This window comes from Rhinolophus sinicus, chromosome 2 (assembly GCF_057876585.1).
Source record: "Rhinolophus sinicus isolate RSI-liver-muscle chromosome 2, RSI-T2T, whole genome shotgun sequence".
NCBI lineage: Eukaryota > Metazoa > Chordata > Mammalia > Chiroptera > Rhinolophidae > Rhinolophus > Rhinolophus sinicus.
In genome coordinates this window covers 114,491,185-114,724,804 of record NC_142502.1, presented here as the reverse complement: position 1 = coordinate 114,724,804, position 233,620 = coordinate 114,491,185, and the positions used below count along the sequence as shown (strand labels likewise).

General features: G+C 51.4%; 7 protein-coding genes and 1 long non-coding RNA gene across 25 annotated transcripts; 6 read left to right on the top strand and 2 right to left on the bottom strand.

The window, feature by feature from the left end:
- Window positions 1-8,862: 8,862 nt before the first annotated feature.
- Window positions 8,863-29,808, bottom strand: MRPS5 (mitochondrial ribosomal protein S5). The gene is made up of 12 exons (XM_019725854.3): window positions 29,550-29,808; window positions 27,538-27,618; window positions 24,040-24,177; window positions 23,085-23,210; window positions 21,432-21,665; window positions 19,757-19,791; window positions 18,497-18,587; window positions 15,977-16,023; window positions 15,452-15,509; window positions 15,102-15,164; window positions 11,614-11,750; window positions 8,863-9,228 (listed from the first exon to the last, which is right to left on the bottom strand). The coding sequence occupies exons 1-12, from the start codon at window positions 29,605-29,607 to the stop codon at window positions 9,004-9,006; spliced, it is 1,293 nt and encodes a 430-aa protein (XP_019581413.2). The 5' UTR covers window positions 29,608-29,808; the 3' UTR covers window positions 8,863-9,003.
- Window positions 29,809-29,886: 78 nt separating this feature from the next.
- On the top strand, window positions 29,887-37,062 carry LOC109444467 (uncharacterized). Of its 2 annotated transcripts, XR_012496468.2 has the most exons (3): window positions 29,887-30,041; window positions 30,131-30,229; window positions 32,440-37,062. It is a non-coding gene; the product is annotated as an uncharacterized LOC109444467 (long non-coding RNA). The 2 variants fall into 2 exon arrangements; XR_002136865.3 differs by lacking the exon at window positions 32,440-37,062 and having other exon boundaries at window positions 29,888-30,041; window positions 30,131-30,386.
- Window positions 37,063-47,405: 10,343 nt separating this feature from the next.
- ZNF2 (zinc finger protein 2) lies at window positions 47,406-58,387 on the top strand. 4 transcript variants are annotated; one of them, XM_088795946.1, is made up of 5 exons: window positions 47,406-47,465; window positions 52,210-52,279; window positions 53,821-53,947; window positions 55,839-55,949; window positions 56,488-58,387. In XM_088795946.1, the coding sequence occupies exons 2-5, from the start codon at window positions 52,247-52,249 to the stop codon at window positions 57,579-57,581; spliced, it is 1,365 nt and encodes a 454-aa protein (XP_088652072.1). In that variant the 5' UTR covers window positions 47,406-47,465; window positions 52,210-52,246; the 3' UTR covers window positions 57,582-58,387. The 4 variants fall into 4 exon arrangements, with proteins under 4 accessions (XP_088652072.1, XP_074188612.2, XP_019581417.2 ...); XM_074332511.2 differs by having other exon boundaries at window positions 47,406-47,493; window positions 53,861-53,947; XM_019725858.3 differs by having other exon boundaries at window positions 47,412-47,493.
- A 4,757-nt stretch (window positions 58,388-63,144) lies between these two features.
- On the top strand, window positions 63,145-91,545 carry ZNF892 (zinc finger protein 892). Of its 4 annotated transcripts, none has more exons than XM_019725855.3 (6): window positions 63,145-63,450; window positions 64,230-64,303; window positions 67,167-67,272; window positions 69,673-69,759; window positions 72,054-78,312; window positions 84,760-91,545. In XM_019725855.3, the coding sequence occupies exons 1-5, from the start codon at window positions 63,432-63,434 to the stop codon at window positions 73,319-73,321; spliced, it is 1,554 nt and encodes a 517-aa protein (XP_019581414.3). In that variant the 5' UTR covers window positions 63,145-63,431; the 3' UTR covers window positions 73,322-78,312; window positions 84,760-91,545. The 4 variants fall into 4 exon arrangements, with proteins under 4 accessions (XP_019581414.3, XP_074188611.2, XP_088652070.1 ...); XM_074332510.2 differs by having other exon boundaries at window positions 63,155-63,317; XM_088795944.1 differs by lacking the exon at window positions 67,167-67,272 and adding an exon at window positions 67,099-67,138 and having other exon boundaries at window positions 63,155-63,317.
- A 10,896-nt stretch (window positions 91,546-102,441) lies between these two features.
- PROM2 (prominin 2) lies at window positions 102,442-116,367 on the top strand. Of its 4 annotated transcripts, XM_019725862.3 has the most exons (24): window positions 102,442-102,830; window positions 103,433-103,482; window positions 103,868-104,070; window positions 104,162-104,282; window positions 104,435-104,498; window positions 104,710-104,799; window positions 105,074-105,273; window positions 105,608-105,682; window positions 106,478-106,541; window positions 106,762-106,921; window positions 107,264-107,416; window positions 107,924-108,047; window positions 108,532-108,623; window positions 108,746-108,830; window positions 110,850-110,996; window positions 111,365-111,436; window positions 112,088-112,180; window positions 112,296-112,349; window positions 112,624-112,704; window positions 112,929-112,997; window positions 113,708-113,797; window positions 114,008-114,114; window positions 114,391-114,468; window positions 114,690-116,367. In XM_019725862.3, the coding sequence occupies exons 1-23, from the start codon at window positions 102,575-102,577 to the stop codon at window positions 114,452-114,454; spliced, it is 2,514 nt and encodes an 837-aa protein (XP_019581421.3). In that variant the 5' UTR covers window positions 102,442-102,574; the 3' UTR covers window positions 114,455-114,468; window positions 114,690-116,367. The 4 variants fall into 4 exon arrangements, with proteins under 4 accessions (XP_019581421.3, XP_088652068.1, XP_088652069.1 ...); XM_088795942.1 differs by lacking the exon at window positions 105,074-105,273 and having other exon boundaries at window positions 105,570-105,682; XM_088795943.1 differs by lacking the exons at window positions 104,435-104,498; window positions 105,074-105,273.
- Window positions 116,368-121,435: 5,068 nt separating this feature from the next.
- On the top strand, window positions 121,436-190,249 carry KCNIP3 (potassium voltage-gated channel interacting protein 3). 7 transcript variants are annotated; one of them, XM_074332519.2, is made up of 10 exons: window positions 121,436-121,500; window positions 121,877-121,950; window positions 137,992-138,148; window positions 180,879-181,003; window positions 181,447-181,516; window positions 181,793-181,863; window positions 186,281-186,388; window positions 186,930-187,061; window positions 187,644-187,706; window positions 188,216-190,249. In XM_074332519.2, the coding sequence occupies exons 2-10, from the start codon at window positions 121,936-121,938 to the stop codon at window positions 188,261-188,263; spliced, it is 789 nt and encodes a 262-aa protein (XP_074188620.2). In that variant the 5' UTR covers window positions 121,436-121,500; window positions 121,877-121,935; the 3' UTR covers window positions 188,264-190,249. The 7 variants fall into 7 exon arrangements, with proteins under 7 accessions (XP_074188620.2, XP_019581428.2, XP_019581427.1 ...); XM_019725868.3 differs by lacking the exon at window positions 121,436-121,500 and adding an exon at window positions 127,997-128,096 and having other exon boundaries at window positions 121,851-121,950; XM_019725869.3 differs by lacking the exon at window positions 121,436-121,500 and having other exon boundaries at window positions 121,700-121,950; window positions 186,957-187,061.
- A 6,696-nt stretch (window positions 190,250-196,945) lies between these two features.
- Window positions 196,946-201,652, top strand: LOC109444473 (oxaloacetate tautomerase FAHD2A, mitochondrial). Of its 2 annotated transcripts, XM_019725871.3 has the most exons (8): window positions 196,946-197,155; window positions 197,532-197,782; window positions 198,963-199,179; window positions 199,780-199,839; window positions 200,035-200,197; window positions 201,030-201,138; window positions 201,223-201,310; window positions 201,431-201,652. In XM_019725871.3, the coding sequence occupies exons 2-8, from the start codon at window positions 197,538-197,540 to the stop codon at window positions 201,491-201,493; spliced, it is 945 nt and encodes a 314-aa protein (XP_019581430.1). In that variant the 5' UTR covers window positions 196,946-197,155; window positions 197,532-197,537; the 3' UTR covers window positions 201,494-201,652. The 2 variants fall into 2 exon arrangements, with proteins under 2 accessions (XP_019581430.1, XP_019581431.1); XM_019725872.3 differs by lacking the exon at window positions 199,780-199,839.
- Window positions 201,653-201,704: 52 nt separating this feature from the next.
- On the bottom strand, window positions 201,705-211,404 carry LOC109444472 (glycerol-3-phosphate acyltransferase 2, mitochondrial). The gene is made up of 21 exons (XM_074332524.2): window positions 211,275-211,404; window positions 211,017-211,130; window positions 210,316-210,389; window positions 209,846-209,950; window positions 209,482-209,610; window positions 207,234-207,333; window positions 206,767-206,900; window positions 206,354-206,453; window positions 206,034-206,246; window positions 205,581-205,697; window positions 205,351-205,433; window positions 204,980-205,098; window positions 204,387-204,457; window positions 203,993-204,251; window positions 203,762-203,910; window positions 203,600-203,677; window positions 203,022-203,153; window positions 202,829-202,949; window positions 202,683-202,748; window positions 202,415-202,470; window positions 201,705-202,081 (listed from the first exon to the last, which is right to left on the bottom strand). Exons 1-21 carry the CDS (start codon window positions 211,335-211,337, stop codon window positions 201,965-201,967), a joined length of 2,400 nt encoding a protein of 799 aa, XP_074188625.2. The 5' UTR covers window positions 211,338-211,404; the 3' UTR covers window positions 201,705-201,964.
- Window positions 211,405-233,620: the final 22,216 nt, after the last annotated feature.

Below are 233,620 nucleotides of genomic sequence, written 5' to 3'. Positions count from 1 at the left end.
GGCATTTGATTTGCATCTGATTCACATCGAATGTTAAGGGGATCCCTCTCCTGGCCTTGCTTTGTTCCCCCCTTCCTTCCCCACCCCCACTCCCCATGCACCTCATTGCTCAGCTGTCTGCGGTCCAGCTGTAATGGAAGGGTTTGCAGGTCCAAATACAAAGAATGAGCATTGATTGAGGACCTACTGTGTGCTAGGACCACTGGTCCCTCAAGGTGTGGGGTGGTGTATGCCCCCAAAGCTTCTTGTGGCCACCATGCCTCTCCTCCCTGTCTCTAGGTCTTGGGCAGGAGAGAACCTCCTTTTCCGCATACCTGGTGCCACCCCAAGGGCAGGTGGGGCATTCCTGCTCGGCTCTGACTTGGACAAAGACAGGTTGCACCAACACCGCACGACTGCCCAAGGGACCCACATCTGCAGCTGGTAACCCATCCTGCCGCCATCTTTGGAGCTCTCGCTTTGGGCCAGGCCCTGGGTAGGCACCTTACATATCTATAGCATCCTGTCATCCTCCCAGGGGCCACAGGGGCCTTCAGAGGGGGATGAAACTGGGCCTTTGGGACAGACCCCGACCACTCGCAGGGTCTGCAGGAGGCCACATGCTGGGTCCAGGTCTTACTGAAAGGGACTGGCTGCTCTGAGCTGCAGTCGTGACAATGCCAGTTCGGGCAGCTACCAAGTTCCACTTTGCAGCCCCTTCAAAGGCCAAAGGCCCAGCCAACCCAGCTGATGCATGGTAAAGAAGGTGAATAAACAGAAGCTGATGTCCGCGCCATGACCCAGCACCAAAGCCCGCAGAGCAGAACAAACCGTGGTCATCACAGGAGGGCCGGCACCTGAAGGCCGCTGTGGATCAAGTCCAGCCAGGCATGGTAGGGGCTCTTGTTTGTGGCCTCAGTGGCCGTGCCCCCCTTGCTTCATGGGAGCTCTGGGGATACCTCCTGGGGGCCTTCCCTTGCACAGGGCAGGGTGGCCTTGGAAGGGGATTCATCTGTCTTCAGTCCTCTGGGACAGACCCCTGACCCTGCTCTGCTCACGTCGGTCCCCGCTGGATCTGCCCTTCTGCTGGAGAGAACACAGCTTCCAGGAGCCGAGCCTCCGTGACATTCTAGAACAAACTATAAAGAGCACCACTGTCAGAGCCCACAGCCTCCCCACGCTGACCTTCAGGACAGCACAGCGGGCACTGCCAGCTGTGGGCCGAGCCCACAGCCTCTGGGGTCACACAGGGCCTGTTGTTCTGGGGATCACTCGTGCCGGCTCGGGGTCACAATGGGGCCTTTCAGGGGACAAAGTGCCCCAGCCCGGCCGAGTGTCCCCGCACATGTGGGCATCCGCCCAGGGCACTGACAATAACACAGTTTGGAAAAACAGATTTACAGTGATTTCGCCCACTCCTTGAGACAAAGCCCTTTGTTGTGTCTCCATCTCCCCCAGCCGAGGCCGCCCTAAGAGCTGGGGCACTGCAGGCAGGTGCGGGGGCTCCTACTGGGTCCTTCTCATCCCTCACTGTTGACATGGGGACAGTCGCAGTGCCAGGCTGTACAGATGGCAACTTGGGAGATGTGATGCCTGCAGGGTGCTCAGCTTCCAGGACTTTCTTCAGCCAACACGTGGTCAACAAGAGCCTCTAGGAGGCAGACACCAGGGCATGAAGGGGAGAAGCCTTTTGGTGACACTGGGTGCCCGGGGCTGCTGGGAGAGCGTCACTTCTCCTTCAGTCCTCATGACCACTGCATGTGGTGCATACCATTTGGATGGGGCATCTGAGTGAGGCACAGAGGTTAAATGATTTACCCAAGGTCACACAGCCAGTGGGTATGATTCCAGTTCCAGGATTCTGGCTCCATACCCCCCGCCTCGTTACCTGTCATGTGCCACATGTCACCATTACAAGTCCCTGTCCCTCTGGTAACAGGGGGCACAGACATGCCAAGGAAGTCCGTCACACCCACCACACTGACCGGAGAAACTGCAGGTTCCAGATGGCACCTGAGGAGAATCAGGGGAACCCAGCCAGAAGCCCAAGCTGCCTAAGGGGCGCGTCTGAGACGAGGAGACTGTCAGACCAAGAAGATGGTGAGGGCTTTCACGCAGAGCCAGGGGGCTGACCCAGCTGACCCAGCCCAGGTAGAGTGGAGGTCCCAGAAGGCTATGGAGAGCCCGGGGTGTCCCGGTGAGGGTAAGGCTGCAGCCTGGCTTGTACCCAAGGGGCCTCTGCAGGGAACACTGTTGGACAGCGGCAGCTGTCCAGGTGAGACAGGGTCCAGGCAGTGGCAGTGGGCCGGGCAGGCTGGCTGGGCTGGGGACGTGGGACTGCGACAGTGGAAGCGACTGACTGAGAGCCTGGAGCCATGAGCCAGCCCAGGTGTGGCCTCGCACTCGGCCTGGGTGCTTTGCCAGCAGGGATGGGGACATTCATAGCTTGCTAGCAGGATTCTGGACTTGGCTCAGGGAAGCCCCTGGGACAGAAGAAGGCCAGGGAATGATGGGAATGAAGGAAGGAAGGGTCTAGAATGATCCTTAAGTTTCTCACCCAGGCAGGTGATGGTTATTCACAGTGTGTTTGTTCAGTAGTCATGTTCCTGACATTGTCATGAACTTGGATGGGTGGTTTTGCTTTTCCCCACAGAACACGACATTTACTCGGCTGTGACAGTTTAAAATAGCCCCACCTAGTAAAGTGAACTTCAGCCCCTTGGGAGGGAGGCCACATCAGTGAGAGCCCTCTGACCACTAAGTGAGAGCCTGAGACGGTCAGGGTCATTCATCCAGACCCTTCAGTGCCCTCGGTCGCCCCAGCATGAGCCTCACCCCCCCACCCTGGGGACAGTAGTGCTGGGCGGGACTAGGGAAGACAGAAGACCCCGAGGCACCCAGAGCACCCAGCTTCAGTGCTCCCCACACCTTCCATGGCCAGAGCCCCTCGACTCCTGCCCCTGATGCCCTCCTCTTCTTTTCCCAGTTTTATTAAGGTGTGATTGTCATATAACATTGTGTACATTTCAGGTGTACAACATAATGATTCCATATTTGTATATATGGCGAAATGGTCACCACCATTTAAGTCTGGTTACCATCCATCACCGCACATGGTTACACATTTTTGTTCCTTGTAATAAGAACTATTCAGGTTTACTTTCTTAACAACTTTCAAATACACAATCCAATATTGTTAACTAGTCCCCATGCTGTATGTTATTAGGTTGGTGCAAAAGTAATTGCAGTTTAAAAGGTTAAAAATAATTGCAAAAACCTCAATTAGTTTGCACAAACCGCAATTACTTTTGCACCAACTAATATATCCCCAGGACTTATTTACGACTGGGATTTTGTGCCTTTGGCTCCTTAACTCATTCTCCCCCACCCCCTGCTCTGGCAACCACCAATCTGGTCTCTGTTTCTGTGAGTTTGTGGGTTTTTTGGATTCCACATATAGGTGTGATCACAAGCATTTGTCTTTCTCTGCCTTATCTCACTTGGCACAAGAAAATCACTCTCCCAAAGAGGTGCCTACACCCCATGTTCACTGCAGCCAAGATGAGTACAACCTAAGGGGTCATCGATGGATGAATGGAGACAGACGCGGTACATGTTCGACGGAATATTACTCAGCCATAAAAACTATGTCCTGCCATTTGTGACATCGTGGATGGACCTGAGGGTATTATGTCCACTCTTAAGATACCCCGCTTTCTGCCATTGTCACTGAGGCAGACAGAGAGAGGGGTGAATGAGCAAGCTGCCCTATGACATGGCAGGGTGGGGGAACACGGTGCCCAGGCTCTGGGGCCCCTGGGAAGCCTTGTTTCTGGGGCTAGAACTGCTGATGACCCTGTAGGTCACACAGGACATGCACCCACCACAGCTGGGGTGAGGGGCACGGCTGTCCTGAGCATTGTGCACCAATCACCCAGCACACTCTCCCTACACTGTGCTATGGATGCCAGTGGTGACCATGATGTCATCCCCCAGCCTAAACCCTGCCCACCGGGCAGGCCACACCCTCCAGGGAGCGCCCTACCCCCAGCCACCTTCTGCTCCTGGGGACCCTGCTGTACACACCCTACCAGCAGCCTCCCTGCCCGGGTCTCTGCACAGGCTCACCCATCCCCACCCCAACAGGACAGAGCGAGGGTAGGTGGACAGGGGCTCTCCGCAGCTCCCAAGATGGGAAGTGGCAGCGGGAGAAGGAAGTGAACTGGCCCCGAGAGCTCCCCAAGTCCCGCCCATCACCCAGGCCAGGAAGCACTGGCCAGCAGGGAAGTGCAGGTGGGCAGACAGTGGACCTCTCACTGCTAAGAGAGGGGCTGGGGCTTCCAGTCTCAGCCTGTGCCCTGCCCTGGGCAAACAATGACAGGAATGCATGCTGAGACTGTGTGCCCAGTGAGCAAGCCCGGGCGGCCAGATGCCCCGATAGGGCTGCCTGCCCTTCACCCCACTCCCGAGCAAGCCAGTTTTCTGGCCTCTGGTGCTAACAGGCGAAGCTGCTTGACCCTTTTGGGGTCTACCCCCAGGGTGCCCTCCGTGCCCTGGCACAGACCCCCACAGTAACAAAAGGGGCAAGGGGCTTGTGGCCTCACTAGGCAGGAAGGTGGGGGGGAAAAGGGTGCTGGAGAGGAGACAGATGCCCTGAGGTCAGCATCGCGCCCCATCCTGGCCGCACCCTCTGCTAGCTTTGTTCCCTCCTGCTACATGAGGTCCCCAGTCACTGGCATCCCTCTCAGTGTGATGGACGCTAAGAGGTCCCCACGCGTTCTTTGCTGCCACTTCTCGACCATCCTCCTAGGTGGGTTTGTCATTTCCACTGTGTATGAGGAAGCAGTTTTTTGGACAGTTGTGCTCACAGGAGGCCCTGCCGCCTGGCTAAGCTAGGACTAGAGTCATCCTGCCCACGTCCCGTGGCCAAGTGCTACCCTCATGTCCTCCCACCACGGCCCCCAGGCCTGGCTGAGCAGGCACTTAGCTGCCCCGTTCACTCACCTTTGGACTTAGAGGGGCTACAGCTCCAGACCATGCAAATCTGCGAGGAAGGTCTCAGTGGTGCTGTTCCAAACAAAGAATGCCAGGCTTTCCTGTCCTGAAACTTCTCTCTGCTGGGTGGGAGCACATCCCCCCCCAACCTTCCCACCTCCATATTGAGGAGTCCCCAGCTAGCTTAAGCAAGCTCCCTTCTCTTTGGGCCCAGATATTTCCTAGACAGAACACCCATGAGAAAAAACAGATGTAGCTGCAGGAGCCGGCAGTCAGCACATGGTTAGGTGGCCAGGATGTGTGGACAAAAAGACCCCTTCCTTTCTTGGGCACACATGGTTTTTGTGTCCTGATTTGTGTGGCTTGGTTCCCTCAGTCTCCACGTCAGCACTGGGATCAAGGGGACATGCAAGACCCCTCTTCTGTCACTGCCAGTGAACACCAGAGGCCCTTCCTTTCTCAATGGTCTTCCTGTTTATTTTGGGTTCTTTCATAGCTATGTCTTCCAAGTTTACATGTCTTTGGCAGTGTCCAATCTGTGGCTAACCACATCCAATGTATTTTTCATCTCTAGAAGTTAGATATGCACATTTTTGTTTTCCATGTTATGTTTAGTTTATTTCCTCTAGTTTTTTTGAACATAGGGAATACAGTCCTTGTCTACTAATTTGTTCCAACGATCTTGTTTACTAATTCGATTATGGTATTATTTCTACATCGGTTTCAGTTGGCTGGTTTCCTTTAGTTATGAGTTTTGTCATGATTCTTTGCATCCCTGGTGATTTTTTATCAGAAGCCAGGCACTGTGAATTGTACCTCACCAGCTGTTAGACAATTTTTGTATTCTTACAATTATTCTTGAGCTTTGTTCTGGACCACAGTTACTTGCAAACAGCTGTGTTCTGGTTGGGTCTTGCTTTAAGGCCTGTGAATTGGGACCAGAGCTAGGTCTAGTATAGAGTTAGTTCTTCCAATCTCAGGGTAAGTCTTCCCACTACTCCTCCAGTGCCACATGAATAACGAGGTCTTCCATGGCGGCTGTTGGAAGAGGCACGATTTCGAGCTCTAAACGCCACTCCCTAATCCTTTAGGGTGGGTCTTTCCCTGGCCTTGGGTCGGTGTGTTTCACACACAGCTGAATACTTAGGGAACCCTCTGCAGCCCCCCGCTTCCTGGCTGGGCAGCTGTCCTCTCTAAGGCATCCTCCCTATGAACCTCAGCCACCTTGACCATTCTTGACCCCCAACGCCATCTCCCAGCTCAGGGGGAACCACCAGGTCTCGACAGGATAACCCTGCCTGGAGCCGTGGACTTTCTCCAGATAGTAAGTGGGGGTGTTTTACTGGTTTCCCGTTTCTAAGCAGTCATTGTCCTTTGTTGTCTGAAGTTCAATGTCTTGGTATTTCTTAGACACGTAAGGAGGGAGGGTAATCTATCAAGACAGAAAACTTTTAGACAATAACTACCTTCCTTGCTCAAGCCGAGTATCACAGAAAAAAATGCGGCCTGCCCTCATCTGATGCCACAGGCTGAGGACTACCCTGCCTGGCAGTGTCTGTCAGTGTCTGTCATTGTGACCCTGGGCTGTTCCTCCATCTCAGAGGAAGATGTGGAGCCTGGAGCGGAGCCTGAGGAGGGAGCCTAGATTTCCAGCCCCACCGGGCAGTAGCCGGACAGCACCCCCATCCCACCTTCACACAGCCAAGGGGCCTGCTACAGATTAAATAACACCCTGAATTTCATCACAGTTTCTTGGAGAAGACACTATTCCTGAAGCGGCACTATTCGTAACAGCGAAAGCGTGAAAACAACACACGTGTCTGCCACCTGATGATGGATGAACATCCACACAGTGAAGGCTAATCTGGCAACCAAAACCTGAAGTGCTGACTCAGGCCACCACACGGGTGACCCTTGGGAGTGTTATGCACCATGACAGAAGCCAGGCACCACGGCCATGCTGCACGATTCCACCTGTACGAAATGTCCAGAACAGCAAATCCACAGGGTAGCTCGGTGGTTACCAGCGGCTGGGACGGGGGCAATGGGAGTGACTGTTAGCAGGTAGAGTTTCTTATCGGGGTGACACAAAATTCTTAAATTGATTGTAGTAATGGTTGCATAACTCTGGAAATAGAACTATACTAAAAACTGCTGAATTGTTAAAGAGAAAATAAGAGAAATAATGGGAGAAAATTTCCCAAGTTTGGCAAAAGAGATAAACAGGATTCAAGAAGCTGAGCAAACCCCAAACAGAATAAATGGAAAGAAATGCAAACCAAAACATACGAGTAGTGTTGTCAGACTTCCGAAAATGAAACACAGAAAAATTCTTGAAAGCAGAGGGAGAAACAACGCCTTGTCTGTAAGGGGAAAACAAGTCAAATGAAAGCAGATTTGTCACCAGAAACTGTGGAGGCCAGAGGGAAGTGGCACGTTTCTAGAGTGTTGCAAAAAAAGAACTGTCAACCTTGAATTCTCTATCCGGTGAAATTATTCTTTAGGAATGAGAGGAAAGACATTCTCAGATAAGGGAAAACTAAAAGAACTTGTTGCCAATAGACATTTCCTAAAAGAATAGCAATGATGTTCTTGAGGCAAGAAGGAAACATGAGATATAGAAAATACCTAGATTGGTCTCTGCTCTGGTTCCTGGCACAGGGCTTCTGAAACCCCTGTAATTTCCTGGGTGACCGCATTGTCTTTTGTTCTAATGAGGTGACTCTGGGTGGCTCCTGGGTGGTGGCTGGTCACCAGAAAGACCAACCATGATTAGAAACTTGGGATTTTCAGCCCCACCCCCGATTCTTCCAAGAGGGGAGGGGCTGGAAATGGAGTTAATGATGGATCGTGCCTCCGTGAGGGAGCTCCTTAAAGTCCCACATACGGGGTTCGGGGAGCTCCCGGGTTGGTGTACATGTGAAGGTGCTGGGAGAGCGGTGCCCAGAGAGGGCGTGGAAGCTCCGTGCCCCTGGCACACGCCTCTGCCATCTGGATGTCCACCATGTCCTTCATCACATCCTTTTACACAAACTGTCAATATAAGTTCCTCAGCTGTGTGAGCTGCTCTAGCAGATTAATGAAACCCAGTGAGAGTTTGTGGGAGCGTGATTTACAGCCAGTCAGAAGCACGGGTGACAGCAAACTTGCGATGGGCATCTGAAGTGGGGGAGAGTGTTATGGGACTGAGCCTGAGTCGGTGGGGTCTGACAGCATCTCCAGGCAGTGTCAGAAATGAGTTAACTGTGGGACACTCAGCTGGTGTTGGAGAGAACTGCTTCGTGGGGGTCAATCCCCCACATGTGGTATCAGAGTGTGAGTGAGGCACAGTGAGAGACATGAGAGGGCTGGGCTTTTCCTACTCAAAATGATAAAAGAAGGACTCTTGGAATATCAGGAAGAAGAAAAAGCAAAAAGTAAAAATGTGGGTAAAGACAACAGGCTTTTTTTCTTCTTGAGTTATCTATATTGTGTTTGATGACTGAAGCAGCAGGTATAACACTGTCTAATGTGGTTCTTAATCTAGGTAGAGGGCATTTTAAAAGTTACAGAAATGGGAGGGTAAAGTCCACACAGCAGGAGGGACAAGTAACATATGCATAACGTCATACCTACAGCAACCACTGAAACATCTGCACCAGGCCTAAAAAATAGAATTTCTAGTCAGAAAGAACAAGGTTTGCCCGTTTTCCACCATTTTCCAGCTGTGTGACTGTAGCCAAGTAACTCCACCTTGACTATTTTTGCCTCGGTCGGACTGTACGCCCTGTCTCCCCAGTTCACTTATTCTGCTAGTTTACGTGAGTATTTCAAGTAGCCCTGACCTAAGTAAGACATGTAGGTATAGTTGCTGTCACGGTGAGTGGTGCAGATCACATGCTCAGTATGTTAGCGCTGTGCTCATTTATTACTTGTAAGTAAAGTTAAAGTTGGCCTTTTCCTTTAAAGACCTCCCATCCCAAGGCAAGAGGGCAGAGTCTGCTCTGGGGCTGAACCCACCGACAGCGTGTGGACGAGGCCGAGGGAAGGTCAGGTGGCGGCTCTCTTTAAACCTGACCACACGGAGCGCTTCATTCCCTGGGCAGCCTTCACCTCCTCCCAGTCCAGTTTGACATCTGGAACGTCATCCTCGGGCTCTGGATCCTTCCTCAGGCCCCCCCGGGGGGAGGCAGCCACGATGGGCAGAGGGCCACACTCGTCCCGGAACTCTACAACGTGGAGACTCTTCTTATCAGCCAGCTGCTGGTGGGTTTCCTGGGCAAGACCAAATGGAAACACAGTCGGGCTGTGAGGTGACATGTAACTCGAAGGGCAAGAGCTTCCTTCAGCCAGAGGGAAGCCAGCAGTGACAGCACAGTGCCACCTGGGGGACTTACATACCCTTTCAGTTGATTCTGGGGTAACCTGTTGTGGGTGGAATGATCTCAGCCCCACCTCCCTGCGCGCAACTGGGACGGAGGACGGGCCTTGGCCCCTGGCCTTCCAAGCCCTCCCAATCCCGTGCCAGGCCATGCCCAAAATCAGTGTGAAACTCATCACACCCCAGCTCCCAAGTCACAGGACACGAAGGGAGAAGATGTGAAGGACCCACAGACAAACAGTCGGCACCAGACTGGGAAACCACAGGACATACAACCTGGTTTCTTGAACAAAACACATGAAGGAAAAAAGAGGGAGCCTACACATTAAAAGTGGCTTAAAAGACACAGCAAAACCTCACAATGTATTGACCTATCTGCAATCTGATTCAAATAAACGGTGTAAAAATTTTTTTTTATTCTAACAAGGGGACACTTCTATGAACACTGACAAGATGTGTGACAATAACAGACTTCCGGTTAATTGTTTAGGTAAGATAATAGTATTGTGGGGTACTTTCAAATCCTTACCTTTTAGAGGTACATACTAAAATATTTATAGAGGAAATAAAATGATGTTCGAGATTTGGTTCAATAACTGGGGCTGGGTGGGGGTGGCACTGACAAATGACACTGGCCACGAGCTGTTCCCTGCTGTAACTGGGTGAGCGCACTGGGGGATTCATGACAGGAGGTTCCACCAGAGGATGGAAACAGGCCAATACATGTAGCAGATGGTTCACGGATGGTCCATCAAAGTATGTATTGATATGTTCACTCTCATGCTTCCAGACGTTACGCCCACCCTGGGCTATTCTAATTCTACACATGCTTGAAGTTAGAAAGAGATGAGCTGTTTCATTAAGAGAAAATAAAATCATTTAAATCAGTGTGTCTCAGCATCAATGCCATGTTACTTAAATTGGTGGGCTTTTTTCCTCTGGAGTAGCACATTAAATTATGCAACTATTTTATAGCTGATGGTATTTGAGAAGAGGCGATACGTAGCAATCATATTAGAAGATTCAAAGCACTCACAGAAAACAAAAATACCACACAGCTGAACTGCCCTTGACCAGGACCATGACCCATTTATAAACAACCTGAGTCACATCGAGCAATTCAGCCTTTCACAAGTTTAAGTTTAGAAGTGCTTTTGAAGGCTGTTTTGGATAGTGTGTGCGTACACACACGCACACACAGCTGTTTAAAAAGCTCTTTCACTGCATTAATTGACTTCAAGTTTTTTCTCCAAAATGTGTCAAAAATCCACAAAAAATAGTTACAGTATTTATATTTTTAAGTAAATACAGTTAAGGTGCTACATTTTATTAAAATAAATGATTATTTTAAGCATAAAAATTTCCTATTGTTATTCATTTTTGAAAAACACAAAAATATAGAAAAATGTACTTCTGCTTTCCTAAACTTCCTTTCTGGAACAGAGCTCGTGGGGTAAAGCTGAACACCAGTCAGCGGCTTGGAAATATCACTCGACTATAGTCGAACGCCACAGCGAAAGTGTTAAAAAAGATCTTTTTAAACAAAGCTTTTTCTTTTAATGAATTTTCCTATTTTAAACAGAGACAGCTACACTTTTTCCATGGCTCATTTTATTCTAAAACAACCATCGAACTCTCTCAATGTCAGGAGGCCTGTCAAAGTCATCAACAAACGGCGGCCAGCATCCAACGGCGCCTCCTGAGCCTGGCTGTGCGTTCCGCCCATCCAGCCCTGCTAAGACCTACCCAGCCCTTCAAGGGGAAGCCAGCCTGTCCTCTGCTGCTCTGCTCCGGGAAGCAGGGACCGTGAGCCCACTGGGCTGCAGGGAGGAGAAAACCAGGCACATGAGTGCTTGTGTTCCCCTTCACTCAGTGTCCGTCTGAACCACGCACGCAGGCGCTGTGCAGACGGACTGAGCTTCTAGGGAGGCAGCTCCTGCGAGTGGAGGGGCCGAGGGGCTCACCCCAGTCCCAACCAAAAGGACGAAATTAGGTAACAACCTCCTTTTTTTATCTGAATGTCTATATTGCTGCAGCTTCAGAACAAGCATGTATTCTTTTCATAATAAAACACAGGTTGCAGTAACTGGCTTTTAAAAATACCTCATTTTGAAAGTTCAAAACACCCGGTGAAGAATTTATTAAAGGTTCACCTTCACAAACTAACTCTTCAGCAACAGCACAGCACCCCGGCGTCCTCAGGCACCCCGGACACGGGGGTCTCCCCGCAGGGGACGGAAGTACCCACTAGAGCTGGCTGTGAGCCAGGGCAGCCTTACCTGGCGAGCCAGCCCGTGGAAGAGGCCGCGGGTGAGGTTGAGCATGTTCAGGGACCCGGACACCTTGGCGTACATGTCTCTGATGCCGATGAGACGGCAAATGGTGATGATGGCCCGGTGACAGCGCAGGCCGTAGCCTAGGAAAGGGAACTCGGCGTCAGTCGCCCTGCTGCTCAGGTCCGGACCCGGGCCCAGACCCAGCAGAGCCCGTTCAGTCTGGCTTCATCACTTCCCAGCCTTGTGACCCTTGACAACTTACTTAACTAAAATCATGACACTTATTTAAGAGAGATGTTCTTCGGATTAAAGAAATAATGTAGGGCTGGCCCGGTGGCTCAGGCGGTTAGAGCTCCGTGCTCCTAACTCCGAAGGCTGCCGGTTCGACTCCTACATGGGCCAGTGGGCTCTCAACCACAAGGTTGCCAGTTCAATTCCTCGAGTCCCACAATGGATGGTGGGCAACACCCCCTGCAACTAGGATTGAACACAGCACCTTGAGCTGAGCTGCTGCTGAGCCCCCAGATGGCTCAGTTGGTTGGAATGCGTCCTCTCAACCACAAGGTTGCTGGTTCGACTCCCGCAAGGGATGGTGGGCTGCGCCCTCTGCAACTAGCAACGGCAACTGGACCTAGAGCTGAGCTGCACCCTCCACAACTAAGATTGAAAGGACAACAACTTGACTTGGAAAAAAACGTCCTGGAAGTACACACTGTTCCCCAATAAAGTCCTGTTCCCCTTCCCCAATAAAATCTTCAAAAAAAAAAAAGAAAGAAATAATATACATGAGTTTCTTGCACATGTGGGTCAGAAAACAGGGCTGTTCTGAAGAGTAATGGAGCTGCCTGGAAGGTCTCCTTGGAGTTCTGCTAAGAACTACGGGCTAAGGAACACGTGTGCCATCTGCCAGCCCTTGCCTACTGGGCTTCTGAGCAGAGATGTCCATTTTCTCCTTCTGGAAAAGCTCTTCGGCTTCAGTACCACACCCTGCCTGATGTTCCCTTGGGCCGTCATTCTTACCTCCTGACTGGCCTTTCCTCCCGACACATGCCCCACTCAGTCTACCTATAACCCATTTGCCAGGAAGAAAGCATTAAAAACACAAACCAAACACAGCACCCCATTTAAAGCTCTCACTTCCCGCTGTTCTCTGAATTTAAAATAAAATACCAAGAACTGCACCCCCACGAGCCCCCCGTGACCTGCTGGCTCGCTGAGACCACGCATCTGGCGTCCTCCCCCCTCGGGGACTTCGCACCAGGTCTTCCTTCTCCCTGCACGGCTCCTTCTCACCTTCAAGGTCTCACTCAAAGACTTCCTCCTCAGAGGGGCCTTCTTTGACCCCGATACTCAAGGCAGCACCCCCCAAACCAGCACCCTGATGCTGTTTCAGGCCTCAGCAGAAACTGTCACCCACTGTCCCCTCAGTAGAACATGGGCTCCGTGAGAGCCAGCTATGGTTTGTTTACTGCTGTGTCCCCAGAGCCTAGAGCAGTACTTGGCAAGTGCAGATGGACTGAGGGAGAGAAAACAGCCCCGAGTTTAGATGCGAATGTTCTGGGGAGCCAGATATGAACACACCACCGTGCCCCCACCCGGGCAGCGCTCCCCTGCTGGGACGCCCACTCAGCAGAGCTGATGGGAGCCCCTGAGGCAAGGCGTGAGTGCTGTCCAGCATCTGGCCACACGCAACACTGCACGACTGGCAGCCACTGCTTTGCAGAACTTACTGACGACGTTAAGCGAGGATTTACTGTACTTTGTGAAGCTTTCCGGGGGGACTGTGTCAAAAACCACGTGTTTAATAAAAGCTAACTTACTGTGTGCTGTACGGTTAATGCCTTGAGTGCCGTGTGAGGAATTAATACCACCCTGCCGCCAGGGCAGGGCAGTCCCATGAGGACGTCGCATTCTCCATCCCCTCTGGGAGACCCACACTGCACAGCAGTGCGTTAAAGGCTGCGACATTTATGAAGGCACACAGCAGCTTCTGACTGTCCCAATCCAGTTTCCCAGCTGGCGCTCTTTTTGGAGTAGTGCCTATTAATATGTCCTCCTCGTGGAAACAGTGACACTACAGCAGAGGTTAGGGCAGGCTGTCTATAATGTATCGCACTGTTTTAGCTTCAAAATCACAATATCTAGCCCCAGTGCACAGGTCATGGGTTAGGCTACAGAGAAACCTGAGCAATACAGCACAGATTAGAAGATGGGGAAGGTAAAAAACAGTAACCTCTGCAATTAAATTAAAATGGGGGCAGTCTTTCCAAAATCGTTCAGATATAAATATCTCAATCAACACTGTCCAACAGAAATATGACAGCCATGAATGCAAGCCATATATGTAATTTAAAATATCCTCAGATGCATTAAAAAAGTACAAAAAAGGTAACATTAATTTCGGTAATGTATTTTATTAACCCAATGATGTCAAAAACATTTCATATAACTCTAGGTATATCTTAAAAAGTTTAGAAGGTAAAACATTGTATTTTAATATGCAATCAGTACAACAGTATTTCTGAGATAGTTGACATTCTTTTTGCATTCCGACTCTTTGAAAGCCGCTGTGTATTTGGCACAGCAGGCCTCAGCAGCCACACAGGCTGGCCGCTACCATATGGGACAGTGCAAGTCCAGGCCTTGATGTCCACATGTCCAACTCAGGACTCTTCGTAGTGATAAAGTAGGTGCTTTTCATCAGGCATGTGAACGATTAATTCTGACCTTAATGCAGAAGGCAAGGTCTGGTACACTCGCACAGCTGGTACTGTATTTGGTTTTTCCTGATTTATTTCCATGCCAGAGCACTGGCAGTTATACCAGAAGCTTTGGTATCAAAAACTTAGATACAATGTTTTACCTTCTTCTGATCCAAACTTTTAAAGATATATCTAGTTATACGAAACCATTTTTCCTGTAGAACCACAGGGGAAATGCAAATCAGAATGTTCAAGAATCCTACACCCAGAGTGCACTGGGCATGACGACCGCAGCCCCATGACCCTGAACTCTGCCTGCTGGCCCACTCTCCCACCAGGCAGGAAGAAGGTCCATCTGTGCACCCCAAGAGCCTAGCGTGCACCTGGCTGGCTCAGAAGTTCAATTAATACTGGGTGGTGACAGTAAGTGGCTAGAAGTGAATAAGCTATCACAGGACTGTCAGTGAGCTCTCCAGGGAACTAATGTTCCCACTTGCCCAAACCCAACTAGTCACTCAGCTGCTACTGCCTATTCTTAATGTGCTCTTCCCACCTAGAATTACTCCTGGGACAGGCTGTGTTCACGGGAGCTGCGCAGGCTGATGACTTTATGTCCCCCAGAGCCTCAGCCGTCTTATCTCTGACTTAGGCCTTTCTGTTAAGCATTTTCAAAATGAGTTCAAGTAAAGGTGAGCAAAGGTAGAGGATAGAACAGGATCGAACTGTTTCAACAGGATGGAACACTAAAAGTGCTCTATCATCAATGAATTAGAAAAGTTTTTTAGTTACCTCTGGGTTGTTTCTTCATCTTGATGTGTGTCCTTTTAAACGTTAAAGAGATATCATGGAATACTGGAGGGTGAAAACACAAAGATGAGCAGGATTAGGTGTGTGGCTGTGATACCCTTGCACAGAGCAAATAACAGGGCCCTAACTAAGCAGCCAGCACACAGAGGCCAAGGACGGGTGACAAAGTCTGATGTCACCCATCACCACCTCCTCGGGAGAGAAAGTTTGTTTCTACATTTTATATGTTTATTGTAAAACAAGCAGAGAAAAACACAGATACCACCCTAGAGATATATTCCACATACAATGAACAAATGTCATCCTGCAAATTTTAAAAGATAAACACTCACTTGTGTGGCCTTCATATCGTTCTATATAATGCAAATAGTGAACTGCTCTGTTCTTTGCCTGAAAGGAAAAAGGAATATGTTCTTAAACGTATCATTGCAATTTACATTTTCTCAGAGATTTCAAAAAATACCTTTCATAAAATATTTTATTATGGAAAAGTTCAAACTTACACAACAATTTCAGCATACACTTCTAAAAGCTAAGGGTTTAATTTTAAAAAATCTCAATCAGACCTAGCCCACTATCAGACTTCAAAAACTTAACAATTCTTTAGTGTCCTGAACCTCGTGTCAGTGTGAGACACTTTCCCAGTTGCCTCACAATTTTGGTAACAATCACAAGTCCAATGAAAAGACGCTAAAGAGCACAGGAACTTCTGACACTGTTCTTCGTGAGGCATGGAAACAGATGGGAAGCCTCAGGGGAAGGTTCTTTTTATTTGCTTTATTTTGTGGGTGATTCCCACGGTTTCTAGCGCGTAGCTTATTGATCTCTTGTTGTCAACAAAGGAAAAATGTACATACTTTTCTGAAAGCGTCCATCCGTTCAGTGGCTTTCCCAATGGCAAAACCTTTATTAAAAAAAAAAAGCCAAAATATGAAAAGGAGCATAAATTTGGCATGTGATATCTTTCACCGCATTCCAAGTTTTAGCTCCCAGAATATTTCATAGCACTTCATTTTCCTTCTGCCCACAGAAAACCTGCTATCCAAAACGAATGACAAAGCATGAGGCTACAGAGGTTTGCTTATCTGTTTTGGGGCATTTTGGAAAGAGTATTATTTGTAGTATCTATGAAATCCATAACATTACTTCTTATAAATCTCTACGTAAAACTAAATATACTCAATAAAAAATAAAAAATAACCACACCCTAAGTTAGTAACATACGTGGTTTTGAACATTTTTGGAAGATGACAATAACCAAAAAGGTTGGGGAAAACGTACATTGCTATAGAGTAAAACCATGATTTCACTGGAACTTCCAAATGCAATTCAGAGTTCAATTAACTAGATGATAAAGTCAAGGATTCTTACCCTGGTAACATGCGGTTTAATCACAAGTTAAGGGAAGTGCCTCTACTGTTTGCTGTCACCACTAATTATTTATTCTAAAGAATGAACTACATTTTTAAATTATACACAGGAAAGTAACATAAGACAATACTGCTCCATGAGATATATACGACATCCGAGAACCTGGGACAAATGGACTCCAAGTCTGAGTTTAAATACAACAAATTAAACCATATGAATGAACTTCTTTATAATCTTCACGTGAAGGTTTCCTAAGCACAAAACCAGAAAACCAGACACGAAACCAGAAATAAAACACTGATAAACTTGCTCTGTAAAGGTTTAAAATTTCTGTGGATTTAAAACTTTCACATGGAAAAAATTAAAAACTAAGTCAAAAATACATGATAGACAAAGAGCCAAAGTCCTTAACTTCTAAAGAGATGATACCGTCAGTAAGGAAAAGCAACCACCCAAAAGAAAAATGGGCAAAGCACATGAACTGACAGAGCTAAAGAGGAAATAGTTATGGGAAATAATCATGGTGTCAAACTCTCACGACTAAAGAAAGGTATGTTTCACTAGGATATTGAAGATCAGTAACGTCTGATTATATCCAGGGCTGGCGAGGCTGCGAGCACAGAACCTGAGGGTTCTGGCCACATTCAAAATGCAGCAATTTCACTGCAAGAAATTCCCTATCAATGTTCTTACAAAAGTACAACAAATTACGTATGCAAGGAGCTCTTTATATAAATACTACAAAACTGGAAACAACATAAATATTCCGCAATAGGGAAAAGGTAACAAAAATTATACTTGGAACACTATGCAATGGACACAAAGAATGAGGAGGAATCTATGCTAATTCAGGAAGATCTCTGGGTGCAACGTTAAACGAGGAAAGTAAGGTGTAAAATTATGAGTATAATATGATCCCTTTGTATAAATTTTTTTTTTAATTTTTATAAGTTTGAATTTTGAGCCAAACTGATGACATGTGTTGGGGAACAAGATCTTAAACGCTCCCAATTTTTTAAAAAAAGATATGTGAATACAGAATTTCTGGAAAAATACAAAAGTAACTGTTAAGACTGGTTTCCTATGGCAACATACTATTCATATGTGTTACTTGTTTTGAAAGTGTCAGTGTGGGTTAAATACACAGTATTCTTTCCCTTACCCACTCAGGAACAGTGGTACCTCGGTTTTCGAATGTCTCCGTTGACAAACATTTCGGTTTACCAACGCCGTAAATTTTATAGATTCATGGTATCATTAGATAGTAAAATTCATGCTAAATTTGCAGTTTTAGGGGATGATTTTAAAGGTCTGGAAAGAATTAATCCATTTTGCATTACTTTCTATGGGGAAACCATGCCTCAGCTTTCGAACATTTCAGAACTCGGTCTTCTGGAACGGATTACGTTCAAAAACCGAGGTGCCACTGTATACATTTCAAAACCAGATGTTCACTATGGAAACTTTACAGAAAAATATAAAGAAGAAGATTTAAATGAGTGGCAAACCTATGAATGAGAGTAAATGCTATTAACCTTTTCAGTGTATATACTTCTGGTCTTTTCTTGGCATATAAGCATACTTTTTAAAATCTGGGATTATGAATATGACGTTGTTTTTTTCACTTAGCACTATTTTGTAAGTAAGTTTCCATAATTCTTTAGTGACTACAGAATATTACAGTGTATGGCTGTACTCTTTTTATAACGAAGCTATTGGAACATTTGGCAGTTTCTTTCCCCCTAATTTTTCACTATTCTACATAACACAATAGTGTCTTAAGCCTTTTAAAATACCCACTGTTCTCACAGGAAAGGGCCCATGTAGGAAGAGCTGTATCTTTTCCCTCTGAGGGATTTTATGGGTTGACCACAAGGTTTGTGAGCCTAAACCCAAAAAGGTGCCGTCAGTAGACAATGTCTGGCCAGCAGCATGAACCCACGGACTCCAGAGCGGAGCGCAGGACACGCCTGACCCCTCTGCCTCCAGCAGCACATGCCATTCACCTGCGGCTCCTTTGCCGTTCCCCACGGCGACCAGGACACGGACTGATCTCTTTCTTCCCTCTTTGGCTGTCATATTGAAAACATTTCTGACCTAAAAGACAAAATGTTTCATAAATATTATACCTTCAGACAAATCTCATACGCAAGTGTAGTGGCCTCCATACACATGCACACACACACACTACACAGCTCCATGTACACCATTTTAATGAATGTGCACCAAGGAAAAAGGCTGCTGATTAAACTTTGACAAAGTTTATAACAGACTGGCTATAACACACATCCCAGTGTCAGAGAGGTTAAAGTATGAAAAAACGTGCATCTCAGAAATGATAAAACGCAGTACATAGAACGAGCGTAGGACTGGCTCTCTGCGTCAAGGATGAAGCTCACCTGAGGACAGAAAACTTGAACCACAGGAAAACCTGCATATTGGTGATGGGGGGGGAGCATATTTAAAAGGCCAGGACCATGAAACTGTTAACTAAACCACTTACATGGCAGCCCCTTTCCCGTAACATGAGGTTAAAGGGAGCTGGAGTCTACTCCTGTGGGTCATCTTACAGGAAATGACCCATATATATGAGAATTTTTCAAAGGGATTCACTTCCAAAAGGTATACACTGGGACCCGGAGCCAAATACTTGTATTTTAAACTCCATACCGCAATCGGTATTGAAGAAATACACAAAGTGAATCCCAGACTCAATGCATGTGATGGTTAGCGCTGACTATTTGGCACCAGCCCCAAGGGCAGATGCCCTAGAAAGCGACTGACATTCATTTGATACAGGCTTCCGTTTCTGGGGCCTGCCGGGTGACCCCCACCACAAGCCAGACATTCACAGCAGCCCCCACTTTCTACCCCCCCCACGGCTCCTCCCAGTCTCTGCTCCCTGAACCGATGCCAGATACCACTGGTTTGTAATTCCAGGACAGCTTGCTAATGCTACTTTAGCTTTAGGAAGGAGGAAATCAAGATGTAACCACCAAATTCTGTTTCCGTCGATGCCAGCTTGACATCTCCTTGTCATGACACCTCAACTGGTATCCCCCTCAAAAGGGCAGCGGCAGTCAGGAGAGCAACACCAAGTGACGAGATCAAGTGTCATTCTTTTCTTACCTAAATCAGCTCTGTGTCTCAGAAAAAGGCCGGCATCCAGCTTTTCCTAACAGTTGCTCTTGCCCCAGCCCCTCCACCAGCCCCAACCTCCCCAGTTCTCCAAAGGCCTGGCTGGGTGCTGAGCTCGGCGTGCCTACCTCGAGTATCCTGGTGTCAAAGTCCTCATAGGTCTCTGCAGACAGAAAAGAAACAGGCGTACAGACGTGCGTTCTCTACAATCAGTGTGCGGGGCATTTTCAGCACAGCCACCATCACGGCGTTTAAGCAAGAAACCACCTTGGGCCCCTGCAGCCACCTCGCAGGCCATGCCCCGGTCCTCCAGCACTAAACTCATAAGCTCGGCACCAGCTCCCTGACCACGTCCTCCTGCCCCTGCGGCTGCCCATGCGACGGTGCCTGGAGCTCCCCAGCACCTCCGGACTCTTGGCCACCATTTTCCCTTCCCTCTCACCCTCTGGTCCCAGTCAGCCAAGACACGACCGTCCAACATTTCCACCAGGCCTTGTGCACGTCCCCACCTCCCTCTTCTCCATCATATGTCCAGGCCTGAGTGAGTGCAGCTGTCCAGCCACAGCTGGCCTGCTGGATGCTACAGGAGAGAAGTCACAGCAGGGTACATACGTGGGCCACTAACCATTCATGGGCTGCAACTCAATCGAGTGATCCCTGCCGCCTGTCAGTCATTTTAGTCAGGCCTCTCTCTACTCACCACACAGCCACTCAAACATACGCTGTGTTCTATTATTAACTTTTTACTACAGAAAATTCCAATCATATACAAAAATAGAGAGAACCACTGAATGACAGCTTATATACCCATTAGCCAATTTCAACAATTATCAAGTCATGGTCAGTTTTCTTTCTTCTAAGCTGTCCAACTCCCACTCCATCGGATAATTCAGAAGGCAGTCCCGGGTACCCTAACTTCTCCTCACAATATTCTGGTGGCCAGGCTCATCAGGCCCCTCACCCTCCTTTCAGCAGATGACCCCATCCCCCCATCCCCCAGACTGGCTGAAGCCACTGGACAGACAGCACTCACACACCCAACACACATTTCCACCACCACAACCACAGGCTCACCTGACTCTGTCACAAGTTAATCCTTTCATCTACACTCTGGATCTCGGCCCCCCATTAGAGACTTAGCCAATTGTTTTTTTCTCCCCCTTCCGTATCTTCCTCCTCCCAACTGAAGCATTTAGTTCAGCTCTAAGCATATCTGCCTATCTCTCCTTCTCAACCTCTGCTGTTCTCTTCAAGGTAAACTTAAGAAAGCTGTCAAACTCTCATCTATTTCTTTATCTCCTGCTCAAGAGTGAATTTTCCACATGGTTTTTCCTTCTCTACATGCTTGAGGGGTGAGCGGAGGGCTGTTTTCTAATTTGGCCTAATAAGAACGATCAATTTTTTCATGCGTGCTTTTCTGAGGCTTAATGACAACTATCTGGTTTATTGTCCTGCTACGGAAGCAGCACTCCCACACCACCTGCTCCACAGACACTCATGACCAGCGGTCTGGAAACGACCTGTGGAGATCCATATCATACAACACCACACTTAAGGCTCCGAGAAGCCCCACAATAACAGCACCAACACCCCGCGCTCTGCACCCTGCTTGTGGACTACTTCTTGGTTACAGTGTTCCAGGAACTGCACTCGGATAACAAGGTGAAGTTATTTCAATAATGTTCAAATTCTTTTTTGGAAAACAAGCAACCTAAGCAGGTAAGTAAATAAAATCATTGTAAGGAATTCTAGAACTACAAGTACTCTCTGTCACAAAGGTAAGCAAAACCAGAACTCTGCTACCTCCATTGGGACCGGGATCGGGGGGGCCAAGACTGACACCTCCCCACGTGCTTCCGCTCCAGCCTCGCTCGCGCTTAACCTTCATCTTCCTTTTCCGGTCCCACTCTTCCCTCTGCTGGATCATGTCAGCCTTCACCTTTTCCTGCTCCTCCTTGCTTCTCTGGGCAATGGTCTGCACGGCTCCATCTCTCATGAGAGGGACATTCAAACCAGGCCATAGGAAGCCACTGTGCCCTGAAGGTTTGAAAATATATATGAATAAGGATTTTAAAAAACCATTTATTTCTTGAGTGTTAAAATGCCAGGCAACGAGTGTACCGATGACACTGCTGGTGGATGTGCAGACTAACAGTCACCTGGCAGGCCGCTTGGCACGTCTACTACAATTTTCAGTGTACCGCCCCTAATAGCGAGGGCGCGCACTTCATGGCCTTACCTACAGACACACAGGCATGAGGCACACGTGTGCTTGGAGAAGGATGGCCACAGAAATGTCATCATAAAGGCAAAACATGGAAACAACCCAGACATCCAGCCCACGGGAGTGGTTACATGAACTACAGCACGTCCAACTAGGAAACCTCCCGCACTCGTGTGAAAGAATGAGGGCGCTCTATAGGTTCTGATGCGGAACCGTTTCCAAGACCCATGACTGAGTGGAAAAGGTACATTACAAGACAGTATGTACCATGTGACCTAATTTAATTATTTTTAAAAAAAAGAAAAAATATCTATTTCTCTTAGGCTTTGATGTATATAAAATCATTTTTAAAAATGTCAGAGGGAAACACACCAAAATGAGAGCAGTGGTTTCCTCGGGAAGACAGGTGGGGGCGGAGGATATCGAAAGGATGTCAGAGGGACTTAGGCTTCTCTGTCTTTGACTTTTTCACTGAGAAGTATACAAATATAATCATTACAATTTTTTTAAATGTTATAAAATACAAGGCAAGTCACAGAGAAAACCATCCAAGCAGACATGCAGTGAGTAGAACAGTGAAGGTGTTTTCTTCACGCCAGGAAGGCTATTACTATCACAGATCATTTGTCAGCAGCCATGGCACAAAATGTTGATTTAAACACACCACACCATTTTTACTCTTCAAAACACACAAGGATAAACAATCGTGTGTTCCCGGGGTTGGCAAGGTAAGGGCCATGGGCCAAAATCAGCCTACTTCTTTCTATACATTGTTCTACTGGAACAAGCTCGGCCAATTGATTATGTATTGTCTATGACTGTTTTTGTGCCCCAACAGCAGAGATGACTGGTGGCAACCAGACCACGTGGCCCACAAAGCTGGAACTATTTACTATCTGGCCCTTTGCACAGTTTGCCCACCTTCCATTTACTCCAGCGTCTATCACTGAATCATAGTTCTTTGAGGGAAGGGATTGTCAGAGCAGATGCCACACAAGGGCACTAAAGCCTTGTTGATGAATGAATGAATGAATGAATGAATGAATGAATGAATGAATGAATCCCCTTTTATGGTGTTTTCCTCCCCCAGAATCATGGGGTAGCAAATAAGTTGCAGATCCTAGTGCCCTTCAAGAGAAATGTTTTGATGCTTCTAGATCGTAAAAATCTCTATAAAATTTGAGAGAAAAAACTTTAAAAAGCACATTAGCTGTTTTTCTAAGTGAGTTTACCTTCACCAATGATCTGCCCCCTGTTCAAATCCTTCCTTTTCTTCTTCTTCGTTCTCTTGCCTCTCCCTTTTCTTGCTCCAGCGCCAGTCTCTGCTAAAGCACCTTTCCAGAGCTCGTCTGCTGTCACTGCAATGAGACAGGTGGTTGTTTTTTTTAATTTTCAAGCAGTGATCTCTGGTCTCCTATTGAATAAAAAAGGCCAGAAGACGCCAGCTCCACTTGTACCACGGTAGCAATGAAAGCAGTTAATCATTCTCTGCACATGTCACGTGGTCACATTTGGAAAACCCGAGGAGACAATCCTACTTTCAAAGAATATGCCTTCACAAAGGATGGCCATGACACTGCACTGAAGAAGTGGAAAAATGTATAATATATCACTGCATGAAATGGCGGCAAACCCAAGATTTCAGGGCAGTGGCGTTCCAAGTGAGTATACTCTTTTTGATTTTCTGTATTTACCAAATCATTTAAAATAAGTTGGCTTTACAAGCCTAATTTCTTTTAATTTGCCTAATGTTGAGTTGTAAATTCACTCTCCATTTATTACAAGCTCATTTCAGTCCAGATTGGACTCTTTCAAGTACAGGTCAGAGTAGTTAACAAAATGCCTACTTAAAATGAACTCTTCCTGATTAGATGCCCTATCTCCTCAACTGAAGCACAACTGGAAACAGATTCTGGGAGCATTCTCGGCGGGAATCTAAGTCAGCCTCAGGTGCCCCAAACGAGGGGACTAAAGTCAACTAGTGGTTCCCAAAGTATATTACAAACACGACTGGTGGCATGTGAGATAATTCTACAAGGAACAAGAAGGAACATTTTTGTTTTACTAATACATCACAACTAATCACTAAAGTGTTAATTCATTTAAGGAAAAAGAAAAATTAAGATACAAAAGCACCTTTTATTTTCCCGTGTCATGAAATGGGAAGTTGGTGGCCAGACTACATACATTTGGTGAAGAAACTGTAGGGTCTATACTGTTGGCACACCAAGTTGCTGGGCGAAGAAATACAGCAGTGTGTCTGTAGCACATGGCTCAAGCTGCTGAAATGACGGTTGTCCCTGGTTCCTGGAGATGACAAAGGGCCTGGAGGTAAATGGAACAAAACTTTGAGTGAGACTCCCTGTGGCTGTGGAGAGATATTGCCAGCACCACACAATTAATCGTTCCTAGTAAAAATAAGTCACTAAATTCCTGAATGCTTCAGAATCAGGTTTTGAGGACAGTCTTTCTTTTAAAACAAAAACAGAATTTTGGACTGATAACCTAAATGGACATTCTAGTTAGAGCAGGGACGGAGCACACACACAATGGATGCAGCTGTCTGGCGGAGGAGTGGACCTGCCCACACCGGGTTGCTCCAGGCTCTGCTGTGTGCAGCTGGACAATGGAAAGGCCAATGGGAGCAAAGACCTGCCCATGACCTGGCTAGAAGAGCAGGGGCAGAACAGCACGGACCATTCCACCCTCTTATGTAAGAAATAAGGAGGGAGTGAACACACTTTACAGACTAACGCGAGAAGCACATACAAGACACTGGTAACAGCAGAAGACGGGATGGATGCATCTGAAGGTGGATGTGAGACATTTGCTTTTTTGTGGGTTTTTGGGGAATTTTTCTAACCATATGCATGTATCACTTTTAAAAAGTGTTTTTAAACAGCCATGTCCTAGAGGCAGCCATTTCATCAGTGCCCTGGACACTGGTGTCCTGTGAGGAAGGTGGCAGGGATGACAGCAATCAGTGGACTCGAACAAATGGAAATATTGGTTAGAAAAAGCGCACACAAGCTTGAGCTCTGCATTTCACTGGAGAGTCCAGTGACTGTTAGAGAAGCAAGGAAGGCAATTAAAACAGCCTTTGAGAAAAAAAAGGTTACTCAGGGGTGCTGGGCTTGACAACCAGAAAGCCAAAGAGGGACAGCAGCTGTTCCCCAGTCTCTGAGAAATCATGAAAAGCACAGTAACAACCGCTTCATGGCTACAGAGGGCCAAACACCAGAAATGATTTTACAAAGTGACAACAAAAAAGAATCTGGTTGAACATAAGGGAAAAACTGATACTACACGACTACAATAGCTATTAAAATAGCTCCACTGTATATAGACATTGAAAAGTAAAGATCATTTCATCCAACCCCTTCATTTCACAAGAAACTTAGGCTTACAAAGTTAGGGATTGTTCAAAGTCATGAGACTAGTTAGTCGTTGAGATTTAAACACCCATTCCAATCCCAGATGAATTACTCAACGGCAGGGAGGTGGAGGCTGGCTCAGACCATCATGAGGTAGCTCACTTAGTGAATTACTCAATAAAAAGTAGACAGAAAACACTGGCTTTTCATTTTAAATAAACACAGGTCTTCAATGATCCTTCCAAATCCCCTTCTGTTGGACACATTTTAGCTTTCCTTATAACTTCTTCAACTTTCAATAAAATATCAAGTACACACGAATTTTATCTTGCACAGTTTACTATTGCAATCTTTGAAATACTTCAAGACTGTAAAAATCACTACCATCAGATTTAGAATTCTTTAATCTTTTTCAAAAAATCAAAATACTATTCGTAGCTAATAATGTATTTAGCCTAAAAAGGCCCACTTGTCAAAAGTTAAAAAAAAAACTTGTGGGTTTAGAAATCATCTCTTTTAATATACTGCTGCTACAATGGAGTTTAAATTGTGTTGTGACTTGTAAAATAGGAGATGGCAGCAGCTGGTGCTAAGTCACATGCTGAAGCTCAGTTACAGATTATTACCCACCGCCGATCAATGATCACTTTTGCTTTGATCCTTTCAATTCTTGTTCATTTCAAACCATGATGACCACGTCTTAGGAAATAGTCACCATGGAGGCCACAGAGGGCCAAGCCCAGGAAGCCCCATGGGTGGACCTCTGCAAAGACACAGTTTGTCCTTGAAGGTTTCACTTCAGTGTCTAACAGTTTTCACCGTGAAGAATTTCTTCCTTCTAATTTAAGTCTTTCCTATTAAACCAAACTAGTTAACTAGTGACGTTTGAGAGATTTTAGAAAAATTATTGCTGTTTCTGACCAACCTGTTGCAGCATTTAGAAAATACAGCAATAGGTTCAAAGAAAACAAAGCCACTTTCTAAAAACAAGGCAATTATTAATTCTAGGAAAAAGAAAATGTTTAGAGGAATGTAATGACAGAATTCCACCAGCTCAGCTGTGAATAATATATACATAACCTTCATAATGAAAACACTGTCCATGGAATCCATCAAAATTGTGCATACAACCATGTGGGGAAATAGCAGGGATGCTGGTGTAAGAGCTCTTCAGTTAGCATAGCAATGTTAACAGAGAAAAGCTCAATATACACAGTCTACTTGGAAACAGAACCTGAAGAAAGCTCAAAGGATGGAGGGCCACTGGAGGATGGGAAGAAGCAGGAAAGGGAAATCGTTTTAAGACATAAACCTTTTGGTGCTCTGTGGACATATATTTTAAGAACCAACAGCCTTCAAAGCAGGGACTACTGTCCCCATTTTATAGACGAGGAACCTGAGGGATGACATCTGCCCACGGTCGCAAAAGCAGGACGTACTGATGCACAGAACTGTCGCTGTGCTGCCAGTCAGTGTTCCTCCCCACCCAGGCCCTTTCGCGGGGCTATGGCCTCACCACTCGTCCCTGGCCTTCCCTACATCAGCTCAGGTCGGGGACACTGCCTGACGCACAGTAAGTAGTGTATGAATGAATGAACACCCAAGCAACAAAGGAACAAATACAGGGAAGCGCCCAGTCCCACCAGGCCTCTCTGCTGGCCGTCTCCAGCAAGGCGTACGGGCATCTGGGCAGGTGGGGTTAGCACAGAAGGGGCCAACAACAGGGGTAAAGCCCGGCAGGCAGAGTCCCAGAAGCTCAAGGACATAATGAGGTTTCGATTCCACCCTAAGCAGAGTCCGTGTGGAAAAGGCAGGATATAATGACCACAGGCACAACATGGGCTCGGCAAGGGTCGGCTTCTCCTTTCTGGGGAGTGACCGAGGAGAGGGCCCTGCACTTGCTCGGTGGAGAAGCAGAGGCCTCTACAGAGACTGTTAGGAGGAGACATCACGGCGCCCAGACAGCTCAGGCCCCAGTCCTGCCACTTACTGGCGGTGTGACCTTGAGCGAGTCACAGCCTGTCAGAGACTCACTCACCATCTGTAAAATAGGAATGACACTGGTGTGAGGACCAACCAAAATACCATGTCACAAGCCTGGCACACAGTAACCACTCAATAGATTGTAGCTACTTTTTTAAAGCCTTGAACTATAACAACTGCAATCATAAAAAATCTGAAAACTACTCTGTAGACCCTATAAATTTCCGTTATAAAGAATGTGCTTTGTTCATTTATATTTCTATACACTACATAAAGTACTCTAACATTAGATCTTATAAGAAAAGGTAGTTAGAGAAATGAATCTCACCATTGCTGAGAACAGTCTTCAATGCCAAAGTGGAAGCTGTTGGACAGGTGTTTAGGTAAAGCTTCCTGGACCATAAACGACCTGTAAATTAAAAAAAAAAAAAAAAAAAAAAAAAAAAATTAAAGATACACCTCTACATGAAAAGGAACTTTTAAAACAGTAACACCCATATTGATATTAATATCTATAGAATAAAAGAACCAAGACAAGTAAATAAGTAATTTTGGGGCCCCATGACCACTGGCCCAAGTAAATGACACCACATCACATCTTCACTCTCACACGTAACCAGTTACCAAGCCCTATCCATTCTCAAAAATCAACCCCTCTGTCAACTGTATCATATGACCTCACTGCCCCTTGTTCAGGCCTCATCATCCCTCAGCCACACAGGACCACAGTCTCCTACTCATTCTCACCGCTTCTGGTCTCTTCCCCTCGAATTCACCATCTGCTGTCAGGCAGCCAGCCCTCTCTGAAATGACAGGTCTGGACACTTCACAGCCCCAAGGGACCATTCTTTGGCTGCCGACTGCATGTAGAACAAAGTCAGAACCCCTCAGCACAGTCCCCAGGCCAGCAACTTGGGCCCCACCTTGCACATCAGCCTCACCTCCTCCACCCTCTCCCGCCTCGCCAGACTCACAGTCTTGAACACGCTCTGCTCTTGCATCCTTCTGTGTCTGGTGTGTTCTCTGGTTGTCTGAACAGCACCCCTTGGTCAAGTGTCCCTGACTCCTACCGGGCTCCCTCAGCAACGTGCTCCCCTGTCTCCTCTGGAGCCTCAGTGCCAGGCTGTCACTGTACTGTGTGCCACGTCTCACAGCAGTGCTTCACAGGCTCTGACAGCATTTACCGGCAACTGACTCATGAAAGGGGTGCCAAGGTAAATCATGGGGATGGAATAATCTTTTCAACAAAAGGTGCTGGAACTGAATATCCACATGCTACTTCACATCATATATAAAAATTAACTCAAAATGGATCAACGACATAAAGGTAAGAGCAAAAACTATAAAACTCTTAGGAGAAAAACAAGGATAAATCATCATGACCTTGATTTGGCAATGATTTCTTATACATGACACTAAGAGAAAAAGCAATAAAAACAAAAAATAGACAAATCAGACGTCATCAAAATGTAAAATTTCTGCGCTTCAAAGGACACTATCATGAAAACACAGCACACAGAAAGGGATAAATTTTTTGCAAATCATGTACCTGACTAGGAATTTGTATCTAGAAAACATAAAGGACTCTTACAATTCAGTAATAAAGAGAACCCAATTTTAAAATGGGCAAAGATTTAAATAGACATTTCTCCAAAGAACACATACAAATGGCCAATAAGCAGTAAGAAAAGATGCTCATTAGCCATCAGAGAAACACAAATCAAAACCACAGAGTGATACCATTTCACACCCACCGAGATGACTACAATCAAAAGGACAGACAACGGTTGACAAGCATGTGGAGAAGTAAGAATCCTCACGCACTGCTGGATGACAGCAGACTGCGTCCTCCGGTTACAAACAGCCAACAGAGGGTGGAGGAGGACAGTAACAGCAAAACTACTGACACTGGAAACATCCCTCTTTGTAATAATGGCACCGACCAGCCCTGAATCTAACACGACTGGCACTAATCCTATATGACACAAGCTGCAGGACGGCCTCTCTCCCTTAAGCTTCGCTGGCCGCCCTGCACCTCGAACCCCCGTGGACATCACCAAATGAACCCGTGGGTCGCGCCCGTCAGAAGGGCGACGCGCGCTTGCGGTCCCCGGCCCCTCTCTGCCCTGCACGCACGAGCGGTCTGGAGAACTGCAAGGGACCTTGGACGGCGTCCAGTTCACCCTCACTTTACAGTCGGAACCTACGACTCAGAGAGGGTGCGGGCGCGCGCAAGGTCACACAGCGGGTCCGGGCGGGACAGAGCCCGGCGTGAGGAGCCCCGCTGCTCTCCGTCCGGGAGCCCTGCTCTCAGCCCCCGCTCCGCCTCCGGGCTCTCACCTGCCGGCGCGCCGCACAGTGTAGGGAGGCGGCCCGCCGCGCGCACCGCCGCCGCCATGGTGGAGCCCCAGAGCGCCTCGTCCGGGCAGCCTTCCCCACCGCCTGCCGCGACCGCTCCTCGTCACACGGCGGGCCTCGGCCCGTGGCTGGATTCCCGAGGCCAGATGGCCGCGCCGCAGCGCAGCCCGGGATGGGAGACCGTCCGGACGGGCCACAGGGCTGAATAAGTCCGGTGCAGCCGCGGACAGCCCCGTGGGGGTCCTCGCGCGAGGACCCGAGGGCGGGGCTTGGGCTGCGCCGCTGTGGGCGGGGCTCGGGCTGGCTCAAGCCGTCCCTAGCAGGAGGGGGCGGGGCCAGCGGGATCTCCAGGGCGAGGGGCGCACGCGGGTGAGCGCCTCCTCCTCCTCGCGACACGTGCTGGGCCCCAGGATCCTCTGTCCAAGTGGGCGAGGTACAGCTGCCATGGAAAGGGTCTGAGTGAAGGCCCACAGGGTGAGTAAGGCAGACAAGGAGTGTAGAGAAGTCGTTCATACCCACTCCAGTAGCGATCTGAAGTTCATTAGCTTTATTCTGATTCTAAGGTTTGGCCACACACCTGTGTCTCAGGTCTGGGCTGTGGCTTCCTGCCCGGATGACCGAAGTATGCAGAAGCGAAAGACACGGACGTCTTGTGATCATAGGTAGTATCTGTAACTGTCTGCTGCCCATTGCATGTTCCCTTTGCCTTCAGCAGCATCTCAACTGCTCAGGTTCCTTACTGGTGGGTTGACCCAAACCATCATTCCTGAAGAGTCTGGATCATTAAAAGTCCTGCCCGAATTGGGCTGTTGTAGCACACTCCTCCTTGTCCTTGTCCTGCAGCGGCAATCCATCCCCCCCCCCCCCCCCCCAGTCAGGACCAGTTACCCCAGCCAGAAACCCTTTCTTTATTGTTTCAGTGGCTTGAGGAGTCAAAAGTGGCCAGGTGACAGTATTGACTTCCAGTTGAATGGAATCATTGTTGTATCACATGGTAGAAGCATTCCTCCCTTTGGAACTAAGATCTCTAGATAAGCAGAGCCTAAAGTCACAGGGACAGGAAGCAGCATTTTTGCCAGTCCCTCAGGACAGATAATAGTGAGCGGAGCCACTCCCACCCCAGCCCTTGGTAACTGGCCCTGCAAGTCCCAGCTGTGGGAGAAAGGGAACCTGTATTGGATACAGACTTAGAGCATATATCACATCCTGGAGGACATTGCCCCAACACACAAGATGTTGCCATCTTCCTAGCACCATAATCAAGTCTTCAAAAAGTCATTTCACTGAGAGGATTTCCCTTCACCACTGTCCACTTTCAGGTGGTGCCTACATATCCAGCAGAGCCCAAGAATTTTCTTCTTCAGGCAGCTGGTCGTGGTAACTTCCCATTGAGCTGTGGGTGGGGTTGAGAGAGAGGAGACAGTGTAGCGGGAGTAGAGGCCATGGTCGTGAGGAAGTCGCACAGTTCCTTGTGCTGTCAGGATCAGCTTGAGCCCCAGTCCATGTCTCCCACTCCCAGGTGATGGTGGCGTACTGCTGTGCACCCAGCTCCATGGCCTGGTGGAGCAGACATGTTCGTGATGGAGAGACAGCTCAGGTCACCTGGGAACTTGCTGGCCCATGGTCAAGCATTCAAGTTTGGGTTACTTTGTTTCTAACTTTTTATTTTGAAATAGTTATAGATTCATAGCAAATTGCTATAAAAATAGCACAGAAAGGTCCCATGTATCCTTCACCCAGTTGTCCCAAGGGTGACATCTTCTATGACAATAATACACACCAAAATGAGGGGATTGACATTGGTACAGTCCAGTTTATTTAGATTTTATCTGTTTTACATGCATTCTTGTGTATGCGTACTTCCGTAGTTTTATCACGTGCACATTCTGTAACGGCCACCATCAAGATACACAGCTACTCTATCATCACAAACACCCCCGCTGCTTTCCCTTTATGGTCACATTCTTCCTTCTTCTCTCTGTTCCCCCTCTGTCCCTAACCCTTGGCAATCACTAATCTGTTCTCCGTCTCTACAGCTTTGCCTCTTTTTGCCATGTTGTGTAAATGGAATTATACAGTGTGTGTGACCTTTGGAGACAGGCTTTTTCACTCATCATAATGCCCTTGGTGTCCGTCCAAATTGTTGGTGCATCAGTAGTTTCTTCCTTTTTGTTTAAGCACTCACCCAGTGGAGGATAGTTTGTCTCCAATATTTGGCTATTTCAAACAAAGCTGTTATGAACGTTCATGTACATTTTTTGACATTAAAAACATTTTAATTGTGATAAAATGCACATAACATAAAATGTACCATCTTGGGCGGCCGAATGGCTCAGTTGGTTAGAGCGTGAGCTCTAAACAACAGGGTTGCCAGTTTGATTCCCACATGGGCCAGTGAGCTGGACCCTCCACAACTAGATTGAAGACAATGGACTGCCGCTGAGCTGCTGGAGGGGTGGCCGGATGGCTCAGTTGGTTAGAGCGCGAGTTCTCAACAACAAGGTTGCCGGTTCAGTTCCCGCATAGGATGGTGGACTGTGCCCCCTGCAACTAGATTGAAAACGGCGACTGGACTTGGAGCTGAGATGCACCCTCCACAACTAGATTGAAAGACAATAACCTGACTTGGAGCACACTATTCCCCAATAAAAAAAAATTTAAGAAAATACTTATAAAAAAATGTACCATCTTATCCACTTTTAAGTGTATAGTTCAGAGGCATTAAGCACATTCATGTAATTGTGTACAGGCATCTTTTTGAGTCCCTGCTTTCAATAGTTTGGGGTATATATCTTGTGTGCACATATGCTTTCATTTTTCTGGTATGAAGGCCAGGTAGTGAGATGGCTAGACTGTATGTTTGGTTTTTTAGGAAACTGGCAAACTCTTTTCCGAAGAGGCCATACCGTTTCATTCCCACCAGCAAATTCCTCACGGGTCTTTGGACACCTTCAGGTGGATTTTGTCCAGCTCCCAGCTTTCATGAGGTTTGAATACGTTTTAGTTATTATATGTCCATTTTCAGCATTCCATTGCTGAAAAGCAGTGAGATTTGGTTCCTTTGCATTCTCACTAGCATTCATTTGGCATTGTCACTAAATAAATGTTTTCAGCTGTTTTAATAGTTTTCATCATGCTTTCAATCTACCTTCCCCCACTAGCTTATGATGGGAACTTCTTTTCACATGCCTGTTTGCCGTCTGTGTGTCCTCTTTGGTGAAATGGCTGCTCACTCTCTAGTTGGATTGGTTTCTTTTACCATTGCTTTGAGAGTTCTTTATATAGTCTAAATGTGAGTACATTTTCAAATAGGTTGTTTGCAGAAATTTCCTCCCAGTCTGTAGCTTGTTTTAATAGGTTATTTTCACTAAGCAAAAGTTTTTTATTTTAATGAAGTCTAACTTATTGATTATTTTCTTTTATGGATCATGTATAGAATTATTATTGATTTTTGTATATTGATCTGATTATATCCAGAAACTTTGCTGAACTCATTTATCCTAATAGGTTTTCAGTGTATTTCTTAGGATTTTCTAGATATAAGATCGTGTCGTCTGTGAAAAGAGGTAGTTTTACACTTTCAGCCAGCTAATTAACATCTTAGGCTATTCTGTTACTCTCTCCCTCTCACGTTTCTACTCACTGATGCAGCGTCCTGAATCCTGCCACATGCCTGCTCCTGACAGAAGGAGAACCTCAGGTTGTTTTACCTCAGTCAGGGAACTTTCTGTACCAAGCTCAGATTTATTAGAGACGCCAATGCATAGCTCTGAGCTAAAATTTTTTGTTGATGAATCGTATCTCAAAAATGAAACTGGAGGGTATAGAGCCGACTATGCTATCACTAATGTAAGTTCTCTTTAGAATATAGGCCTCTAGCTGAGGTACAATCAGCCCAGATGGCAGAACTTACTGGTCTTATACATATAGTTAATCAACTAACCAAAGACCAGAGAATAAGCACGTACAAAGACAGCAGCTATGCTTGAGATCAGTACATGACTTCGAGATGCTTTGAAAACAAAGTTTTCCTAACCTCTGCTAGATTCCCCACCAAAAACGCTTGGCACTGCAAGCTAAGGATCGCATAGATTCACTCTACTTCCTAGAGAGGTGGCTATATAAGGGCGAAGGTTCATGCAAGAGACAAGATGGAAGTGAAGGAAATGCTCTAGCAGATACGTATGCCAATCAAGCAGCCTTATGAACCAAAGTGAGGTTCCAAACTGGAGGAACTCAAAGAGACCATCGTAAAGTATCAGTGGTTATCCCGATTCTGAGAAAGAAAAATGCTGGCAGTTGGACCTGTCACTCAGGTCATCGCTGGTGCTCCCAAGATGGCCGCTTGGTGGCGCCAGATTATTTCAAATGGATATTAGCTACATTTTCTGTGAAATTACCCATCATGGTCAAATTGGTTACTATCTTAAAGTTACATTGGTAAATAAATTTTAAAAAGACAGATTTTTAACACACTGTTTCAGGTCCTGGGTCACCTGTAAACATAATCCTGGAAAAAATTGTAAAGGTGGGACGTGGCCAGGAACCAAAGCCTCAGGAGTCTGGAGACCTTGGTGGATTTTGTTCAGCTCCTAGCCTTCATGAGGTTTGAATATATCTTAGTTATTATCTCTATTTTCAGGACATGTTGAAGCATTTCGTTGCTGAAAAGCTATAGTCCTTACAGTCATTGAAAGCTGCGTGATTTTGTGTGTCTAACGTGGGGCACACACTTTACAGGAACCGTTATGACTGAACTCCATAAGGCATTACCCCTTACTCAAAAACTATGTTTCTCTCACCCACAATATTCTGGAAAGATTGAAAGAACCAATGGCTTCCTTAACTTAAAATCAGCAGAACTTTCAGAAACCCTTTAGCTCCCTGGCCAAAGTTTCTCCCAGAAGCCCTTATGGCCACTCCCTTGAGGATACATCAGTTATTCCCCTAAGGACTGATAACTGGAAGGCCCATTTATTTAGAGATGTATTTCACTTGCAATACTAGACTCTACCCTCCTGCATGCAGGCATGCAAAGTATTGCCAGGGATTCATGTACTACACCCAGGGCTGTCATCAACAGGTGAAGGCCCCTGGCCCCCAGCATCTTCCTAGGTAGCCTCTCTATGATCTTCAACCATGAGATTTTGTCTATGGGGAGAGACATCAGAGAAAACCGGTCTTGAACCTCACTATGTAGGACCTTGTCAGGTACTGTTAACAGCAAATCCAGCAGTGAGATGCCAGGCAGTCAGCTCCTCAGTGCATATGTCACAACTGAGGTTCAGAATTGACACAACTGGAAGCCTTCACCAATAGAGTACTTTTCACACCAAGGATCCTCCACGATACTCAGGAAGCAGCTGACCTTCGGACATAAACGCTGACCAAAGACCTTTGGAACCAATAGATGACCTCAGGTAATAGATAGCTTCTGCCCACGACGTCAGACCAAGAACTGTGTCAGAGTCCCGTTTTGTGTTTTCATCTCCTTGCTTAGAGCTGCCCTTCTCATTTCTATGGATCCCTGGTTGTCACCCACCCATAATGGCCCCTTTTTTCTTTATTATAATTGTTAGGTCAGAACATATTCTAATGCCATTCTTAAAGTATCCCAAACAGTAGCCACTACTCTCAGGCTGCCAGATATGCCGCCCATTGCCAGATCACCATGATAAATACATATGCACAGTTCTGGTCTCATCAAATGATCCTATGTGAAATTATAGCCAATTATTTTTCCATTTGCATCTACAGTCACAAATGACCTTAAGTCAACCTTGGTTTTGCTACTGTCCCTCTCTCCCAGAAAAAGAGTCAATTATTACAATCTATTAATCAGACCCCAGGTAATTCTAAATTTGAATTCAATAATTCTCAGGGTAATGGGTCACTTACACCTGAAAGAAACTAGTAGGGACCCAAATATGTCACACAGCTAATGTAAGGCTGTGGTTCCAATCTCATGTCATGAACAACTCCTCCCCTGGATCTCTATGTGCCCTACTGGATTCTACTTCCTTTGCTGCCACGTCAACTGGTCGCATTTTGCTCAGACTAAAACCTCATGCAGTTTAGGAATAGTATTCAAAGACTTGTCTATACCTAACTCTTAAGTCACCAGGGCCGGAAATTCCATCTCAGGCAGGATCTCCAAAGTGAGGTCAGCCTTGATTGTTCAGGCACCCTACCTGGGGAATTGCCGACTCACTGTTTATGTGAACTTCAGAGCAGTAGTTCCAATGCTGGGAAATAAAAAGACTATAAGAGGCTTCCTAGATAGGCTTCACTGCCTCTGGCAAAAGTTATCAATGACAACACCCCTTCCCTCGATGGAAGAGCTGCACATTTGCCTCAGTTCACTGGCACAAGCAGTTGTGGGCAACTGTGTGAACTTCTTATTGACTGATCTCAGTGGCGTCTGGGCCATTGCTGTTACTTTCTGCAGTACGCGGATCAATGGGACAGGCATGGTGGGACAGGCTCTACATCGCCTTCGAAAGAACACTGCTTGGCTCAGTGCCTCTGCACAACTGCTATCTCATCAGATGGCACAACAAGACCCAGAAGATCTCATGGTACAGTTTCCTGTGGGACAACTGAACAATCTTCGAGTAGCGAAGACCTGGATCTCCAGTGTCTCTAATTGGTCAGCTTCTGTCAAGCAAGAGGATGGCCAAAAGGGGGAACTAAGGGACTTGATGTACCTGTGGACAATGGATACACCACAGATGACAATAGACTTCTGACCCGCACCTTTGCAGCAGCCAGCCTGGAAGCCAGGCCACAGCCTCTGCGGCAGTCAGCTCAGAACAGCCAGAACTTGGTCAATGATGGCTAGTTCCCCTATTGCCTCTACTTCCAACTTAGGACCAACCATAGAAAGCCAGATATGCTTCCAAACCAATCACATAAGATGTCCTGCTTCCTCCATCTTTCCCATGCCAACAAGCTGAATCAGGGCATATGTGAAGCTTCCCTTTTTTGTTTGTTTTTTTCTCTCATTATAAGGCTCTCTTACTCCCTGTATTCCTTTGGGTCTCTGCCAAATGCAGGTGAGAGTGGCTGGTCCTTTGCTATAGCAAGCTCTGTTTGTTCTCATTTGGGTGGTCTTCATTTATTTCCACAAGTGCAAAGCCCTTCATCTTGCAGAGGAGAAGACAGACCCAGACAGTATCGTGGATGTGACCTTGTTCCCAAATGGCTTTGGAGTATTTGGGTCCTGAGGCAGATTCTTGGTCGTCTGTCAATACCTGTCCTCCTTTTCTTCCTCAGTAATAGAATCCCCAAATTTTATCTGGGCGCATTGCTGCCTGGGCTAGACTTCCATTTCCGGCCTCCTTAGCCATCATCCATGGGTCTGGGTCTAAGTTGTTGCCAGTGGTCTGTAAATGCAAGTGGTTTATTGCAGTTATTTGTTGAGTAATGTCTAAAGCACGATCTTAATGTTTATGAATTGTTCATTTGAATAACAACTGAAGCATTTTCACATTGATTTGAGTGTGTGTGCTAGTGTAATAAAGAACTTGGCTGGCCTTGTCCCTGGTTCCTGGGAGGTAACCTCTAAATCCTTGGAATTTCCTGAGTGGTAAGAGTGTCTTTGTTATTCACGGCAGGCCTCTGGGACCAGACCTTATAATTTATGCTAATGAGATGACTCAGGCTGGAGGGCTGCCAAGCCAGAAAGACCAACCAAATGATTAGAGGGATGGGTCTTTACACAGTGTGATATCAGCCCGCCCTCCAGGGAGAGGAGGGGCACAGGAGATGGAGTTCAACTGTGTCAATCAATCATTCCAAGATAATTAAACCCCAATAAAAACTCTGGACAAGGAAGCTACATCAGTACACCGGCAGGGTAATGTGCTCCCGGAGAAGATGGAAGCCTCACATTTGCGATGCTCCCAGACCTCACCCCGTGTGTCTCCTCCTCAGGCTGGTTTAATTTCTATATTTTTGCTATAATAAAATTACTATAATAAATATAGTGCTTTCCTGAGTTCTGAGAGTTGTTCTAGAGAACTATTGAACCTGCAAGAGTAGTGGGAATTCCCAAATTTGCAGCCAGCTGGTCTGAAGGTGACCTAGGGACCCCAAAATCTGTGGTGTCTGAAGTGACTGTATCAAGTGTCAGGTACTGTATCATTAATCTGTGAAGTTTGGTCTGACTCTGGGTAGTTGGTATGAGAAGTCATGGTAATGCTACCAAATAAAACAGCAATGAATTTTCATGTACACACACACCAACCCACCCCCTAAAGATCAAACAGTGCTAATCTATATTTGAATTTGAAAAATAATCACAGGAAGCAACACTGTATTTTTCTAAGAAAATATTTAATTGGTAGTTTTCTAGAAGGAAATCTTTTCATCTAGTATGAAAGTGTGAAGTCGGTCACCGAGACAACCTGGGCAATACTAGTTGTTTTTGAAATCAACACATGGTTACTAAGCTCCTACTATGTGCTCATTTCTGAGGGAAGTATGAGAACTGACCTGCAGCAGCTGATAATTTGGTTCAGGAGATAAAAAAGTGGCTAGATGATACACAAGAAAGGGTTTAAATAGGTAGAGACAGTGCTAAGAACTGCCCCAAGTCCAGATATTTTTCATTTTAGAAAACTTACTCAAACAAATGCTTTTTCAATTGTAAATGAGTAAGATATTTCACATCAGTGTTGAAGAGAATTCTTCCCTGAGGAGGGGCTCCTGAATAGGATTCTGACCCATCATTAGGTGTTAGGTAGGTGGAGAGGGCATTGGGGGTGGGGGGGCGGGAGCAGGTGAGGCAGACGTCCACAGGCTGGGGAGTGTGGAGGCGCGTCTGAGGAATGGCAAGCAAGGTCGTTTGTCTGAAACAGGGTCTTGTCAGGCGCATCAGGTTAGGGCAGACCGAAGAGGGCATTCAATGCCAGACTGAGGGGTCAGGATTCATCCTGCAGGTGGTACGAAGGCTTTCAGAGACGGCAGAGGTGCACACAGATAAGAATGACTGACGTGCAGATACACGGGAAGGGACCGATTTTAGGCAAAGACCAGCTACGGTTGTTGCAGGCATCCAGGTATATAAAGTGACTTGCGTGGGGGTTACAGAAGGGCCCTGGGGGAAAATGTGAGATCGAGCAAATTAAGGTACTCGTATAACTAATATAAAATATTTGCTGTTTCTGCTCCTGTGGACCTTTCTCTCTCTGGGAAGAAATTCCCATAGGATATTTAGGCTCCTAGACTTGCATTCTGATCTCAGCTGTCCAGTTGACTCCCGTGCATCCTGCCTGCCTGCTCCCCTCTGCCTTGGCCAACCTCTGGGACCCCCTAGATCCTGCCTGTCTGCACGGACACACTTTGAACTGGTTCCCTGAATTCTGAGTTCAGCTTCCTCATCTGGACTCTAAATGCTTGAAGGACTGTCCTAGTACAAGCTAATTCTTTTCAGTGAAGACTTCTCTGGTCTATGCCAGATTCTGATTTTGGCTTCTCCACAGTTGCAGAGGCAACATGTGAACTTGAAACCCAGTAGGCTTAGGAGTAACTGTTACAGACAATAAAAACCAATGCCAAAGATACACAGGCGATATAGGAAAGTAACATCAGTTTAGCAATAGCTGGTGTATCTACATATTTGATTTTTTTAAGAACAATTTTATTGAGGTATAATGTACATCCCATACAATTCACCATATTTTATATGCACTATTCAGTGATTTTTAGTAAATTTACCAAATTGTTCAACCATCCCCATAATCTGGTTTTAGGACATATCCTCCACCCAAATCAGACTCTTTGAACATTTGCAGTCACTCCCACTTGCCACTCTCGGCCCCAGACCACTAATCTAATTTGTCTCTGAAGATTTGCCTTTTCTGGATGTTTTATATAAATGGAACTACACAATATGTGGTCCCTGGTATCTGGCTCCTTCCACTTAGAATAATGTTTTTTGAGATATATATATATATGTATATATATTTAACTAATACATGTATTTTAGTGATTTTAATGTTTAAAAAGTTTTCATTTCAAAAGTTCCAGTTTAGTAGCATAAAGATCTAATACAAATTAGATTTTACTTAAACTTAATACAACTACACTGCCTCCCAGAGAAGGTAACATGCACCAGAGAGAAACAAGTGCCTGGGGTTTTGTGTAGGGAAGGCAGTCAGCTTCTCGATCCCCAAACGACAGCTGCAAACCAGGAGAGGCCCAGCCCAATGTGGCATGTGGGCCAGGGCTTGGCACTTCCTGAAGACCAGTGTCCGTGGTTCTAAGTATGGTTGGGCTAGGTCACTGGTGGCTCTCACATCTCTTGTTACCCACACGATAACACCCCACTGCCATCAGTAACAGGATGGGAGGTAGGGCACGAGTGCAGTCATAAAAATTGTCCCCTCCGGATGGAAGTTACCAGACTGATTTGTCCACTTCTTTCCAGCTCTAGTTTCATCAGTCTCCAGCCTGAAGGAACTTTCCTCACATTCATTAAGTTCCCAGGGATTCGCCTTTGGGTAAAGCCTTAATGTACGAGTATGCTGGGGCCTGAACTGTAATCGTGAGTTTTTCTGTTTCACTAAATTTGAAGTCACTCAGGTACAAATCCTCTGATGTGCAACAAGGGAGGGACCACCCAGTAGATGCTCCCACATGCCTTCCATCCCCAGGCTTTCTAACTCAGGATGAGCTCACTGCTGTCATCAAGGTTACAGGTTTGGCTGAGGACTGTCCCCCATTTACCGCATCCACAGGTATTTTCTCAAGAATGAATTCTCTGAGGATCAGTGAGGGGTGAGCTCTGACTCAGCCTCCCCACGCCTGCTGCTTTCCCAGGGCTTCTCTTTAGCATGGGTTCTCGATGCTTCAGAAGGGGCGCGTACCCTGTTTCCCTGAAAATAAGACCTAGCCGGATAATCAGCTCTAATGCATCTTTTGGCAAAAATTAACATAAGACCTGGTCTTACATTATATATAAGACCTGGTCTTATAGTAAAATAATATATTAATTTTTGCTCCAAAAGATGCATTAGAGCTGATTGTCCGGCTAGGTCTTATTTTCGGGGAAACACGGTATTGCTGAAAGCTTTTACCACACCTGCAGAGTTATCTGATTTTTTTCTAGAAACAGTATGTGATTGAGGGCTGTGCCATATGCCTTATGCTGATGAGGCTTCTCCCCGGATGACGTTGAGTGATGTATATCCTCTGACCAAAACCTGTGCAAATTCACGTTCACATGGTGTCTCTGACTTTTCACACCAGTTCTCTGGTGTTTGATGAGGGAGGAGGTGTGACCGGAAGCCCACCCTCCCTCCTGACACTTCTCTCCAGAGTGTGCTTACTGTCTGATGTTGAACAAGATGTGTCCTCTGACCAGGTCTTCCAGCACACGTGACACTTAGAGGATCTCTCTGCAATACACCTCTTTCTCCAATGACGTGTTCTTCAGCGAAAGCCTTCCAATATTTGCTGAACTCACAGCATTTTTTTGCCAGCATGACTTTTCTGATGTTTGACAAGGGATGTGCTATGGGTAAAGGCTCCCACATTCATTACATTTGTAGGGTTTCTCTTCAGTGTGAAATCTATGATGTGAGACAAGAGAAGGGCTCTGGCTGGAGGCTTTCCCACACTTGCTGCACTTGTAGGGCTTCTCTATGGCATGGCATCTCTGATGGCGCCTGAGTCCTAACTGGAAAGGACTTCCCACATTCATTACATGTACAAGATTTCTTCCCTGGATGGCTTCTCTGAAGAGTTCTTTCTCCCTAACATCTGTCTGAATTCTTTATCGCATTTATAGGATCCTTCTCCAGTGGGAACACCACATTGGTTAACAAGCACTGATCTTAAGCCTAAACTTCTCTCAAATTCACTCCGTTCATGATGCCCCCTAAGGGCGATAGCAGATTTGTGAGTGTGTTCTGAATGATAGTTCTTTCGGATGTCTCTCCTGGTTGTTGTTGTTGTTTTTCCCCGTGTGTTTCTAACGGGTCATCATGACCACAGGTCGCTTTCAGTGTGGAGGACGAGTTCCCCTCTGCTGTGTTTTCCTGCTGATGTGACCTGGAATAATTCCTCTTGGGAAAGTCCCTGATTTAGCATCCTTGAATCCTTGGCTTTAGGCCTTCTCTCCCAGTCTGGAAAAAAAAACTAAAAACATTCTAGTATTACCTGTTCTATGTGCCAAAAGGAAGTAAAATCCTAGAATGGATGTAAAATAATAAACCTTTAAAATAATATCTAAAAGAGGTGTAGTTTCTTCCAAGAATGGTGTATGTCTGAAGAAGGCTTTGGAGGTGTCAAGCATAAGAGATAAGCAGGTGACTGGAGATTAGGATAACCTGAGAGAACAGCGCTTGGACTCTAGTACGCGAGGTAAATTCAAAGGCTGTAAAGATGAGAGGAGGGTAGGAAGATGCCCGCCTAAGTCTTCCCCCAATGGCTCCATTCACATCACACATGAGTATGTATTATGTGCACATACATATAACATGTAGTGTTGTGTAAATTGTGGTAGACAGAATAATTCTCCCCAAATATGCCCAAGCCCTAATCCCAAGAACCTGTATGTCACCTTACATGGCGAAAGGGACTTTGCAGATGTGATGAAGGGCACAGACCTTGAGATGGGAGATGACCCTGGATTATCTGGGTGCCCCATCTAACCACATGAGTCCTTAAATGAGAACAGTTCCTGGCTGGGTCCAGACGTGGTGTGAGGACTCACCCCACCACTCAGGGCTTTGAAGGTGGACAAAGGGCCCATGAGACAGGAGTGTAGCAGTCTCTAGAAGAACACCCCTCTGCTTACAGCCAGAAAACGAGGACCTCAGTTTCACAACTGCAAGGAATTGGTTCTGCCAACAACTCAAATGAACAGGAAGAGATTCTCCCTGGACACTCTGGAAAGGGATGCAAGCAGCTCTGCTGACACCTTGGTTGTAACCATGTGGGACCCATGCCAGACTTCTGACCTGTGAACTTGTATTGATTAAACCCACTAAGTCTGTGACAATCTGTCTCAGCAACAATAGGAAGCTAATACAATAATGACACTTCTGCAGACAGAAATGACTAAACTACCATCTTGGATGCATTCACAGCCTCCACACCGGCCTAGCATAGCCAAACCCGAATCCACCTCTGGAGTCTACCATCACCCCCATCACCCCCATCACAACCAAAGGTGACAAGGAGGAAGCAAGTCCATTAGCTGGAAAACTCCAACAAGCACATGAGGCAGTCGTGTTATTGAGTGGTTAAGATCTTGGAGCCAGACAATGGATGTAGACCTGGGCTCCTTTCCTCACTAGCGAGCTAGCCACGAACAAGTTACTTTACCTCTCTGTGCCTGGCTTTCCTCAGGTTACCTCTCTGTGCCTCTCGGTTGCCATTCTTCAAACTGGGAATGTTTTAAAGATAAAATTAGTATAAATTATGTAGAATAGTTCCTGATACATATGGTTCTCTGTAAATAATAACTATTATTGTTTTCATTATTATCACTAACACGATTATCATCCTCACTTTATCGTTGGCAAAACTAGTGCACACAGTTTAGATTCGTCCAAGGTCACAGAGCCAGGAAGTGAGGTCTGTCTCCTCACTAATCCAGGAAGGTAACAATTGAACAAGGACCCAGCCTCCAGCGGCCTCACCTGTGCACACCCTCAGGACCTCCTGGTCTTCTCTGCCCCACCAGCCTTCCCCAGCCTCTCCAGCAGAGGCTGCTTCTCCTTTTCCCAGACCGCAGTGGGAAGGTTTGCCCGTGCCACTCCGTCTGCCATCAGACCACGTACATACATCCTTCCTATGCTTGGGCTGCTTCCTGGGTGCCAGAGCCCTCTCCCCTCTGCGGTTGTGACACTCCTGCAAGGCCAGGGCTCTCACACTCCTTGGTACTCACCACAGTGTCCATTACAGATATAAACCAATGGGTCTGAGTACATAGTGAGCAGGCAGGACAGGGCCCTGGGCATGGGGCAGGGAGGCCCGCGTCCACCCTGATGGGCTCAGCCTCCTGCAGAGAAGGAATTGGGGTCAGTTTTCTTTGGCGAACAAAGAGGCTCCAGAGAAAAGGAGGCAAAGATAGACATTGTTCAGGCATTTGAGGGAAAAAGCCCCAGCTCGCATGGGACCCAGCTGTCAGGAATACACTGGTTGTGCCCTCTCCTGGGTATCTCTCTGGAGGAGCAGTGTCCTGAGGAGGGAGAGCTAGGAAGGTAAAAGGAGCCATAATGAAGGCTAACCCTTAGGGCACGTACAGCCCCAGACTCCCCAAGCTGGAGACCCTTGCTCAGTTAGTGTGTCACCTCCACGGTTCTGGGGACAGAGCTTGATCAAAGGGAGCTGAGGGGCAGCCTCTAGCCTGCCTACATCAGACAGGGCGCCCTTGTACCCAGCTGTGTGAGACCCCCCACTGTCCACAGACCACAACAGGCTTCAGGGAACTGAAGTGTGTGTGACCACAGCCTGGCCACTCCACTGGGGAGATGTTTACTGGGCTTGCAATATGCAGGTCTTCCAATGGCCTTGTGAAAACACAGACATGGAGGAGACCTCAGAGGAACTTAAAAGGCAGCCTGCAGGTAAGACCAGGTTAAGTACACAAAGCAAGGCTCAGGGCAGCACCACAGTGGGCTGGGATACAGACTTGAAGGGGAAGAAATTACAGCACCCCCTCACCCACGGAATCTCTTGGGAGGCTGGCCTTGCTGCTCCCAGTGCCACTAGGTCTTGGCAGCACATCTGAGAGCCCCTGTTATAGGGCTTTGTGTCATATTGTTTATAAAGCCTTAAACAAAGAAAAAACTACCCCTGGCCCCAACAGAGAAATGGCTATGGCTGACAACAGAAGCAGGGAGGTGGGCAGGCCAGTGAGACCTAGTTAGGTCAGCCCTTCTCAAACTTGAAGGTGCGTGTGGGTCCCTGAGGATCTTGAGGTAGAGACGCTGGCTCGGTGGCTGTGGGAGGGCCTGACAGGCTGCATTTCTAAAGAGCTTCCAGGTGACGCCTGTGCTGCTGGGCTACTGACGACAACCAAAGGGGAAAAGCGGGTCCGAGTCCCAGAGACTGGCCCGGGCCTGTCGTTGGTCAGTTTTGTGACCTCGAGTATGTGTGCTGAAGAATGAAAAGTCACTTGGTGAGGGACAGGAGATTCTAAACTTAGAAAGGAATGGCTTAAAGCCTCCTCGGTCACCTGGATTGCACCGTCCCCAACACCAGTGGGGGGGGGGGGTCACAGGAGGTGGCCCACCTTGTACACTGCTGACTTTGCACACAGCTGAGCTAAGAGCTGGAAGAATCTTCTTGCTAAATGAAGTGATAAAGGAAGTGGGTGACAAGGCTCCAGAGGACCCCATTGTCCTCTGCTCCTGGTGGAAGCCACTCTCCCAGCTCTTTACCCACTCCTGCCCTCTCCTCTCTCCTCTAGCCTCTGGGACAAGTCTTCTACCGTCATCCCCTCCACCTCAGCCACGACCTCAGCATCCTGGGTCTGGAAGGTTAGGTGCAGCCACAGGGAAGGCAGTTGCAGGCTCAGAAGTTTGGGTTGGATCCCTGGCTTCCTCCTAGGGTTCGCCGCCTCCTAGCTCCCGTACTAACTCCTCAGGAGGGCTTCTGGGCCTCTGCACCCTCCAGAGCCCAACCTGGTGCTGTGGAGCCCATAGCCGGGGCTAAAGGACAACGCCCTCTGGCTAGGTCCAAGTCTCTGTCCCCCGCAGCCCTACTCCTCGAGGGTTCTGGGAGCAGGGAACAAGCTAGGTCACACCGGGCATTCCTACTAGGTCCGGTGACGCCCAGCCGACCGCAGGGCCCAGAGTGGGTCTGTCATCACAGATGGGTCTGCCCCTGCGCGGGTGCTGCTGCCCCTTGTCAGTCGCCCTCTCAGCTCCTGCACAGACGGCCTCTGCCCGCTGGCGCAGCTCCAGGAGGGACCACCAGGCTCTGGACCCCAGCTCGCACGCAGACCCACAACAGCAGGTAACTACACCTGTGCCCTTGGTGCCCAGCACGCGCCTCCATGGCCTGGACACAGCAGGACACCCGAAAGGGCCTTGCAACGACACGGACCACTCTTGTCCCCAGCTCCAGGCCTCCACGCCCCTGCAGGCGGCAGATGGAGGTACACTCTCAATGCTGTTACATGCTCCGTGCGGTGCCCGGACCAAATCTGAGTGCCCCGAGTCGCCGAACCCACAAAGTGCAAACGACGCCTGGGCCCGGCTTCCGGAGACCCTCCCTGCGCCTGCGTAGGGGTCCCAGCGACCTGCGTGGGAGTTTCACCCTGCACCCTCGAGCTGGGAACTGAGAGCAACTCCCATCTTGGGCCCATAGCCCGGTTGGGGTGTCCAACAGAAGCCACTGGGACCTACTCTGAATTTGCCCAATAAGGATTGCCAGGAGGTGGGGCGGTGGTGGGGTGGGGGCTGCCTGGGAACCACGGCCAGCACAGGAGTTTCAGTTCTTCTGTGCTCTGGAACCAAAAAGATGAGCGGATGGATAAATGAGGGAAGATGTTCAGCTCATTGGTGGCTCAACATAACGAGATAGATAAGGAACTGCTTCAGATGAACTTGAGGGGCACTGCCTGTCCTTAAAACCTTTCCTTTTGCATTGGCCTGCTAGGTCTGAAATTTCCGGCTCTTAAATGCGGGATCAGAAGGACATCTTGATCCGGAGACTCATGTTAAGCCCTTTTTACCCAGGAGAGTTAATCAACATGTGTCAAGCACTGTTAGGGGAGCTCTAATAAACTTACAGTGGCCTGATGTTTCCCCATTACCACCCACATTCCCTTTTGCTGCTCCTTTGTAGTCAAACACTCCTCTCAGGAGAACACGAATGGGTCTCAGGAGCTTTCTGCTGAATGAAAGAAGTCATTCTATAAAAGTTACATACTATGTAATCCTGTTTATATGACATTCTAGGAAAAGCACAACTATAAAGACAGAACAGAGCAGTGGTCACAAGGGTTGTGACAAAGCCTTGCCTATGGCAAGCAATTTAGGTTTTTTGAGTAAAAGTGCAGTAGTTCCTGGAGTTGGATTTTTTCATATTCTTTGTGTGATCACCAGTCTTCCCTGAAGCTCTAGCTCAGTGGTTCTTGGCTTTAGCTGCACACAGAATCGCCTGCAGATCTTTTCAAACTTTCTCTCCCCAGAGTGGGCCCCAGGCATCAATATGTATGTCGATTGCTCTTCAGGTGAACCCTGCGCAGCCAAAGTTGAGAATCCCTGCGAAGTCTCCAACCAGGGCCCCTGCAGCGGCACCGAGGCAGGCAGGCTGGTGTGCGCTCAAGCTGTTGGGAGCCCAGCGGCTGCCCAGTTCAATACACACATATCCCGGGCTCTTTTCTTCAAGCGCAAAAAAATATGCACATACCCTTTTTCAGGCCCAGCCCTGTCCTCAGAACTAAGTTCTGCGTCTCTCTGGCCCAAATTTCAGAACCAAATTCCTGAACGTGGAGAAGCTGAAGCAGAAAACATCCCCTTCCGAGTTCCAGAGGACTCGAGGTCGTTCTCGGTCTTCCCGGGCGGTGAAAGCCAGAGGCAGGGACGGCCCCAAGGATCAGGAAGTCACACTTCCCACCGGAGGACTGGAGGGACGTGAACAGCACTTCCAGGGTGACCACAGGCCTCCCAGGTAGCCACACCGGCTGCTGCGTCCGCACCGCCACGGTCCAGCCGATTCAGTGTCACCAGCCCCTCTCGGAAGCATGCGCCTGCGCAGATTTTCAGACGTCATATGAGAGAGCGCTGGCCGCTGAGACTTCTGGGAAATGCAGTCCGTGAGCAGGCCGAGCATTGATAGGGCACGCGGGCGTCAGCCCCTTTGCGCAGGCGCATTGCCTTCCCGACCTGAAGAGGTGCCGTCTTCCTGGGTCCCGAGCGCTCTGTGCGGGAGGTGAGGGCTGCGGGATTGAGTCTTCGAGGTGCGGAATGGGCGCAGCGGCCGTGAGAAGGGGACACTGAGAACTTGGGGGAGGTGCTGTGGGAGTACGGGGTGACGAGGCGCGGCCGGCCTCAGAGTGTGTGTGTGTGTGTGTGTGTGTGTGTGTGTGTGTGGCGACGTCCCGGCTCGGAGAGGTGCGGACGCAAAGTTGTCTCTCCCAATGGGTGCGTGTGCCCCGTGGCTGCAGGCGCTGTCCCAAGTGGCCTTTCAGGCGCACCCACTATATGTCAGATCCCAACTTTTAGGTTGGAAGTTTGGAGCCTTCCTTCTTTCAACAAAAACTCCAGGAGACCTTTCTGAGAGACGAAAGAGAATGTTATTCAGAAATTGTTTACAAACCAAGGAGACAATCTCCGGGATAAACCACAGGGGAGCTGGGGCAGAGTTTTAAAAGGCAAAATCCACGAGAAGCTGACCTTTAAGAGGATTGTCTGCTAAGGGAAGCAGAGCCATAGTATACACTACACATTTTCTGGTTTATTAGAGCAGCTGGGCTTTCTGGTTTCCGTTAATTCATGGTCAGCGGGTAGAGGTAGGAGACATGGCCAACGGGGGGAATCATGAGACATGGGCCGCGGGGGTATCACAGGACAGGGACCGTTACCTCGTTTCCCTTGGAGCTTGCAAAACAAACTTGTGAAACAATTATTAAACAGACAATACAGGGAGTGCAGTTTGTCCTGTGGACAGAGTCAAAGTTCAAACTGCAAAAAGGTCCAGATCTGTGGCCACAAAGTTATGATATTAAAATCCTCACTCTGTGCCTCCTGAGTCCCTTCTTTCCATAATGGGTGCTTAATAAACGTGGGTGGACCTGACAATGTATCTAAGCTGCCAGCCGCTCCAGTCCCTCCCCCTTTCTCAGAAAACGCCTCAGATTGTCCGGTTTAGCTCCCTCCGCTGGAGTGATAGGGCGCCTTCCTGCAGGAGGAAGCAGAGAGGGTCAGTATGAGACACAGGCAGGGTGGATTAAGGACCTAATCTGGGCACTGGCCGGGCTAAAACTACTTTGGGACAGTTATTCTATAGATCACATCCAGGACTAGGGAAAGGAAGGGATTGGTGACCAGGAGCCAGTCAGGAAGGGGTGGTGGTGGTAGTCGTCCTGAAATAGGCTGTACGGACCTCCCTTATGACCATGTCAGTGGTGGGGAAGGATACAGGTGACATGCAAAAGAAGAGTTAGAGGGACCTGGTGACTAACAAGATTTAGGAAGAAAGAGAATGAGGTAAGAGTTTGAATTTGGGACACCTGGGAGAACACTAGAACATCCAATAGAAATCTGAAACCAGGGAGACCAGTTGCTATGGGGAGTTGCAGAGGGGGAGATGGTTTTGAGGTGCTGGCAGAATGCTTAATTCAAAATTGCGGTCATTTGGAAATGCAGGGTGAGTGGACAGGGGACTGGGACTAGGCTGGGGCTGCATTTCTGCAGAGGTGGAAAATGGAGTGCCAGGTGTGAGTGGACTTTCTGGGGATAGCAAGAGGGACACTGACCAAACACGGAGCCTTGGGCAGCATCTGTGTCCTCAGGGCCACACTGGGAAAGACAGTCACAGAAAGATGCAGTGTTAGTGGCAGGAAGAAAGCCAGGCTCATGCAATATTATAGCAGCTACAGCAACTACTTGAAGAAGCAGAAACTTGTCAAAACAGTCAAAAGCTGCAGAGAAGTAAAGATAAGGAGAAAAGGACTATTGGAACTAGAGATCAGAAATGCAGTGGTAATTTTCACGCATGCAGTCTCAGGTGTGTGAGGGGTGACAAGAGCAGAATAACAGATTCAAGAAGAGTAGGTGGTGACGTGGAGTGGATTGAAATGTGTCACCCAAGAATTCTCGTGAAAGGAAAACCTAAATGAGAACTGTTTTGCTAGAGGGAGGCCATGGGATTCAGTGAAGATAGTTTTAGATATAAGATGGTATCTGTTAAAACATCTGGGAAGAAGGTACCGGAGAGATAGGAGATGCTGGAGAAAGAAAGACTGGGTAATACAGAAGCTGATTCTGAGAGGGAACAATAGTGGAAAAGAAGGTAGGACACAGACGGGGACACCGAGGTAAAGTCCTGGAGACGTGGATGTTTCTGCTTTGTTGACCTCACACCCCCTGCAGCGTAGTGCTAACAGGTACTTGGAAATATTCATTGGATGGTAGGATGAAGGGGTTCGTGATGGGCAGGAGAAAGGAAAGGAGCTTCATTTATTGAACAGGCTGGAAGATAAATGCTTTATATTACTTTTGTCAGTATTTACAACTACTCCATGAAGTAGGTATTAAACCACGGGGTGAACTGTGGGCTTAAACAGCCTGCCCAAGCCTTCCGTTAATAAGTCCAGGTCTGTGGCATGCTCTCTACTCACTGTCTTCCCTCCCTTGGAGCTCACTCTTGTGAAGCTCTGTATGGTAAAAGGCAGTGTTCTGTTCAAGTTGAGTGACAGCCGTGAGGTTTGGAAGCGCTATGGAGCTATGTAGGATGGGCACAGTAAAGCTTTCGAGGCAAGGGCTCCTTTGAAAGTATAGAAGAGAATTTGAAGAGCGTTTTCTCTAGAAACACTCAGATCCAGGGATAGCTCTGTGCTCGGTACTCCTGATGAGGACAGTTTCATTCCATCCCCATATGTCAGTACAGGTGGTACTGTGTTACAGTTTACGAAATTTAGGCTTTGTAAGAGGCTGAGATAGGTTTTGAACCCATGTCTGTCTAGCTGTTTTAAACCTCTGTGCTATAATGATTCATTTTCATGAAAAGATAGCACAGAGCCTGGTCAATAGCAAATGCAACTGCTAAATAAATGCTAGTTACTAATATGTTTAATAGTGTTCCATTGTACAGATGGGCTGGATCATAAATTAATCAAATCTCCTATTTGGAAATTTAGGATATTTCAAACTTTTCATGTATTAGTGTTAGGGATTAAATAAGATAATAATATATGCAAACTGTTTAGAAGGTTTCCACACATACCACTTAATATACGTTAGTGTTAATGAAAGAAAAAGCTTTGCATGTATTCTGACTTAGTTCCTTAGGAGAAACTCCTAGGGGACAATTGCTGGGTCAAGAAGTATGTATATTTCAAGGCCCCTGATACAAATTGCATGATCTTTCTAAACCCTGATGATGGCACTTCCATGCTTAAATCCTTCAGTGAGCTCCATGCCATGTATGGGGAAGGGACCGTACCGAGCTCTCCCTGATCTAGCCAGCCTCTTCTTACCTCTCTAACCTCATCTTTCCCACAGCACTGCTCAGAGCCCAGACAGCTGCCATTCTAAAGGAGCTACAGTGGTTAATCCTTTCCGTGTAAAGACCTGCCTCCTTGTTTGTGAAAACTGGGTGTTTTTCCTGCCTAGAATGTTCCATTTCCTCCCCCAAATCACAGCATATCTTCAATCCCACTTTTGCCCAGAAACCTGCCCTGTTCCTCCCCCTTCCCATCTGGGTTAGGTAAGCTTCTGAGGTGCTTTCATATCTCTTTACAGCACGTATGCATCCTGCAGTGAAGTACTACTTGGATTACTTGTTTGTCCTACATGCTAAGCTATAAGCTTTTGAGGGACAAGGACAATGTCAGGTAGTTTGGGGGCTTGATAAATACTTGTGCTGAATGAGTGGCTGGGAAATGCGTGGATGAATAACGAGGATGAGTGACCGTGTAGGAGAGCAGTCAGTGAGCCACACCTCTCCCACCTCCTTCCCAGGGCCACACTCTCTCCCCATCCTGCTCATGAATCCCAGCAATGCTTGATTGAACTCCGTCTTAATTAGACTCGTGACTGTGAGAAACTGAGACATACTCAGCTAACTCCAGTAAAAGGAATCCAGTGGTAAGGATTCATACAAAGCCTAACAGAGTTAGAGTCTTATGGAAGTCCAAGAATAAACAAGGCTGGTCTCTATGCAGGTTGAAGCCCAGGGGTGGGACTGGGTGAATGAGGGATTTCAGGGCCCAGGAATCCTTAGGTCTTTGCTTCACTCCTGATGTGACTCAGTTGCTCTTCCTTCACCTGTGTCTAGTCCCACCTCCCACATACTCATGGGTTCTGCTTACAGGTAACTTTGCCTCCCTTGATCCTTTTGGCTACTCCCCTCCCTCATGATGTCCTTTCAGCTCATCACCACTTGTTGTCCTGACATTTTAGTTCACAGGATGTCATCTCATCAAGCCAGGTCACATCTCTGTCTGCTGGTCAGCTTGTGCATGGCCCCTGCGGCCTCATCAATGTGGCTGCCCACAGGCTTTCCTTGAGCAGAGGGTTATGAATGGGGCGTTTGTCCTTTGAAGAGGCGTTGGGTCTCTTTATGACATGTCTTATCCATGTAGTCATTTATAAAAATTCTTATGCCTTTTATCTAGTAACCATTTAGGGCAATAGTGAATGTGAATGTATAAATACAGAATGAGCCTCAGAATGTTTTTGTCTCCCAGGAGAACTTTGCCTCCACGATCATGGTAAAACAAGCCCCACACTGGGTTCTGAATAGCACTGTCCATGCCTTTCTCTGTAGCTCTGGGGTGGGGTGGGCTTGCCCCTGGCCTTGCTTTACTTTCCTTCCCTTTGTGTAGGGCATTGAGGATGGGTATATGACTCACAGGCATATGGAAGTTTCCTGTCTCATGGGTCAGAAAATTACAAAACAAGAGTGGTCTTTCTCATACTTCCTTTCTCATCCCACACCTCTGCCTCATTAGGACTGTCCTTTTCTACAAGGAGAGCACACAGGAGGGCATGGCTGCTGTGGGTCCGACTGCCGGATGCCAGGTGAGGCAGACTTTAGTGTTTGTGAAATTCTCTATTAGTCTCCAGAAGGTAACCCCTTTTCTTTCTCTGTCCTGGTGCTTTCTTGATCAGACCCAGCCAGGTGGATGAAGGGTTCCACAGGGAGTGTTTCCTTCCCATTTGACTGGTGTCCTTCAGTGACCTTTCCTTGCCTTGAACATGTGCTCCCTAGCCTGTCACCAAGCTCACCGCCCCTGTGGCCTTTGCTCTGATTTTGCCTATGGTACAGGTCTGATCGGAAGGTTTGGGGAACAGCGGGCTGGTTCTAGTTCTGACCTCCCTTTAGTACATCCATGGACTGAGGGCAGGCCCCAGATGCTCCAGGGAGCGCTGGGTTAGGCTGTGGAATGTGACATCAGAGAGCACCTCGGTGAGCTCACGAGTCCTGAGGAGAGTTTGCTGTGGGCAGAGATGTGTGCTCACCCCATTCCCGCCCAAAGGTGGAGGGTCTTGAATTCCATGCCCTGGCTTAGAACTTCTGCAGACACACTGGACACTCATATTGGGTTTGCATATGGGGGTAAAGATACAACCTTCTAGAATCGCAGAGCATTAGAATAAAATGAGAGGGATCCTAAAGATGATTGAATCAACCTCATTGGTTTAAGGATTTGTTAAAAAGCAGTTGGTGAAATTTGAATAATGTAGGTTAGATGATAGTAAAATATCAATGCTATTTTCTTTTTCTTTAAAAAAAATTTTTTATATTGGGAAAACAGTGTGTTTTCCCAGGGCACATCAGCTCCAAGTTATTGTCCTTCAATCTAGTTGTGGAGGGCGCAGCTCAGCTCCAAGTCCAGTCACCGTTTTCAATCTTAGTTGTAGAGGGTGCGGCCCACCATCCCATGGACGGGAATTGAACCGGCCAGCTTGTTGTTGAGAGCTCGTGCTCTAACCAACTGAGCCATCTGGCCACCCCTCAGCAGCTCGTTGTCTTCAATCTAGTTGTGGAGGGTGCAGCTCTCTGGCCCATGTGGCAATTGAACTGGCAACCCTGTTGCTAAAAGCTCACGCTCTAACCAACTGAGTCATCCAGCCTCCCCTCAATGCTATTTTCTTGATTTTTATAATTATACTGTGATTCAACAAGAGAATATCCTTGTTTTTTTACAAAATATACATGAGTAAAGGGACAGCATGTTTGCAAGTTACTCTCAAGTTCAGGAAGAATGTAGGAGAATGTATGTATACTGAAAGAGAAAGATGAATCTAATGTGGAAAATGTTAACATTTGGGGAAGCTGGGTGAAGGGTCCATGGGAAATGTTTGTTCCTTTCGTGCAAGTTTTTCTGTAAGTCTGGAAAAAGTGCCCTGATACTCAGAGGCTCGGCTGTGAATATAGGGTGTGGAGTCATGACCAGGGGTCCATGGCACTGTCCCCAGGTGCATCAAAGGTCTACTTTGTCCGAACCATTTCCCTTTCCCTCCCTGCACATCCTCCAGGGCTGTCATCTTTATGACAGATGTGTCTGGTCCATGTAAAAAGAAAGGTTGTAAATAAGGGAGAGTGTGATTGTTTCCAGGGATTGGTGACATTTGAGGATGTGGCCGTGATTTTCACAGATGAAGAGTGGAGGCATCTGGTCCCTGTTCAGAGGGACCTCTACAAGGAGGTGATGCTGGAGAACTATGAGAGCATCGTCTCACTGGGTAAGGAGGGCTTCCCATAGGAGGACTCTACTGTGTTACTGTGGGGTTAAGAGGCTGATAAGTTGATACATCTTCTCCCACCTGAATTCTGAACCACTGAGAGACACAATAGAAGGATGGGGCTTAGGTGTACAGTGACAGTGGGCTTCCTAATTCTGAGCCCCAGCATTGGGCAGACTTGCCCCCTGAGCCGTAGCAGGTGGGATGACCACAGACTCCCTCACACAGCAGCCTGGCCCTGCAGCACACAGGTGTGCTACAGGGAGCCGACTCCAGAGGGGTGAACAGAAAGGGCTGAGTTATATATGCCCAGCCCTTCCCCCAACTTATCAGTCAGCTAACTTAGCGCCATGCAGAGGACTAAGGGTGGGGTGAGGGGACATCTTGTTGAGGGAAATTTTCTCAGCAGAGGAGGGGGGAAAAGTGTCTCCTTTTAAAAGGGGGCTGTGCGAGTGGAATACAGGTCATGCCTCTCAGAATAGGTCACTAGAAATGTGTCTGATTTTGAATATTTGTCTTAAGTGCAGCCTTAGATGCCCACAGGAGTCACTTTGCAATTAGACACTTGCATGACAAAGGGAAAATTAATTCCTGCTGATGTCAGGTATTTGTGAGAGGTAAAGTTGCGCTCCGGTAGGTAACGAGAACCTCTCAGGAGCTTCCAGAACAAGAGGCTGAGAGAGTATGCAGATTGACACACAGGCTTAAAATAAGCAGCAGGTGGCAGTACAAGGAATCACATTGCAGATTTCGTGCAAAAAAGCAAGTGTCACACCTGCTGGGTTAGCTTAAACAAGCCAAATATGGAAAACTGAACAGAGTGTTCGGAGAGTATTAGGGAGACTGCTGAGCCTTTGTCACAGCCTTTGAAGGGATGAAATACTGGGAATATAGAATTCCTCAGGTCAGAGACAGGAAGCCACGAGGAGGTGGCCATTTTGTCAGCAGAGAATCAGCACACAACTGGATGGATGGTTCTCGGGCCCAGTAGGAAAGTGCCTCTCTTTTCCCAAGTCAGGGTCCAATGCAAGGGAAGCTTAGACCTCAAGACTATTTCTAGGGGGCAGTCTATTTATTTGTGTAACTGAAAAAGGATAGGTTCATTTCCAGAAATTTGTCCCACAGAGATAATAGGGTTAGCAGCCCATGCTGTACACACATGTCCATTTTGTCATTTGTTAATAGCAAAAAATTAAACACAGTCTGAAATGTCTGTCAGCAGAAGATTAAATAAAGATTATTCCATACAGAGTAATATTAGGCATTAAAATGGTAAGGTAGATCAGTGCTAATTGAAATAAAATCATAGTTATAATTTATTATGTGAAAAAATCAAGTTTACAAATCAACATTATTTCATTACTTAGTTTTTAACAGAATGTATCTATAGGTATCTTTCGGTATCACAATGAATAGAAAGAAAAATGAGCACAAAGTACAAAACGTGATTTTTCTTTTGACTCGTACATACCTCTATTTTTCCTACAATGAACACAATCTGCTTTAAATAAAACATTAATACTGAAGGGTAAACGAACAAAAATGGACACTTGCATTACACGTTTTTACTCCAGATGATCTTTCTTCATTACCTTCCCTGAGCCAAGGACTCTTTCCCCCCATTCTACCAGCGCTAAAGCCAGGAACTTCCCCTCGGTCTCCAGGGGAAGAATAAACGGGGGATCTTATCTATGTCCTGACCTTGTGACAAGCTCCGTGCTGACCTCCATCCAGATGTCTGAGCATCTTTGCATTACTTTGTACTCCGCATTCCTGGTGTGCAGGTTGCCTTCTGCGATTTCTCTCCGAAAGCCCTGGAGGCCAGGAATAAGCTTTGGAGTGGTTGTATATTTTTATCACATGTGTGGCTTGTTTCTTTTTCCGTGAGCAGGGCTTCCAGTTCCTCAACCAGATGTGATTTTCCAATTGAAGAGAGCAGATGAGCCCTGGATAGTTGACCTTCATGGATCTGAGGAGAGATGTCTAGGGAGCATTTCTCTAGGTAACTGTGTATGAGCAGGGCAGGGCGGTTTTGTTTCATGGCTATTATTTTTGGGGTGGGTAGGAGGTAGTATTGGCTGGCACCTTTCTCTCCAATTCAAATCATGTTTTAGTGCTGCTCTTTATCACCCACCAGCTTTGTTTTTTTTCTCTACACTTTGAAGTATTACTCATCTTTATCAACCAAGTGCTACTCTCTCAGGTCATATTGCCCATTCTCTCAGGTCATATTGCCCATTCAGGTGGGTAGTCATATGCCTCACCTTGCCGCCCACTTCCCAAACTCTCCTAATTGTCCTGCCTATCCTCCCAATGTACATTCTCCTCTTCTCTGAGATGTTCTCCGTCAGTTCTTGTCTCTGCCTTCTTTATTTCCAAGTTACAGTCTTTCCCCAAAGCATACAACTATTTGTGGGAGCAAGCAATGCAGCGACCATATCACTCTTCAGATTTATCATAGTAACCTCATCCTCTGCTTCCTGCTGCAGTATTTCCTAGCCCAGGAAAGAAACTGCATGTGTGTTTTCTGTCTATTCCAGACTGGGAGACTAAGTCTGAGATCCAAGATGCTTCAGATAAAGAAGAAAAACCAGAAGTAATGTCAAGGGGGAAGCTTGGAAGAAAAGGTCCTCTGTGTCCTAAGTCTGAAGTTCATGCACTGGAAGGTGGGTTGGAAACAGAGAAGGAAAGCCATGTAGTGGAGACCTGCAAGAAATCCCTCTCCCAGGAGGAAAGCTTGCAGCGAGGGTCAACCCCTCCCAAGAAAATTCTCACTAAAGACAGAGAGCAGGAATGCAGCGATTGTGGGAAGACGTTTTTTGACCACTCATCTCTTATCCGCCATCAGAGGACTCACACGGGAGAGAAGCCCTATGACTGTCGTGAGTGTGGAAAAGCTTTTTTCAACCGTTCTTCCCTAACTGTACATCAGCGAATTCACACTGGAGAGAAGCCCTTCAAATGCAGTGAGTGTGGGAAAGCCTTCAGTCACAGGTGCAGTCTCAGCAGACACCTAATGTCTCACACAGGGGAGAGCCCCTACGAATGCAGCGCATGTGGGAAAGCCTTTTTCGACCGTTCATCCCTAACTGTACATCAGCGAATTCACACTGGAGAGAAGCCCTTCAAATGCAGTGAGTGTGGGAAAGCCTTCTTTGACCGTTCGTCCCTCACTCGACACCAGAGGATTCACACTGGAGAAAGTCCCTATGAATGCAGTCAGTGTGGGAAAGCCTTCAGCCAGAAAAGCATTCTTACGCGACACCAGCTAATCCACACTGGCAGGAAGCCTTATGAGTGTAACGAGTGTGGGAAAGCCTTCTATGGTGTCTCATCACTGAATAGACATCAAAAAGCTCATGCTGGAGAGCCTCGCTACCAGTGCAGTGAGTGTGGGAAAGCGTTCTTTGACCGCTCATCACTCACGCAGCATCAGAAGATCCACACTGGAGACAAGCCCTATGAATGCAACGAGTGTGGGAAAGCCTTTAGCCAGAGAAGCCGGCTTACACGGCATCAGAGGGTTCATACAGGGGAGAAACCCTTTGAGTGCAGCGTGTGTGGGAAAGTTTTCAGTTCTAAGTCATCAGTTATTCAACACCAACGGCGTTATGCCAAACAGGGAATAGACTGAGTTGGGTAAAAGCTTTAGTCAAAGGACCTCTGTGAAAACTTAAAGTAGGTCTTCCCCGTTTAAAAAAATCCATTCTACCTATTCTGGCTACTACTGTCCTTCCCTGCCTCTGCTAGCACAGTGTTTGAATAAGAACTCTCTCCACCTGCTACGTTACAGACTGATGCTGGAAATCAGGATGCAACTCTAAAGAGTCAACATATTGCAGAAGTTTGTCAAATGACAGGGTAAATGTTAGGAGGCTATCCTCAGACACACCTCGTGTCTGGGGCCCCAGGCATCACTGCACTTTAAATAACTGGAGGCGACAACAGGAGGGGTAAGGCAAAATTATATCAGAGCAGGACAGGTGTTTCCCAAATAGTTTTTCGGATAGGTTAGTCCCTGTCTCTCAGAGTGTTTTTGGGCACTGACCTTGTTCTTTTGTGTTCCAGCTTTTAGATCTCTTAATACTGTTACTACTAATAGCTAGCACTTATTCTGTGCTTATTATGGGGTAAGCACTCAGAGTTCCGCAAGGAATAGATGATTTGTCCTCTCAACGACCCGATGAAGTAGGTACTGCATTTTACAGTGAGCAAATGAGGTTAGAGGGCTTACATAACTTGCCCAAGGTGAAGCCAGGTCTCAAATACAGGTCTACCTTCAAAATCTATTCCCTTTACCATTATGCTGTAAGGTTTTATAATTTATGTACATGTATAATCTCAACTAGATTGTAAGCACTTGGAGGCATGACTTATATGTCTTTGTATCTCACACAGTGCCTTGCAAATAATAGCTCAATAAATATTTATTTGAATTAATGACTTTTCTTCTGACCTAGTCTTCTGTAATTAAAACACTTCTGGATTTACATCCTTTGTGTGAATTCTCAGTCTAGACTACACCTTTATCAGCTCAGGCTTCTGTTACTGCAGTACTCACTTTCTGATTCAAATTCTTCCCTCTTAAGCATTGAAGAGGGGAATGTTCAGCTATGGTGCCCTAACAAGTAAACTCCCAAATAAACAAAGCTTCATCTCTCACATGAAATCTAATGTGAGTCAGTCTGTCTTACTCCATCCTCACCTAGAACTTATTGCCTCCAAGGTCATCATGGAAGAGAAAGCTGGAGGATTTTGTGGGATATTTTTAAGGGCCATCCGTCACTTCTGTCTATAACTCATAACCAGAACCCAGCACCAAGAGTCCAGGAAAGTATACAAGCACTTCAATATTCAGTTAACATCAACAGCTTCTGTCACAGTTACATTTTGCATATTACTGTTAGGCCAGTCCTTCTAGATGACTACTTCCTGTCCATCCCTGCCTTACTCAGGACCCAAATTGCTCAATTAATGATAGCTCTGAATATTTAAGGTCTACCTTGATGTGACCCCACACTACTGAACTTTAAATCCTGACTCCCAAAATTTCTCTGTGGGCCCAGCTCCATATTTGTATTAAAGGTCAGACATCAGGCAACTTTTGACTCCGGGCGTCTGCTTGAGGTGAAACCCAGAGAGGGCTTGATTCTGGAAGGCTGTCTGCAACCAGATGGCCTTACACGGGGCCAACTGGGCCAAGATGTGCTTCTCCTGGGAGTTACAGATTCAAGAAGCTGCACTGCCAAACAGACCCTCCCCACCCTACCAGCATCCCTGTTGGTCTCAGCCCAAATTCCTTTCAGCAGGTGAGAGGCAGGGAACACTTCATGTGTGGACTTTTGGAGCAACTTGAATAAAAACACAGAGTACAGAATCTACTGGAGTGGGTAATATCTGATGTTATTTAATGATCTTAAGTAGAAAATAAAAGGCACTGTTGACTACCTTTTGGCTGATGACTGTCTTTGAGAGTTGTGAATCTTTTATTTAGTGCCTTGCTAAATTTAAGTTGAGAATCAAATATTTCCCTACGATATTCAGGCAGTGTCACTAAGATGAGACTAGAACAGGGGTGTCCAAACTGTGGCCCGCGGGCCAAGTGCAGCCCACAATCCATTTTTAATTGGCCTGCAGCAAATTCCAAAAATATATTTAGTTTACTTAAATAAACCAGGTGAGGCAATATGTACTTCACCTCGAGTGAGTGGCCCGGCTGTTTGTGTATTTTACCGCATATGGCCCTTGGTGAAAAATGCTGAAAAAAGTTTGGACACCCCTGGACTAGAACAAACCCAGAATTCTAACAGATTTTTGAGTACAGACTTAATTGAAACAGAATGGGGACACAAATCTGATAGTTCTTCCTTTGTGTCCTTTTTAAATTTGGTATTCTGCAGACCATTTTTTAAAACGTGAAATATGGTTCCATCTGCTAAAAATTCTGAGGAAAGGGCCATTTTACCTTTTACTTGGTATTTCACAATAGGGCATGCAGTAGTGGAAGCCTTAAATTTTGAGGTTTTAGCTTCACCTAATGGCCATTAGTGGGATCCAGTGTTGGAATCAAAAACTGATCAAGTTGGAAGTATGCCAGCATTCTTAAAACAGAAGGTGAAAGACTTGGTAGTGGCTTAGCCGGAGACTTTAAAATTAGTTTTGAGGAAATGAAATAATGTCTCTGGTGCTTCAGTAAGCCCTATCTAAATTTTAAAAGAGAACTGAATACTCACAGTACGAACAGAAGCACTCCGTGAACCAACTTTTCAATGAAAAGGGTCTGCAATGCTAGAGAACTTTGAAGTGAAGACAACATGGTAGAGAAAGTCTGTGCACTGAATGAATGAAAATCAAATACACTTTTTAGGGACTTCAGTAGGAAAATAAACATGAAGCTAATCTCGACAGGACTGCAAACACCTTCATTGCTGTGGTGCTATCAGCTCAGTCCACTCCTCCTGGAGCTTCCCAAGCTCTGCCTTGGGTCATACGCTCTTGTTCTTCACTTCAGCTCCTTGGGACCCTGAGGTTCCCTGATGTTTGGCTTTTCCGCCCTCTAACCTGTCCTCTGGGCTCTAGTGGACCAAATGTATCACCCAACTATCCTTGTTTCTAGGATGGTGGTGATTTTTATCTTAGTTTTAATCCCATTGGTGACTGAGATTCCTTAGCCTGGCCCTGCCATTCCATGCATACCCTGGACACAATGCTTTCCCCTTTTCATCACATATACACTTATAGCTGCTGAAGGGACAATATTCATACCAGAAAGTTCCAAGTCCAGCTGCAGCAGCCAGCTGCAGCCATGGCAGCTGGGTGAGGTCCCAAGCTGCGGAAGTCAGCCACAATGAACCAGGAGATGGGGCTACGTCTAATCTCAAAGAATAGCGCCAAGCCAGTTAACTCAGACATAGCTCACCCATGAGTAGTCATCCTTTAGTACAAAAGCAGCAGACGTGAGGATGCACCTGAAAGCCAGGCCACTAAGGGCTATTAGACATGGCCTTCTTGCCCTCAACATCTGTTATCTGTGAAGCCCAAATGCAGACTGTCCTACCCACATCTGCACAGCAGAGTCATAGATTGACTTCCTCACACCTACATGTCTGAGAACTTCTTACTAATAAAGCAGTAATTCCAGAGAGCAGCCGAGAGCGTGGGCACCAAGCTGAGCACAAGCATGGGGTCTTCACATCTAGGTGTTCTTTAAAAAACAGAATTATCTTAATTTCTTCTTCCTTAATAACAGGAAATCTGAGTCTATTCTGAGCAGCAGAGTGCCCCATATATATTTTCAGCCTCTTGCAGTGAGGTATCAGGCCAATGGTATATTGATGCAATTGGAATTTGTCGGGTAGGACTTCTGGAATGGCACCTTAAAAGACAGAGGGACTAAGAAACTCCCTTTGCCCTTACCATTCCCTTCTGTCTACCTGGAATGTGGATTCAATGGCTGGAGACATAAACTGGGAGTTGATCGCATTTGGAGGGTCCAGGTTCTCCCTGCTACCTGTTGAATCCTGGAACATCCCAACATTTAGTTGGTTCCAAACTGAGTAGCTTCAGCATCACTTGGGAAATTGACAAATGCAAATTCTCAGGCCCCCCGCCAGACATCCTGATGTGGATGGAGTTTTCAGCACAGTTTTTAACCCGGTGATTCTGATCACTGAATAATTTGAGAACAACTGGTTTAGACACTGAGAAGAGGAGGAACTAGTTAAGGAGACCGATGAGGAGTGACCAGTCAAGGAGGCAAACCAGAATGTTTCCAGGAGGGAGGAGTAGTCAGATTTATCAACTACTGTAGGTAGATTAAGTGAGAGGACTGAGAACTGATCATTGATTTGGTAACAAAAGATGGGATTTCTGTGGTGGGGCCTTCCATATACACCATTTTTTTAAAGAAACTGCCTACTCCTTACCTCCTGCTGATGAAAGGGTGGGGAGACACCCTCCAGCCGATCCCTGAGCTGGCAGGGCAGTGTTCTCCACATGTCCCCTTCTCCTCCAGCCCTAACCAACTGGACCCAAAGCAGTCAACCTAGGGAGCAGCTAGGAGCTAAGTGTGGCTGTCTGGGTAGCAGAAACCCCATATAATAGGAGCTTAAACTAAACAGCAGTTTACATCTCCCTCCTGTTAAAGTCCAATATGTTTCACTGAACCGTCAGGGACCCAGTTCCTGCCTTGTTGGTTCCCCATTTCTAGGGTGTTAACCTGGTCGACATGCTTCATGATGACTCATCAGATAGCAGGGTTAACCTGTACCATCCAAGTATGATCAACTCCCAATTTATATCTCCAGCCACTAAATCCACATTCCAGGTAAACAAGGGAACGGCAAGGGCCAAGGGAGTTTCTTAGCTGCCCCTCTGTGTTCCAGGCAGCATGGAGCCTTCCCCTGCCCTTTAAAATCACTTTTCCTTTCATCCCCCTGACAAGAGGCAGGGGTGATGAGAAATGTAATCTTTACTCTGGGAAGCCCGAGGCCTTGCTAAAAATGGGGAATCTATTAGGGAAAGGACAGACGGACACTGTGGTTTGTGCCCAAACACAGATGTCAGTCAGGCTAATTTGATTTCCTTTCTTGGGAATTTGAACTGGACAGAAAATTGGTAACTTTACAGCGGGAAGAGCAGCGAGAACATGCACTAGCCTGAAGACACCCCACTGCCGGCCAGCGGCTCCCAGAGCTCGCAGTGTGGAGCACTTGCAGGTTCCAATCTCCTTGAGGTCAGCCGGACCAGTGGCGACCCGGGCGTTTCTGGGTTGAGGTGATTTCCGGGACTGAGAGCCCACTTCTCCCTACTCCGAGGTGCAGCCTGGAATAAACACCCCGGGCTCCTTGGGGTACTCTCTATCCCCGCCACAGCCGCGGCGGAGGGAATCCTGGGGGTGGGGGCGCCGCCCTCCGTGAGGTCCAGTTGCGGGGAGTGAAGGTCCTAAGCGAGGAGCGGCCAAGGGCTTCTTCCGGGACCAGAGCCCAGACTCAGCCCCGAGGAAGTGGCCTTTCGAGTGCCCAGGAATGCGTTTTCCAAGGGGCCGAGCACTCCCGCACAGTTAACCCAAACGGGTCTCATCGCGGGAGACATCGCCCGGACAGCTGACGGCTGCTTGACATGCGTGCCGCGGGTACCCCTGGGAAGCGACGTCCGGTGACGCGCCGTGCCGTGCCGTGCGGAGGGTTCTGGGAGTTGTAGTTCAACCTTGCATTCGGGCCGGCGCGACTTGGTCCCGAGGGCTCTTACAAGCCTCTGTCGCCGTCTCGGCTTCCTCTGTGTCTGGAGCGACGTCGAGCCTGGGATCGAGGAGGACTGAGCGTGGGTCCTTCTAAGCTTGAGGCGCTGGAGGCAGCAGGAGACCCCCCGGGTGCGGGCGCCGGGCGAGGGTCGCGCGCGGCCCCTGGGCCTCTGGGTAGATAGAACCGTGGACCCCTGGTACCGCGGCGGGGGCTCTCCTGCGCGCCCTGGGGAGGGAGTCGCCATGGAACCTGGGGGCAGAGGTGAGAATCTGGGAGGGATGCGGCGCGGTGACCGCTGGCGAGGTAGAAAGAGAAAGGCTGCGCTCTGGCTGGGGCCGGCTCAGGAAGGGGCAGCATCCGTCTTCTCTGGGAGAGCCCTTTCCTGGAAGGAGAACCTATACCTGCAGTGCTTGCTGGCCCGTAGCAGGATGATGTGTGCCTCCCTTGCCCCACATCAACAGATCTGACAGTTTGACTTTTGATAACGACTTCCTATCGCCCTCACAGGAACCCCATAAGGCGGTAGGAAGAAGACTATTAGACCCATTTGGCAGACAGGGAAAATGAGGGTTTGAGAAGTCACGGGATTTGTTTAGAATCCTGGATATTTTCCACATTAGACCCATCACTTCTGAGAAATCCAGTGTTGTATCTGAAAAGCCAGTGTTCAAAAAGAATTTAGTCTTCTTTCATCCAGTGATCCTGGAATAGAATAAGAATGAAGCATTAAGAGAGGCATGGATGGACACAGAGACTTTTAGTATCATTTTGACTATCACTCAGCATATGAGAGATAGAAATATGTATTTAACTTAAGTGTGCAGATTCTCAGCGGATTTCTACTGGAGTTTTAGGGCAGAGGAGGATGGGGGAAACTGAGGCAGCCATGGTGATGGTTGTCTTGATTCAGGGATGTTGTGCGATTGTTCCTTAATTCCCTGAGTTGACTCTTCTTAGGTGACAAGAGGCTGTGTATGGCAGTTTCTGTGAGTTTACTGCAAGGCAAGAATACTCATCATGGCTCCTATCTCCACTTGTAGGGTCACGTTCTGAGGCCTCTAACACTCCCCATGCTGGAAACCCAACAGAAAATGGCGTGACCCCTGCATCCCAGGTGAGTCTAGACCACTTCTGTTTTTTTCTTTCTGATGTTCTCAGAGCATGGATATGGTTTCTTCCATTGTTATGGAATTGCTCAGCCCTGATTCCTGGACTATTGGATGCAGTGGATAAACTGATACGTGGTCAACCTCATGGAGAACGCTCCTCATCTGTGTGGAACTGCCCGCCCCCACCCAGCATTACTTCTCTACCCACTTAGTGCTTGATGAACACTTAGACAGTTCAGTAGTGATTAGCCTCGTCGTGAGATGCAAAGAAATAAAAGCCAGTTGCCCCTGGCTCATGAAGTATACTGAGGTGGTAAGACATAGATAAATAAAATCGTTCAACAACAAGAAATACGGACTTTTTTAAGTACAGAAATGACTGGTACAGAAAAGCCATAATAGATCACGGAAGAGGTTTTCCATCCTTGAGAGTATTTGGGGGAAAAATACTGGGATAAAACTGCATCTTTGAAAAACAGGAGAGAGTAGGTAGTTGGAGAACAGAATACAGGAATATTCTGAGAGAGAACAGCTTTGGCAAAAAAAAGTCTCCAAGTGACAAGAGAGTTGGAGGTCTTCAAGGGGTGTGTGTGTCACTGTACGGTCAGCTGGAGTGTGCTGAGGGAGGCTGGCGCATGGTGTAGGCACACCACAGGAGAACCTACATGGGGCCTTAGTCCAAAGGCAAATAAAGCCCCATTACCGTCTGCAGAGGCCCTGCAAGGTGGGACGTGCTTTGTTCGCTTGTGTTGATCACTTCTGAGGCGTTTGGCCTTAAGGGCCCATAAACTGAAATAAAAAGAGTAGATTTCATACTTCAAGTGTTAGAATAAAGAGTTAAATTACTTGTGGTAGGGATTTTCAAAGTAGGTAGTTCTTTTAACTTTACTTCATTATGTGAACGGTTTTACCCTTGTTTGTGAAAGCTGTGTCATAAATGTTAGAATGCTGGATAGAAACAAATTTAAGCATTATATTCGTGCTTATGTTCGGGGCCTGTGGCAACAGTGGTGGTTCAAAGAGAGGTAAGACTGGTTCATTTACTAGCATCCCAGGGACTGGTCTATTTTAATGGGTTTCATTTAAATTGAACTTGTGTGGACATTTTTTGATAGAATTAGAAAAACTATTAGACATTTATCAGTAGTAAAGAGATTCAGCTACAGGTTCAAGGGAGCATCACCCACCCGGCCCTCACCCCACGTTTTAATAAATAGGCTGAACTTTGTATCTACCATCAAGATCAAGGTTGAGCTGGAGTAAACATTCCTGCAGTATTTTCAATGTTTGGTACACTTCTGTCCCCCTCCCCACCTCTGTCCCCATGCACACTTCTCTAGAACACCCCATTTAAGCTTTTGCTACTAATTCTTGTTCAAGCATTCCTCTATTACTTCATCTGCCTGACAAATGATTACAGTGTCCCTGCTGTGTGCCGGGTGCTAGGGCTGTGTCAGGGAGCAAACACAGACTTTGCCTCTGCTCTTGAGCAGCTTACCGTGGGCAGGCCAGATAGATGCTAACCAGAAGGTCCCCTCGGTGTGGAGCATGTGCTACAATCCAGAGAGGCAGGGCAGGCTTCCCTGAGGAGGTGATGCCTGAGCTGACAGATGAGGCGTGAGTAGGACCAAAATGGCTGAAAGGATGAGACGAGGAGAGCATTCAGGAACAGGAAGTAGCATGCGGAAAGGGGCCAAAGGGAACATGGCACACATGTCAGGCAGCCGAAAGGCGGCCAGCAACTGGAGCACAGAGAGTGCAGGAGGGCCAGTGTATGATGGGGTCGAGGAGGGGCAGGGTCAGACCCATCAGGACCACGGTGACAGATGGCAAGCACGCTTGGGGAACTTCCCGAATCATTTGGGTTTGAGTTACTCTTTTACAAATAAGTCTATTTCTGTGACATATATGTAGCAAACATCTTAACGTTTAATATATATTGGGCTGATTTTGTTCTCAAAGGAAAACCAGAGAGAAAAAGATTTCATATTTCTTGAGCCTCTTATATTTTAACCGTAGCATAAGGAAAATACTGTATTCATAATTATATTTTCTCCACTTTCCCATGTCTAAATAGTAAGGATTTCTATATTCTATCATTTACTTTATTGATACATGAAATAATAACTTCTTATCTTCAGATTTTACATCAGAGATGCTTTCCTTCATGCTTGCAGGTAACATACAGCCCAATGCATGGAGGCATGGAGCGAGTGTGGGCTACAGATAGCAGTAGTCCCTCCTATCCAGTTGCCCTTTGCACAGTTTCAGTTACTTGCACTCAACCATGATCCAACAATATTAAATGGAAAATCCCTGAATAAACAATTCATCAATTTTAAATTGCATGCTGTTCTGAGTGGCGTGATGAAATCTCGTGTTATCCCGCCCCATCCCACCTGAAACGTGACTCATCCCTTTGTCCATCATCTTCATACTGTACACACTCCCCTCCCATTGGTCATTAACCGTGTCAGTTATCAGATTGGCTGTTGCCATATCACAGTGCTTGTGTTCAAGGCACCCTCATTTTACTTGATAATGACCCCAAAGCCAAGAGCAGTGAGGCTGGCAATTCAGATATGCCAAAGAAAAGCTGGAAAGTGATTCCTTTAAGTGAAAATGGATGTATGTGTATACAGGTTCCAATACTATATGCAGTATCTGGGTCCAGGAATGTGTCTTCCATGGGTAAAGGGGGACCACTGTATGCCAGAGAATCTTAGTGTTGGAAGGGGTATTAGAGGTCATTTGTTCTAACCTTCCCATTCTTCCTGTCTTCCTTCTCCTATGCTGTCAGTTTGAGCCCTTCCCAGAGGCTTCTGGAAGGAGGTGCCTTGGTAAGCACAGCTGTGTTTGTTTTTTCAGGAGACGGTGGTGATCAGGGACATGGCTGAGGCTGTCACCCAGTGGGGGCAGCAAAACCCTCCTCAGGGAGGTGTGCCCAAGAAGCACAGAGATCTGGTCTTGCTGGGTAAGGATGGCCCCCGTGCCGTGAACTTGCTTTGTATGGTACCTTTATGGCTGCAGTTCCCAGGATCTCTGTGGTTCTCAGATTCAGAGTCTTAATGCCTGAAGGCCTAAGACAGGAAGTTTCTGCTTTGTGCGTGTACTTTTGACACTCCTAGAGTTAGAAACAGACTCCCTTTTATCGTGTCGGCCCAGATGGTAGCCTCCTTCTTTACTTCCTGACTATGGATGTTGTGACAAACTTCTAGTGAAAACACGTCTTAAGAAATGGGTGCTTGATGGAAGGAGAACTGACTCTGGGTGGTAAACACACAATGCAATACATGGCTGATGTATTTCAGAATGGTACACTCGAAACCTATATAATTGTACTAACTAATGTCCCTAATATATTAAACAAAAAATCTCCCTCTCTCATTCTCCTTCCTTCTCTCCCTCTCTCCCTCCCTCTCCCTCTCCCCCTCCCTCTCCCTCTCCCTCCCTCCCTCCCTCTCCCTCTCCTTTTCCCTCTCCCTCTCCCTCCCTCTCTCCCTCTCCCTCCTTCTCTCCCTCTCCCCCTCCCTCTCTCCCTCCCCCTCCCTCTCCCTCTCCCTCCCCCTCCCTCCCTCCCTCTCCCTCTCCCCCTCTCCCTCCTTCTCTCCCTCTCCCTCCCTCCCTCCCTCTCCCTCTCCTTTTCCCTCTCCCTCTCCCTCCCTCTCTCCCTCTCCCTCCTTCTCTCCCTCTCCCCCTCCCTCTCTCCCTCCCCCTCCCTCTCCCTCTCCCTCCCCCTCCCTCCCTCCCTCTCCCTCTCCCCCTCTCCCTCCTTCTCTCCCTCTCCCTCCCTCCCTCCCTCTCCCTCTCCTTTTCCCTCTCCCTCTCCCTCCCTCTCTCCCTCTCCCTCCTTCTCTCCCTCTCCCCCTCCCTCTCTCCCTCCCCCTCCCTCTCCCTCTCCCTCCCCCTCCCTCCCCCTCCCTCTCTCCCTCTCCCTCCTTCTCTCCCTCTCCCCCTCCCCCTCTCCCTCTCCCTCCTTCTCTCCCTCTCCCCCTCCCTCTCCCTCTCCCTCCCCCTCCCTCTCTCCCTCTCCCTCCCTCTCCCCCTCCCTCTCCCTCCCCCTCCCTCTCTCCCTCCCTCTCCCTCTCCTCTCCCTCTCCCTCCCCTCCCTCCCTCCCTCTCCCTCTCCCCCTCTCCCTCCTTCTCTCCCTCTCCCCCTCCCTCTCTCCCTCTCCCTCCTTCTCTCCCTCTCCCCCTCCCTCTCCCTCTCCCTCCCCCTCCCTCTCTCCCTCTCCCTCCTTCTCTCCCTCTCCCCCTCTCCCTCCTTCTCTCCCTCTCCCCCTCCCTCTCCCTCTCCCTCCCCCTCCCTCTCTCCCTCCCCCTCCCTCTCTCCCTCCCTCTCCCTCTCCCTCTCCCTCCCCTCCCTCTCCCTCTCCCTCCCCCTCCCTCTCTCCCTCTCCCTCCTTCTCTCCCTCTCCCCCTCCCTCTCCCTCCCCCTCCCTCTCTCCCTCCCTCTCCCTCTCCCTCTCCCTCTCCCTCCCCTCCCTCCCTCCCTCTCCCTCTCCCCCTCTCCCTCCTTCTCTCCCTCTCCCCCTCCCTCTCTCCCTCTCCCTCCTTCTCTCCCTCTCCCCCTCCCTCTCCCTCTCCCTCCCCCTCCCTCTCTCCCTCCCCCTCCTTCTCTCCCTCTCCCCCTCCCTCTCCCTCTCCCTCCCCCTCCCTCTCTCCCTCTCCCTCCTTCTCTCCCTCTCCCTCTCCCTCCCCCTCCTTCTCTCCCTCTCCCCCTCTCCCTCCTTCTCTCCCTCTCCCCCTCCCTCTCTCCCTCTCCCTCCTTCTCTCCCTCTCCCCCTCCCTCTCCCTCTCCCTCCCCCTCCTTCTCTCCCTCTCCCCCTCTCCCTCCTTCTCTCCCTCTCCCCCTCCCTCTCTCCCTCCCCCTCCTTCTCTCCCTCTCCCCCTCCCTCTCCCTCTCCCTCCCCCTCCCTCTCTCCCTCTCCCTCCTTCTCTCCCTCTCCCTCTCCCTCCCCCTCCTTCTCTCCCTCTCCCCCTCTCCCTCCTTCTCTCCCTCTCCCCCTCCCTCTCTCCCTCTCCCTCCTTCTCTCCCTCTCCCCCTCCCTCTCCCCCTCCCTCTCCCTCTCCCTCCCCCTCCCTCTCTCCCTCTCCCTCCCTCTCTCCCCCTCCCTCTCCCTCTCCCTCCCCCTCCCTCTCTCCCTCTCCCTCCCTCTCTCCCTCTCCCCCTCCCTCTCTCCCTCCCCCTCCCACTCTCCCTCTCCCCCTCCCTCTCTCCCTCCCCTCCCTCTCTCTCTCCCTCTCCCCCTCCCTCTCCTTCTCCCCCTCCCTCTTCCTCCCCCTCCTTCCCTTTCATGCCGTCTTCCCTAACAACCAAGGAGCTAACCCTGAGCTGTTTTACCAGACCCCATTTGTCTTTCCCCATGAACAGGGCTTCTGATTTCCAAGCCTGATGTAATCTCTCAGTTGGAGTGTGGGGAGGAGCTGGAGAGAGAAGTCTCGAAAGCAGCCAGTCCAGGTGAGTAAGTGTTAGAAATAGTGGGCGTAAACCCAGATGGTTAGTGGGAAAAGCGTCTTTGAAAAGCTTGTGGAGGAGCCTTTCCAGATTTTGCTAGACCCACGGACAAGTTGAAGTCCCTTCCTCCTGTGCTACACTGCGCCTCTATGGACGTCATAATTTTATTTTTCAGAAAGTAAACACTTTCTACTCCTGAAATGAAATCAACATTTTAATGTTTGTTAGTAATTTGCTTGGGTAAGAGGCTCTAAACCAGGCTTTTTCATATATGTTATTTGGTCTTTGCAGGATAATGTGGCTTTTTGTCTCCGAGCAATGAGTATAAATTGATCTCTGCGTTTTCTATGGAGAGGCAGCATAGCATATGGTTATGAGTGCACTTTGGTTCCAGTCTTCCTGGGTACAAAACCAATCTCAGCTACTCACTAGTTCTGTGACCTTTAACAAGTGAATTACCTTCTCTGTGACTCAGACTCTCCAACTGTAAAATGTGGGTAATGATAGCACTTAACTCATAGGGTTGTTGTCGGGATCAAATGAAAAAATCTAAGAGAAGTGCTTAGAACAGTACCTGGCTGAACGTGTGCTAAGCAAGTGACGACTATCGATTAAGTCCTGGTAACTGTTTTAGAAAGATGTCGTGGATTTGACTCTATTGCTTCTGTCAGACTGCATTACTGCAGTAGACTGGCAGCTGGTCATACTTTCTTTAGTCTAATCTTGTCCAATTGAGGCAGCAGAATATGCTAGATTCCCCACTGTGCATGGCTTACTCTGCCAGTTCTGTATTCTCCACCTTCTTTCTTTTTTTTTTTTTTTTTTTAAATTTTTATTGGGGAAGGGGAACAGGACTTTATTGGGGAACAGTGTGTGCTTCCAGGACTTTTTTCCAAGTCAAGTTGTTGTCATTTCAATCTTAGTTGTGGAGGGTTCTGTTCAGCTTCAAGTTGTTGTCCTTCCAGTCTTAGTTGTGGAGGGCACAGCTCAGCTCCAGGTCCAGTTGCCGTTGCTAGTTGCAGGGGGCACAGCCCACCATCCCTTGCGGGAGTCGAACCGGCAACCTTGTGGTTGAGAGCCCACTGGCCCATGTGGGAATCGAACCGGCAGCCTTTGGAGTTAGGAGCATGGAGCTCTAACTGCCTGAGCCACCGGGCCGGCCCTCCACTTTCTTTCAAGGCCTTTGTCAGTCTACCTGCCTGACCATTCTACCTCCTTTGTTCTCCAGCCTGACGCGAAGCAGGCGTGTCTTCCTCCCCTGCACTAACTGCATGTGCTCCATGCACTTTTGGTGCTTTAATTCTTCCCACTCCCTCAGCTGGAAATCCACTTGCCTTTAACCTATTTCTACCTATTTGTCCTTTAAAATCCCAGGCACTTCCCTGATTATGATACATAGTTGAGAACAAAGGATCCTATTGATTTATGTCATGTGGCATCGTGGGTAGAATGGACATTAATGACCATTTAAACCTGGAAATATTTAAAAATTTTAACAGTGAAGTTTTCCCCCCAAACTCTTACTAGGAAGCCTACAATTTGGAGGGCAGGTATCTGACTGGTTGGGGACCAATCTGAGCACATGAGAATTTGACCTTCCCTTCCCTACACGCTACTCATTAAAAAAAAAAACAAAAAAACAGAACTTGGTTCTGTATTACTCTTTCCAATTTGTAGGAGTGTCAGAGATGACCAGCTTCTTAGTTACTCAGCTTTGTAATGATTTGATTTTGTAGATCTGGACCACTTTGAATGCTAACTTGTAGAATGTGTGTCTCCTGTCGAGACAGGGGAACCAACAGAGATTTTTGTGTAAAAGGAGTAGTTTTGGAAGGTTAGTCTGTTAGCAGTGATTGGACATTCAGGAAGGAAATGCCGTAACTATGTTGATGCTCAAGGTGTGAAGTGATGCAGCTCTGGGGAGGGGTGGCAGGCAGTGGGTGCTCCCTGGAGACTGCCTTTCTCTGATCCCAGTCCTGTCTCCCCAGACTGTTTTTTATTCGCCATTTCCCCCACATCACCTCTGCTTAGTCTCGTTCCGCTGTTCTTTCCCCTTCCCTGGCCGGCTGGACAGAGGATTGTGAGTGCCTGCTCACCCTGCCTTGGTGCAGCTGCACTTCTCTTCCCAGTCATCTTTCTTTTCTTGTGGCCTTTCAAATTGCAAGGCTGTTTTTGAGAGCTTTCAAGTTCATGTGTTCCTGGTGAGCACTTTTTGTTTGTTTTATTATTTTCCTACCACAGCGATTACTTTACTCTCAGTGTAGAAAATGATACGTGTGCATTTTTGTTTCTGTCAGACTGGGAGACAATACCAGAAAGCAAGGAGCTAACTGCAGAGCAGGACGTCTCAGGAGAAGAGTCAGCCCTTGGGGTATTAACAGAAAGATTTCCAAAGGAAGGTGCCCGTGGAAGTGAGGATTCTTTAGAGAGTCAGCAGGAAAACCATGAGAAACATTTACTGCAAGAGGTTGTCGGTCAGAAGAAATCTGGGGAGAGAAGTTACCAATGTGATGAATTTGGAAGAAATTTTAATCGCAGGTCATTACTTATTCAACAGCAAGGAGAGAAACTACGTAACTGTAATTCATTTAAAAAGAACTTAAAGCGAAATTCAAATGTAATGCCACATGAGAAAATTTGTGCAGGGAAGAAACCTTGGAAATGTAGTGAGTGTGAGAAAGCCTTTAGCTACTACTCAGCTTTTGTCTTGCATCAGAGAATTCATACAGGAGAAAAGCCCTATGAGTGTCACGAGTGTGGCAAAGCCTTCAGCCAGAGCATACACCTGACTCTGCACCAGAGGATTCACACTGGAGAGAAACCCTACAAATGTCACGAGTGTGGGAAAGCCTTCAGCCACCGCTCAGCCCTTATTCGGCATCATATAATTCACACTGGAGAGAAGCCCTACGAATGCAGTGAGTGTGGGAAGGCCTTTAATCAGAGCTCATACCTCACTCAACACCAGCGAATTCACACCGGAGAGAAACCTTATGAGTGCAGTGAATGCGGGAAGGCCTTCAGCCAAAGCACGTTCCTTACCCAGCATCAGGTCATTCACACTGGAGAAAAACCCTACAAGTGTAACGAATGTCGGAAAGCTTTTAGTGATCGTTCAGGCCTCATCCAGCATCAGAGAACTCATACTGGGGAGAGGCCTTATGAGTGTAACAAATGTGGGAAAGCCTTCGGCTACTGTTCAGCCCTCGCTCAACACCAGAGAACTCACACGGGGGAGAAACCCTACAAATGCAATGATTGTGCCAAAGCCTTCAGTGACCGCTCAGCCCTTATCCGTCATCAGAGAACACACACTGGAGAAAAACCTTACAAGTGTAAGGAATGTGGGAAAGCCTTCAGCCAGAGCTCATCTCTCACAAAGCACCAGAAAACTCACACTGGAGAGAAACCTTACAAGTGTAAGGAATGTGGGAAAGCCTTCAGCCAGAGCTCATCCCTTTCTCAACATCAGAAAACTCATGCTGGAGGGAAAGTCAAGGGATACAGAAAAGCCCTTATTGGCAATTCAGCCTTTGGTCAACAAAAGAGAATTCATACTGGATAAAGACCGCATAAATATGGTACATTTGGAACATATGTATGGAACATTTACTATCCATGATGTGAGGACTGCAAGGAACTTTAACTGTGTTATAAAAGATATGTTAATGAGATGTCTTCTTTATATGGAATGGAGCTTACTTAGAATGTGAAAGAGGGTGTTACATTTTTTAAATGTCCTAATGGAGGACATTGTGAATTTCCCATGAGATCGAGGAAAATTATTTCCGTACACCCTAATGTGTATGTAAGCTATGGAATCCTTGAGAAAAGTAGGGTATGCCATGGCAGAAAGAGGGTATCTTGGCCAGGCTAGGCAGTCTCTTAGTGTCAAGGGGATGGACTTTTGAAGAGTGGTTCTTTTAGGGAGATTGCAGGGGTAGAAATAAGAGGTTGAAAATTTACAATGACTTTGTCTGCAGTCAGGAGTAGTGGAGGAGGGAAAGTTGCCCTTGCCTTAAGTGCAAGGCCAACGGAGATGGATGGAAAGCATAGAGAAAAAGCTGGGGGAATGAGCTCAAGAAATGTTGATAGAGACAACTACTTGAATGAGTGCTCACATCTAGGAAAAGTATGAGACCATGAGTTGGTCAGCCGCAGTTTCCATGAAGGCAGCTTCCCCTAAAGCCAGGGGACAATGGCTGGGCAGTTCGCTTCTGCACTTTGTGCCTTGTAGACTTTGCTGGCTGAGCCGTCGCTTACTTAGAATCATTAACTCTGAGGGTCAGGCCGGCAGCCTAGAAAGGGGGAATACAGAGCGACCTTCGAAGTTTTCCGTCCGTTTTAAGCTATCTGAATTACCTGACAATGTGCTTATTTATGAAGATTTACTTCCATTGTATATAGTTTGTACCTTAGACTTTTTCATACCATGGTAACTTTTAGTTGCAGACCTGAACTGCCACTGCCTATTAGGTTGTGAAAAACTTGAAAAGATTTTGAAATCTTTGCCTTTCACCATTTTATTCTTGGGTAGAGGCAGATGACATCTTTGTATATATACTTTTTTCATTGAAACTTTGAAGGTTATTACTGGAAACATTTTGAGTGCTGTATTTTTAACTTCCACATTTGACTAAGATGTGTCTTGTATGGCTTTCTTTGAGTTTGTCCTGTTTGCTGAGCTTCTTGAATCTGTAGGGTTATGTCTTTTGCCAAATTTGGGGGATTTTCAGCCATCATTTCTTTGAATACATTTGCAGCCCCCACTCCCACCCCTTCTCTCCTTCCAGGACGCTGATGACACAAATGTTAGGTGTTTGGTTTTCATCCCACAGGTTCCTGAGGCTTTGTTTGTTTTTTTTCCCCCAGTAAATTTTTCTCTTAGTCTGCTCAAGCTGCCATAACAAGATACCATAGGCTGGGTGGTTCAAACAACAGAAACTTATTTCTCACAGTTCCGGAGGCTGGGAAGTCCAAGATCAAGGTATCAGCTTTGGTCTCTGGTGAGGCCTCTATTCCTGGCTTGCAGAAGGCCACCTTCTAGCTGTGTACTAACATGGCCTTTTCTTGGTGTGTACATGTGGGGGGGGGGGGGGAGAGATGGAGGTTTTCCTTTTGTTTAAAGGCCACCAGTCTTACCAGACTAGGATCCCAGCCTTATGACCTCATTTAACCTTAATCACTTCCAGAAAGCCCGTCTCCAAGTATAGTCACATTTGGAGGTAGCACTTCAGCATATGAATTTGGAGGGGATACAGTTCAGTCCATAGCATTTTGCCCCTGCCCCCCCAATTCATGTTCTCACTTGCAAAGTACATTCGTTCCATCCCAACAACCCCCCAAAGTCTTAACTTATTCCAGCATCAACTCTAAAGTCTCTTCCAAATTACTATGTACATCAGATATGGATGAAACTCAAGGTACAATTCATCCTGAGGCAGGTTCCTGTCCAGCCAGCTGTGAACCATGAAACCAGACAAGTTATGTACTTCCAAGCCGGGGTCATGGTGGTGGGGCACACGATGGCATTCCCACTCCAAAGGGAGGAATAGGAAGGGAGGGAGGAAAGGAAGGGAGGGAGGGAGGGAGGGAGGAAGTGACAGGTCCCAGGCAAGTCCAAAGCCCAATGAGGCAAGTCCATCAGCTCTTACGGCAGGACAACAGTTCTCCACTTGATGCCTTCCAGGCCCACTGACCCGCTGAGGCAGGCATCCCACCACCAAGGTTCTGCTGGCCAGCACTGACCCCAAAGCTTCAGTCTGAGGCTATCTGGCCTGTCGACACAGGGGACACCCCCATCCTTTGAAACTGAGGAGGCATACCCACGATCTCTGAGGCATCCTCTTTCTTTTTAAAAAAATTTTATTGGGGAATATTGCGGAACAGTGTGTTTCTCCAGGGCCCATCAGCTCCAAGTCGTTATCCTTCAATCTAGTTGTGGAGGGTGCAGCTCAGCTCCAAGTCCAGTTGCCATTTTCAATCTTTAGTTGCAGGGGGCACAACCCACTATCCAACGCAGGAATTGAACTGGTAACCTTGTTGTTGAGAGCTCGCGCTCTAACCAACTGAGCCATCCGGCCCCCCTCCAGCAGCTCAGCAGCAGCTCGTCTTCAATCTAGTTGTGGAGGGTGCAGCTCACTGGCCCTTGTGGGAATCAAACCGGCAGCCCTGTTGCTCAGAGCTCACGCTCTAACCAACTGAGCCATCCAGCTGCCCCTCATTCCCTTTGCACCTGAATAGCTCTATTGTCTGGTCCTGTAGGATCTAGAAAGTCTGGCAGCCTGCCTTCATTTTGTCCAGTGTTTTCTGTCTTCTTCAGTCCCAGCTGGCAGTGTTTCTGACGGTATAACCCCATCTCCATGCCTGCCTTCTGCTGAGATGGCTGATTAAGTCCAAGAATTTCAGCCACAGCCTTAGTGTTCTATTCAGAACAAGCTTTCTCATATTTTTCAATATGGAGGGACGGATTTTCTCAAATCTCCAAGTTGTCTTGTTTTTGCTTAATGATTCCTTCAGTTCGTCTCTCACATTTTACTGGTAGCAGTGAGGAGGACCCAAGCTGCACCTTGAATACTTTGCCTAGAAACCTCTGCTGAATATCCAGTTTTTATTGCTCACAAGTTCTCCCACAAAACAGTTGAACACAGTTCAGCCACATCTGCCCCTTTACAAAAAGGGTCACCTTCCCATTTCCAGTAACGTGTCTTCATTTCTGCTGAAACCTCACCAGAATGGCCTTTAATATTCATATTTCTATTAGGTTGGTGCAAAAGTAATTGAGGTTTTTGCGATTATTTTTAACCTCTTAAACCGCAATTACTTTTGCACCAACCTAATAGTGTACACCTTGGAACTTTTCCAGCCTGTCCCCTTTGCCCAGTTCCAATGTTTAGGTATTTGTTAAAGCAGTGCTCACTTCTCGGTGTTAAAATGTGTCTTAGTCCATTGAGGCTGCCATGGACTGGAGGCTCAAACAATAGACATTTACTTCTCACAGTTCTGGGGGCTGGAAGATGGAGGTCAAGGTGCCAGCCAGTTTGGTTTCGGGGAGAGCTCGCTTCCTGGCCACCTTTTCGCTGTGCCCTCACCAGCCTTCCTCAGTGCGTGCATGTGTGGGGAGAGACAGAGACAGAGAGAGAGAGAGATCTTTCTTATCTGAGGCTACCAATCCCATCAGGTGAGGACCACACAGTCATGACCATATTTTTACCTCATGTACCTCCTAAAAGCCCTGTCTAAATACAGTCACATTGGGAGTTAGGGCTTCAACATAGGAATTTGGGGAGACATAATTCAGTCCATAGTAATTTTCTCTCTTGTTCTGGTTGGGTATTTTCTGTTGTTCTATCTCCAAGTTCAGTGATACTTTTGTCTGTTTCTTCCATTCTGCATCATTGGGTTTTATTTCAGTTGTTGTGTTTTTCATTCCCGTTTGATTCTATTTCTTTGCTGAGACTTTGTTTTTAAGTTTGTGTCAAGCATATTTGTAATTGCTTATTGAGGCATTTTTATGATGGCTGTTTTACTCTGATAGGTCATTCTAACATCTGGGTCATCTCAGTGTTGGTGTCTGTGGCTTATCTTTTCACTCAAGTTGAGATTTTCCTGGTTCTTGGGGTGATGGGTGATTTTCAGTTGAAATGTGGCCACTTGAGGTATTATGAGACTGTACCCTCTCTAAATCTTCTGTTTGGCCAGGCCTCCTCTGACATCGCACTGGTGGAGAAAGGGTTTAAGTTGGTGTTGGAAGACTGGTTTTGTTTTGGCCTCTATTGGGGTAGGGGTCCTCAATACTGCTGGGCAGGGTGGGAGTTACAGCTCCCCACTAGGCCTGCACTGACCAAACCAGTAAGGAGAGGGAGCCATGTCTGGTCTCTGGGTAAGGATGGAAGCCTAGGTCTCCCATGACACTGCTGGGATGGGATTGGGGGAGGGATCGATTTTAAAAATCCTGTCTCCCTGCTTCACCTTCTCTGACTCCACTCCAGGGTGGGGGCTACAGCCTGCTGAGGGTGGAAATGTAGGCTGCTCACTCAGCCTTTGTCCATGTAGAGATGGCCGACGTTTTCTCCCACGGTGTTTGGCTGGAGGAGGGTGCTTACTGTCTAAAAGCTTTCTGTCGTGTCAGGCTGCTCCTTTCCTAGTGTGTTGGCTGGAAAGAGCAGAATTTTCTAGGGCCTGTTTTTTTTTCATCTGTGCCCGTGCATTTCTGGGTTGCCAGCTTCTTCAGAGCCCAGCCTGGGATAGATGAGGTGGAAGGAAGACCCATGGGATTCAGTGCTGTGTGGTTCCTCAGGCTCTGAGGCCCCTGCCAGCCTATATCCTCTCCATCTTTCAGAATCTTCTTACAGTGTTTTATACCTTGTTTCCCTGAAAATAAGACCTAGCTGGACAATCAGCTCTAATGCACCTTTTGGAGCAAAAACTAATATAAGAACCAGTATTATATTATATTATGTTATATAAGACCCATCTTACATTATAGTAAAATAAGACCGGGTCTTATATTAATTTTTGCTCCAAAAGATGCATTAGAGCTGATTGTCCAGCTAGGTCTTTTTTTTTTTTTTTTTTTAATTAAATTTATTGGGGTGACAATTGTTAGTAAAATTACATAGATTTCAGGTGTACAATTCTGTATTACATCATCTATAAATCCCATTGTATGTTCATCACCCAGAGTCAGTTCTTCCATCACCATATATTCGATCCCCCTTACCCTCACCTCCCCCCCCACCCCCCTTACCCTCTGGCAACCACTAAACTATTGTCCGTGTCTATGAGTTTCTGTTTCTCATTTGTTTGTCTTGTTCTTTTGTTGTTTTTGGTTTATATACCACATATCAGTGAAATCACATGGTTCTCTGCTTTTTCTGTCTGACTTGTTTCGCTCAGCATTACTCTCTCAAGATCCATCCATGTTGTCACAAATGTTCCTATATCATCTTTTCTCACTGCCGAATAGTATTCCATTGTGTATATGTACCACAACTTCTTTATCCATTCATCTATCGAAGGACATTTTGGTTGTTTCCATGTCTTGGCCACTGTAAACAAAGCTGCAATGAACATTGGAGCACACGTGTCTTTATCTCTAAATGTTTTCAGATTTTTTGGGTAGATACCCAGGAGAGGGATTGCTGGGTCATACGGCAATTCTATTCGTAATTCTTTGAGGAACCTCCACACTGCCTTCCATAACGGCTGCACCAGTCTGCATTCCCACCAACAGTGTATGAGGGTTCCTTTTTCTCCACAACCTCTCCAACATTTGTTACTATTTGTCTTGTTGATGATAGCCATTCTGACTGGGGTGAGGTGATATCTCATTGTGGTTTTGATTTGCATTTCTCTGATGATTAGTGATGTTGAGCATTTTTTCATATGTTTATTTGCCATTTGTATGTCCTCTTTGGAGAAATGTCTCTTCAAGTCCTCTGCCCATTTTTCAATTGGGTTGTTTGTTTTTTTGTTGTTGAGTTGCATGAGTTCCTTGTATATTCTGGATACTAGCCCCTTATCGGAGGCACTGTTAGCAAAAATCTTCTCCCATTCAGTTGGTGGCCTCTTTATTTTGTCAATGGTTTCTTTTGCTGTGCAGAAGCTTTTAAGTTTCATGTAGTCCCATTCGTTTATTTTAGCTTTTACTTCCATTGCCTTTGGAGTCAAGTTCATAAAATGCTCTTTGAACCCAAGGTCCATAAGTTTAGTACCTATGTTTTCTTCTATGCAGTTTATTGTGTCAGGTCTTATGCTTAAGTCTTTGATCCATTTTGAATTAACTTTGGTACATGGTGACAAATAGCAGTCCAGTTTCATTCTTTTGCACGTGGCTATCCAATTCTCCCAGCACCATTTATTGAAGAGGCTGTCTTTGCTCCATTGTATGTTTTTAGCTTCTTTGTCAAAAATTATCTGTCCATATTTATGTGGTTTTATTTCTGGGTTCTCAATTCTATTCCATTGGTCTATGTGTCTGTTTTTCTGCCAATACCATGCTGTTTTGATTATTGTGGCCCTGTAGTACAGGCCAAAGTCAGGAAGTGTGATACCTCCATTATAGTTCTTTTTTCTTAAGATTGCTTTGGCTATTCGGGGTCTTTTGTGGTTCCAAACAAATCTGATGATTTTTTGTTCTATTTCTTTAAAATATGCCATTGGGATTTTGATGGGGATTGCATTGAATCTGTATATTGCTTTGGGTAATATGGCCATTTTAACTATGTTGATTCTTCCAATCCATGAGCATGGAATGTCTTTCCATTTCTTTGTGTCTTCTTCAATTTCTTTCAAAAATGTCTTATAGTTTTCAGCATATAGGTCTTTCACATCCTTGGTTAAGTTTATTCCTAGGTATTTTATTCTTTTTGCTGCAATTGCAAAAGGAATTGTTTTTTGTATTTCTTTTTCTGAGATTTCATTGTTAGTATATAGGAAGGCAATGGACTTTTGTGCGTTGATTTTGTAGCCGGCAACTTTACTGTATTCGTTGATTGTTTCTAATAGCTTTTTGGTGGAGTCTTTAGGGTTTTCTATATATAGCATCATGTCATCTGCAAAGAGTGATAATTTAACTTCTTCATTCCCAATTTGGATGCCTTTTATTTCTTTCTCTTGCCTGATTGCTCTGGCAAGGACTTCCAACACTATGTTGAAAAGCAGAGGTGATAGGGGACATCCCTGTCGTGTTCCTGAACGTAGAGCAAAGGGCTTCAGCTTTTCTCCATTAATTATGAGATTAGCAGAGGGCTTGTCATATATGGCCTTTATTATGTTAAGGTATTTTCCTTCTATACCCATTTTATTAAGTGTTTTAATCATAAATGGATGTTGTATCTTGTCAAATGCTTTTTCTGCATCAATTGATATAATCATATGATTTTTGTCCTTTATTTTGTTTATGTGATGTATCACATTGATGGATTTTCGTATGTTGAACCATCCTTGTGCCCCGGGGATGAACCCCACTTGGTCGTGATGAATAATCTTTTTAATGCATTGTTGTATTCGATTTGCTAGAATTTTATTTAGGATTTTTGCATCGGTATTCATTAGAGATACTGGTCTGTAGTTTTCTTTTTTTGTGCTGTCCTTACCAGGTTTTGGTATCAGGGTAATGTTGGCCTCATAAAATGAGTTAGGGAGTACTGTCTCTTCTTCAATTTTTTGGAAGAGTTTGTGCAGAATTGGTATTAGATCCTCTTTGAAGGTTTGGTAGAATTCACTAGTGAAGCCATCTGGTCCCGGACTTTTGCTTTTGGGAAGGTTTTGGATGACTGATTCAATTTCGTTACTGGTGATCGGTCTGTTTAGATTTTCCAGTTCTTCATGGTTCAGCCTTGGAAGGCTATATGTTTCTAAGAACTTGTCCATTTCTTCTAGGTTGTTGAATTTGGTGGCATATAGTCCTTCATAGTATTCTTGGATGATCCTTTGTATTTCTGTGGTGTCCGTGATAACTTCCCCTTTTACGTTTCTGATTTTGTTAATCAGTGTCTTCTCTCTTTTTATCTTAGTAAGTCTAGCCAAGGGTTTGTCAACTTTGTTAATCTTTTCAAAGAACCAGCTCTTTGTCACATTAATTTTTTCTATTGTCTTTTTGTTCTCTATTTCATTTATTTCTGCTTTAATTTTTATTATTTCCTTTCTTCTGCTGACCTTGGGTTTTACTTGTTCTTCTTTTTCTAGTTCTTTAAGGTGTAACATGAGGTTATTTATTTGGGAGTTTTCTTGTTTCTTGAGATAGGCCTGTAATGAGATAAATTTCCCTCTTAAAACTGCTTTCGCTGCATCCCAGAAATTTTGGTAGGATGTATTTTCATTGTCATTTGTTTCTATGTATCTTTTGATCTCTCCTCTAATTTCTTCTTTGACCCAGTCCTTCTTTAAAAGTATGTTGTTTAATCTCCATGTATTTGTGTTTTTTCCCGCTTTCTTTTTACAGTTGATATCCAATTTCAAAGCCTTGTGATCAGAGAATATGCATGGTATGATTTCAATCTTCTTAAATTTGTTGAGACTGATTTTATGTCCCAATATATGGTCTATCCTTGAGAATGTTCCGTGTACACCAGAAAAGAATGTATAGTCTGATGTTTTAGGATGAAGTGCTCTATAAATGTCAATTATGTCCATTTCATCTAATGTGTCATTTAGGGCTGCTTTTGTTATTTATTTTCTGTTTGGATGATCTATCCATAGCTGTCAATGATGTATTTAAGTCCCCTAGTATAATTGTGTTTTGGTCAATTTCTCCCTTTAGTTCTGTTAGTAGTTGCTTGGTGTATTTCGGTGCTCCCTGATTGGGGGCATAAATATTGATGACTGTTATGTCTTCTTGTTGTACAGTCCCCTTCACCATTATGAAATGTCCATCTTTATCTCTTGTTATCTTTTTCACCTTGAAGTCTGTTTCATCTGATATCATTATGGCTACACCTGATTTTCTCTGGGTACCATTTGCTTGGAGTGTCAATTTCCACCCTTTCACTTTGAGTCTATGCTTGTCCTTGTAGCTGAGATGTGTCTCTTGGAGACAGCATATGGTTGGGTTTAGTTTTTTGATCCAATCTGCTACTCTGTGCCTTTTTATTGGTGAGTTCAGTCCATTTACATTTAGGGTGATTATTGATATGTGAGGATTTCCTGTCATTCTATCTTTAGTTTTCTGGTAAGGCTGTGTCTCCATTGTTTCTTTGCCTTTTTGTTGTTGTCTATTATTTCTGTGTGGTGGTATTCTATGATGTTTCCCTCTGTTTCTTCTCTTATTTCAGTATATATTTCAGTTCTGGATTTTTTTTGAGTGGTTACCCTTAAGTTTATGTAAAAGAAAGTTTGATATTTAGAGTATTCCATTATCTTCAGCACGCTTACTCTCTCCATTCCCATATTCCGGTTCAGGCCTTTACTCTCCCCCTTTTTGAGTTTTGGTTGCCACAAATTGTCCCTGTTGATGGTGGTCGAATAGCCTCCTTTAGTATTTCTTGTAGTGCAGGTCGTGTATTAGAAAATTCCCTCAGCTTCTGTATGTCTGGAAAGGTCTTTATTCCTCCTTCATATCTAAAGGATATCTTTGCTGGATATATTATTCTTGGCTCATGATTTCTCTCTTTCAATAGTTTGAATATTTGGTTCCACTCCCTCCTGGCTTGTAGAGTTTCTGCTGAAAAATCTGATGATAATCTAATGGGCTTTCCTTTGTAAGTTACCGTCTTCTTTTCCCTGGCTGCCTTGAGGATTCTTTCTTTGTCGTTGATTTTAGAGAGCTTCAATACAATGTGCCTTGGAGAAGGCCTGTTGGGATTGAGGTAACTAGGTGTTCTATTTGCTTCTTGGATTCGAGGGTCCAGTTCTGTCCACAAATTTGGGAAGTTCTCATCGACAATTTGTTTGAATATATTCTCTGTTCCCTTCTCTCTTTCTTCTCCTTCTGGTATGCCCATTATTCTTATATTGCTCTTTCTGATGGAGTCAGAAAGTTCTTGTAGAGTTCTTTCATTTCTTTTAAGTCTCAAGTCTCTTTCTTCTTCTCTCTGTGTCATTTCCAGGTTTCTATCTTCGATGTCACTGACTCTTTCCTCCATCTGGTCAACTCTACTACCTAAGCTGGTTATTTCATTCTTAATTTCTTCTATTGAGTTCTTAATCTCCAGAAATTCTATTTGGTTCTTTTTTAAGATTTCAATCTCTTTCGTAAAATGCTCATGCTGTTCTTTGATTGAGTTTCTGAGTTCCTTTAACTGCCTATCTGTGTTTTCTTGTATCTCGTTGAGTTTTTTCAGAACTGCAATCTTGAATTCTCTGTCATTTAAGTCACATATTTCTGTATCTTTAAGTGCCTTCTCTGGAGATTTTTCACTTTCTTTCTGAGTTATCTTGTTGCCTTGGTTATTCATGGCGATTACTGGTTTACTATTTCTCTTCCTAGACATCTACAGGAGTGGCTTCTGCAACAGGTTGATAGAAAGCGGTCTTTCTTTTGTTTGCCAGTACTTGTTGGTAGAATGTTTTATTATTTCTCCAACTGCAACTTATTTTCCTTCTCCCACACAGTAGTGCTATGTTTTCTCTGCACTATTCCAACTTCTCACACAATGGGGGGATTCCCTGGGAGACGGGCTTCTCCTCTGTTAATAGTTCGTCTAGGTCACAGGGCGCAGTGTCCCGGTGGGTATGCGGAGAGCTTTTGATGTTCCAAAGCTCTTCCAGCTCCTGATTCAGAGCCCGTAGGTTTCAGCAGTTCTGTTTACTCCTGCAGGGATCCGCCCAGATAGGTGGGGTCAGAGGCGGGGTGAGTTGTGAGAGGTGGCCCAGAGCAATGGCGGCGACCACCACCACAGCCGGTCCTGCTTCCACAGGTCTCTCCCCTTTGCTGGAACTAGTTGGGCTGTGAAATTGTGTTTGCGGCCCACAGTTCTCAAAACAGCAAATTTTCTGTTGTTTTGATCTGACACTGCTACTGTTTCGCTTTTAGCACCGGGCAGGTGGGGGCGGGGCGAGCTCTGGAAGGGGAGGGAGGGGGCGGCCAGTCTCAGTGCCTAAGGCTCCGTTCTCTGCTCGGCAGTGCGGGCTTAAACCACCGTTTTCAGCCTTTTTCCCTCGGTCTTTTCTCCGAGGTCTCTGCCGTGAGCGTTGGGTTCAGCCGTGTTATATGCTGTCCCCTCAGCCCTGTGGAGCCCTGGCGGAGCCCTAGCAGCCCGAGTTCTTCCCTCTCCCGCAGCTGCGGTAGTTCCGGGAACCAGCGAGCTCGGCGCACTGAGCGAGGTCTGCGTCCTGCGCCCGCGCGGCTCGGTCTCCGCACATCTCCCTTCCCTCCTCCCTCCACTCGCGCGAATCTCCCACCTGTAGGTGATTTCAGTCAGTAGTGGGCCTCTTCGTGTTGCCTGTGTGCTGTGCAGGGAGTCCTTTGTGGAGTTTTTGTTGTTCGATTCGTTGTAAATTCCAGGGGAGCTTTACAGAGGCTCACCTCACGCCGCCATTTTTCCGGAAGTCCCCAGCTAGGTCTTATTTTCAGGGAAACACGATATCTGACCCCAGGGTGTTAGCTGCACTTTGGGGAATAGGGAAGAGTACTCCTTCACTCTTCCCATGACACCCTTCTTTTGGGCACTGAAATGGCATGTCAAGTTGTGTCAGAAGTTGTGGCATACCTAGGTCATTTGTAACCAGTTGGGATTGAGTACCAAAGAGGAATCTCACTTGTTCCCCAGACGTAAGCGGCCAGGTTGGTAGCTGGAAATGACCAGGCTGCAAGCTTCAAAGAAACTGTAGTTTTTAAGTGGGGGAAATACCAGTGTTTAACTATAGATTACAAATTTGAGAAGGAAAGATAGATATGACTAAGGGTATATAAACCATAGGGTTAAACATTTTTATTTCTGTCTTTGTTACAAGAGCGTATGGGAACCACTGGAGAATAGGCTTCAGAATTTTGGTTTCTTTATGTATTATCTATATTTATATATCTGTTATTTTTAATTTGATATGTAAAACAGGATATCAGAGGAACAACAAAATAAAGAATGAAAATAATGGGGTTTTTAAATCTGTTCACTTCACCCTTTATAATCTGTTTCCCAATTTATATATAAATTTTAAAAAATATGATACCTACTTGAGAGTGGCTAGATTAGGCAGATAATGGAGGCAAAGTGATTTGTGAGTTATCAAGTGCTATGTAACCATTAGGTATTGTTGATAGAGTCATTTACATGACCTGCCCACCATGTATGCTTTCTGATGGGATAGTCCAATAACAGTGACTACAAATATCATGGAATGTGTCTTTTTATCTTTTTAAAAATATTAGGTTGGTGCAAAAGTAATTGCAGTTTAAAAGATTAAAAATAATTGCAAAAACCACAATTACTTTTGCACCAACCTAATAAGTTTTCTTGGACAGTAATTAAATCTGTATCTTTTGAGATGACCACATGGTTTTCTTTAAGCTGTTAATGTAGTAAATTACATTGACAGATTTTCTTTTAAAGAATACCTGCCCTTTTGGGGTTTATCCAGTTTAGTGATTTTTCTCACCCCCGGAGGAGTTTGTGTTCCTTGAATGTTTGGTTTATTCACCCAGTAAACTGGGATTATTATATGTATGGTGTGAGTTTTGATTGGCTTTAGGGGCCATTCAGATTTTTTATTTGTTCTTCAATTTTTTGAGATAGATTTTTTAAAAATTTGTCTTTTTGCCATTAAGTTGATCAAAATATTTTTATTTTCTTTAAAATCCCTGTTTTATTCATAGTTATGTCCTCTTTATCAAATTCCCGGAATTGCTTACTTGCATTCTCCCTTTTTCCTCTTGACCGTGTTTCCAGAGGTTTGTCAATTTTACTAGTCATTTTAAAGAACTGACTTTTGGATTTTCGTCAAAGCAACTTTATTGAAGAATACTTTAAATAAAATTCACCCATTTAAAGTGTCCAATGAGTTTGAAAAATGTAATACCTATTTGACCACCACTGTAATTGTGTGTGTGTGTGTGTTTGTAGTATAGTTTCATCCCTCCCTCTGCCCCCTTAATTTTATTGACCTTTTAAAATATCCAACTCTTAGTTTCATTAGTTGTTATTTTTTTTGTTTTTTACTGTTTACCTATTTTTCTATTTCCTTTATTTCTACTCTAATCTATTCTTTCCTTCATTTTGCTAACTGTGGCTTAGTTTGTTCTTTTTCTCCTCCCTGGAAGTGTAAAGTTAGGTTGTTGATTTGAGACCTTCCTTCTTTTCTAATGCGGCACCTACTCCTACAAACTTCCCTGTTAGCACTGCATTTGCGGTGTCCCGTAGGTTTTGGTATGTTGTGGTTTTGGTTTCATTTATCTCAAGATTTTTTTCTGTTTTTTCTTGTGATTTCTTCTTTGATCCATTGGTTGTTCCAGAGTGTGGTGTTTAATTTCCACATATGTTCGAATTTTCCAGGTTTTTCCTTTTGCTGTTGATTTCTAGTTTTATTCCATTGTGGTTGGGAAAGATACTTAGTGTGATTTCAATGTTCTTAAATTTGTTAAGGCTTATTTTGAGACCTAACGTGTGATGCATCCTGGAGAAATGTTCTGTGTGCACTTGAGGAGGGAATTTGAATCTCTGAGTTTATTTATTTATTTATTTACCACTTTGTCCAGAAACATTACGAGTAACCAGCCCACCTTATTATACTCATGGCATTTTGTGTTGGTCTCACCCTGTGGCTGATGATGCACTGGCTAGGAATGCCTGACACTCCCGAGCCCATACTACTGTCTGTGGGAGCCCCCGCAGACATTTCCCCACCAGAGGCAGTGTTGTGGCTGGACCGGCCCTTGCGTTCTTATTATGATTGCATGACATGCCTCAGCAACAACTGTCAGAGAACTTTGAAAAAAGATTGATTGCTCACAAATCCTGGAGGGTACACGGCATACCCCGGGGCCATATAGCAAGGTCACAGGAGAGAGAGGGAGAGAGTGTGGACCTGGGGCTCTGCCTTTATTAGTGTCCAAGGGTGGGGTGCCTAGGGTTTCATGGGTTCACTCTTTATTGGCAAATTGAAAACATGAGAGCTGGAATTATGATGCGGGAAGGGAAAAGTGGGGTTACTGAAGCAGTCAGTTATCTAGGTTCCCCAGGGTTTTCATGGTCGCAGGACTTCAAGGTCGCAGCGGCCTGGCTCTTTATGTGAGCAGCTGGCAATGTGTGTGTTGGAGACGGATGCCTGGCAGTCACCAGCCGAATGGTAGGCACTTACATTACAGTTAGTTTTCCAAAAATGTCCCTTCCAGCTCCTTGCTTCTTATAAATGGTTGATTAATAGACTCCGAAGCAGATATTTTTGTGTCTATCAGTTGCCAGACATGCCTGAATGCTCAGTGCTCTCCTTACTGTTGGAGATAAGTCATTGGTATCCGTAAGTCTAATCAGATCAGACAGCCAATTCTAGAATCCCCAGAGCACATTCAGAAAGCCCACCCTTAAAATTCTGTTTTTCTAGAACCAGAAGTTGTTCTGTTTGCTGTCCATATTGGTCATGGTTCTCCAGAGAGAAGCAGAAACCATAGGATTTAGGTTTTCATTGAATGATGTCTTTATTTTTGCCCTGGTTCTCGATGTGGATTTTCACTGGGTATGAACTACTGGGATGCCTGTTACTTTCTCTCAGAACTTTAATCTGGCCGACTTTCTCATGTTTCATAACCATGAGTTGCTAGCCTAAGTTTTTCTGACCTTAATACGTGGGAATTCTGAAGACCTGTGTTGTGGGAATTTCTCTCCAGAAAAGAATTGAATGAATTCGGGTTTTGGATTGAGATTTCCTGGATCACACAGGAAACATTACCCCAAACCATCCTGGGGACATGACTTACTAGGGGAAAATCACCCCATCCCCAACTTCCATCACCAAGTGTGGGTGGGGGTGCTAGGCAGACAAGTGTCCCTACAGACTCTCATTGTTGGTGGTTATTTTCTACCTCCAGTTTCACGGAGGGTCCCCATCGTATGTGGTGTCCTAGACTTACCCCACCACCCTGCTCCAGTCATGTCCTGGTCTCCTGGCCTAAAGTGGTTCTTCAATCCCAAAGTCCCAGGCCGTTAGGTTGGCATGTAAGGCTTAGGCTGGCATGTAAGGTGGGAATTGGTTTCATGTGTCCTTAGAAATGCAGCACTTTATTAACCCAATTGTTTTCACAATGAAACAATTGCTGCCACAGTTATTGATATTAAGGGCCCTCCTTCCCTTTTCCTTCCTTTCCCCCTTCTACAACATTTGCTTTGTCTATGCATGCTTTTCCTTTCTGAACCATTTGAAACTAAATTGCTGACATTGTGTCATTTTACCTATAATGTCACATGTCTTATAAGGATGTATATCAGCATGTATCTTTTATGAGCAAGTACTTTTTCCAACTTGTTCAACCCAAGAAATCTAACATTTATACAATAATGTTATCTCACATGTGGTCAGTTTTAATTTCTCCACAGTGATTCCCAAATGTTATTTACAGCCCCGTGGTCCAGTGTCCAATCAATGGTGACACATTACAATTACTCATCCTGCCCCTTAATTCTCCTTCCATCTAGGACAGTCTTTCCACCTCTTTTTGTCTTCATCACACTGACATTTGAGGAGCCTCGGTCAGTTTTGTTGACTCTCCCACAACCTGCATTTTCTGATTGTTTTCTCATGGTTAGAGGCAGACTAAGCATTTTGGCAATAAGTCTTCATAGATGTTGTATAGTTCTCACCAAGTTACATCAAGAGACTCAAGATGCTAATTTGACCTGTTTTTCCTAATGCTGAGCTTGAGTGTTTTGTCCACATGTTGTCCAGATCGCTGCGTTATAATTAACAACCTCTCCCTTTGGACGTAATAAGTAATCTATGAATATCTTGCTTCCCAGCAGCCTTTTATCTAGTGTTTCCAGGCTCCACTGATCATCCTTTTCTGAATAATTAGTAAGTTAACACTTACAAAATGGTGTTTTCCTGATTCTGTTATTCCTCCTACATTTAGTGGCTGCCATTCTTATGAAAGAAGAGCTTTCTGTCCCCACCTCCCACCTGAGGTATTTTTGTTGTTGGTGGTGGTGGTGGTGTTTTGTTTTTTGTATCACTATGCGTTCGTGGATTTCTTTTTAAATATTATTTGAATTGAGATTTAACATCCCTGACATGTGTACATCTTCAGCATACAGTGTGATGCATTTTTACATGAACATAAACCCACGTAACCATCAACCAGCTGTAGGTTGAGATACAGAATGTCTCCACTGTTCCTGAAGGCTCCCCCAGGCCCTTCCCAGTCACCCACCCCCAAACCTCATCCTCACCACCTCTCACCTCCCAGCCCTCTAGTAACCACCTCTGTGTTTTCTGTCATCCTCAGCTAGTTTTACCTGTTCTTGGTCATCACTTAAATCAAATTATGTAGTATGTAATATTCTTTTCTGTCTGGCTTCCTCACTCCATATTTTGTGTGATTGAACCATCTTGCATATATCAGTACTTTGTTCTTTTTCGCTGATGTTATAGTATTCCACTGTATGCATATACTCAGGTTGTTTCTTTATTCTACTATTGATGGATATTTGAGTTTGTTTTCAGTTTGGGCTATTCTGAATATACAAGGTCTGACAATTAAGTTTGCAAACTTGTTGCAACGATGTTATTAACCTTTTTGGATATTAGAGGGAATATTCATTGTCGTGCGGGGCAGCCTGCGGGGTCTCTGCTCCCGCTCCCCACACAAGAACGCAGGATATGGTGAGGCCAAAAAGGAACACCCACGGAGCCATAGGGAGGGGAGTCATACCACTATGGTCTCACTGGAGGCTGGGCCCACCGGATGCGCGACCTGCCGTCTGCCTTTCCGCCAACCGACCAACCGACTCTCCTCCACTCTCCTCAACTCTGTTCCTCTACTCTCTTCTGCTCTCCTCGGCTCTCCTTGGCTCCTCGGCAATCTTCTGCAATCCTCGGCAGTCCTTGGCAGTCCTCGGCTCTCCTCTGTAGCTGCAGCAGTTATACTAGTGGCCAATCGGCTAACCGGCCACAGCCGATGGCCAATCAGCCACAGCCGACGGCCATCCACTACCCGAGCCAGCACCCTTCCACGTGAGGCCGAGAGCCTGTAAACTACTTTCTGGGGCTCTGTCCCCACATTCATTATGAATTTGTACCAACTGGAGAAACAGTTAACCAAGTTTACTATTTGGAAGTGCTGAAAAGGCTGCATGAACAAGTTAAAGGACCTGAACTTTTCGCCTACAATTCATGGCTCTTGCATCGCGACAATGCACCAACTCACACGGCACTGTCTGTGAGGGAGTTTTTAGCCAGTAAACACATAACTGTATTGGAACACCCTCCCTGCTCGCCTGACCTATCCCCCAATGACTCCTTTCTTTACCTGAAGATAAAGGAAATATTGAAAGGAAGACATTTTGATGACATTCAGGACATCAATGGTAATACGACGACAGCTCTGATGGCCATTCCAGAAAAAGAGCTCCAAAATTGCTTTGAAGGGTGGACTAGGTGTTGGCGTCGGTGTTTAGCTTCCCAAGGGGAGTGTTTCGAAGGTGACCAGCACTGAGGTGTGTAGCACTTTCTCTAGGAGGAGTTTGCGAGCTTAACTGTGTGACTTCATAATTGTTATGAACATTCCTGGAACACATGTGCTTTTCTTTTGAGAGTAGATGCCTGGAGTGAAATCCCTGGGTCACTTTGCAAGGCATATGTTACGCTTTAGAAGATAATGTCAGAGGGTTTTCAACACCTCCCTCAGTGAAGCATCAGAGTTCCAGTTTGTCAACCATTCTCCAAGGACCCTTGGCTCCTTTGGGTGAGGAATGAGTCTTGGTCTGCTTGTTTGTCTTGACCTCTGGAGGTAGCACTTGGGTTTTTTTTAATTGAGATACAATTGACACATAGCCCTGTGTTAGTGTTAGTGTCAACATGATGATTTGACAGATGGATTACTTAAGATGATCACCACGGGAAGTTTAGTCAGCATCCATCCACGTACATAGTGAGACTTTTGTCTCGTGCTGAGAACTTTAAAGATCTACTTTCTCAGCAACTTTCAAACATATGGGACAGTATTGCTAACTATCGTCACTGGGCTGCACTTTACACATCCTTGACTTATTTACTTAATAATAACTGGAAATTGGGTTTTTTTGACCCCATTCACCCATTTCACCCACCCTCACCCACCATCTCTGTCATCCACCAATCTGTTTTCTGTACCTGTGAGTTCCTGTTTTTGTTTTTTAAATTCTACACATAAGTGACATCATATGGTATTTGTCTTTCTCTGACTTATTTCTCTCAGCATAAATTGGTCAAGGTCCATCCATGTTATCACAAATGGTAAGATTTCCTTATTTTTCATGGCTGAGTAATATTCCACCGTGTATATGTGTCGCGTCCAGCGCAACATGGGCAGTGAGGGTGCGAGAAGGGGTGGTTTGGGTTAAGTTTTTAAGAAAGAAACAAACAGAGACTTAATGCAGTTAAATCTCTCCGAAGGCCAGGGGTCTCTCAGTCTCAGGGGACTGGAGCCCAGAATAAGGCCGACTGGGGGTTTTTATTGAATAGGTATGCAAAAACAAGAGAAAGCAACATTGTTTCATACACGGTCTCTGAAACTCACACATCATAACAGAAAAATGTTTATCTCAATCACCCTTTGTCAGTCAACAGCTGAAGCACAAGGTCCCACAATGTCCTAATTAAGGTATGTACCTTCTCAGGGTCAGAAGGGTCAAGTCTCTTATTTTGTAAGTTCCGTTGAACTAAGTGGAGAGAACTGATCTTTATTACTTTTGTAACTTCTCTCACAAACAGGTGCCAGGGAAAAGGCAGAGCCGGCAACAGCTTTTCCCAGGCAGGGGGAAGGGGAGGCAAGGCCCATTCCCATATTTTTCTAAGGCAGCTCATTGGGGGTCCCCACTCGGTTCCGCCTGGCTTAGGTTGTATCTCCCGTGAGATATCTTACCCGTCTTTGGCTGCAAACCATCTTTTGGGGACCAGACAGAGAGACATAAGGTGTAAACATAAGGATGGAACAAAGACCCAGAAAGGCACAGTCTCACAGACTCTTCTTTCCTTAAGGAAAGACACGGGGGGACAGTTGGCTAGGCTGTTGTGTGACTACATATATGTACCACCTCTTCTTTATCCATTCATGTATCTGTGGACACCCAGGTTGCTTCCATATCTTGTCTATTGTATACAGTGTTGCAGTGAACACAGGGGTGCAGATAGTTTTTTGAGTTAGCATTTTTGTTTTCTTCAGATAAATACCCAGAAGAGGAATTGCTTGGTCATATGGTAGTTCTATTTTTAATTTTTTGAGGAACCTCCATACTGTTTTCCATAGTGGCTGCACCAATTTGCGATCTCACCAACAGTGCACTAGGGATCCCTTTTCTCCACATCCTCACCAACACTGGTTATTTCTTGTTTTGTTTTGTTTTGTAACAGCCATTCTAACAGGCATGAAGTGATAGCTTTTTGTTTTATGAGCAGAGATGATGTTTTGATCCAGCATTTCCATTTTAAAATGTGGGGCGTTCTATAGAATCCGCCTCACCTAACGCTGACCTCATAGTGTATATGAATGCTTATTCTTATCTTACTGTCATTTGGAATTGGACTCCTCCCAACTTTAGAAATAAAAGGAGACTCGCGCCCTTCTGGTGGGAAGGTAAAAATGCTCCTGCCACTTTGGAAAATGGTTTAGCGGTTTCTTATAAAGGTAGACACATACCTACCCATTGACCTGGAAATCTGACTCCTGAATATTTACATAAGAGAAGTGAAAGCATGCATTCAAAAAACACTTATACAAAAAACGTTCCCAGTAGTGCTATTCTTAGTAGCCACAACTGGAAACAGCCATCAGCAGCATAACAGAAAAACAAATGATGGCATATATTCACACAATGGACTACTTACTACCAAACATGAAAAGAATGAACTACGGACACCCTGACAGATTCCAACAGCATGGAGTGAAAGAAATCAGGACACTCCAGTACATACTATATGATTCCGCTTATATCAAACTCTAGAAAAGACAAAACCAATCCACGGTGACAGAAAACAGAAGTATCACTGCCTCATAGAGGAGAATTGCTGGGGAAGGGCCGGAGGGGACTGTCTGGGGTGGTGAAAATGCTCCTGATCTCCACGGGGGTGTGGAGTACACAAGCGCGGATCTGTTTGTCAAAACAATACAGTTAAGATTGATGCATGCAATGTATATAAAAGTTTTCTAAAATGGGTATAAATATATGTGTGTGTGTATGTGATAGATGTCTGAGAGTTTAAAAAGACATAAAGAGGGAAGGTAGGAAATATGAACTGCCTAGCAAAGACTTAGACGAATAGATCACAGTGATTTAACTTCCGGGAACACTCTGGCGAAAGGGGGAAGCAGGCGAACTCTGCGCTGGCCCAGGACCTTCCATTTTACATTTTTAAGGGTTTTCTGGCCTTGTAAGAACCGCCCGGTAGTTCCCCTCGGCTTCACCAGGTGGCAGTGTTGCACCAGTCAGTCAGGTGCCTGGGCGGGGCCAGAGGTGTCCGGAGCCACTAAAAAGGACTGGTTTTGTTGTCACCGTCATCACTCATTTTTGAGCAGACAGTGTTACTCATCTCGATTACCTACTTAATTCACCGTGCTTAGCTGAAAACGACTTCTATCTTTTTCCAAAAACTATATCCAGTGAGCCAGTGTGCCACCATTGCAGGAAATCAAGGCAATGTGCTTACGGCCCCACTGAAAGATGTGCAGGGGGAGGGGTTCCCAAAATACCGCATTCCCTAGTGGCTGCACCAATTTGCAGTCCCACCGACAGTGCCATAGAAACAACCAGAGGACTCAGGCTGGGGAGGCAGGTTATGAGCTGCAGTGGGGAAGGTGGCTCTGACCCCATCTTGGCAGGTGGGAAGAAGGAACACCTGGTGGCAGGTGCCCTGGGCAAGGGGCTGAGGGAGTCTCTTGGGACCCTAAAAAGGAGCGGCCTTGAGCTGAATTTCCTTCCCCTTGCCTAGAAGTGGGGTCTCCAGGGGGTTCTGTCCCAAGTGAGGGCCTCGTACTTGAGGAAGGAGTGAAGAAATAAAGGGGACCACTATAGCCAAGCTGCTAAATTACTAAAATCCAGTAGGCTGAGGCACAGGGAAAATATTCTACTCTTATTTTAAGTAGCCTGGGAATGTGAACTTTTGAACTTTCCAGCTATACCTGGAAGTAGACATATAAATCCTATAAATGACCCTCTGACCTCTCCTGAAGGACTTAGGGAAGAATGTTCCAGACCAGCTGGCATCTATCATCTAGGCCACCTGACATCAGACTGGTTACCATCTTGGACCACCCAAGGGCTAGTAGTGCAGGACTGATCTTCTCAATAGCCCAACACCTGCTGACTCCTGTGCTCTGTCAACAAATTGTAAACCTGTTTTGAGCAGCATGCAGGTGAGCCTGCTCCGAGTTCTTCCAGTGATGGAGACGCGATCTCAAGCTCCCAGTGAGAGGAGAGGTCGGGCTGTGGAGACAGGCTGGGGTCTCAGAGCTCGGGCCCAGCACGGAGGCTCAGAGGAGGCCCTGCTGGATGGAGCAGTGGGAGGCTTAGTCCAGACAACTATGCAAGGACCTTGAGTCAACACACAGCATGTTCAACAGCAGAGAGATAGAGGTATGAAGAACTGACATGTGAGCGTGGAGACAACATCAGTGTGTCTGTGTCCAGGGATGGAGGGTTGTGGCAGATGTCACTAGAGATAACAGCTGATGGCAAGAGGTTTGAGCAATGTGTGACGGTGCCCAGAGTGCCTGGTGTACGTGTGGCTGTGTTAGTTAGAGCAGTCCAGGCCATGCCTCAGTAACAGGTGAGCCCCGGATCTCAGAGCCTAGCCCAGCAAGGATTGGTTTTCACTCTGCAATGTCTGATGCTGGCCAGGGCTGGTGTGCGTGTACAGGGGTGCAGTCTGAGGGGTTTGGCTTTGACAGCTCTGCCAAGATCCAGGGAGCCAGACTGTGGGAGGTGCCACCGTCTGGTGACATGGCCATCTCCACATGTGGCTTCAGGGGCCCCCGGAAGGGGAAAGGACTCATAAGACCTTACACTGCTTTGCTGTGCTTTAGCCGAGAAATAACTCGCTTTACTTCTGCTTAGAGCCCATTTGCCAGAATTAGTCACGTGGCCCCACCCACCCACCACGAGGCTGGGAAATGCAGTCGCAGCCCCTCTCAGATGCCTCCGGGTGGGACCTGAGCTGGTGCTGGATGAAGGTGGAGTGCTGCCTTTGCCTTAGTGGCTGACAGGCATTGGGGACAAGACTTTTTAGGGGCACGAGTCGCCCAGAGGTATTTTAAGTCAGGGAGTGTTATGATCAGGTGGGTCAGCTGTGCATGGGTCACTCTTCGTGATGCTGTGGGCTGTGGGACAGGCAGGCCTGCCTTTGGCCAGTGTGGAGGGGCCGAGGCTGCTCCAGAGTGTGGCAGGTGCAGTCAAATTGCAGGATTTTCTGTCAGAGAAAGAGTTAGAAAGGGGGTGCCCGCTGTGCCCCCACTGTGACCTGAGCAAAGGCCCCTTCTCTCTGAAAGCTTCTGGGGAGCTCCGGTTGCCTGACATCCACCCCGGAGAAGCTGAGGGGCCCAGTGTGCTGCCTACCCCGCTTCTCACGTACACCCCAGCCCTGTATTGATCTGGTCCCCAAAACTGCCTGGCGTGGTTCATAGATGGGGACAGTGGGGGTGGAGATGGCCACTGGTAGGAATGGAGTCCTGACATCTCCTCCCCGTGCCCCCTTCGGAGTGTAGGAGGTGGGGCATCCCTGCCGTCCAGGATGAGACCTGCTGTCTTACATGGGTGCTGGGCCTGACCATGGCAGGGGCTACATCACAACCCCTGGGGAGCTGCAATGCCTAAACCCCTGCCCTGGAGTCACATGCAGTGGGTGCCAGCAGTCGTGTGCAAGGGATTCTGATGAGCGGCCTGGCGCTCTTCAGCTATGTGGAGCCTCCGTTTCACTCTAGCCCTGTCCTTGCTGGCTGAGCAGCAGAGGCCCCTGCTCAGGTGACGGTTCCCCACGCTGCAGCGAAACCGGTTCTCCTGAGAGTTGGAGACTTGCATCTTGTCAGGAAGAGAAGGTCTCCAGGGAATGAACAGTTTTGTCATTGTCCCCGTTCATTTCTTGGGGTGAGGTCATGTGACTCAGAAGCCCCTCCTCTCACAGTTTACATTGCTGCCTGTTTGGGGGACACAGACTGCTTTGTAACCCAACATTGTCACTTCTCGGGGAGCACGTCCACATTTTATGTTTTGTGACACCAAAGTTTCAACTGGCAGTAAGTGTACGTGGCCTACCCCGTCACAGTGGGGGCCTCATCTTGGAACCAGCCTTCTCTAGGAAATAGGGGTGATGCCAGAGTCCTCGCTGTCAGTTACCCACAGAGAAAACACTGTCCCTTTCAAAGAGGCCCAGAAAAGCCGCCATGTGTTCCTTCCTGTGCCCAGCATCCTGCCTTCTGAGGGGCCTGTTGCAGGGGTGCCTGTGACCTCTTGGGTGTCAGGGTCCCTATGTCTTCTCCCCGGTCTAGGGGGACCCGACACTCTCAGCCCCGTCCACATCCTGTGGAATGCACACGAGAAAGCGAGGTGCTGCGAGGAGTGAAGCGTGGAGACGCTGGTCTGCGCTACCCTCGTCCTCGTCTTCATTCTTGTCCTGCAGAGGCCGTGCCCCAGGCTTGGGCGGCCAGGTCTGCTGGGGTACACGGGACGCAGGTGAGGAGCATGGGCTGGGCAGGGCAGGGTAGGTCCTTGGCTGCTTCTGGCACAAAGGCCAGAAGGCAGTAGGGTCTTGCCCTGACCTTCCTGTCTCCCATCTGGACCCTCGGTGTCTCCTGGCCAGGGCACAGGTCTCTGGCCCCATCTGCTCACGGCTGTCTCTAGAGGGAGTAAAGCTCCAGAGCAGGGCCAAGCAGCACAGGACAAGGACACTGGGCCTCTGCAGGGGACCTTTGACCTCTGGGGCCGGCTAGTATTACCAAGGCGTGTTGGTGTCCAGCCTCATTACTGGCTCATGCTGACTTGTGGTCAGCTAATCCCTTATGTCTTTCTGTTTCCACAAGCAGTTATGCATCTAGGAATCTGTAACTTGCCCATTGTACGTCTCCCGGCTCCATTGCCAGCTGTGGGTTCCAACCCACCTTCCAGTGGGCCTCATTCTGTCACCAGGACTGGGTATCTCTCCTCTGGACTGTGTGCAGTGGGCTGAACAGAAGACAGACTGACCCAGAGCAGGCGTCTCGTCAGCTGAAACTCTGCTGTAGAATGCAGGCACCACTTCTCCACCCTTGGGCGTCACCCATCTCAGTCTCCCGGTTATGGCTGCATGGGCTCCTCTTTCCAGCCTAACCCCCTCTTCTAGCCTTCACTGAAAGGGGCTTCCATGCCTACACTGTGTCCCCCCACACCGTCGCAAGGGGACAAAGGTGGGTGCCACTCTTTCCAGCTGCAATGTAAGATCTAGCTCATACTTTAGCATGAACGTGCCCAGGAGGAGACTCAGGGCTCAGACTGAGTCCCGAGTACCTCGTCAGTGGTCCCGCCAGGAGGCCTCAGGAGGAAGGAAGGATGCCTGGCACTCGCAAACAGGGACAGTCCACAACGTACAATCACACCTGTTGTGACAGGCAGACTGGATGAGATGTTCCAATGGGGCCAGTGGCTCATCTCCAACTGTGACTATTTCTTTCTGAAGTCAGGCTCTCAAGAGGCAGAGGTTGCCCCCAGCATTCTCACGGACAGTGTGAGACCCCAACCGCCCAGAGGCTCGGAAACCAGTTTTCTTCCTGTCTCCTCAAAGCTCACCCTGCCACGCAAACCAGAGCACAGCTGTCTCTGTCTGGCTGGGCCCCTGCCCTCCCCACTCTGACCACTTCTGACAAAGGGGTCTGCCTGAGGTCCCGACACGCCCAAGGGGCCCTGTGAGAGCCACACCTGCCTGCAGTGGTTGTCAGGAACTCCCCAGAAAGTTGCAGAAACCCCCACGCATGTCCTGTGGCCTCGCTTTGGGCTGTGCCTGTCCTTACTGCTTAGCAAGGCTCACCAAGCAGTTCCCAGGGACAGGCCTCTCCCCTGTCCTGTCCCGCCCTGCCCCGCCCCTCCCACACAGGTTCTTTCACCACCACACCCTCAGATTTCAGTTTGGAGATGCTCCCATCCATCTTTGAGTCACATTCACTTTCAGACTCTCTGGTTGGGAGAACATGTTTGTCTTTCAATGTTTTGAAATTTGCTTTCCTCAAGCCAGGAAGACACTTATGGAAAATACTCGGGTTGGGGTCTGTGCTGGGGCTGAGGGTGGATACAGTACAAGTCCCCACCTATGGGCAGACAGACTTGTGTACAGGTAGCATGAAGCGGCCCAAAGAGACCCCTCACTCTGCTGGGAGGCCGGTGCCTCCTAGAGATGGCCACGCAGACAAGTCTTAGAGGATGAGCAGAAAGGGGTACAAGAGTAGGGAGTGGAGAAGGGGGATCATTTGGGCAGGGAAGGAGGGAGGGGATTGTGACAGTGAGGGAGCACTGCAGGAAACTGCCAGGTGACTGAGGGGACCCCAGTGGCGAAGGCCCTGGTAGGACAGATGACAGCTTTCACTCTTCTCCTGATGCTGGTGCGGGAGCCCCTTTGAATCCAAGAGTCCCATGGCGACCTGCATTTTCCATGGTCCATTCTGGAGACGTGCCCAGGAGGTGGCATCAAAACACACAGTTGAGTGGCTGGGTGCAGGAATGAGGGACAAAAGGTCTGGGCGCATGGTAGTGAAATTCTCCAGAACGTCCCCACCTAGCCAGCTCTTCATCCCCTTTCATGTCTTCTCACCCAGAGCTTCTCAGAATGACATGTTTAGTGACGTGCATTTGGTGGGTTTTTGGAACAAGAGTTCTGTTCCCACGACTGTGACCAACACCTTCTAGGTGTTACCTCCTGCTCAGAGGACTGTCCCCACGCACCTGCCAACCATGGTGATGGCCCCAGTAGCCGTGACTGCACCATATGTAAGGCTGTTGCAGAGGGCTAGATCGTCGTGGCCTGGGGGACGCCACCTCTGACTGGGGCCATCAGTTTTTCCTGCCAGGATTCAGTGTGCTGTTGTGCTGTGGCTATGGTAACAGCCCATCTGAGAGAATGGGTCAACTCAGACTGGCAGGATGGGACAACCTGCTCTGCCCTGCTGGACGCAGAGGACCCTGGACAGTGTGCGGTCATCTGAGACAGAGCAGAGGGCACTGGATCAGCTGCAGCCCCCAGGCCCAGCTCCACCTCCCAGGCTCGCACTCTTCAATGTTTCCTGTCCCTGCGATAACTTCTCTTTCTGCCCCGTTTGCTTCTTGCCATCAGAAGGGCCTTTGTCCACTTGGGATGGTTTACGACCTGTTCCCTGTTCCCAGGGCACAGCGTAGACACCTGAGGCCCCAAGAAGAGGGACCAGCCCTCTGGCCGGCTGTTTCCCTGAGGACAGCTGGACATTTCCTCCTGTCTGTCCCCAGCGGGTGGCCATACCTAGTGTCCTCTGGCCCAACTGCTTTCTGAAGGGCAGAGTCCCGCCCCTTGTGCAGGTCTCCACCTCCACACTCCCCTCCCCCACTTCAGGGCTCGGGGGTTTGGGGCCCAACAAACTTCTGAGAATGTGTGAGTCAGGGGTTGGGAAAGTGGCCCCAGGAAGTGTTCCCAAGGTAACCAAGGTTAGCTGATCCCAGGTCAACAAAAGAATTTCCAGGTCAGAAGGCCTCAGGGAGCAGCAGGAGGAAGGGACGCGCAGGTATGCCCAGAAAGGTATGAATAAAAGGAGGAGGCAGAACAGCAGCACCCAGGAGCTCCTCCCCGCTACAAGCCGGCCCAGCCCCCGCAGCCCACTTGCTCAGCCCTCCTAGGAATTCAGTTACGTGGCAGTTTCCTCTGCCCTGTGCCCAGGGCTGCCTCTGAGCCCCACCTGCTCTGCCAGATGGGGCTGGGGTAGGGGAGGAGTGGGGTGGGGGGGTAGGGGGGCAACTGGCCAGTCTGATGATAGATTGTTCCATCGAGATTCTGCTTGGGGAGGAGGGTTCTGGTGTGGCCCCTGACTCGGGAAAGTCCCTTCTGCCGACCTCACTTTGTCCACCTGTCCAGTAGGCAGATTCAGTGTCTTAACTCTCCTACCCCTTGGCTAAGAAGAAGTCTGGGTGCGTTTCCTTTTTTTCTTGGGGAAATCCTACCTTCCAGGTACAGTGCTTTTATTATAGACATTTATGAAAACAATAGCAGTGGTCACTGATTGGCTTAATTTTATTAGCTGAGAAGAGAGAGTGACAGACAGGGCCTGGGAGCCTGGGCTGCTTATGGCCCAAAGCCCCAAGGTTTCTCATGCTCCTGGGGAAGCTGGGGCCTAAACTCCCTTCCCCCAGTGCACCCAAGTCAAAACATACGAAAAAGCCTGAGTGGCAGCTATTTGTTGCACCATATATGGATTGTACCTTTCCGGGAAAGGGCTATTTCCAGGCTCCTGGTGGCAGAACTGAAGTCAGAAAGCGATCTCCAGGGAGTAATCCTTTCTAACAGCTTGCACTGGGCCAGGAGAGAGAGGAGGAACAGGCAGGCTCTGGGGAGACCCGCCCTTCCTGATGGCAGCCTCCAGGGGGCCCGGGACCCCAGCACAGGTGCTGGGCTCAGGACAGTCAGACGGGCAGGGTGAGAGTTGGGCACAGCCTGCGTTTAGCTTTTTGGCACAGTCACAGGGCAGAGTGGGGCCTCCCGCCACATACTGGTGTTGGGCCTCCAGGGACAGTGCTGACCCGGACCCGCCCTGGACCTGAGGAGCTAGGACACCCCCAGCCCATTCCTCAGGGCAGCCCCGATCCTCATCTCTGAGTCACCCTTTGATGAGGTTCTGTTTCCTGTCTGCACCCCGTTATTAACTGGACTACTGCTTCTACACTGTGCCTCTTATCGCCCAGCTCTGACAACACTGGGGGCAGTGGTGAGAAGGTAAGGATGCCGCGGCAGGCCCGCCCTGACTCACACTTAAGTGATGCCTCTCCTCCCCACCCCCAATGGCTCGCCCACCTGGCAAACCTGGGCTGCAGTCCCAGCCCCTCCCGCCAGGGCTCCCATGCCATGGGCAGGTGGGGGCTGGGGGTGGCTGCCATGGAGACTCACAAACTTCTGTTACTTCTTTTAATACAAGTAACATGTTTACTGCAAAGAAATTATGCAGTAGGGCTGAGCAGAAGAGAATTAGAAAGTCCCTGTGATTTTACCTGGCGATGATCAGATTCATGCCTTCCCTCCACATACTGTTACGGAATCTGCCGTTTGCACTCATTCATGAGAGTATCTTTCAGGTCAAAAGAGCCATTTCTACAGCATTTTCCTTAATGACTGCCCCGTGTGTCACGCGAGATGCTCATTTCACCAATGCCTTGGTCGGGGTGGCCATCAGGACTGTTTCTGGTATCATGAATAATGCTGCCAGGGTCATCCCCATCACGTAGCAATATTCCCCCACCTGCTCAGCCTCGGGCTGCCTCTCAGTATTGGGCACACGGCCATTTAGCAAACAGACCTGTGTAGACACATCTCTGGCATAGCCTGCATCAGTTCTTTCAGCTGTGACTGGATGGGGCATTGCTGGGCCAAAAGGCCCGCTTTGTCGGGATTCACCCTCCCAAAGGATTGTGCCTGCCTGAGTGGCCCCTTGGAGAGCCACTCTGGACATAGCCCGGTGGCCTCTCTGCTCCGTTGGCCTGGCAGTGGGCGCAGGCGTGACCTGAGGGGACACAGCAGGCCAGAGAGAGCTGGGGGAGGAGTCTGGGTCCTGGGCCTGTGAGGCTGATCTTGCCACCCATGGAACAGAGCTCCCTGGGGGGCTGTTTTCCCAGCCCCCAGATTGGGCTACTGGATCTGGGCATGGAATATACTACTTGAAATTGGGCGACCCTAGATAACCCAGGGCCACTGAATGTGTCCCTTACCTGTCTGGGAAGCAGCCCTCCCAGGAGGACCTGAGGAGGGGTGAGGGGCCCAGGCTCCCACCCCAGGCTTCTGAGGGCGGGTCTGACCAGGCCCTGCCCCCCTACTCCAGGCCTCCGCCCTGTCCTTCCAGCGCTCTGGGCTGGCACCCAGGTAGCTCGGGAGCCCAAACCCGTCGGGCCAGTTTTGAACGCCCAGGGACGGGAGATTGGCGAAGGATGCACGGCTGGCCCCGCGCTGCGACCACACTCTCTGCCGCCTGAGACCCGCTCCTGCCTGCTCCACAGCCACCGGCGACCCCATGGCGCGCGCACCGGGTCTCCTGGCGCCCCTGCTGGGCCTGGGCCTGGGCCTGGGCCTGATGCTGGCCCTGAGCCTGCCGGGGTCGTGGGCAGCGGACTGCGTGTCCCTTGGCCCGGCTGCGCACCTGACCTTCGTGCCAGCGGCCAGGTCCCGGTGGCTGGCCCCTCGCGTGCGCGCGCCGGGCCCCCTGGACCACCTTTACGGCACCGTGCGCAGCTTCCTCTCCGCGGTGCAGCTCAACCCCTTCCCTACCGGTGAGTGCGCCCTCCCCCGGCCGGCCTCGGGAGGGATTGGGTCCTAGCCAGCACGCTTATTGCCCTCCACTGTGGGGCGCTTGAAGGGCAGGGTCCCCAGCAGTCTCCACTTCCATCTTCCTGCCCAGGGGCATCTCCTGGAGACCCCTCCAGTACCTCCCTGTGCGACCTTGGGCGAGCCCCTTTTCCTCTCTGAGCCTGTTTCTCCATCCTAAAATAGAGGAAATTGTATTAGAAGTTCCCAGAGACCTGGCCAAGATTTTCTCTGGGTCTAGTGGTGCTGGGGGTTGAGGGCGGGGGGGACTGCAGGGCCCCCTCAGCCTGTCCCCTGTCTGTTGACGGGAAGGGCTGCTGGGCCAGGCCTTTCTCTGCTTTTAACCAGGCTGGTGGCTTCCTGCAGCAGGGCCCACCTGTAGGGAGGGCTTGGCCAGGCCTCCCCTCAGCCACAATCTCCTGTGGCAGCCCTGAGGCCTGGGCATGATGGCACTGGGCTTTGGGGGTGGAAGGAGCCTCTCTGGAATGCCCACCCTCACCTGGCAGTGGGGGAGGGCACAGGGGCAGGCAGTCGCTGTCCCCCAGCCCCGGCTTGACTCTTTCCGTAGAGCTGGTGAGGGCCCTGCTGAATGAACCGGCCTCCGTGAAGGTGGATGAGGTGAGGCGGGGCCCAAGGGAGTCCAAGGCAGAGCCTGAGAGGCAGAAGTAGGAAGGCCCCTCAGCTCCGCCCTCCTGGCTGGCTGCCACCCAGGGTGGGGTCTAGGGCATCCCTTCTCCTCTTCTGTGATCGCTGCAGTCGCAGGCCTGATTTCAAACTGCAGCTCTGCCATTAACGCCCTGGGATTTGCAGGGAGCCCCGAGCTCCCTGGAGGGCACTTTCCTCAGCTTTAAGTGCTAAACAACAATAAGGACACGTGCACCTCACATGGGCTCAAGGACATGCATAAAAGTGCCCCTCCGTGTGCACCCCTGCTTCTGGTTGCCCTCTGGTGTCCGGTGGCGTTAGCCAGCTCCTCTGCCCTGCCGCCCTGCCGCCCTCCCAGGTTGTGCGATACGAGGCAGGCTACGTGGTGTGCGCTGTCATCGCGGGCCTCTACCTCCTGGTGGTGCCCACTGCCGGGCTCTGTTTTTGGTGTTGCCGCGGCCACCGGCGCTGTAGGGGCCCAGCGAAGATGGAGCACAAGGAGCTGGCCTGTGAGCGCGGCACCTTCATGACCTTCCTGCTGCTGACCACCCTCGTGCTGCTGTGAGGGGCGCCTGAGTCAGCGGGAGGGGTGAGCAGGGCCAAGGTGCCCACGGGCATCCAGCGAGCCCCTTCCTCCACCCTTGGCCTGCAGGATTGGTGTCGTCTGTGCCTTTGTCACCAACCAGCGTGTGCACGAGCAGACGGGCCCCAGTGCCGAGGCCGTGCCACAGATGCTGCTCAGTCTCCGGGGTCTGGTCTCCGATGTCCCCCAGGTGAGCACCGAGTCATACTTCACTCTCACATGCCACCATGAACACCAGCCCCAGGCAGGACAGAGTGCCCAAGGGCCTCGGGAAGGGCTGGGGAGGGACCGGAGGGGGCCATCGGGTGACACGATGACAGCCTCACGGCTCTGTGCGCCTAGGAGCTGCAAGCTGTGGCACAGCAGTTCTCCCTGCCCCAGAAACATGTCTTGAAGGACCTGGATGGTGAGGATTACAACCCCAGGCCTGCCTTGAGGGGCCCTCTCCTCTCATCCCCTCGTCCTGGGCTCCACCTAGGACACCGTCACAGGGGTGGGGATCGGGCCCCGCTGGCAGCACAGCAGCCACCCTGGGCAGAGCCCTGTGCCTGGCCTGGGGAGGCCTGAGGGCTCTTAGCTTCTGGGGGCCAGTGTGCAGCCTGCCCTGTGCTCTCCAGACATTGCCACGAGCCTCGGGAGCACGATCCACAGCCAGCTCAGGAGCACGGTGTATGACATGCTGGCCTCACTGCGCAACCTGGGCCAGGGTGAGCGAGACCAGCGTCCTGGGTGGTATCTGGGAGGCGCCCCACCTCACTCAGCCCTGGATTTCTCTTGCTGCCTCAGCAAGCCCGGCCCCTGGCTTTATCCTGGGATCCCCTCGGGCACTTAGCACACATCCTGCCTTAACACGTGGCCTGGGGCTGTTTCCTTGATAAGACAGAAGTTGAAATGGGCAGGTCCCTGTGGCTGGGGGGAGGAGGCCTGTGAGTATGAGTCAGCAGTGGGGACTGCTCAGTGCAGGTGTGGGTGGGGTCCCAGCCCTGCAGGTCTCTGTGGACCACCTCCGGGCCCTGAACACCACCCTGCTGGAGCTGCAGGACAGGCAGCAGGACCTGGAGCGGGCCCTCTCTGTGTGCCGTGAGCGACTCCGTGACCTCCTGCAGGAGCCGGGCTGCCGGGGCTGTGCGGAGAGCCTGCGCCAGGCCGGTGACCTGGAGCTGGGAGCTGATTTCAGCCAGGTGCAGGCTGGACACAGGCCCTTAGAGCAAGGGGTCCTGAGGCTCCGAGGGGCCCCGGGCAGCCTGGGTTCCGGTGTTTCCTGAGGCAAACCCCACCCCCTCCACACACCCAGGGCTAATGATGGCCATCTTGGCTGAGGGGCAACCGCTTTCCTGGGCTATGCACTGCACCATGACATCACGTGTATCAGCTCCTTGAGTTCTCACTGCCACCATGGCAGGAGGGCTGTTCTGGTCCCCATTTTGCACACGAGGACACTGATGTTCAGCGACCTCTGCCCCCCATCCTCCCTCAGGGATCGCTAGCAGGCCTTCGTCATTACCCCACTTTCAGGTGACCCGTGTGGACGATGTCCTTCATCGACTGAAGGACGTCCCAGAGGCCAACTTCTCTAGCATGGTCCAGGAGGTGAGTGCCTGCCTCTGTCTACCTGACTTCTCCCTCACCTGCTTGGGAGCTCACAAGTGAGGGGCTTCCGTGTCCCCCTTTTGGGGTGAGAATGCAGTTAAACCTAAGACTTGGGTCAAGTCAGGGCCTCACCTGTCACATGGCACCCTGGGCTGGAATCTCCTGATGCCAGTTCTCAAGTACACACAGCCTGGTGGGGGAGGCAGACCTGGAACTCAGAAGCAAGATCCAGGGCTCTCAGGGGGGTGGTAAGGGGGTGAGCATGCAGCTGAGCCCTGGGGGGCAGGCAGGCTCCCCCGGGTGGAAATGGGCTGAGGTGGAGATGCAGCGTGAGTCCACACCTATGACCCAGGCCCTGGAAATGCCCACGTTGGGGAAGTAGTGAGTCAGCGGTGCTGGGAGGCTGGAGCAGAAGGTTTCAGGAGGAAGGAAGTGGGAGCTGAGGCTGGAAGAGTAGGTTGCAGCTGGACTTTAGGGAAATCGATCTGGCGGGCGTGTGCAGGATGAATGGAGGCGATGAGAGGATGGCCGGGAGTCTACTGCAATGGGCTGGGCGGGAGGGCTGGGGATGAAAGGAGGGGTGTCCGAGGAGCACGGTGTGGAGTTGAGTCAGGCTAGGCCCAGGGAGGGGAGAAGAAGCCATCGACCCAGAGAACAAAGGGGAGCCTGTCTCCTGACTCCCTGAGCTGGGAGCCCTAAGGGGGAAGCTCTCCCTGTGGGCCTGGTGATGTCGGGGTTCCCAAGCTGGGATACCAGGCAGAGAGCAGGAGGCACAGCTGTCTTTTGCTCTGGCAGGAGAACAACACCTTCAATGCCCTCCCGCTCCTGGCTTCCTTGCAGATGGCCGATGTGGTCAAAGGTAAGCCCCTGCCCAGGGGCGAGGCTGGCTGCCCAGGTTGCCACCCCCACCCCACCCCTACCAAGAGGCTGTTGAGAGGAGTGGGGCAGTGAGGATGGTGAAGCCTGTCCTCTTGGCTGGGCCTGGATGGAGAGTGGGTCCTCTTCGTGGGTCCTGTCCATCCTTCTCCCTGGGCCCCTGGTGCCTTTGCCGTCCCATAAGTCCCCACTGCTTTGGGCAGAGCTGAAGAAGGCAGTGGCCCAGCAGCCTAGAGGGCTGAAGACACTGGCCAAAGCGTTCCCAAACTGGGAGGCAGCCTATCGCTGGAGCCAGGCCCTGGAGAAGGTGGAAAACAGTAGCCGCCCCTACCTGAAGGAGGTGCAGAGATACGAGAAATACAGGTGCTCGGGCCCTGCGGGGTTGGGGTGGGAGGTGGGCAACTCGGGTAGGTAACCCAGCCTCTTGGCTACCGGGCTGATTCCAGCCCCCATCAACCCCTGGTTGTACTAAGCCTCTGCCTCCTTTAAGCCAAGATCCCATGTTGCTTGGGCCCCTGTGTCCCCACCTTGGCTGTGTGCCCTTAAGATCTGAGCCTGGGGACCCCATAGGAGCAGGGAGGCTCTAGGACGTGTCCACATCTACACATCTGAAGCCTCAGCCTTGGGTTTAGTGGCCCCACTCAGCCACTAGGTCCTATGGCAGCCTGTCCCTTCCCAGTGACACCCTCACCCTTTCTGTGGCAGGTGGATTGTGGGCTGCGTGCTGTGCTCTGTGGTCCTGCTCGTGGTGGTCTGTAACCTGGTGGGCCTCAACCTGGGCATCTGGGGGCTGTCTGCCCGGCAGGACCCCAGCCACTCAGGAGCCAAGGGCAGAGCTGGAGCCCGAGTCCTCAATGTGTAAGAAGGGCTGCAGAGAGGGGTGGGGTCTCTCTGTCCCACCGGCACCAGGTGCCTCTATGCCCACAGACCGCTCTGTGTGGCTATAGGAGTGAGTCCCAGGTGTCGACAGATGGGGTTTAGCTTCTGGTTCTGGCACCGACTCGGTGGGTGGTTCTGGGCCAGTTATTAACCCATCTCGGCCTCAGTGTCCTCGTCTGGCAGGTCATGACTAGCCATGCCAGGTGGCCTTGTTGAGGGCCGAGCTCTGGAGCTGGTCACTTTTTATGCCCTGGGCCCAGAGGGGGACAGTGCCAGGGTCAGCCAGGAAACTGGCGATTGGGTGGGGATGGAGGCAAACCTGGGGGGCACAGTCAGCAGTTCTGACACCTGACCCAGGTGGCGGAGTCCTCCAAGTTTCTCTCCCCAGCGGTATCTGCCCTGGGGCCAAATCGCTCACCACCTGGTCCAAGGTGTAGGTGGGGACAGAGGGTCCCCCTTCTCACCCCGCCTCTCCGCCTTCCCCAGGGGGGTGTGCCTCAGCTGCCTCTTTGCTGCACCCCTCATCCTCCTTGTCTTCTCCACCTTCCTGGTGGGCGGCAACGTGCAGACACTGGTGTGCCGGAGCTGGGAGAGCGGGCAGCTCTACGAGGTGCGTCTGCCCCGCCCTGGGGCCCAGAGGAGGTGCAGGGCGATGTGAGCAGGGCAAGAGCGTTAGACGGAAGTGGGCGCCACAGGGGCAAGAGGGAGAGAGGCACGGGGGAAGGATGGACGTAGCCCAGGAAAGACAGAAAACCACCAATGGGTGAAGAGTGGGAGACAGCCTGTGAGGCCCTGGGTCTGGGCAGAGACCCCCAGGGTTGGCACCCAGACCTGAGCCCCTCTGTTCTGGTTCCCCAGTGCTTCTGGCAGGTGAGCCCAGATTGTCTGCTGCAGCCCAGGCTGCCCCCATCCCCGAGATTCATGGGAAGGGTCCCTGCTGGGCGTTAGGGCCCAGGGTGATTTGAGTGGGAGGCGGGTTTGGAGTTGGAGTTACAGGGATGGAGTTACAGGGATGTGGTCTCTGCTGAGCCCGGGTAGCACTGCAGGGCCCGGCCCTCCTTGCTCCAGCTCACTTCCCCCTAACCCATCTCCAGTTTGCTGACACCCCAGGGAACTTGCCCTCGTCCATGAACCTGTCCCACCTTCTTGGCCTGAAGAAGAACGTCAGCATTCTCCTGGCCTATCAGTGAGTGGGAAGCCTGGGCGGGGCCAGCGTGTGAGGAGGGGCCGAGGTGGGTGTCCCATCCAGGGATGTCAGCCCCCACCAGCCGTCCCGGGCTGTCTCCGATGCCCATGTTTCCTCCCCAGGCAGTGCAGGGAAGGCGCTGCGCTCTGGAGGGTCCTGCAGCTCAATGACTCCTACGACCTGGAGACGTACCTGGATATGAGCCAGGTAAGGGAGTCTTCCAGAAGGCTGTGGGGGCCCCTCCTGCAGATCCCTCTCCTCTGGCCTTGCTTCTGTGGTGGGACCATCTCCTTGCCCCTGAGAAGCAATTGAGGTGCCTCAGGGGCAGAGGCCTCAGGTGCCAGCTCAGGGCCTGGTCCGGGGCCCGAGCCCAGGAGGTTTCTGGGGTTCCCAGGTGCACAGGTGAGTGCCTAGAGTCTGTGACCAGCTCTGAGCACTGTGCTCGAGTAAATGGGACACAGCTGAGGTGCTGGTGACAATGAGTGAGAAGCAGAGGGTGTGTGTGTCCTGACTGGGACAGGCCTTGGCTGGGATGTGGCAGTCAGGATGGGGTGACAGTACAAACGATGGTGAAGAAGTTGGGCACCACAGGGGGAGAGCTCCCCCAGGCCCCTTGCTGAGCTCACACAGCCAGGAGGGGGTGGCGGGATTTGATCCCTTAGCCCTGGACTTTGCCAGAAGGTGGTGTGTAGAACTGCAGAGGTGGATCCAAGCAGACAAGAGAGCTGTGGGACACAGAAGGAAGAGCTAGTTCACAAGAGGGCATGTACTTGGGTAGTGGGTTCTCTTGACAGTGCGTTACCTCCTTTTCTCTCTCCACGCCTAAGGGAGACTGGGGAGAGGTGCCTTGAGTCCCAGGGCCCCTCGGGAGGCCTTCCCAAACAGATCCTGGGAAAAGCCACATCTCCCCTCCCCACCCCCAGCACGCTGACTCCTGATTCTCCACCCTCTCTGAGACCCTTCCAACCTCCTCTCCAACCCACCAGCCATTCTCAGCCCGCCAACCGCTTAGCCACGTGGTCCAGATGTCAGTGCCAAGTGCATGTGCATGCCAAGTGCCAAGTGCATGCCTTAAACTGTATAACCAGGGCAGTTTGAGTGAGGCCTCAGCTTCCTCCTCCTGCAGCGTGTCTGAGCAGATGAGAGGCCCATGAAGCAGGCGATATCGGGGGGCTAGGCCACAGACGCTGCCCATGGATGAAGGCTGCCCAGGGAGGGCTGCAGCAGAGCCTGGGCAGAGGGGCTCTGGGCAGAGAGCCATGGCCCCCCTGGGGAGGGATCTCAGCCCCGGTGCTGGGAGGGGAGGGGTCCAGCTCACACAAGAGTCTGGACAGATGGGGCTTCAGGTTCAGAAGGACTAGGTGGTCCGCAGGGGCCATGTGGCAACATATCAAATGTGATCTTGTGAGCGCTTGTCCTCAGGAAACGCTAAGGCGCTAAGGAGGCAAAGATGAGTGTGATGAGGGTGCTTTCGGGGGCACCAGGACAGCTCTGCTCGTCTTCAGACATCTCCCATCCCGTCTGTTACTGAGGCCTCTGAGACAGGATTAGTCCTTTGTCCCCCTGGGGAAGAAGGAGCGGTGGGCTGGGGACAGGAGCAGAGCTGAGCTCCTTTCTCTGACCTGCTGTGACACCTCCGGCCTCAGTTTCTCATCTGTTAAACACCAGGGCTGAATGTCATGCCCTCTAAATCTCCAGCAATGGCTGGAAAATGCTGAGCGTCCCTTTTTAAACTGTCTTGGAAATATGATTGTGTTCATTCATTCATTCATTCATTCATTCTCTTTTCCACACTCAACATTGTCTTGTGCCCACCCCATGTGAGCCTTTGCTCGAGATACCGAGGGTTTCCTTCAGAATGGGTGGAGCTGATGGCAACAGACAAGTGCACACATAAATAATGTCATAGCGACAGGCTCTCTGAAGACCTTGACACAGGGCAATATGATAAACACTGGTTTGGGAAGCTGTTTTGTCCTGGGTGGTCAGGAAAGGTCTGTGTTGCTGTCCAGTGGCCAGATAGGTGATGAAGAAGATTGGGGCTCAGTGGGGTGGGTTGGAGAGAGGGACAAGGGGGAAGCCTGCTGGGGGCCTGTCTGGGGCTGGGAGTGTCAGGTTGGGGGCTCTGGGTATCTAGAATATCTGGGGACGCCTTCCCCAGGACAGCAGCTCTGGGGTCCTGGCTCAGTGGCTGGGCGTGCCCCCACCCACTCCTCTCCCTCCCAGTACACGGCCAGCCTGGAGCAGGAGTTACCAAACCTGAAGGTGGACCTGGAGAGCGTGGACCTGCTGAGCCCAGCTGGCCACCGGGACCTGCGGGCCCTGCAGAGCAGCGGGCTTGGGGGCCTTCAGTACCCTGGCTTCCTCCTCCAGGTCAGCAGTGGGTCCCCCGGCCAAACCACCGCAGAACACACCCACAGAGGAGCTGGGGGTGCGTCTCACCTTGTCCCGGCCCTCTGTCTTCCCTTGGCTCCCCCATATGTCCCTGGGCCGTGTCCCCAGACTACGTGCCCCAGGCCTGTCCTAGTGCACCCCCATCCTGATGGAGCGGAGTGACTGTGTCCCCATCCCCAGCGTATTGCTTGGGGAATCCTAATGGAAAATGTCTGACATATGTCAAACCCTCTGTGGCTGATGCGTCTCAGCAGACTGATCTGGTGTGCAGTACTTTTGAAAAGGCTGGGAATTTGGGGCCGGGGAGCTGGGGTTCATTCCCTCGTGGCCTCTCCATCTGCCTGCAGATCCAGAAGCCCGTGGTGAACACCAGCATGGAGAAGCTGGCCCATGAGCTTGAAGAACTGGCCCAGACCCAAGTGAGAAAGGAACAGGGCAGGCAGGAGTCAGGGCGAGACCTGGGTGGTGGGAGAGGGTGGGCGTGGTTGGACCGGGTGCGGGGGGTGGGGGGGGGGGGGGGAAGGAGGGCAGAGGCAGGGGATTGAGGGCCCCCACCAGTGAGGCTCGGGGTTCCCCACAGGGCTGAAGGGCAGGTCGTTCAACATGTCTGGGCCTCGTTCTCTCCATCTGTAAAGATCAGATGAAGTAACTGGTCCAATATCACACAGTCAGACAGGCATTTCTAAGTGCTCATTGCTTGTGGAATCCGCTGGGACAGGCGCCCTAAGGACGGCGTGGGAAAAAAAGAGCATTTTTGTATTTGTAAATATTTAGACTTTGAAACATTTTTTCCCAGACATCATACAGACCCCACCTGTTTCAGTGGATGCCACTGCCGCTCAGACAGGTTCTGTGGCTGACTTAGGGGCATCCAGCGAGCTGGCGGTGGGCCTAGAACTTGGGTGTAGGCCCCCCAAACCCAGCTTGGGCCCAGGAGGCCTCGGTTTTCCATCTCTGAGCCAGCACTTTGACATCCCTCAGCCTGTCTGCTTGAACGGTTTTGTAAGGGATATGCTGGCAAAGGCTGTCCTGTCCTGGGCACGGGGCCATCTGTCTCCTTCCCCTCTCAGGGCAGTTCTGTGCTGGGGAAGCAGCTGCAGGAGGAGGCCCATAGGCTCAGAAACCTCTACCAGGAGAAGGTCCTGCCCCAGCAGAGCCTTGTGGTAAGTCAGGAGGCCCAGGGAGAAGGGGCCTGGGGGGGAGGGCACGCAGGGAGCGCACAAGGAGGAGGCCAGCGCCCGCCCTCCTCCTCTCACCGCCCCCATCTATCCTCCGCAGGCCAAGCTCAACGTCACTGTCAGAGTGCTGGCATCCTCAGCACCGAAGCTCCAGGTGGCTTCTGGGGATGGGAGGGTGGGTGCAGCAGGCGGGCAGCTGAGGGCGGGAGGAAGAAGAGGCCCAGCTGGCTTGGGACCTCATCTGCTCTGCCAGTCCCACCGGAGGTGGAGGGCTGGAGTGGGAAGAATTCGGGGTGGGTGGGCAGGTTTTTGAGGACTACCATTTTGGACCTTTGTGTCCTTATGGCCAAACTTAGTATTTGTGTGTTATATGTTGAATTAACAAATGAGTGGCTGTTCCCTGACTGAGCAGGTCTCCTCTCCCCCAGCTGGAGACCTCACGTGTCATGGACAGGGTCACTCATCTGAAAGGAGAGCTGCCTGCCTGGGCCACCCGTATCCTGAGGAATGTGAGTGGGGGGTGGAGGGGCTGCTTCAGAGCCAGAGGTGGGTAGAAAGGCTGAGGTGAAGGGCTAAGGCTCACAAGGCTCACGCCAGGCCTCTGTGCCAGCCTTGTCCCCTCAGTGGGGTCCCCAGGGGAGCCAGCTCAGCCTGTCCTGATGGTGCCAGACATAAGGGCTTGGGTGCTCGTTCCTGAGCCTCCTCCCACCCCAGGGCTCGCTCTCTCCTGCAGGAAAGTGAGTGCTTCCTGACCCGGGAGATGGGCTACTTCTCCCAGTACACGGCCTGGGTGAGAGAGGAGGTGAGTGGGGCGCACACCCGCTCCTGGCCTCAGAGCCACGAGTCATCACTCACTCCCTGTGAACCAGCCATTCACCCTGCTCTGCACCTTTCCCCGCTGGGGATGCCCTGGGCCTTCAGGATGGAGCCCAGACTCCCAAACCTGGCAGCCACACCCCTGTTCACTGGCTGGGATCTGCCCACTCACCCTCCAGCAGCGCTTCTCTGAGGCCTGAGTGTGAGTGGTGCCAGCTGTGACTCCAGGACGTGCTGTCCACACCTCACCCCCATGCCCCTCTTGTGCTGGCCCCTTGCCCAGCCTGTCTGAGGGCAACCCTGCCCCCAAGCCTACCTGCTCCTGTAGGCGCTCGCTGACCCCAGCCTCTAGGTGTCACACGAAGCTGGTGGGACTTTGCTTAACCCTGAGTGTGTGTGCATGCCTGTGTGAGTGTGTGCACACGTGTGCACCAGGCACACACATGTTGCCTCTCAGTGAATGTGACTGAAAGCACAGTGTCGGACACATAGTAGGGGCTTAATACAGCCTGGTGCAGGAAACAAAAAGGGCAGGAGCTCAGCCCGTCGGTGTGTCCTCATGTCTCTGTGTTCCTGCATGCATGTGTCTGTACAGCTGTGGCCCTGGGTCTATCTGTGTCCCTGTCAACCCCTGTGTCTGCCCATGGAGTATGCACTTATGGGCCTGGGTGTACTTGCCTCATGTTGATGCCACAGGTGACTCAGCACATCGCCACCTGCCAGCCCCTCTCCGGAGCCCTGGATAACAGCCGTGTGATCCTGTGTGACATGATGGCTGACCCCTGGGTGAGTACCCCCAGCTCATCTGGACTCCTGGGTGGTGCTTGTGAGCAGGGCATGAGGTGAGGCGAGGTGCCCCCAGGCACGCTCTCCAGCCCTCCCCTCAGCCCTGAGAACACCCCCCCAGGCCCCTCCCTGACTCAGTGGGGTGCTGGGGTGCAGAGCGGCAGGGAGCAGTGGCCGCCCAGCCCCGTCAGCACCCCCATGCTGTCCCAGAATGCCTTCTGGTTCTGCCTGGGCTGCTGCGCCTTCTTCCTGGTCCCCAGCGTCATCTTCGCTATGAAGACTTCCAAACACTGCCATCCCGTCTGGAAACGCCTCAGGTGAGGGGGCTGCTGGGACCCAGGAAGGCGTCCTCCCAGCCACCGCGCCCCAGACCCTGCCATACCCCTCCAGAGACGCCCCAACCCACGGAAGCTCATGCTGGCCCTGAGGAGTCCCAGGGCCAGGGAGTTCCTCCGTGTCATGCCCCGTATCTGCCAGGATCCTGTCGCCCCCGGAGAGCCTCTGAGGCAGGAAGATCGGGTCTCCGGGTTTGTCCCTTTGTGGGGCTGAGGGTCTGTGCGGGGGCCACTCACACTCTTTCTGTGACACCACAGCTCCAGCAGCTCCGAGGAGACACAGCTCTTCCACATTCCCCGGGTCACCTCCCTGAAGCTGTAGGACCTCCCCCGTAGGTGAGTCCCCCACTTAATTCCTTGGTGCCAGGGGTGGGGGCGTGAGTGAGGAGGAAAGGATGGGGCTGGATCTCGGGTCTCTAGGGCCCAGGAGAGCAGGAAGGTTGGGGGACTTGGTGGGGTCTGGATGTTGGGTCTGGTCCATCCAGCAGCGAGACCAACAGGCCCAGCTCTGCTGCCTCTCCCTCTCCCTTACCTGTCTCGTTCTGAATCCATAACAGGGTTTTCTAGCTGCAAGCTGATGCCCGGGGCTGCCTGCCTTCCCCTTTGACTTGGCCCAGACCAGAAGATTTCTCTTGCCCCCTGAGCCCAGGCTGGTGTCCCCCAATTCCAGCTTCCTGACCCCATCCCATCCCCTGTCTGCGCATGACCCCCTTCTTTCATTCTCAAAAACACACATAATTGTTGCCGAGCTACACAGCCAACCCAGGTGTCTGTCCCGTCTCCTCCTCACTGTAATGTGTCAGCACCAGGAAGACGCTGTTCTCCACCTGTTAGAACCTCTTCCTCAGCTTCTTGGGAGGGCGGGCCCTGCCCACCCTGCTCTGTCACCACCTGCCCCTCTGCCTGCACCTGCCCACCCACTCCTCTCCAGTGTCCTGGCCCCCATCCTCACCTGCCCTCCCCACTTGCCCCAGCTTCACTCTGCCCCCTCCCCCAGGGAAGCTCTGCCCTTGTCCTTCCATTACCTTATCTCACTACCTGCTGGACCCCAGGGACCCCTCCTGCCTGACCAAATTAATCAGGTAAAGCCACCAAGCAGGCAAGGGGCCACCACTGCCTCCACCGGGACCCTCCACAGACCCCGGCCTGGATTGCCTGGCCCCCTAGCCGGTCTGAAGGCTGAGCCCCTTGCCTGCACCCTGTGTTGGAAACAGTGCCACTGTCCCTCAGCTCCTCTCTGAGCACTGGCTCCCCGGGAAGGGACCTGGGATATGGGCTGGAGGGGGCCTCCCCTTGGCTCCCCAGAAGGAAGCCCCACCCAGAGAGATCTGGTGGCGACACAGGCGTTGCTCTGCGGTCCTTATTCCTTCTCCTGTGCGTGTGGCGTAGGTCATCCCTGGTCCATCCCTGTGCCCTCTTTGCATGCTGGACCCTGAGTTCCAGAAGTGGGAAGAAGAGGAGAGAGAGGAGGAGACGGACAGGCCCTCCTATCCATTATAGTGCTGTCACTACCCATGCCTTGGCCCTGGGTCCTTAACACTAGGTCTCCCAGCTTAGGGCCCTGTATACAGTTGGTGTTTAATGAGTGTTTGTGGAAAGGAGAACCTAAGGCCTCCTCTGGCCACAGGCATCCAGGGATTCCCCCAGAAATTAGCAAGTGGGGAGGGGCCCACCCAGCAGCAGCAGACCTGGGTCTGCGTGCCCACTCTAATGCCTGTTGGGGGCACCTCGAACATGTTATGTGGCCTCTGGGCCTCAGTTTCTCCATTTATAAAATAGAGAAGGGTCATAGCCTCCTCACAGGGCTGTGAAAAACGTGACAATGCGTGGAAAGCCCTTGGCCGGGGCCTGGCGCAAAACACATGCTCAAATGCTGCTACTTCCTGCCATGACTGCTCTGGGCCGGGGGCCAAGAGCCCGGGGCCTGTGCAAGGGGCTTTCAGATCGTGGTGTGCCGAGTTTTGGGAGTGTCTGTGTTTAATTGCTTCTTACAAACCAGCTGCTAGGTTTTGCTGCTAGGAATAGGATGGCGCATACATGCCATACTGTCACTGTTGCAGACACACGCTTGCACCAGCGTCCCTGAATGTACCACAGTTGCCTTTTCGGCTCTGCCCAAAGATTTCTTCTCATTTCTCATCTGTCGCCCCATGCAGGGAAGTTATAGCGTCCTGTGTTTTAAGTATGAAATTGATGGGAAATTATTAAAAAATCATTTTCAGCTCTCTATCAAAACTGCCTCTTATCTTTGATGTATTTCAGCATATGAAGCATAGTTACTTTAATAACTCCTACCTCAGAGCCTCCATGAGTCTGTTTCCAGTGTCTGTTGTTTCTGTTGGTTTGGTTTTGTGTGATTTTTGATTGAGTCCCACACATTATATCCGACACCTGTAGAAATACTTTGAGCTGTAAGATGAAGTTGTTTCCCCCCAGGAGGGTCATGTTCACACCTGGCACGTGGCTTGGGGTGTAGCAGCCCAGGACGGCTTCCCTGCCTTCTGGGGCTGAGACAACTTGCAACCCCTCAGAAGGCTGACCTGCTTCCAGTTCATCTGTATTCTGGGGGCCAAGCCTTCAGGGCTCCCAAGCCCCAAACAAGAAAGGTTTGCAGGCACCCCTCCTCTTGGTTGGCCTAGTTTTTACGTCCTTAGCCCCAGAAGCTGTTGACACCTCTGCTCAGCAGATTGTATCTTCTGGGACCAGCGGGACCCTGGGAAGAATCGCCCCACAAGCCAGGCACACGTCTCTGGGTTCCTTCCTTCCCCCGATCTTGGCCCTGTGATTCCTCACTGGCTTGTTTGCTCCCCAGGACCCCCAAGCAGATATACTAGTTTTTTGGAGCAGCCTTTGAGTTGTCCTAGGTTGGGGACTGAGTCCAGTGGCCTAGTCCACAGTGATCAGAACTAGTAGTCCTGAAAAATGAACTCAATGTCCCCTGTGAAATAGGAAAAGGCTGCCTGTCTTTGAACTTAATGTCCAGAAATCTTGGCACTGCCACTGCCTTTTCCAAGAAGCTTACTTTGGAGAGTATTACTGTAAGCTCTGGTTACCTGGGAATGGTGGTGGCACTTGGCAGGTGACAGCGAGAAAGAAATAGCCACAGAAAAAAATACATGACACATTTCCTTCATTCTAAAATGCTGGGATTCTAAAATGCAAATCCTACTTTATGTGTGAAACAAAGTTCCTTGGTAGTCACGATCTCATCTGTTACCACGACATTAACCGAAGGGGTTGGGGACCACCCTGTCACACGTTAAGAAAACAGCTCTCAGAAGCCACATGGCTGGTTCAAGATCTGACAACTTGAAGTCCAGCCAGGTTTTGGGTTCAGGGCCCCTGGTCCTGTGGCCCTGGAGGTTCCTGGGCACGCAGCCAGTCCCCATTCCATGTGGGGGTGTGTGTGGGGGGCCTGTGTCCAAGGAGGTCTGATACAGGTGTCCATGCTGTCCCTGTGGCAGGGCAGAGGACGGATCGGAAGCCCTGCGAGTCCTGCCCAACGTCCAGCTCAGCCATCCCAGAGCAAAAGTCCCTTTAGGCCTGAGTGGCAGATTCTGCCAAAGAAAGGCCACATGGGCCAGGACGTCTGCAGTCCCACATGGGTCTGAGGTCTCAGTGGCTGGCTCAGGTGTGCAAAGCAAGGGCCGCGTGGCTGGGGTTCTGCTCAGGCTACCTGAGGGGACAGAGGTGACATTTATGGAGCTATGACTGTAAACCAGAAAATGCTAAGCAATTCACATAAATCCACTGAGAGTCTGGAACTGCTATTTACCTATTTACAGCTGAGAAAACTCAGGCACCGAAACTGACGGCAGGCTGAGTAGACACTTCCCCAAGGAATCATCGGATAATTGGGGCATTTCAGGCAACATGGAATTCTCCAGGTCAGCCTGAGGTCCTGCTCTGGGTGGTCACGGAGAGGCCCTCCCTATATTCCGCTCCCAGAGCCCTGTCTCCAGGCCCAAGTGCCAGGGGCCAGCCCAGTACACACACCCCGCTGCTGGAATGAAGCCCCTTCCCCAGGTGCCCAATCTCCTTGCAGTGCGTGGACGTCACCCTCCGGGAGCAGTTAGCCTTCATCCATCGTACAGACGTGGACTGAGCCCCGGGCAGCAGAGGCTGGTGTGTGCGGAGACACGACTTCTTCCAGCCCTGACCTCTATCATGAGCTGCAGAATTTACATGCTGGGACCCCCACCGCACTGAGAGGACCCAGGAGTCAGGTGTTGAGGTTAGAGTAGGGGATTTGGGGAGGTGAGCTGAGCCCAAGGAAAGGGACGGGTGTCCTCTCTTCATTTCAAGCCAGAGGGAAGGAGGGTATAAAGAGCCCCCAGAGAGCTTCACAGGGTGCATCCCTGAGGGGGGAGAAAGCCACTGGACTGATGTCTCCCCCCACCTACAAAGTCTACAGGGCGAGACGGGCTGGCTGCTTTGTGGCCCAGAGGAGGGCCTCAGGTGAGGGGCAGTCAGAGGGGCCCTCAGGCCCAGCGCGGGAGGCTGCCTGGAGAGCCAACAGACCTCCACAAGAGGGCGGAGCTGCCTGGGGTGTCAGGCTCCTGGCTCCCTTGAGGCCCATGTGAGAAACCCTAGCGGGGGGGTAGGGAGTGCCCAGCAATGGCCAGGCCCTGAGGACCCGTGGGGGTGCTCACAGGATGGAGGAACAGCTTTAAACCTCTGCCAACCCAGCACACAGTTCCAGGGGCTGAAGGCCAGCTACACAGTAGCCACTGCCACTGCAGGCCCCTGGCCCACCTGAGGTGGCCAGGACCTGGGCCCAGACTGTGCTGTGAAGTGGCGGAAACATGCGGTCTTTCTCCCAGGCAGCATCCCGGGTCTGCCAGGTTCCCACCCAGCCACGGGAGGGAGGGTGGGCAGCGGGAGAGAGTTCGAGGGCCAGTGGAAGACTCGGATAAAGCTGCATCTGGTGGCTTTGCAGTTGCACAGCTGTGCTTTCTCACGGTGACAAGGAGGGCTGCAGCATCAAGGGAGGGCTGATTTTCAGCAACAGACGTTTCTTGAGGTCCACATGCAGGGTGAGACCACCCTCCACCCAAAGGGGCTTTCCTCATAGGCAGGGGCTTTTGGTGGGCCAGGACCCAAACCTTGAGAGTACTGAGCACCTCTCCCTCCCTCCCTCTCTCTCTCTTTCTCCCCCTCCCTCCCTCCCTCCCTCTCTCTCTCTCTCTCTCTCTCTCTCTCTCTCTCGCTCTCGCTCTCGCTCTCGCTCTCGCTCTCGCTCTCGCTCTCGCTCTCGCTCTCGCTCTCGCTCTCGCTCTCGCTCTCGCTCTTTCTCCTTCCCTTGACCAGGGATAGGCAAAGCCAGGGCCCAGGGGGAAGGTACAGGATGGGGGTCCATGGAGCCAGGTTTGGGGTTCCCAAGGAGGAGGTTTGGCCATGGGCCTGGATGGAGGGGATTGCAATAGGCAGCAATGGAGGAAATCCAAAAAGACCCTAAAACCTGTGGGCGGGGGTGCTGTGAGCCCCGTGCCAAGGTGGGATGGGCCAGCTGAGATGGCTCACCACTCAAAGGCAACATAAGGAATCTCAGCCCGCCCCCAAACTTGAATTGACCCCTCCTTTTTCCCCTCTGATGTCCCCCATTGTCATCCCCACCCCCGGTGTGAGGAGACCACAGCTGAAAGCCATCTGGCAGTGTCCAGGCAGCCCTCCTTCCGTTACCTGTGTTGGGTCTGACACACTGCCAGGGAAGCTTTGGAAAGTCCCAGACCCTCTGAGGGAACGCCTGCCCGTCCCACGCACGTGCCACAGCCCAGCTGGGCACTCTCAGGGGTGGCCTCCAGCTCCATTCCTACCTGCCCTGGGGAGGAAGGGGGTGGGGGGTGGGCAAGGGTTACAACAGGGCACACATGCCCCAAATCTGTGTTTTATGAGGGGCACTCCTTGGCAGCTGCAGTGGGAGGTTCTCAAGGCCCAAGGGCACGAGGGCCTGGGAGGATGCAGTTGTCCTGGGCCTGGCCTGTCACAGCTCAAGGCTCTTGAACTGGAAGGAAGTGTCTCTGGGTCATGGAAGTTCAGTGGGTGTGCCAAGTGGCGGGTGGGTGCCTTCAGAGCACAGCGCTGGTCTGAGGGTGGGACAGAGGAAGTCCAAGCCCATGGCTTGATGGTAAGTTCCCAAGCTGGTATGTGGAGCCTGGGAGGTGGGGCAAGATCTCAGCCGTGCTAGCTTTGGAATGAAAGAAACCGGCTTTGTCACTTTCTAGCCTATGACCCTGGGCACATCCTTTAACTTGCTTTGGTCTCACTTTCATCACCGCACGGAGACACTTTCCTCCCAAGGCAGTGCACTGTGAAAACTTAAGTGCTCAGTGAGTCTCTTGTGGGAGAGTGCTCAGAGCCAAAGGCTGGCACGGACGGCCTCTGACGACAGCTGCAGCAGGGGCTTCCCACACCTCCTCCCAGGGCCCAGACAGCTGGGTGGCCTCCCGCTTCAGTGGGTCAACGGTGCCAGGCCACTCTCCTCCCCTGTGGATCTGAGAGGTAGAGCTCACTGGCTGGCTAAAAAAAAAAAGAAGAAGGGCGTGCCAGCGCCTGGTGCCCGCTGCAGAGGAGGGTGTCGCAGGCTCTGTTTCCATGGGAACCACTGGAACAGGCTGTCACTGGGTGCAGAAAAGGGAAACTTGGCAGAGGTTTTGGGCACCTGGCTCCTGGGTGATTTCCCTGGGGGCTGAGCAAATTCCCAGGAGTCTGCCCCCCTCCCAAGGAAACTCAGGGGCCCTCACCCCTTTCCTCCACCCCCTAAGAGATATGGTGAGGTCCCTCAGCCACCCCCATGGGGTTCCAAACTGGGACACAGGCAAGGACAGATGACAGGCTACCTGGGAGAGCCCCCACATCGTGAGACCCCATGTAGGGTAAAAAGGAGGTAATTAAGGGGGGGGATAGATGAAAGATGGAAGACCCCTGTGTGCAACCCATGTTCTGTGGCCCTGGTAGCTGTCACCACCCCTGCATGGTGAACCCCTATTTGTGAGGCCATTGAGGACCAGAATGATGTCCCCACAGGGAGGATGCCTTGGACGCCAGGAGCAGCTGAGGTGGCAAGAGGGTCTTGACTGCAGGCCCCTCCACAGGGTGTCCATGAAAAGGGCCCGCAGGACTGGACAGGGGGCAGCAGGGAGAGGAGGGCTGCCCCCTCCTGGCTCCCCACCCCCATTGGGGCAGAAACTCACATCAGAGCTCCCTTCCCCCAGGTTTTCTGGACACCCCTCCCATGCACCCTCCCCTCCCCATAACCAAGGGGTGAGGGGGGAGGGAGTGTGTGTGTTAGAAAAAGAGACGGAGCAGAGGTGGCACAGGGAGAGACACTCCGTGACAGGCAGAAAGGACACCGAGAGAGCCAAACAGGTGGGACTTCAGTACTTCTTTGCCAGGCTGAGAGGGCAGGATTAGGAACCAATAATACAGAAAGTGGGACGGTGGCTGGGAGAGGGAGACAGAGACGGGGAAAGAGAGGGAGAGACAGAGAGAGAGGGGGAGAGAAGAAGGAGAGAGAGAAAAAGAGAGGGAGGGAAGGAGGGAGGGAGGGAGAGAGAGAGAGACAGACAGACAGACAGAGACAGAGAGGGAGAGAGAGGAGAGAGGAGAGCGGGAGGGCGGGGAGGGGAGGCAGAGCAGAAGGGGTGGAGCAGGTAGAGACAGGCAGGGGGGAGGGTGGGCAGGGGGCGGGCGAGGAGCCTCCAGTCCAAGCAAACATGAGGCAGCTGCCAGCTCTGCCCGACAGTCCTGATCTCGTTGGCGGCGAGGAGAGGAGCCTGGCAACAGTTTCCTTCAGCGCCCCGGATGCTTCGGGCCAAGGTAGGCGCCAACAGGGCAGGAGGCTCGAGGGGTGGGGGCTGGGGCTTCTGGGGTTGCCCTGGACCAGGGAGCCTTGTGCCCATTCCTTGCTGTCCCCTGTAGGGTCACTTTGAGGAAAGTAAATGTTGGGGTATCCTGGCTGAGAGGCTAGACTCCTGGGGCCCCCTTTGGATGGGAGAGGCTTTAGGGGTTTGTGGGATAGAAGCTGGACAGAGGAGGGGTTTGGGTCAGCCACATGGCTGGTCCTGCTCAGTTAGATCTCTGGGGGCAGCTGCCCTGAGCTGGGCCCCAGGGCCTCAGAGCCAGGGGCAGGCTGTGTGCTGGGAGGGGATGTCTTATGCTCCACGAATACACCTCTTAATTATTCAAGTAATTAATGAATGCCTGCTTCCTAAAGGGCCCTGAGACCTAACAAGAACACTAATAGTTCCCACTCTGGGGGCTCTTGGGAGGTTGGAGAGAGAATCAAAGGAAATGCCTGGGGTACAGTTCAAGGAATAGTGGTGGGGTGTTGGAAGGAGGAAGAGTAATTAAATGAAGAAGAATGAGGGAATGAAACATAAGCTGACCCCTAGAATACAGCTGACACTCCGAAAACGGGTCCTGAGGGTATGCAGCTCCTCTCATGTTTGGGACAGTCTTGCTCTGTAAGGAAGAAGCACGGACACTAGGTCTGGCTGCTCGCAGCAGAACACCCCAAGTAACAACAGACTGAACAAGGCTGGTTGCCTTTCTCTCTCGTGCAGAAGTCCAGAGGGAGGCAATAGAAGGCTGGCACAGAGGCCCCGTGGCCAGCAGGGCCCCAGGCTCCAACTGTGTCCCTGCTTCCATTCTTGAGTTTCCCTTAAGGTCCAACATGGCTGCAGGAGCTCCAGCTAGCATAAGTAGGCAGCAGGAAGGAGAAAGAAGGAAGGGCAAAATGATCCAAATACAACCCCAGTCTTGTGAGTAAAGAATGGATGCCGAGCTGGCGTCTCATGGTCTTCGCGCATCCCCGCACCCCCCTGTCCCCGAGAGATGGAGTCCTGTGTTTCTTTTACCCGTGAGGACAAGCAGCCAACAGTGGGCTTGTGGCTGCCTTCAGGCCACACTGCCCGGGGCCCAGGTGCCCCATCTCCCAGAGGTGCCAGAGGTGGTGACATGAAACGCTTTGAGCATGGCAATGGGTACGTTGAAAAGGTGCTTTCTCTACTGTCACCTCAAGTTTCCCCAGGCAGGGGACAGCCCCCTTCTCTTGCCTTTCCTCTGTTGGTCCAAACTGCCCAGAGCTCACCCTGGGAGATTGGCCACCCCTGCCCCTGCTAGATGGGTGGAGCGAGTGACTAGAGTCCTGTGGGTACACCTGACTTTCCCTGGGCCACTGTGGTCCCTCACTGCCGTCCGTAGACCCACACAACAGGCTCGCTGGGCCTTACACCTGCCAGTGGACTTCCTGTGGCTGGCCTGGCCAGAGATTGGAGCGAGTCCCATACCTGCTGGTACTGGGCCAAGCAGGGACAGTGGTCCTTGGGGAAGCAGCCCCTGGGTGGCTCAGCAAGGTCAGCCAGGGCACTGGCTGTGAAAAATCACCTTCCTTGCTAATGAAGCAGGGGCTGCAAGTGAGGGCACAGGCTGGGTGTTGGCCGGACTCAGCTGCCCTCAGCTGCCTGTCATTGTCACGGTCAGCAGCTACACCCTTGGGTGTCCAGTCCTCAGCCTCCTGCATGCACCCCCAGTTATTCATAGTTCCTCACAGCAGCCCAGGAGGGCATGCACAGCCACTGCCCTCTGCAGATACCAAGGCTCAGAGGAGGGAGTGGCCCACCTAGCATAGCACCGTCCTTGAACTCCATGAGAGGAGTGAACGGAACTGTGGGCTCTGCTGGAGTGGGCACGCCTGCCATCCTGGGCTCCAGAGAGAGATGTCCTCACGGCCCAGCATGTGCACCACGAATCTCTTCCTGCCTGGCTGCCAGCCTTCCTGTGGGAAACTTGCGGGAGGTGGGTCCTAATTGTCTCCCCAATTTCCAAAGGTAACAATCAAAGCCCTGGGTTGAAGTGGGACCAGACCGTCCTCCAGGTGGAGTCTGCGAGAAGGTCATGGCTGGTCTTGTACCTGCATCGTCTCCCTGGACCCATGTACCACCCCCAAAATAGCTGTTGGCATTGTACCCATTTCACAGACCAGGAACCTGAGGCCTGCCCTAGATGACAAGCTACACAGTGTTGTAGCTGGGATGTGGACCCAGCTCTGTCTTACAGCAAAGCTCACTTCCCTAGGGCCGGAGGGGTGGTTCCTGGAGAAGACTACAGTGGGGAAGGGCGTCTGGGGCCAGGCGGCTGAGGAAGGGCCCCTTCCCAGCTGGGGGTTGGCTCCAAGGGCTTGTGGCCCTAGCGCCCTCTGAACCTGTAGTGAGTGCACACAAGCCAGAACCCATGCTGCCATGTCCCCTGGGTCATCCATGCCACCCTGAGCCCCTTTCTGGGTTGCGGGTCCAGAGCTCTAAAGGAAAGGACCCCAGGATTTTTGAATTCAGGATCCCTTTTCTTATCAAACCTTCCGCAAGAGCGGGGGGCTGCTTTGCAGACTCTATCTGGCTTGGGGCCATCTACTGTTCCTGCCCCACCCCAAGGCGCCCCTGGTGAGGCCCAGGACAGCTGCAGAGCCCTGAATGCAGCCTCTGTGGGGGACAAGAGCAGCCTTGGTTTCCTAGGCGAGGAAGGAGAGAGGACAGGGCTTGGCAGATCTTCTGCGCTGGTCTCAGACCCAGGAGGAGGGCACAGTGTGAGTGAGTCACTGTGCTGTCCCCCCCCCCCCCCCGCCAGCTCCTCATCCCCAGCTGACTGATGTTCCCATCAACAGGTATATCTGTCAGCTGTGATCAGCCCACATCCTAGAACCACAGAGCAGCCATATGACAGGGACAGAACCCAGGGGCCCTGCAGACGCCAGAGTGGGGGGTGGTGCTGAGCTGAGCTGAGCTGAGGCAGGACAGTGGAGAGGGAGCCCATCCCACCCCCAGCTGTCCCAGCCCACCCCTCAGACCTCCTGCCTCCTCCCCAGCGTCACCCCCCCTTTACCTCCCGCACATGGACACCTCCAAAGTAAGCAAGAGGCCCTCTCTCAAGATGGGAATTCTGGGAAGTGACCCCAGAGAGCCACTTGTAGCCCCAACTCTACACCATTGACTACGAGCTTGGGCAGGGCCCGTCCCCTCCCTGGGCCTCAGTCTCCCCATGTGGGCCTCAGATACCCTCATAGCCTCTGCCCAGCCCCCACGTAACCAGCGGGGGCTGGGGATGGAGTTCAGGCCACCGCTAAAGTGCCATGACACAGACCCCCGCCCACATGCACCACACGTACCCCTGGCCTGTCACTGCCTTCAACAGGGCCCTGGTCAGGAGGGGAAGGTGGCCTGGGAAGGTGACGTGGCTGCACCTCGTGGGCCGTTAACCTACCTGGGCATCAGGAAACCGGCTTCAGTTCCAGCCCCTTCATGTGCTGGCTGTGTGTCCTCAGACAAGTTATGCAACTCCTCTGTCTCATTTTCCTGAGCACATACCACCAACCTCCTAGACAAATGAGGTCCTGTGCCAACCCCCTCACCATGGCCCCAGCACACGGCAACAGGCCATACTGCAGACAGTGTCGACGCTGCTGTTTTCTGATGACTGAGTGGAGCCTGGGAAGGGCTGTGACAGGAGAATGTTGTCGGTGAGCAGTTCGAGTGCCCCTGGGTTAGTGGGACACCCTCACCACCTGGGCAGCAAGGGGTGGGGGCCTTGTGTCCTGGCGGAGGTGACAGCCATTAGAGGCAGGGCAGGGACAACCTAGTTGTCCCTTGTCCTGCTCCAGTGCTCCGAGAGGGGTGGCACCCAGGTGTGTGTGTATGCTCATGCACGTGCCATGTGAGTGTCTGCAGGGACTCATGAAAAACCCAGCTCCCCCCTCACCAGGCAAGCTACCTGGCCCACATCTGGTGCTGTTTAGGGGTGGATGGAGAATCGAGGAGCCCAGAAGCCTCCTCATCACAAATCCGTGGGGCCACATGACTGCAACGCCCACTGCCACTTCCTGCCATCTGGCCCAAGCGATGGAAATAGAGCAGGTGACGAGTGGGTGCTCAGTGAACCAGCCTGTACTGCAGGGTCCCGTGCACGGGGGGCCAGACAGCCCCCCCTCTGAGCAGGCCTGGTCCCCAGGCAGCCCTCTTGGGGAGAGGGAGGCTGAGCCCCCTCCTTCCCAGAGACCAGGCCCAGCATTTGCTGTCTGGAGGGGTAAGAGCTCTAAGCTGAGCCTCACTTTCCGATGAACTAAGCAGTGAGGCCCCAGTGAGTCAGACAAAGCAGCTCGGGGGAGGCAGATGGTGCGGAATCCCAGGTGTTTCTGAGCAGAGGGAGCTGGACCTTCCTGCCAGATGTCAAGGGGTGGGAATATGGGCATCAGAAAGGTGAAAATAGGGATAATTGCTCCTGCTGGGGGCTTTGCATATGTCATCTCAGTTAACCTTATCCACAGGGCTGTGAGGGCACATTATCATCCCCATTTCACAGATGAGGAAACTGAAGGTCAGAATGGTCAAGTATTTTGTCCAGGGTCACCCAGCCAGGGGGTGAGGGCCCAGAATTCAAGCCCATATCCGGCTGGCTCAGACTCCTTCCCACTGTACTCAGCTGCCGGAGTTAACATTGACCTGCTGAAATCCACCCCAGGCCTGCTAAGTGAGTCTTCTGAACCAGTATCCAGTGGGTGCTGTTCCTGCAACTTCTATATGCATCTGTGAACATTTGGGAGACTTTAGTCATGCTTTCCACCTAGGCATTTGCTCACATGACATGACCTCTGGGGAAGGGGCCTGGATACCCTAACTCATGTGGCCCAGGACCCTCCATGGCCTCCAGCCGTGCACCCCACCACAACAGGTGGCCGTGTGCCCATAAGTGGCCCCTGCCAAGCCTGCTCTGGGCTACTCTCTGGGGATTCTCTAGAGCCTGTGGGGGGTGGAGAGACATGAAGTAAGATGTCTGCATCCGGGTCTGTGCTTTGTCTAAAGTGATCTGACCTCTCTCTGTGGCGTGGTGAAGACTCTCAGACGATGATCGATGGTCTGTACCATATTCTGGGGGAGCTGGAAGGCGTGAGGGATTTTGCTTCCTACATCTCTGTAGTGACAGGTTTCACAGTACTGAGGAGTCACCTCGACCCCTCCATCACTACCCACAGTGACAGCAGATCCTAAATACCCTTCACACAAATCTCTCTGCCACTCATTCCACTACCTGGGCCTGGCTCAGACCCCTTTCCTTCCTGGACTTGAGCAGCCCCCCAAGTCAGCCTGCTGCCCCACTGTCCCTAAGCCCTCCTTCACACTCCACTAGAGCATCTTTCTGAAAGAACTCTACCTGACTCCAGCTTGGACTTGCGTGGCACAGAAGAGCTGGGGACTGAGTGTGCCCTGCCAGGAGGAGACTGCCCCAAACCATCCGACCAGCAAGTCTGAGAACCATCTAGCCGATAGAAATGTCATGGGAGCCACAGGGGCCATTTTATTTGATTTTTCTTTTTTCCCCCATACTTTATTTATTTAGACATTCAATATTATTCTATATTAACTTCAGGTGTACAGCATAGTGGTTAGATATTTATATAATTTAAAAAGTGATCCCCCTGACTAGTCTAGTACCCGCCTGGCACTATACATAGTTATTACCATATTATTGACTATATTCCCTATGCTTTAATTTACATCCCATTGACTATTTCATAACTACCAATTTGTACTTCTTAATCCCTTCACCATTTTCACCCTACCCTCCAAACCCCCCATCTATCACCCCGATAAATCTAGTACCCATCTAACACCATACAGTTATTACAATATTATTGACTATATTCCTTATGCTGTACCCTACATCCCCATGACTACTGTGTAATAACCAATTTGTACTTCTTAACTCTTTCCCCTTTTCACCTACCCTCTCAACCCCCCTCCCATTGGGCAACCATCAAAATGTTCTCTGTATCCATGAGTTTGTTTCTGTTTTGTTTGTTTATTTTGTTCTTTAGATTTCATACACAAGTGAAACCTCATTGCCTCTATCCTTCTCTGTCTGACATACTCCACTCAGCACAACACCCACCAGGTACATCCATGTTGCAGTAGAAGGTAAGAACCCATTCCCTTTCATGGTCAAGCAATATTCCATTGTATATATGTACCACCTCTTCTTTATCCTATCCATTCATCTATTGATGGGCACTTAGGGTGCTCTATATTCAGCTATTATAATAAATGCTGCAACGAACATTTGAAAGTACACATCCCCTTGAAGTAGCATGTGGGTTTCTTCAGATAAATACCCATAAGTGGGATTACTGGGTCTTTCTTTGTTGCTTGTGATAGTCTTTGTTTTAAAGTCTATTCTGTCTGGTATAAATATCGCTACCTCTACTTTTTTTGTTTGTTTGTTTTGTTTTTTGTTTCCATTTTCATGAAATCTCTTTTTCCCATCCCTTTACTTTCAGTCTATGTGTGCCTCTTGATCTGAAGTGAGTCTCTTGTAGGCACATGTAAGGGTCTTGTTTTCTTATCCATTCAGCCACTCTATCTTTTGATTGGAGAGTTTAATCCATTTACACTTAAAGTAATTGTTGATAGATATATAATTATTGCTATTTTATTACTCATATTTTTTATCTGTTTTTTTTTTTTTTTTCTTCTTTTTAAAGAAGTCCCTCTGAGATTTCAGGTAATACTGGCTTAGTGTTGGTGAACTCCTTTGGCTTTTTCTTGTCTTGGAAGCTCTTTATTGGTCCTTCGATTTTAAATAATAGCCTAGCTGTGTAGAATAATCTTGGTTGTAGGTCCTTGCTTTTCATTACTTTGACTATTTCGTGCCAATCTCTTCTGGCCTGCAAAGTTTCTGTTGAGAAATCAGCTGACAGTCTTATGGGAACTCCCTTGTAGGTCACAAACTGCTTTTCTCTTGCTGCTTTTAAGATTCTCTCTTTGTCCTTAACCTATGACACTTTAATTATGACGTGTCTTGGTGTGGGCCTCTTTGTGTTCATCTTATTTGGGACTCTCTGTGCTTCCTGGGTTTGTGTGTCTATTTCCTTCACCAGGTTAGGGAAGTTTTCCATCATTATTTCTTCAAATAGGTTTTCAATTCCTTGCTCTCTCTCTTCTCCTTCTGGTACCTCTATCATGCAAATATTGGCACACTTGATGTTGTCTCAGAGGCCCCTTAAATGCTCCTCTTATTTATTTATTTATTTATTTATTTATTATTTATTTTGATTACTTTTCCTTTTTGCTGTTCTGATTGGGTGTTTTCTGTTACCTTATCTTCCAAATTGCTGATTCAAACCTCTGCTTCATCTAATCTACTGTTGATTCCCTCTAATGTATTCTTCATTTCAGTTATTGTATTCTTCATTTCTGACTGGTTCTTTTTAATGTTTCCTAACTCTTTGTTGAAGTTCTCCCTGAGGTCATTGAGCATCCTTATAACCAGTGTTTGGAACTCTGTGTCTGGTAGATTGCTTGTCTCCAATTTGTTTAGCTCTTTTTCTGGAGCTTTGTCCTGTTCTTTTATTTGGGACATGTTCCTTTGTCTCCCCTCTTTGGCTGCCTCCCTGTGTTTGTTTCTGTGTATTAGATAGGGCTGCTATGCCTTCCAGTTTTAGTAGAATGGCCTTATGTAGTAGGTGCACTGTGGGGCCCTGGTACACTCTCCCTGGCCACCAGTGCTGGGTGCTCCAGGTGTGTCCCTGTGTGGGTTGTGTGTGCCCTGCTGTTATAGTTGAGCCTTAGTTGCTGTTTGCACATCAATGGGAGGGACTGACCCTCAGGCTGACTGGTTGTGAGGCCTGGCTATGACTACAGTAGAGGAGTTGTTGTGATGGGGCTGAGCCTACAGAGCAGGGTTCACTTTAGTGGGACTCCGGTGCCTGCACAGTCTGCCCTTTGGTTGTGTCTCCTTTGAAGCAGCTGGGTGATGCTCCAGCTTGGTCTGAAGCTGGCCACCAGATGTGCTAATTCTGGGGCCTTCTGGGAGGGAACCTGCTGCAGGCCAACTTTAACTGCAGTCTGTGCTCTGCCCGGGGCTACCTGGTATGAACCACAAAGCAATTCGCAGATGGCTGCCACCTGCACTGGGCTTAGAGGTGCCCGAGAGGCTAATCTGCGAACCGAGACTGGCTGTCACTAGAGCCGAGCTTGGGGTTGCTCAGCCAGAAGTACAGGACATGCCAAAACCAGATGCTGCTTGTTTGGGTTTTGTGAACCTTTGGGAGATTTTAGGAAAGTGCAGCATGAGCCAAGGGAGGCCATTTGTACAGAAAAGACACTGGAAGTGGCTTGGGTGTGCCTGAAAGTTGGGCGGGGGGGTCTCAGAATCACTAGGGTGGGGCAGACAAAGGTGATAGCCAGTTTGGTGGAGACTCAGATATGGCATCTGCATGTGTCTGCATGCAAGGAAAGGGAGGGCTCAACAAAGAAACAGTGGTTTCTGCCAGCTCCTCTGTCTAGGAAAAAGATGCCTCTCCAGCCCTCACTCTGAAGCCAGACAGCTCAGTTCCTCCTGTATATTCCTGGTGCCTTACCATCTGCTGCCCCAGTGCTGGAGCTCAGAGTGGGTCTGACAGTGAGTCAGTCCATGCACAACTCTTTAAGAGGAGCACCTGGCACTCCAGCCACCCTCTGTCCCCACTGGTTTTCCTAGCCAGATATTGTGGGGACTTCTCTCACCGGCCCTGGAATCCTGGGCTGGGGAGTTTGGTGAGGGGCTGGACCACTTGCTCCTCAGGGGAGGACCTCTGCAGCTGAGATATTCCTCCCAGTTTTTAATGGTCACACACGGGTGTGGGACCAGCCTGTTCTGAGTCTCTGCCCCTCCTACCAGTCTCAAGGCGACTTTTTCTGCATGTCTGTAGTTGTTTCTGCTAGACTTCACGTGATTCTCAATGATGGTTGTTCTGCAGTTTAGTTGTAATTTTGATGTGATTGTGAAAGAACGTAAGCACAGCATTTACCTACTCTGCCATCTTGACCAGAAATCTCACACAGGGGCCATTTTAAATGTTCGGGTAGGCATGTTAAAGAAAGTTTGTTTGTTTGTTTGTTTGTTTGTGTTTGTTTGTTTGTTTGTTTTAAATCAACTATTTTAGTCAACCCACTGTAAATATCATTTCAATATGTAATCGATGTAAAAAATTGTCCTTGAGCTATTTTATGTTCTAGTAAGTAAGGATTTGAAATCCAGTGTGTATTTCCACTGACAGCTCATCTCAGTGTGACTAGCCACATTTCAAGGGCTTAATAGCCACATTTCAAGGAGTGGCTGCTGTACAGGACAGTTCAGACACAAGGGCTCAGCCCAGCTGAGTTGAGCGGGCTCCTCGGCCTCCAAGCTTCCTAGCTGTTTGTACTCTGCAGTCACTGATTTTTGCCTTATCTGCTTTATCTGTGCTATTGTTTCTTGATCTTTTTCTTTAAATTAACTCACATTTTAAACTTTATTGGGTTTACTTAAAAGAGAATCTTTAAATCATTATTGTAAATGTAGAGCTGGTAGTATTTGCTGAAGTAGAAGGTGTCAACCGAGAGGAAATGAATCAGGCTTTGTCTAGAAATAAATGATGAAGATTTACTCAAAGGTCTTAGGGTTTGCAAACCAGAAACACTTATGCAATGCCCAGAGCATTCCGAAGGAGAAAGAAAAGTTAAGAGTTCTTAGAGAAAAAAGTTCATTCTTGAGAAGAATCCGTCCTGCATTTGTAGCTTCTGGATTGGTCCGAGATGATAATCTCCCAGGTGTCTGGCAGTCTGGCTGATGCATGTCAGGTGTCTGGACATGTGAACATTCATTCCTAAGTCCTTTGGGGGTGATAAGAGGGTCATCTATAGGATTTATATTTATAGCTGGAAAGTTCAAAAATTCAAGTTCCCAGGCTACTTAATCATAGAATTGTTTCCTCATGCCCCAGTTTACTGGATTTTAGTAATTTAGCAGCTTGACTATACTGACTCCATTTTATTTGTTCACTCTTTCCTCAGTCATAACCATAAGAATGCCACGAAAGCAAAACAACCACGTTAAAAATTCCTGTCTCTCCACCTGCCACCCCCCTGGCCCACGTTGCCTGCTGAGGGCATATCCCATCTTTGTAAAAGAAGGTGGGTCTTTGGGCATTAGAGGTGTGCTAAGTCACCTCCAATACCAGGACGGGGCAGCTCCTGGGTGCCCAGTGGCATGACCCCACTTCCTGGAGCCAATGACCTCCAGCCAAACCCACCAGGACACAGCTGAAGTTGAGCAAGTTGGGCTGACTTCTCATTGACCTTGAGTGAGTGAGAACACACAGCATTGTGGGGGAAGCTTGGTAAGAGGGTGTGAGAAAGAACCTAGTACAGAGTCTGGGCTTCAGTTGGATGATTTGGAGGCAGGTCTAAGGGACCTCAAAAGGTTGGCAAGAGCATGAAATCAGGCAGCCTTTCCAAACACCTAACTCTGTGCCTGGCACATAGTAGGTGCATCCCTTTGCAGGGCAGGAGCTGTCTAAGCTCTGGGGTGTGTCAAAGCATGGCCCTACCGGCTGCAGCATCTGTCCTGGGGGAAGCTTGTGGGCCTCAGAGGAGGCTGCAGGTCCCAAGACCCCCTACCCCACTGGGAACGTGCCACTGGGGACTCGGCGTGACCTCAGGGCCCAGATCTTCTGGCTTCATTGGTCTCTGTCACCCAACCCTGGCCATCCCCATGGAGGACAGACAGCTTTTTCCTCTGTTACAATGATGCTGGCCTCCAGCAGGAGTGGGAAAACAGAAATGCTCAAGTTTATTATGGGGAATATCGGGGGGCTTGAACCAGGTCACTTGTGAATGTTTATTGAGGGCTTTGTGTATTTTTAAATGTTCTTGTGTAAGAGTTTTTCTGAATTAAAACTTTATTGAGATAATTGTAGATCCATATGCCATTGTAAGAAATAACACAGAGATCCCACTTGCCCTTCCCGTGGCATCTTGCAAAACTGCAGTACAAGGTCACTGTGGTATATCGACAGTGATGCAGTCTACCATTCACATTCCGACCTTCATAGTTTTACACGTGCTTGTGTGCACGTGTGTGTGTTTAGCGCTATGCGATTTTATCACATATGTAGCTTTGTGTTGCTACCACCACAGCCACAGTACAGCACAGTTCTGTCATCACAAGGAGCCCGGGTGCTGTCCCTGTGTAACCATCCTCCCTTCCTCCCTCCTCTCCCCGCGTTATTAAGTCCTGGCCTACTAATTTGCTTCATCTCCAAAATTTTGTCATTCCAAAGTGTAATACAAATAGAATCCTACAATACGCAACCCTCTGAGATTGGCTTCTTTCATTCAGTATAATTTCCCAGTTTGTTGTGTGTATGAACAGTCTGTTCCTTTTGATGGCTGCATAATATTCCACGGTGTGGATGGACTAGTTTGTTTAAGGCCACCTGGGATGTTTCCAGTGTGGGGCTTTTGGAAATAGCTGCTGTGACCATTCATGTCCAGGTTTTGTTTGTTGGGATGAATGCTCAAGGGTACAATTTTTGAGTGGGATGGCAGTTGCATGTTTGTTTTTTTAAAGAAGCTGCCCACTGTTTTCCAGAATGTCTAAAGCATTTCCTATTCCCATCCACAATGTCAAAGGGAGGCATTTCTCTCATCAGGGCCAGCATTTGGTACTGTCACTATTTCTCATTTTAGACATTCTGATAGGCACGAGCCACATCTCATGAGAGTTTTTGTCTACATCTCTGATGACTAATGGTGTTGAGCATCTTCTCAGGTGCTTCCTGGACACCTGTACATCCTCCTCGGGGGCAATGTCTGTGCATGGCTATGTTACCTTCTCATGGATGCTTTGTTCTTTCACTGCTGGGTGTTGGCGGTGAGGGCCTCCTGGGTGCTGGGTGCTGGACGGGGAAGAGCGTTCACACAACAGGCCAACCCAGTTCTCAGAGCTGACGAGGGGCAGGGGGGGGAACAGACGAAAAATGCATCAGAAAACAAACACACAGGATAAACACAGGTGCTGAGATGGAGCATGCATGAAGGAGGGCAACCAGGATAAAGGGGCCAGGAATCTGCCAGTACTTGACCTGAAAGAGGCCTGAAGGGAGAAAGGGTCAGCCTCGAACATCCTGGGGGGAAGTGTGCAAGTGGAGGAGGAAGTGTACAGGTGTGTGTGCAGAAGTGTGCAGGTGGAGGGGGGAAGTGTGCAGGTGTGTGTGGGGGAAGTGTGCAGGTGGAGGAGGGAAGTGTGCAGGTGGAGGGGGGAAGTGTGCAGGTGTGTGGGGGGAAGTGTGCAGGTGGAGGGGGGAAGTGTACAGGTGTGTGGGGGAAGTGTGCAGGTGTGTGAGGGGAAGTGTGCAGGTGTGTGAGGGGAAGTGTGCAGGTGTGTGAGGGGAAGTGTGCAGGTGTGTGAGAGAATGTGCCATGGAGGGCAGCAGGTTGTGTTGAGCAGGTGAAGAGCAGAGTGATGTGGGGGCGGCAGACACGGTGAGGCCAACACGGTCAGGCAGGGCTTGGTTGGAGTGGGGCTTTGCAGATGACCAGGACACTGGGGTTTTATCTCAAAGGCGGCGGGGAGCCTCTGGGAGGGGATTTAGTTTGTGTGGGGTCTCCTGACTGGCCCAGCTCTCCTCCTAGCACAAAGCCCATGAGGTGAGGATGGAAGGATCCCCTCCCTTTGGTGCCCGAGAGCCTTCCCATTCAGGGGAGGGAGCCAGATTGTCTATTAACAGTCCCTGACATCGTCAGTCAGACCCTCTCTCAGACAGACAAGTGTCAAATATTCATGAGGTCGGGAAGCAGTCACTCCCCTTCCTCCTGCCCTCCCCCGTCTGAGGAGCCCAGTCCACTGGACTCAGCCCCTCTTGGTGGTGTTGTGGCCCTGCCCTCCTCCCAGTAAGGACCCCCCATCACTTCCCAGAGGGCTTGCTCAGCGGGCCTCAGCAGGGCATTCATAAACAGGGACTGTGACATGGTTGGGGGCTAAGGAACCCTGCCCCAGCTTCCCAGGCCTCTCCAGCCATGCAGCCTGTGGCCAAGAATGCCCGAACTGTGGAACAAAGAAACTGAGCCCGGTGTGGCCTGGCATGAAAGTCCTCTCAGGGACATTTCCTCATCTTAAAACGGGGTTGGTGTTGCTGACCTCTGGGGCTGTCGTGATGAGCTGACACTGAGGCCCAGGATAGCATGGGAGGGAGCTGTCAGCCAGGCCCTGGGGCCCTCAGCCTTCCCAGGAGGACTGTCCCCAGGGTCACCACCTGGGTCTCCCATCAGCCCAGGCCCAGGCTGCAGGGGCTGCAGGTATGCATGACCAGCCGAGGGCCTCGCCAGGGCCCCCTGCCAACCAGCGCCAGCACTGTCCTGAGATGGATGGGGTCCTGCTGAGTCTCTGAGGCCCCCCTCAGTTTCTCCTTCTGATGGTCTCCACTAACTCAGATGCCGAGCCCACAGCAAAGAATTCATGCAACTATGAAGCACGAGCTGCCTGTCTCCCTCCTGCCCTTTTTCCACACTTCACCCTGGACCTAAATAAAGACTATTCATTGAGGCCATTTATCTCCTGAATAAGATTGTTAATAATGGAGAAGGTCCCTGGCTGACAGCAGGGCAGGAGCTGTGTGTACGTGCATATGAACGTGCGTGCGTGTGTATATGTGTGTGTAGGGGGTTCCCTCAGCATCCCTGCCTCCCTGCCCCCTCTTTCTGCCCCATTGGGGTGGCATGTGCCCACCCCCACCTCATTGCTGAGGTAAGCCTTGGAGGAGGGGAAGAATGTGAGGGGTGTTACTGAGGAGGGTGTGTGCTAGGAGCTGGCCTGGGGGGTGATGATTACAAGAGGGGTACTTAGCACCAGGTTGGCAGATGCCCTGAAGATCAGAATAAGGGGTTTGGACATCACCCTGTCTAGGCGGCTGCTTCACCAAAAACTGACCAGGAGGCTGAGTGCCCAGCCCCAAATGTGTACAGGCTGATGGGGTTGTCCCGTTCAGTGGGAGCTGGCAGGGTGAACAGACCAGCTTCCCCTCACTGAGGCATTGGCACAAATCCCCCATTTTAGGGATGGTTATAGGCTGCTTCTTAGTCCCCATGTTCAGGAAAGGCCCCACTGAGGACATGAGAGGGTCTAACAAGCCAGACACTGCTTTCCCCGTTCCCCTTGCAGCCAGAGACGGGGTGTATGGCCTAGGGTGGGACAAGAGACTCCTCTACTCTTGACCTTGAACCTGGAGTTAGCGACTCAGCTGAGACAGCCACAGCCTCCAGGTTCCAGGGACATCAGGGCCATGAGGCCAGTGGGGACTCAGGCCTGGGGCCCTGGGCTGGCAGTACAGGAACAGGCCCAGTGTTGCCAGTAGTGCTTGCAGGCCTGTTTTGTGGGGTGACCGTGGCTGCGGTCTGGCTGTCCAGCACCCACTCTTTGCTCTGGTCTGTCTGCCTGGCTGTCTGTCCTCCCTGGGGAGGCTGGGACTGGTCCAGGCTGCCCACGGCTCCTTCCTTTCTGATTAAAATCAGCCTGGGTTAGTCTCTACTCCTTGTGTCTGAGAATCTGACTGAGGCAGGGGTTACAGTTGAAGCTTTGCCTCTGCAGAGGCCACCCACTTACACAGCTTTGGACAACCAAACATTTTTTAGGGCTGTGCAAATGTAGCCTGCCCACCTAGAAGAGCATCACCAGCCTGCTCGCAGGGCAGGATCTCATGGATAGCGTGAACCTGGGGGCTGCCTGTGGCAGTGACCTGGTCAGCCAGGCCACACCTATAGCACAGCTGTCCCCAACAGGACAGTAGGGCACAAGGCCACAAACTAGACTCTGCAGATGCCCCAAGTGGCTACTGTGGCTGGTGTAGCTGGCTACACACGCCCCTCCCTGGGTCAGGGCCTTGCCCTCAAGGGGCCACCCTACTGCCAGTGTGGGCACAGAAGACATGCTTTGGGAGCCAGGATGCGGGGAGACGCAAAATATTGTAGAAAAACAAATCTCGCTGACTACGAGCCTCCTCCCTGACCGTCACCAGGCTATCCACACCACTGGAGCTCATATCCAGTGTCTCTGAATAATCCCCTGTGGCTCCTTTTCCAAGAGTCCTCCAGTCTGTCGTTTGAGCTGTTCATTCAGATCATTGCACAGCTCAGGACAGTGGGTTCCATCATGTGCCCCTCCTGGGAAGGCTGTGGGTCTCTCACACAGCCCCTCCTTGCCTCAGGTGGAAAAAAATGGAAGGTGTGGGAATGACATGGGGAAGCCCAGCTTTGCTGTGTGAACATATGCAGATCCACTGCCCTCTCTGGGCTTCAGTCAGAGGAGGGGTTATGATCTCTAAGGGACCCTCCAGGGTGGGAGTTTGATGAGCAAGTCTCGACCTCACCTCCCTCCTTCTAAGGGCCCCATCGTGTGCCAGACCAGGGTACAGAGTGGGGAGCCCACAGGCCCTGCCCTCAGCCAGGCATCCCACTGCTCAGCCCATGCTGCTGTGGACAAGGGCAGACCCAACTGCCTCAGCCAAGAAGCCGGGAGGCTGCATGGGAGAGGTGGCTTGTAGCTGGGTCTTAAAGTACGCGTAGGGCTCACCAGGCTACACAAGGGAGGCTTTTTGCCGGGCAAAGAGCACAGATGTGTGGGAAAGAGTGGTGTGCTCACAGGGCAGGTTGGTGTGGCTGGAAGGGAGCATGTGTGGGTGGCACGGGTGGCCTTGACCATCCCCCCTCACTCCTCTGTCTTGAGTCCTTGGGCGGCTTTTCCTGTGGATGTTGTCTGCCAGCAAGGTGTCCCTTGTAAAGCAGACTGGGGGCTCTTGGAGAGAGAGAATTGTGCTGGGCAGGAGATGACCTGTGTCAGGGGCAGCAGGGCCCTGGAATTCTCCAGCCAGGACTGGGAGCTCCTGACATGCAGCTCTGGAAGGCAAGGCCCTGCGCAGAGTTAAGGATGGCCTTGCCCGGGAGGGCCTGGGGACTGGGACAATCTGCAGGTCCCCTCTATGAGCAAGGGCTCAGGCTGCTCTCCCTGTTCCTGCTGTAGGAGGCGATGAAGGTGTCGGACGGCAGCCTCCTCAGGCACGTGCCGCTAAGCAAGAAGCAGGGCATCAAGTGGCAGAGGCCGCGGCTCACCCGCCAGGCCCTGATGCGGTGCTGCCTGGTCAAGTGGATCCTGTCCAGCGCTGCCCCACAGGGCTCAGGTAGGGGCTGGGGCGGGCAGGCTGAGGGCAGGGTGGGGGATCTGTTCTGAGCTCTGTCCGATCTGGGGTCTCAGAGACCACACTGGGACCCCAGCCCAGGCCACACCATCTCTGCCTCCATCGGGAGATATGTTTTCATCCATTCACACCTGTCCTCATTCATCCACGCAGGGCACTGAGCTCAACGAGGGTGGGGACAGAGGACTGGGGCCATGCTGGGGGCTCCCCATGAATAGCTGAGAGGGTAGAGCCCAGCTTCAGAGCCTGACAGGCTGGGCTCGCTGTGCCCACCTCACCTGCTGGGTAACCTGAGGCTGGAACTCACCCTTTCTGAGTCCTCTGTAAAATGGGCTGGTGTCCACCTGCAGGACACATGTGAAGAACGGTGACAATGTGTGCAGGGGCCTGGGGGGAGGGGGTTGGCCCTACCCAGTGCACCCAAGGCTGGTGTTAGCTTTTCACTCCACCTGCTTTCTGGTTGTTTGTGAGACACTGACAGAAGTGGTGGCTGTCAGAGATATTTGGTGTTTGCACTTATTACCCTGCAGGAGGTGCAGAGGTGACCTCCTCTCACAAGTGCACATACCACGCACTCATCCCTTGTCACACCTACCACACACACCTGTACATCCCCCACACACGTGTACACACCCACCCACCATGCACATACACATATCGCACACAGGTATCTGTGCAACACACAGGTAAACACACAGGCGTGCATGAGACTCTGCCTGTCTGACTTTAAGGAAAAGGTACAAATATGGCCCTGACAGCTGTCTTGTTTGTTGTGTCAGACACTCTGTGTGTGATTTCCAGGGGGCCTGAGTCCCCTTGACTGGAGAATGGGTACAATCGTGGCCCCAGTCCCCGATGCATGATAAGCTAGGGTGAGGAGGGGATTTGGCACAGAGGCTGGCAGCCACCTCCAGCCTGCGTGTGAGGGGAAGTGGCTGACAGCCAGGCCCCTGTCCTTTACCCAAGATGCCACTCAGGGTGATCATAGCCTGACTCCAGCCCCTCCTCTGCTTCCTCTGAGCCCCAGCCCGTCTGTGCTGCTCTGTCACCCTCAGCTGATGTTTGCTCTGGGCTACTGTCCCCACAGCAGCCTCCACACTAGTGCACGTGAACACCTGTGTGGCATCTGCACACTCTCCCACTTCTGGGCTGGGGATAGCTTTGCATGCGGCAGAAGCGTGATGCCACTACAAGTCCATGCAGACAGCTTAGCCGGGAAGCTCCACCAATACTCAGGGTTCCACAGCAAGACGAGAAGAGCTCCCCATCGGGGAGGAGGCAGAGTGGAGGGGAGCCGGGCGCTCTGGCTGGCACAGCTGTCTCACGCTCAACGCCCAAATTCCCCTGCAGTCATCAGGGCTCCCTCCTTTCCTTCCTGGAGATCTTGCAGTGCCTCGGCCTGGCCTCAGTGTCTCCATGTCCCCCTCCCTGACCCGCTCCATCCAGCACCCACCCCACCCCAGGCCTCTCCTGCTGGGGCCCGGCTTTAATTCTCGACTTTCAGGCTGGGGCCAAGTGTGGTGTGCGGCCCCTTCACTGGGGCTGTTTGCACACCTGAATATGGGTGGACACAGAGAAAGGCGAGCTGGGGGCAGGCTTGCTGTGTTGAAGCTCGCAACAATGGGGGGCCAAGGGGACCACACTCACATGCCCTGCCTTCAGCTCAGAGTGGGCTCATAGAGGGCAGGGCCTTTCACATTCAGCTCCTGCTGAGCTGTCAGGATGCCTCTGAAGGACTTGTCACTTGTCACAGCAGCTGTGCTGACAGGAGAACGGGGCAGCCCCAGGATGCTACAAGTGGCTGTGGCCCAGCCCCTAGGTGGGTTGATTACCAGGCGGCACCCTAGGCGCCCCGAGGGTTGTGAGCACAGGAGACCCAGGTCCTATTTAGCCGTGAGAGATGGGCAGTGCAGGTCACTCTGTTTAACTAAAGAGTTGATGCAAGGTCACATGACTCAGCGGGCCACACGGCGTCAGGGGCCCAGTGGGCTCTGACCTGGAGCTTCTGCCATGTGCTCCCAGGAGGGCACCTACCCTGATGTGTGTCTCCCATGTGTTTTCTCTCGGGAGCGCTGAGGAGAGTGGAGCCTCTAGGGTTTGTGCAGGCAGCAGCAACCCTCACAGACACTGGTCTCCTCCATGCAACATGTCCCGTGTACGTCCCTTAAGGATGGCATTGCTGGTCACATGGAGGGTTGCGCCTATGTGAAATGCTAAACTGTGTGCAGATGAGGTGCCCCTGCTCCCTCAGGAGCTTCTATGGGCTCTGGGCCTGGGGAACAATGGGTGCCATTCAGTTCGGCTCAGTCATGCCCAGCTCAGTGGCCTGGGCAGCGGGTACTTGGGGTAGGTGGCAGGCGGCCGAAACACTGCACCCTTGTTGTCAGGGGATTTTCCATTCATAGAAGCTGGACAGAGAGGCAGATTTCTGGACCGGCTGGAGCTGAAGCCAAGGCCCAGGAAACTGCATGGTGTCCCCAAGCTCAGGTCACTTCAGCCAAGGCTGGGTGGCACTCAGGGAGTCGCAAGGGCCAGGGCGGGACCAGCTGCCGTTGTGTCCTGGCATCACTTCTGGGCTGTGAAGGCCCCAACATGGAGTTGGGAGGAGGTCAGCAGTAGTGGCCTCTAGGATGGTTGTGCCCAGGAAAAGGGGAGCACAGGGCAAGGGGCACTTCCCCACCCCACCCAGGCGGAGTGCCCAACCTTGGCTGAGAAGTGCATCCATCCTCAACGATGGGCCATCCTCAGTGACCCAGAGGCCTCTCCCCTCTGGGAAAGCATCCTTCTTTGGGATCTAAAACCTGTAATGTGGAGCCCATTACCACCACCACTGCCCTTGGGCCCTGGACCCGCTATTCTGGCCGGAGGAGAACAGCGTCCACCTCCCACGGGACAGCACCGGAATCTCCCGGCTGGTGCTGGAACCAGCTGGCAGGGGACACTCCGCCCTCCCTGCTCTATAAGGCCAAGGGCTGCTGGCACCGGGACATGGTGAGTCCAGGGGGTCTTGCAAGTGCTGGCCTTTGGCCACACTTCCCTGTTGTATAATGAGTCCTTTGGTGAGTGACAGTGATGTGTGGACACTGTGATGGGTGGTGACGTTGGTAGCAGCAGGGCAGGCAGCAAGGAAGGTCCACGTGCAGAGTGAGTGTCAAGCCCAGAGAGGACAAATGGTCCCTGTCAGATGGAAGGGATACAGTGTAGCTGACCTGCCACCTGCTGGCTGGCTGGGCACTTGACAACAGCTGCGGCCCGGTCAGTTCAGCAAGGGTAGGTTCTCTTCTGGAACCCATAGGTAGCTTCAGTGCCCCTAGCAGCCAGTACAGGCTACCTGGCGTGTGCACACAGGCTGTCCTGTCCACTCAGTGGACAGGTGCCCTTTGGAGAGCGTCACAAAGGCTCTGATGTTCCCACGCTTCCGAGTGGCCAGGCCTCCAGCCTTCTTCTGTCTGCTGCCCTGACCCCTGAACGAATGGTCCAGGACAATGGAAATCTGTACCCCAGGTCATCTCTCCTGCCAGGCCAGGTGGGCAAGCAGATGTAAGTGTGCCATGTGGGAACAGAGCCCCAGAAAGCAGTTTCCAGGCTCTTGGCCTCACATAGAAAGGTGCTGGCTCAGGTAGTAGATGGTCATCAGCTGTGACTAGCTGGCCATTGGCTGTTACTGGTTAGCCATTAACCACTGATATAACTGCTGTGGCTAAGCTAGCAAGGTGTGGCGTGGTGGTGTGGCATCCTGGCGTGGCGTGGCGTGGCGTGGCGGAGTGTGGATTGAGGATTGCAGAGCGGCAGATTGCAGTTAGCAAGTGAGGTTGGTTGGCAGAGACAAGTGGATGGCGGGTTGCGGATAGTGTGGCTCCTGCTTCCTGTGTCTCCAACCCAGCCGCCAGTGAGACTATAGTGGTGTGACTCCCCTATCTATGGCTCCGTGGGTGTTCCTTTTTGGCCTCACCATGTCCTGCGTTCTTATGTGAGGGGCGGGACCAGAGACCCCACATGACACCCCGTATGACACCCCGCATGACAGCCCACATGGACAATGTCTCTTCTCCACGTCCTTCCACCTGAGTGGTCTGTCATATCTACTTAGATGTGCTTCTAACATTTCTGGCAGCTCTGTCTATAAATTACACACAAAGGCTTTCCTCCTCAAGCATCTCAGGGACTCGCCAGTGGGCCACAGGTGTGGGCCAAGGGGAAGGTAGCAATATGGCTGTTACCATGGGAGGGCTGAGGCCCTGCTTACACACCTGAGCCTTCTAGACGTGTCCCCCAAGCATACATGGCACACCTGTGCATGACGACGGGATGCCACACATGCTCCTGTAGACCTGGGGGCCAGGTGAATACAATTTGCTGGCTGGCATCCCAGGTCTCAGGGCCACCTGTGTCCTACAGCCAGGCATTCCCTCTCCATGAGAGTCCAGTAGGCAGATCTTTGCCAATGAAAGCCTGGTTTTGCTCAAACCCGAGGATACCCTGGAATGCTGCATTGGGGCCTGCCACTAGCCTTAGGTACACAGCGTGCCATTGAGTGTGCTTGGTCACCAGGCCCAGGCACACAGCTGCTTGTAAGCACCTGCTGCACAGCCTTTGCTGGAGCTCAAGAAACAGCCTGGAGCCGCCCGCTTAACTGTGGCACGTAGGTGGGCCCATCAAGCACTGCACTTACTTGCACAAAGCAGGAACCCCCAAATAAAAGGGGCTTCATTTAGACAGAGGCATGCATCTCCTAACTGAAGAATCAGGGTGAGGCAGTGGCTGGCACCAGCCTAGCAGCTTGGGGATGTCAGAGTCAGTATCTTTGGGGGTTTATGCCCTTCCCTTCACAGCTGCAAGGTGGTTGCTTTGGCCTCAGACATCATGGCTTTGTTCCAGGCAAGAGGAAGGAGAAATCAGGTGAAAGGAGGAAGTGATAGGGCCTACATCAGGAAAGCAACTCTCCTACAGAAATCTCTGGAAGATTTATGCCTACATTTCGTTGTTCAGAATAGAGCCACCCTGACTGCAAGGAAGGCAGGGAAACAGCAGCTTTTAAAACTGGACACATTTCCACCTCCAATCTGAATTCAGTGGATAAAAAATGTGGAGGAGAATGAATGCTGAAGTGGCGTTCTCTGCCATGCTTGCCTCGTAGAGTTCTGATGACTGAATGTACCGGTGCCCAGAAGGACCTGGGTATGCTGCCTGCACACCCTAGGTGCTCAATAAATGTGGGAGTGGGGACAGAGTAGTCAGCACTTCCTGCTCCAGTCACAGACTTGGTTTTCCCTTATCCTCCTCATCAGAGGAACCCCTTCCCTTCTCCCATGCTCCAAGTTGTAGAGGCACCAGCAGGGCTGGGCGATAGGTCAGTGAGCAAAGCCCAGGGCCCCACCTGTCCCTCAGCCCTGCCCAGGGTCCCTGGCCCCTGAGCCTCCTTGGCCAGGGCGGGGTGGGAGCAAGGTGGCTCTGCTTCTGGCTGCAGTGAAGCCCTGGGGCCTGGATGAGGCCCCTTTGCAGGGAGATCACACCCTCAGCTGAAAATCACACCGCTGGCACCTCCTCATTGGTGTTGGGAGCTCAGGCACGAGGCCCACCCTTCCCCAGCCCAGGGAGCCGTGGGGGCCCTTCAGCCTCCAGAGAGTGAGCTCCGGGTCCCAGGAGCCAGAGCCAGAGCCAGGCACAAGATGAAGGGGCCTGGCCAGCTCTGGGCAGGAGCAGAGGCTGCTCCAGGGTGCTGACCCCTGGCAGTGGGGCTGGGAAAGGCCCAGCAAGCAGGAGGTGGGGACAGAGAACAGAAGAGGACAGGGCAGGTTACAGCTGCCGAGATACGAGGGGATGGGCTGAGGCCCACAGGAGACAAGCTGAGACTGAGAGACAGAGGGAAGTGGGAGAGAGCACCCTAGTAGACAGGCTCTGAGTGTCCAGTCAGGGACAGGCAGGCAGAGGAGGGACAGAGCAGGCTGGGGTTGCAGAGTGAGAGCGAGGGCAGGACAGGGGACTCTGGGACTGGGCCAGGCCCAGGGATGGCGGGGCACGGCGAGGCGCCTGGCCATGCCCGGGGGGCTGCACTGAGGCTGCAGGAGTGCCAGCACGGCTGCAAGAAGCTCCTGGGGGACGTCATCGGCTGCTTCTTCAGCTGCATCTCCGGGAACCTGGCTCAAGGTGAGGACTGTTCAGCCGGGCCTGGGATGAGGGTACAGGAAGGGACAGGCTGGGGCTCCGAGCGGCTCCCACCTTGAACAGCGGCCCTGACTGCAGTCCTGGAGTCCTGCCTTGTGTCCTGAAGGTACTGAGGTCCAGGCTAGGCTCCCCCACTCAGGAGCCTGGAGAGAGAAAGAAGTGGGGAGGGGGCTTCCATCTCCGGGGCCACAGACTCAGGCCCAGTCCAGGCTGGCAGGGAGCGAGCAATTTGTGTGCATGCTGACCCTGTTGCCCTGCTCCTCTCTCTACCTCCCTCCTTCCCTGGGGACCCCTCACCCCTCCATCAAAGACAGATGTGACAGTTGTATCAAGGATTAAAGAAAAGGAGCAAGTGTGTAGAAAAACCCATGTAGAACTTGCTTAGTCAGTGATAGCCATCTTCCCTAAATCTCTGAAAACCAGCCAACCTGTTAGGGACACCAGGGTGCCCCCCGGAGCCTGTGTTCTCAGGCTCAGAGGAGCCCAGAGCGGAGTTACTCCCCAGCAGGCCAGGCCCCTCTGCCCCTCACCTGGGCAGACGACCAAGGGCTGGGCAGGACCAGGACCGCGGTGAGGCCATGGAGCCCAAGAGGCAGGCGCCATGAGAGGCTCTCCTGCGTGTGGGGACCCCCTGTGCTAGGGCACCTGGAAGGGTGGTGTCAGGAGCTTTAGACCCTGAAAGAGAGAGACCCCAGCAGCTTCCAGGCCCTTTTGTTCTGTTATTGGATGGATGTGAAGGGAAGGAGGCTAAAGAAGTCACATGATCCCCCAAGGAGCTAGCAGAGGGTCCCCCCAGCACAGGAAGCCCAGTCAGTGTGACATGTGACATGGTGGCTTTTCAGCCAAAGCCAAAAGCTGCTTATGCTGCCCAGAGATGCTCATAGATGCCAAGAGACAATGTGCCAATGCTGAGCAGGACTGGGCTGGAAAAGCTTTTGTCCCCTCACCAGTGGTGGGGCCTTGTCCCCCATCTTGTTCCCTGCCCTGCCTGCCCTGTCCTGAGTGCCTAGCACAAAGCCTGGAACCCTCAATACTTGTCAGGTTAATGAGTAACATTTTAAGAAGAATAAAAACATAAAATTGAGCATATGATCAATCATCTCAAAATCGGTGCAATAATAATGGTTTAAATATACTCAAAAGCAGGAACAAATCTCTAGAATAAGAAGACAAGGTTCTGATGTAGTGAAGGCTGGCCGAGGGAGCAGGTGTGGGTCTAAAGCAGGGGTGCAACTTCAGGGCCTCTGGGGGGGCCTCAGGCTTCAGGGAAAGGGCCCGATGTGCTTGCATGCTTGGGGTGCTTTCTCTCACCCCCTCTGCATATCTCTCTGTCTCAGTCTGTCTTGAAAGGGAGGGAGGGCACTGCAGGTCCCAGTCACCTCAGGGCTCAATCTGCCTCCCTGGGCCTCAGCTCCCTCACCTGACAAAAAAACACCAGTACGGGCTTGCTGGCTCACCTCTGAGCTCCTTTCAGCTCAGAGGGACGCTGGCTCTGGGAGCCTCCTGGGAACAGGGAGCCGAGGGGCTGAGAGCAGGCTGGGTGTGAACCCTGAGAAGGGCTGAGAACCACATGGACGGCTGCTGAAAACACAAATGCTGGGCATCCAGGTAGGAACACGCCAGAGGAAGTGTGACTCTGTGTCACCTGTGACCCTTGTAGTCCGCTGTGCAGAACTGAACTGCTGTTCCCATCCTGTGAACGGTGTTTGCACAGATCCTGTGGTCACTTCAGGTCGGCAAGTACCCAAGGACCCCTTCGGGCCCAACATTGGTGATCCAGGCCCTCGGTCACTTGGGGTTCCTCTGCCCCTGACTATCCCAGGTCTACGGCTGGAGAAGGAAGGCAGAGTGTGGGCAAGTTCCTGGCATCCTCACTCCTGCTTTGCTCAGCTCCCAGTCGGTTCTGGGGCCAGGCCAGGGCTACCTCCCATCAGTGCCCATGGTGCCCCTTGGAGTCATTCCCCCTGTCTTTCCTGGAGGAGGATGGAACTTCAAAGACGGATTTCCCAGCTTTCTCCCACAGGGTCCAAGGGAGCTCTGCAGAAAGGGACCCTTCACCTCCATGACCATTGCTCGTGTGTCCAGGTCCCTCCCCTTACTCTGGCGGCCTCTGGCCAGTATAGCCAATGGCCATCAGTCACCCTGACTCCTCCAGCAGTGGGTCAGACCCACCTGCCCTGCATCCCCCAACTCCAGGGACATGTGCCCAGATTCCCATAGGCTTCCCCGAACCCCTAAATTGGATGAAGGACGGATGTCCCCTGGGTGAGGGAGTAGGGGAAATTCCCCAGAACACCAACCCTTCAAAGACACACCCTTCCTCACCTCACCAGCCTTCCTCTTCTCTACGCCCACAGGGCTGAGGAGAGTGAGTTACAGAGTCAGTTTCCCAGTGCTTTAATGCAACCATTGGAACCTCTGCCCAAACTCAACAGAAAAAGTCACATTTAACACCTGGATGTGAGACAGAGTCCACATCAAGATAGGGGAGAGCCTGTCTTCTGGGCCACTTACCCCCCCCCACTGCCCCGCAGCAGATTCCCAGGGACAAGGTAGGCATGGGGAAGAGGCAAGAAGGGACCAGAAGCCAGGAGAGAGAACTCAGGCTTCAGGTTGAGGTGGCAGAAACGCAAGGTTACAGAAAAGGTTGGGCACAGCTGGCTTGAATTGTCAAAGCATCATTCTTGATGTGTTAAAAATATCATTCTCCTACAAATAGACAGTGAGTGTGTGTGTGTGTCAGGGTTCCATTGAGGTCCTTAATGAGGGAAACAGCAGAATAACAAAGCTGATTCAAAAGAGAAAAGCACACAGGGAGTTTTAGAGAGGGTGGAAATAAAAGGAACACAGATCCGAGTGCTCAGTTAGATATGAAACTTAGGAAGATCCAGGGCAGAGAGGCCACACATGGGGTCATCTTCTCTGCCAGAGAAAAGAGGAAATAATCACATCTTGTCAGCTTCACAGGCTTGTAAAACGTCTGGGCCCTCATCAGTGGTACAGCTTAGTTCTGCTCTCCTGGACAGTGAGATGCCCAGGGCAGGTGTTAGTCAACGCCCTCACAGGACCCAAAAGATCACAAAATGCTCTTTGGGCTTTATTTACACAATTGAAAAACAATTTTAAAGAATAGCCTCTCTGCCACTTATAGCTGTTAAAAGGTAAACTGAGGCACATCAAAAATGTCCAGAGTTTATTTGCACAAACACCAATTTGAACCAGGCAGCATCAAACCAAAGGCAGTTCAGGGGCTCCAGCGACAGGAGCCAGGTAAAGGGTTTTTATAGAGAAGATGCAGAAGCGAAGTGAGGAGATTATTTGATTGGCTGTAGCTTGAGTGGTTGTCCTTATTTGGCAAAGCCTCACTGGCTGTTTGTGATTGACTGTTCATAAATTTCATTTTCTCGGATTTGACTACGTTGACTGGCTTAGGTTTTGGTTTGCTCACATCACCTATCGCGGCATTAGAGCTACCTCAGTCCAGTGGCCTCCTTGTTCCAATGCTTTCACATAGCTCTGCATGAAGCAAACTTCTTCTAACCTCTCTGAGCCTCAGCTTTCTCATCTGTGAAATGGTCACAGGAATGATAAAGTCATTAAGAACGTTGTTGTCATATGCACATAAAAACCTGCCTTTGATACCTTCGCCACCTTCATACCATGCTGGGCTCCTGTATCAGCTTGCTTTATGTTGCTGTGTGACTTTGGGCAAGTTATTTGGTCTCTCTGAACCACAGTTTCATCATCCATTGAATTGATATAATGGAAGGTGGTTTTGAGGATTCTACTAGAGTCCATGAAGGACTAGGGCAGTGCTACCCCTCATGGTTTCAGTGTCAGGGCTGGTGATAATGGGAACTTACTGTGTGACTCTCAGCTGGGGTTACATCCTTTCTGGGCCTCAGTTTTCCTTATCTGTGAAATTAGAGCTGGAGAGAGCAATCTTCAAGGTAAAGGACAGCTCTGAATCCTGTAAATTCCCCCCCACACACACACCCTTTTAAGCAGCCACAGGGGCCTGGGAGCTTGGGTGCATCTGTGGCTCCTGGACTCTGGGATGGAGCCTGCCTTTGGGGCCTGTACTGCCTGCCCACTCCTGCATCTCCCTGGCTTCTCCTGAGATGCTTTTTCTGCCCTTTCAGCACTCAGAGTGCCTCCCAAACTTCTCCCCAGGGCCTTGCTAATGAAGTGAAGTTCATTATAAGCCAACTGTGAGCAGCTTGATATCCTGCCTTAGCTTTAGCAGAGAGGCTGGGGTTCTCCAGACAGGATAACGGGCTGCTGAGGCCCCCAACCCTCCAGTGGCCTCTGCCCTGAAGCCTGCCGCATTGCCTGACTCTAAATGGTCTGTTCAGAATGGGTAGGAGACGGTGTGTGGGGATGCAGATGGAGGGTCAGTGAGAAGGCTTGCTGGGCACTGACTTGAAGAGTGGGCAGAGGAGCCCTCAAAAAGATGTTTGGAAGCCACCTGCCCAGACACAAGGAGACAGACGTGTTGGCCCTTGTTGCCCCCTGGTGGGCAGATGGGGGAATGCCTGTCAAGAGAGACCTTCTGCAAGCAGGCCAAGGGGAGGGGAGGTCACAGGACAGGCGTGGCCACCTTCCTGTGCCAGCCCTCTTCCCTAGTGACGTGTGTGTGTGTGTGTGTGTGTGTGTGTGTGTGTGTGTGTGTGTGTGTGTATTCCTGCTGCTCTGGGGCCCAGTCCCTGCCTTCTGGGGTGGAGGGGTTTGGGTTACTTGGGGTGGTGTGCAGGGAAAACAGAAATAGCTTCCAGATGCTCAGGTTGGAAGGAAATGTCTTTGGGGCATGCTTGGGGCTGCTCAGGGAAAAGGCGGAACCTTGGTGACTGAGTCATTGGGGCTCCCAGGCAGATGCTCACAGGCTGGCGAGCCTGGTGCCCATTGGCCTGGCCACCCCCATCCTGTGACTTCCCACCCCTTCTGCTTGCGGGCTTTCTTGACAGACATTCCCCCATTTGTCCACCAGGGGGCAACAAGGGCCAATATGTCTGCCTCCCTGGATCCTTTTCATTTGAAGTCACAGCTCCACATTTTCTAATATCAACCTCCCCCCTACCCCGACACTAACCTCTTCACACATTTGTGGCTTAGAACACAGACATCTGGTGTTCCCAGGCTCCCACCTCTCTTCCAGGGTACATCCTTGCATCCTGGCCCCAGATACCCTGAGTTAAGCTCAGGACAGGCTGGGACACTCCTGACAGCAGGCCTCCCCTCCCCTCTGCTGCCCATGGAGTGCCAGCCCCAGTTACAGGTTTGTCCGGGGGTGGCAGTGGCACCTTCTCGGGTCACCCTAGAGGCCTCAGGAGGGCAGGGTGAATCCTAGGGTGTGACACAGGAAGGCCTTCTTTAGCTGTCTTCCTCAGGTGTGGATGAGGGGACAGGCTCCAACCGGGGGCATGTCCACATCCTGGCTTGTGCCTGGCTTGGAGTGGGGGTAGGGGGCTATAATGATCTGATACAAATGCTCCCCCAAATGGGCAGACCAGGCTCCTGACCGCCAGTCCATGGGCTGGCAGAGGCCCGGAGGTGACGTGGGGAAGGACAGCAGTGGACTGACTGTCAGACAACTAAACATCCTCCCTGCCAGTGGTTCACATCTTCCTTCTCTTTGACATAATGCTGAAGCTAGAGAGTAGTTAGGTTTTTATTTGTTTTTAGTGCCCTTACATTGCAAAATAAAAGAGAACATTTTAATGGCCTCTTCCAAATTTGAGGGGTAATATGAGGAATCTATAAAAGTCCAAGGACAAGCATTACAGACCCCTGCCTGGTTAAGTCTGGATTGGAAGGTTAGAAGGAGGCAGTGATAGGAGTGAGAGGCAGAGGCCAGGGACAGATGGAGAGGACAGGTGTCCTGGCTGGGCCCCAGGGATGACATTCTCCCCCACCTCCCTTCAGAGCAACTGCGGCCATGCGGATGGGGTCCACAGGCTTGGCCCTCCCACTCTGGTGGCTGAGAGCGGTCCCTCGTGGAGAAGGACAGGCTGAGCCTTAGGCCTGAGAAATGACCAGAAGCTGGGGACTAGAGTGGGACGTGGCTGAAGAGTCATGGGCCCCGGAACAGAGTATAACCAAGTGTAGATGAATGAATGAATGAATGAATGAATGAATGAATGAATGAATGTGGGAGGGAGGAAGTGAAAGGCAGAGAGGAGCAGGAGAGGAGGTCTCACAAAGCATGGAGTCTGGCTAACAGCAGGGTGATTGTCTGCAGAAGGTTCCCCAGCCAGGTGAGAGGCAGCCAGCATCCCCTCCCCTCAAGAGGGGAGTGAGGAGCCTGGGGGGACAGGTTGGTGGGGCAGGTCGATGGGACTGATGGAGAGGGCCAGGAGCCTTGGGCTGGAGGGTTTGGGTGTCCCTCCCCCCAGCTCTGCCCCATTGGCCATGGCCCTTCATGTCATTCCACCCCTATGAGCCTTGAGTGCATGCCAGGTGGTAGAAAGCAGCAGAGGAGAATTGCTCCTCACCCATCATTCCTTGCTTCTTTCATCATCCCCGCCTCTTCTGCTGTGGTTGGTCTGTTGGAGGCCAGGCCTGAGCTGGGGTATTTGGGACCAGCTGCCAGCCTGTGCTGGAAAAAACGGGGGCTCCCTGTGCCCTATACCCTCTGGGGGATAAGAGCAGAGGCAAGGATGTGGGTACAGTTTATGCATGCCTCCCCTCCATCTTCCTGGGCCTGGGATAATGGCAGGTTCCACCCCTCCCCCAGCTCCATGGTCTTCCTCTCAGACCTGCTGAGTTCTCATGGCACAAATGGGGAAACTGAGGGTGGAAAGAGAATGGGAGCAGTGCAAAGCACTGGTCTGGGAATTCCCAGGAGGGTGCTCTTTCCTCCACTCCCCACAGCTGTCTCAGCCTGTGTCCCCGACAGAACAGCTGAAGACTCCATCCCAGGACTTGGAGGAAGGCGATGGGCATCTGGTGGGCACCTGAGCTACTTCCAAGCAGCAGTCTCCTAAGGAAAGTGGTTGAAGGGTCAATGGGGAGGCTGGAAGCCACCATGTGCTGGTTTGGCTGTCAGTGTGTGCATGTGTGTGTAAGCATGTGTGGCACACAGGCTGTCAGTGTGTGCATGTGTGTAAGCATGTGTGTGCACACAGGCTGTCAGTGTGTGCACGTGTGTAAGCGTGTGTGAGTGTGTGCACATAGGCTTATCATCTGCACATCCTCTGTGATCAACGTGGCCTGAGACTCCCTGTTGGGGGGGAAGAGACCAGGTGCTGTTCTTGCAGTAACATCCTCATTCACGATCAGATGGCCCTTAGAGATTGGCTGACTGACCACTGGGACAGTGTGGCTGGTGCAGTCCCCTTAGAGCCAGGATCTCAGGGTGCAGGGGCTGCCGGGCGGAATGAGCCCTGGCAGAGGAGTAAACAAGTTGTGTGTCCTTTCAGCTGTGGCCTTTTGTCATGCAGGATCTCTGGATCCGCTCCCTGCACCAGAACACAGGATATAGTGAGGCCAAAAAGGAACAGCAACCGAGCCATGGATAGGAGAGTCATACCACTATATTCTCGATGGCGGCTGGTTGAGACACAAAAGCAAACCTCCGCCAGTACCCCAACGAGGTGTCTTCCTGTACCCCAGTCTCACTGGCAGCCGGGCGAGTCACAGGAAGCAGGATCCACACGATCCGCAATCCACCGTCCGCTTCTCTGCCAACCAACCAACCCACCCACCCCCCAGCGTATCCATGGCAGTTATATTAGTGGCTAACGGCTAAACGGTAACAGCTGATGGCCACCCAGCCACGGTGGATGGCCATCTGATTATAGCTGATGGCGATCTAAAAACTGAGCCAGCACCTTTCCACGTGAGGCCGAGAGTCTGGAAACTGCTCTCTGGGGCTCTGTCCCCACACCTTTGCCAACCCTTAGACATGGCTTCAAGCATGTGGGCTGCTGACTGGTGTCTGGAGCACCTCTTAGTGGCCTATGGAAGGAAGAGGGGGTGCCATGCAGGAGGAGGAGAAGGCAGAGATAGGGTGGGGGTTCTAAGTGGCTTCCTAGAAAGAATGGGAGGGGCCTGGGCTGTAGTCCTGGCTCTGTGACTTACCAGCTGTGTGACTTTGGGCAAGTTACTCAACCTCTCTGAGCCTCACTTTCCTCATGTGAAATGGGGAGTGATGATGGAAGAATTCTCCTTGCTGAGCTGTTGTAAGGATGAAATGAGATGCAGCACTAGCCTAGGACCTAGTGAGTATACAGTGAATTCTCTGGTTCCCAGCTCTCGGCTGAGCCTTGGAGCAGCGGGGCTCCTACTGAGGGCACCCCCCATCTGAAGCTCAAGCTGGTTCTGTATTCTACCTAAGCAAGTTCAGGGGTAAGACTAGAGCCCCAGGCATCTGCCCCCAGGTAGGCCTCACCACCACCCCAGGCCCAGGCCAAAAGAACCCACATTTGCCAAGTGCCCACCACCTGGGGCTGCACTGGGGGTGCTCCATGCGTGAAGGTGGGCATCGCCAGCCCATTTTACAGATGAGTCCTGAGGTCCAGGGAGGTTGAGCAGCCTGCCCAGGTGACCAAACTAGGAGGACCATGCAGTATCTGACTCCAATGCCCATAGGGGCCCTCACCACCAGTCACAGGCCTGGCTGCTGGTGGGGACTTGGTAGGGGGCTGAAGCTGCACCCCTCTGGGCAGCCTGACAGGGTCTGCTGGGCATGGACCCCTGTTGGGTACGCGCTGGCGCACACTTCCACATAAGCCGAGTAAATACTTGCAGCCATTATGGCAATTGATCGCTTCGATCCTGTGCTTTGCTGGGCGAGCACTGCTTACTCATGCTTTCTTAAAAACAGCCTCTGCTCTCGCCCAGCTTTAATAATTCAACTCCTAATTGTCTCCAAAAGCAAACCCGAAAATGCCAGCTCAGGGCCTTCATCCCACCCTAGGCCTCCTCTTGTTGTCCCTGCTGGGGGTGGGGGACTCACCCCCCTCTGCTGTGGACCCAGGTCCACCTGTGAACACTTCCAGGAGGAGCTGGGTGTGGGGAGCTCTGGTGTTTCCCTGGCAGCAGCAGGAGGAGGGAGCCTGGAGTTACTGAGTTGGGCTGAGGGAAGCGAGGCCGGGGCAGGGAGCCCTGTAGTGCTGAAGAAAGGGGAGGGAAGGGTGAGGACATGGGGACATCTGGAGGTGACAGAGAGGTGATCCTGAATGAGCTCCTGGACAAGGTCCCATTCCAGAAATCACTCCTGCCGTGGCCTGGGGGTGGGGTGGAACCAAGTCAATGTGTATTTACAGCGACTCCTGGCTGCAAGGTGTCCTGTGCTGAGCTTCCCAGCTGGAGGTGCTCCCTGGCGCCCTCTGGGGTCTACCTACCGATGGGAGGTGTCTGGGGCACTGCCCAGATCAGGGGCCACCAACAGCACCACTCTGAGCTTCACTTCCTTCTTTCTGACGGGCCAGCCAGGATGCCCAGGGGTATAGGGAACCGTCTCCCGAGCCCCCAAATGGAACATGTGCCCAGGGAAATTCTCATAGCCACTCAGGTCAGGCTGGTGGAGGTGGACACTATGGCAGCAAGGAGGGAACCAGTGGGTGATGGCCCATCCTGGGCCAGCGGCCACCACTGCTAAGGACCAGTGGGCCACAGCACTGGGGCTGTGGCTCCCAGTCCCTGTGAGGTCACCGGGCTGGAGCTGGACCCATGGGAACTTCTAGGACCCCTCTGTCCTCCACCCCAAGCCAGGCTGTGAGCATCCAGTTACATTCACTCAACAAGCAGGGGAGCCTGTTTGCCAGGTGCTGCCCTGGGCCCTGGGGACACAGCAGGGACCTGGACAGATCAAGATCCGTGGGACGTTTACAGGCTATAAAATGAGCTGGATAAATAAACATTAGAAAGGGCTATAGAAATTACACAGGGCAGGGAAGAGGGGCAGGGGCATCCAGGGAAGGGTTTGGAGGGAGTGTGACATTTGAATAAAGACCTGAGGGGGGAGCTGAGCCAAAGGGAACAGCAAGGGCCAAAGCCCAGAGGTGGGTGAGCTGACATGTCTGGGGGACAGGAGTGGCCCTTGTGGAGATGCTCACAGCTGTCACAGCATAAGGGCAGATGGACAAGGGCCTGGGGGCCACTGTGGTGGCCTCAGCTGCTCTTGGAAGTGGGGCAGACACAGGGGTGTGAGCAGAGGGGTGCCTGGGGCTGCCTGCTGCCTGAGCTGTGGTGGAGAGGAAGCCTCGGGGGCCAGGAAGGTGGCGGGCAACGGTGGTCACCACAGGCTGGGGCAGGTGGTGAGAAGCAGGGGAGTTCTAGAGGCATTTTAATGGTGATGTTGAAAAGATTTGCTGATGGGCCGGACTAGGGTGTGAGAGAAAGAGAAGTTGAGGGTAAAGATAGGTGGGGTGGGGGAGGCTGAGCTGTGGCAGGTTCCATTTGAGATGTCTGAAGACACCCTAGAGGAGTACTGAGCAGGCACTTGGCCATGGGGATATAAGAGAAAACCAGGTGTCATCAACACCTCGAGGGGATTTAAAGCCAGAAGATGACAGAAGTGGTCCAAGGCCCTCTCGGGCATACACACAGACGTTTAAAGTGCCCACACCCTGAGCTTGGCCCCGATGTCTGCAGGTTTCTTGTGTTTATTCTACCCAGAAAATCATTTACCCACATTCCAGAAAGTAGCCTCACCTTGTTCTAACCATTGGTGGGGATGAGGGTACCCCGTGTTTCATACGCCTATTGATCCAGAGATGGGTCCCTGACTCAGCCGAGCCAATGAGACCCTTCCCAGACATTGGACAGTGAGTGGCTCCACGTCTGGAGAAAAGAGGCTGTGACACACAGGTCTGGTGGCTCCTAGAAGCCAAGTTCAAGCCATGTGGAACAAGGCATTTGGGGAGAGTGAGGCTGACGCGCAGAGTGGGACCATGTGAGGTGAGAACAGTTTGAGATCAGATTTCTGGTTGTTCCTGTCCTTTCTCTTCCTGTGATTTGGGTTAAGGGCTGATAAATCCCTGTGCCTCAGCAAGTTCAACCAAGGGGTCCTGAGACAGCACCTCAGCTGTCCAATGGAGGGGACGTGGACAGGGGGCCAGGGAAGCCCAGAGCACAATGGGCATCTCATTCTCCTGGGCCCTGGATGGCTGCCGGGAGCCAGGCCTCTGCTGGGCATGTGACACGAAGCGGTCATTGAAGCTGGGGCCAATGCAGTGCTGCTTGGATGCCAGGCTGGCAGCTGGTTCTGCTCTGAGGCCACTGTTGGAAGACGTATACAAGGCCTATTTTGGCTCTTTTGGGTTCGATGTAGGTTTGACTGCTTGTTCCCTCCACTGCCCATCTCAGGTTTGGGCTGTGAGTCAGAGGAATGATGAACATACGGGTTAGGTTCTTCAGCAGCCAACGGGGTGGCTTTGGGTTAGTGGCTCAGGGTGCTCCCTCCCCACCGACTCATGGGTGCAGCCTCTGTGCACTCCCGGGCTTGGCACTGAGCTGCATCCCCCTGTGTGCAGCTGTGGGGCAGGGTCCAGGGGGCTTGTTTCTCTTCTCTTTTCTGTGTGATTACTTCTCACACCCACCAGCCATTCAGGAGAGTATCTCTTTTTCCACTCTTCTCTAGACCTGGCTCTTATTGCTATTTTTAGCTTTTGATGATCTGGGTGAAAAAGGAGAGCTCAATATTATTTTTATTTTCTATTTCCCGACTGGTTAAGATATTAAAGTATAGCTGTTTACATTTTACTTTCTACTAACTATCCACTATATTGTCTGTTGTTCTAGTTGGCAGTGCTAGTATTTATTAAGTGGTCTAAGTTCACAGTTAAGAGTGTCAAGGGCAGTGAAGATCGGAGGTCTTACCCTACTTGCAAACTAACAGTCTGCTCTAGTTCTGTGGCTGCTGCTTCGGGTCCAGGATACACCCGGGCTTGGCAAGCATCACCTTCATGAGTGTCTACTGCACACCTCCTGGGAGAGAAGGTGTTAGCAAGGCCGAGCTTCCAGAGCACTTGGCATATGTTAGGACACTGAGTCAAGTGCACATCTGCTTGCAGCTCTCTAGAAGAAAATGAAGAAGGGCTGCCCTCAGCCAGCCAGAAGTGATGCGGAATCCCCAGACAGCAGAAGGCAGGGGCTCACACTGAAGGAGGAAGCCACAGCGCAGAGGTGCTCAGCGTGCCACAGCTTCCAGACTTGGGGGCACGGGGGGCACAGAAAGCAGGGGGGTGGGGCTGTAGGCATCCCTGGGGAAGAGGCTGCCCCGCCGCCAGCCTGGGCGTGAAAGTGCCCACGCCAGACCAGAGCTGATACAGGCACATGGACCTGAGAGGCGCGGCAGTGCCCTTGGTCACTGGTTATGCCCGAGAAGCACAGAGCTCCTTGTCCCCGAAAGCGAGCCATGGGCACACCCCACATACCACCCAGTCCACCCTTTCCACGAGGACAGAGCCCCACACATGGCACATGCAGACATGGACACCTACCCAAGAGCCACCCAGCATTGGGGGGAACAAGGCCGAAGAGAGGCATCAAGCTCAATGAAATGAAGGGGTAACAACAAATCAACAGAGTTACTAGGACAAACAAAAGAGAAAGTATAGAATAGAATACATATGATTAATATCCTCTGAGATCCAAGAGGACATTATATGCATCCAAAAGAACCGACAGTCTTAGAAGTGAAAGTACAATTGCAGAAATGTAGACATTTCACAGGTTGAAAAGCAGCACAATCACCCTAAAATGCAAATTAATGAGCTTGACTCTGCAGCCTAGAGTTTCCATTAAGTTACATAAACAAAAAGATAAAGAGATGAAAATGTGAAGAAGAATTAAGAGCCATGGAAGAGAGTTTCAACTTTCATCTACAAGGAATCCCGGAGATCAGGTATTCAGAGACCAGAGGAGAGGAAATAGTCATTAACAGAAAAATTGTGTTCTTGTGTTGAACTTTTCCAGAAATGCAGTGCAGGAGCCACACCTGATCCTCAACAAACCCAGGGAAAAGCGAATGGGCTTTTCCAGGGCCCCACAGCCAGGAGGAGAGTCTGCTCCCCATCTGCTTGACGACAGGCTGGGGTCACGCTGACTAAGACAAGTGTATCGTCTAAAAACTCACATGGCAGGACAGTGTCTGGCCAAGTGCGGGCCATGGGCTGTTACCCGGTGTGTGAGAGGGGATTCTGTGGTCAAATACCTTTGAGATGTGCTGGTCAGACGAGGTTCGCTCTGCACATTTTAAAGGAAGGTTGTGGGTAACAGCCTGTGGGCTTGGGACTCGTCAGACCTGGGTCCTCAACCCTGTCTGCTCTCTGACCTGGCCTTGGAAATGCCAGGTTCCCTCTGGGCCTTGAGTCTGGGGTGGGAGCACCTCTGATGCATTTCTCCCATCATGGTCTTTGCTGTGCCCGATCACGACTGTCTCATTGTCTGTCTCCCTCTCTAGAGTGTAATCTCCTTGAGGCCAATGACATGTCTGCCACATTCAGTGCTGTGCACGCCAGGCACAGAGCAGACACTCAGTAGGATATGTGTCGACAGAGTAAATGCATGAATGAGCCCAGGTCTTTTCTAACTCTGAATCTTATGACTCTCCGGATTGAAGGAAGATTCAAAAACCATGTTTCCTCCTCTGAGTCCAGCTAACAGACGCCTCTAGGCCTGACCCCTCCTCTGTGAGAGCCTCACCAGTGCCTGCCCTGGGCCCATCTAATACTCTGAGAAGAGGATGCTAGGTGTCTTCAAGGAGCTTCACAGAGCATGTGCTGGGGTCAGCGTCCCAGAGCTTCCAGAGAGAAGTAGCCGGGACAAGCCCTGTGGCCCCTGTTATTTGCAGTTGTGAATGGGGACATTAATAGGGGCGCTGTGAGAATTAAATGACATTATGCACATGTGTGCCTAGGAGAGTGGCTGGCACATAGAAGCACTCAATAAAGGAAGCTGCTATTATTAGTAGTATTACTATTACCTAGTTCCCTCGCTTTGCTGAGCTCAGGGAGAAGTGTGAACTGGCTGAAGCCCCTAGCCTAGGGGAGGCAAAGGTGGGACTCAGACCCAGGACTTCTAGCTCCCAGGCCATGACTCTGCATCTCCCCCTCTGTTTCCATCTCAGATCCCAAGGCTTTGATTCCCAAGTCACTCACCTGCATCCAGCTGATGCAGGGCATCTGAAATGAACATGCCTCCCTGAGCTGCCAGAGGCCACCACAGAGGCTCAGATACCGTCACCAAGCTTCCCGAGTGGAAATTCCCCAAGACACCCTGGGGCCCTCGGCTTGAGTTCAAACAAAGAAATGCTTATGTCCAGACAACTTCACAGATAAGCAGCAAGGATGGGACTTGAGAGCACTTAGCATCAGTGTCATAAAACATGAGGATTGATGACCCCATGTGACTGGGGTGATTGCCAGGGGAATCAGCAGACTCTGAATTACCAGCAATACTTCCTGTGTATCTTTGTACACAGGGTTCTGGCCTTGATTCAGTGGCTGTTGAAATAACACGACCCCAGTTACTATGTGCTTGGAGCCCCCCAGTGTACAGAGCATGCCCACATGCATGGGTGCCTCTGAGTCTCACGACAACAGCATGAGGAGCAGGCCAGTAGTGAAGGAATGTTTCCCCAACTTTTGAGATGAGGAAACTGAGGCTGAAGGAGGTAAGAAGCATAGCTTATGTTACATAGCCTTGTATCTCCTGACTCTCGTTACCCAGTCCTTTTGCCAACATAGAGAGATGGAAAATCCAAGTTCAACCAAGAAACATAAATTTGCCCAAAGGAACTCACAAACCAACATGGTGGACATTGTGCAAATTCTAAGTCAAAAGTGAAGTTGCTAGCAAGAGCCACAGCTGGTCTTACCCAGTCCTCTCACTCTGGGGCTGGTTCCCTGGACTGAAGCTAGGTGAGGGGAAGAAGAGACCTAAGAAGAAATGAGAAGGCCTCCATGTGAGAGAGGGATTTGGAACTTACCATCACAGGGGACCAGGGAGCAGGGTGAGGGGCTCTGAGGACAAGAGGCCCTCAAGTGTCCCTCCTTGTAGCTCTTATTCAATGTTACTAGACTCCTGTAAAGCCCTGGTATAATAGATGACGATTTGGATATGCCCTGTGTGGGGAAAGAGGCATGAAGAGAGACCCCCAACTCCTGACCAAGGGAGAATCAATCCAAAGAGAGTGTTCCCATAAGTAGGCAATGAGGGGTCCACTACCACAGTGACACCTGGAGATGTGTCCACATGGCCAAGTAGCTCAGTCCTCTCATGGCTTCCAAGTCTTTCCAAACCATGAGAAGCAAAACTCCTTAATTAAGGACCATGAAGTTGCTTACCTTCCAGAGACCACTGGCCTGATTCTGGCCCATGATTCCTGTGAAGGTCAAAGATTTATTCCCAGAAGCTGGTTCCAACATGGAAGACTTCATCACTTTAGTACTTCTTGAGGAAAGTGCCTAGTGATGAGATATTCTCTTAGTTTTGTTTAACTCAGAATGTCTTATTTACCTTTCATTTTTGAAAGACATTTTTGCTGGGTGTAGAATTATAGGTTGGCCAGTTATTTTTCTTTGAACACTTTGAAAAAATGTTATTCCATTGCAGTCTGGCTTCTGCGGTTTTTGTCACAAGGTCTACCATCATTTGTATTTTTATTCACCCAAATATAATGTATCTTTTTTCCTCTGGGTGCTTTTAAAGTGTTCTCTTTGCCTCTATTTTTCAGCAGTTTGATCATGATGTGCCCAGCTGTGGTTTTCTTTGTATTTATCCTGCCTGTGATTTGCTGAGTTTATTGAATCTGTGGTTTGATATCTTTCATCAGTTTTGGAAAATGTTCTGCCACTATTTCTTCACATTCAAATCCTGTCCCTTTCTAGCTTCTGTTCTTCTGAGACTCCAATTACACATTTGTTAGACTTTTTTACTTTGTCTCACATATTCCCTGTAGTCTTTCCTGTTTTCCTTCCATTCATTTTTAATCCATTCACATTTAATGTAATTATTGATATGGTTGAATTTATGTCTGCCATTTTGCTACTTGTTTTCTATTTGCTTCCTTTTTGTTATTTTTTTTGTTCTCTGTTCCTCTTTTACTGCCCTCTTGTGTTAAATAAAATTTTTAGTGCACATTTTAATTCCTCTGTTGATTTTAAAAACTGTATTATTTTGAGTTACTTGTTTACTGGATCCCTTAGGGATTATAATATGCATTTTAATTTATCATAATTTACTTCAGAATAATATTAATTTAATTCCAGTAAAATATAAAAACTTTCTTCTAATATATTTCCTTTTTCTCTCCCCTCCTGTATGCTATTTTTGTCACATATATAACATCTATATATAAGCAAAAAAATTAGTAATTATTGCTTTACGCAAATTCATGTATTTTAAAGGAGTTAAGAGTTAAAATTATAAAAAAATACAATTATGCTGTCTTTTAAATTTATCTACTAATTGCAATTTCTGGCATCCTATGTTTTTCCTGTAAATTTGAGTTACTTCCTTTCAGTCTGAAGGTCTTTTTATGAAGTAGGACTGCTAGCAATGAATTCTTTCAGTCTTTATCTGGAAATTTTTTTACCTTCATTTTTTTGAAGGATACTTTTGCTGGATAAAGAATTCTCAGTTGATAAGTGTTTTTTTCTTTTTTCTTTTAGCACTTTGGGTATGTCATTCCACTGTTTCCCTTCCTCTATCATTTCTGATGAGAAGTCAGCTATTAATCATATTGTCCCCTGTATGTGATATGCCATATTTCTCTTGTTGCTTTTAAGATTTCCTCTTTGACTTTGTACTTCAACTGTTTGGCTGTGATGTGTATAGGTGTGGATATCTTCATGTTTATCATATTTGGGATTCTTTGGGCTTCTTGAATCTATAAATTTATGTTTTTCATAGAATGTGAAGATGTGGGACCATTATTTCTTCAAATATTTTCTCTGTTCCTTTCTCTATCTCCTATACTTCTGGGATTCGTCACATATACATGGATGTATATGGTAGGAAACTCACTCGCTGTCTTAAGGTCTCCATCCCCAAAAAAGCACTCATCACTTCCACTGGCAAGAACATAACCACACCTAATTGCCAAGGAGTCCGAGAAATGCTGTCACCATCTAGCACCAGAAATGCTGTAAACATGCCTGGTTGAAAGTTTTTTTATTGTAGAAGAAAGAAGAATAGATTTGGGTGGAAAGCTAGCATTCTCCACTATGATGGTGGTCTCATTCCTCTTGCCAGTAAGTGATTTGGGCATGGCATGTGAAGCAATTCCAGCCAAGGAAACATGAGGGATTTTTTGAGAGGCTTAATTGGAAAGTCTTCCTCACTATAAGAAGAATATATATGAAGAGATTGTCCCTTTTTATTTCCTAGAACTTTGTCATGTTGGGATGTGAAGTCTGGAACTAGGCATCTATCTTGTGATCATGAGAGGAGCAGGCTGTGGATAAGTTTGATGCTCTGAGACTGTCAGTGTAGGTAGATACAAGAACCCAGGTCCTTAATGATACTTCTGGGTCTGAGCTGACTGTCCCTGGAGCCATCATCCTGTTCAACTATGTGTGACATGGTCCATTTCCTGCAGAAGTATTGTTGAAACTGAAGAAATGAAGGTTTTCTGTTACTTATAGCTATAAACATCCCCCATTTCATCTAAAATTGGGTCAGAACAGCGAGTGTGTGGATGGGTTCTATGTGGCCCCCAGGGGCCTATTGAATTAGAGGACTTGGGCAATACCATGATATAAAGATAACTGGACTACCTTAGTGTCACTTCCTAGGTGATCCTGGCTCTGAGGAAGTGGGCTCCTCCAGGAACAAGGTCCCTTCTCATGTCTTGGATGCTTTCTTTCATCAGCTTGTCAGATTGCCATAGCTGACTGTGTGACAGGTAGGTAAATGTCACCAAGTGACCCCATTTTACAAGAAGGAAAGGAATACTCAGAGAAGTGGTGTGCCTTGGCCAACACAGCCAACAGGTTAGGGTTAGAACTAGGGACTCAGTCCTGATTCTCCAGGATTCCCAGTCCAGTGCTTTTTCTAGTGATACCATGACAGCCTCTGCTGAAATAACTGGGAAAGAGGCATCACTTGACATGCTATTAATTATGTCATAAATACTTATATGAGGTAGGTAATACCCATACCTTTGGGAAGCTTACAATCTAGTGGGAGAACAGAAATGAATAAGTGAACAGACAAGTAAATATCTAAGTTTACATTGTGATCACCACAAAGAGGGAGAGGGATGGGGCCATGGTAGAGACTAACAAGGGGGAAGAGGTCAGAGAAGACACCTCTGCAGAAGTAACATTAGCTGAGACCCAAAGGACGAGCCAGTATTAATTAGCTGGGTGTAAAGGAAGAGGAGGAGGAGGAAGAAAAGGAGAAAGAGGAGGAAGAGGAGGAGGAGGAGGAGGAGCATGCAGGCTCAGGGAAGAGCGTGAACAGAGATCAGGAGGTGAGAGGGTTCTGGGCTCGCTCAGGAAACTGCAAGTGTGGCTGGATTCACGTGAGCAAGGGAGAAGACAAGGGGCCCGACCACATGGGTCAAGAGGGGTGGGGTGCTACTGAATTAAAACTCATAGGCCCTGGAGCTGGACTTCCTGGATTCAAATCCCAACACTGTGGTTCCTATGTGCCCTTAAGCGAGACATTAACCACTCTTTGCTTCAATTCTTTCTTCTTATGAAGTCCCTACCTTATCTGGAGCTGTAAGGAATGAAGAAGATAAGAAGGAAATACAAGTCGAGTTGAAGTGCCTGGTACACAACAAGTGCTCAGTAGATATCAGCTGCTAGTATGGGCCTTGTTAAAGATTGTGGTCTTTGACCTATGAATAATGCAGAATGCATTAATCAGGACACTCTGGATTGCAAGGGATAGCAACCCAACTCACATTGGCTTAATCAACAATAGGGGGATTTACTGGCTCATATAACTGAAAGATGTAAGTTTAGATGTGTCAACATGCACAGCTAGATCCAGGCACATAGCACTCTTTTCTCTCTGCCTCTACATGGTGGCAGGTTGGCCAATTAGCTACCAATGAAAGAGAGCTCCTCTCTCTAGCCTGTCACAGGGCCAGTCTCATGGAGGTCTCTCACTGTCCTTGTTCCCAACTAGTTCCCATCTGGTACCCAGCCCTGAGCCAGTTGCCATGGCTGTGGAGATGATGGAAAAAGAGGATTTGATACCGAGCAGCCAGTCATATCCCTGAACATCCGAGATCAGTGACCTGGGGCTGACAGGGGGTCCTAAAAGGAAATTGGGGTGCTGTTACCAAATGAGGAGAGGCGTGCTGAGCAGGCAAACACAGGCAATGTTGAGTCAGTCACAGGGAAGGACAGGGCCTGATGTTCCTCCTGAGAGGACCACTCAGGCTGCTGAATGGAGCAGATGGGAGGAGGACAGAGTGGAGGTGGGGGGTCAATGTCGGGAGTCCGGGAGAGAGTGGCAATGGCGTGGCCAGGCTGGTGGCACACTGGGGAGGAGTGGGAACAGGCAGGTTCCAGGCCAAGAGCCAGATTTTGGCCTGAGCAGCTGAAACTGGGAAGTTCAGTGAGGGGCAGATTGAGGAGGGTTTGACTGGGGGAAAGAGTGAGAGTCCAGCTTTGGATGCCCTGAGTTTGAGCAGCCTTGGGATATCCATGGAGAGGAGTCCTAGAGGCATTTCTGTGGGAGTTAGAAAGTCCACTTCATGTTCTTGTCTGGTTCCTATGAAATGTGAGGATAATAAATACATTGAACAATGCCTTCTCTGCTCAGTAGAATGCACTAGAACCGAGTGATGCCTGCCCCCCAGGAGAGTCGGGACAGAAACAGCTTGCTGAGCTGTTCGCAGGGAATATGTCTGGCCCAGTTCCTCCCTTAAGAGTCCAAAGACTTGAAGTCCTGGGCAGCAAGGCGGTCAGGACCAGCAGGCTGGGGGCATGCAATGAATGTTGGTCGAACTGATGGTGTCCCAGACCCGTGGAGCTGTCAGTACAGATGTGGTGAGACATGAGGAGCACAGGTGACAAGGAAGATGTTGGGCAGATGACCAAAAGTCAATGCAGAGTGGTGTAGCCAGGCAGCAGAGGCCGTGGCGGCTCAGAGGAGAAGGAGGTTAATGCAGAGCTAGCATAACCTGGGGTGGCTTCCTGGAGGCAGAGCTGGAGTGGCATTGTCAATGTGCCAGGCGAAAGGAAGACCATGACCGCAGACATGGAGTACAAGCTTAGGTGTGGCGTGCACCTCACTCAGCCCCAAAGCAGCTGGGTCTCTAAGAACTTTCTAAATTAGGCCAGGACACCAGCACCTCCCTGAGCCTCCTGCGGCCTCCGAGACATAGCGAGGTCTTCAAGTGAGGGCTCACCACCAGCCTTCCCTATCATTTGTGGAAGAGCGAGCTGCTCCCTTCATGGCGCACCTCACATTTCTTATCTGTGTGGCAGCCCTCAGCCCTGTGGAGATTTCTGTGTGTCCCTCCCCGCAGCCTACCCACTCCCCAAGGCAGGGAGCTGGCAGGGAGCACTGCCAGCAGCCAGCATGCTCCCTGCTGCAGGAGGCCCTGGGTAATTTTAGGAAGGGGTGGATTCATGCCAGGGCAAACGGCCCCTGGGAGGGGAGTAACAGGCAGCTAGGGAGGCTAGCAGGGCACTTCATGGGTGTGGGGAGCAGGTATGGGGCTTGGGGGTTCCTGTGCCTGCTTCCCTCTCCAGGTCCAGGGAAGAAGCAGGTGTGATGGAGCCCAAAACCCAGCCTCAGTGAACCTGGGCTGGACCCAAACTAGTGAGCCAGGGGAGTCAGCTTCCCATCAATTAGGCCCGTGGCCCGGATGCTGATGCCTACTGGACGTTCTGCTCTGGGCTCTGCTATCCACTTAGGCATCGTTAATATTTTACGCAGCAGAGCAAAGGGATCAATGTCTCATTTATAGCTCAGTGTTTATGAACAGTCATTGAAGCTTTCACAGGGAAGATGTGGAAGAACACCAGGGGAAACTGAGGCAGGGGAGCGGTGGTGGGGCAGCCTCAGGAAGACCCCAAGATGGCTTCCTTTGCTGACACGGCTCTCTATCCCCCCATCTATCTCACATCTGGTACCCTGGACACACCCAGCTCAAAGAACACATCGTAAAGGGCCATGAGAGCACCCGTGGGACTGGCAGGAGGTTCATTAACCTCTGAGACTTTCACACACCTTAGTAATTCTCCTGGTCCAGAGTGATCTCTCCCATCTTAGCATCTCTGCTTAGAAATCTGCCTTTGGTCAGTGGAGACTCACTGTATCCCACTTAAATGGAATGGAAAGCTATACATTTATGGTTCTTGCAAAATATCTCCAATAGCTGAGGCTTTTAACCAGGTGTATTAAATAGTGAGGTTGAACTGTGCAGGCCCAAAGAAATGCCTCAAAAAGCCTCATCCCCTTGGGTTTCCATGGAAGCAGGGCGGTGCCCTGGGGCAACATCTGTTCTGGACCCAACAGTCCTGGCTGCACCTGAGCCCCTTCCATAACCCACTCTCTAGGGCCGGCTTTTCTCACTTGTAAAATGGGGGAAGAGAAATATCCACGGGGGCTGCTCTCAAGGATGACAAGGAAACCTAACGGGTTGGCTCCTTCTGCCAGCTCCACAAGGGCCCTCCGCGCTCAGCTGTCCTTTCCCACCCCAACCCAGACCGAACTCTGTGTTGGGGCGGGATACCTGCTCGGCATTAGTTGAATGAATGAATGAATGAGTAGCAGAGTTCCATAAATGGAAGCTTCTACTATTCAGGTTCCAGGTGCAAACGGGGCCCACCCTTACAGGCGTGAAGCCGGGCTGGGATCCCCCTCCACTAAGTCACCAGGAGGACAGAACTTGGTGTCCCGCCCTCTAAGTTCAGTCTGGTGCGCAGCGCCCACTGGCGGGAGCAGAGTGGCGTGGCTCTGGCTCTCAAGTCCGGGAGTTTGGGGGCTCGGAGAATCCTGCTCTCCGCCCTGCCACACCCCTCTTCTCCCCTTCTGTTCTCCTTCCTTTCCGTGGCTTTACTTTCCTACCCAGTACTCCTGGGCAGGAAGAAGGCGAGCCACAAACTAATTAGCACTCCCTTGACCTACCCGCGCGCAAGCCTGGCATCCGCTTAGCTCTTTCCCACAGCCGGAAAGGCAGGCACCAGGCCCTCCTTCTAGAGGAGGAGGCTGCAAGTCCCGTAACTCCCCCAAGGTCACGCAGCTAAGGTAGCACTTGAACCCAGCTCCATGGACTCTAGAGCCAAAGCCCACACGCCCTCCTAAAGCCTCGAGCGTACGCGGGTTTCCGCGTACTTTGGAGATCAGGGCTAAATTCAATTTCCGCCGAGGGCTGGGTTATAGGAAACACCAGGGGGACACAGGGCTTCTGGGACCTTCCGAAAGCCAGCTTTGCGCTGGCGGCCGGGTGGAAACGGCGGAGGCCAGGCTCCTCACCTTTAGCCAGGAAAGGGGAGCTCCGACTCCGCAGCCGCGCTCCCCTCCTGCACAGGCGGTTCGGTGAAACCGCCAACCGCGCGGCCTCCCGGGGCTGGCAGTGTAACAGTGGCGGTGCGCCAGGCTTGGTCCGCCAGGCTTGGTCCGCGATAGGACCGCGCGGGGCGGGGCCGCCTTCCTCCGCCCATTCGGGGACCGCGGAGGGGGGGCCGCAGGGGACGCCTCCCGGGTGGTCGCTGCGCCTAGGCCAATGAGCGCGCGGGGAGTCGCGATGGAGGCTGGGCGGCCAGGAGCGCCCGGGACCCCAGCGCCCCTGCGCCCGCGGGGCTGCAGAGGGGGCAAGAGAGGCGCGGCGCCCGCGCCGGGCATGGAGGCGCCTCTGGCCCGCGCCGCTGCTGCTCCTCGAAGTTTGCCCGCTGACTCAGAAAGTTGCGCTCGGCCACGGTGCCGCGTCCCACCACCGGGCCGGACCCAGCTCACCGCCGCCGCCCTGCGCGGGGCCGCGGCCCCGCCGACCCCTGCGGCCCCGCCTGCCGGGGGCATGTGAGCCGCGGCCTCCCCAGGAGCCGGCGGGCTGCACCGGCCCCGCGCCTCGGAGGCAGCGCGAGGGCCGCCATGGGCATCCAGGGCATGGAGCTGTGCGCCATGGCCGTAGTGGTCCTGCTGTTCATCGCCGTGCTCAAGCAGTTCGGCATCCTGGAGCCCATGTCCATGGAAGGTAACGCGTGCCCGCCCGCTGCCCTCCGCTGAGGCCGGCGGGCTGTGGGGAGGGAGCCAGTGAGGAGCGGCCCTCGGTCGGGCACGCCTAGCTCCGCCACCCGGGCCGCCTCTGGGCCCCGGAGCTCTGGACCTGGGACTAGGGGGACAGAGGGGACTCTGGCTCCCAGAGGGGACAGAGCCGTGGCGCTTGGGGCGGGCGTGAGCGACATGCCGGTGGCACCTTGAGTCGCATCCTTGGCGGTCCCAGACGGGCCCATCAGAGCTGCTCTCAGTGAGCACAGCCGCCTAGGGCTGCCCGGTGGTGAGAGGTGGCGCAGGGTGAAGATGACAAAAGGCCATCCAGCCAGGGCGCTGGATAATGAGTAGTATAGTACTGAGTAGTATGGGGCCCCTGCGGAGTGAGGGGCCATCCCTTTGCCCCCATCCCACATCCAGTCCCCCTCTCCTCAGGCAAGGCTCAGGCCTAGAGACCAGTAACCAAATCCTCAGTCACCACATTTCTGTCCCAATAAAATATCAACTGAGGAGACAGACCTACTCTTAAGTCAGACACTGTCGCCTCCTCGGGCCCCAGACAGGTGCCCTTGGAGCTGCTTCCCAGCCCTTGGCACCTCTTTAGACTTCTGGGCAGGTTCCTGGGCACACCCATTCTGAAGGGGACCTTGCTTGACTCACCAGAGCTGTAACCTACCTCCTGTGTTCCTAAGAGGCAGTTGCGGTTCTGAACCTTGGACTATGGGGAACAGATCAGCCTGACCTTTATGTCACCTATGCTCCCTGGTTGTCCGCTCAGAGGACTCTGCTTGACCTTGCCAACCTCCAGATCCTGGGGCTGAAACCAGAGGCCCTGAGAGGGCAGGGAGGAGAACCTGGCCCCTGCCTCTGAACTGCCAGGAGCCCCTTAGGCTAGGGATGTACCCCATCCCCTGCGAAGGGCTGCTGAGGGCAGGAAGGGGCACAGGGCCAGGGAGCCAGGCCCGGCCTCCCTACTGCCTTCAGAGCCCAGGGCCGGCTCTTCTGGCTGTTTATCTGAACTTCATGGCCACGTGCCTCCCCCAGAAGCCATCCAGTTCCATCACACCTCTTCTAGGTAAGTTCAGGAGGCCCAGAAAGAAGGGAATTATTTGCTCAAGGCAGTTCTGAGAGATGCTGCCCTGAACTTACATTTTACTTGGAGAGGAAAATTGCCTGGGCAGGCCTGCACTTGGCTGGATGCTGACCCTGGCAGGGGGAATCTGTAACGGGGAAATGCAGTCACTTGGGTGAGGTGGGAGGCCGAGCATCCCACATTGCTGTGCTCTTGAGGACCCTGCCTTCTGCCAGGTACTAGCTCATCCTCTGTTCCTGATCCTTTCCCCACCTGGAACCTGTGGTGGGCATAGGAGCAGGTCTCATCTTCCACTACCTGGTGGTCCAAGCTGTCTGAGCTCACCAGAGGCTGCTTGGATGGTGGCCCTAAGGACAGCCAGAGATGTGGCTCAAGGTGCCACCCACAGGTCTGGGCCAGTCTGAAGCTGGCCTTTGTGATTCCTAAGGAGAAGGGATTTCTCTACGATGTGGAGAGTATGCACAAGACTACAGATGCACCCACCTCAGACTCGAATGAGTTTCTCTTTTCCGGTGTATTTGTCCACTTTGTGCCCTTGGCGTCCTGGGCTCTTGATGCTGTGGGAGGAGCACAGCAACTCAGAGCCAGCCAGGTCTCAGCTGAGGTCCTGTCACCCACACATACCGGGTGTAAAACTCCCTCAATCTTTCTGAGCCTCAGTTTGACCCTCTATAAAGTGGGACCAGTAATAATTCTTGCCCCATGGGACTTGTAACCAGTCAGTGGGGCTTTCATGGCCCCAGCACTATTCTTCGTGTGTAATAAATGCACAAGCTTTGTGAATCATTGCCATCACCAATAATTAGCAATAGAGTGATGAGTCGTATTAGCAGAACTGGTTCACAGCTGAAAACATCCTCTCCCTGTGTCAGAGGGAGGGGATTGTAAGTTCTAGATGTTCCCTGTTGATGGGGCCCTTTAAGTGCCTGGAAGGGCCCATTGGCCTGGCAGTGTCTAAGGGACTGTCAGATGGGCTCTGAGGAGCCAGGGCCCTGTGGTCCCAGCCTGGATGTGAGCTGGCACTGAGGGAAGGGAACTGGTGCCCAGGGTCCATCCCCCCGCCCCCCAAAGCCTGCACACACGCAATGGGATGTGTGTCTCGTCCTCACTGAGCCTCCGTAATTCTCGTCCGAAAGAGACCAGAGTTATGAAGCCCCTGGGGATTGTTATGAACTAATGGATCCGGGTTGTAGGGATGCAGCCTTCTAGAAATAGATACAGAAGTGGAAAGCCCTCCTCTCCCTGCCCCAGGTCCCCTGTCAGTCTCTGTCTCTGGTGACTATGTCGGGGTGTTCCAGCCTGGTCACCCGTTTACTAGGTGACCTTGGTGTCTTAATTTCCTCATCTGTAGAATAAGGATAATAATAGGCTGTTTTCCACTATCCACTTCACGGGTTGGGGGAGGGGTGAACTATGGCACTTTGCAAAGTAAAAGTGGAACTCGAGGACTCCGAGGGGTGGGGCACACCAGTAAAACATGAGGCTGGGCTGGCCAGTCTTGTTCTCAAAGCCCACACAGCCCGACACCAGACCTCTGTGTCCATGTCTGTGCCTAGCGCTTGACGCTGGCTCCTTGTTCTGTCAGCCCGGGTTTCCTAATTTTTAGACTTACAGCTCTCGGCTGAGGGCCGTTTGCTCCTCAGTGGACATTTGGATCATCTGGAGACATTTTGATTGTCACAACTGGGGGGAGAGTGCTACTGACATCCATTTGGTAGTGGCCAGGGATGTGGGCAAAACCCTGACATGCACAGGAAGCCCCCACCACAAAAAATGATCAGGCCCAGGTGTCGGTGTGACTTTGGGAAGCATTGTTCCAGAAGGGGCCCTGGCCAGGGGCTAGACAGCTGCTTTTCAGACCTGACCTGGTCCCTGACATGTTGTCGTTCATTTGGGCAAGTCACTTTTCCTGTCTTAGCTCTGTTCCTTGTCTGTAAGGGAGGGGGCTGAATTTGAGGCCCCATCTCCCCATGGGCTTTCCTTGGCCTTCTGGCTCCCTGCCCCTCAGGTTGTTTGGGTGATGCCGTCCCCACCCACTGTGTGCTCTGCAAGGGCAGCAACCCTAGAACTGCCCAGTAGTGCCTAGCAAACAGAAGGTGTTCAGTAAGTTTGAATTATATGCCATTGTCAGTACACAGTTATCGGGCACCCATTGTATGCCAGGCAGTGTGAGGCTGACAGGAGCACAAGTAATGCAGGATCTTGGCCCTCCCTTTAGGGCAGCCTGAGCAGTGGGTGAGGGAGCGAGGCTGGATTGTGAGGTCGGAGTATAGGCCAGTGAAGAGAACGGAGGTGTAAAGGGGAGAATGGGGTGTGCCCAGAATGGAGATATGCATTGCCTGGCCCACCACCCCTGTTCCACTCTCCAGGAGGCGGTCCCAAGTCTCTATGGCTGCCGTGTGTGCACAATGCCCATGGGGGCCTGGCTTTGCCAAGGTGACCTGGGAGCCTGGAAGGTCCACAGCCCTGACTCCTCCTGCCCCTCCTGCTCTCCTTCCCCCGGCAGCCTCTCCTACCTTCGCTGGGGCTGGTAACGCTCTGAGCATGCTGGGGGCTCTTGTCCCTGGCAGGGGCCGCTGCTCTTCATACACTGCAAGTCTGTCAGGACTCCTGCGGCCCAGGCAACTTCCAGATCTGGGGTGCTGATGACAGCAGAGTAGCCAGCATCTAATGAGCAGCTCCGGGCACTTTGTGCATATCCGGGATGCCCATTTTATAGCTGAGGAAACAGGCTCAGGGAGAGTAAGTGACTTGCCTGAGGTCACCCAGCTGGACAGTGGCAGAGCCAGGACCTTTCTGAACTCAGGTACATCATTCTGGATGTGTCTCTAACTCCGCAGGGGGGGCTGGGGCCATGGACATAGGTGAGCGTGTCCAGCCTCTTACAGCGCAAGTGTCAGGAGCTCCACGTGGACGCACCTACATGTCTACAAATCTAAAGTGGGAAGGGCCCTGGTCACAGAGCATCATGAGGACTAAGTGTGCGAGTGTGTGCAAAGCTCAGGAAGCAGTGCCTGGCACAGAGGGAACAGTTGGAACATTTCTGCCAGAGGTGACCTAGCCCAAATGACCCCAGGTCACACACCACTGGCTACACTAGAAGTTAGTGGGCAGGGAGGGTGGGGAGTGCACTTGACAGGCCTTTTATCATGCTGGCCGCCCTTCAGTATGTCCTCCGTAAGGTCCGGGCTGCTGCCTGCTGGGCCGACTCTGGGGAAGGGAAGAGACAGGCCGGCTGCATGGGGCTGGCATCTGCAGGACAGGGAGATGGGCTGGAGCCCCAGGCCTGATGTTGCTGTCGGCTGGGGGCTTGGGTGAGGCCCTCCCTCCCTGAGTCCAGGCCTCGACTGTTGCAGATCTAGACACAGTCAGTGTTTTTCAAGCGGCTTAGTCAGGAATCTCACAGGAAGTCTGACTTGGCAGCCCAGCACTGCGACAGACAGAAGGACCCTGCTGGATCGCAAAGGGAGTCTTGCCCCACAGGTGTCCCCTGACCCCATGGCGGTCCCTGGGGGATCCTCTGTGGGTCCCCAAGGTCCAGGAGTCACCTGACCAGCAGGGACTCCTGCTGAATCTACCAGCTTGTTCAAGAGTGAACAGCGTTGCTACCTGCTTGTTCTCTCACTGAGCTAAGCCAACGAGAGTGAAGGCTGAATCTACCAGCTGGGTTCAAGAGTGACTGGAGCCAGCGCATGCGGACAGCAATTTGGAATATTCCTGCAGAGGGGAGCAAAGACGGGTGCTGGGTGGCAGGGGGCCACCTGCAGGGCAGCCTCGCAGAGGTGTTAGGGGTGTCACAGACTCCTGCATTGGCTAGGCCAAGAGTGCCCTCGCCTAGTACTGCACCTTAGCTCAGTGAAGCGAAGGCCTGGAGCCACCTTTCCCAAGCTCATACCAGTGCACAGAGAGGCTGCGTGCAGCAGGTGACTTTCACACCTGGGAGGAAAGCCCGGTTTGTAGTCTGTCAGGCTGTTGTACTTTGGGACACTGAGCTTTAAAACAATGTTATAAAGCCTCGTGCTTTCACGCCTCTGATAAAATGCTTGTTTGATAGAGAGGTGAAATCTTTACTACTGACCCCTGGTCTTCAATGGATACTTGATTGGGGGGGTGGTCCAGGACTAGCCCCTGGAGGGGCGAGGAGGCCTGGGCCCAGGGAGAGGTGAGGGAGATGGCACAACAGGCCGACTTCACAATTTGGCCCAGCGAGACCCCAGTGTGGTGACGAAGCTATGCAAATGCTGTGTAGACCCACTGATCACAGCCCACCCTGGAATTGCAGAGATGGGAGCGAGGCCTCCAGCAGCTCCCCACAGATCTGGCCAGTCTCTGCCTGTGGTGTTCTGCCTGACCAAGACAACTGTCAGAGTCAAAAACAGATTCTCGTTGGCTTAGCTCAGTGAGAGAACAAGCAGGTAGCAACGCTGTTCAGAGACTAAGGTTGGGATAAGATCACTGCGTTGGAACTGCGCTGGCAATGACATTCAGTAGCTTTAAGGGTTATGTCTTCCACAGACAGAAATCATTTGCATCTCCAGTGGACACGAGTCGTATGCAACTGTCTTCTTCTAGGTCTGAATGTGTAGCGCCCGACTGTGGCTGTTAGTAGGTAGGAATCAGGCAATTTCCCGTAGACAGTGCTCCCGCATGACGTCGCAAAGCCACATGGCAGCAACCATCCTTGCATGTTTTCCAGTGCTGGGCGATTTAGCCCCATGCCTTGGTGAGTGGCACCAGCCGTCACCCGGTTTCCCAGGTCAGAAACGTGGGGTAGTCCCCGAGTCTGCCCACCCTGCCCTGGTCCACTCGGTGGCTAGAGACAGAGGCTCCTTCCTTCTTGACGTCTCCTGCCGGTCCCGCTCTCTGTTCTCTTCATCGCTTCAATTGACACCTGCAGCCAGAGTGACCTTTCTAGAATGGAGATCAGACAAGGCCTTCCCTTTCTTTGGGGCCTTCCATGGCCTCTGTGCCCACATATCCCTTGGCTCACCTGGGACTCCTGTCTACTTGCTGTCATTGGACCTGAGTCTTGGAATATCACTTCTCTCTCTGATTCCCCACCCCCGCTGTGCCCAACAGGTATAAGTAACAGGGAGTTTGGGCCGGGGACAACCTGCCGTAGGTGGGCCCTGCCTGTAGACATTCAAATTAACACCCAAGGCAGTAGTCCACATGCCACCCAAGGAAACAGGGGTGGGTGACCCATCCCACACAGTGTGTTCCGGGGCACCCCCACATGTAGGCACTGTTCCAGGATTCGGTACAGCAGGGAGCAGACGGAAGTCTCTGCTGAGCTCCCGTGGTAGAGGAGAGACTGACAATAGACCAGTGTATGCATTGTTCTCCTTGGGCCGCCATAACAAAATACCACGGACCAGGGGCCTTAAACAACAGGCATTTACTTCTCACAGTCTGCAGGCTGGAAGTCCCATACCCAGGTGCAGGCATGGTTGGTTTCTGATGAGGCCCCTCTGCCTGGATGGCAGATGGCTGCCTTCTCTCAGTGCACACGTGCAGGTGGGAGTGGGAGGGAGATCTTGCTTCCTCTTCTTATAGGACACTAATCCTGTTGGATTAGGGCCCCACTCATATGACCTCACGTGACCTTAATTACCTCCCAAAGACACCATCTCCAAATACAGTCAGTCACATTGGGGGTTAGGGCTTAAGTGTATGAATTATGGGCTGTGAGGAACACAGAATTCAGTCCATAGCACCAGTAAATAGAGAAATATGCATGAGCCAGGGAGACATAGCCAAGTGAGGAAAGTAAGAGAGATGAGGGATAGATGGGAATGGTGGGGGTGGTGCCTCTGAGGGGGTAACATTTGAGCAGAGGCCTGGAGAGAAGAGCGGTTGGGGGGGAATGCCTGCAGAGGGAGTTGCCTGGACGTTTGAGGGGGCACCAGGAGGCCAGCATAGCTGAAGCAGAAAGAGCAAGGGAGAGACATGAGAGGTGAGGTCGGAGCTGAGGGGTGGGGGGCACACTTATTGGCCATTTCAGGACTCTGACTTTTACACTCCAATCTCAGGGAGGTTGTCGAAGGGAGGAATGCGTGAGGATGTGTTTTCAGCAGCTTCCTCCAGCACCTTCAGCTTCCTTCAGCAGCTTCCTCCAGGTTTGAAAAATAGACCCGTGGGATCCAGGAGACAAGCCTGGAGAGACGATGCAGCTTTGGACCTGGGGATGGGGGCAGTGAGGTGGGGAAGCGGAGGCAGGACGTGTGTTGAGGGTAGGCTGGCAGGGTTGAGTGAGGGAAGAAGGTCTGTGCTCAGGGTTTGGCACAAGCCCTCAGCAGGACAGACTTGCAGTCAGCCATCAGTGAGCCGGGGAAGGCTGCGGGTAGAGCAGGTCTGCGGGGAACATCAGGAGCTCAGTTTGAACCTGTTCCATTTGGGAACCTCCTAGACATCCACGTGCAAAACCAGCGGTGAGTCTGGGGCTCAGGGAGAAGGGAGCCCACAGCCCCCAACTGCAGCTTAACTTTTAAGGAGCTGTTAGATTTCACATGAAATTTTAATAAGTGTCATGCCATGGTTTTTCCTCATTGTTCTCATATTCATTTTTCATACTAATGATTTTGAACACTTCTATATGTGCTTATTAGGTTTTTTCAGTTTCTTCCTCTGGAATTGCTGTTCTTTTGTTATTCTCCAAGTGTCGAATGTTTAATTCAGAGCAGAGGTGTCTCTGTCTCTCTCTCCATCTCTCTCTCTCCATCTCTCTCTCTCTCTCTCTCTCTCTCTCTCTCTCTCTCTCTCTCTCTCTCTCTCTCTCTCAGTTCTTCTCCTATCCCACTCCATAGAGGTTACCACCCTCCAGATTTGTGCTTGTCAGTCCTGGATATTTCTATTTATAATTTTATCTCTTATGTATTCCTTTAAATATATTGTTTGGTTATTCTTGGTTTTCAATTTTAAAAATAATGGAATCATACTGGCCTCCTAGGACTAGTTTTTCATCCAACAGTGTGTTCCTAAGACTTGTCCCTATGGCTGAGTGTTATTATTATCATGTCCACTGCTTATAACACTTCATCCCATGGACGCCCCACGATCCATCTATCGATCTATCATCAGTGGACCTTTGGTTGATTCAAGCTATTGTTACTGTAGCATGCTCAGTGACAACTCTTGTATATATCTCCTGGGCATTGAGCTTCTCTGGCAGGCAAACCTGGGTACCGCACCCTCAGGCACGCAAAGGTAATTTTCATGAACTTATGTGTCATTAGTATGAAGATGCAAGCATGTTGCACCTCTCTCCCTGGCTTGCAGACAGCCACCTTCTTGCTGTGCCCTCACATGGTATTTCCTCTGGGCATGCACGTGTCTGGTGTCTCCAGTTCTGTGAGTTTTGACAAATGGAGTTGTGTAACCCCTACCACAATCAAGATATAGAACAGCTCTATCACCACAAAAAAAATTCCCTCATTTTGTATCAGCCTCTCCTTTGCCCCCAGCCCCTGATACACTCTCCTTCCCCATGATTTCTGTAACTACATATTTTCCATAATGTCGTATTATCGGCATCATACATCATGTAGCCTCTTGAGTCTGATTTTTCCACTTACCCGTGCATTTGAGATTCGTTCCTGTTGCTGTGGGCATCACGAGTCTCATTGATGAGTAGTATTCCACTGTGTGGATAAACGATGGTTTGGTTACCCATTCACTGGTTGAAGGACATTTGGGTTACAGCAAAATTTGTAATTTTTCATTAAAAAGTATAGTTTATCAATTTTTTCTTTTATGGATTGTGCTGTTGGTATCTAAGAACGCTTTGCCTAAAACTAGACTATAAAGATTTTCTTCTATGTGTTTTTTCTAGAAGTTTTATAGTTTTATGCCTTACATTTAAATCTATGCTCCATTTTGAGTTAAATTTTGAATAAGATATAAGGTTTAGTCAAACTCATTTTTTAATTTAGTTTATTTTTCAATTGCAGTTGACATTCAGTATTATATTAGTTTCAGGTGTCCAGCATAGTGGTTACACATTTATATAACTTAAGAAGTGATCCTCCAATAAGTCTAGTACCCACCTGACACCATACATAGTTATTATAATATTATTGACTATATGCCCTATGCTCTATCGAAGTTAATTTTTTTTTGTAGATGAATGTCCAATTTTCCAACACCATCTATTGAAAAAAACTATCCTTTCTCCATTAATTACGTGTGCACATTTGTCAAAAATCAGCTGGCCATTGTGTGGATCTATTTCTGGGTTATTTGCTTCATTTCCTTGATCTGTGTGTCTTTCTGGCCCCCAAACCAGTCTTGATTACTATAGCTGTATCATAAGTCTTAAAATCAGATAGACTGGTTTCTCCCACTTTATTCTTCTTCAAAACTGTTTTAGCTATTCTGTTTTCTTTGCCTTTCCATATAAGTTTTAGAATCAGTGTGTTTATATCTATAAAAATATCCTTCTGGGATTTTTATTGGAATTATGTTAAATCTATAAATCATTTTGGAGATAACTGACCTCTTTATGATGTTGAATCTTTCAGTCCATGAACATGGTATGTCTCTTCACTTATTTCAATCATCTGTGATTTCTTTCATCAGCATACAGATTATGTGCATATTTTGGTAGATTTATGTCTAAATGTTTTATTTATAGGGCAAGTGATTGTAAATAGTATTGTGTTTTAAATTTTGGTTTCCAAATGTACATTGCTGGTCTATAGAAATGTGACTGATTTTGGGTGTTGACTTTGTAACCTGTGACCTTGCTAAATTTAGTTATTAGGGGATTTTTTGTGTGTATTCTTTGGGATTATCTACATAGATGATCATGTCATCTGTGAATAGGGCTAGTTTGGTTTTTTCTTTCTAATCTAATCTTTATGATTTTCCTTGCTCTCTTCCTTTCTTTTTTTAAATAAACGTTTTATTTAGAAATAATTTTGAACCTACAGAGAAGTTGCCAGAATAGTACCAAGACCCCATTCAGATTTCTCCAGTTGTCATAATAATAAACTTTGTAGGAAAAGGATCTAATCCAGGACCACACATCATACCCACTTGTCATATCTCTTTAGCCTTCTTTGATCTGGAATGGTTTCTCTGGTTTCCTTGACTTTTGTGACCTTGACATTTAAAAACATTACTGGCTAATAGCTGTATAGAATATCACTTTATTTGGGTCTTCCTTTCTTTGTTCTTTTCTTTCCCCCCTCATTGCCCTGGCTAGGACTTTTAGTATGATATTGAATGGGAGAGGAGACAGCATATATTCTCACCTGTCTTGGGGGAAAACATTCAGTCTTTCACCATTAAGTATGATGTTAACTGTAGGGTTTTTGTAGATGTCTTTTATCAAGCTGAGGAAGTTCCCTTACATTCCTAATTTACTGAGCTTTTTATTGTTAATTGTTAATTGAATTTTGTCAAATACTCTTTCTGCATCATTTATATGACTGTGTGTTTTCTTTATTTTTTTAATATTTCCTATCTTTTTTTAAAATATTTTTTTAACTTTTATTTTATTTTTAGTGTGTTTTTCCAGGACCCATCAGCTTCAAATCAAGTAGTTGTTTCAATCTAGTTGTGGAGGGTGCAGCTCACAGTGGCCCATGTGGGGATCGAACCGACAACCTTGTTATTAAAAGTGCTGCACTCTAACCAACTGAGCTAACCGGCTGCCCCTGTTTTCTTCTTTAGACTGTTGATATCGTGGATTATGTTGGTTTACTCTCAAGTATTGAACCAGCCTTACATTCCTGGGGGAAAAACCATTTGGATTGAATTTGCAAATGTTTTGTTAAGAATGTTTGCGTTTATGTGCAAGAGGAATATTGGTTAGGCCTATTCAGGTTATCACTTTCATCTGGTGAATTTAGGTAGTTTATGATTTTTGAGGAATTGGTCCATTTTATCAAAGTTATTTGTGTACTTGTTCATGATATTTTCTTTTATCCTTTTAATATCTGGAGGGTCTCTACTTGTTTCCCTGTTTGTGCCTGATAGTGGTAATTTGTGCCTTCACTCTCTTTTTTTGTCCTTTTCACTCTTGTTAGAGTTTTATCAATTTTACTGATGTTTTCAAAGAACCATCTTTTGATTTCATTGACATTCTTTATTTTTCCCCAATTTCATTGATTTCTGTTCTTATCTCCTCCTTTTTCCTTCCTTCTGCCTGCTTTGGATTTATTTCACTCTTCTGTTTCTATTCTTTTGAGGTAGAAGCTTATATTATTTATTTAAAATCTTTTATCTTTCCTAATAGGCATTTAATGCTCTAAATGTCCCTGTAAGTGCTAATTTAGCTGCATCCCACAAATTTTGACATGTTATCTTTTCAAATGCTCTCAGTTCAAAATATTTCTGTTAGCTTCCTCTTCTTTTCCTGCTGATCTTCATTTTTATCTGCTATCACTTCCCTTCATCATGAAGTACTTCCTTTAGCATTTCTTTTAGTACATTTCTGCTGGCAGCAAATTCACTAGCATTCATTTATCTGAAAATGCCTTTATTTCACCCTCCTTTTTAAAAGGATATTATCACTAGCTATAGAATTCTAGGTTAACAGATGTTTTTTTCTTTCACCAGTTTCAAGTGTGTTCCATTGTCTTTTAGTCTACATAATTTCTTGTGAGAAGTCAACTGTCTTCCTTCTCTTGTAGGGTCTTCTCCTTTTAAGGTCACCCTTAGTCTTTGGTTTTTATCGTTTTGACCATATTGTTCCTGTGTGTGGTTTTATTTTTATTTTTCCTTCTCAGGATTCACTGAGTTTCTTGGATCTGTGTATTGATGTGTACCTCTAATGCACTGCACGTCTAATCCTGGTATGCATCCCCTGTATTGTGCCCCCCATTCTGCCTTTGACTGACCCTTGGAATGCCTGCAACTCCTCCATCTAAAACACTGTCACCATGAGCATCCTTGTACAGGTCCCCTTCGCCGGGTAAGATTCTATTTGGGATGTTAGAATCCAGAGTGGAATTGCTCCTTGCAAGGTTTGCCTATACTAAACTTGACTGAGGGTTGCCAATATCTGTATGTTGATGGTAATGATCCAGAAGGAAGGGAAGAAAGGTGGTGGGGAGGGAGGAAAGAATGGGGAGAATTGCTGGAGCCTCATGCTGATGTAGGTTAGAGGGACTGGGCTGGTACCCGCTACACAAGTGGAGGCATCAGCCAGGAACAGGGACAGTTCAACCCCAGAGGAGGGAAAGCGGAGGTCTGGGCCAGATGCAGGTGGATGGGTAGATGTGGTGGCAGGAACTTAAGGAAATTTCCTTCTGTGGCTTCTGTTTTCTCAGCGATGTAGCAAGCAACCTGAGGGTTAGGATGGGGGAGGAGGTACTGGCAATTTAAAGAGAGGAAGGCATCAAGTAATTGTCTTGGAGGTTGGGGGTCTGCATGGCCAAGCAACAGAGTCAGTGCTGAGCATTTTGCAGGCTGCTGTCAGGTTAGTGAGAGTGGGCAGTGCTCATGGGAGAGGCTGTGCCTGGCGCTGTGCTGGGCTCTGTGCAGAGCTGCAGATCATTAAGCACTCACAGTCCTCAGGGTGTCAGAAGAGGCTGGAGTGGTGACAGTGCAGTGGGAATTGTGCTTCCCACCTTGGTGAGAAGTCTGTAGTTATGCGATCAGCCTGCTCAGCAGGTAATAGGTAGTAAGTTCTACTCTGTAGCTCCATTTTACATTATAAAATGAATGGGCGCTTTACCAAAAGAGATTAGGAAAAGATTAATAAAAAGGTAAAGATCACCTGCAATCTACTCTCCGCCACCCCCCGCACCCCCCCCCCCAGAGGCAGCCATAGTTAGTTAACATTTGGATGTGATGTTGTTACAGAAAAGGGCTGGTCTCTGCCCAATGGGCCCTTGAGATCTGACCTCCTTTCCAAATGTGAGTAACACCCTCCACCACCTGCAGCCAAGCAGCAGCATGTCAGACTGGATGGGCTAAGAGGGGTGCTCTCCTCATTCCTGGCAGAAGTCAGGGAGAGCTGCACGAAGGAGGTGGCCAGGATCTGGGTCTTGAAAGTGGAGGGTCCCTTGAGCCTGTCTTGCTGTCTCCCTTGTTCAGTGTTTGTCCAGGACAAGGCCAGCTCCCAGTGCCTGCCCCACGTGTGGCTGACAGGGTGGGCAGCTCCAGGTGAGGTGAGTGGGGAGGCCCACGCTGTGTGAGGAGCAGGGAGGCAGAGTATCCCGAGCATGCTGCTACCCTATGGCCCTCCGTTCCTGCCACCTCTGTAAGCATGTATGGTAGTCATGCAAAGAGAGCCCCTCTACCTTGAGCTCACCCTGCAGCGAGGTGGGGGCGGGGACAACATGTTCTCCCTCCTGGGTCTGTGTCGCCCTCCAGACAGCAGCGACAGTGAGCTGGAACTGTCCATGGTGCGCCACCAGCCAGAGGGCCTAGAGCAACTGCAAGCACAGACCAAGTTCACCAAGAAGGAGCTGCAGTCCCTCTACAGGGGCTTCAAGAATGTGAGTGCTCCCCACCCCCCAGGAGAGGCCCTGACCCACCCACATCCTGTCCCTGGTGCCAGCAAGTGGCTCTGGCCCAGGCAGATCTTCTTGGAACTTTTCCATGGCACAGCAAATATCCCAGGGTCCTTGATGGGGCTCATGTTTTGCAGGAGAGCCATCTGGGGGGTGCGCCAAGCCCCAGAATCAGTGTTCTGAAGGCCCTGTCTCCTTTCTGTTGTCTTTGTGCTGACACAGAGGAAGGTGTATGAGTGACCGTACTGGCCTGGGGGACCAACCATACCCGCACTTACCCTCTTGCCTCACCCCACCCCACTACCAGGCTTCCTGGGGGCTTGGGGGAACGAGTCAGTACCTGGGGCAGCAGACATCCCCTGGAGGGAGGAGTCAGGGTGCAGGGCTGGGGTGGCCGAGGTGGCTGAGTGGGTGACTTCCTGCTGCAGGAGTGTCCCTCGGGCCTGGTGGACGAAGACACCTTCAAACTAATTTACTCACAGTTCTTCCCTCAGGGAGGTGAGTCTGAGGCCAGCGACCCCCCCAACCCCCCTCTGCCCCCCACATCCCCATGGCAGTTCTTCAGAGGGTGGGCGTCCCTTTACGGGAAGGGGACCCTCACCTCCACCTCTACCTTCCCTACCACCACTTGCCTTCTGAAAGCCTGGTGTTGAAGGGGGAAGGGGGAAGCCCAGCCCAGGACACAGATGGATACTCAGGTGGGGCTGCCTGGGCTGGGGGCTTTGCTGCCAGTCGGCCCCAACACACCCCAGCCTGCGCCCTTGTTTCCCCCAGACGCCACCACCTATGCGCACTTCCTCTTCAGCGCCTTCGATGCTGATGGGAACGGGGCCATCCACTTTGAGGTAGGTCCCTGCCGACTCCTCCCTTGTCCCCTGTTGCCACACACACCCTCCAGCTGTCCAGAGGGTCAGACATGGTCCCAGTGTACACGGTCCAGTGTGTCCCCAGGGAACTGGTTTCTGTCTGGCTGCCCTATTCCCAGCCTCGTCTTCCATTCCAGCCCCACTGAGCCCAGGGAGCTACTGAGGCACCTTGAGGTGGTAGTGAGCCAGCGTGAACTTGCATTCGGAAGGGGAGCAAGGCCTCACTCCGAAATCTATGCTGACGGTGGGGTTTCAGGCACCACCACCCCCAATTTGCCCCCTTTCCAGGAAACAGAGCACCCAGGCCAAAGCAGGCTCCTGTCACCCCAGCCAGACACTGAGTGAGCTTGGTGACCCCACTGTCAGGAAGGAGAAGTCTGTCCCCCACACTGCCCCCCAATAAGGCCTCACCTGGCTCTGTGTGGGCAGCTGTGGGTCCCACCCAGGCCCCACCCCCAGATCATTTGAAGAAGGCCCCTCTGTGGAGCCCAGGCCCCTAAAAATAGCAGCAGGTGAAAAACTGAAACCTCTTTGGGGAGGAAAATCATGCTGAGAGCCGGGTGTGATCGATAGCTGCTCAGCGCAAGGGCCAAGGGCGGTGACAGGAAAGCCGCAGGGCCAGCAGGAAGCTCACCAAGCCACTGAACCAGCCGGGGGGATAATAATAACTCCCATCACTCGTTTTCTAATGCCATCAGCCCTGACACACAGACCGAGGCTGCCACCCTGCTCATCCAGCTGGGAGACAACAGGCTCCCCACCCCACCCCCAGCCATACTTAGCATCGTACGCATGTGAGCACGCAGTGTTTTCATCTGTTCTCAGTGATGCCCCCACACAGTAAATATCCTGTCAGTACAGAGCAGTACACAGAAAAAACTCATTGTCTCCCTGGTCCCTCCCCTGTGACCAGTTTCTGCAGGTCCTTCCCCAGGCCCTGGAGACATCTGGGAGGGAAGGGTGGGAAGGACCCTTGTGTGTTGGCACCATCGGGGCATTGTGGGTGATTTCTGTGGTTCTGAAATCAGGATCGAACCCTGGGGTGTGGCGGGTGTCAGGAAGGTCTAGGTCACCCTCCCCAAGGAGGGGTCTTGGTGCCCACTTAAGGCTGTAGATTGTGGGTCTTTGGGTGGGGGGTGCTATCAGTGGCTGTGTTGGGGTGCTGGTGCTGAAGCCCCTATGGAAGGCTGCTCCCTCCAGTGTGTGCTAGGCCTTCCACATGCTTTTCTGAGGTCATGTTAACCCTCTGGTTTCACGTGGTGTTTATTCACCGTGAGGACCATCCTCTTGATTTTGGTGTCTGCTCTAAGAAGGCTTTTTCAGGAAGGGAGGAGGGCATGTATCTCCCCAGGGGCCTTCCAACCAGCAGGCCCCCATCCGGGGTGCTCACAGGGGCCGGGAAGTCACTCAGCCCCCTCACAGCCTCAGGGAAACGCAGGTCAGCTTATGAGTATTTGCAGTGATCCCCAGTCCTTTTGTATATTCTTGAGAGACAAAGCACATATTAATTGAAGTTTATTGAGAATGGTAAAATACTGTAACTTCCCTGCCTTCACCAAAAAGTCTACCAGGAAATAAAATGGCAAATCCAGCAAACCTCAGCAATGCCACATGGGGCCATGGTCCCACGTCCCTGCTCAGGGCCTGTCTGCTGCTCTGCAGGTGCTCCCGGGACCTCTGGGATGTGCCTCCTGGAGGGAGCCGTGCTGGCTTCCCCTGGGCACAAGCCACGCCACACAGGACGCCTTAGGGCCTTCCTAATTCACCTCACTCATGTGCCAGCGCAGCCGCTCTTTGGGAGAGGTGGGGCCAGTGTGTGTGAGAAGGAGGCTGTGGCTGCCTCTGCTTCATCCCTCCGCCCCAAGTAACCTTCTCCCAGGACCATTGAGCAGCCGGGGTGTGACTCTCCTAGTACCATCACTACTGTACCACACACGCTTAGGGACACTGAAAGGGGACATTCCTCAGTTATGACTGACCACAAGGGCTTCCACACAGCAGACCCTCCCCTGGCCCACACAAGAAGCGCGTCCTGTGCAGAATTCCCATGGCTTTGCCTCCCACTGGGAAAGCCTGTCAGACCCCAGGGAAGAGAAAGTGACGTGATCTGAGATACTCTGACTCTTTACTACAAAGTAAGTCACGGACAAGGTCCATAGGTGATCTCGGCCCCAACTCGGGCATGAGAGAACTGTCACATGCTTTCTCCTTGAATATACTTTCATTCGCTTCACTTACACACACACATGACTTTAAGCGTCCAATAGATTACAGGGTGTCCCTTGGAAAAGATCACTTAACCACCCCACACACACCAGAGGAGGCAGCCACTTTCTCCTGTTTTAGCCAGTTGTCACTCTTTGTTGCTCCGTCTGACCCCAGGAGCATGCTTCTACAGCTCCTTCCTGATTGTCCCATCTTAGACGCGGCCTGTTGGTCCTCTGCCATGGGTGGTGAGGACTTGGGTCTCCCACACCCCCCGCCCCTCTCATCTTCCAACTGAAGTACAGATTCAGAGGACAAGGACATACGGTTTACCCGGACCGTGTGACTGTGAGCTCCAGCTGAGCCTCGCGGCAAACTGTGATGACGCTTTCCTCCTCTGCACACATTCTTGGTTTGTCTGCCGTTGGCAATTGCCCTGAGTTTGCATCTGCTGGTGTCTGTGACCTCATCATTAACTCATCCCCAAGCTCTTCTCCAGTTGTCTGACTGGGCACCTCCCTGAGGACACCTCCCCAGCCTTCTCGTCCATGGGGACTGAATACCACCTGGGGTCTCCTGGTTCCCGAATCCCGTCACCTTCCTCTTTCTTGCTTTACTCTCTTTTCAGTGGCGCATCTCCCAGCAGCTTCCTAGGAAAGCAAGCATACATGCGAGGTGACTTTTGAGCCTTTGGATGTCTGCGAGCATCTTCATTCTGTTCTCACTCTTGCTTGACGTGTCGTGTGGGACCAGAGCTGTGGTGGGAGGCTATGCGCCTTCAGAATGGTGGCCGGCGAAGCCTGCCGACCCCTGGCTCTGTGCACAGGACTTGATTCTGTTTTTTCTCTTGTTTTTGCTTTTCTCTTTGGAAGCTTATAGGATCCTTTCTTTGCACCCAGTTTTTGGAAATGGCATCAGGATGCATGCCTGCAGGCAACACTGCAGGCTGTTTGCAGGCGCTGGGCGAGACCTCCGCACACCTGGACACCCACAACCTTCATCCTGGGAAATCTTCCCTTTTGACCTGCTTTCCTCCGTGTCCTCCCTTCTTCCTGGCTCTCCTGCTCTCCAAGTGGCCATCCCTCCCGATCAGGCCTCTCTTCTGTTACACTCCTGTTTTCCAGCTCTGCCTTCCCCCTACTTCATGGAACATTCCACTTGCTTCTGTAACCCTTCTTCTGAGTGTGTCATTTTGCTTGCTTATTTTAATTCCCCAAAGCTCTTTCTTGTTCTCAATTATTCTTTTTTAATATCCTCCTACTCTTTAGAGATGTCAGATTTCCAATCTCTGAACCTAATAGTTTTTGTTACTTTTTTTTTTCCTCCGGGAATAATTTCTGTTTCTTCCAAATTCCTGTTCTCTGTTTCCTTTGGTCTTTCTCTTTCGTGGTTCAGGCTTCCTTATGTCCCGAAAGTGTCAATTGAGTGGGGACTGAGCCCCATGGTGCGTGGCCCTGTCCCTCTGCACTCTGCAGTCTGGCACCCCTCCCTTTCTGGGACAGGCCTTCTCTGCCCCCCTTCCTTCAGAACAGCCTGGGGGACCCTGCAGAGCAGGGAGGCTCAGTCTGCAAGCCTTCCGGGCGTGGAGGGAAAACGTGTCCCAGCAGCTTTTATGACCAACAGCTGCTGTTTCCACGTGGAAGCTGCTGAGCATCTGTCTGGTCACATTAGTGACCCATTATCCATCAGGTTCGTCCCAACCCCAGAACTAAGCGCTGTGAGCTTAGCTTTTAGAGCTGGCAGTTTTCAAGCACCCTGACATGCCGGTACTGGAAAACTACAAGTGGAGCACCCTCTTTATGAAAAGAGCACCCCCAGGTGTCTTCTGTCAGAGTAGTGCATTACGTGGTCTGAGACACCATGTCTGAGTGTCTCTACTTGCGAGGGTCAGTATCAGTCCCCATGCCATCCCCACCACACACTCACACATGCACACACTCATGCACGCACTCACACACACGTGTATGCAGTACACATGCACACACTCATGCACACACACACGGACTCACACGCTTATGCGCGCGCACACACAGACACACACGCGCACACACTGCCAACCGGATGGACACTGTCTGCCCACTCTGTGTTGGAAGCTCCTGCCTCTGGCGCTGTGAATTCAGTGGAAGCTGCACAGGGACTAGAAGTAGAACGTGGGCGTCACATTGTGACTCCTCACCCTCCCTTCCCCCAGGACTTTGTGGTGGGCCTCTCCATCCTCCTTCGAGGGACAGTCCAGGAGAAGCTCAAGTGGGCCTTTAACCTCTACGACATTAACAAGGACGGCTACATCACCAAAGAGGTACGCATGGTTGGGGTGCGGCTCGTCAGCCCCTGCCCCACTGCTGCTGCCCTGGCTGTCCTGTGTCCCCTTCCTGCCCAGAGACAAGGGCCAGTGGGGACAGCACCAAGGGGCTCTTCTCTCCTGGGCTCTCTGTCCTAGACCCCGGGTGTGGGCAGCGTGGAGCTGTGTGTCCCTCACACATCTCGATCCAATTCAGCAAGTGTCCTCGGATCACCCCTTCTTATGGGGGAGCCTGTGGGAGACACAGGTGGAGAAGCAGTGTGGTCCCTTAAGGCATGTGGGGGGCCCTTGCCACAGGGGCCACAGTTGGGGTGTTTTGTCCCCAACACTTTTTGTATGTAAAGTAGTTGTTTCAGTTTCACAGTTTGGAGACTGCACCTAAAACGCTGTCTCCAGCTTCTCTTGGAGAGTGGGAAGTGGGCCCTGGGCAGAGTGAATGGGCCCCTTCCACTCGCTCACAGCAGCTGGCTGGCTGCCGTGAGGGGCCCCTGTCCTTGGGTGCCGCCCCTCCCCTCGGGCTTCGCTCCCCTCCCTGCAGCGGACTCAGGCCGACCTCGCTCCCCAGGAAATGCTGGCCATCATGAAGTCCATCTACGACATGATGGGCCGGCACACCTACCCGCTTCTGCGGGAGGAAGAGCCACTGGAGCACGTGGAGAGGTTCTTCCAGGTGAGTGCTCCCACCAGAAGACGAAGGGCTCCTGCTCCAAAGGGCTCCTGGTCCAGGAACCCCTGGGCGAGCCACTACCCTCGCTGCGCTGCCCCCTCCCACCAGGAGGTTAAACTGGCATCTCCCACCCAGCTGTGGTCAGGATTGAGCAGTGAATTAAAATGCCATCCCCACTTCCTGAGCCGGGCCGGCATTCTGGTTTCTTCCATGAGCTCCCCCAGCTCCCCAAGGAAGCTGTCTGTGAGAGGGGTGGGGTTGGGGTGACTTCTCTCTGTGTTCCTGGGACATGTGGCCCCCCCGTGCCTCGGCTGCTCGGGTACCCTGGCTGTCTGTCAGGGTGCATTTTGGGAAGGGTAAGCCCAGAAGGTCATCAGAAGTGGCTGGGGTTGCAGGGCACACTGGGGAGAGATCAGCTGTGGGGTGGAGAGCAGAGTGGCTGAGGAGAGCACTTCCAGTGACTGGGATACAGCGTCAGGGACAAGTTGACGTGAGGACGCCCACCCACTGCCATGTCCTCAGGCTTGGGGTAGGGGCCGCCCCTGGTGGGACACAGACTCACCAAGGTCATGGCTTGGGTTGCAGAAAATGGACCGGAATCAGGATGGGGTGGTGACCATTGATGAGTTCTTGGAGACCTGCCAGAAGGTAGGTGGCCTCAGGGGTTGAGAACACGCAGTGTCCTGCCCCTGCCAATCCTGGGCCCCTCCCCACCCGCTCCTGCCAGCACAGCCCACTTGGGTACGTTGTCCGTCAGCCCTGCCCCTGCGTGCCTGGAGTTTGAGGGGCAGAGGTGGGGCCAATGGGAAGCTGACGATGTCCTGTGGCCCTCAGGTACAGTCATGCTAGGACAGGAGATGGCCCCGCCTGCCTGCCTCACTCCCACAGTGGCCTCTCAGTCGCCCCTGGCCTCCGTCTGGCTGCACAGCCAGGGAGTCTTGTCCTGTGTTAGGTAGCTGCCCCAGACGAGTTACAGTCAGGCCACAGGCCCAAGACGGGCTGTGCGTGACCCACTCTACCTCACCAGAGATACAGACAGAACTGCCCCTGCGTGGTTCAGCCCCTGATCAGAATCTGTTCAAGGTGGCCGGCAGTGGGCTCTGCCCCGCCCTGCCCATCCCAGGTCTGACCAGCCTTCTCGTCCCTTCTCCACACAGGACGAGAACATCATGAACTCCATGCAGCTGTTCGAGAACGTCATCTAGGTCTTGTGGGGGATCCCCGAGTGGCTCTTGCCACTGCAGCTCCCAAAGAAACCTCAGTCCTGCCAGGAGTAGCCTCCATGAGAAACGTTTTTCTATTATACTTGCAAAGAGTGGACAGTTTGCTCCTCCAGATACACACACACACACACACACACACACACATGCACACACACACACACACGCCATTCCTCTGGGCTGGCAGAGGGGGACCAAGGTCAGCAAGGGGCTGCATCTGTCTGGGATCTGGGTCCAGCTATGAGCCACACCCCCCAGCCAGCCCTACCCCAGGCCAGCGGGGTGAGGCTGCCTCTGGGGGGGGACAGCTGGAAGAGCGGTGTCTGCAGGCTGCTGGCTGCTGCCTGTGAGCAGGAAAGCACTCCCCTCCCCTGCAGAGGAGGTTCCAGTCTCCAGAGCAAAGACCCCTCCTGTGTGAGCTCATGGGACCCTCCCTCCTGCAACCCAAGGGCTGCTCCTTGGACCCCCAGTCACTCCCTGCCCACTAACCATACTCCTAGAATGCCTCTCCCCACAGGACCCTAGAGGGGCCACTGGGGGTCAAGGGTGTTCAGACTGGGATAGAGGTGGTGATGGAGGTGGGGCCTACTGCTTCCTGGAAAGGCCCCCTGGGTGAGCTCTGCCCCAGTGATGAGGGGCCACTGAGCCCGCTGTCTCTTCATCCCAGGAAGGAGGCCCTTCAAGCTCAGGGTTGGGTTTCCTGGTGGCCATTGTGAGGGGTACTGTCTGCCCACTGCAGTGGATTGGAGAAGCCCTCCCTCGCTTGCCCAGGCCTGGCTCAGGAGGTGCAGTGGTGGGGCTACCCATAACACTCAGACTCTAGACTATTCACACCAAGGTCATCATTCCCCGAGAAGTGCTCACGTGGCTCAGGGACTGGCAGCCAGGGAGCCTGGTGACGAGCAGGCCTGGGAAGGGCTTTTCCTTCCCTCTGTCCTCTCCTACGTCACCCTCAGCCAAGCAGTTCGGCTGAGCCCCCCTTCCTGCTTAGGGTCATGTAGCGGTGTGGCCATGCCTCCACACCGGCTCACCCCAACCCCATCCAGAAAGCACAAGCCCCGCCCAGCAGCTCAGATGGATCCCACGAGGAGAGCTGAGGACAGAGTCCATCCTGGTGGGCTGAGGCCTGGGTCCCAACAGCCCTGATACAGGTGACCCAGGGAAGGAAGCTAGGTGTCAGTTCTGTACCTCAGAGCAGAGGGGGCTCAAAGCCCATCCCTGGCCCAGCTCACCAACACTCAAAAGCACAAAGCCCGGGACTCTGCTTGGCTGGGTTCTCCTCTGTGGATGGGGCTGATTTCCACCTGAGGTCAGAGCCAGCAGTGAGGGCTGAGGGCCTGAGGCCGGTGACACATCCACAGGGACCTCCAGGAGACAAGCAGAGAGAGAAGCAGCTCCTGCCTGCCCAGGCAGCATCGGCCCTTCCGAGGACATTCTCGTACATACATTCCATCAGCTGCCACCCCGTCTCTGCTCAGGCCTGGCCCCAGGGTGAGCAGGACCCTTGAGGAAGGGCAGGATGGCGGAGACCATGGAGAGTGGCCTGGCTCAGCCACGGGGACCCTTTGGCACCCATGTATAGGTGGCCCTCCCCTTGGAGTTGCACTGACACCCCATCTCCAGTCTGACTGGGGGTCCCTCTCCCCTCCAGGAGGGCATCAGCTTTCCCTGGCTCAGGGATCTTCTCTCCCCAGCCCAGCCCTCCCAGCTGATGTAGCTCTGCTTCTCAGGGGCCAAGGCCAGAGGAGAGGGTCACCACCATGCCCCTGTCCCCCTTGGCCTTGGGCCAGCCTGGCTGCATGTCCAGCCAGGAGGAGCCTGTGTCCCACGGTGGGACATGGACTGGCCGCATGTCTGCATGGCAGAAGCGTCTCCCTTGGGCACAGCCTGGGAGGGTGGTTCCTGTTCTCAGCACCCACCCATATTCAGTCCTGTATATTTTAATAAAATAAACTTGACAAAGGAGAAGGACTCTCGTTGGCTCTGTCCTGACTCTGGATTTCGGTCGGGCCCCTCCCATCCCTGCTGTTACCCACATCTCCTGCCCTGTGCTGTGCTGGTAAATGTTTAGCACCTGAATTGTAGCATCTGCCAATTTCTGCACTCGATTTCAAGCTCCCAATGTAATGTCACCAAAGGCGGAGTTGGGAAGTGATGTCCACAGTCGGAAACCTTTATGAGAAACAGCAGCCCTGTAGCCTGTATGCAGTGCTGGTGGGGTGGGGTGCCTTCTGGAGGTGCCATTTGTATGTCAGTCCCAGATCATTCTTTTTTTACCAGTTCCAGGAAGTAATTTCTGCGTGTCCCCTCGGCTAGAGGATGCAGATCACAGGGCAGAAGCAGAATTAGCCTGAAGACATCTTCCTTTCCTGCTTTTTATTTTCAAAAGTATAAACTCAGGAAGGATTATGCCAGGGGAGGGGCAAGAAATGAGGACCCGGGGGGAGGAGTGGAAAGGAGGTGCCCAACTCAGGAATAGGGAGGTTCTGGAGGGTCTGGTAGTGCTCCAAGGGCCAGGACACACCCCATGTGACATCATCTCCATGGTGATGCAGACGCCTCCGTGGGTCACCAGCTTCGGCTGATGGGCATCGCAGCAGTGGCCAGGACGGTAGATGACAGGACCCCCTGCCACTGCCACACACAGCAAAGGTTCCACCCAACCTGAGCTCCAGGCCTTGGCACAGTCCCAGGAAGAGAGCCAGACCTTGCTGTCTCGGATGGGATAGCCTGCATTTACCACGGGCCGGCCACCGTGCTGAGCCCATTCACCCTGAAGGACATGATGGGAAAGATGGGCTGAAAGGTGTTAGGACCTCTCAGCCATTAATGAGTGGAACCAGGACTCCAACACAGGATGGTGGCTCCAGGCTGAGTGTAAGTACTGAAGCACACACTTCATGATGGGTCACAGAGCTCAGAGTAGGGAAAACCCATTTATCTATCGTGCATCCATCTACCACCATCCACCACCATCCACCATTTATCCACCACCATTCACCAACCATCCACCAATCATCCATCATGCATCCATCCACAATCCATCCACTATTTATTCATGCATCCATCCATCCATCCATCCTTCCATCCATCCACTTGTACATCTGTTTCCCACTCATTGCTCAGCACCTTCCTGACCCAGACACTCAATGCAGAGGGGGCATCTGGGCTCTGTCTTGTGTGGCTGAGTGGCAGTGAGGGGTCTAGAAGGAGCCCTGGATTCAGAGTCAGGAGACCTCAGTCCTGATCTGGGCCACAAGACTCATGTGGCTTTGGACAACTTCCATTCTCTCCTTCTCTCCCTCTCTCTGGGTATTGGTATAAGAGAAAAACGTGTGTGCCCCAACTCACTTTAAAGGCTGGTATTACCAGGAGTTTTTAAAAACATCAGTCATGAATAGGATAAGAAAGAAAAATTACAGGACATTCTCAACTATAAACAAAGATGTAAAATTCAGAATATTAGTCATCTCAGGTCAACATTATATATACATTATATATATGTAACATATGACAGATTTGGGTTTATCCCGGAAATACAAGATTCAACACTTTAAAATATAGACACTTTAGTTTCCAATGTTATGGAGTATCTAGGAATCTAGGTTACTCTTTCCACTGGAAACAACTAAAAATCTGCTTTTGCCTGGACTTTGTCTGAAACAGTTGGTCATAAAGGAATGTGAATACTCCAGCTGCCTGCGGAGTGAGCTCAGCAGGGTTCTGAGATTGGAGAGGAGAACAGGGATATAGGTGGGGCCCAATCTGCCTAGGAAAGGGTGCTGGTACTAGAGCCCGTGGGGCTGGAGTTACCTGTGCCTGCACAGGGCCAAGATGAGGGGGCCTGGAAGAAACTGTCTACTCACCTCACTCACACCTTGCCCTGTCACGCAGGGAATTGAAAATACAGGTCTAATTAGCTTGTGTCCAGAGCTGAGAGGTCCCAGAGAAGAGGCAGTGTAATGAGGCTGGGCCTAACAGAAGGCCGTGTGGCCCTGGAAGGTATTCAGGCTCCTCCTGGGCACAGCCCTCTTGTGGGTGGTGGTGGCACCAGTCAGAAGACTGTCCGACACACAAACCCCACCCCCCACCCCCCCGACAGCTCCCCTGACTGCCGAGGGCCATCCGTCCTAGAACTAGACTTCCTGCCATCTGCTGGGTGCTGTTTTGTTCTGTCTCTTCCCAGCGGGAAACCCCAGCTTCCCCCTGACTCACCTACCCCAGCTTTATCTGTCTTTGCTCTCAAACCTCGACCTGGGCATGGGGCGCTCTCTGTTCAGTTCCCTTGGCTGGTTTTGAAAATGACCAAACCTTCCTACGGATGCATCTGCCAGAGATGGCCACTCCATCCTCACTCCACCGCACCCCCACCCCCAGGCAATAAAGGCCTTCAGGGTCTTCTCTCTCACAACATCCTTGGGCACCACAGGGGCACTGAGGAAGGTCAGCTGACTGGACACCAATCTTCTGCCTCGCCTGCAGTCTCTTCCTTCTCCGGGCAGTAGCCCCCAGTCTCCCTGGGGTTCCCTCTCCCACTGTCTATTCAGGAAGTTTGGGACTCTAAGCCCATTGGTGCATGGCTTTCACTGTCAGAGTGATGGGTTGAAGAGTAGGCACCTGACCCGATCACAGCCAATGAGGTCCAGGGAGACCCAAGCTGGGAATACTGGGAAAGGCTCTGTTCCCTCCCTGTCTGAAGCTGCAGGGAGTGAGTCCTGGGCTGGTGCTGCCATTTTGTCTCTGCAGGGAGCCATGGGAATGAAGCCAGAGCAGAAAAGGCCAGCTGAGGGAGGAGACAGAAAAAGCAAGCATGGTGGGAGAGAGGAGTCACTCTTGAGCTCAAAATCAAGCTTCACCTTAGGTAAGCCCCTGCTAATCTCTAGATGCTTCACTTATAAGATCCAGTCATAGGATCCTCCCACACCTCCTTTCAAGCCAGTTAGAACTGGCCTATCTGGCACTTTTAGCTGAAATTTTCTCAACTGCTACAGCTTCTAATGCCAAGTTCGGCTGTGGGGTGGAATGTGCTTTCTAGATGCCAGTGAGCGCTGAAGGAAGGGGGGTCGGGGCAAACAGGCCCAGCACTATCTCCCTTGCCAGACTGAGGGTATCTTGACAGCAAGAGCCGTGGTGTTCGCCCCTGGAGCCCCAGGATGGCACTGTGGCTGGCACAGGGGGCCGGGGGTGGTTGGTAATGCGCTGGACTGAAGGAGCGGGGAAGGAGCCGCTGCCAGGAGCATGCAGCCCAGGGTCACGAGCCAGCTCTCCAAGTCACCAGAGTCAAAGTCTGTTTGAAACATTGGCCTGCACTGTGGGGTGCCTGCGCCTGAGGACCCACCTGCAGCCCAGCCGTGTTCCACCCACTTCCTTTCCTGAGCAATTCTGACTGTGTCCTGCACTCAAGAGCACAGCTCACGAAGCCAAACAGTGCTCCACACCCACACCCATCTCCCAGTTTGAAAAAATCACCAAATACTAAAAGCAGGCCATCAGTCAAGTCCCCAGCAGCCAACTGCCAGACAACTAGGTTGCAAAATCTTCAAGGCTCCTTTCTATTGGTTCTCACGAGTGGAGAACCCACTCCTCCATTTCTCTTGGTGGAGCAGGCTGGCACTTCATTCAGTGAAACCAAGGGCCCTTCTCGTTGATTTCCTTCTTTTCCTCCACAGGTTTCAGGAAGCTATCTCGGCTCTTACAGCGATCAATGTGTTCACTAGCTACATTAATTGGCCAGAATCTTGAACTTAACTTGTTTGTTTATAACAATGCCAACAGCATGCTGGGAGACGCTGTAGACTTGCCCAGTTTTGCAATGGGAACATTCGTGGGGCGTTCCATTTTGAACAGTCCCCATTCCCTGATGTCTACAATACCACCTTTCTGTCATGGTTGCTCGCGGGTTGTGAAAGAATTCAGAAGACAAAGTAGGATTTGAAGAGGAGCAGATTTATTAAGAACCCTTAGCAGAGCGGGCAGAGTCTCAGAGACAACTGCCCCAATGAGAAGGTGTGTTGGGGTTTTTAAAGCTATGCTTCTGAATGCATCTAGCAGGGAGCTTTTTGGGACATAGTTTTCTCAGACTTCAGTTGTTTATTGTCCGGCAACTGCTGACGTAGACTCCGCACAATGTTCCTGGAAGGCAGCTGTTCACTGGATCATAACCACTGCTGTACCTATGTCAGCCCTTACCTGATCCCTTTCTTACAGAGTTACATGAATGCGGCCAAAGGAACAGCCAGCTCCATGTTTCTAAAAGGCCTAAAGAACAGAGGGGTGCCTCTCCTCTTTCTTTTGTGTTGGTCATTTTGGCAAATTACCAGAAGGCAGTGGCTCCAGCCAAAAGGCTAGTGCTGTTTGCAAATTCACTAATCTTTTCTTCTGCAATGCTGAATCTGCCATTAATCCATCTAGTGTATTTTTCATCTCACACATTACAGTTTATACCAATAGAATTGTTTGATTTGGGTCCTTTTAAAAAATATCTTCCATATCTCTACTTAACATTTAACAGATAGAGTCCAGTTATAATAACTGTTATAATGTCTTTGTCTGTGCATTAAATTGCTTGGTTATTCTCACTATGGGTCATGTTTTCCTGCTTCTTTCCAAGCCTGGGTAATTTGTGATTAGATACCAAATCGTGTGAATTTTACCTTGTTGGCTGCTGGATATCTATTTTTTTAATTTTTACAAACACCATTGAGCTTGGTCTGTGAGATAGTTAAGCTACTTGAAGACAGTCTGATCCTTTTGGTCTTGATTTTATGATTGAAGGGTAGGTCTCGGGCTCATTACTTCCCACTACGGGGATAAGACCTTTATGAGTACGCCACCCAGCATCTCATGAATTCTGTGGTTTTTCAATCTGACTAGTGGGAAGAGGCACTGTTCCTGGCCTTGCACAATCTCGTGACACTGCTCCATCTAATTCTTCTCGATGATTCTTTCCCTGGTCTCAGGTAGTGCCTCCCAGGCATGCACTGCTCCGTACTCTGCTGAATACTCAAGGGAGAACGCCAAGTCCTTTTTCAGCCCAGGTCTCTCCTGTCCAGTACTCTGTCCTGCAAACTCTAGTTTCCTTGGTCTCACCGGGCCCTCAGCTCCATCGCTGTGACTTGTAGGGTATGCTGGCTCCACCTCAGTGCCCCCTCCTTGTGCCAAAGTTTGGAGACTCTCTCAAAGCATTAAACTGGGGCACCACAGGGCTTGCCTCATTTGTTTCCTGTCTATCTGAGATCACTGTTCTTCATTGCTTGAGGTCCAATTTCTTGAAATCCGTGGTTGTGTACACGTTTGAGTTTTTTGGTTGTTTCATGCAGGAGGGTGAATCTCCTCTCTGCTACTCCATCTTGTCCAAAGCAGAAATCTACTGGTTGGCACTTGGAAGGCATGGCCCCCTGACCTCTGCCTAAGTTATGTGTCCCCCTGTCTCCCTGGCTGCACTCTGGTGCTTCCCACCCTTACATGATGGGTCTCCTGACTGGTGTTTATGGCCAGGCTCTGTAGTCCACTCCCCCTGACCACACCCACCCCAAAAGTTCCATTTCTGTCTCTATGCTGACCGCTATCTTCAAGCCAGACTAGAGCCCCAAGCTCCAGACCTATGTCTCCAACTGCCCACTAGGCTGTACCCCCCTTGAATGTCCCAAAGGGTACGTTAAATACAGTCCATCCAAAACTGAGCTCGGCATCCTCTCCTCAGACCGCTGCCCCTCTACAACCTGTTTCCACGAATAGCACTGCCATCTACCCGGCCAGAGACCTAGGAAGCAGCCTTGTAGCTCCTCTCTTCACTGAGGGCTGTCAGTTCTACGTCCTGAACATGTCCGGACTCGTCATCTCCGCCGCACACCAAGTCATCACTGCTCTCACCTCCACCATTCTCACCCAGACGCCTTTCCTCAAGTAAGAAAACACTACTCAGAAACAAGTGTAAGCATGGCAGCCCCTGTGAGGACCCTCCAGCGGCCTCCTGTGTTCTTAGATAAGGCTCAAACTCCTTCCTGGGACGAGTAAAGCCCTTGGTCATCTGACCGCTGATTAACTAAGTCGTGGACCTCTTGCCCAAGCCTCTTATACTCCTACATCTTCATTTGCCAGAGGCCTGGAAGGCTGGGTTGTAACCGCCTGATTAACTCAACCACCTCTCCACTAGAGCGGCTATTCTCTGACGCTGGAGCTTATGCCTCCCGCTACCCTGCCCTGTGCCCAGCACAGTGCATATGAAGACAGGGCCGCTGAGGGTGGGTGTAAAAGGCTGGACCTGGGGTCAAGAAGGCTGGTTCTCCTCCTCACTGCCTGTGTCATCCTCAGCAAAGCATTTCCTGCCTCAGGCTCCTCTGGATGATGTGCCAGAATCAGAAGACAAACAGATTTGTCTTCGTCAGCGCGCTCTAATTTGGTTTCTTCCACCACATTTGCCCAACGATCAGAAAGGTGCCCGGCCCACAGTCAGGGATCCGACGCGGGGAGGCCAGCGCGGGGCGCAGGGCGCAAAATGTCAGGAAGCGCTCGCTCTCGGGTCGGTGAGAGCACCGGGCGCAGTGCGGCTCGCGAGCGCGGGCTCCACGAACAGGCCTGCAGGTCCGCGGGGTGGACAACCTGGCCTCCAGCGCCGGGGCCGCCCCTCCTTACGTAACTTCCGGGAACGGACAGGAGCCCTGCTGTTCACCGTCGTCCTGTGATGTCACCAGGGAGCGCCGCCTCGGCCGAGGTCTTATCAGAGGAGCCGCGGGACGCGCTGCAGCGGTGGTCCCCGGGCTGGTCGCGGTCATTGGACGTGACACTAGTGCTCCGGCGCCCGCCGAGCTCATTTCCCAGTCCCGCGAGCCAGGCGCGACAGCGCGGGGCTCCCGCACGACCAGCCGCCGAGGCCAGGTAGGTCGGGTTCGGGCGGTCGCGGGGGAGTCCCCGGCCAGGCCTCCAGCGGAGGGCAGGACTGGACCAGGTACAGTGCGCGCTTTCAGAAACCACAGGATGAAGGATGGACTCCTTGGCACCTAGTTTAGGGCCTGGCATGAAGTAGTCACTCCTCTAGAAAAGTTTCATTACATGCATTGAGGGAAAAAAAAAACAAAAAAACACCTTATAAAGTGTAACAGGGTAAATAACTTCTAAATCTAGACCACTTCCATGTGGTGTGCCAGGAATGGCTGATGGGGCAAAGGGATTTGAGTTGCAGCTGGAGAAACTGGGGGGGATCTTTGTGGTGGCTCCCGGCCCCAGCCCCCTGAACCCGCTTTTTTCTCCATAGACTCTGATGCTGTTCACTGGTAGAAGAAGGCTGCTTACGGCTCTGCTGCAGGCTCAGCGGTGGCCCTTCCAACCCTCCAGAGAGATGAGGCTGGTGCAGTTCCAGGCATCCCATCTGATGGGACCTCATTTGGGCCTGGAGTCAGGGAATGGCGGGGGGGTCATCAACCTCAACGCCTTTGACCCCACACTGCCCAAGACAATGTTGGAGTTCCTGGAGCAGGGAGAGGCCACTCTCTCAGTGGCGAGAAGGTAAATCATGCAGCATCACCCTGTAGCAGTGCCGTGTTCCCCTCTGCCTCCTCCTACCGCCATCCCTACCAGGGAAGCAGAACCAGTAGGTAGCTCTTTTGCAAGGGAGCAGGGCGACCTCACCTTTCTTACCTGTTCTTAGTGAACAGCCTTCGAAATCTTATGTGACAGCACCTTCAGTTTCTAGGGGGCAAACAGGCCCAGGGAGGCCAGAGATTCAGTGATAGGCCAGAATTCTCCTTCACCATGTTGCCTACCCTGGGGGATGAAGTTGCTGCCTGCCTCAGGGGTCTGGGACCTGGGGTCCTAAGCAGCGCGGGCGCCCTGCACTGTGGGGCCAGGCTCACGGGACCGCGGGCTGAGCTGGGGGAGTGATTGGAGTCTCGGCTCCTTAGGGGAGCCAGGACTGCAAAGAGGTTTTCTTAAAGATGGTTCTTGGGTTTGGGCTAGATTAGGTGGGGGCTTCCCTGAAGCCAGGAGCCCTATGGCATCTGGTCTAAAGGTGTGGGTGAACAGTAAATGAATACCACTTTGAGGTATCCTTTGCACCTTTTAAACTGGCAAACATACAAATGTTTGACAGCACAGTGTTGGCAAGAGTATATTGCCCACACTTCATATTCTCCCAAATTGGAACCTACTTCCATATCCCTCAATAGGGAATTGGGGGTGTATTTACAGTGCAGTAATTTGCAGCCATACGACTAAAGAGGAGCTATATACTGTTACAATGAGATCTTTAAAATATATATATATTTTAAATAAGGTATATATAGTGTGCTATCATTCATAGAAAATGGTGGGAGAAGAGTATACGTAGAGTAGCTGTGAACTACACAGGACAGTGTGTCTCCAAGGCTGGAGCGGGGTGACGAGGAGAAGGGGTAGAAGAAAGACCTTTTCAATTATTCCCCTTTGCACCTTCTGAATTCCCTTATATGGACATGTATTACCCAATGGGGGAAAGGAAAGCCACACAGAGTAAATAATAAATAGTGCTCTGATGTCAAAAGACAGACAATAGCTGGCCTTGATTTTCACACTGACACTGACCGTCGAGAGATCTAGAAAATATATTTTAAACAGCCACACTTGTAGTTGCTGCAGGATCTCCCCAGCACACCCCAGGACTGCCGGCCTGTTGCCAGCCAGCCCCTCTCTCCCGCTCTGGTCTCTTCAGAGCCCTGGCTGCCCAGTTGCCAGTCCTGCCACGGTCAGAGGTGACCTTCCTGGCTCCAGTCACACGGCCAGACAAGGTGGTGTGCGTGGGCATGAATTATGTGGACCACTGCAAGGAACAGAACGTGCCAGTGCCCAAGGAGCCCATCATTTTCAGCAAGTTTGCCAGCTCCATCGTGGGACCCTACGATGAGATTGTCCTCCCGCCCGAGAGCCAGGTCGGTGCCTCTCCACTGCCCTCTCGTCATTGGGGCCCATCACAAGGTGGCAGCATCTAGCCATCTGGTGCTCAGTAGTGCATTAAACAGAAACTGCAGGGGCTTATACATGTTATAACCCATCATTTGCATTTTTTGATATGAAAATGATCTCATTTTGGCCAATGTGGAGGCTTCAAGTTGGCCCCCATTCCCATGACTGTTCTGAGCATTTCCTTGCTTTCTGGCCATGCTAGCCCAGGCTCATCTTGTGCTGCGTGGACCTGGAATTGGCCATTTCCCCCATTTAAGTGAGTTAATACATTAAAGCCCCAGAATGGTGCCTGGCGCACGGTAGAGCTATCTGTTATCACTTGGTATTCATCTTTTCTTGGAAGTATCCAGAATGATTTTTAAACTCAGCCCCCAGACAAGTGCTGCTCCTCTGATCCCATGAGGAGCTGTGCCTGCATCTAGTGGTGCTGCATGCCACTGCGTGAAGTTTACAGGTCTGCAAGTCACACCCACCCCACTGTGGTTCATGGTGATTATGACAGGGCAGCCCCAGCGTGGGCCCGCGCCCCAGGCCAGGTGGTTCACTGCTCCTTTCCCACTCCACAGAAAGTGGACTGGGAGGTGGAGCTGGCCGTGGTCATTGGAAGGAAAGGCAAGTACATCAAGGTGAGAAGGAAGCGGTGGTGCCCGCTAGCCCTGGCCTTGGAAAATGGTCAGCCCCTACCTGCTGGGGCACTTGCCTTGTCCCTCGTCTACCACCTTTGACGAGCTCTGGTTACTAGCATAGGATCAAAGCTTTGTTACAGGCTCGGCGTCACTGTGATATAAGCTCCAACCTGGCCAAATGCCCTGCCCCCATAGGCCACAGATGCCATGGCTCACGTGGCCGGCTTCACGGTGGCACATGACGTGAGTGCTCGCGACTGGCAAATGAAACGCAACGGAAAGCAGTGGCTGCTGGGAAAAACCTTTGACACCTTCTGCCCCCTGGGCCCTGCTTTGGTGACCAAGGACAGTGTAGCAGGTAAGTGTCTGACGGCCCACATGGTAACTCTTGCTCTGCATAGATACCTCAGAGCAAAGAAAAAGCAGCGCTCAGGAAGTGGAAGTGTAGTGCTGGCTTGATACGGAGCTTCCTTCCCCTGATTCCTTAGGGCAAGTCTCAACCTGGGCCACGAGTCCTCAGTGAGCTGGCCTCCTTCCAATCCCCTCACCCCCAGAGGACCACAGCTGCAGAGGTGGTAAATCTGCATTCACGAAGTGAATTACAGAGAACAGTGCTCCCTGATGGGCGTCAGCCTTCCTGTAGCTGCCACCATCTGGGCGTCTAGGTAGGAAAGAAGCAGAGTTGGCCCTTGAGTGTCAGAGTGTGGCTATCACACAGCCTGTGCATTTTCCGCAGTCAGGGAGATGGAAAGGGGCAGGATTTTGCCCAGCTGCTGTGCGACTAGGGCAGCACCAGCTACCAGAGCCAGGGCACCGGGAGCCAGGAGGAGATGGTGTGCAGCAGAGGCCAGAGCGTGGGCATTCGGGGGAGGGGCATGTCTGAGCAGCTGAGCCTCACCCCACCCTGTGCAGTTGAGTGAAGGTAGATTGTTCCAGCCGCTCTAAGGGGTGTGTTTGTGAGGGTGCAACACAAAGTGAAGTGTTAAAAAGTACACCCCCGCAAGCGCCGGGTGCTGGCTCTCTATTGCTTTACATGCAGTCTCCCTATATCCACAATCAGCAGCCTCTGCCATTTTTCTTTCCCCTTTGCAGGTCTGGGACACACCCCCTCCTTAACTCACCCAAGTGGCCACTGGCAGGCTGGGTTGAGAAAGGACAGGAGGACCCCAAGCTGGTGTTTTGCATTTCAGATCCGCACAACTTAAGGATCTGCTGCCGAGTGAACGGGGAGGTGGTCCAGAGCAGCAACACCAACCAGATGGTGTTTAAGACAGAAGAGCTGATTGCCTGGGTCTCCCAGTATGTGCAGTGGACCCTGAGCTGAGCCCTCCATCCTGGCTGGGGCACCTCGGTCCCTGGTCTCACCAGGCCCTTCTGCCCTAGGTTCGTCACTCTTTATCCAGGGGATGTCATCCTGACAGGGACCCCCCCAGGCGTTGGTGTATTCAGGGAACCACCTGTCTTTCTCAAGGTAGGTTGACTCAAAGGAGGAAAGGGACAAGGACCAGAGGTGGGGTCCAGAATCCAGGCCTGTGTATGTGCAGGTGTGTGTGTGACTGAGGGTGACACCCCGGCGGCCACTCTGTTGCAGAAGGGCGATGAAGTCCAGTGTGAGATTGAAGAACTAGGTGTCATGATCAACAAGGTGGTATGACGGCTCCTGCTGCAGGCCCTGGACCGAAGACAGGTGGGCCATCCGATCCCACTCACCTAGCCCAGGGGGAGGCCTGGTCTCAGCCCGCTCAAGGCTCCTTGTCCAGGCAGAGGAGGAAGGGGTGGTCTCCTCTTCAATAAACTCAGGCCGAAGCAGCAACCTGGCTTCTGCTACGGTGTGTCTTTTATGGTTGGTTTTGGGGAGCAAGGTAGGGTGCTGTCATGGGGTGGGAGAGGAGAACAGATGCTTCCTACACACGTGAAAAACTGCTGGGACTGGGAAGTGGACCTGCCCAGACCCCTCGTGTATCACACTGAACGATGGAGAAAGCAAGAGACAGCGAGGGCCAATGAAACCTGAACACTTTTATAGTCCAGCCAAAGGTTTGCAGCTGCCTGTCTTCTGGCGCCAGGGCACAGCTGTGTGTGTTACGGGGCTGCGAAGTCTCAGCATGGGCTCCACCCCCCAGTTCTAGCCACAAATGAACTGCCGGATGAACTGCTCCAGCTTCTCCTGACTGTCCCGGCTGGCAAATGTAGGGGACAGGTGGAGCATGGGACCCGCAGGGCTGGGCGTCTGCTGCAGCACCTGGGCCACGCAGAAGGGCTGTGAGCACTCAGCATGGGGGCACCCATGGTAAGATCTCTGGCCCCTTAGGCCTCGGGGTCTGAACACAAATGCTGCCTCTCAAACCACCCCCAGTATCCCACCTGGGAGTAGGAATGAGGCAGTGGTTTGGAACACCAAGAGGGGCCGGAAAACCATCCTACCTTCTCCAACTCCTGTCACCATACCTATCCTTGGGAGATACTGGGGAAAGCCCGGGGTGGGCACAGGGGGCTTCCCTGAGCAGCTCTACCAGGGTGTGGGCAGGGGATGGAAGCAAGGGGACAAGGGAAAGGTGAGACTGGCCCCTCTCACCCCCAAGTCTCTGAAGGTCCAGACAGCCCTGATGGCGAGACTTGGGTCTGCACACTCTGGAGGAAAGAAAGAAATGAGGCCCTGGGAGGCAGACAGCACCAGCACAGGCTTCTCTTCCTCTTGCTGAAAGGAGCCACCCAAGCAGGGCTCAGACTGCCCCCCAAGGCCTACTCTGCAGCCCTCCTTGGAGTAGGGCTGTCGTGCCCAGCAGGGGGCAGCAAACCCCTGCCTCCTGGGCTGTGAGTGGCTCCTGCTACTTGGGACTCACCGAAGAAGCCGTCCTCCTGGGCGGTGGCCTGTAAGAACTGGAGGAGCTGGTCTGCGTAGCCCAACTCTGCAGGGAGAGGGGACCTAGGCTGGGCACAGGCAGAGCCCCGCCCTCCCTGAGCACAGCCAGAGGGGTGCCCGCCTCACCTGTGTCTGGCAGCTGGCCCCGGGGCAGGAAGGCGGCAGCCTGTGCAAAGGCCTTGAGCAGCGGGCTAAGCAGGCGGCAGAGGAAGAGGAAGAAGTCGGGGCAGTGCAACTGCTGACTGAGCTGGAGGGTGACAGGCAGGTGAGGGCAGCTCCCACGCCTCCCACTGCCTCCCAGGGGCCTCTCCCAACGCACCCTGAAGTATCGCCCCCCTGCCTCCTCGAAGTCGTCACTGTCACTATCACTGAAGTCCCCGCTTGGCTTCCACAGCAGCTTGGCACTCAAACGCTGTCGCCCTGTGTCACAGGCCAGCCGGGAGCCTGGAGTCTGGGGGCCCGAGGAGCCATTGGTCCCTGGCAGGCTGGCCAAGGTTCAGCCCTGAGCCCCTAAACCAGGCACACGGAGGTGGAGCCAGTAAAAGCAGACCTAGGGAGCCCAAGGGGCCCCCTGGGACCACATGAGACCTGTGAATCCAACCTGCAGGGCGAGAGCAAGTGGGTACCCGCCTCAAGGGCCACAGCCCCGTGCACAAGAAATGTGTGGGCAAGAGGTGCGTAGAGAACCTGAGAGGTCCATCTGTGCAGTCCTGTCATGACAGACACAGCCCAGGGCCAGTGTGGGTCAGCAAGTCCCGAGGCCTCGGGGGATTGCAGAGGCGGGACCCAGGCTGCCCTGTGTCCTAGCCAGGCTGAGGGGGCGCAGCTGTCCCTCCTGGTTCCAAGCTGAGGGAGGCCAGCCCCAGGCAGGGGCTTTGTTCCCAGGGCCCGGCCTACCTCCTCCGCAACCAGGAGCCCACACTGGATGAGCCGGTCCAGCACCTCCTGACAATAGCAGTAGGAAGACCGGCAGGGCTGGGGGAAAAGGCGGCCTCAAGCGAGCTGCTGGGGAGGACCCCACCACCACCCCCAGAGGGTGGGCAGTGGACAAGGCCTGACCTGCAGCAGCAGCAGGTCCTGCGGCAGCAGGTGCAGCAGCAGCAGCACCTGGCGGTACAGCTCGCTCTGGCTCAGCAGCTCGACGCCCTGCAGCTCCCAGGGCCCCTCAGGTGGCACTCTGCCTGCCAGCAGCGCGCGCACCGCACAGGCTGGGGAAGGGGCCCGGCATGAGGCAGTAAGCCGGTGCCTCCCTCACCCGACATGCCAGCCTCAGCCCCAGCGGGCACTCACCGCCCACAGCCTCGCTCAGGAAGGCAGGCAGCAGCTCCGCGCCCAGGTGTGCCAGGTGCATGAGGCCTGGGCCAGGCCGCGCTATCACCAGCAGGTCCCCACGGTGGATGCGCAGCACAGCCACTTGCGCCCGCAACAGACTCAGCGCATGTTGTACCAGGCACCTCAGCTGCCCTGAGAAGCCCACGTCAAAACGACGCAGCAGCGTCTCCTCCGTCAGCCAGGAGAACTCCCCCAGGAGCTGGGACAGGAACACGCCCTGGGCGCACAGGGCGGGCAGTGCCACACCCCAGCCCTGCCCAGGCCACACCCCATCCCCGCCCTAGCCACACCCCAGCCCCGCCCTAGCCACACCTGGTCACACACCCCACCCCCACCCCACCACGGTGTCTACCTTCCGGTGCTTAAACAGCAGCAGAGACGCCATGATGGTCGTGCTCATCACCGCAGAGCTCGCTACGCTGGCTGAGGCCGGGGTCGGGGGGATGCTGGTCAGGTGCCCAGGCCCAGCAGCTGGTCCTCTACCACCCAGTAAGTGTCGGGCCAAGAACAGTGGTCCCCTGCCTTCCTGGCAGCAGCCACCCCCTACCCAACTCCATCCCTGGGAGGAGGAGAGCAGGCCTGCCTGGTCCTCGGGGACCACCCTTGCCTGCCTCCCACAGGCCCAGTCTCTGCCAGAGGGGCACCTAAGAAGAGCGCAGTAACAATCACTGCTCAGAGTCCCCTCTGTGCCAGGCAGCAGGAAGCCCCTCTTGTGTATCACTTCAGTCAGCTCAGGAGACCAGGCTCAGGTAAAGTGGAGCCCTCCGCAGGGCCAGGGTGGGTGGCCTGCAGCCGGGCATCTGCCCCCACACAGCCAGCCCTCCTCAGCTCAGTCGGCCATTTGTGCAGTCACTAGCGGCTCCCTCACACCCAACACTCCACCGACCCAGAGAGAAGGGATGGCTCAGGACCCTCCCCCCAAGGCCCAGACCTAGTTGCCCTCACCATTCAGGACGTGACGGCCCAGTCTCCTGACCAAGAGCTGGTCCTCTTCCTTGAGGGCCAGAAGGGGCCCACTTACTGGGGTCCATTCCTGCTCCTTCTCAGTGTCTGGGACGACAGTACTGGATAGAAACATCACAGGGTGAGGGGAGCCAAGATCAAGACAAGACAGCCATGGGGAAGCCCAGAGAGTTCTCAAAAATGAAGGTGTTAGCCCAGCCCAGGGCCAGCTCCTGGGGCCCAGTCCCGCCCGGGCTCCGCCACTCCCACACTCAGATGAGAGGCACTGCTCCAGATGACGCGGTGTATCTGGTGAGGGGCTGCTGGAACTGGGGGTGCCTGTGTTGGGCCAAAGAACCGCCTGCGTGCCCCACCTGTGGCCCAGCACAATGGGCTGCAGCAGCTGCTCCAGGGTCTGCCTGCTGCCCCAGCAGCTTCGGGCATTGCTGGTGTATTCCTGCCCAGGAAAAGGCTCTCAGGCGGCCTGCCCACGCACAGCTCACGGAGGCAGGCAAGGCTATCCCTGCAGTGGCTCTGAGGGCCAGGCTGCCAGAAACCCCAGGACAGACCTTAGGCCCTCCCAGCTTCGCCCGAGACTCCATACCTGCAGGGAGAAGGGCTGGGCCAGGTGCACACGGACACAGACCCGGTGGCCGCGCCAGCCTCGCAGGCTCCGCAGGACAGCCAGGGCTCCTGTCCACAGCCCCAGGAGGGGTGCGGCCTGCAGGAGGGGCGGGGGCTGAGGGAGCTGGCTCGTCTGGGGCACTCCTCTCTGCTTAGTTTCTTGTTGGGCCCACACTGGCACATGACATGACCTCTCCAAGCTTGTTTTCTCATCCATGAAATGGGAGAAATCCCTCCCTAGTGGGGTCTTTTGAGGATGAAACAGGATGACTGTAGTGGCCTGGGCGGGCCCCCCAGGATGGTGACTGTCGGGGCAGAATTCCGTTGTACCCCCACCCCAGCCCTGAGGGGCACTCGGCCACAGGATACAATGGTGTGCCTCCTGTCTGGAGACGACGTCCACCTGGGGTCCCAAGGGGCAGGAGGGTCTCACATGGTGCGTGTCATGTGGCGCGTCTGGAACCAGGTCATAGGTGACAGCCACTGGCACCAGCATAGCATCTGGGACAGCGCCCACCTGGACTGCCTGCATCACCGGTGCCAACCAGGCCTGGCCCAGGGCTGACAGCCGAGGCCCCTGGGCCCCAGGTGGCTCTTCCAGGAAGATAAGCAGCGGCTGTCCACTGACCAGCAGCTGCTCCACAGCCTGAAGAGGGTGGGGAGGTGGTTGCAGAGGCAGGTGTCAAGGCCAGAGCAGCAACAGGCTCCTATACCCTGGCCTGGCCCCAAAACACAAGCACTGGGGTTACTCACCGCATGGACCACAGCCCTTGCAAGGACCCCCTCAGAGCTGTCCAAGGAGAGGTTGGCCTCCGGGGGCAGGAAAAGCCCCCCAAGCTTCCTCAGCAGAGCTCTGTGGGGCACAGGGCAGACAGCCAGATGAGGAAAGGGGCGCAGCAGACAGGACCAAGCAGAGGATGCTGAGAGCTTCAGTTCCCCCAGAGCCAGCCTGGGTCCTGCCTGAACACACTGAGGCCAGACATGGCTCTAGGAACCATAGCTGACCATCTAAGCGCACAGGCTGGCCTGGTAGAAGGTAGGGAGCAAAGCAGCCAGGAAGAGGACCTCTGGGGAGCTGCTGCCGGCACACCCCACCCCCATCCCCACACACCCCTGCCCCAGCCTGGAGAATTTGCCCACCTGTGTGTAGGGCACAAGGCTTTTACCTGAGGATGGGGGAGCAGGTATGGGGGTCCCAAGCCACACGGAGCACACCTAGGCCCTGAGAGAGCAGCACAAAAGGCAGCAGGATCCCATCCAGGAGGGACTTGTGTGTAGACAGGAGCACGAGGGGCGAGCCCTATTCGGGGAGAGCCAGAGGGAAGCGTCAGCTCACCCCACCCCATCCAGAGGGATGCAGGTTCGCGCTGACAGTTCTTCCACTGAGCATTTCCCAAAAGGGGAGGAGCTCTGTCGACAACCTTATGGTGACTCGCTGATGTATGGTTGTTAAGACCAGGATGAAAATACTTACAGGGAAGCTCCATGGGAGCAGGCCCATGAGACATGAAGAGGTCAAGGGAAGCTCATCAAAGAGTGGTGGCCTTTTCCCATCAGTGCAGGGGGCTGGTCCCAACTTAGGGCTTGGCCTAGCTCTGCCCCGCTGGCCCACCCCACTGGAGGCCGGGCTTACCGCCTGGGCGGCCTCGCGGACCATCTTCAGGTGGCCTTGGTGGAGCTGCACGTTCAGGAGGAGGCAGTTCAGGAACCGCAGCACTGCCCAGCTGAACAGCCTGCAGAGCAGCGAGGCCCAGTCTGAGGCGTGGCGGGCACCGCCCACGAGGCAGGGCCCCCAGCATCTCCGAGGGTCGCCACTACGGCCCCCACTCAGAGGTTACAGAAACTGCTGAGAAGTGGGGAAAGTAAGTGGTGCTGGGAGTGGCAGGTGAGCCTGGCATTGGAGCCCCTGCCTGTGAGGTGCTGACACGCCCCCAAAGGCCTTCATGATGCAGCTGCCTCATCAGCTTCAGACCAGCTTCCTGCCTCAGTTTACCCCAGAGGAGTTAGAGAACCGAGACTCTCGAGACATAACCTGGCCTGCTCTTTGCAAACTGCTGAGAAAGGTGAAATAAAAAGGAGGGAGGGAGTTGGTGATACAAGAAGGGACGGGCTTTAAATGATGACGGCAGCATAGACGCAGGCAGCACGCAGGTGTGGTGGACAAGCAGCATGTCCTCGTCTGATGGCAGCAGCTGACAGCAGGGGAGGCTGAGACGGAGCCGTGCATCGTGCCCCTGGGAGACTCGCACTCAGAAGGAAGCAGGTCTAGCAGGTGTGTTCTTCTCTAGCAATGGCTAGCTGCTCAGGTACAGGAAGGCAGGAGTCGGGCTCAAACAGAACGGGCTGTACCCAGTGCCCCCCTCACAGGGGCGCTATCATCATGGGGAGCCCTGGAATCGCAGCTGCACCAGAAGGGGCTGGTGGCCAGCTCAGGGGGCTGGAAGTCTCAACAAAGTCGAAGAAGCTTTGCGTGAAGGGCTGGTCACGGTCACCAACCTCCTCTACTTCCTATCCTTGGGCAGCTGACTTCTCAGCACCGTCGGCACAGCTGAGCCCAACACGCACAGCCCTGTGTGTGGCCTCTCCCTCTGTGGCTCCCTCCTCCCCTGGCTTTAACCATCGTCCACGTGCCAACATTCCAAACGTACATCCCTGGCCCCAACCTCTTTGCTAAGCTCCAGACTCACATAAGCACCTGCCTCCTGTCTCCACCAGCAGGTCAGGCATCTGAAACTACGAATCCAGAACGTTCTCTGTGGGTCTAACTCACTGTTCCCAAACCTGCCCCCTTGGTTCCTACCACCAGATGCTCAGCCACCAACAGGCTCTCCTGTGAGTTTTCCCTTTTCCCTCACGGCTCCATCCCACCCCCAATCAATCAGTGATTGGTCTCTCAATCCATTTTGCAGCCTCTATTGTCACCCTGCATCCAAGCCATCAGCACGTCTCACCTGGATTAACAAAACAGCCTCCCAGATGGTCTTCTGTTCTCTGCTCTTGATCCCAACTCATCTTGTTGTCATTCCCTGCTTACAACCTTTCCATGGGCTGTCACTGCACCCAGAAACCAAACCCAAGCTTCCTGTACAGGTCCCTCGACCTCTCATCTCATCTCCATCAGCTCTCCCTCGCTGGCCAGCTTCCCGCCACATCAGCCTCGTGAACAAACCCAGCCCTTTCCTGTGGCCACAGCTCACACTATGCCCTCTCATAGGACTGCTCCCTCCACCCACTGCTCCCACCCACGTGGCTCCTTTCCCCCTCTCGTGCCTGGTCTAGAAGTCTCTTCCTCCCCTCCAGTACTCAGCCCCAGCGCTTGTCCTTGCAGCCATGTGTATTTCTGTTTGCTCTGACCTATGCACCCTTTCGGTCCCCCTGGAACAGCACCTGCGTCTAAGATGAGCTCAGACCATGCAGATGAACACGGGAGGGAGCAGGTGGTGACAGCAGGATGAACGCGAGAGGGAGCGTGGGGGCCCGTAAGATTGGGGAACCAGCCACCTCTGCCTCGCTCCCTCTCCACAGGAACCTAACCTGGGGAGAGGTGGAAGGATGAGGGGATACTAGAGTTTGGGCCACAACTAGAGGTTCCTGGAGTCACCCCCAAATTCCCACCCCCAGGACAGACAGCACCCAGGCCAGCAGTGGTGAAAACCTGGGCTGGAAGCTGGGGGCTGGCTCAGACCAAAGCCCAATCCCGTACCCTCTGGTCCCCACAAAGGAGCCTGCCATCCTCAAAAGGTCTCAGGGTCCAGATCAGGGGCCTGCTGCGGCCCTCTGAGAAACACACCATCCAGCTCCCCGTGGAGGGAGTCTAGTCCTTCCCACTCTCCGAAAGGGCAGAGGCCCCAGCCTAGACACAAGTGTCCCTCAGCAGGTACCTGAGCAGGAAAGGGCGGGGTGGAGCCTGCATGTGACCCAGGAGGCGCTGCACCTCTTCCTTCACCCGGCGGGGCACCTGGCCTTCCCCAGCCCCTGCTGGGGCCCTCCCTGAGATGACCTTCTGCACCCTACAGTGTGGGGGCAGTGGTGTCAGGCTGGGCAGGTCTGAGGTCCCCCAGGTCACTGCCCTCAGCCCCGCAGCCTCCCCAGGCACAGCTTCCAGGCTTCACCCTCCATCTTTAAGGTAGAGCCCCAGGCAAAGCTAACACTCTAGAAGCCCTCTCAACCACCCCTGCCTAGAGCCTCTGTCACCCCTCAAGGGTCCCAGAAGTGCCAACCCGACCCCATTCCCTGCCTCCTCACCTAGTGCTTTCCATGACCTTCTGTGGGGCATCCCAGCAAGGGGGTATGTGCTGCTCCAGGGACCACAAGAAGTAGCAGAGCCTCCGAACCAGCCAGCCCCGAAACCTGAGCACAGCCCCAGAGTAGGGGGAAGAGCCTTCAGAAGGCCCACCCCCAGTAGGTGCCCACAGAGAGTAGGCCATCAGGCAGGGCTCACACCCCAGTCCCATGGCACGGGAACACCTGAGCTTGGGAAGCAGCTGCCTGTCTGGGCCCCATTCCCACCCCCTCCTCACTGAGCGGGGTACAGGTTCGGGGCCTGGCACACAGTGGGCATCCCATAAATGCTCACAGGAAGAACCTCAGGAGCGCTCCAAGCCTGCCTCTCCCCACCTGTGGGTATGGAGCAGAGGGCAGGGATCCTTCTTTCCCATGGGAGGAAGAAAATGACGCCACCAAGCAGGGCCCTACCCGCCCCCTCCTCTGACTACCTGGTGTTCTCCTCCTTCACCAGGATCACATTGCAGAAGCCCAAATCCATTATGCTTCTGTGGAAGAGGGACTCCTGTCCAAGAGGGGCAGGGAAAGCATGTCCTGCGGGGGCCTTCGCAAACCAGCAAAGGAAAGCCGCTGCTCTGTGTCCTGTGGTCTCTGCCTGGCAGACTGTCATGTCTACCAGGAGACAGGACTGTAGCACAGCATCTCCCCAAATATCCTGACACTCTCAGGAAAAAGGGTCTGTGGTTAAAATGGAAGGGCTGCATTGTCTGCAGCATCGCCCTCCTGGAGAGTAGCTTAGGAGACTCTGCGAAGGTCTCATCTACAGCAAGGAGCACGGAGCCGGGGTCCCCACCAGGACCTGGCTCCCAGCAGCACCAGCACATGACATGGATGCACAGGAGGTCTTCAAGCCTGTGCTGAGTGCTGATGACTCTGAGTGGGCGGGTCCCCCAAACTGAACAGCTGGGCTGTGCAGGCCTGGTCAGACCCCAGCCTCCTCCCAGGCCCCTCTGCACTTCCCATCCAATTCTCCCAGGGCCGCCAGTCAGCCCCACTGCCTCACTCCCCTAAAGACAAGAGCCGACGCATGGGCAGGGAGAGCTGAGCCTGGAAGCTGCTCCCCAGAGCCATGGCTCCCACAACCAAGCTGCCCCAAGCTCCCCAGCGTGGGGCCCAGCTCTACATCACTCACCCAACTCTTGGGGGTACAGGTCTGGCAGCAGCGACCCACAAAGGGGCGATATTTCCCTAGGAATGGGGTGACAGCCTCCAGCTTCATCCCCAAGCCTGAGGACCACAGACTGGTCTGGAAAGGGAGCACAGGGAGAGACGAGAAGACTCAAAGTCCTTGGCAGAAGGAGAGGGGGAGGGCAGACTCCAGGAGTGAGGGGCACCAGGGGAGAAATGGGAGGCAGGGGGTGTGTTCTGGGGATGGGAGGGGCCACGTCACCTCCCGGCCATTCTGGCTGCTCCTCTGCTGAGTTTGGAGTCTGACTCCCAACATGGTGTCCATGGGAGCCTATAAGATCTGAGAACCGGCCACCTGTGCCTCTCTTCCTCTCACCACAGGAGCCTGACCTGGGGAAAGATGGAGGATGGAGGGGATACTGGAGTCTGGGCCACACCAGGAGTTCCTGTAGTCACCCCCAAATTCCCATCCCCAGGACAGACAACACCTAAGCTAGCAGTGATCAAAAACTAGGCTGGAAGCTGGGGGCTGGCTCAGACCAAAGCCACGCCCCAAACCCAATGGTCCCACCAAGGAGCCAGCTGTCCTCAAAAGGTCTCAAGTGGCCACCTGAGGCTAACATGGAGATTGGCTGTCTTACCATCAACAGCCACCCTATCATCTCCCAGCACAGACGGGACTACACTGGAGACTCAGACCCCTTCTGTGCAGAGGGTGAGAACAAGGCTAGGTTGGCAGGAGGGAGGCAGGAGGCTGCCGAGAGAAACAGGAGCATCGCCAGGAGGCCACCGGGTCCTGCTCAGCGGCCCTTCTCCTCTGCACCAGAAGATGGCCCTCTACCGACTCAACGATTAACAGGAATGAGGGCCAGGTACCAGGTGGGGAACAAGTGGGGAGTCAGAACACAGAGAAATGCCACACAGGCTTGTCCCCAAGGGACACGCATCTGCTTGGGGACAAGTCCGACTTTTCCATAATCGATTCCCTCTTAACTGTCCACAGAAGATCCTACTGGGTATCTCCTTTGCCCCTCTGTCCCACAATATTCTCCTGAACTAACATCTATTCCATAAAACAGCACTGAACCCCTCCTGGCCCAGATATTGGGCCCTAAAAACCCCTCTATCCTGATCTCTCGACCTGTCCCCAATGGGGAGCCTGGTCCAGTTATTTACACTACCCTACCCCCTACCACACACTGCACATGCCCATGGAGAGGCGCCTTGTCCTTTCCCTCCACCCCCCCAAATTCTGCCATGGCTCTAAGTCCATGATGTCTCTGGACAACCAGCTAGGGTTCTCCTTCCCTCCCTGGTTCAAGGAGGAAAGGTTCTCCTTTCCTCCTGAGCCCAAGCTTGCTGGGCTAGGAGCCTCCTCCTCCAGAGTGCAGGTTTCACTTCCCCACATCACCTTAAAGTATCCTGAGGGCCAGGGATGCAACTGACTCATCTGTCTGCCCAGCAGTCCATCCCGCACAGAGGAGGAACCCAGGACGTGCCAGACGACTGACTGTAACTTCCTCTCCCAGGATTCCTCTGGGTCTCTTCTCCTCTCCCAATTAGCAGTTTAGAACCATGAAGCCAGTTCCAGGATCACGATTCCTGCAGTGCATGAGCTCTGGTAGACTCATCCCAAATGCACTTCCTACTTTACAAATGTTCTCATAGCCCCATTCAGACACTTGGCACAGGGAGCGCCTGCACCAAGATGAGAGCCGAATACAGTTCACAGATGTGCTTTCTTTGGCAGCACAGTATTCTAAGACTTTATGAATTAACATCAACATTTAAAACTAGAGACCTTGTTATGTAAAAAAGTCAGGGTTTCCAGCTGTTGCTCAAAAACCCTTGAGACCTGGCATCTGCAGCATGCAGCCACAGGGCTTTGGCTGGCTGACCCTTAGCCGGGGAGCAGGCAGGCGCTTCCGCACTGGCCACCACATCAGTCCCACGTGATGCCTAGGCCCCACGCACACCTGAGTGTGCAGCCTTCGATCAAAGGATGACATCCCAATGCATTTCCCCGGGGCCTGGAACGTCTGTGTCCCACAAAGAACCACAGGTTTGAACGTCACCTCTTCACCGCTAGGCCCAGGAGGGGGTGGACTCAGAACTCCGCCCCTCACCTGGGGCAAGGCGCGAGCTCCCTGAGCACCGAGGCTGACGAGGGAGCATGCTCCGGGGTGGGGTCAAGGGTCCGTCCTGGTCACCCTCGGGTCCAGGGTGACAGCAGGCGAGGCCCCAGGGCAGCGGCATCGCTAGTGAGGCCCTCCCACCACAACCCGGAAGGACTCAATGCCAGGCAGGCCCTCAGGGACCTGCTCCCCCACTCGGGCCGGGCCCCAGGAAAGCCGTACTGGTGGCTCCTGAAACCGGAAGGCCCCCTGACGATCCCGGGTCCCGTCTGACCCGGCCTGGCCCAGCAGCGACTCCGCGGGTCTCACCTCACACCGGCACCAACTCCCGCCAAAGCTGCAACCCGCGCGAGAAACCGAGGGCACAAGACTCGTGGCTCGGCAAGCCCGTCTGGGAGGCAGCCCTGGGGCCCAATGGGAACACGCACTGGGCCCGAAGCCCCGCCCACAGCGTCCCCTCCGCGTACACTGCGTGCTGCGTGGCCACGTGACCTGTGCCCAGAGCAGGCTGGGCGGCCTGGTGCGTCACTGAGCGTCTGGTTGTGTGCTGGGCCCTTGTGGCTTTCCCAGAAAGCGTCTGGCTGCCTGGGTACCCGTGATACGTCTGCGAGACCTGGCATTCCCGAAGATTGGACAAGGACTCAAGGTTTTAAAGAAAGAGGTTCCCAGGCTATACACTCCGCCAAGCTGGAGTTTAGGCACAAGCGAAATTCTGAGTTGGGGACACCTAGAAAGGACAGAGGACCACCAGAATCCAGTTTTGGGCCATGAAAAACAAGTCAAGCCTCCCACTGTCATTTCCTTTGTTGATTAGAACTCCAGACCACAGTCAGGGACGTGCTGCAGTCAAAGATGCCTGGGTTTCAGCTGGCCCTCTGACCAGTGTGTTTCTTTATTCGTGTGGTTATTTGATTAATACCTGGCTCCTGGCTCGGCCCTAAGCTCCAAGTGAATGAAGACCTTACTGGCTCGTGCGTCGTTTGACTGTTTCCAACACCCAACGGGACCAGCAAGTAGTAGGCAAGCCATACAGACTACATGAAGGAGAATGACGGTGCTTGGTTGGTGCACAGACCCCATGTAATGAGCCCACTTGAAGTGCCAGAGAATTCTGCAGTTTCAAACCATTGTGACGCTGCATGAGCAAAGCCACATTGGAGGCTGAGTGGGCCTGAGAGCAGGAGGCGGGTTTACTTCCTTCCCTCCTCTCTGACTCACCACCCTGGATGTGACTGCCTCCACCCTTCTCCTTTAGAGTGTAGCCATCTCTCCCTTTTTTGTGCCACTTCATGTCTATCTACCCAGGCCCAATGCCTGTGTCCACCCACTTTAACCCAGGTTTGAAATGTCCTTTCTGCATTTGCAGTATCCGTTTTGTCCCCCATCTTCTCTTTTTGTGTCAGGGTGTACTAGCCACTATTAGACCCTGAGATTTTGAAGCTGAAAAAAAACAAAAAAACAAAAGCACCTATATTTTGACCTTGTAAGTTGCCTCCTGAGTACAGACTTGAATTTACCTAACACCCCTTTGTTCTGGGAACACCATCTGTACAGGCAGTTGTATTTCAGTTGTCAGTAGGTCCCCGCTCTCCTTTTTAGGGAGATTTTTTGGTGAAGTAGTCCCAAGACAGAATCTTCAGACAGGAAAGCTGGATGGATTGTGACGGCAGAGGCCAAGTCTGTCCTCCAGCAGTTCTAGCCTCAGTCATGTTCTTTGGAGGAGACGTGTTTTGTTTTGGTTGTCTGCTGCAAAATAGATATTTCAAAAGAAGCGTCACCTCTCAGACCTGGATCTTAGCGGGGTACCAAGGATTCAGTGTGCTCCTCTTCAGGTCGTGTGCAGAAAATGCGAGGCTGCGATGCAGCTAGACCTGCAGGCCAGCTGCGTACATACTGACTGTGGCTGACCTGACCCTGGGAGAAACAGAAACTCATTTGGGCCTGGCCTCACCCAACCTGGACTGGACTTCGGGAACACAACCCTGGGCTCAGGCCAGGCCAAATCATCCAGAATGTCCTGACACATGTAACCGATACCCTGGCCCAGAGGGAGAAAGGCTCTCCCTGTGGTTGGGGGGCCGATGTCCCCTGAATGCGATGGGCCTTCCTGTTGTATGTCATCTGGAGAAAAGGGCTTGGGCTGGCATTTGTCTGGGCACAAATGCTCTGGCCCCTCTCCCTGGGGCTCACCAGGGGATATGGGGAAAGGGCCCGTTTCTGGGATGTCTCCCCAGGTCCAGGAGCTCAGCACAGTCACCTTTAGAGGTAACCACTGGTTGTGCTCTGTGTTTTAGTTCCCACCCATTATTTCGTAACCTTCCATAAAGACTTATTAAACATTACAGCAAACCACACAGCTGAGAATGGAGGAGTGGAATCTGGGTCCTGGTGGCAGGAGAATGGGAAAATGGATGCTGGGAAGCTGCCAACAGATGCTCACCACACAGGCCACTTCCCCCGGTACCAAGGTTGGCTGCTCTATGGAAGAAACTTGAGCCAAGAGGCTTGGGGTGGGCTGTGGGGTGGGGAATGTGAAATCCTTTATGATAATGGGAATTTGGGATTCTGTGAAGGCCAGAGATAGTGTGAAAAGTTAATGGGCTGACGGCCTGAGGTAGGAAGGTGTTTCACGCTACAGGGCTCTGTCCACCCCAACAACTTGGATGATGTCCCAGAAGGCAGCTTTAGCTTAGCCTTCTAACAGATGCCATACAACAATAAGGAAGAAAGGGTACTTGCTGACACATGTAGGATTCAAGGAGATTTTGAGAAGAGAGGAATTATGACCAAAGACAGCCCTGACCTCGGAGTCTGGTGATACCTGAGAGATGACAGTGCAGTAGGCTGGGCAGAGAGCTGGACTTGGTACTGGGCTCTCTGTCCAATGGGACTCTTCCTTTCCACCGATTCCAACTCAGACTTGAACCAGAAGATAATGGGTTGGATCGCATACCTAGAAAGTATAGGCATGTCAGCGTCAGGGTGGTTAGATCTGGTGCTCAAACATTGCAGGGCCTCTGGTTTTCTTAGGTGTCTGCGCTACTTGTTGCTGCTTGGTTTTGTTCTTCCTGAAGGCATTCTTCTATGCCAAGATGATTGCCCCCAGCCCAAGACTCACATCCACCCTCCCTGGCAACCTTAGTAGAAAGAAATGTCTGTCCCCCAGCACCATATGAAAACCCCAGGAGACACTCTGATTGGTCCTGCTAGGATCATCTGCCCAGCCTGTGGACCAACCACTGAGTCAAGGGGGTGTGGTGCCATATTGGCTCCACCCAGGCCACTGCCCTCTTTCCCTAACTGTATGCAGTGAGGGGCACACCATGATTGACCACCCCAGCAAGAATGGAGTGGGAGGGGTGGTTTCCTCAGAAAGGGGTGCTGGCTGAGAAAAGCAGCATGTCCACTATGGTGTCCACTGCTGCCTTCCCAACACTAGGGGAAGGGGCATCCGGTCTCTGCTGTGTCCCAGGGCCCAGCACAGCAGACTCTTGTTGAGTGATGAATGAACTTCCTTCCCAGTGGACCTTAGTTCTCCTATTGTAATGTAAGTGGGCTACACTAATCGGGTGAGCCCTTTTAAAAAAAGTATGTAGAGGTCAGATATTCTCTCTCCTGCTGACCTTGAAAAAGCAAGTCACTTTGAGTTTACAACCACACGGAGACGAATTCTGCCAACAATCTGAGGCAGCCTGGAAGCAGATCTTTCTCCAACTGAGCTGGTCGATAACTTGATTACAGCCTGAGCCAAGGGCCCCACTAACCTGGGCCCAGATTCCTGGCCCACAGAAAACAGGAGATAAAAAAATGGGTGCATTTTAAACTAAGTCTGTGGCAACTTGTTACCCAGCAGTAGAGAACTAATGCAATCTATCATACATAACTTAGGGGATAAAGACAAGTGTTGGCATTACGTGGAGATAATGGGGGTGTTGGAGAGGGCACTGCTCGTGGGAGGGTAGGGCAGAGAGGCCACTGTGGAAGGTTTAGTCAATAGTATACATCCCACTCCCCTGCAATTCCATGGTCAGGTAGAGACGCAAACAAGATTGGCGCAAGGCTACGAGACACACATGTCACTATGGTCACTGCAGAGTTCTTGGTGGTGGTGTGGGCAGGGGCGGTTGGAGGTAACCTAGGGGTCCATCTCAGGGGGAAGGGAAAGAGAACCAGGAATGACTCATGGCATAGGGAATGCTGTAGCAACCAGGAGAGAGAGTAGACGATCACATAGCAACAGGAATGGGCCTTAAAACAATGCTGAGCTTAAAAAGGAAGAAACAACATGAGAACCAAAACACTACCATTTGCAGAAACAAAAAAGCACAGAAAGGCAATATCCATTTTGCAAGAGCACATACAACAGACAAAAAAACCCATTTGCATGTTGCCTATGCAGAGGAAGGGATGAGAGTGGGATCCAGGATTAAAAGAGAATAAATAAAACGAGGTTAGTCTTATGTGGGCCCAAAGGCTGTGCAGAGTTTATGGATCATGAACTGGGGAGGATCATGAACATGGCCGGGTGCGGGGGAAGCCGAGGTGCAGCTTTGTGCCCACCTCCAGGAGGAGGGGCTGTGCTGCAGGAGCCAGACTGAGTCTGCCTGAGAGGGAGTCACACCCTGACACTAGTAATGACTTTCCATTTGAGTGATAGCCGGGGTCAAATTGTGTTTTGTTTGTTTTTTAAACAAAGGGAACTTATTTACTCACATGACTGAAAAGTCCAGAGGTAGGTTTCAGGTATAGGTGGATTCAGGTACTCAAGCAATGTCATCAGGATGTCCCCTGATGCCTTTCCTGTCTGTTTTCTTCTGGGTTGGTTTCATTCTTTGGCAGGCCCCACTGGGGACAGAGATGGTCCCAGCAATGCCAGCTGTGTACTCTCCAGCTAACAAGCCCAGAGGTGCGGTGTCCCTTTCCAGAGGTTCCCCAAAGGCCCGAGAGCTTACCCTTTTTGGCCCAGAAAGAGTCACAGGCCTGTGCCTGAACCAAAGCCTATGGCTGATGGTCATGCCGGTGTCGCAGACCTGCGTGGGATAGTAGGGAATTCTGGCACAGGGAATATCATGAGCAAACGCTCAGCACCATGAAGCTGGAACAGCACAACAGCTGGCTGCTTGGCGCAGGCAGGGCAATCCAGGGGCACCAGGCACCATCCGTGTCCCTGGGCAGGGGATGGTGCGACTGGACCTGCAATATGCAGTCTTCACTTGGAAGCTAGTGGTGGGTGGCCTGGTGGAAGTGGGGACCTTCAGGCTCTCTAGCATTTCCTCCAAGAAAGAAAGTGCCACCCTCTAGGTCCTTCTCTCTGTAAAAGAGCCCCTTTTCCGGTGAGCAAAGAGGCTAGCTAGCATGCTCACAGTGTTTTTGACACAAATGTCTGGGGGAGGGACCTCCAGGGATCCAGTTCATTGCAAGAGAGAGCTCATGTGGAAGCAAACCTATATAATTATTTGCCAGAAAAGTACTTAACTGGCCTGTATTCATCCTGCACCACATGGGCCTCAGAGACATAATGGTCACGTGCCCTCAACAATAGCCCATTGGGCCCTCCCCAGGACCTGGGGCTTCTGCAGCATGTAACCACCAGCCTTTCTGCCCCAGCCGCCCACAGCAGCTGGTGGGCAGCTACTGGCCTTGTCTCCAGGGCGCTGGGGGCGATGCTGGACCAGGCAGGGCCATGGCGGGGCAGCATGCGGTTCTGAGGGTTGGGAATGGCCTTTCTTCATGGGGCTCCCATAACACCTCCCCCCAAGTCACTCCTCCCCCCTGCCTAGGGGTTTGAACACAGTTCTTGACCTCTTTCGGGCTTGGTGGGCAGCGTGGTTATGTAATGAGCAGCGAGCCTCAGGAGGCTGAGCCCCGAGAATGTGGGCAAAGTATGTAGTGTTGCTTTTCCCAGAGTGGGGCTGCTTGGTTTTGGTCTGCACCTGCCTGTGGGGCAGGAGATGAAGAAGGGGAAACCTGTGGATTAGTTACAGTGCTTTCAGCTGCAAGGAACAGCGGCCCAACTCAAAAGGGCTTAAAGAACCAGGGAGCTGTGGCTTCTGCAGAAAGAAGCCCCAAGATCCAAGAGCCCCGAGCTACTTAGCTCAGTGCTGCGGCGACATCAACAGAGACCCAGGTTCCTTCAACCTTTCCCTGCTGCCCTCCTCAGTGGGCTGGCTCTTTTCTCTAGGCAGCTTCCTTCGTGATCACAACGCTGCTGCCACTGTTTCAGGCATCACATCTAGACATGACAATGCCCAGTAGAGACCACATCTTCCAGGATATGTCTTTTTAAGACTGAGGGACTTTTCCCAGAATCCCCCAGCAGCTTCTGTCCTATCTCACTGGCCAGAATCGCATCACACACCATTCTTGCTCAGTCTCCAGCAGAGGGCACAGGAAAACCATGACGACTCCAACAGCACAGGATTCTGAGGCTCCAGCGGATGCCCCGGCAGCACCTGCTGCACCAGCACACGCAGGTTCTTCCCACTCCGAGACGGGTAGAGAGCGAGTTGGTGTTCCAGTCCTGCCTTCCCCACAGGTCACTGTCTGACCCTGGGCAAGTCAGGACCCCTGTCAGTCACCCACCTGGCAGGCATTCTCTCTTCACACCCTGATTGGGCTTGGTGGCAATGTACGGGGGGTGGGGGTGTCATGACTGTGTAAACAGTTGTGACATCACCTCTGCCCTTCGTTAAATACTTGCCTGGGCAGCCTGCACTACAACTAGGGGTAACCATGTGACCTATTTCTGAGCAATGAGAAAGAAAGGGGACCCCGCTGGGGACCTTCTGGGAAAGATTTTCTTCTATAAGGAAAGTCCCTTCCCCTTTCCTCTGTCCTCCTGTTTTTCCAGTTTGGTCACCATTAAGCGAGGATATGGTACTTGGAGCTATGATGCCCCTCTTGTAACAATGAAGCAAAGACCAAGAAAATCTCAGACTTGCCAGCCTCAGGCTTTGACTTTGTTGGGCTGAGACAATCCTGGGACCACTTAGATTTGTTATGTGAGTCAAATAAACTCCTGTTCAATGAAGGCCCCATTTGTTGCATTCTCTTCACTTGTAGCCAAACGCACCCTAAATGGTACAGAGCTCAGTTTCTTCATCAGTGAAGTGAAAAGGATGGCTCCAAAGGTGGCCATCCTTCCAGGGCTCTCATCCCCAGTGACAAGGGAACCCTAGAATTTTAGTGCAATGCTATTGTCGTGCGGGGCGTCCGGCAGGGTCTCTGGTCCCGCTCCCCACATAAGAACGCAGGATATGGTGAGGCCAAACAGGAACACCCACGGAGCCATAAGTAGGGGAGTCATATCACTATATTCTCTCTGGCAGCATCCACCTCTATGCAACCCGCTCTTGTCAGCTCAGCCATCATCTTCTTGCTAGCCCCCATTATCTGCTAGCGTAGCCACAGCAGTTATATTAGTGGCCAATGGCTCTCTGGTTACAGCTGACGGCCAACTAGCCACAGCTGATGGCCATGCAATCACAGTTGACGGCCATTTACTACCTGAGCCAGCACCTTTCTATGTGAGGCCGAGAGCCTGAGAAACTGCTTTCTGGGGCTCTGTCCCCACACTCCACCCCTACAGGCTCTCACCTCACAATCTACGCGACAAGTGTCTTCGCGAGGGGCCCTGTGCGAGGAACCTGGAGGTGAATGCAATATCCTGGGCACAGCCAGGCTCTCTGGGCACAGCCAGGGTTTCTCAGGGCACCACCAGTACTTCTGGGCACAGCCAGACTTCCTGGGCTTCTTAGGGTACCACTAGTTTCCCCGGGCACAGCCAGGGATCTCAGGGCACTGCCACTCTCTGGGAACAGCCCGACTTCCTGGGCACAGCCAGGGCATCTCAGGGCACAGACAGACTTCCTGGACTCAGCCAGGGCTCTCAGGGCACTGCCACTCTCTGTGGGCACAGCCACACTTCCTGGGCTCAGCCAGGGCCCTCAGGGCACTGCCACTCTCTCTGGGCACAGCCAGACTTCCTGGGCTCAGCCAGGGCCCTCAGGGCACTGCCACTCTCTCTGGGCCTCTCAGGGTACCCTGCTGGAACAACAGCGACTCACAGTCAAGGTGCTTACATATTCTCAATGGTGGCCGGTCAAGACACAAAAGCAAATATCCCCCAGTTCCACTACATGGTGGTGTGTTCCCAAGCAAACAGTCAAGCGGTCCATTAAATTAGGGATGGAAGGCAATTCCCCATAGTCCATAGTCATTCACCAGGGCTGTCCTGGGGGTGAGGGACGACCTTGACCTCACCCTCGTCTCCCACAGAGGACCCAGCAAGTGTTTCCTCCTGGGACTACATCCGGGCTGCCTGAGCAGGAACTAAGTCCTGCATCCGGGCTGCCTGAGCAGGAACTTCCCGGCCCACAGGGCTGCAACAACCTTCGCTTTCTCTGGCCTGTGCTGGTTGGGGAACCGTCCACATCTTTCCACCTCTCCACGGGGCTCCATCTATCCAGCAGCTGCATGGCTTTTCCTGTGCTGGTGGGAGAACTGTTCACGTCCTCCCACCCCTCCACGGGGGTCCAGCTCTCCGGCAGCTGCTTCTCCTGGTCTTCCAGAGACTGAATGTACATACACACAAACTGCTGCAGTGTTCTTTGGAGAGCTTTGGCCGGCACCATATCCTGCTCGTTGCACCATGTGTCATGCAGGATGGCATGCGGGATGGCATGCGGGGTGGCCTGCGGGAGATCCTGCCGACTACGCCATGTGTCGTGGGGGGTGTCCAGCGGGGTCTCTGCTCCCGCTCCCCACAAGAGAACACAGGATATGGTGAGGCCAAAAAGGAACACCCACGGAGCCATAAGTAGGGGAGTCATATCACTATATTCTCTCTGGCGGCATCCACCTCTCTGCAATCCGCTCTTGTCAGCTCAGCCGCCATCTTCTTGCTTCCCCCCATTATCTGCTAGCATAGCCACGGCAGTTATATTAGTGACCAATGGCTCACTGGTTACAGCTGACGGCCAACTAGCCACAGCTGATGGCCATGCAATCACAGTTGACGACCAGTTACTACCTGAGCCAGCACCTTTCTATGTGAGGCCGAGAGCCTGAGAAACTGTTTTTTGGGGCTCTGCCCCCACAACTATGCAATAGAAATACTGTGCACGGCACCTGGGTAATTTCAAATTTTCTGGTAGCCATGTTTAAAAAGTAGAAAGAACAGGTAAAATTAGTTATATATTTTAACCCAGTATATTCAAGATATTATCATTTCAATGTGTAATCAACATAAATTAATGAAACTTTTATAATATTCATTAATGGGGTCATTTATGGTAATAATTAGGTATTAGTTATTTTACATTCTTTTTCATCCTGACTCTTTGAGATTCAGTGTGTATTTTCCACTTGCTGCACATCTCAGTTTTTCTGCCCATCCTTCAAGAGCTCAACAGCGATGTGTGGTCAGTGGCTACTGCAATGGACAGCACAGGCCTAGGGGCTATACCTCTGATTGTTGGGGTGACAGCAGCTGGCATTAGCCAGAACAGATGACAGAGAAAAGGGAACTGCCAGCCCCTGATGGTCTGTGGCTGTGGATAGGACACCTGAGAGTCCAGTTCTTTCTCAGTCACGGATCTTCAGTGGACATGAGGTCACCTGATTGTGTTTGCATCTCAGAGTCTGGAGATATGTGCTCAATTGTGCCGGGCAGGGAGGCCTAAGAGAAGAGGGTTTGGTGACTGGTGGGGGGGGGGGAAGTGGTTTGTGGGGGAGAGCCCCAATGGGATAAATACAGGCTAAGAAGGAAATGTTAAAAGCCTATGCCTCTAAAATATCAGGTGAGCTCAGAGCAGGAGCTACAGAGAGGGCATGTAGGCCTTCACATTCGGAGAGTGGACGGAAACTCTTGCTCAGACTTTGGACACAGAGCGTCAGAAACTCCGGGAGGAATGAGATCAACTGGGGAAAAAAAAGGGTTTGATCTTGTAGACCAAACGGGAACAGTGGGGAACAGGCCAAAAGTGGAATGGAGATGGCTGTGAGCTGTTAACCTTCTGCCGGGGAAGAGGAACCAGCTCAGGGACACGCTGAAGATTATGGCAGAGAGGGGGTAGGGTAAGGAGGTGGCCAGGAGAGGAAGCAAAGCTGGGGGCTGCTGCAGGAGAGGGGCAGAGGGAAAGCCTGTGCTGCTGGCAGGTCAGAAGAATCCCTAATGGCCTGGGGCCTTCAAGAACCAAGGGCAGCCAGCCTGGGGCCAGCAGCTCGGGGAGAAACCGTATCTGGGCCATCCAGCCCTCCCCACATCCCTCAGCCTTTCTCCCCACCTTGCAGACAGAAGAGCTAAGGGAGCCGGAGAGAGAAGGAGCTAGCCCAGCCTCCCTGCAAGGGTACCACCCAGGTCTCCAGTATCCTGGGGACCTTGCCCACCACTATGTGGGCTCAACATTTAAACTCTTTGCTCAGCTCTGTAAAAGTAACAACCACTAGCAGCAGCTGAGCAAATGTCCCCAGTCTTTGGCCTTGGCCTGTGACAACATTCCTTTTCCTTAGAGGGTGTATGGGATCCAGGTGCTGAGAGTACCCTTCAGCCAACATGTATGTCATCTCACTTAACCTCACAGTAATCATCAAGGTGAGGATCATTCTTACTTGCTTTGTGGATGAGGAAACAGGCACTCAGGTGACAGTCACCCTGTGTAACAGCCAGATTGGCTTGGTTATGCTGCTATAACAAACAGCTCCAAAATCTCATAACTTAACACAACAATTCACTTCTCACTCGTATGATATGTCTCCCAGAAGCTGGCAGGGGATCTGCTCCACGCAGGTCACTCAGGGATCCAGGCCAATCAAGGCTCCTGCAGGGGAAGACACAGCTGGAGGGTGGCACCCTCGCTCTTTTGTGCTTTGGTGTGATCCTGCCTAACTAGAAAGGAGTGGAGAAGTCTAGGAGAGCAGCTGGGGTGTTTGATGAGCCCCACCCAGTTAGGAAGTGGGAGCGGGATTTTAACTCAGGAGTGTCTAATGTCAAAGTCCTTGCTCTATCCCCCTCACTGAGCAGCATTAAGCAGCCCCAAATGATGTGAACGCTTGTTGTGAGCTGTATGGTGAGATCAAAATTCAATGGGTGTCAATACCACCACCCCTAGATGTTCTCATAAGCTGCCTCCTTAGCCCACCAGCCCCCTCTGCAAGCCAAGGCCCCTGGCACTCCCTGTCCCCTCTTCTGGGCCTGCCCTCCGGCCTTCCAGCACACTATCCCTGCTCAGTCCCATGGCCTCCGGCCTCCGGCTGACCTCAGGCTTCTTGAGCCTCATTCCTGTGGATTCTGGAGCGCCACCCCCATCCCAACAGCCCCCTCCTTTAATTGCCCGCCTGCCTTCTGGCTGTCTCAGTTTTCTCCTGTTCTCCCCACACTCCCTGGCACTTAGTTCTCTGCCTTTGTGCTCCTGATTTCTTCCTGCTCAGTAATGGCGTTTGTCCCCACCTTCTGCAGAGCTGGCCATCAGATGAGGGCCAGGGAATGACCCAGCGGCCTGTGGGAAACCTCATTCCTGCCTGATCTATTGTGGGAGGCAGAGGGGCTGATAAAGTGATTTGCCCCAGGAATTAATGGAGAGGTCCTGGGCTGGTTGCAGGATGTGAAAAGGGAGCAGACATCAACTTAAAACAAAAAGCCAAACTCATCCTGCCGAGCTGTCCAGAGGAGCTGCTACCTGGAAGGGCTGTTCGGAGCCTCAAAAGGGGCCACACCAGGTGCCTGGAAGGTTCCCACCCTGAGCCTCACCCCCAGCTGGAGGGTTTTCTGACCTCAGTCCCTGGGTCCGGCTCCTGACTCGTCACCTCTTCTCTCCTGGGCATGTCACCAGACTGGCCTGGTACAGGTAGAATTTGGAAGTGACAACAATCTAATGAGTGAAAAAAGCAAATTTCAGAAAAGTGGGTATGCTATAACCCCATTGCTTTAATAAGACTCTTTGAGTCTGGTGTACATGTATGTTTGTACGTACATTTTTAAAAGGTCTGGTAAAATGCCCACCAAACTGGTAAGAGTAGTTATTTTGGGAGAGCGGGATTGGGGGTGGGAGAAGGGAAGACTTAAATTTTATTTTCTGTTTGAATTCTTTTACCAAGAAAGGGAGAAAGTGGACATTTGTCCTCCACGACCTGTGACGTTGGACAAGGGGCTTGACCACTCTGAGCCTCAGCAGCCTCATCGTGAAATGGGGACTTGTCCGGAATCCCCTTTCACTCTTGGTAGAAAGCAACCTGAACCAACCCAACCATGTGTAACTGGGATTTGTATGTATCCAGATCCTAGGCAGGAAATAGAGTGCTGGGGTATCTCTCTGTTTCTCCCCGCTTTCTTCTCTCTTTATTGTGTCTCCACATTCCCCATAGCAGCTGGGGACTGGCCCTGCCCGCCTCACTCTTGCCCCTAGGAATGGCCCTCCCCACTCAGACGAGAAGTAGTCACTCTACCAGCTCCAGAGAAGAGTTCATCTCTGAAATTTTAGACAGAATAATTTCTTCTCCCTCTCACGCCTTCCTGTCCGGGAAAATCACACAGCCCACACAGCCCCCCATGCGCACCGACATGCTCCCACAGCCATTGTTCCCTCATCAGCCAGCAAAGAGCTCCAGACTGAGGCATGGGAAGAGGAGGGGAAGCTGAAGAAAGGGGGGCTGACACCCCCACCTTTCGAGAGGCTCCTGTATGGCAACCAGGCCAAAGGTTGCCATCTGAGGCAGGGACCAGCCTCCTACTGCTTCCCGCTGGGTCCCAGCCACATGGGGGCTCTGTGTGGGGTCAGTCACAGTACCACCACCACCCCAAGCTGTGACCCAAGTCGCTCAGGAATGTCAGCCCCAGGAGACAGGAAGGGATTCCAAGGCCGGTCGGTGCTTTGGGCACCTGCTTCCAGAACTTGCCACTGGAGGCCTGAAGCCAGGAGGGCCCAGTTAGGAGGGACAGAGAGAGACAGCTCCCTACTCTGGAGGGGAAGCCAGGACACAGGAGCCCTGCCTGTCCCTGCCAGCCTCTGCTGCCATAACTGCCTGAGCTGGGGCTCAGCCTGCTCTTAGCCAGCAGGCCCTCTTCCCTTTGTATGCTGTACAGTACTCGATGCCATGTGTGGAGTAAAGCCTCTTAGGCCCCTGTTAAATGCAGGCACCCACTGAGCAGGCCAACTCCCCAAACTGAATGAGTCTCCCCAGGACAGGGAAAGTCTGCCCTCCACAAGGAGACAGGTTCCAGAGAAGGGCCCAGAAAGGGGCTGATGTAGACCCCTCACCTTTCTGCCGCATAGGCCTCTGGATCTGGGGGCTGATGTTGGGTTTAGAGGACTCAGGCTGCTGAGGAAGTGAGGGGCAGATGCAGACAGAGCATGTTGGGGACGCTGTGGGTTTCAGACCCTTTTTCTACCATGATTCACACACCTTTGCTCAGAACCAGCCTCCATACTTCCTGTTTCTCCCCAGACACTGCCCTCAACCCCAGGGCCCCAGGAGGGAAGTCAGAGATAGCTGTGGCACCAGGCCCCTCTCCCTTCTTCTCACAGCCCCAGGGGGGATCCTGCTCCCTCTCAGAGACTGGGGTCGGGCGCTAGGACAGGAGAGAGCTGATCCTAGAGAAGGAAGGGGGTCTGGGAGGGGAAATGGTCTTCCTGTGCTCCCAGAGCAGGGCCCCAGGAACGAGGGGGCCATGCCTCATGCACACCATTCCCACAACTCCCTCCTCCTGAGCCCTCCACAAGCCCCCACACCAGCTCCCTTGTCGGTGCACGTGGCCTCGCAGCCCATTAGGAGCCGGCGAGCGTCCTGGATGCAGCAGGGAAGGGGTCTGTGGACGTCAGAGACAATCCATGGGGACAACAGGGCGGGCCTGGGGGCTGAGAATTAGCCAACCCCCCCATGTCCAGTGCCATAAATATGCCCTGCTCTTTGACCCAGTAATCCTACTGTTTGGAGTTCCTCCCAAAAACATAATTGCAAGGGAAAAGAGCTATACGTGCGCAGCTGTTTATAGCAACATTATTTATAAGAGTAAAAACTGGAATGGGCCAAAAGGCCCTGTTAGCTTTGGTGGGGACAGGATGGTGTGTCAGTGAGAGTATTCATTATATGGCCAAGAAAAATGGCAAACTTGGAAAATTCTTCGTGAAATAATGTTAAGAGAAAACAATCTTGTATGTATTGATTCAGTCAGTAAGTGGTGATGAGCGTCCCGTCTTGGCTGCACCACTGCTGGGACATAGGGGTATGGACACAGCACCGTGAAGGGGATCAGGTCCAGGCCCTCCTGGAGGGAACCTTCCAGGGTGAGCCGTAAGGTAAGCGATGAATCGTAGCCTGTCAGGTAAGTGCCTCCCGAAGACGGGAACTAACAGACTGACAAGTGTTCCTTGCCCCCACTCCATGGCTGCCCTCTGCTGCCCACTCAACGGTCCATCCTATCTGGGCTGATGTGTCACTGGGGAGTGGCCCAGCAGAGCACACTGACTCCCAAGGGCAAAGCTTTTCGTTGCATAGGAGCCAGGCCCAGGAGCAAAGAAGCCAGAGCCACCGTGTTGCGGTTACCAGGCCAAGGACCGTGGGCACAGCCAGCCAGGAGGAACTCTGGCAGGCCACTTTTGGGAAGCACATGAACCCTGCGGGCTTGGGGACAATGAGCCAGTGGCGGGGGTGGGAGGGTGGAGGGGTGGTAGTGGGAGGTGGGGGAAGCAGCCTCTGAGAGTGAATTGGGTTTACTACTAACCCGGGAGGTGCGGCCTCAGGAGTGATTGTACCTCGGGTTAGGGGGGTCTGTCCTGCCCCTGCACAGTCAGATCTGCACATAGGATGTGTCCCAAGGTGGTCTGGGTAGCTAAGGGGGTTGGACGAAGGGCTGGAAGTGTAATCTGAAGGTAGGCTGGCCCCAGTCCTGCTGGCTCTGTGAGGCCCACTTAGTGCAGCAGGACGTCACTGGGACCCAGAAACTTCCCTCGCTGGGTCCTGTGTGGGGACGAAAGATCCATAGAGCACTGGAGCTCGAGGGGTGGGGGGCACACAAGTCTCCAGGAACAGGAGGCCCTCTCCACTTTCCCAGAGCCTGGAGAGGACACCCTGGGGTAGGGGGAGCAAAGGCATGGAATTACAGGAGGTCTCCCCCTACTGGACCTCCCCCGCCAGGTCCAGTGTCCATATGGAGCCACTGGCTGTGGCCACGGCTGAGAGCAGGGAGGCCCTCTGTACCACAGCTGTCCCACCCAAGCAGGAGCTCTGGGCTCTGGGCCTGTGGGAGGCACCAGGCAAACAGAGGAGTCGAAAACTAAACATGCTATTAGCAGTGATGGAGAAGTGGTGATTATCTGCAGAGCTGTCAGAGAACCTCCCAGCCCCCTCGTGCTGCACTGGGGAAGGGCCCCCACTATGTCTTCCCAGAGACTTCCAACCTGGGAGAGGAAAGCTGGGAGACTGGGCATTTCAGGCAACCATTGCCTTTCCCTGGGGATCTGGCCTTATCTCTGGTGACGGGGACCTGGAGGCAAGGTCTACCCTGTACCTGTCCCCCATAGCGGGGCCCTTGCTTCTCAAACTGTAAGCTGGGGATGAAAGTGATACCACCTCCCAGGGTCATTGAGAGGGTCCAGTAACACATTTTTCTGTAAAAGCAACTTGCAAATGGTGAAGGGCTATGGGGTCACTGCTGTTACATTTCTCCCATCAAAAGCTAATCTTTAGGGGCTCCCACTATCGGTTTCCTTCACAAAGAATGAAAGTGAGGCTTAGGGAGGTCAAGTGAGTTGCCCAAAGTCACCCCGTACACAGATATAGGTGTCGGTGTCTGATGTTGGAGCCAGAACACCTACTCCCCACTGCCACATGTTGTAAATAGGGACCCAAGGTCCAGAAAGGTGGCCACAGAGCAGGATAAAGAGCAGACAACTCTTCCCAGGCCACTGCCCAGGGGCCTTGCCCTCAGCTGGGGATGGCTGGCCAGCGGGAACTGCTGAGGGATGGCCTTGTGCAGAGAACTAAAGACCAACCCCAGCAGCCTACCCAGGCTTCCTCGTCCCAGGGGTCCCCTGGAGACCCAGGGCTGTGGCCTAGAGGAGTACACCTCTAAGGGTGGGAATGTGGGTGCCATCACTGGCTAATGAGGGGGTGGACATTGGGCAGATGGCTGAAGAGTTGCACATTCAGAAAGGGCCCTTGGGCACCCAACACCTTCCCTTAACCCTGCTGCTGCCCTCACCCCTCCAACTCGGTCAGTGTCCCCACCTGACAGAGGAGAGCTCCTGGGGAGAAGACCTGGGAAATAAGAGGCAGTGTAGGGTGGTCGCCTCAGGGCCCTGCTCACCTGAATACGCCCACCAGGAACCAGCCTCTGAAAGCACCCGCTGCAGGAAGAGTGGGCTGGGGAGGCGGGAGGATGAGCGCACCATGTGGGAGGGACGCTGAGGGTGGGAGGTGACTCACAGGACAGTGGGGACAGGAAGTGTCTCAGAAACCAGGAGGAAGGGAAAGGTGCTGGTGAGTCAGGGATAATTGGGGAGGGGTTTGTGGGGGAGAGCTCATCCTTGTAAGCCCCCGCTGTCTATGCCCAGCACGTGCAGGCTGCCTCCATTTTGCCCCCCAGCAGCTCTGCCACGTGACAGCCTTCGCCCTCAGCGTCTTAGCGCCCCGGGAGCCACTCAGAGCCAACTGCCCATCCTGTAGCCCACCTTCTGCGGACTCTGACTGCAGATCTGCTGGGAAGAACAAATGGTTGCTACAGGCAGACCCAACCCACTGACACCCCTTTGAGACCACACCCAACAAACAGGAAACGCCTCACCCCTGGGCCCTCTTGCTGCCTGGCGCCCTCTTCACCCATGCCCTGGGCTGGGCTCCATGACTGTGGTTGTCAACACCCTGTGTCCCTGTAGCACTTGGCCTTAGTGGGACACAGGGGGACAGCCACAGCTCAGACTGTGGGATCTCATGCCCCAAACAGATCTCATGCCCCAAACTTGGTCAGAAGCAGGAGAGAGGCAGGACAAAGCCATCGAACCTCGGCCAATGCCTGTGCCCTCCCTATGCCCTGTCCCCAACTCCATCCTCCACTCCCTCCTCCTAGGTCACCTTCCCTGACATCCAGCCCATTACCAGATCTTCCCCCAACCTTCCTATTTCTCCACGCCCTGTCCTGCTTTGATCCAGGCCACTGTTCCCTTCACTCCCCATCTGGGAGCCAGGCAGTCAGCTCCATCCTGAGACGGAAATGCTTTCACAGGGAGTAAGGCAGAAGTTCATGCTTCTTTCCCTTTCCATTCATCCATCCATCCATCCATCCATCCATCCATCCATCCATCCATCTGTCCGTCCATCCATCCATCTTCCATCCATCCATCCAGTAGAGTCTCAGAATACTTGATGATACCACCCTGTGCATGTGGGTCTCCTGGAACATCAGCTCCACAAGGGCAGGAATTGCTGTCCGGTTTGTTCTCTGGGGTATCCCCAGTGCCTAGAAGTTGGCATGAAGTCAGTGTATAATATATATTTATTGAACGTCAAACAAGTAAAAGAATAATGGATAGATTCTTCCCCTGGAGAAGGGGAGTAAGGCCTCCAGCCCTCATCTACAATTCTGGATGATCCAGGTCAACTTCCTGGCTATGCAGAGGGGGAGCCCAGGCCCAGGGAAGGGCTGTGACTTTCCCCACCACTATTCTGGCCACTATTCTGACAGCTGCCTCATTGCTTCATGATGGTCCTGACTCTTAAGCTTGGCATTCAAGACCCTGGCAGACACTGCTGATTGTCTAACAATGGCCATTCCCAAGTCTTCTACTTCCATCCTTCTTCCTGCTGGCCCAGGAGAGAGAAATATCAGGTGCTTGCTTTTCCAGCCGCCCTTACAGCAAAGCCTTGTCATTGACCTAATCCTAGATAAGAGGACCTGGACGTGTGCGGACATGTTTTCTAGCACTGTTGCAGCCATCCGATGACCACAAGGCGACAAACCCAAGATGGAAAAAATGGTCCTTAACCATACCGTTGATCTGCTAAATCAGCCAGCCCTGGCAATGTTTGTCATGTCACATAATAAACTATTATGTGTGTCTACATATTTCGGCTGGTCAACTTTTTTACTTGCAGCCAAAAACACTAACTGATACAAAGACCCAGCACCGGCCAGTACCCAGCTACGTTTCCACCTCGTCACCCACCGCTGCCCTCTGATGCGTGTCTAAGTGAAACATGTTTTGCTTTCTCTTTGTTTTGCCTGCTGCCTACAAGGTGCCACTGGTCTCTTCTAATTGGTGAACCCTTAGCCATCCCTCAAAGCCCAGATCAAATGCCCCCTCCTCTGCAAAGCTTCTGAGCTCCCCCAGGCAGAACTCATGGTCCTGTCTTACTACTTCAAATGGCTTCACTGTGGAATTTCCATGTAATTCTCTGTCTGCTTGTCAGCTGGCCACCCCCTGCGCTGTGAGCTACTCACTGATAAAGACACTGTCTTCTTTATCTGGGTCTCCCCTAGCATGGCAGCTGGTATGCTGCAGGTGCTTAATAAATGCTGAACACCGAATGAATGAAAACACTGCTTCCTCTCCTCCAGCCCACAGCTTTCGTGATGTTCTTGCCCAGATGGGCAGGAAGGTGGTACCTCTCTCACTTCCCAGGGAAAAGGATGCCCATGGTCACCTGACTGGTTGGGACAGAGCGAGGACTCCAGGCTGGGTTTCCTGGCTCCTGTCAAAGGCTCTTTCCAGAACCGAGTGGGAAAAACTGGGTGTGTTTCTGAGCTGACATGACAGCTGCCCCAGTTGACATGACAAGGGGGAGGCAGGCGCTGAGGGAGCTGTCAGGTGCTGAACCATGCTGCCTGCCAGCCACTGCAAGCAGAGGGGGTGGGGAGGGGAGCTGGGTGCTGCCTTCCTCAGGCCTGAGCCTCCCAGGCAGGACTGGGGGGGAGTAGTGGGGAGAGACTCAGAAGCTGCAGCCGGGAGTATTATTTACTAGGTTTTTAAGATACTTTTAAAATTGCTCAAGAACAGCTCCTTGAAAAAAAAAAAAAAAAAGAAAAAAAAACTTAACTATTCCAGATAATGCTAGTGTCTCTACCTCCCCTCCCCCAAACCAGTTTCTGTCCCCAGAGGTAATGACTTCAGCTAGTATTACTTTTCTAATAAAACATAATACATGCAAAACTGTGTATATGTTCATGGTAACAATTCAAGCAAAACCAAATGTCTAAAACGAGACATCTCTCTCCCCCAAATCATCATAAGTAACAATTTTTGGGGTACTCTTCTGGGTCTTTTAAAATTCATGCACTGGCATAGATATTTGTTGCTTCTTCATAAAACATATATTCATTATTTTTCTACACAATTGGAGTCCTATTCTGCATGTAGGCCTGCCTCTTAGTGCTGTCCTCGATGCTCTCAGGTTTCTCCTGGCACACCCAGAGAGACCCACACTTTGTGCACCCCTCTCCCTGGGGTGACCGCTGGGGTGCCCTCACCCACACACTTGGTGTACCCCTCTTCCTGGGTAACTGCTGGGGTGTCCCCACCCCACACTTTGTGTACCCCTTTCCCTAGGGTGGTGGTTCCCATTGCCCATACCCAGGAGAAACACGGGGCCCGTAGTTCTGAGGTGTGGGCAGACGTGTCAGCACTCCTGGTGTGTGTCTTCAGTGGGCACTCCCAGGAGACTGGGTGGCTAGGTAAGTGGCACTAATGGGGACCTGGACAAGTCCTGGGCTGGCCCGGCCACCACCTCGCTGCTGGTGACCTCAGGCCAGCCACCGGTGGGGGTCGGGGTGTGGAATGGAGATGATCCAGTCCCTGGCCGTCTCCTCCCGGACCAGCAGGGATTTATATGGCCTCACTGCCTCCCCTAGCAGGTGGCTCCTCCCCTGCACTGTGGCCAGAAACCTCCTGGGCAGGGCTCCACCTACCCTGTGCCCCCCCACATCCCACCCCTACCTGTCGCTTCACTTACCCATTCATTCTAATAGCACAAGTCCCCAGGCAATGTCATTGACGTGGGAGTCTGTGTGCCCAGCTAAGCCCAGAGAAGGGGGCCAAGGCCTAAGGACACCTCGAGCCAGCTTTGCGTTTCACCCATTTTTCCCCCCATTGCTGCTACTACTGATTCAAAAAATATCAGACTCTAATAAGTAAAATATGCATGTTTAATCTCTATTACAACTGAACATGTGATCCCCCCAAAAGAAACACCCTCTTCACCAAAAAATAATAATTTAAAAAAACAATAAAAAATTTAATATTCTGGGAATATAGGTCTTCTCAAACAGGAGGCAGCCGCTGTCTGGTCGAGGCAGGGGGTGTTTTCTTCTTATTAGTATTTTCAGATTTTCCCCAAGAGGTGCCTCGAGTGAAAATACACGCCTGGAATGTGGTCTCCATGTACTTGCTGGTAATTAAAGTTGTCATTTGTTAGTGTCTCCTTTGTCTATTTGGCTTGTTTGTTTGTTTGGAATTATTGCTGGGGGTTTTCTGAGTGACCGGAT

What these genes read in the sequence shown, in the direction of transcription:
- MRPS5 (XM_019725854.3), bottom strand. Translation starts at nt 29,607, where the DNA reads ATGGCGGCGGCGGTGCGCGCGGCGGGCCGCCTCCCTACACTGTGCGGC. An exon ending in CTACAGTTTCTTCACCAAAT is followed by an intron (nt 23,211 to 24,039) that starts GTATGTAGTCTG and finishes GTCTCATTGCAG; the next exon opens with TGACAGCAGACGAGCTCTGG. An exon ending in GAACGGCAAAGGAGCCGCAG is followed by an intron (nt 16,024 to 18,496) that starts GTGAATGGCATG and finishes TTTTTAATAAAG; the next exon opens with GTTTTGCCATTGGGAAAGCC.
- ZNF2 (XM_088795945.1), top strand. Translation starts at nt 53,761, where the DNA reads ATGTGTCTGGTCCATGTAAAAAGAAAGGTTGTAAATAAGGGAGAGTGT. An exon ending in TGAGAGCATCGTCTCACTGG is followed by an intron (nt 53,948 to 55,838) that starts GTAAGGAGGGCT and finishes TTCCGTGAGCAG; the next exon opens with GGCTTCCAGTTCCTCAACCA. An exon ending in TCTAGGGAGCATTTCTCTAG is followed by an intron (nt 55,950 to 56,487) that starts GTAACTGTGTAT and finishes TGTCTATTCCAG; the next exon opens with ACTGGGAGACTAAGTCTGAG.
- ZNF892 (XM_019725855.3), top strand. An exon ending in CAGAGATCTGGTCTTGCTGG is followed by an intron (nt 67,273 to 69,672) that starts GTAAGGATGGCC and finishes CCCCATGAACAG; the next exon opens with GGCTTCTGATTTCCAAGCCT. An exon ending in CTCGAAAGCAGCCAGTCCAG is followed by an intron (nt 69,760 to 72,053) that starts GTGAGTAAGTGT and finishes TGTTTCTGTCAG; the next exon opens with ACTGGGAGACAATACCAGAA.
- PROM2 (XM_019725862.3), top strand. Translation starts at nt 102,575, where the DNA reads ATGGCGCGCGCACCGGGTCTCCTGGCGCCCCTGCTGGGCCTGGGCCTG. An exon ending in ACTGCGCAACCTGGGCCAGG is followed by an intron (nt 104,800 to 105,073) that starts GTGAGCGAGACC and finishes GTGGGGTCCCAG; the next exon opens with CCCTGCAGGTCTCTGTGGAC. An exon ending in CGGCCTGGGTGAGAGAGGAG is followed by an intron (nt 112,998 to 113,707) that starts GTGAGTGGGGCG and finishes TTGATGCCACAG; the next exon opens with GTGACTCAGCACATCGCCAC.
- KCNIP3 (XM_074332518.2), top strand. Translation starts at nt 168,359, where the DNA reads ATGTACCCCATCCCCTGCGAAGGGCTGCTGAGGGCAGGAAGGGGCACA. An exon ending in TTCCATCACACCTCTTCTAG is followed by an intron (nt 168,537 to 180,878) that starts GTAAGTTCAGGA and finishes GTCGCCCTCCAG; the next exon opens with ACAGCAGCGACAGTGAGCTG. An exon ending in ACGGGGCCATCCACTTTGAG is followed by an intron (nt 181,864 to 186,280) that starts GTAGGTCCCTGC and finishes CCCTTCCCCCAG; the next exon opens with GACTTTGTGGTGGGCCTCTC.
- LOC109444473 (XM_019725871.3), top strand. Translation starts at nt 197,538, where the DNA reads ATGCTGTTCACTGGTAGAAGAAGGCTGCTTACGGCTCTGCTGCAGGCT. An exon ending in CTGATTGCCTGGGTCTCCCA is followed by an intron (nt 201,139 to 201,222) that starts GTATGTGCAGTG and finishes CTTCTGCCCTAG; the next exon opens with GTTCGTCACTCTTTATCCAG. An exon ending in AACCACCTGTCTTTCTCAAG is followed by an intron (nt 201,311 to 201,430) that starts GTAGGTTGACTC and finishes ACTCTGTTGCAG; the next exon opens with AAGGGCGATGAAGTCCAGTG.
- LOC109444472 (XM_074332524.2), bottom strand. Translation starts at nt 211,337, where the DNA reads ATGGACACCATGTTGGGAGTCAGACTCCAAACTCAGCAGAGGAGCAGC. An exon ending in AAGGTCATGGAAAGCACTAG is followed by an intron (nt 209,611 to 209,845) that starts GTGAGGAGGCAG and finishes CCCACACTGTAG; the next exon opens with GGTGCAGAAGGTCATCTCAG. An exon ending in GGGCCGTCACGTCCTGAATG is followed by an intron (nt 204,458 to 204,979) that starts GTGAGGGCAACT and finishes CCCCGGCCTCAG; the next exon opens with CCAGCGTAGCGAGCTCTGCG.